The sequence below is a fragment of the Macaca nemestrina genome, chromosome 14, assembly GCF_043159975.1.
Source record: "Macaca nemestrina isolate mMacNem1 chromosome 14, mMacNem.hap1, whole genome shotgun sequence".
Taxonomy (NCBI): Eukaryota; Metazoa; Chordata; class Mammalia; order Primates; family Cercopithecidae; genus Macaca; species Macaca nemestrina.
In genome coordinates, this window is record NC_092138.1 from 56707066 (window position 1) to 56995423 (window position 288358).

The window sequence follows — 288358 nt, forward strand, 5'->3', positions numbered from 1 at the left end:
ACTTCAGGCAGGAACCACCACACCTGGCTAATTTTTAGTTTACTTTTTGTTTTTTTTTTGTTTTGTTTTTTTGTTTTTTTTTTTTTTTTGAGACTGAGTCTGGCTCTGTCACCCAGGCTGGAGTGCAGTGGCCGGATCTCAGCTCACTGCAAGCTCCGCCTCCCGGGTTTACGCCATTCTCCTGCCTCAGCCTCCCGAGTAGCTGGGACCACAGGTGCCCGCCACTTCGCCCGGCTAGTTTTTTTTTTGTATTTTTTAGTAGAGATGGGGTTTCACCGTGTTAGCCAGGATGGTCTCGATCTCCTGACCTCGTGATCCGCCCGTCTCGGCCTCCCAAAGTGCTGGGATTATAGGCTTGAGCCACCGTGCCTGGCCTATTTTACTTTTTGTAAAGACAGGGTATCATTATGGCTGGTCTACAGCTCCTGGCCTCAAGCAATGTGCCTACCTTGGCTTCCCAATGTGCTAGGATTACAGGCGTGAGGCATTGTGCTCAGTCTCTAATGGCAATTTAAAGACACATACACAAGAGACTAAAAACAAAGAGGGAGAGACATGAGTTCATCTCTTTAAGGATGTAAAAACTTCCATTTGTTTTCTTATTTGTTTATTTAAAACATTTTAATTCACAAAACAAAATGTTCTTATGGTTTAAAAATAGTTGAACAAGATTAACGTAAAAATGTTTGTTTTGTGTCCTTCTTTCCAGATGGAACTACTGGAAAGACGTTTATCAAGTGCTTACTGTATACTTTTTTGAGCTGTAAACTTATATCAGCATCATCTTCATATAATCCCCACAAGAGTCCTAAATCCCATCTTGGTTTTACAGTTGTGAAAAACCTCAAGTGGGGTTCATACTTGCTATGCTATCTGCAGCTTTTTTTTCACCCTAACATTATATATTCAGTGTCTATTTATATCAGTTCTTAGAGAACCTCCTCATTATTTTAAATTGCTACGTTGTATTATGTTGTATAATTATAACACAGCCTTGTAAATGAACGGGTTGTTTATAGTTTTCTGGGATTATAAACAATACTTGGCGAAAGCATACATTTTATGCAAAGTTGTATTAGTATATCATAAGATTGGGTCAAAAGGTATATACTTTAAAAATGTTGTAAGATTGCCAAACTGCCTTCAAAAAGGTTGTTCCAACTTTTACTTCTAGGTGTAATGTATGTGAATGCTTATTTCCCCTGCATTCACTGACAGCAAATATTATCTGACTTTTCCAATTTTAGCTAGTTTGATAGGTAAAAATTACTACCTTATTTGAATTTTCATTTATTTATGCATAAAGCTGAGTATCTGTTTATATCATTTTTGGCCAATGAATTTCTTTTTCTTTGAACTCCTTTTTCATATTTTTGGCATTTCGGTATACTGACTGTACTTTAAATCTTGCCTCCCTTTCCTGATTCCCTGTGGATTCAGGTGGATGACATGATGATAGTATTAGGAACTGCTGTAGATTGATGGCTTGCAGACACCCTAGCTTGTAAAAGAAATGAATATTTTGTAATTAATTCTTTTGAGAATTTGCTATTGCAAAAGTTATTTAATTAAAAATAGTGAGGTAGTTGGCTAGGCGTGGTGGCTCACGCCTGTAATCCCAGCACTTTGGGAGGCCAAGGTAGGCAGATCATGAGGTCTGGAGATCGAGACCATCCTGGCTAACATGGTGAAACCCTGTCTCTACTAAAATACAAAAAATTAGCCCGGTATGGTGACAGGTGCCTGTAGTGCCAGCTACTTGGGAGGCTGAGGCAGAAGAATGGCATAAACCCAGAAGGGAGAGCTTACAGAGAGCCAAGATGACACCACTGCACTCCAGCCTGGGCGACAGAGTGAGACTCCGTCTCAAAAAAAAGAAAAAAAAATAGGAAGGTAGTTTTCTGTGTCTGATTGTCCATCTATAAATACACTTAATTTTTATTTCCTTGGATCTCTGGTGATGGAAATACACTTAAAGAAAGAAGGACCACATTTAGTATTAATACAACCAGCTTGTAGAATTCATCACTAATCTTTCTTGGAGTGGGTTTGTGAGAGTCAAGTCTTACTTCAGTTGGTGAGTTTAATTTCCATAGGAAGAAGATAAGCTATAACCTTAGATTTACATTTTGTACTGATGCCATTCTTCTCTGATGTCAGTACATTTATGCCTACATTAACAAGAGTTTTAAAGATACACAATGTTTGCAAATTAGGATAACATAAGTCACTAATTCTATTTAACTTTTGCCAGATTTCTTTCTTTTTAAAAAAAATTTTTTTGAGACAGAGTCTTGCTCCGTTGCCCAGGCTGGAGTGCAGTGACACGATCTTGGCTCACTGCAACTTCTGCCTCCTGAGTTCAAACAATTCTCCTGTCTCAGCCTCCTGAGTAGCTGGGATTACAGCGTGCATCACCATGCCCGGCTAATTTTTGTATTTTTATTAGAGATGGGGTTTCACCATGTTGGCCAGGCTGGTCTTGAACTCCTGACCTCGTGATCCACCCACTTCAGCCTCCCAAAGTGCTGAGATTACAGGCGTGAGCCACCATGCCCAGCCCAGATTTCTTTTATTTATTTATTTAGGACTTGTTCTTCAAGAAAATATGTGTCAGATAGTGGTCTATCAACTAGTATTTATTGAATATGTTCACTACTGTACAACGTATTAGGTCATACTTATTCAGTTCACAAGAATGGAAAAAAATCAGGTGAAGAATTAACATGAGCTTAAGTCTTCCAGAACAGTTTTATCAAGATGCAATTCAAACAAGTCTATAGGATCGTTAGGCAAAAAGGAGAAGAGACTATGAAAAAGGATAGCATAAAATATCTGCATTTCCTCTATATGTATTTTTTAGCATGCCTTTATCTTATCTGATGCCTAATCTATTACTTGAACTGTATATATAATCCATTGCTTATGGACTTTGAAAAATTCTCGTCTACTCTTTCCTTTTTTGGAGGTTCCTTCTTTCATACTTTTAAAAGGGAAGAGGTCGGCCGGGCGTGGTGGCTCACACCTGTAATCCCAGCACTTTGGGAGGCTGAGGTGGGCGGATCACGAGGTCAGGAGTTTTGAGACTACCCTGGCCAACGTGATGAAACCCTATCTCTTCTAAAAATACACAAAAAGTTAGCTGGGCGTGGTGGTAGGCGCCTGTAGTCCCAGCTACTTGGGAGGCTGAGGCAGGAGAATGGCGTGAACCCGGGAGATGGAGCTTGCATTGAGCTGAGATCGCACCACTGCACTCCAGCCTGGGTGACTGAGCAAGACTCCGTCTCAAATATAAATAAATAAATAAATAAATATTAGCTGGGTGTGGTGGCGGGCACCTGTAATCCCAGCTACTTGGGAGGCTGAGGCAGGAGAATCGCTTGAAACTGGGAGGCGAAGGTTGCAGTGAGCCAAGATCGCACCACTGCACCCCAGCCTGGGTGAAAGAGTGAAACTCCGTCTCAAAAAAGAAAAAAAAAAAAAGAGAGAGAGAGAAGAGGTCTTGCCTCTTAAGAATTTTGTTTTGTTCATGCTGTAGGTCTGTTTTCAAATGTCACTGTTAACTCTTATGTCTTTGTTAACTTTGAAAAGTTATTTACGTTTCAGGTCCTTAGTTTTCTCATCTGTAAAATGGAGATGATAGTACTATCTTGTAGAGTATCACTTTGGATAATAGAGATAACATATAAATAACATGCAGCATAGTGCCTGGCACGGAACAGATGCTCAGTAAACAAGAGTTTCAAATGTCGTTTTAATCATCACCACCACCATTCCTAGCTTTTTTTTTTTTTTAATCTAATAACATTTTTGTCACGTCCTTATTTTTTTCTTTGTGAAAGGTAGGATAGTGGTGAGTACACAATAACTGTCATTTCATGTGTTAATTTCCTAGTGCTGCTGTAATAGAATATCACAAACTGGGTGGCTTAAAACAAACAAATTTTCTCACAGTTCCAGAGCCTGAAAGTCTGAAATCAAGGTGTCAGCAGAGCCATGCTTCCTCTGAGACTCTAGAAAGAATCTTGCTCTGCCTCCTCCTAGCTTCTGGTAGTATCCATTAGCCCTTGATGTTGCTTGACTTGCAGCTGCATCACCTCAGTCTTTGCCTGAGTCATACCATGGTATTCTCCCTGTGTGTCTCTGTTGCGTTTGTACTCTTCTTATAAAGTGCACTATCATATTGCATTAGGGCCCACCCCGAATGACCTTAACTTGACTAAATATGCAAAGAGCCTATTTTCAAATAAAGGTCAAATTGACAGGTGTATGTCGTTAAGACTCCAGCTTACCTTTTGAGCAGACACAATTCAACTCACAAAATTGTGGAAAAATATATGTTATGACCTATTTAGGGAAAAATATCTTCTCTCCAAAGATCACTTCTGTGGACTTTGAATCAGACATTGTGTTTAAAGTTGCACATATGTTTTGACATTGTCTTTATCCTCCCGTTGGTAGAGTTGTCCTATATTTATTCAGGTCTTATATGTAGAAAATAAAATAAACTAAGGCTATCAACTTCTTGTGAATCTTAGATTGAAAATAGCTTATTAAAATATACAGGATTTATTTTTATTCTTCCAGTTTAGGAATGTGCTTTGTAGCATTATTGAGTACTAATGATATTTGTTGTCTGTATTTAAAGATGCTGGTAGTTTACCCCCTATTCTTATTACCCGAAACCTATTTGATAATAATTATTGATAAAATACAAATTAAAAATTTCCCTTCTTATTTTCCTTTAGGAAATAGCTCACTCCCAGGTGAAACAGGAGGCTGTATTGCTGCATGAAAAGCTTTATGAGTTGGAGTCCCATCGAGATCAAATGATTGCAGAAGACAAAAGCATAGGATCTCCAATGGAAGAGAGAGAGAAATTACTTAAGCAGGTGGGCAAAAGAAACATACTTATTTTAAGATGTCTGGTTTTGTATTGATTTGTTTTATTTAAGGGATATTAATGCAACCAAAAGCTAGTAAGTGTATTGTCTAAAAATAGTTTATGTGAAGAAATGACTTTTTAATCTAGATTTTCTTCTTTTTTTTTTTTTTTTTGATATAGGGTCTCGCTCTGTAACCCAGGCCGGAGCACAGTGGTGCAATCATAGCTCACTGTAGCCCTGATCTGCTGGGCTCAAGCGATCCTCCACCTCAGCCTCCTGAGTAGCTGGGACTACAGGCATGTGCCAACACACTAATTTTTTTATTTTTATTTTTTTGTAGTGATGGGGTTTTACTATGTTGCCTAGGCTGGTCTCAAGCTCCTGGCCTCAAGCAATCCTCCAATTTCAGTCTCTCCAAGTGTTGGGATTATAGGCACCCAGTCTAGATTTTCTTAAGTATTTCATACTGTCGTAGGTGAAGCTAACTTTTCCTTATTAGGAATACTTGAAACTCTTCTTTATTGGTCATTAAATATTTAGATAATCTTTTGGAAGATATGTTTCCTTTTTGTTTTGGGCCTTGTATTTAGAAAATGGAGTATCCCAAGGCTAATGACTTTTTGTGGTTGTTATTATCAGTGCCTCCATGAAGAGAATGGAATTAAAATGTCCTGTGAAATTATCGTATGTCCTAAAGTCATGACACATGTAACATATATTTAGTAGCTTTCTTACTACCCCAAGGGTAGATATAGTTTAGCTCCAAATTATAATTAGCATGTTGTTTATCGTGACACACCCTAACTATAAGGGCCTTAGGAGAACTTCATCTATATTTGGGCACAGCTCCAGTCAGGGACTCCCTTGCCCCTAGACTTAGATCAAGCCCATTGCATTTAGAAGAAATTTAGGTATCAATTCAGGGACTATTTAATTATTAGAATCATTCCAGAAGGGTATTAATTCTAGAACCTGTGTAGTTCCTTGGAAATAAATCACTGAAGGATGGGGAGGAGTGATCTTGAGGTACACGTACCACATAAAATATAGAATAGCTACTTAAATTTCAATTTCAGATAAGCAATGAATAATCTTTCAGACACATATATCTATATAGAAAAAATATTCATTGCTTATGAATGATACGAATAATCCAAATATTGCATGGTATATATATCCCCTCAAAGATAATCACTACTTATCTGAAATTCAAATTTAACTGGACTTGCTCAATCTAGCAAAACCCTACCTGTGGGAAAGTGAGGGAGACTCTCAGAAATCCTAGTTGTTTATATCAACTTATCCAGGCCTGAAGATGTGCTAACCTGATGGTGCCTGGGGGGTAGCTATGAGTATATCAGTTACTACACTTACTTTGAGGAAAAAGGATGGAATCTGTGAATGGTTCCTTGGTGCTGTTCCCTTTAACTTCAAAGGTTGAAGTCTAAAAAATAGATTTCAAGAAGGAGACTAGATTTGACACTTTAGTACAATGCACTCTAGAAGGAAATTGTCTTTAAGATAGCCTTACAATGAGTTATTTTTTTAAATACTACTTTCTTTTTATGCCTTTGTAGGTTAAAGATGATAATCAGGAAATAGCCAGCATGGAAAGACAGTAAGTACCTTTATACTAGGACATTTTACATCCATTTCTCACTTTAAAAATTACATTCTAAAGGTACAGGAGTGGCTTTCATTCTTTCAATTTTTCTTATAGCTTTAAATATTTCTTTGAGTGTTTAAGAGCCATTGCATAGTATAATTGTTTTTTATAAATATCTTTATTAAGATATACTTTATACCATATAATAGACGTATTTAAAGTAAACAATTTAAAGCTTTTTAGTATATTCACAGAAGTGTGCAGCCATCACCTAAATCACCTTTATTTTTCAATTTTTATTTATTTTTATCTTTTTGAGACCAGGTCTCACTCTGCTGCCCGGACTGGAGTGCAAGTGGCATGATAATAGCTCATTGCAACCTCAAACTCCTGGGCTCAAACTTCCCAAGGAGCTAGGGCTACAGGCACATGCCACCATATCTGGCTAATTTATTTTTATTTTTAGATGAGTCAAGATGTTACTATGTTGCCCAGGCTAGTCTCCAGCTCCTGGCTTCAAGCGATCCTCCCATCTCAGCTTCCCAAAGAGCTGAAATTACAGCTGTGAGCCAGTGTGCCAGGCCCCCAGTCAACTTTAGAACTATTCAGTCAGCCCAATAAAACCCTACACCCTTTAACCATCACCTCCCTTATGCCTCTCCCAGCTCTAGCCATGCCTATTCTGGACATTTCATACAAATGGAATCATTCAATATGTGCTTCTGTGTGGCAGGATGCTTTCACTTAACACAGTGAGCCTTGCTTTCTTGAAGATCAGCTGACTATCAGTATTTGGCTTTATTTCAGGGTTCTCTATTCTGTTCCAAGGCTCATAGATGAGCCTTGAAAACTAAGACTAATGGAATATTATTTGGAAATAGAAATTAATACAATACTAATACATGCTCAGTATTTTATTAATTTTTATTAATACTGATACATGCTTAGTGTTTTATTAATTTTTATTTCCAAATAGTATTCCATTGCATGGATATACCATATTCTGTTTATTCATTTATAAATTGATGGATATATGTGCTGTTACCATTTTTTTATTGTTATGAATCATGCTCTTATGAGCATCCATGTACAAGTTTTTGTGTGGACATATGTTTTCACTTCTCTTGTATATATACCTAGGAGTGGAATTGCTGACTCATGACTATGTTTAGCTTTTTGAAGAACTGCCAGACTGTTTTTCAAAACAACTTTACCATTTTACATTTCATTTATTTCTATTTGAATATATTTATTTAAAGTTTGTAAAACAATCATTTTACCACCAGTCACCAGAAAGCATACCAATTGTTTTAACTTTCTTTCTTTTCTTTTTTCTTCTGAGACAGAGTCCCGGTTTGTTGCCCAGGCTGGAATGCAGTGGTGCAATCTTGGCTCACTGCAGCCTCCACATCCTGGGTTCAAGGGATTCTCATGCCTCAGCCTCCCGAGTAGCTGGGACTACAGGCACGTGGCACCGTACTCGGCTAAGATTGTTTTAATTTTAATCAACTAAGTTGTAAACTAATAAGTAGTCAACAATGACGAAATTGCCTTTTAATGTTTCTCATATTCTATTGTAATGTTTTTGTCACTGATTACAACTTATGAAATTAAATTTTGGAATCACAGTCTCTAATATGAGCTGAATTGAAGCCCATGTTAAGTCTTGCAGTACTGGCTAAGGTACTAAGAAAGTAATGTTTTATTTTCTGTTAATTTGTAACTTTAAGCAAATTTCTATATTATTATGGCTAAGAGAAGATTTTTTTTAGGAACCTTTAAAGCAGCTTTATTTTATCTTTTTTATTTCAATAGTTTTTGGGGAACAGGTGGTATTTGGTTACATGGATAAGTTCTTTAGCAGTGATTTCTGAGAGTTTGATGCATCCATTATCCAAGCAGTGTCCACTCTACCCACTGTGTAGTCTTTTATCCCTCACCCACCTCTCACTCTTCCCACCAAGTCCCCAAAGTTCATTGTATCATTCTTATGCCTTTGTGTCCTCATAGCTTAGCTGCCACTTATTTATTTATTTATTTATTTATTTATTTATTTATTGAGACAGAGTCTCACTCTGTCGCCCAGGCTGGAGTGCAGTGGTGCCGTCTCGGCTCACCGCAAGCTCCACCTCCCGAGTTCACGCCATTCTCCTGCCTCAGCCTCCCAAGTAGCTGGGACTACAGGTGCCCGCCACCATGCCTGGCTATTTTTTTGTATTTTTAGTAGAAACAGGGTTTCACCACATTAGCCAGGATGGTCTCAATCTCCTGACCTCATGATCCACTCGCCTCTGCCTCCCAAAGTGCTGGGATTACAGGCATGAGCCACCGTGCCTGGCCGCTTAGCTCCCACTTATAAATGAGAACATACGATGTTTGGTTTTCCATTCCTGAGTTTCTTCACTTAGAATAACTGTCTCCAACTCCATCTTGGTTGCTGTGAATGCCATTATTTTGATCCTTTTTATGGCTGAGTAGTATATATATGTATAAATATATATCTACACACACATATACATACCACATTTTCTTTATCCACTTGTTGATTATTGGCCTTTTGGCGGTTTCCCTTTTTTCCAGTTGCAAATTGTGCTGCTATCAACATGCATGTGCAAGTGTCTTTTCATATAATGACTTCTATTTCCTCTGCATAGATACCTAGTAGTGGGATTGCTGGATCAAATGGTAGATCTACTTTTAGTTCTTTAAGGAATCGCCATAGTGTTTTCCATAGTGGTTGTACTACTTTATATTTCCACAAGCAGTGTAAACGTGTTCCTTTTTCACCACATCCACTCCAACATCTATTTTTGTTAAATTTTTAAATTGTGGCCGTTCTTGCAGGAGTAAGCTGGTATTGCGTTGTGGTTTTGATTTGCATTTCCCTGATAATTAATGATGTTGAGCATTTTTTCATATGATTGTTGACCATTTGTATATCTTCTTTGGAGAGTCGTCTATTCATGTCTTTAGCTCACTTTTCACTTTTTTATGTTTTTTTTTCTTGCTGATTTGTTTGAGTTTGTTGTAGATTCTGGATATTATTCCTTTGTCAGATGCATAGTTCATGAATGTTTTCTCCCACTCTGTGGGTTGTCTATTAACTCTGCTGATTATTTCTTTTGTTGGTGCAGAAGTTTTTTAGTTTAATTAAGTCCCATCTATTTATCTTTGTTTTTGTTGCATTTGCTTTTAGGTTCTTTCAGTGTTTGCCTATGCCGATGTCTAGAAGAGTTTTTCTGATGTTATCTTCTAGAATTTTTACCGTTTCAGGTCTTAGATTTAAGTTTCTGATCCACCTTGAGTTGATTTTTATATAAGGTGAGAGATGAGGATCCAGTTTCATTCTCCTACTTGTGGCTTGCCAGTTATCCCAGCACCATTTGTTGAAGAGGGTATCCTTTCCTCACTTTATGTTTTTGTTTGCTTTTTCGAAGATCAACTGACTGTCAGTATTTGGCTTTGTTTCTGGGTTCTCTGTTCTGTGCCATTGGTCCATGTACCTATTTTTATGCCAATACAATACTGTTTTGGTGACCTTATAGTCCTTAGAGTGTAGTTTGAAGTTGGGTAATGTGATGTCTCCAGGTTTGTTCTTTTTGCTTAGTCTTGCTTTGGCTGTGCAGGCTCACTTTTGGTTCCATGTGAATTTTAGGATTGTTTCTTTTCTAGTTCTGTGCCAAGAATGATGATGGTAAAATGGGAATTGCATTGAACTTGTAGATTGCTTTTGGCAGTGTGGTCATTTTCACAATATGGCCATCAAGACAAGACAAGACAGGACAGGACAGGACAGGACAAAGACAAAGACAAGACTTAGGAATATGCCTAACCCAAAAGGTGAAAGACCCAAAAGGTGAAAGACCCCTCTCTTCAAGGAAATCCATGAGTATGGAATATGTTTCTATTTGTTTGTGTCATCTGTGATTTCTTTCAGCATTGTTCTGTAGTTTTCCTTGTAGAGGTCTTTCACCTTTTGGGTTAGGCATATTCCTAAGTATTGTGTTGTGTTGTATTTTATTTTATTTTATTTTATTTTATTTTATTTTATTTTATTTTCACAGCTGTTGTGAAAGGAGTTGAGTTCTTGATTTCTTTTTTTTTCTTTTTTTTCTTTTTTTCTTTTTTGATACAGAGTCTTGCTCTGTTGCCCAGGCTGGAGTGTAATGGTGCAGTCTTGGCTCACTGCAACCTCTGCCTCCCAGGTTCAAGCGATTCTCCTGCCTCAGCCTGCCGAGTAGCTGTGACTACAGGTGCTTCCCACCACTCCCAGCTACTTTTTTGTATTTTTAGTAAAGACGGGGTTTCACCTTGTTAGCCAGGATGGTCTCGGCCTTCTGACCTTGTGATCCACCCACCTTGGCCTCCCAAAGTGCTGAGATTACAGGCGTGAGCCACCGCGCCCAATCGAGTTCTTTATTTCTTTGTCAGCTTTGTTGCTGTTGGTATATAGCAGTGATACTGATTTGTGTACATTGATTTTGTGTCCTGAAACTTTATTGAATTTATTTATAAGATCTAGGAGTTTTCTGGATGAGTCTTTTGGGTTTCCTAGTTATATGATCATATCATTAGCAAACAGCGACAGTTTGACTTCCTCTTTACTGATGTAGGTGCCCTTTATTCATTTCTTTTTTCTGATTGCTCTAGCTAGGACTTCTAGTTCTGTGTTGAATAGAAGTGGTGAGAGTGGGCATCCTTGTCTTGTTGCAGTTCTCAGGGGGAATGCTTTCAACTTTTCCCTGTTCAGTATAATGTTGGCTGTGGGTTTGTCATAGATAGTTTTTATTACCTTAAGATATGTAATCATAAAAGGATGCTGGATTTTGTCAAATGCTTTTTCTGCATCTATTGAGATGATTGTATGAGTTTTGTTTTTAATTCTGTTTAATTGGTATATCACATTTATTGACTTGTATATGTTTAAGCATCCCTGCATCTCTGCTATAAAACCCATTTGATCATAGTGAATCTTTTTCATATGCTGCTGGATTTGGTTAGCTAATTTTTTTGAGGATTTTTGCCTCTAAATTCATCAGGGATATTGGTCCATAGTGTTTTTTTTTGTTTGTTTGTTATGTTCATTCCTGGTTTTGGTATTAGGGTGATACTGGCTTCATAGAATGATTTAGGGAAGATTCCCTCTTTCTCTATCTTTTGGAATAGTTTCAGTAAGATCAGCAGCAGAAGCTGCCATATCCCCCTTGGAACATAACTTCCTTGGTCTGAAACTACCCTCTCCATCACCCACATTGGCCACAGCCAGCCCCATCCAAGGAGAGTCTGAGCTGAGACATGCCTAACTCTGCCCTCACCTGGTGTTCTTTCTCTACACTGCTTGTAGCCAAAGACAAAAGACATAAACTTGTGGTATAGGTCTATGGCCCCACCAATCACCTGAGAAACCCAAATATTTGTTCAGGTCACCTTAGGGCAAGCTTGTGTCCCCCCATACTACTGCATCTGATGCCCTCTTGAAAGTGCCACCTCCTAGATAGAGGCCAACCAACACAAACCATTACAGCAATTCTTAACAGAACAATCCTCCAAGGGAAGGAGAAAACAACAGCTAATTCCACTGTCTATAACATCCACACTAACCAGAGGCCCTGAGTCTGTTCACATGACAGTTTTACTGCCAGCATAACCAGCATTCAGGAAAACCAGTGCACTAAACAAAACTACAACCAAGAACTCTCACAGAATCCACTTCACTCTTCAGCTACCTCCACCAGAGCAGGTGCTGGTATCCACGGTTGAGACCCTAAAGACAGATCACTTCACAGGACTCTTTGCAGACCCTTCCCAGTACAAGCCCAGAGCCCGGTAGCTCTGGTGGGTGGCTAGACCCAGAACAGCAATAATAATCACCGCATCTGGCTCTCAGGAAGCCCCATCTCTAGGGGAAGGGAGAGAGCACCACATCAAGGAATCACTTCATGGGACAAACGAATCTGAACAGCAACCTTTGAGTCCCAGATCTTTCTTCTGTCATAGTCTACCCAAATGAGAAGGAACCAGTAAAACAATTCTGGTAATATGACAAAACAAGGTTCTGTAACATCTCCAGAAGATCACACTAGCACCAGCAATGGATCCAAACCAAGAAGAAATCTGTGAATTGACAGATAAAGAATTCAGAAGATCAGTTATTAAGTTACTCAAGGAGCCAGCAGAGAAAGGTGAAAACCAACTTAAAGAAATTCAAAATATAGGATATGCATGAAAAAAATATCCAGAGAAATATGTAGCATAAATTAAAAAAAAATCACAACTGCTGGACATGAGAGACACACTTAGAGAAATGCAAAATACAATGGAAAGTTTCAACAATAGAATCAAACAAGTAGAAGAAAGAACTTCAGAGCTCTAAGACAAGGCTTTCAAAATAACGCAATCCATCAAAGACAAAAAAAGTATTAAAAAAAAAAAAGCACAAAGCCTCCAAAAAGTTTGAGATTCTGTTAAATGGTCAAACCTAAGAATAATTGGTGTTCCTGAGGAAGAAGACAAATCTGTAAGTCTGGAAAATGTATTTGAGGGAATAATCAAGGAAAACTTCCCTGGCTTTGCTAGAGATGTAGATATCCAAATACAAGAATGTCGCAGCTGAGCGTGGTGGCTCACACCTGTAATCCCAGCGCTTTGGGAGGCCGAGGCGAGCAGAACATGAGGTCAGGAGTTCAAGACCAGGCTGGCCAATAAGGTAAAACCCTGTCTCTACTAAAAATACAAAAATTTGCTGGGCATGGTGGCGTGCACCTGTAGTCCCAGCTACTTGGGAGGCTAAGGCAGAAAAATCACTTGAACCTGGGAGGCAGAGGTTGCAATGAGCTAAGATTGCGCCACTGCATTCCATCCTGGGCAACAGAGCGAGACTCCATCTACAAAAAAAAAAAAAAAAAAAAAAAGGAAAGAAAGAATTTCAAAGAATACACCTGGGAAATGCATCACAAAAAGGTAATCACCTAGGCATAGTCATAAGGTTATCTGAAGTCAAGACAAAGGAAAGAATCTTAAGAGCTAGGAGGCAAAAGCATCAGGTAACCTATAAAGGAAAACCTATCAGATCAATAGCATATTTCTTAGCAGAAACCCTACAAGCTAGAAGGAATTGGGGTCTACCTTTAGACTCCTTAAACGAAATAATTATCAGCCAAGAATTTTGTATCCACTGAAACTAAGCTTCATAAATGAAGCAAAGATAAAGTCATTTTCAGACAAATGCTGAGAGAATTCACCACTACCAAGGCAGCACTACAAGAACAGTTAAAGGGAATTCTAAATCTTGAAACAAAACCTCAAAATACACCAAAGTAGAAACTCCTTAAATCATAAATCTCACAAGGCCTATAAAACAACACAATGGAAATGAAAAACCAAGGTATTCAGGCAATAACTATCACAGTGAACAGAACAGTACCACATATCTCAATACTAACGTTGAATGTAAATAGCCCAAATGCTCCACTTAAAAGATACAGAATAGTAGAATGGATAAGAATTCACCAACCAAGTATCTCCCATCTTCAGGAGGCTCACCTAATACATAAAGTCTCATGTAAACTTAAGGTAAAAGGGTGGAAAAAGATATTCCATGCAAAAGCAAGTAGGAGTAGCTATTCTTATATTAGACAAAACAGACTTCAACAACAATTGAAAAAGACAAAGAGGGACAGTATGTAATGATAAAAGGACTAATCGAACAGGAAAATTCACAATACTAAATCTATATGCACCTAACACTAGAGCTCCTAAATGTAAAAAATAATTACCACTAGACCTAACAAATGAGATAGATGGCAATACAATAATAGTGGGGGACTTCAATACTCCATTGACAGCACTAGACAGGTCATCAAGACAGAAAGTTAGCAAAGAAACAATGGATTTAAACTATACCCTAAAACAAATAAATGGACTTAGCAGATATTTATAGACCCTTCTACCCAACAACTGCAGAATATACATTCTGTTCATCAGCACATGGGACATTCTCCAAGACAGACCATATGATAGGCCACACAAAATAAGTCTCAAAATTTAAGAAAATCAAAATTATATCAAAGTATTCTCAGACCACAATGGAATAAAATTGGAAATCAACTCCAGAAGGAACCGTAAAAACCATGCAGATACATGGAAATTAAATAATTTGCTCCTGAATGATTTTTTAGGTCAACAATGAAATCAAGACGGAAGTTTAAAAATTCTTTGAACTGAACAATAGTAGTGACACAACCTAGCAAAACCTCTGGGATACAGCAAAAGCAGTGCTAGGAGGAACATTCAGAGCATTAAGTGCCTACATCAAAAAGTCTGAAAGAACACAAATAGACAATCTAACGTCATACCTCAAGGAACTAGAGAAACAAGCACAAACCAAACCCAAACCCACCAAAAGAAAAGAAATAACAAACATCAGAGCAGAACTAAATTGAATTGAAACAAAAAATATGAAAGATAAATGAAGTAAAAAGCTGTTTCTTTGAAAAGATAAGCAAAATTAATAGACCAATAGCAAGATTAATCAAGAAAAGAAGAGAAAAGATCCAAATAAGCTCAATTAGAAACAAAACGGGAGATACTACAACCAATACCACAGAAATACAAAAGACCGTTCAAACTTATAATGAGCATCTTTACATGCACAAACTAGAAAACTTAGAGGTGATGGGTAGATTCCTGGAGAAATATACAATCCTCCTGGATTAAAGTAGGAAGAAATAGAAACTCTGAACAGACCATTAACAAGCAGTGAGATTGAAATGGTGTAAAAAAAAAAAAAAAAAAAAAAAAAAAATACCAACATAAAGTCCAGGACCAGATGGAGCCACAGCTGAATTCTATCAGACTTTCAAAGAATTGGTACTATTTTACATTTCTTTGTAATGTAATATGAGCAGCATATGAGCAGTATGTGAGGGTTCCAGTTTTTTTCACATGCTCACTTGTTATTACCTCTTTTTCTATTATAGCCATCCCTAATGGATGTGAAGCGGTGTCTTACTGTGGTTTTGATTTGTATTTGTTTGCTGGCTAATGATGTTGAGGTTCCTTTCATATGCTTATTGGCCATATTCTTTGGGGAAATGTTTAGTTCCTTTGCTCATTTTTTAAACTAGATTGTTTCATTACTGAGTTGTAACATTTCTTTATATATGCTAGATAGAGGTCTCATCAGATACATGATTTGTAAAAATTTTCCCTTGTTCTATGAATTATCTTTTCATTTTCTTGGTGTCCTTGGAAGCATAAAAGTTTCCAATTTTGATTATGTCCAGTTTTTCTATTTTTCTTTTGTTGCTCTTGCTTTTAGTGTCATATCTAAGAAACCAATGCCAAATCCAAGGCCATGAAGACTATGTCTATGTTTTCTTCTAAGAGTTTGGTAATTTAGTTCTAACGTTTAGATCTTTGATCAATTTCAAGTTAATTCTGTGTATGATGTGAGGTAGGAGTCCAATTTTATTCCTTAGCTTCTACATATGTACTTTTCCCAGCACCATTTATTGAAAATACTCTTCTTTCATCATTTAATTACCTTAGCACCCTTGCCAAAAATCAGTTGACTATAGATATGTGTTCTTATTTCTGGACTCACAATTTTAGTTCATTGATATATATGTCTATCCCTATGCCTATACCACATTGTTTTTGTTATGGTAGCTTTATAGTAAGTATAACTGCTTTATGTTAAAACAACCCATATAATCTTCTGCCAGTGATAGGTTTTCCCTTATTTTCTCATTTTTGAGACTAATTTTCCAACTTAATTTGGCTTGTAGAAACCTACAAAAAGAGTATTGTTAAATATTTTTCATTTTCTTAATACTGCAAATCAAACTCAAAGGAGAGTTGGGAAGGGGTGTACTGTTTAAGTCAGGCAACCTGGTGTTCTCAGAATATACTTAGGCTCCAAATATGAATCATTAAAAAAGATCTAGGCTGGGTGTGGTGTCTCACACCTGTAATCCCAGCACTTTGGGAGGCTGAGGCAGGTGGATCACAAGGTCAAGAGATCGAGACCATCATGGCCAGCATGGTGAAACCCTGTCTCTACCCCATCTCTACTAAAAATACAAAAATTAGCTGGGCATGGAGGCGCGTGCCTGTAGGCCCAGCAATTCGGGAGGCTGAGGCAGGAGAATCGCTTGATCCCAGGAGGCAGAGGTTGCAGTGAGCCGAGATCACACCACTGCACTCTAGCCTGGTGGCAGAGCGAGACCCCGTCTCAAAGAAAAAAAAAAAAAAGATCTAGACAAGATTCTTCCTCTCTAAATTTATAGTATTGTCCTCATAATAGGATATGCTATTTTTCTATATTTATGCAACTTGGAAAAGATATCCTAATGTCATAATCAATTATAGTATTGTCCTTAGAATAAGACATATTATTTTTAGATATTGTTTATGCAACTTGGAAAAGACATCTAACCTTCCCATCAAGTGTTTTTATTGAATGTCTACATTTCCTTCATAAATTCATTAAAAATATTTTCAACAGGTTAACAGATATAAAAGAAAAGATAAATCAGTTTAATGAAGAAATTAGACAACTTGATATGGATTTAGAGGAACACCAAGGTAATGCTTCTGGTATTTTTATAATGTAGATTAACAGATGTTTAGCAGTATTGATATAGTATTATCAATGTCTCAGAGACTGTTTAACTACCTGGGATGTATTATTTAATTCTCTATGATATTGCTAACTTTAACTACTAAAATGCATACTATATGAGTAATATTAAAGCAGTGATTTAAACTGACCACTTACGAGTTAAAATGATTGCATAAAATTTATTTATCTTTGCCAAGCAGTTTTGTTTTTACAAAAACAGAAGTGAAATGTTTAAAGTTGTTATACTTCCTCCTAACTTATACTTCCTTCCTAGTAATAGTCAACAGTTTACTGTAAACAAAATAGTCGGCTGGGTGCAGTGGCTCACACCTGTAATCCCAGCTCTTTGGGAGGCTGAGGCGGGCGGATCATCTGAGCCTGGGAGTTCGAGACCAGCCTGACCAACATGGAGAAACCTCGTCTCTACTAAAAATACAAAATTTAGCTGGGTGTGGTGGTGCAGGCCTGTAATCCCAGCTACTCAGGAAGGCTGAGGCAGGAGAATTGCTTGAACCTGGGAGGCGGAGGTTGCGGTGAGTCGAGATCGCACCACTGCACTCCAGCCTGACAACAAGAGTGAAACTCAGTCTCAATAAATAAATAAATAATTAATAATAATACAGTCAACTATTAATGGCAGTAACTGGTAGCATTAGAGGGGATGAAAATCAAATCACAAATACCACACAAATAATCCAGACAGAATTAATTAATTAATAATAATATAGTCAACTATTAATGGCCGTAACTGGTAGCATTAGAGGGGATGAAAATCAAATCACAAATACCATACAAATAATCCAGACAGAATTAATTCCCCACCCAGGCCTAGTAATGAAGTAGCAAGTAGTAAAGAAGTAGCAACTTCATCCTCCCCAACTTTCCCCAGGAGTGGAATTTGAAGAACCAATGCAGACACTAGAACACCTGAGGGAGCTTGGGGTTTGACTATGTAGAAATACTGTGGTGGGAGTTTGGGTGTGGGGGCTACATTTTTATATATGGTTAAAGGAGGAGGTTGAGCATCAATTTCCTAACAAGCTTCTCCCTAATAAGAAAGATAAAAGTAGATTCCCCATAGCATTTTAATCATAGTTTAAATGAAAACCAGTTAATATGCTCTTGGATTATCAAGAATTGACTGTATATTCTTATGAGTTAGGTATGTTATAAACAGTGTGCACATGTACATGTATTCTTGTTATGGCTAAGGAAACATTCATAGCAGTGCCGTGGCTCAATCACAGCTCACTGCAACCTCAGACTTTTGGGTTCAAGTGATCCTCCTGTCTCAGCCTCCTGAGTAGCTGGGAATACATAACGTCTGCCACTACATCCAGCTAAGTTTTAAATTTTTAGTAGAGATGAGGTCTCGCTATATTGCCCAGGCTGGTCTCAAACTCCTGAGCTCAAGCGATCCTCACACCTCAGCCTCCCAAGGTGCTGGGATTACAGGCGTGAGCCAGCACATCTGGCTGTCTATTCCTAAATTAATTTTTAACTTCAATTTTTATGTTTTTTATACTTTTTCTTGATTTATGAATAGCATTAGCCACTACTGATTAATTACTTACCTGGCTAAGCACTTTTTAGTCTTGCAAGGATTTTTTAAAGCCTCGTTAACCTATTTTTTACATAATGAGGCTCAGAGAAGTTATATAATTTAGTCAAATTCCTCCAGCTAGTAAAGAGTTAATTCTATTTTTAAACCAAGGTCTCTCTGACCCCAAGCCTTTAGTTCTATTGCCTAAGCTTCAACTTGACTTTCTGATATGAAGTGCCATATTGCAAATTTAAAATATTCTTATAAAATACTTACACAGTTGAATTTACACATGGCTACTACTAGCTTTAAATAAGGTATCTAAAGGCAGACAGACTTGAAAATAAGTCCCAGTATTAGGTAAATAAACTTGCCCAAGCTTCAGTTTTCTCATCTGCAAAATTAATATAATGATCCTATGTTACTGAGATTTATGATTGCTAAATGGCATACCAGGTGAGGTAGGCTAATAATACATTGTTAAGACTAGAGTCATGTCATTTTCTTTTTTAAAACATTTATTTATTTTCATTGACAAATAAAAATCATATATATTTATTGTGTATAGTATGTCTTGAAATATGTATGCATTGTGGAATGCCTAAATTGGGCTAATTACCATATGCATTACTTCACATACTTATTTTTGGTAGTGAGAACGTTCAAAATTCACTTTCTTAACAATCTTGAAGAATATACTGTTACTGTTAACCATAATCACCATGTTGTACCATAGATCTCTTACCTAAGAGATATATTCCTCCTACCCAAACACAATTTTGCATTTTTTAATCATGTTATTTTCTTTACTAAATCATTTCATTGCTTTTGATTTATGTAGATCTAGTTTCTAGGTTTTCTATATTAATATATTCAAAACCATTCTGAGAAATCTGATAATGTTCTTGATTTTAGATGCTTATAGGACACATTCTAAAGAATTTTCCTTTTCCTAAGTCTAAATTTCTAACATTTAATTTCTTTCCACTAAAATAATGCATTTTGGGGGTAACAATTTATTATTAATTGTTAGTTTTAAGACAAATAGAAGGCTTTTAATTTTTACTTCTATTTTCCTTTTTATTTTCTAACCTTTGTTCTTTTTTATTAATGTGGAAAAATAATCTATAATGCAGTGTAACAGTGGCATTTATAATGTATATGAATCTATGTAATATGTAATTATATGCATTTATGTTATGTACATATATGTTTATGCATTTGTTTTTTGTTCTGCTACACTGTGGTCATCCTAGATTATTGATACATTAGTACAGGAGGTTTTTGTTATAAGATTACTTGTTATAAGATTACTTGTCAGTTCAAGATCTCGTTATTTCTTGCCTGAACAAGTTAGCAATAGCCTCCCTAACTGGTCTCCTCACTTCCAGTCTTGCCTCCTCTCAGATTCTTCCCCGACAAATGCTGTCAGAGTGATGTATATAAAATGTTATTTTGTGTCATTGTGCTGCTTAACACTGGTTCCCCATGATATACAACATAAAATGTAAGAATTCTTGCATGTCATTCTAGTCCGTCTGTGATATGGCCTGTGCGCATCGTCAACCTCCTCTCCCACCCCTCATCTCTATCCTTAAATTCTAATAATAATCTGCTTGTAGTACCCTATGTCTCACACCTTTGCCATATATCAAACTGTTTCATGCCCCAATGTTTTGCTCTTACTATTTGTTCCTTTTTTTTTTTTTTTTTTTTTTTGAGATGGGGTCTCACTCTGTCGCCCAGGCTAGAGTGCAGTAGTGCGATCTTGGCTCACTGCAACTTCCTCCTGGGTTCAAGCAATTCTCCTACCCCAGCCTCCTCAGTATCTAGGATTATAGGCACATGCCACCATACCTGGCTAATTTTTGTATTTTTAGTAGAGACGGGGTTTCACCATGTTGGCCAGGCTGGCTGGTCTTGAATTCCTGACCTTGTGATCCGCCCACCTCGGCCTCGGCCTCCCAAAGTGTCTCTCTTTCTTTTTTTTTTCCTAACAGAGCCTCTTGCCCAGACTGGAGTGCAGTGATGCAGTCATGGCTCTTTGCAGCCTTGACCTCCCGGAATCAAATTATTCTCCCACCTCAGCCTCCTGAATGTGGGACTACAGGCAAGCTCCACCCTGCCTGACTTTTATTATTATTATTACTGTTTTTAGAGACAGGGTCTCATGTTGCCAAGGCAGGTCTCAAACTCTTAGGCTCACGTGAACCTCCTGCCTTAGCCTCCCAAGTGCTGAGATTATAGTTGTGAGCCACCATGTCCAGCCCCTTGTCTTGAGGGTTCTTTCCCCTGTTTTTTACCTGACCAAATTCTCACCCTTTAAGATATAGCTTAGGTATCCATTTATCCAGCATAACTTTGTTTTCCTTCCCTGATTTGTTTCTAGGCTATGCTAAGTGAGCGAACTTTCTCCATGTTTTCAGAGCACACTATGTATAAACATATCACTGGATTGACCACATAATATTACAGTTATCTATTTATGTGTTTGTCTTCCCTCTTTGGCTAAGTCCTCAAGGACAGGGACTGTGTCTTACGTACTTTGGTAACCTCTTTCATCAACACAATGTGTGGGAAAATACATACTCATCAGATGTTTGTGAAATGAACTAAATCACATTTTAGCAGAAAAAGAATTTCAGAATGAACTAAAGGTAAAAATTGAGCTCTACCTCCTTCTTTGGCTCTCTAGTTTTATGATGTAGGTATGCATTGTTCCCCAGAGACAGCTTGACTGCAAAGGCTTTATGACTTTCCAGAGGATTCCTACCTTGGATTATGTTTTCCAGTAAAGTGGTGGATACTTATTTATATGGACATTCTTACCCTGACTCACAATTATAGATGCTGTGTTCGTTAGGATAGCAATAGTAATCAAATTACGTTGTCTGTCTAGTTCATCCTTAGTTCTGCCCCCTGGCTTTATTCCCTCTTTGGCTCATTTTATTCATTTCTTAGATGCCATCTGGCGGCTTCTGTGAACAGCATCTGTGTATAATCCAACCAGACCACCTTTTGCCTTGTAGGGTTTCTGCTTAGGAAAGCACATAAACCATAAATGATGTTATCTGGCTTAAGTAACGCAATCTTTCAGTTTTCAAGTAAACTTTAAAATATTTATATAATTCATTCTAAATTCAAAGATCCTTAGAAACTGAATTAGGTACAGTTGTGTTCTCTGCTAGGTATTAATGCTGACCTTGTCATCTTACAACTTTCTCAAGTATATCATATTTATTTATTTTGGTAAGTCCTTAATGTTATAATTTTCCAAAAGCTACATTGAATAATTGTGTCTCAAAATTAACTAAATAAAATCAGTTAACAGTTATTGGGCTACTTTATGAAAATCTTTATGGTCCATATGATGCTGAGTTTTAAAAAATTTTCCCTAAATTAGTAATTTTAAAGGTTCTGATTAATTTGTTTTAAATGATGATTTTTATGTATGAATCTGGTTTGTTTTTAATGTGAAAAATTCAAGCAGTATAAAATGTATGAACATAAAGTAAAAAGTCATCTCCTTTCTCCTCACACTCATACAAGTCTTCAGAGGTCATTATGGTTTACAGTGTGATGTTTAGCCTTTTAGACTTTTTTTCTGTGGCAGTGTGGAATAAAGCAAAGAAAATACTTAGATGTTTGACCAATAACACACTTGAGCCCACTCTTAGACTTTTGACCAATTCTAGAAGGACTTCTTTGCTGTCAAATTGTTCCTTGGTCTTATAAGTGATTTTTAAAAATAAAATAATCTCATAATAGAAATTTTTTTATAATTAGATATTATTATATTTTTAAAACTACTAGGAGACTTGATTCTGTGATATTAAATATTTGCTAGGCAGCACCCATATAGTGTTTCTTTATTGATAGATCAGGTAATTTTGTTATAATGGTTCCAAATTTATTTGGGTTTAAATGTGTACACTGTTTGGCTGGGCGCAGTGGCTCATGCCTCTAATCCCAGCACTTTGGGAGACCGAGACGGGTGGATCACCTGAGGTCAGGAGTTTAAGACCAGCCTGACCAACATGGCAAAACCCTATCTCTACTGAAAATACAAAAATATTAGCTGGGCCTGGTGGCACATGCCTGTAATCTTAGCTACTTGGGAGGCTGAGGCAGGAGAATTGCTTGAATGCGAGAGGTGGAGATTGCATTGAGCCAAGGTCATGCCACTGTACTCCAGCCTGGGTGACAGAGCAAGACTCCGTCTCGAAGATAAAAAAAGGGGGTACACTGTTCTATATTTTAGCAGGGAAGGAATTTGTGTGTGTGTGCGCTAACTAGAAGCAATGAGAAAAAGCTCTAATGAAAGTCATATGGTCAGAATTTGGCTACAAGCTCTACATCATTAGTAAGGTGGAGTGTTATTGGCAGGTGTCATGCTACTTTCCAAAAAACCTGAACCCATCCTGATTTCTCCTTTCTCAGTTGAAGTGCCAACAATTTCATGTTTGCTTAATTTTTGCTTTCTAAAATATGGGTTCTGTACAAGCAAGGGAAAGTAATAGAAAAAGTATTGTTCTTCTGAGTAAAGCAGAACATACCAAGTGGACAAGAGCAGCTTATATTTTCACTCAACATTGGATACTATTCTAAATAAGGATTTTTTATCCTCAAGGCTTACTTCTAACATATAGCCAAGTAATTTTTTTTTTTTTAATAGAGATGAATCTTGCTGTGTTGGCCAGGCTAGAGTGCAGTGACTATTTACAGGCATGATCATAGCTCACTGTGGCCTCGAACTCCTGGGCCCAAGCAGTCCTCCTGCCTCAGCCTTCCAAGTAGCCAGGACTACAGGCTCATGTTACTGTGCCCAGCTTGTTTTTGTTAAGGAATCTGTTAAGAAATTCTTTTATTCTTACTACAAATTAATACTTGAGAGTTTATATCTTACATTGAAGTCCTTCAGAGTAAATGGTGTCTTCATCTACTTAGCTGAAATCAGGCCCTTACTTTACTCTTTTTTCTTTTTTTTAATGAGATGGGGTCTTTCTGTCACCCCAGCTGGAGTACAGTGGTGTGACATCATAGCTCACTGCAGCCTCAAACTCCTGGGCTCAAGTGATCCTCTCACCTTAGCTAAATAAAATATATAAATTAAAATAAAATAAAGTAAAATAAACTCCTGAGTAGCTAGGAGTACAGGTGCATGCCACCATGCCCAGCTAATTGTTAAAAACTTTTTTTTTGTAGAGACAGGGCTTTGCTCTGTTGCCCAGGCTGATCTCAACGTGCTTGGCTCTAGCAGTCCTTCTGCCTTGGCCTCCCAAAGTGTTGGGATTACAGGTGTGAGCCACTGTGCCTGGTGTTTTACTCTTTACTAGTGTATTCCCTTACATTAAATAAATTCTATAAAGAACAGCATTACTATTATAAGACATGTCAAAGTCTGTCACAAATCACAAAAAGGTGATCAGTTTTCTGTGCAAAAATACTGAGCCTTTTGAAATCAGGATAGCTCTCAGCTTTACCCAATACTGGCTTAGATTTAGACTTTCTCAACTCTGCTAGGTCAGTTACCAGTTGTCCATCTGCTTTCAGCTTCCAAAATGTTATTGCTATTTTCTCCTATTTCTATATGCTGGGGGTTTATACCTTTAAAAATTCTTTTTACTATAGTTTCAGTGGGGTTTGGGGAAGGATCAAAATTAGATGTGCATGTTCAACCTGCCATTCATACCAATAAATGACAATTGTAAACCTTACTTACCTAGAATTTCTGAGAGTTTAAGCACCTTGAAGGTACATCATTTTCCTGATTTTTAAAAAAAATTTTTGTGTGTGTTTGCCTTAAATGACCATCCTCATGCTTTCATTAACTGGGCAATTAGCCTCAGCTTATATGAGGTCATCCTTTCCAGCTTTAAAAAAAATGTCCTGGCCAGGCACGGTGGCTCACACCTGTAATCCCAGCACTTTGGGAGGCCGAGGTGGGTGGATCACGAGGTCAGGAGTTCAAGACCAGCCTGACCAACATGGTGAAACCCCATCTCTACTAAAAATACAAAAATTAGCTGAGCGTGGTGGCGTGCACCTGTAATCCGAGCTACTCAGGAGGCTGAGGCAGGAGAATGGCATGAACCTGGGAGGCAGAGGTTGCAGTGAGCCATGATCACACCACTGCACTCTAGCCTGGGCGACAGAGCAAGACTCCATCTCAAAAAAAAAAAAAAAAAAAAAAAGGAAAAAAAGTCCTTAAACTACTAAAATTATTTTGAAGATTCAGATTAGCTAATTTTTTAAAATTGTAATTTTAAATATGAATCTGACATGTATTTAACATGAAAAATGCAAGCAGTGGAAAAGTATATAAAGTAAAACGTCATCTCCTTTCTCCTCATCCAAGTCTTCAGAGAAATCATGGTTTACGGTTTGATGTTTAGGCTTTTAGACTTTTTAAATACATTTACAAACATATTTTTAAATGGACTAATACTAATATACAATTCTTCTGAGCCTGAGTCTTTTCATTTAACTGTATAATATACATTCTTCCCTGTGAGGATATATACTTCATTCTGGGAAATGGTATAGCATAGTGGTCAATGTTAGGGCTCTAAAGTCAGACTTAAGAATGGTTCTTGGTCCAGGTGTGGTGGCTCATGCCTTTAATCCTAGCACTTTGGGAGGGGGTGGATTGCTTGAGCTCAGAAGTTCGAGATCAGCCTAGGCAACAGGGTGAAAACCTGTCTCTACAAAAAAATACGAAAATTAGCTAGGCGTGATGATGTTTGCTTGGCTTGTAGTCCCAGCTACTTGTAGTCCCAGCTTTTAGCTAAGGCAGGAGGATTACTTGAACCTGGGAGGTCGAGGCCGCAGTGAGCCAAAATCACTCCAGCCGAAATCACACCACTGCACTCCAGCCTGGATAACAAAGTGAGACCGTGTCTCAAAAAAAAAAAAAAAAAAAAAAAGAGAGAGAAGAAAAAAAGGTGCCTGGTACACATATTAAGCACTTCTGACAACCATTAGCTACCCCCATGATTGTTGTTACATAGGATTCATTGTATCCACATTGATATTTAGGCTGTTTATAACTTTTTACTCCCAAGAACAGTGCTACTGTAGTACATTCATGTTTATTAACTCGTCTATTTATTTCTACAGAATAAATTTCTAGAAGTGAAATTTTGAATAGAATATTATTTATATTTACAACTGGTTTGCAAATTTCTTCCCAAAAAAGCTTATATTATGTTATACAACTAAAAGCAGTGTGTGAAAGTGGTTCCTCACCAATGTTAGCTATACAATTTTTAGTTTTTGTCAGTCAAGATAATGTACACATCACTGACAGTTCCAAAGTTTTGACTGTTAGGCCTGAATTTGTAGTACTACTGTGATCCACAAGATGGGGCTAATTTTCTGAGCATCTATTAATATATACACAGTAGGATTAATAAATAGAGTTAACAAAGTACAGTCACTGTCACATGTCTCTCCAGGAGGGATTATTGGGCATTATTACTCACCAAAAATGATTAATTTCCAGATTCAAGTATTTTCCCAAATGTGGAGTTGATTGTAAAACCAAATATGTGATTATTAATATACCATAGTACATACAAATAACTAGTTGCTACAATGTGGTAAATACATCATAATTGAAATATACACAAAGTGCTATAAGAATATTGAATTACTGTCCTAAATTCTGAATGAATTCATGGTAACTTTCTGCATAATTTATATGTGTCATTCAAAAGTAGTAAAATAACAAAATATAATACTTTGGTTTGTCTGTAGTATACTTTTTCATACCCAGAGTTTTAAAGCTTAGGTTAGGACCATTTTTTCTTTAGTTATGGAAGGTAAAATAAAAAATGTTAAAGACAATAATTCTATTTATTTATGTATTTATTGTTTATTTATTTTTTGAGACGGAGTTTCTGTCTTGTTGCCCAGGCTGGAGTGCAATGGCGCGATCTTGACTCACCACAATCTCCACCTCCCAGGTTCAAACAATTCTCCTACCTCAGCCTCCCAAGTAGCCAGGATTACAGGCATGCACCACCATGCCCGGCTAATTTTTTGTGTTTTTAGTAGAGACGGGTTTCTCCATGTTGGTCAGGCTGGTCTTGAACTCCTGACCTCAGGTGATCTGCCCGCCTTGACCTCCCAAAGTGTTGAGATTACAGGTGTGAGCCACCATGCCCCGTCAGAATCATTTTATTTAAAAGCACGTGTCCTGTTGCTGGAATGCCTGGATTCAAATTCAGGCTGTGCTGTTTGATCTTGGACATGCTATTTATGCTATTTAATCTTATTTTATCTTAGTTTTTTTCTTTAAAATGGAGGTAATTACAGTACCTACCTCTTAGGGTTATTGTGAAAATTAGATTAGATAATTAAAAAAACTTAATTATTAATAGTCTCCTGTTGGCTGGAAGCCTTACCAATAACATAAATAGTAAATATATAAACACAAAACACATTCATAATAGCAATCAATTTAAAATATACTCATAAATATTAATTAGTGACTTATCAATGGTGTTAATTTATAAAAGGAAAATTGAATAACTTTACCGCAGTTATTTTCCCAAAGCATACACTAGAAAGTATTCTCCCATCAGTATTTCCTTCAGGATGTACAAAATTTATTGAATTTCGAAGTGGTTTATCTTCTGGTATCTGGTATTTCAAATGGCATCTATCCATTGCTATTCTGTGGTTTTCCAACATATATCTGCTGAAGAAGAATGAATTATTTTTGTTCAATCTAGAAATTGTTTAAACTATACTTTGAATCTTTCATTAAAATGGTGGTATTATGACTACACCAGGATCATCGTCACCATCTGAAACTTGTTAGAAATGCAAATTCAGTACCCCAGACTTATTGAATTTGAAACCCTAAGGAGAGGGCCCAGCAATTTGTGTTTCAGTAAGTCCTCCTTGTGATTCTGATTCATGTTAAAGTTTGATAACCACTACTTTTGAAAATGATTAAGGATGTTTTTATGTTTAGTATATGCCAACTACTGCCAATTATACTATATGCTTTTATATACAGTACTCTGTTGGAACAAACTTCTACATAGTCCTTTTGTTTTACATAATTAGATAATTAATAAAAATTATACAATTTATACAATATATAAAAATCACAATTACAGTTTTTAAAGTGCCTCCTGTCTTTAGAAATAATTATCTGACCTTGTTTTCATAGCTGTAAGGAAACTTTTCTGCCCAAATTTAAAATACAGATGACCCTGGCCGGGCACAGTGGCTCATGCCTATAATCCCAGCACTTTGGGAGGCCGAGGCTGGCAGATCAGAGGTCAGGAGATCAAGACCATCCTGGCTAACATGGTGAAACCCCGTCTCTACTAAAAGTACAAAAAATTAGCTGGGTGTGTTGGTGGGCGCCTAGAGTCCCAACTGCTCGGGAGCCTGAGGCAGGAGAATGGTGTGAACCTGGGAGGCGGAGCTTGCAGTGAGCCAAGATCATGCCACTGCACTCCAGCCTGGGCGACAGAGCCAGACTCTGTCTCAAAAAAACCCCCAAAAATTGCATAATATGTATATTAAATATATATTAAGTATATATTTATATATTAAATACATATTTATATGTAAATATGTTTATATTAATATATATTATATAACATTTTAATATATTTATATTAATTTTATATTTATATTTATAATATATTTATATTTTATATATTTTATGTTTATATAAAATATATATAAAATATGTTTATATATGTATTATATATGTACATATATAGTACATATATATGTATTATATATGTACATATATATTTATATATGTATATGATAAAATATATATTATATAAATATATTTATAATATATTTATATTTTATATAATATATTTTATGTTTATATAAAATATATATAAAATATGTTATATAAATATATTATAAATATATTTATATAATATATATTTTATCATATACATATATAAATATATAATATTTAATATATATTAATATATAAATAATAATATATAAATACCATATATTATTATATATTTATTTATTAATATGTAATGAATGTATAATTATATACTAATAAATAAATATATAATATATAGATTTATAAATATATATTATATATTTATATTATACAGAAATATATTTTATACATTATTAATATATAAATATAATTATACATAAAATATATATTATATATTATGTTTATATATTAATATATTTATTATATATTATATGTAAGTATATTTTATATAATATATATTAATATTTATTAAATATATATTAAAATAAGATATATAATATATTTTTATTATATATTATATATATATATAGAGAGAGAGTTGACCCTTCAAGACAGCGTTGGGATTAGAGGTGCTGAGTGTACGATGCAGTCAAAAATCCATGTATAGCTTTTGATCCATAAAAAATTATTAATAGTCTACTGTTGGCTGAAAGCCTTACCAATAACGTGAACAGTTAACACATATTTTGTGTGTATTATATACTGTATTCTTACAATAAAGTAAGCTAGAGAAAAGAAAATGTTATTAAGAGAATTATAAAGATTTTTATTATTTCCCAGTTATGAAATGGAAGTAGATCATTATAAAGGTCTTCATTCTCATTGTCTTCACATTGAGTAGACTGAGGAAGAGGAGGAAGAGTGGTCTTGCTATCTCAGGGATAGCAGAGGCAGAAGAAAATCTGCATATAAGTAGACCCACCCAGTTCAAACTTGTGTTGTTCAAGGGTCAACTGTATTTCCCAGAGAATGTGTATTTAGAAAATTGGGTGAAACCTAATGCCAAAGTTAGTTTAAAACATTAAGCTTATATATACTCATTTTACCATAGCAATTTAGTAATACAGTCAATTCTCTGTATCCACGAGTTCTTCATCTGCAGATTCAACCAACTATGGATGGAAAATAATTGAAAAAAAATACAGAAAGTTTCAAAAAGCAAGTTTGAACCTGCCATGTGCTAAGAAGCACTATGCGGAATCCATCTGAATGAACTGAAGAATACCCTGCTATAGCCTCCCATTGTTTCACAGATCCCCAGTCTCTCTCTAGCACCCATTGTTTGAGTACTGTTCATCTGGCAATTTATTCATTGGCTACTTGTGTTCACTCTTTGCTTCTTTGAAAAAAAAGACTCCTAAAAATCAGTTATATGGTGAAAGAAATCCCTTACAGACTAAGAGAGAGTGTAAAGTGCCGTCTCTCAACAAGAAAATAAAAATCTTAGATCTTTTGAAAAGTGGCATGTGATTTACCAAAGTGGCACAATAAAACAGAAGGAAGCTGACATTTGTGGAAGTGTTAGTGCTGCCCCAACAACGGCAAAAAAGTTGTCGCTGTGATTCATGATACAATGCTTGCAGAGACTGGCCAGGCACAGTGGCTCACGCCTGTAATCCCAGCACTTTGGGAGGCCGAGGTGGGTGGATTACCTGATGTCAGGATTCAGGACCAGCCTGGCCAAAATGGTGAAACCCTGTCATTACTAAAAAGTACAAAAATTAGTCGGGCGTGGTGGTGGGCGCCTGTAATCCCAGCTAGTAGAGAGGCTGAGACAGGACAATTGATTGAACCTGGGAGGCGGAGGTTGTAGTGAGCCAAGATTGTGCCATTGCACTCCAGCCTGGGCGACAAAAGCGAAAGCCATCTCAAAAAAAAAAAAAAAAAAAATTGCTTACAGAGATGAAGAAAACATCAAATATATGAGAAGACAAAGTATCACAAAAGCATGTTCCTGTTGATGGTAAAATTATGTGTGAAAAATTATGTATGAAAAAGCATTTAGCCTTTGTGAGCATTCCTGTGAGGAAGTTGAAGAGAGTGAGAGGAAGGAATTGAAGGATAGTAAGGGATGACTAGTTAGCTGTGGAAAGTACTACAGCCTCAAGAACTTAAAGATCACAGGAGAATCAGCATTAGCTGATGGCCAGGCAGTATCAGCATTCCCACAAGAGCTCAAGAAACTCAGAAGACAAAGAATACCTTTCATGGAAAGTCTTCAGTTGTGTTGAAACAGACTTGTTCTGGAAGAAGAGGCCTAATACCTAAATCCTTAAGAGTGTCAAGCAGGCTCTGGGGTTCAAAGCCTGGAAAGATCATCTTACTCTGGTGCTATGTGGCAACACAACAGGTCACATGGTCAAGCCAGGTCTTGTGTACCAAACAGTCTCTGGGCCCTTAAAAACAAAATCAAAAATTGCCTGCCTGTGTTCCGGCAACACGATAGGAAGGCTTGGGTGATGGCCATCTTGTTCCTGGAATTCGTTTTTATTCCTAAAATGAAGAAATACCTGGAAGAGAACAGGGTGCCATTCAAGGTCATCCTCATAATTGACATTACTGGTGGCCATCCCTGATCTCTCTACTTCACTAATAACAATGTTGCAGTGATGTTCTTGCCTCCTAAAGCAAATGCAACTTCACTGTTTTAGCCATTTGATCAGGGCATCAGCAAGTGCATTAAGTGACGTACATCCACCTCACCTTCGGGAGGATTTGTGCTGTCCTTGATGCTAACCTTGACTACAGTGTCATGGATTTATGGAAGAGCTTCACAATTGCAAATGTAGTTGTGCTTTTTACAGAGGCTGTAGATGCCCCAAAGCCCAAGACAGTCAATGCATGTTGGAAGTCATTATGGAATGACGTAGTCAGTGATTTCAGGAGCTTCCCCATTATTGATGCAGAAGTCAGTAATATGGTTCTTTTTGCTTTTGTTTTTTTGAGTTGGAGTCTCACTCTGTCACCCAGGCTGCAGTGCAGTGGCACGGTCTTGGCTCACTTCAACTTCCATCTCCCGGGTTCAAGCAATTCTTCTGCCTCAGCCTCCTGAGTAGCTGGGATTACAGGCACATGCCACCATGCCCAGCTAATTTTTGTATTTTTAGTAGAGACGGGGTTTCACCATATTGCCCAGGCTGGTCTCGAACTCCTGACCTCGTGATCTGCCTGTCTTGGCCTCCCAAAGTGCTGGGATTACAGGTATGAACCACCGTGCCTGGCCCAGGAATATCTTGAATGTTCCAAAGGAAGTTGATGGGGAATGCTTCTCTGACATGATCAAGGGTGACTTCAAGGAACACATAGAAGAGCATAGAGAAACCCTTACCAGCAAGGAACTCAAGGTTCTGCTGAAATTCTCTACAGGAGATGATGACAGTGATACAGATTTAGAGGAAACACAGTCATCCATTTGGATACTTGAAAAATTTGCATCAGTTTTTCAACAGGTGCAAGTGTTAAAGGATATGATCCTTCAATGGAACAAAGCCTCCATGTCACCTGAGGGATAGCAAACATGCCTACAACCACTGCAAGAGTTGTTTGATGATTCAAGGAAAAAGGAGAAACAGCTTCCTAGAACAGCGTTCCTAACTAAAGCCATCTGTATTATGAAGCCTTGACCTTAAACGCTTGAAGATTCTTCCAGCATAAGTGATCTTTCCGACGTCCTATTAGAAGGTTCAAGTTAGCCTCATGTCTCACCACTTACCTACAGTGCTGTGCATCTCATCACCTCACCATATGGGCACCGTGAGCACCAAATAGAAATTATAATAGTCATAATCATCAAATGAGGGTTATCAAGAGAGAAAAGCTAGGGTTTGTGTTTTTTTTTTTTTTTTAATTTAAAAATTTTTTGTAAAGACAGGCCTCACTATTTTGCCCAGGCTCATCTAAAAGTCCCAGCCTCAAGCAGTCCTCTTGGCCTCCCAAAGTATTGGGATCATAGTTGTGAGCCACAGTGCTCAGCCAGAAAAGCCAGAGTTTTGATGCATGTTAATGTACTCTTTCAGGCCATTAAATGAAAGTCATCTGCAAGTGTTGATAGAAAATGTGATTGGGCATGGTGGCTCATGCCTGTAATTCCAACACTGTGGGAGGCTGAGGCAGGAGGATTGCTTGAGATCGGGAGTTCGAAATCAGCCTGGGCAACATAGTAAGACCCCATTTCTATTTTTAAAATGAAAATAAAACAAAAAATGTTACATTGTTGCTGATGTGTACCCTGTAGTTTGCAACAATGGTTGCATCTTTACTGAACATGTACAGACTTTTTTTCCTTGTTATAATTTCCTAAACAACATAGTGTAACAACCATTTACAATATATTAGTTATCATAAGTAATCTGGGGATGACTTAAAGTATATAGCAGGAGGGTATATATAGGTTATATGCAAATACTATGCCATTTTATGTAAAAGACTTGAACATCCTCAGGTTTTGGTATCTACAGAGGGGATTGGGGTACTGAAACCAGTCCCTGTCAGATACCACGGAATGACTGTGTTTTGTATACTCATTTGCTGCTTACTGTAATAATGGTATGTGAAAAGTAGATGGGAGAGAGAGACTGAATGCAAAAAGATGGAATTTTATAGGCCCCCACAACTAATTCAAATTGAAACAGGAGTCAGGGAGGAGAAAGTGTTCTGGCTCACTAAAATACGTGAAAATGTTAGAAGGGGTTTAGATAACTCAATATGAATTAATGTGATACAGCCTTGAAAACAGCTGAAATCCTAGATTGCATAACAAAAAGTGGTTATATAGACTATGGAAAGTGACGGTCTTCTTGGAATTTTAAGTTTATTGGCATAGTATGTTAAATGGGTTAGAGAAAAACTAGAGCTCATTCATAGTAGAGTGACTAGAATGGTAATAGGGATAGAAACTATGCCACATAGAAGATATTGAGGCCAGGTGCGGTCGCTCACGCCTGTAATCCCAACACTCTGGAAGGCTGAGGTGGGTTTATCACTTGAGGTCAGAAGTTCGAGACCATCCTGGCCAACATGGTGAAACCGTGTCTCTACTAAAAACAAAAATTAGCTGGGTGTGGTGGCACGTGCCTGAAGCCCCAGCTGCCTGGGAGGCTGAGGTGGGAGAATCACTTGAACCTGGGAGGCGGAGGTTGCAGTGAGCCGAGATTGCACCATTGCACTACAGTCTGGGTGACAGAATGAGACCCTGTCTCAAAAGAAAAAAAAAAAGAAGGAAGGGTACTGGGAGACTTTGCCTGCTTCAGAAGTATTTCAAGTGCCAAGAAACAATCTGGATGTGCAGAAGTCCTGTGGAGTTTTTTTTCTTGCCCCATCTCCCTGATTTTGTTTCCTGTTGACCTTTCAACTCTAAAATCAGTAGGCTTTGCTGAGTTGGGGGCCTTGAGGCCTGGAGAGTTCCTAGTACATGCCTTGTTGTGTATTGATCAGGAGAGACGATTGGGATAGCCACCTATTTGGAAAATGGTAACCAGACCTTAGGGGCAGATCTACTTCTCAGAGTATAAAAGCCTATAAAGCCTGAGTCAGGAGAATGTCATTTGATGCCAGAGAAGTGAAAGTGTGGGGTGAACTTCCTTGCAGTGAGGACAGAGGTAGTTTTGGTGGTGCTCAGACTATTGGCAGTGCAAGAAGAGCATAACTCCCTTTCTCCACTGCTGGCTATAGCAGAGACTATCAAAAAGCGATGGTGTCCGTTCTACAGTAGCCCTAGTCTTTTTTTAACAGCCCATACTCATTTCTTCTTTCCTACTTGGGTGATGAAAAAGCCTGAATTTATAGTATACATTTTTGTATACTTGTCTTATTAGAGTATAAATTCTTCAAAGGAAAATATTTTACTTTTTCTTTAATCCCCATGTTACCTGATAAAGTACCTTGCCAGTATAATTCCTGTGAAAAATCCTCCTGAACTCTTTTCACGCTTCTGGTTACCACAGCACTTCATACGTACCTGTTAGAGCACTTATGTTGCATTATACATTTTTGTTTTTATACACCTAATGAGTGTAAGCCCTTTGAGAATAGGGTGGAAACTGTCTTACTCAGTTTGATATCCCAACACCTATTACAGTATGTGGCACACAGTAGATAATCAGTAAATTTATCTGAAATAAATAAACGAGTATAGAACTATGCTGACATCAAATGCTTAGAATTAAAGGATATCTCCAAAATTACCTTCCTTTTACCATTGTGTCCCTTTCCCTCTCCCTTGGTCTCCTCATTGTTGATTCTACTACATTAGAGCCTTCTGCTTAACTGCTTGTACCTTCATTGTGATACACTGACTTGCTTCCATCTATCTACAGTCTTGTCCTGTCCTGTGATACTGAATCTAAGGATAGATTTGCTAATGACCATTATGTTTTACCCTACCTTAGGACTGCCTACATTTACATTGCCTTTATGGGCAACTCAGATACTAATCCTCCACTGAGAAATCACAAAATAGAGAAGTTCACTAATGCTCTGACCACTGTCTTTCTTAGCAATAGTGATATTGGAGAAAGTTTTGTGAAGCTTGGGAATCTGCTGAGATGTGTGGGAGCTCTGTCCCATCTAATCCAGCTGGCCAGCTGTGCAGCTGTAAACGTTAACCAGTTATGTCTTCCAGCTCAATCTGTTGGCAACTAGGAGGATGACTTTGAGGAGAGAAGGAGGGAGGAGTCTCCTCTCAGGTTTCTGACTTGAATGATAAATGGATGGTGAGGACAGCCAAATGTAATAGGGAATAAAGAGGGGGAAGACTATGAGTTTAATTATGAATATACTGAGTTAGGATTTCCTGAAAGGGCTTCCAAATAAATATATATAGTAAGCATTTAGATTAAAGAATCTAAAAATCAGACAATATATTAAATTTGAGAGTTCTTAAACCACAAGAATGAATGAAATTGCCATGGATATAGCGTTAGAAGTTCATTAAGAACAGAACTCTAGAATGTAAATGAAGAAGGAAGCAGACCCATGAAGAGAAGACAGAAAAATAATGATCTGAGAGTAAGAAACGCCAGAGAAGCCCCCCATCCCCCCAAAAAACAAAAACAAAACATAAAGGAAAACAAAGAAAGTCGAAAGGTTGTATCAATAGTGTCAAATATTGCAGAGTAAGATAACTGACTGCCCTTTGTATTTGATCATTAAGCAGTCGTATAATCTCACTGAGAACAATTTCATTGGAATAGGAGTAGGAAAAGCCTCATTGCAGTGTGTTGGGGTCTAAAAGCAAGATGAGAAACTGGAACCATCATGTGTAGGAATTCTCTCAAGATTAAAAGAAGATAAGATAAGATGATGGTTAAATCCTTGTAAAGTCTAGGATCCAGGCCTCCCTCCTAATCCCTTAATGCCTGACCAGTCTCCCAAGAGTGGAACTTAAATAGCCAGAACAAGAAACTAGGACTTTCTTAGAAACATGGGCCATGGCACATTCAGGAGATAGTAGCTTTTCTGCCACTTCACATGTGCAATGATATTTATATGCACATCTTCCTCCTATAAGGGTATCCCAGATCATGTGTGCTACAAACTCCAACTCTTTCGGTTTCCCACTCAAAACCCTGTCTGTAGTATATTTTACGAATGTGTATACATATATATATATATACACACACACACACACACACACACACACACACACACACACACACACAAAGTTTGTTTAATTAATAACAGATTACCTCTGGCCTCCTCTTCACAGTTAATCAGGGTGCATTAGTGTATTTTGAGACCATGGTTGATCATTTGACCTGAGTAGTAGTTCAGTAAAGTTGCTAATCCATCTAGAGCCTTATCTGAGTGGATCCAGGGTTTCCCGTTGGTGCTAGGTGTAGCCTGGCTAGGAATTTGTGACATTAGGTATTTACTGTCCTTAAACATTAGCTTTCACTTGCAGCTTTTTACTACCAGTAATATAGTGGAGGCCTTAACATAAGATTTTCTCAGTATCAGGATTGTCGTCAATGAATTTCAGAAAACTTTTCAGACCAGAAGGCAGAAAAGCTGTTTGCTAATCCACGTCTCTGACTTTGCCATCACCCTTGTGTTCTCATAATTCACTTAACACCAAGCAAGTATATGCACAGATGGAGGTTCGTGTCGCTGTCTGCTTTCTCTACAGATGGCAGCTGCCATGTTCCTTCAAAGCTCAGTTTTTGTTACAGTGAAATCCTATTGTCATAAAATAATCATGATCCACTCCTACTAATGGGTCTCTCTGTGAGGCTAAAATGGCAGAATTCATTCATTTTTCTAGGCCTTGGATTTTTGTACCTTTAGACCTGCTTTTCATGTTTGTTAAACTCAACATGTGCAAAACTGCTGTAAGCAACTCTTTCTCAACTTTTTCCCCATTTAGGTTAATCATACTACCATCTTCTCAGATGCCCAAGCCAGAAGCCTGGGAAGCATCCTTGATTCCTCCCTGTTTAACCCTTACCAAAATCCATTCACTGTGGCTCTTAAATGTCACAAAAAATAATTCACTACCTTCCATCCTAATTACCACCACTCTACTCCAGGCAGCTTTCATCTTTCACCCAGATTATTATGACAACTTTCTAACTGGTTTTATTGCCTCCAATCTTACTTCTCTTTTATTCTCCAGACTGGAAATATTTTTCAAAATTGCAAACGGATTATTTCTTCTCTCTGGTTAAAATTCTTTAGTAATTGTCCTTAGGAGAAAGTCCAAACTCTTTAATGTGGATCTTATAAGGTGCTTTGTAATCTGCCTCATCTTTGTGCCACTTTTTCACTTCATTCTCTGCCTCCGCCATACCACTCCCTCAGTTCTTTATGCTACCATATTCATCCTCACTTTGAAACTTTTTACTGGTAATGCTTTGACATTTGCAGTTTCTGTATTTTGACCAGGTAACTCCTACTATTCTTTATAATGCAACTTAAATATTACTTGTTTAGGGAAACTGTCTCTGTAACCCTGACCTAGGTAAGTTGCCCTTGCTGTGTGCTCCTATAGCATCTTTTATTTTTCCTGTGATAGCACTTAGTACCTTTTAATTTTAATTAATTGTTAAATCTTTAGAGTATAAACTCTGTGAATGAAGTTACTCTGCTATCTTGCTGGTGATCTTTCAAAGATGGAATGGACTTTCTTGGGAACTTACGTTTCTCGGCACCCATAGTGTTCATGTATAGGGTGAATAGCCCCAGGTTGGGAATGGAAAGCCTTTAAGTTCTTTCCAATCATATTGTTTGTTCCACATATTCAAGGTACATGCATATATCTACTTTAAAAGTCTCTATACATAAGTCATTGTAAAAGAATTTCACCTAATGGAACACATTGAATAGTCAATGAGTAATGGCATAGAGAGAACTAAAGAGATGTTTTTAATTTAGAGCACTGTATGTGGAATTTTTGAAATTAATGTTGTATTTTATATCTCTCATAGGTGAAATGAACCAGAAATACAAGGAGCTAAAAAAAAGGGAGGAAAATATGGACAGTAAGTGATATTCTTGTAGATATAAAAATACAATATTTTCAGATTGCTGTTCATTTATACCAAATCAGAGACCTCATTTTGGGCAGATATAATGGCTAATAAATGCAGAAGTGTGGACATTCAAAGCATTTTGCCTTGAAGAATAGTTTCTAGCATAATTTAGAGATGGGTAGAAAATTCTAAAAAGATATGTGATGAATGTCTATACATTGGGGCTAGATTCTAAAGCTAGCACTTACATTCGTAGTCTGTATAGAGGAAGCTTATAGACCAGGGGTCCCCAACCCCCAGGCTGCAGACCTGTAGGAACCAGGCCACACACCAGGAAGTGAGCCACTGGCAAGCGAGCATTACCGTCTGAGCTCTGCCTCCTGTTAGATCAGCAGCAGCATTAGATTCTCATATGAGTGTGAACCCTATCACATGTGAGGGATCTAGGTTGCACTCATGAGAATCTAACTAACTCCTGATGATCTGAAGTAAAACAGTTTCATCCCGAAACCATCACCCGCATCTGCCCCCCAGCCCTGGTCCATAGAAAAATTGTCTTCCACGGTCCCTGGTGCCAAAATGGTTGGGGACTGCTGCTATAGACCATTTATTGATTGAATGTTCTCTTTTACATCCTTCACTATATTCACCTTTAGTATCATTCACTTTTATATTTAGCTTTCCATAATACTTGTTTATTAGCCCTCACATCAGATATTGTCACTCTGTTCTATCACCAGCTGTAATTTTAGTCACTTTTTGTTACAGTTTTGATTCACTTAAAAAAAACCTCAGCCTGATTTTATAAATTGGTTTTCACTTAAACTTATGTTACACACTTATAATTTTTTTAAAAATTGGCATGTATTATCTATTACTGGTTTCCTTTTAAGTTATCATTTTGCTAGAATCTGAATTCTAACAAAATGCTAGAGTTTCATCTAGGTCTGATGTCAATAGTTACCTTCATGGAAGGCATGCTATAAAAGAGTAATTGTCAGCTCTTACTTTACAAGGTACCAAGTTTTCTTTAAAATGTCAGTAAATACCAAAAATTATCTCAAAAAAATTTTTTTGAGTCTTTTGGTAAGGGAGAAAGGTGTAAAATCAAGGAACAATGTGTCACGACACCACAATATTAGAAATTACTAGATACTACCTAGTATGGTATCTGGCACTTAGGTGTCAATAAATGTTCATTTAATGAATGTTTACTGAATGAATGGAAAGAATTCCTATACTACAGAATCTTAAAATGGAAGGTCACCTAGCTCAGATTTCTTTCCACATATTAATTATGATTTGTTTTCCTTAAAAAATAACCCCTGAAAGACAAGTTCATTTATGCTTTTGTGTATATATAAAAATCTCATATGGCCACTTAACAGATTACAAAAATCAACAGATTATAAAAGCAGGATATTCACACGTAAGACCTGTATGAATGCTGAAGCAGGACATTAAAGAAAATTCAGTTTTATAAAAAATATTGATTGTGGTCCTCTACCACCATATTCCAATAAAAAATGTTTTGTTGAAGACTGTTTCACTTTAAAAATATACTAAATATAAGAAAAAAGTAGAATGGAAATCCATTACAGAAGGCAAGCTGTTGATGTTTATTTCATGCTAACAATAAAATTATTTTTGACTGAAAGTTTCTATTTTTTAGATGCCCCATAGAAATACTCGAAAATGTAAATAAGAACTGGTTCTATATTAAACAAATAAAAAGATAATTTCCTAGAATATTTATTTACAATCTGAATAAATTATTAAATTCATTTAGTTGAAATGAATCCAGCATTATAAATAAAATACTCATTTTCAGATAAAATAGGTATTCAGCAATGGAAATTATAGAAATAAAGTTAGTAGCCAGGGTGTTAATAATTATTGATATATCAAAGGAGATCTTTATAAAAGCAAATTTCTTCTGATTGTCATTTTATCAGCTATTTCTTTTGAGCCTATATTTATAACTTTCCGATTTATATCAAGGTCACAGGATTTAGGCAGTTTGTAAGTATGTGAAGTTCTTATTGAATAATTACCTTTGGGTTAATAACAAATTAAACAGTGGTAGCTTAAAATTTCTAAAAATTGGGCCAGGCAGGTGGATCACGTGGTCAAGAGATCCAGATCATCCTGGCCAACATGGTGAAACCCCGTCTCTAGTAAAAATACAAAAATTAGCTGGGTATGGTGGTACAGGCCTGTAGTCCCAGCTACTCGGGAGACTGAGGCAGGAGAATCCCTTGAACCGGGAGGCGGAGGTTGCAGTGAGCTGAGATCGCACCACTGCGCTCCAGCCTCATGACAGAATGAGACTCCATATCAAAAAAAAAAAAAAAAAAAACTTTCTAAAAAGCACTCTTAAGACCTACAAATCAGAGTTTATATAGTGTTACCTCTATCAACAGTAACCTCTCTTATGGTTTCCAATTGTCAGCTTTTATTGAGACTTTTGAGGAAACAAAGAATCAGGAACTGGAACGAAAGGCACAGATAGAAGCCAACATTGTTTCACTCTTGGAGCACTGTAGTCGAGTGAGTACCCTGTGCCTGTCTTGGTGTCGCCTTTATTTTTGCTGTGATTAACTCTCTAAATACAACTCAAAAAATAAAATGACTCACTATTATGTCTTCTCATTTAACTGCTTCCTTTAAATTCCCTTACTTGTTACTATTTATTTCAGCTATTAACTTTTTTATCACTCTAGCAAAATGTCAGGTAATTAGGGCGATAGAGAAAAAGGATGATATGTATAATATCAATATTCAGCAGTAAATGAAGCCCTAATTGAGAATAATTATTATGATCTTCTTCCATTGTTAATCTGAACTTTTGAAAGTAACATTTGCACAGATAATTTCAAAACCTAGACATGTTAGAAAATGTTTATGTTTTTATACTGTAAATTTTATTGTAAATAAAAAGGATTCTTTTCTTGCATGTATACATAATGAGTATCTCAAATTATCAGAAAATGTTTATTGGGCATCTATTATGAAATGCATGGTCTCCTTTCAATATTCTTAGTGTTTTAAGACTACAACCAGTTTCTAAAATAGTGTAGTTGAATTTTTTTCTACAGTGAAATAAAGGAAATGAAAAAAAAAAACCACAATTTTGAATTTATAGTCTGTCTTTATTGAGAAAATCCAATTTTGAATCTCATTTTCTATACCACATATAACTTGAATGGTGTATTTCAAAAACAAATACCTGATCCAAACATCTCATCCTTTGACAGTGTTTTCCAAGGGTTTTATTGAGAGTTAAGTCAGTGGATTTTTTTGTATTTTTATTTCTCTGCAAATGCAGAATATAAATCGTATGAAACAGATATCTTCTATCACCAATCAAGAGCTAAAGATGATGCAGGATGACCTCAATTTTAAATCTACTGAAGTGCAGAAATCACAAAGTACAGCTCGGAATTTGACTTCAGGTGAGAAAACAACCTAGATTTTAATAATCTTTTTTTTTTTTTTTAATATATCAGTGTTATTCTCCTTGATTTTTTTAAAGCCTCATTGACTGAGGCTATAATTTATGATTGCCTGTTGCCCCAGAATTATGTATGGCTTTTTTCATCAGCTGGCTAGTATTATATTGTATATTGTCACTGATTTAACAACATTTATTGAATACTTATTTGAAGCCTGTGCTATATAATTCTGGGTATCGTTAAAGATAAACAAAGCTGGATGCAAGTGAAAGTGCTAAGGACAGATTTTAGTCAGTAATACAATGTGGCAGTAAGCAAGGAGGGTCCAGCATGAATTGAAATCAACTTTGATTAGTACAGAGGTGATTGAGTGTTTTAAAGGGAGAATGAGGGAGTGGTAAGGGAAAAGAAAAATTACAGAGTTCATCAGTGTACATGCTGATTAGGCCAGCTGTGTCTGTTAGCTAGCAAGTATCAAGTTAGGATTCTATGCTTATACACAGACTAGCAGACAGAGGCCCTAACTTTCCTGATAATTACATTTTAATGGAATGGCTTTTAGGTCCTTGAGAAAAATACTTCTGAGTTGTGGGAGGTACATATAGATATGGTTTGGATTTTTTGTCCCCTCCAAATTTTATGTTGAAATATGACCTCCAGTGTTCGAGGTGGGCCTACTGGGAGATATTTGGGTCATGGGGGTGGATCTCTCATGAATGGCTCAGTGTCATCCTTGTGGTAATGGGTATGTTTTTTGTGAGTTCAGGCGAGATCTGGTTGTTTAAAAGAGCCTGGCACCTCCTCCCTCTCTCTCTTGCCTTGTAATACGCAGGCTCCCCTTCTGTGATATCTCCCGTGGACACCCAGCTTTAAAATTTCCCTCTTTTGTACTCTTTCCCTTTATTTCTCAGACCGGCCAACACTTAAGGAAATAGAAAGGAACCTACGTTGAGTATCGGGGGTAGGTTTCCCCTGATATCTGGTGCCCTTCTGTCATGATTATAAGCTTCCTGAGGCCCTCACCAGAAGCAGTTGCTGGCACCATGTTTCATGTACAGCCTGTGGAACCATGAGCCAAATAAACTTATTTTTTTTAAATAAATTACCCAGTCTCAGGTATTCCTTTATAGCAGTGCAAATAGACTAACACACATCTACATCTTAAAGGTACAGAGGAAAGATTCACAACTGGATGCTCTAAGAAAGGGTAGTCGGGCCTGTTGACCAATATGGGCTAGAATAAATAGTGCATTCTTTTGGCAGCCTTAAGCTTTGTCTGGCAGGCACTTTAAGTGGGGATAGGGTCATCCTAGGGATGCAGACTTGAGCTGTTAGAAACTGTTTGTTTAAATCTTCTAATGTGGGTGGAAGGTGGTGCATGAAATCATTTGTGCTGAGAGTGGAATTTTTATAGGCAGAGGTTGAGGCCTAGTTGAGAAGAAAGCTCAGAGGAGCCTAGTTAGTTTGGTCAAAGATTGAATCTTTGTCAGTATAAGAGGCTTAAAAAAATCTAATCTGTTTCCTCAAGAAATTTTCAACCTCGTGGAGTGACAGTTATGATACAATGAAATAATGCTATGATAGAAGTAAGCATAAGGAGCAATGGAAGTACATAGGGGACATATCCAGCCCAGTCTTGGATAGTTAAGAAGAGATGATGTTTAATTTTAATTAGTTTAAGTCATGCTTACTAGCATGGGACTAGAGCAGCACTGTCCAAGATAAATGTAATGCCAATATATATTATATTTATATAATTAAAGTTTTCTAGTAGCCATGTTGAAAAAGTAAAAAGAGACAGATTAATTTTAATAATATATTTTATTTAAACTGGTATAGCCAAGATATTATTTCAACATGTAAACTATATAAAAATGATCAGAAAGATATTTTATTTTCATGACATTTCAATTAGGACTAGCCTTATTTATTTATGTATTTATTTATTTATAAGACAGGGTCTCCCTCTCATTGCCCAGGCTGGAGTGAAATGGTGTGATCATAGCTCACTGCAGCCTTTACTTCCTGGGCTCAGGTGCTTCTCTCACCTCAGCCTCCCAACTACCTGGGACAACAGGCACACACCAGCATGCCTAGCTAATATTTTGTATTTTTAATAGAGATGGGGTTTCACCATGTTTTCCAGGCTAGTCTCAACTCCTGGGCTCAAGCCATCTGCCCACCTCGGCTTCCCAAAGTGTTGGGATCACAGGCATAAGCCACTGCACCTGGCTTGGACTAGACATACTTAAAAGTGCTCACAAATCACATGGGGCTACTGGCTGCCATTGGGATGGTGCAGGTGGAGATTAGATACAAATAAAGTTGAGGTTAAAGATACTAGGATAAAGCCATGTAAAAATTTGATGGGATCTTTGGTTTATGAACTAATGGCTTCTATGGGTGTTCTTTATGCCGGTGTGTGGCAGCTTTGAAATAGCTATGTTTTTGTCTACCTGGAATTACTACAGTTAGAGATAACGAGAAATGAAAACCTAATTAATATTTGCTAACTTAAGAATGTTGAGGGATTTTTGAAATGAAATAATGATCCATAATACCTTTATCTGGATTCCCAATCCATAATACCTTTATCTGGATTCCCAAAATCTAAAAAGATATTGGCAGCAAAACCTGACCTGACCTGAACTGACATGAGGCTATTTATAGTTTTTAATTGTCCTACCTAGTGTGACTATTTATGCTTTTTGCTGTAGAAATATTTGTGTGCTTGATGACAAGGTATTATCTCAGACCTTGCTGTTATGTAATTATTAGTATATGTGCTATATTACTTTTCTAAAATCCAAAGAATTCTGCATTCTGAAATACAAGAGTTTTAGATAAGGGATTATGGACCTATAAATGCATACTGAATGCTATTAATTGCATTAATAGTGGTGATATAGGTATATAATTGCTATATTTAAGCCTATTTTACATCCAGATTTGTTGAGTTTACCATAGTTTTATTTGTATGTCTATATGCCAAGTAACTGGAGGAATTACATTCTTGATATATAACTACTATTGGTTTGACTGTGAGTTTATTTTTATTGTAAAAAAACAACGAAATTTATCATCTTAACCATTTTGAAGTGTACAATACAGTAATGTTAACTATATGCACATTGTTCTGCAACAAATCTCTAGAACTTTTTCATCTTGCAGAACTAAAACACTATACCTCCTGAACAACAACTCCATATTTCCCTATCCCCTGACCCCTGGAGACCACCATTCTACTTCTGTTTCTATGAGTCTGACTACTTTAAATTACCTCATATAAATGAAGTCATACAGTATTTGTCCTTTGGGGACTGGCTTAGTTCACTTGGCATAATGTCCTCAAGGTTCATCCATGTTGTAGCAAAGAAGGATTTTCTTTTTTAAGGTTCAATAACAATTCTATTGCATGTATATATCCTATTTTAAAGTCTATCTATAGACATTTAGATTGCTTCCACCTTTTGGCTATTGTGAATAATGCTGCAGTGAACATGGGTGTGTAAATATTTCTTCATGATCCTATTTTCATTTCTTTTGGACATATATGAATATTTTTAAATATTTTATCTTTTCTATAAACTAAATAATTTTATAGTTTTATTATTTCATCTAGAAAACCTGTTTTGTATTTTAGATCTTCATGCCCAAGTTTTTCATTTATCTAAGGTCAATGTAAATTCAACAAGTTTTTCCCCCTTTAAGCTATCTTCTGTAACAGCTGTCAAGAAATGTACATTTTTTAAAAGGCAAAAATCAATACCAGGAAACAAATTCAATAATCAAGACTTTGTATTCATTCCACATTTTATACTTTGTGTTTATAGTTCCTTTTAACAGCTAGTCATTATGGGCCAGGCGAGGTGGCTCACGCCTGTAATCCCAGCACTTTGGGAGGCCGAAGTGGGCGAATCATCAGAGGTCACGAGTTCAAGACCTGGTTGACCAACATGGTGAAACCCCATCACTACTAAAAATACAAAATTAGCTGGGTGTGGTGGCGCATGCCTGTAATCCCAGCTACTCAGGAGGCTGAGGCAGAAGAATCACTTGGAGCCAGGAGGTGGAGGTTGCAGTGAGCCGAGATCGTGCCATTGCACTCCAGCCTGGGCAGCAGAGCGAAACTCTATCTCAAAAAAGAAAAAAAAAAGGAGTCATTATGTGTTCTCCAGAGAGGTACAGTGGAAAAAAAAAAAGAAAACTGACTTCAATGGAGATAAAAATCCAGTTTAATACTATGATAAAGATTTTGCTGGAAATTTTTCTTAGTAAAGGTTAAAGTCATTGATAATGACTTTAATTTTATTTACTACATTGTTTTCATTTTAACTTCAACCAACCATATAATTTTTTCTTTCTTTCTTTCCCTAAAACCATCCACCAACTCAATAAATTTTTTGTATCTTGAAAGCACCACGAGAGGTTTATAATATTCTTGTTTGCCTTTCAGATATAATGGATTTAGTGTACTCTGTGTTTTATTTTTATTATTATTATTTTTTTTAATGGAGCAATCGCTTCTTGCGGGAAGGGTGAAGAAAACCTAGATATTATAATGGCCCTTCACAGGTCACTGTACCTAAAGGGCTACACACTACATCGGTGATGTAAAAATTTCAGGGGAAGCCAGGCGCGGTGGCTCACGCCTGTAATCCCAGCACTTTGGGAGGCTGAGACGGGCGGATCACGAGGTCAGGAGATCGAGACCATCCTGGCTAACACAGTGAAACCCCGTCTCTACTAAAATACAAAAAAAATTAGCGGGGCGTGGTGGCGGGCGCCTGTAGTCCCAGCTACTCGGGAGGCTGAGGCAGGAGAATGGCGTGAACCCAGGAGACGGAGCTTGCAGTGAGCCGAGATCGTGCCACTGCACTCCAGCCTGGGCGACAGAGCGAGACTCCGTCTCAAAAAAAAAAAAAAAAAAATTTCAGGGGAGTGAGGTGATTGGAGGAAATAAGTCTGTAAACGGCTTCTTAGGGAGTCAATAATGTAAGAAAAAGGTTGAGAAACACTGATGTACTGCATGGGCAAAGAGGCAAGGATTTATCAGCAATAGTTTTTATTTATATTTTTTGAAAGGAAACTCCAGAGAGTAAACAAATGTGCTGATGACAGACTATCTTAGAAACACTTCCCCAGGTCAGAGTGGTTCCTTCTGAGATTTTGCTACTGTGTACACACTGCTTGGTAAACTTTGCAACTTCACAGCATATCAGAAGGAACTAGACTGCATCCTCTTCCTGTCTCTTCCCTTGGAGTAGCATTTAGCTTTTCACTGGGGACCTGTTGTTAAAGGAAGATAAACTTTACCCTATACCAACCATTTTCTCCTTTTATCAAGAAAAATCAATTTGTATGATTCTTAAATGTATTTCCCTGGTATATATTCAAATTAAACTTGCAATTAGATTTATATCAGTGTTTACTCCAAATAGTCAAAGTATCTACAGGCTAAAAACAGTTCCTATTTAGAGCATTAAAATAGCATAAGCCTTAGTCACTTGTTCAGCTCTTTGGTTCTCATAACTATTTCTAACCCTGGTAGCGATAAGAATCCAACAAAACAAAACTCTTTGCAACAACATTTAAGTCTTGCTATATAGATATTTATATTTATGTGTACATATACATATATATTTTTAAATAGTGTATGTCGCTATGGTTGACTTTTAAAACTCTTAAAGGGGTAAAAGGAAATATTCAAGAAATCCTGGCTTAATTACACAAACTTTAAAAATTTTGGTTGGATAACAGTCTCTTTTCTTAAATCAGTGACTTTTGAAGCATTGTTTTTTACTCTTCAAATTCATTCATATTCATTTACTATTCAGTATGCTGAACTTCTGTTACTGGCCCAAAGGTACTAGACTTTCTTGCCTCTAGACTTTGCACATGCTGATTGTTTTTGCTGGAACACTTTTACCTTCCTCTTTGTGTGATATTTATAAACCTTAAGCCTTTAATTGAAAGACATATCTTTAGAGAGCTCTCTTGATCCCTGCTGCATGCTTTTATGGCACCCTGTACTACTCTTTTCTTATTTATCCAGTTTATTGTAAATACTTATTTGCCTGCTTCTACTTCTAAGATACAGCTCCCTGAGTGAAAACCATGTCTCTGTTGATTTCTATTATATCCTCAGCACCTGGCATATAGTAGATGCTTGGTGTTTTTCAATGGAAGAATGAGACACACACAGGTATCCTCATTATTCATAGATTTCATTAGGGAATCAAGTTAGCCTGATGTATATTAGCCACAACTGTCTCCATGCTAACAAACATGTGAATTTGCCTTCTCACTTTATACTTTGTATCTCCCAAATAAATACTTGGAGCATTTTTGTGATCATTTGTGGATATGGGCAGACTCGTGAAAAATTTCAACAGTCTGACATGCACATTGCCAACAGAAGTTGAAAAAGGCAACACTCTGCCTTCTTATATCAGTTCTCATATTATAAACAGGTTTCCTTTTTGCAGTATATTTAGTGTCATGTTTTTTGCATTTTTGTGCTTTCTGTTGGTGATCATGCCATTTAAAATGGCCCCAAACAAAGTGCTGATGTGCTAAGTGTTCCTAAGCACAAAGGCTGTGATGTGGCTTGTGGAGAAAACGTGTGATAGGTAAACTTAATTCAGGCATAAGTTACAGTGCTGTTGGCTGTGAGGTCAGTGTTAGTGAATCTACAACCTATAGTAAATAAGATGTCTTTAAACAGAAACACACATAAGACAAGATCATATATTGGCTAATTGACTAAAATGTGACTAAAGGCTCACAGGAACTTAACCCTGTATTTCCCTTAGGAGCAATAGTTCAATATTTGCTAACTCATTGTTCACAATAACTTCATAGACATATCTACCACAGATAGTAAGAGTTGATTATATGTGCAATTATAAAATTGTGCTCAAATATATATATAATGTTATTTAACTTGGTTTTTTCCCTACGTAACTGTCTGTGTCATGCTCCTATTAAAAATAATGTGTCTTTATCTCATAATATAGATTGTATTACTAAGCAAGAAAAAAACTTACATGTTTGTTAGCATGGAGACACTTGTGGCTAATATGCATCAGGTTAACTTGATTCCCTAATATATTGGTTACCTGAAATTGGTTACTGAGGGGATGAGTATTTTTTTTCTTAATTTATATTATCTCACTTGTTACAGTGAACATATATTTCTTTTACAGATATTCTTGTAAAACATGATTTTTAATAGTTGCATTACATTTCCTTCTGTTGAAAGGAATAACATTTTGATTAATTATCACCTTAAATTCTTATGTTTCAGACAGTCAGCGTCTGCAGTTGGATCTGCAGAAAATGGAGCTTCTAGAAAGTAAGATGACTGAAGAACAGCATTCTCTAAAAAGCAAAATTAAGCAAATGACAACTGATCTGGAGACATATAATGATTTGCCAGCTTTAAAATCATCAGGTGAAGAAAAGAAAAAGGTAAACATTAACCAAGTCTTACAGAATTACAATTCAGATTGTTTTTTTCTTGATCAAATGTAATATATTTGTGGTATATTAGGATTTGTGGTATAATAGGATTTGTTATTTTAAGTTGATTATTTTATATGTATAAGCTGAGAAAAAATAAAAATGTTTACATATGTAGTTGGAATTTAGAGTGACTTAAAGTTTTAAAGAAAAGCAAAAATTGAAAAGCAAGGTATAAGCTGCTACTTAATGCAGAGCATTTCAGCGAATATGAGCTTTGTTAAATGCAGATTAGATTATGACTCTATCCTACCTGAAACTTGTCAGTGGCTTTCCATTGCTATTTACATTAATTTAGACTTAATTTGGTAGGGTCGGGAGAGATAACGACAGCATTAATAGAGTTATTAATACAGTTAATGTTAACATAGCTTATAGTTCAAAGGATATTTTTACAAAGAGGTTTTAGAGTAGTTATAGCCTTGATATAATTTTACCAGAATATAGTTATTGAAATTAAGTTAAATATGCTTTATGCTGGCTTACTACATATTTTCTATAACCTGTCACTTCTATTTGGATCTTTCTAGAAATTACATCAGGAGAGAATGATCTTATCAACCCGCAGAAATGCCTTTAAGAAAATAATGGAGAAGCTAAACATAGAACATGAGGCACTAAAAACACAATTGCAAGAAAATGAGACACATTCTCAGGTAAAAAATGTTTTAAATGACTTTGAAATTCTCTTAGTCTATATTTTCACCCCAAAACAATCTTTTTTTATTTTAAAATTTGCTTTATATACCTTCTATATTTTCTGACTTTTAAGACAGCCAGATTCTGCACAGTCTTCATTCAGAATGAATGGATTCCTGCTTTCTTACCTTCTATAAACCTATATTGAAAGCCAACTCTGTTAGATACTGTCTTTGGCACAGCTATTAAGATATATGGGATAGTATCTTTTAAAAATCTTGAAAGTGAAACATTACTAATGCAGAAGCTAAAAATCCATAAAAATCACAAATAAAATAAATTCTAATGACTAGTACCCCATCACCCAGAAGAGAGAATGCTTATTGTTGCTGTAGTGTGGGTTCTTTTAGTCGATGGATAGATAGGTAGATAGAGAGATAGATAGATAGACAGATAGATAGATATGTGTATACACATATTTATGCATATACTTAGGTACACATTTATTTCAAAGCATTTATAGAAATTGCACCATATTGTACATATCATTTAGGAGCTTGTTTTTCACGATTAACTGTACATCATAAGTACTTTCCCTTGTCAATATATATATTGACTTTTAAAAAATATTAATAGCTTAATGATATTCCAGTACATGGATGTAGCATAATATATTGAACCAATTCCCTTTCATTGGATATTTAGGTAATTTCTAGTTTTAAAACCATTGAAATAATGCTATAAAGAGCAATCCAGGTATCCTTGAACTTCTTAATTCATGTCTCCAATTATTTACATAGGATACATAGATATATAAACCTGCAGCCCCCTTTTCATATCACTCATCTTGCTGATAACTACTTGAACAGTGTGTGAGGTCTAGATTGAGAGCTGAGACTGGACAGAGACAATGTCTATCTCGTTTATTCCTTGCACTGTGCTGTTGGTTGGCACATAGTAGGTGCTCAGCAATTATTTGTTGAATGATTGAATGAAGCATTATGTGTCATATACAAAGTCAACAACTATGGTCTGAAAAAGATTGATCATTCTCATATCTAATTAGTCTATGCTAGAAATTTGCACACGTGGTTTAAAATGCTAAATGCATTAAAAATTCACTCTTTGGCCAGGTGCAGTGGCTCACGCCTGTAATCTTAGCACTTTAGGAGGCTGAGACGGGCGGATCACGAGGTCAGGAGATAGAGACCATCCTGGCTAACACGATGAAACCCGATCTCTACTAAAAATACAAAAAATTAGCCGAGAGTGGTGGTGGGCGCCTATAGTACCAGCCACTCTGGAGGCTGAGGCAGAGGAGTGACTTGAACCCGAGAGGCAGAAATTGCAGTGAGCTGAGATCGCGCCACCACACTCCAGCCTGGGCAACAACAAGACTCTGTCTCAAAAAAAAAAAAAAAATCCCCCTTTTTCTTCATATAGTTATGTGATCATGATAGAGAAAAATAAAAACAATGTCATTTGATTTTCCACTACCTAGGTACAACCATTTTGTTAACATTTTAGTGCTCTATCCTTGTAGTCTTTTTGTCCTTACATACATCCATATTGTTTTTACAAAAAGTGAAATCATGCTATTCATACAGTCTTTCAACATTTTCTTAACTTTTTTCAGCCTTTTTTTTTTTTTTTTTTTTTTTAAACAGAGTCTCACGCTGTTGCCCAGGGTGGAATGTGGTGACATAATTGTAACTCACTGCAACCTTGAGCTGCTGGACTCAACAGATCCTCCTGCCTCAGCCACCCAAGTAGCTAGGACTACAGGCACAGACCACCATGCCCAGCTAATTTTTGTTATTTTTTATAGAGACAGGGTCTTGCTGTATTGTCCTGGCTATCTTGAACTTGTGGCCTCAAGCAGTCCTCCTGCCTCAGCCTCCCAAAGTGCTGGGATTGCAGGCCTGAGCCACTGTGCTCAGCTTTTTTTTTCCTTTTGAGATGGAGTTTTGCTCTTGTCACCCAGGCTGGAGTGCAATGGTTCAATCTTGGCTCACTGCAACCTCCGCCTCCTGGGTTCAAGCGATTTTCCTGCCTCAGCCTCCCAAGTAGCTGGGATTACAGGTGCCTGCCACCATGCCTGGCAATTTTTTTTGTATTTTTAGTAGAGACAGGGTTTCACTGTGTTGGCCAGGCTGGTCTCGAACTCCTGACCTCAGGTGATCTGCCTGCCTCGGCCTCCCAAAGTGCTGGGATTACAGGTGTGAGCCACCACACCCAGCCTTTGGTGACATTTCTATAGCATTAGCTATTTCATTGTATGGATGTACTATTTGAAAACAAAATATACCTTACATTCTTTTTGAAAAGGGTAGAATCTCATGAAAGCTTACTACAACTACTAAAAGGTTAGAAATCACTAGTTTACATAATTCAAATTTACCAGTTATTCTGTTCTACTTCATATACAAACCTAGATATAGACTTATCAGTGACAAAATTTTCTCAGGTTGTTTAGAGTGAGGATGAGTGCTGGGGAAGAAACAAGACAAAGTTTGTGAGGCCATTGTCTTCAGTGGTTCTTAGAAAAAAATACTGATACTTCTTATGGAATATTAGCCCTCCTCATTCACTGAATAGATGATTTAAGATGGAAAGCATTTGACAAACACCATTTCTTAGAGCCAGTGAGTGGTTACCTTGTTTATCCCTACATTAAGTGCTAATTGTATTCTTAACTCCATGTAGTGTTAACTGGAAATCACAACATAAGCCACAATTTTGAATCCTTCTCTGTGTTATTTGTCATCTTTTGTGAATCCCAACTGATCAAATCAAATCCTGATCTTCCTGTCTTTCACAACTATTTTCTTGAAAACTGGCTTTTGGCATCTATGAAGAATTTTATGTAACAGATTATTTAAATAAGTTAGGGAAAAACAGATTTTCAAAATGAATTTTTCTTTCATGATATCCTTGGAGGTTTAAAGGAAAGTCAATAATATGGAGGTATAATGTAAAAGGAATTTGACCATCTGACATAGCATTGCTTTTATACCATTCCTGTAGCACTTAACAGGTCTGATGCATTATAAGAAGGCCACCTGTTTGTATTAAACAATGACAAAAAAGTCTGGTACTTGACTTTGCTGAAGGTTATTAGAGATTTACTGCCAGAAACTGCTGACTGCTTCCTTAAGTCCATCTTAACTTCAAGGTCCTGTCTGGGGGAGATTGATGTGATTTAGTAATACCAGCTCACAGCACATACAGTTCACATAATTAATGAGCTATGATTCATTCTAATATCTAGATTTATCTCTTTGGAGGAAACAATGAGATGGATGCTACATCAAGGCTGAATTTGCGCCCTGAAAATTATTTTAACATGAGGGTAGAAGGAAACATTTCCACTGCTGCTTCAATTATTGTATTTTTAAACTAATCATTACTTCTTTGAAATGTCCAGACGGAACATTATTTTAGCATTTCAATTTTCAAATGGTCCTTTGCTTTGGAAAAAACTATGTGCATCTTAAAAAAGAAAGACCATAACCCAGAGTTACGAGGTTAATTAAATCAGAAAAACAATTTAATTCTATAACAGTAAAATTGTCTTCTGAGGAAGCAACCATCAATATAATATCCACATTAGCTTCCTGTTGATGCAGAAATTATTGTAACAGTGCCAGCTTTTTACCAGCTCTCTTATAATCTTCACACTGCAGCTCTGCTCTTATCACAGCTTGTGGAATTAGACAGGAAATTTAGCCCTGGAAATAAGGAAGTTTCTCCTATATGGCTGAACCTTTGACAGTGTTTGAATATATATTATATTTGTGGCATTAGACTTCCAGATTTCAAGAAGAGATTCCCATCGTGTCCCATTTTTCTTTTAAAAGTTTTTTTAGGGAAAGGAAAATCATGAATTGTCTTTTAGTTGGCATGCTCATTGGTATAATAAACATTTAAAATATTTTATAATTAAAATAAATATATAGGGTAAAACATGTTATAGAATTCATCACTGTATTAATGTATTTACTATTATTTAATCTTTTTTTCTACCATGGCTTTATCTCAATAAAATGCAAGTTGATAAGATTTAAAGTTGGAGTGATTTTTTTTTTGTCTTATCCTCTTAGAAAGACATATAATTGTTTTAAATATGGATACTAGTTAATATTTTTCTTTTATGTTTTTAGCTTACAAATTTGGAAAGAAAGTGGCAACACCATGAGCAAAATAATTTTGTGATGAAAGAATGTATCCTTTAAAAAGCTGAAAATGGGGCCGGGCACGGTGGCTCATGCTTATAATTCCAGCACTTTGGGAGGCCGAGGGGGGGTGGACCACAAGGTCAGGAGATCGAGACCACCCTAGCTAACACGGTGAAACCCCATCTCTACTAAAAATACAAAAAAATTAGCCGGGCGTGGTGGCAGGTGCCTGTAATCCCTGCTACTAGGGAGCCTGAGGCAGGAGAATGGCATGAACCTGGGAGGCGGAGCTTGCAGTAAGCCAAGATCATGCCACTGCACTCCAGCCTGAACAACAGAGCAAGACTCCATTTCAAAAAAAAAAAAAAAAAAAAAGCTAAAAATGAAGTTGACTGAGTTAGTTATTTTTTTCTAGGAATTTTTTTAAAGATTCAAATTTAGTTCAACACATACTTATTAAATACCAAATATGTACAAAACACTGAGCTAAATTAAATGAATATGACTGTTTCAATTCTACAGCAGTTAAGAGGGGTGTGTGTGTGTGTGTGTGTGTGTGTGTGTGTGTGTGTGTGTTTGTGCCCTAAAGTAATAGCAGATTTTGGGAATTGCCAAAAAAGGAGTACAAAGACTTAATGTAGCATAGTGATCAAGTGCCCAGATTTTGGAGTCGGGAGATCCAATTTTAAATGTTAACTCTACTGCTTATAAGTTACAAACTTTGTACAATTTAATCTGTTCAAGCCAGCACTGTATCATCTCTTAAGATTCAGTTTTCCAGGATCACAGGGCTTGGGTAAAGTTAAACATTATCAGTAAATCTTCTGATAAACATGGCAAGAATTTCTTTTTTGTTTAGAGACGGGAGTCTCACCAACTTAGCCAGGCTGGTCTCAAGCTCCTAGGCTCAATCCCTCCTCGGCCTGCTCAAGTGCTGGGATTCGAGACATGAGCCACTGCTCTTGGCCCCAGAATTGTATCATCTCTGAAATCTCTAAAATATAGTTAATATTTCCTTCTCAGTGTTGTTGGGAGAATTATATATAACCGTATAGTAAAACGTATATTATATATGTATACAATATATAGTTGCTTGTTTATAATGTTCTACCTTGAATATCTGGGCAGCAAAGGGAGGTAGACTAAGTAAGATCCTGAGAAGTTTGACCTCCAAGCTCATCCGTGTTTCAGTTAATTCAACTCCATTTTATGTCTACAAAGATGATACTTATGTCTCATCTTAGTGTTTACTTTTAGTTTGATTATAGGAGGCAGTAAGCAGCTGTTGAGAACATGTATTGTGGAGTTGTAACAAATATTTCCTTAAAAGTTGTTTCCTATTCCCTTCTTTGACCCATTCAAGGGTGTCTGCCTGGAGAAGTAGATCCTGACTCAGTGGCAGCATAGGTTCTCCCCTAGGGTGGTGCTGAACTTCAGCTCAGAAGCAGCCTGGACCCCAACTTACCTCCAGATAAAGTGTTTTCGGTGCTCTGTTGCCAGTGTTAGTGCAACTTAGTTTAAAAATAGAAGACTTGGCCGGGCGCCGTGGCTCAAGCCTGTAATCCCAGCACTTTGGGAGGCCGAGACGGGCGGATCACGAGGTCAGGAGATCGAGACCATCCTGGCTAACACGGTGAAACCCCGTCTCTACTAAAAAAATACAAAAAACTAGCCGGCCGAGGTGGTGGGCGCCTGTAGTCCCAGCTACTCGGGAGGCTGAGGCAGGAGAATGGCGTGAACCCGGGAGGCGGAGCTTGCAGTGAGCTGAGATCCATCCAGCCACTGCACTCCAGCCTGGGCGACAGAGCGAGACTCCGTCTCAAAAAAAAAAAAAAAAAATAGAAGACTTGTTCACAGTATGCTCTAAGTCTAGCAGTGGAGTTTTGTGCAACATAAAGTAGGTGATTTTGGAGCAGAGTGAAGTCTAGAAATTTGCCTTATATTATTTGTGGTACCCTAGAGAACATGGTGTGTGTATGTGTGTATGTATGTTTGAATATGGGAACTAGTTCGTTGAATGTTAGGTTGTTCTAAGACCAGAATTAGATTAAAAATGCGTAACATATTAAGTATTAAAAAGTGTTTATATTGTATATGAATTTTTTGCAATAAGTTTAACTTGGCATTTTAGGTTTTAATCGATACTTAATCTGTTAAAATAATGTACTGTATTTTAAAGTATTCTTGTGCTTTTTTGTACCATCTTAAATATGAAAAATATCAGTATTTAGTTCCTTTCTCAGCCACAATTCGATTTTTATTGACATTGTTTTCCCCCTTAATTCATGTAATTAGTCATAGCAACCAAGAGTCAAGAGAGTGATTACCGGCCAATTATGAAAAATGTGACCAAGCAGATTGCAGAATACAATAAAACCATCGTGGATGCTTTACATAGCACTAGCGGAAACTGAGTTTAAGTCAACTGAAAGTCTCTAAGGAAGTATCCTCTTGCTGCTAAACTTGGTACAAGTTGACTCCAAAAAAAAAAAAAAAAAGCTTACCTTTGGAGTTTACCTAAAATTCCTGAATGTTATAATTTTTGTGGCCTCTTTTAAAAATGATATTTTAAAATAGTCAATAGTTCAGTAAATGGTTTGCATGTTAAAAAATATCATCTTCTTTTCTTTTTATGATACTTGTATTTGAACCAAGAGATAAAGAAACTAAAAGTGACCATTGAAATTTATTTAGCTGGTATACTCCATCTATGGCAACAAATGAGATAAGCTTTTCTTGTATCAACTCTAGGACGGATGCATGGAGTATGATTCTGATTTAGCACCTATATCAACATTGTCAATTTTTACTTCTGGAAAAAAATCGTAAGATCAGAAGGGAGATTTTTAGCTTTGAACCTTACTTCTCAAATAGGTTATACTTGATGTGTATTAGACCATATAATGTCACAGATAAATACATAACACATATTCTTTATATTCCAGTTATACCTAAAGATTTGGAATTAGAAACTTTTAATCTTTGCAATTCTTAAAATATTTTTTCATATATATATTCTTGGAAGAACATTAGGTAAAAAACTACATTTACAGTGGGCTGTTTGGGACTATGGCTACTGCTGTTCATTGCCACCCTGCAGTATGAGTTTACTCTCTTATACTATTAGGAGGACTTAAGTAGATTAATTTATAAGCATTAGCCAGAATATTTGGGAAAAAAAGCTAGAAGAGGTAGGATTGGGAGAGAGGCATAGAGTCTGGAAGACATTATAGTAACTGTAGATGTATCTTCTCTTATTGTGCAGGAATGAGTCACGTTGGCCAGCATAAAATATTACTTAAAACTATCTTATTTTTGCTCTGATATCATGTTCACTAAGTAACTCTACTTTTCAGTATTTCTGAAACAACACATTGATTTCTTTAAAAAAAAAAAAAAGCTTTATTGAGATATTATTTACATACCTTAAAATTTACTCATATATGTTGATTTTTTAAAATAAATATTTATAATGGTAAATTATTCAAATTCAGTTTATACACATTTAAATAAAGGAGTGAGCATTGTTGAGCTCGCTTAACTCTGGATTACTAATATGGCTGAAGATCCTGGACAATCTATTCATTAAGGTGGCATTCATAAAATGTGTTCCACAAATCCTGAGCATCTCGTTATTAATAGTGTTATGCCTCCAAAGGATTCATGGGCAAAGAAGTTTGGGAAACATTGTCTGAAACAAAGGTGAATTATTTTATTTTTTCTTGACTGCTTATAACCCTTAATATGCTAATGTATAATAAGCTCAAGAAGAATATATACTGTAAAGCATTTCCCAGAGATAGTTGTCCACAAAACCCTTACTTTCACAGAGCCTAGGTCACATGAGATGTGTCATTCCAAGAAATAGACTTTGTACACCAAATAGACTTCATACACTAAAATAATTTCATCTACTTAAGTCCTTTGGGTGGCTCTTTGGCCTTTTTCGGATAACCCCTGAGTATGTCTCTTTTTAGCCACCCTCAGATGTTTTATGCTGTGATTCTGTGGAGTTTTCTATTGGAAATTGGTAGCAGAAAGTGCTTATTAAATTTCACAAGGGAAAAAAACTCTCTTAGCAGTTAAAGAGAGTGAAATCTTAAATTCAGTAGATGAAACAAGTAATAGAGTTTGATGACAGTTTGCCCAGGCCTTTGTTCACTCATAAAATATTACTGTAATTTGGTGATTAGGAGCCTTTATGAATATACGTGACTGCTGAAAAATGTTCGTCTTTTATACAGTAACAACCAGAGGTATGATCGAGCATAGAGTTTAGGCAAGAGAACTGACTACTACGGTCTCTTAATCACATCGATTGTACTTAGTGGATACTTCCAAGTAGGAAGGGAATCTGGAATACGTGTTTGTGGATGAGTAATCTTTGTTTTCCTCATTTGAAAGCAAATTTAAATGCCTTTACTTTTTCCTTAGTTTTTTTTTTTTTTAATTTCTACTTAAGTGTTCTTGACATTTTACTGTACCCTTTTAAACTAATAACCAACTTAGTAATTTTTACTATTAGTAATAAGGGTTTTTATCTGAGTGGTGGGATTATGGGTGATTGTAATCTTCCTTGGTCTTTTTGGTATTTTCAAAATTGTCTATAATACTTAGAAATGCAATAAAATTCAAATAAAGTACTATATACCGTTACTACTTTAACTCGTGAAAAGGATGTTGTAAAAACTCTTCAGTCCTTGACGGTAAGGAGAACTGAACCAATCTTTATGCAGAAAGAAAGTAGGAGGAAAATTGGCCTGTCCATTAAATATATGTGTTTGCATTATAACAATGGGAAATTTGGGAGGAAGAAAATTTCTTGACAAAAAACAAGGCTTTCAATTTCCATCCTAAATTATTCATATATAATATTGGTGGGGGGGAATAATTGAGCAGGATTTCTTTAAATTAAAACATGTTTTATCTGAGGGAAATTCTCACTAATGTCTCTTCCTTCCTCTCTGAGCCTTTCCACAAATCCAATAAGAATATTCTCTTTACTGGGATAGAACTGGAGGCTAATAGCTGCATGAACTGGCTCTTCCTGAGTCACTCACATTACTCAGGGGGTTCCATTCATGCTAAAATAACACCTTGTAAGTCACGTGGAAAGAAGCTGCAGACTGAACAAACAAGCTGAGCAGTTCTACTAGTGAAGATCAACATGGGAAAGTTAGCAAGTCTTTGTTTTTCCCATCCTTATCCTTTATCAGTAAATAAACATGAGTTCTTGATATTCTTTTTCCTGTGGAGTCCCTCATTTGGACAATACTGTAGTCTCATTTTAAGGTACAAAATTCAGTGCATGCTTGGAGGATTACAGCATGGAGTCATGATATTCACACCAGAGATGAAAGGCCAGTTAGTAGTAGCTCCAGGGGTTTTTGCTGTCCCCTTGCTCAGTTTCTCTAGATTTCTTTCCTTTTGCTATACAATTGCAGTGTAAACAACCTTAGGGAAATTGTAATGTTTAGACTTAAAGTAAGAAGAAATAAAGATGGACCACTAGAGAACTGTAGTAATCTATTTTTAAATTGATATTGTGTCTCATTTTTATATATGTTTTAAAATAAAAGTAGATTATGTCTTAAAATTGCAGGTTTACTGTTTGGTAATTGAAAAACATTTTTTAAAAGACAATTTTTAATACAAAGGTAGATAATTTAGGAAGACAGATAAATAAAATGAAGAAAATAAGTTATCTGTGATCTCACCAGTCTTTTTAGATATGCGTCTGTATTTATGTCACACATATCTGTTTTATTTGTGTATTTATGCACCTTTAAAATTATATTGTTTTTAATTTTACATTTGCTATTTATAATTTAGCACACATTTTTCCATGTCATTATATACTCTTGTACAACATGTTAAATTGTTGCATATTATTTCATTGTGCAAAACTTTCAAAAACAAATCCTACATTATCGAATGAGATTTATGATATAGAGGTTACATGTAAGTTTTAGATCAGATAGCTGGAAATGTGAATCCCAGCTTCACCACTAATTTGTTATAAGACCTTGGAAAGTTAGTCTCAGAATTCCAGTTTTTTCATCCACAAATGGAATAATAATGCTTAACTCATAAGATTGGTTCAAAGAGTATGCAGAACCCAAGACGTCTGACACAAATCGTCCTGGGAAAGGTGTCATTATTAGCAGTGTGCACAAGTGATTGTTTCCCTGCATTGTCACCAACACTGGTGTTATCCAGGCTGACAGTGCACTACCTCATTTGTTTTACTTAAAAAAAACTGCCGCATTACTGCAATTAGAAGCTATATTTTAATTTGCAGGATATGTTTTTGTATCAAAAATTACAAAAAAGTCTGATTCTTAAAAATCCCTTTAAAAATATTCATTATAGCTTTGTAATATATATAGAAAGCAAATTTTTAGAATATATTAGATCATACTTTGCTGCCTCAATATTTTTCCTCATAATGTATCGTAATGAATTGCTGCTCTGAAAACCTGACTGCATAACTTTAAGAGAAATAGGAATAACCTGTGTAGGAATAATCTACTCAGAAACGAAGGCTGTATTGTTTGTTCATTGTATCCTCCTGCAAGTCAAGTGGTTGCACATAAAGAACAAGTATGTCGGCCGGGCGCAGTGGCTCACGCTTCTAATCCCAGCACTTTGGGAGGCCGAGGCAGGCGGATCACAAGGTCAGGAGATCGAGACCATCCTGGCTAACACAGTGAAACCCCATGTCTACTAAAAATACAAAAAATTAGCCAGGCCTGTAGTCCCAGCTACTCAGGAGTCTGAGGCAGGAGAATGGTGTGAACCCAGGAGGCGGAGCTTGCAATGAGCCGAGATCGCACCACTGCCCTCCAGCCTGGGTGACAGAGCGAGACTCCATCTCAGAAAAAAAAAAGGTATGTCACAGGATAGAAAAGACATACTCATTTATGTATTGGGGAGTCCAATATACAAGAGGGTTTGGAGAAAGCATGAGTCAGAAGTTGAGTTGTCTAGTACCTAAAAAAGGGCTCAGGCACACTACAGAAAGCTTTCTACAAGAGAAAAAAACTAAAATGAGGTTTTCAAAATTGTTTTATTTCAAAATATTTTGTAAAACAGTATTCTTAACCTGATAGCAGTATGGTAATACCATGTAAGAAAGGCAGACTTAATCAATTAAAATTACTTTTGGCAGAGGGTGAAGAGAGAACTATTGTTAAATTGGCCATTTAAGATTAGAAGACAATAGCTGAGCTAACTAACCAAACTGAAATATTATCTCATTCTCTTTGTTATCATTTTCAGTAGATAAGCTCACTCTAATAGAGGAAGTCCAGACTGACATGAAGGTGAAAATATTTGTTCAAGTCCATAAGCTCAATCTGATTTTTTTTTACTAAAGGAAAATATAGTTCATTGTTAAAAGCATTTCTAGGTCTTTAATTAGCTTCTTGTTAAAATGAAATCACTTTAGTTTACTGGAGGGGAGGAGAGGGCTGCCTCAGAGTTTGGCCAGCCCCAACCCTGTCCCTCCCTGCCAAGGACAAAGCCGGGACCTTGTGTCTGAGGATCAGGGGAAATGGTTAAGAAGGAGAGGAAAAGAAAATTGCTTTTCCAGCTTTTTCAACTTCCTATGTAGCCTATAGAGAAAAGCAAGAATCCTTTTGGGAGGAAATAACAAAAGTGCTAACAGTAGATAGATGTATGAAGCCTGCATCCCTGCAGTGTACTGGAGCTCTTACCGTTATAATGGCCTTTATCGGAAGGCCAAATGCACATTTACTATAAACTGGTCCTATCTTCCTGGGAGCCTCTCCCCTTCAAGTCATTCCTTGGTTCACTTCCTTCTCCTGCCAGAAATATCAAAGTCAGAGAAGGGGATAAAAGCTGTAAAAGTCCAGCTGCCTTGTTTCCTTTTCCTAAGGCACAGCTGAGGTAGCCAATTAGCTAAGAGGTATTCATAAAGACCTCAAGAAACAGTTAATTGAAGAGTGTCAGGTAATAAGGTAAGCAAGCCTCTTACAAAATCACTTGCCACTGTTATTATGTCTAAAGTGCCCCACTTCAGCAGAAACCAAACCAAAAGAGGCTCTAAAAAATTTACCTTAAAATTCTGTCCAGAACCTTTTCATTGAACATAGGTTGAATGTCTAATGTGGGTTTGCCTAACCACACACTTTGATTTGTCAAATATTTAATTCCAACAATACTTCATGACCTCACTGTTCACTGCCATCCACATCTCCAGTAATCACAAGCATAGCAGATATTGATGCCATAGCTCTTAATTGTCTTAGGAATTAAGAGATGCGGCATCAATACCTGCTAAGCTTGTTGATGAAAATAATTGTTAAAAAGAGTTTATCAGGGCTGGGCGTGGTGGCTCACGCCTGTAATCCCAGCACTTTGGGAGGCCAAGATGGGCAGATTACGAGATCAGGAGATACAGACCAGCCTGGCCAGCATGGTGAAACCCTGTCTCTACTAAAAATACAAAAAAATTAACAAGGTGTGGTGGCAGGCCACTGTAATCCCAGCTACTTGGGAGGCTGAAGCAGGAGAATCACTTGAAACTGGGAGGCGGAGGTTGCAGCGAGCCAAGATCACACCACTACACTTCAGCCTGGGTGACAGAGCAAGATGCCATCTTAAAAATAAAAATAAAAAATAAAAATAAATGTAAAAATAAATGTACAATTAAGTTTTTATTGACTATAGTCACTCTGTTGTTCTAACAAATAGTAGATCTTACTCATTTTTTGACCATATTTTGTATCCATCAACCTTCCCCATTTCCCACCCTGCTCCTCTCACTACCCTTCCCAACCTGTGGTAACCATCATCCTACTTTTATTTCCATGAGTTCAGTTGTTTTAATTTTTAGCTACCACAAATGAGTGAGAACATGCAAAGTTTATCTTTCTGTGCCTTGCTTATTTCACTTAATATAATGACCTCTGGTTCCATCCATGTTGTTGCAAATGACAGGATTTCATTCTATTTTATGGCTGAATAGTATTCCATTGTGTATAAGTACCACATTTTTTTTTATCCATTCATCTGTTAATGGACACTTAGGTTGCTTCCAAATCTTGGCTATTGTTAATAGTGCTGCAGTAAACATGGGCATGCAGATCCCTCTTTGATACACTGATTTCATTTTTGGGGGGTATTACCTAGCAATGGGATTGCTGTATCATTTGGTACTTCTATTTTTAGTTTTTTTGTGGGACCTCCATACTGTTCTCCATAGTGGCTGTACTAATTTACGTTCCCACCAACAGTGCATGAGGGTTCACATTTCTTCACATCCTCTCCAGCATTTGTTATTGCCTGTATTTTGGATAAATTTTAACTGGGGTGAGATGATATCTCATTGTAACTTTGTTTTGCATTTCTCTGATGTTGAGCATTTTTTCATATACTCGTTGGCTCTTTTTATGCCTTCTTTTGAGAAATGTCTATTTAGATCTTTTGCCCATTTAAAAATCAGATTATTAGAGATTTTCGCCTCTTTCATCTTAACTAAGCACTTATTACACATTGTGGCCATAACTTTTGCAGTATGAGGTGTGACAGCAAAACTATCATGAATTTCTTTTCTTTTTCACAATTTCATGCATAGAAGATTCATAACAGTAGATATAAGCATACAATTTTTTTTTCTTTAAATCAAGAACTTTCACCGTTTCACTTAAAGGAAACACTTTATGGCTTTTCTTTGGCATATCCGAATTGCCAGCATCAATACTCTTGTGTTTGGGGGCCATTATTAAGTAGAACAAAGGCAGTTTGAACACAAGCACTGTCATTAAAACAGTGAATTGGATAATTGAGGAGGCTACTTAAGTGTCTAATAAGAGAGTCAGGTCTACAGCATGGGTACACTAGATAAAGGGATGATTCATGTCCCGGGTGGGAAGGAGTGGAATGGCGTAAGATTTCATTATGCTACTCAGAACGGTACACAAAGTAAAACCTGTGAATTGTTTATTTCTGAAATTTTCCATGTAATGTTTTTGCACTGCAGTTGACCTTGGGTAACTGAAACCATGGAAAGCAAAACCAAACCTAAGCGGGGACTACTGTATCAAGGGAATGTAGCATATGAAAGGGCACAGGAGTCTGAATCTGAAGCACCTCTGTTACCTGCTAGCTGGAGGATTTTGAGCAAGTCATTCCGTTTCCCTGGGTCTATTTCCAGGGTTATTATGGGACCCCATGGCTATTGGAATCATCTCAAAGATCCCTATTTCTCAGGCTAATTGCAAACTGTGATAGTGACTTTGTGATTGGGATAACTATGTAATGAAAATTTGATCGTGACTATTTTCCATAGGCTTCTATTTTGTCACTAGCTGTAGATAATTAGGGTTTTCTATATATAAGTCATGTCATCAGTAAACAGAGACACTTCTTGAATTTCTGCCTTTCCTATATGGATGCCTTTTATTTTTATTTTGCCTAATTACTCTGGCTAGGACTTCCAGTACTATGTTGAACAGAAGTGATGAGAGTGAGCATCCTTATTTTGTTCCTGATCTCTTAGAGGAAAAGCTTTTCACCTTTGAGTATAATTTAGCTGTGGGAAAAGGGAACGTTTTGAAGCTTATTAAAAAACAGTCCAGGTTTCAGTTCTCTGGTGATGGATGGATGATTGGATATATATAAAATATAGACACATATATATGAATATATGGATGGCTATATCTATATATGTGGAGAGAGAAAAAGAGGGAGATGATGACATTTATTGGTGAAAACCAACCAACTTGCCCTTCTGTAACATAATTCAGAAAGAGTTCTTTGTGGAGTACCGGATTTGGTGAGAATTTCGATAGCTTTTTTGTTATAACGCTTTTGCCAACTGCAGCAATTGATTCAGGTTTTTCTCGTCTTTTACTGTGGTTGAGGGAAAATCTGTTGAGATTCATCATTTAAGCTCCCATTTGTTAGCCTTTTTTCTAGGATCTATGATTTGCTTTTTTCTAGACAAACCTTTTGTTTTCTTTTTTAGATAAAATGACCATTGCTTCTCTAAAGGAAGTATACAAAGAAAAGTTAAATTAGGCTGGGCGCGGTGGCTCACGCCTGTGATCCCAACACTTTGGGAGGCTGAGGCGGGTGGATCACGAGGTCAAGAGATCAAAACCATCCTGCCCAACATGGTGAAATGCCGTCTCTACTAAAAATTTAAAAAATTAGTTGGGCGTGGTGGCGCACACCTGTAGTCCCAGCTACTCAGGAGGCTGAGGCAGGACAATCACTTGAACCCAGTAGGCGGAGGTTGCATCGAGCTGAGATCATGCCACTGCACTCCAGCCTAGTGACAGAGTGAGACTGCGTTTCAAAAAAAAAAAAAAGAAAAAAAAAAGAAAAAATGTAAAATTGAAGGCATTGTAATTTAATCTAGCTATATAGACTTAGAGCACCTGTACAACTTCTACAATTGTCAGTCATTTAAATCTCTGTGTGCTGCCTTTGGAACTTAGGGGATATAACTACTCTTACAGAAGGATATGCTGATTAAATAGATAATGCTTTTTAAATATTTTGAATTAAAGATATTTTAATGCATAAGTATACTGCAACTCATTTAAACAAATCTACTTGGTAGTGAAGCTATCTGATTGTACAGGAAAAAATATTGCCCTTATGATTTAGAATAGTGCTGTCCCATATGAGCTACAAATGTGAGCCAAATATATATATATATATATATATATATATATATTTTTTTTTTTTGAGATGGAGTCTCGCTCTATCACCCAGGCTGGAATGCAATGGCACGATCTTGGCTCACTGCAACCTCCGCCTCCCAGGTTCAAGTGATTCTCCTGCCTCAGCCTCCCATGTAGCTGAGATTACAGGTGAGTGCCACTCGCCCAGCTAATTTTTTTGTATTTTTAGTAGAGATGGAGTTTTGTCATGTTGGCTAGATGGTCTTGAGCTCCTGACCTCAAGTGATCTGCCCACCTTGCCCTCCCAAAGTGCTGGGATTACAGGAGTGAACCACTATGTCCAGCCCAAATATGTAAATTTTAAACTTTAAACTTTGGCCTGTGGACTTTTGAGTTAAGGCTGAAGTGAGTTAAGACTTTGGGGGACTGTTGGGAAGGTATGATTAGTTTTGAAATATAAGGACATGAGATTTGGGAGGAGCCGGGGTGGAATGATATGGTTTGGCTCTGTGTCCCCACCCAAATCTCATCTTGAATTATACTCCCATAATTCTCATGAGTTATGGGAGGGACCCAGTGGGAGATAATTGAATCATGGGGGTAGTTTCCTGCATACTGTTCTCGTGGTAGTAAATAAGTCTCACCAGATCTGATGGTTTTATAAGGGGTTTTTGCTTTCACTTTTTCCTCTCTCTTCTCTTGTCTGCCACCATGTGAGATGCCTTCCACCTTCCACCATGATTCTGAGGCCTCCCCAGCCATGTGGAACTGTGAGTCCATTAAACCTCTTTTTCTGGAAATTGCCCAGTCTCGGGTATGTCTTTACTAGCAGCATGAAAATGGACTAATACAGCTGGATATGAAATTCTTGGTTGTAATTTTTTTTCTTTAAGAATGTTGAAAATAGTCCCAAGTCTCTTCTGGCTTGTAGGGTTTCAGCTGAGAGGTCTGCTGTTAGCCTGATGGGAATCAGTTTGTAGGTGACCTGCCCTTTCTCTCCAGTTGCCTTTAATATTTTTTCTTTCATTTTGACCTTGGAAAATCTGATGATTATGTCAGATTTTCCTGGGAGATGATCTTCTTGTGTAGAATCTTGCAGGAGTTCTCTGTATTTCCTGAATTTGAATATTGGCCTCTCTAGCAATGTTGAGGAAGTTTTCGTGGATGATATCCTGAAATATATTCTCCAGGTTATTTGCTTTCTCCCCCTCCCTTTCAGGGATACCCGTGATTCATAGATTTTGCCTATTTACATAATCCCATACCTCTCAGAGGTTTTGTTCTTTCTTTTTTAATCCTATTTTCCTTATTTTTGTCTGACTGTCTTATTTCAGAGAACCGGTCTTCAAGTTCTGAGATTCTTTCCTTAGCTTGGTTTATTCTGTTTGTACTTGTGATTGCATTGCGAAATTATTGTGTTGTATTATTAAGCTCTGTCAGACCCATTATGTTCTTTTTTATACCAACTCTTTTGTCCTTCAGCTCCTGTATCACTTTATTGTGATTCTTATTTTCCTTGGATTGGGTTTTGCCATCCTCCTGAATCTCAATGATCTTTGTTCCTATCCATATTCTGAATTCTATTTCTGTCATTTCAGCCAGTTCGGCCTGGTTAAGAACTCTTGGAGAACTGGTTCGGTCATTTGGAGAATATGTGACAACCTGGCCATCTGAGTCACCAGAGTTCTTGTATTGGTTTTTTGTCATCTCTGTGTGTGGGTGTTCCTTTAACTGCAGTGTAGAGTACAGCCAATAGACTTCTTTTCTGGATGTTTTCAGAGGGCTGAGGCTTTGTGTAGCTGTGCTTTTTATTTGAAGCTCACTTATCTTTGGTTTCAGCGGAAAATATGTTAATAAGGTATTTTTGGTATTGAAACTTTGGGGTGTGATCCAGTAGGTGACACTTAGGCTTATTGGTCAGTTGGTTGACTCTTGCTCAGTTGTGTGGTTTCCCTATGTTTCCTCACAGTTGCAGCTGTGTTCCCTCTCAGTGCTCTGAAAGTGTGGGTTCCACTCCCCCTTGAATGCTGGTTGTAGTTCATGACTTGGCACTCCTGGGCTGCCCACTGCCAGTCTGGGGGTGATCTCAGTGTTTATGTTCCTTCCCCAGCTTAGAAGCAGAAGAGGAAGAGATCTTAGTAGTGGTTGTGGCCAAGGGTCATTTGCTTGACTCCTGAGGGCTCCACCCCAGAGTGATATAGGTCAGCAATCATTCAATGCCGTCAGCCCAACATGGAGGGTTTGTACAGGGCCCAAGCCAGGTGTTCCCTGTCTGGTGATGAGCTGTGGGATGTGTGTGGGACCAGTGGGAGACAGACTAGTCTCCTCTCCTTGGGTCAACTGCAGCTTTTTGGAGGTATGGATAAGGCACTTAGGGTCTTTGCTCCTTCATTGGTCCAACGGTGGCAAGGGCAGTTCCACTGCAGAGGCAGTGGCAGAGAGGCTTTCAGTTGCCCTGGAGGCTCTGCCAGGGAGTTGCTGAGTTGGTACTGGTTCGATAGCTGTGGCAGGGGATAGCTGGAGGCCCAGACCTGGAGGACCTGCCTGATGAGGACATATGGGAATGGGCACCTACATAACAGTCTGGCCACTTTCTGTAAGACTGCTGCAGTATGCTTGGGGCCTACTACAGTCCCTAATCACCTCAGATTTTCCAGAACTTGGGGGTCTCACCAGCAAAGGCTGTAAAACAGCAGAGATGGCAGCCTGTCCTCTCTGGGAGCTTTGTCCCAGATAGGTACAGACCTTTCATCAGCCGAAAGGCACCTGTAGGAAGTGGCTGGAGACCCTGATTGGGAGGTCTTGCCCAGTGAGGAGGAACGGGATCAGCACCTGCTTTAAAAAGCAATCTCTCCACATTTTGGTAGAGCGGTTATGCCATCCTGGGGGTTCATTTCAGCCCCCAGTCACCTCAGACACTCCAAAGCCCAAAGGCTGGAATGGCTAAGTTGCCCAAACAGCAAAGATGGTGGCTTGCTGATATGGTTTGGTTGTGTCCCCACCCACATCTCATCTTGAATTTCCACGAGTTGTGGGAAGGACCTGGTGGGAGGTAATTGAATCATGGGGCAGGTCTTTCCTGTGCTTTTCTTGTGACAGTGAATAAGTCTCACGAGATCTGATGGTTTTGAAAAGAGGCTTTCCCCTGCACAAGCTCTCTGATTTTTTGCCTGCTGCCATCCATGTAAGATGTGACTTGCTCTTCCTTGCCTTCCACCATGACTGTGAGGCTTCCCCAGCCACATGGAACTGTGTCCAATTTAACATCTTTCTTTTGTAAATTGCTCAGTCTTGGGTATGTCTTTATCAGCAGTGTGAAAATGGATTAATACACCCACCCCACCCTGTGGGAGTGCTGTGCTGGGGGGATTCAGATCTCTGTCCACTAGAGAGCTTGGGTGGGGGTATCTGGAGGCCCCTATTGGGAGGTCCTGCCCAGTAGGGAGGAATGGGATTGGCCACCCAGTTAAAGCAGCAGTCTGTCCACGTTTTGGTAGAGCAGCTGTGCTGTGCTGGGGGATCTCCTTCTGCCCCGGGTTGGCTCAGACTCTCCAAAGCCTGAAGGCTAAAACAGCTAAGGTACCTGAACAGCAAAGATGGTGGCCCACCCATTCCCCTGGAAACTCCTTCTTAGGGAGGTGCAATGCTGCTAGTGGTAGCTAGCTGGAATTCCAAGCCAGTAGGTCTTATCTTGTGAGGTGCCATGAAAATGGGGCCTGCAGCCTACTGCTGCTCAGCCCCCAGTATTCAGCCTCTTTCTTAGGGGTACGTACAAGAGTCTAACCTCCCTCTTTGCCAGAGCTGCAGCTACTTTTGCCAGAAAGCTCAAGTATCTAAGCCTCCAGCGTCTCGACACGTGCCTGAGTGGCTGCTTTGCCAAGATTCCATGTAACTCTGTCTGTCAGACTGAAGACAGAAGACCCTGGTGGAGTGGGTTCACAAGGAGATCTGATGCAAGGGTTGCAAAGATCTGTGGGAGAAGCATGGTTTCCCAGGGTTACTCATTCACTTACCACTTCCCTGGGGAGAGGAGGATACCCTGTCTTCATGTTGCCCCCAGGTGACCATTATCCTGTCTTGCTTTTCTTCATTCTCTGTGGGTTGAGTTGTTTCCTTGATTAATGCCAGTACGAGTACCTGGAGGTTTCAGTTCAAGGTGTTGTATTTACTTGCCCTTTCTGTTCCTCTCTATGAGAGCCATGCATACTAGCTGCTTCTAGTCAGCCATCTTGCCGACTGCCCTTACATTCTTCTTTCATTTTAAGTCTTTGAGATCTAATGTGTATTTCACACCTGCAGCACATTTCAGTTCACACTAGGCACACTTAAGTGCTTAATATTCACATACAGAGATTGGCCGCATGTGGGACAGTGTGGATTTAGAATTTAGAGCTTTTTATTCTTATTATAGCAAGCGGATGAGCCATCAAAGGAAGTCAGAGAGCAAGTTTTTTTGTTTGTTTGTTTGTTTTTGACATGGTTTGGCTTTGTGTCCCTGCCCAAATCTCATGTTGAATTGTAATACCCAATGTTGGAGGTGGAGCGTGGTGAGAGAGAGTTGGGTCATAGTGGTAGATTCCTTGCAAATGTCTTGGGCCATCCCCTTGGTGATAAGTGAGCTCTCCCTCTGAAATCTCACACGACCTGGTCATTTAAAAGTATCTGGCACCTCCCTCCCCTACCCGCTTGCTTGCTCCAGCTTTTGCCTTGTGAAGTACCTGTTCCACCTTTGCCTTCCACTGTGATTGTAAGTTTCCTAAGGTTTTCCCAGATGCTGAGCAGCATCATGCTTCCAGTAAAACCAGCAGAACTGTGAGCCAATTATACCTTTTTTCTTTGTAAATTACCCCATCTCAGATACTCAAATTTTTTTTTTTTTTTTTTTTTTTTTTTTTTTTTTTTTTTGAGACGCAGTCTTGCTCTGTCACCCAGGCTAGAGTGCAGTGGCATGATCTCGGCTCACTGCAACCGCCTCCCGGGTTCAAGCAATTCTCCTGCCTCAGCCTCCCAAGTAGCTGGGATTACAGGCATGTGCCAGCATGCCCTTCTAATTTTTGTATTCTTAATATATTGAGACGAGGTTTCACCATGTTGGCCAGACTGGTCTCAAACTCTTGACCTTGTCCCAAAGTGCTGGGATTACAGGCGTAAGCGTCCGCACCCTGCGCTCAGATATTTCTTTTTTTTTTTTTTTTTTTTTGAGACAGAGTCTTGCTGTGTGGCCCAGGCTGGAGTGCAATGGCGTGATCTCAACTCACTGCGAGCTCCGCCTCCTGGGTTCACACCATTCTGCTGCCTCAGCCTCCCGAGTAGCTGGGACTACAGGTGCCTGCCACCACACCTGGCTAACTTTTTGTATTTTTTTAGTAGAGATGGGGTTTCACCATGTTAGCCAGGATGGTCTACATCTCCTGACCTCATGATCTGCCTGCCTCGGCCTCCCAAAATGCTGGGATTACAGGCGTGAGCCACCGTGCCCGGCCAGGTGTTTCTTTATAGCAATGAAGAATGGCCTGATACAGTTTCTTTATTTTTCTATAAGCTCTTGTTATATGGTTCACTTATTTCAAATTTTCTGATGACTTTCAGACCAAAATAGGTTATTCTGAAAGACACAGTGAGAGCAGCAACTAACTAGGATGTAGGCAGTTTTGTTAAATAGAGGAAATCTGTCCTGTAAGGAAAAAGAAAAAAACAATTTTCTTATGTGAAATTACAGCCTAAAATAGGATTTATCATTGCACTTCGTTTGGTTACTCTTCAGTTATGGACATATTTTATTAAATAGTAATCTTAATTGGTTTATGAGGAAAATATTCTATGTCATATATATAAAACAAATATATTTTATTGACTAGTAATCTTAATTGGTTTGTGAGGAAAATATTATATGTCTGTATATGTATATATATAGAGAGAGAGATATCAAATATTTCAGAAACTTTCTTCTGAATGGGGCCTCTGAAAGAGTCTGGCCAAATATTCTGTAAATTCAAAAACTGAAAATATCAGAAGGTTTGTGAATTGTGTTTACATTGAATAACTCCAGTATTCAAAAATATTTGTAGCCTATATTATATGGTATAAATATTTCATATGATGCCATTATCAAAATGTTTTAAATTTATCCATGTACCTACCTAACTAGTATACTTTCATTACTGAAGTTGAAAAGCTTTAAATCATAGAGCTGTTCTAAGAAAATCTCTAAACTGAGACATACTTTGAGAAGAATCAGTACAGAAAATTTCCAACATTTTTCCAGTCTCTCCTTTACTGATCCCACCTCCCATGTTAAAAAGCAATACATCAAAAAGTCTGTTTGAGTATACCTTTTTATTTAAGATAATATTTACACTGGGAATTTATAAAAGTTTAGGTTAAATTACATACAGTTCTCAGTACATATTTATTTTAATGACATGACTTTGATGCTCAAGCAACTTATTACTAGTATGTAAAACGAACTGGATCACACAAATGTACATTAGAGTTTGCTACCTTGTAAACCCTTTGTGAGGCTCTTCCTGCTCTCTTCCCAGCCACACTCTGGGCTCCCCAGGCCTTCCTCTCAACCTCACAGATCTCTGGCACTAATATCAGCAGAGGAAGGAGTGGAGATGAGGCTAAGTGGACTAAAACAATGGGGAAGGGAAGAAGACAGAGCAAGCAAAGTACCTTGTGACCTTAAAATAATGAGCCATGTTTTCCTGTGTGTCTAGTGAACTGTCTCTAAAGACAATTCAAAAAAAGAAGCTATAAAAATGTTGAGAATAAAAGCAACATCCTTGTGATTAAAAGCCTGCCCTACCGAGTTTGCTGCTTTGAAGCACAACACACATTTGAATGTAACTGAAAAGAAAATTTCAGCATATTTAGAAGGTAAGAAACGCCAGGTGAGGTGCAAAACTGCCTTACAACTTGACAATTATTGTTTATAACTTATATTTCAATCTTTTAAAATAGTTGATAAAAGACATAATGTTCTCCCTTCCTCACATTTATTATCAAGATAATGAGGAACTTCTCAGCCGAGATAGGAATGAATTTTTTTGATTCAGGGCGAAACCCTGCTGTGTGCCTCTAAATTTTCAGAATTTTTCAGTATTTTTGCCATTGAAGCAACAGTAGTGGATGAGCAAAGAGTGAAAATTTCAATGCAAGTGAGATTTCTAAATGGCGATGGTAGACCAGGATAGCCATGGAAGATAACATATTTGCAGGTTCTAGGGATTTGGATGTGAACATTTCTTCCTTCAAAAAATGTTCATATCCAAATCCCTAGAACCTGTAAATATGTTACCTTCCACGGCAAGACAGACTACAAATGTGATTAACGTAAGGATCTTGAGACGGAGAGATTATTCTGGATTATCCAGATTGGCAAAATATAATTACAGATATCCTTATAAGAGGGAGACAAGGGGGCCAGAGTCAGAGAGAGGAGCTATGCCAACAGAAGCAGAGGATGGAATGATGCTCTTTGAAGACGGAGAAAGGGGGTGTGAGCCAAGAATTGCAGCAGTCTCTAAAAGCTGAAAAAGGCCAGGAAACAGATTTTTCCCTAGAGCCTCTAGATGAATTTTACCCTAAGACACATTTCAGACTTCTGACTTCCAGAACTGTAAAATAATAAATTTGTGCTGCTTTAAGTCACGGAATGTGTGGCATTTTATCACAGCAGTGATACAAAACTAATACAGCAAGCATTGCAGAGCATGAACGCAACATATGCCTCAACCCTCTGCAGTTATTTTTTTTCACCAGCTATAGTTTTCATCCTCATACTTATCATAATCCCATTGCCAATAACAGGAAGCACTAACGATGTAAAGTTCATCATATGGGTAAAACAAAATATATTTGTACTATAAAGACAGCCTATCAGCAAGTAAAACTTTCCATTTATCAAATTCATTTAACTAAAACTTATTGAATAAAGAAGTGACCACAGCCAGGTGCTGTGGCTCACGCCTGTAATCCCAGCACTTTGGAAGGCCGAGGTGGTGCGTCACCTGAGGTCAGGAGTTCAAGACCAGCCTGGCCAACATGGTGAAACCCCGTGTCTACTAAAAATACAAAAATTAGCTGGGCATGATGGCAGGTGCCTGTAATTCCAGCTACCTGGAAGGCTGAGGCAGGAGAATCACTTGAATCCGGGAGGTGGAGGTGGCAGTGAGCCGAGATCGTGCCATTGCATTCCAGCTTGGGCAACTGAGTAAAACTCCGTCTCAAAAAAGAAAAAAAAAAAAAGAAGTGACCAAGACCAATAAAAATTCCCACCCAGTTGGAATTTACATTCTAATGGGAGACATGGGAAATAAATACATTACACAATTTTATATAAATATATGTTTTCTGTGGGAAATGCAAATACTAGCTGATTCTGGAAAACTAAATCAAGTGTCCCTTCATAAATCCAACTTCCAGTTTCATGAACCCTTTACTACTGTAAAATGTTTTTTCCTCGGGTATTCAGGTAAAACCTCCAGGGGTTCTTCAAGGCCTGCCATTTCATTTCACATCAATTTTCTCAAATTTTATGGGATAATCACTGTGAAAAAAACATTTAAAATGGTCCATTTTCAAGGCATGATAAATCTAAGTACTGGCAGCCAGCCTAAGGATGTAAAAAACCACACAGCTCATGCACCTGGAAAGTCACGATAAGCGAAGAGACTGTAAAGGAGGGGTCAGCCCATAAAAGGGAAGAAAGTTCCGTTATTGGGAAATCAAAACTTAAGCGGGGAAGGGGGTGGGGGGGTATAACCTTATAAGGGGAATAATAAAACTTAGGCTTTGTCCGGAAAGATTGTAACCTGATAGTACTCAACCAGTGAGGAACTGGGGGAGGGACTTGCATGCTAGGAGATAAATTACCTGCTGTAACTGCCCTGGGTATGCCTGCCTACCAGACACCCAATCTTGCAAGACCTCTATGCAAAGCCTTGCTTCCATTGTTCTTTGTGTCTCCAAGTCCATTCTTTGAGTTTGGACGGGTGAATGTGTTTCTCACAATCACTTTCTAAAGAAGGCATAAATGAATATTACTGCCATTCTCCAGCCTCTGTCCCTGTGATCCACCTCTAGGCTACATGCCATGTTCTGGCCAAACAGAAAAGAAGGTTGAACTCCAGGGAATAGAAAAGCATGGTTAACTAGAAATATGGCCAGTAACACCCAAGCCCTGTTAGTATGTTCCCTTTGCATTACTTGTGGATAAAGCACTTTTCAACAAGATGTGGAAGTATAATTTTCTTGTATTTATGCCTGAAGTTATTAACCAGTAATTGTTCCAAGTGACTTTTTTTGAATGACATTTAATGGAACTATACAGGTAGTTTCATAGTATCCCCCATGTTTTTACTCAACTGAGGAACTATTTACAAGATCAGACTCCAAGCAGAAAATAAATCTGTATACGAAAAATGATTTAGAATTCAGAGATATCCTGCATTCCTTTCTCTCCTTTACCCCTTACATTCCGTTCATCAGCATCTTCTAAAATTTTACCTACAGAAAATCACTTGATCAGTCCATTTTTTTCCATTTCCATTATTATAATGCTAGTTCAAGCCACCATCATGTTATACTTGGACCTGAATGGACCTCTCACCTCTCTGCAATCCATTCTTCAAGAGCAATCACAGTAATACCTTTGATTTTATTAAATAATATTGAAAGTTCAGTAAATACAAATAATTTTACAGCAAACATCAGTGTTTTCACTACCTAGAGTTTACAAATTGTTAATAATTTGTGTTTACATATGAAGTGGTATTACAAATATGATACCAGAAATGGACATTACAAATACAGTGATGTCCTTTTTATTCTCCTCCTCATTCCCATAGTCTAGAATTAATCACCACCTTAAATTTGGTGTTTATCCTTCCAGGCTGTTTTTATACTTTTATTCTATATATGTGTTTATAAGTGGAATATGGAATCGTTTTATATCCTTAAAAATTACATAAACGGTATCATTCTCTACCTTCTTTATTCCATTGAACATTACTTAATTGAAGGCTATCCCTGTTGATTCTTATAGATCCTGTTTTTTTCATTTTAATTACTGTGTATTGTGTTCCACTGTGTGAATACCTCATTATTATTTCAATTTTCATACAGATTGATATTTAGTTGCTTTATGTTTTTCTCTACTACAGTGCCCCATTGAGCTCACTGGTGACTTTTTGTGCACATGTATACGACTTTCATTACCTAGATATAGAATTGCAAGATCATAAGGAATGCACGTTTTCAATTAGATCTTCCCAAAGAGGTTGTGCTGACTTACACTCTCACCAGCTATGAATCCTGGATTCAGTATTTTCAAACTTTAAATTTTTCCTAAGTATTGCTTTAATGGGATTTCTCTGATGACTAATGAGATCATATGACAACTGGACTTTCTTTTATGAATTACCTTCTTCATATCTATTGCCCATTTTCTATTGTATTATTTGTCTTTTGGAAGTTTTATTTTGCAGATATCTTCTCTTAGTCTAAGCCTCATCTTTTCATTTTGTAGAAATTTAAAGGGATTCTTGCAATAACTTTTAATGGCAAAAACAACAGTTACTTTTGTACCAACCTAATATAAGGTATTATTTGTTATTTGAAATTTTTAATCAAGGTGATATTTAAACACAAATTAGATAGTAGTACTAAGGTTTTATTAAAATTAAACAATAACCTTACTATAAATCCTGTATAGTTTGTAGTATATTTTGGAATATAATGGAGGATGAACCTATCATTCCCAACAGTCCCTAGAATAATGCTTTGCACATGGCGGGTATTCAACAAATATTTGTTGAGTAAATAAATGATTATTTTTGTTACTGTGATAAAATTCTAACTTAAGAAACTTATACCCAGTGTTAGATAGTCAAGATTCTGATTCTGAGAGTGATCAAAACAGTTAAGTAGCACATGTCATAGAGGTTTTTTAATGGGGTTTCCTTCTTTGTAGATATACAGCACATCATATAAGTCCCACAGTCAGGCTTACCTCAGCTACAAGGATTGAGATGTCACACAACGACCTTTGCAAGAGAAGAAAAGGTTACAAAACAGAGGAAATCTGGGTTTCAGAACAATGGGAGAGTGCATGTAGAATAGTGGCTAATTGCATGGATTCTGCAGTCAGACCAATCAGGCTTTAACCCTGGGTCTTCTACTTGTTAGCTGGATAACCTTGGATCACCTACCTTCTCTAATTCTCAATTTCAACAACTGCAAAGTAAGAAAAATAATGTCTCTCTCATAGCATGCCATAGAGATTAAATGACCTAATGTATTAAAGCATCTCCATAGTACCCAACACCAAAGTGTTCAAAAATGGTAAAGGTTAGTGTTATTAAATGGAAGTTATTATATATTCTCAGAAATTATATAATGGCAATGCATCAATTTTAAATTTTAATGGCATTTAAACATTGCATTATGGGTATAATGTATTAAGGAATGCCTTTTCACTATAAGAACAAATAGCCTCAGATGATGTACTTCCTATTTTGATTTCTAGCTTCCATTGATAATTATTATAGACTTCGACAAATTTCAGGTATTGTTGCCTAAGCCTTTTGTTTTTAAAAATGTTCATATCTTTATTAAGACTTTGTATATAATTTTATAATACATAAATGTGATTATATACCTGCTTTCATAGTGAATTTTTAAAAATCTCATCTCCTCTCTCCCTTCTTCAACCTCCTTACATCCCATTCCCATGATAATTCCTGTTACAGCCTAGTATGTATCCTTACATTTTTTCTCTTGATTTATGTAATTCGATGCAGAACTATTCATACATATATTTACATATATTGCAAATACAGGGTTTTAAAAATAATTAATTTTAAAGATGGGGTCATATTATAAAGCAGGTTGCTTTTCTCACCCAACATTACCTAGGGGAAATACATCCAAATCATTTCGGTAGAACTTGAATTCCTGTTTTTGATGGCAGCACAATATTCCATGATTAGAGGTAGCATTATCTATTCAGCAATCCCTCAACTGTTGATTTTGTTTCCATTTTTTGGCAATGTAGACACTGCTACAATAAATATCCTTACATGCCTTTGTCTACTGATGTGTTTACTTCTTTGGAATAGATTCACAGGAGTAGGATTACTAGGTTGGAGGAGGACATGTGCATTTTACATTTTAATAGATGTTGAATCTTTTCCATTAACAGCAGGAAATATAAAAACACTTTAGGTCACTTTTATAGAAAATGTCACTTGTGTACAACGGTTATGTAGCAATAAATGTAACATCTTTTAAAAAAGAGAAAACAATAAATTTCTGGTAAGGAAGTTCTAAAGAAAGAAGCAATCCATTGGGATATGCCCTCCTTTAAAATTACTGTTATTAGAAAGTGGAATTTGGTAGGTGATTGGAGCAGGGGCAGGAGGCTTGAAGAAGAAAGAATACGGAAATAGAAATCTTTCCAAGTTCACTTTCATCAATAGTGACTTTCCTTTCCATAATAGTGCTGTCCTAACACAGGATGTCTGATCATCTTAGTAATACACAATTGTTTGGCCGTTACACACTTTTCCTTCCAAGCTCATTGGCTGCTTTTTCTTTTTGGCTAAATGCTTTGTGTGCAGCATGCTGATAAATACCACTTAAACATTTTTCACTACTTTTCTGTGGTAGGGAGTGGAGGAAGGGGAGAGAGTTCCAAGAACAAGGGCTTTTTGTGATATACCGATGATGCTATCAAGTCCTTAAACAAGTACGTAAGAAGTCTTAGCAGAGTTAATTGCTCAATTCACTACTTTTATAGTACATCTTTATAGGGAGCAGAATAAAATACCATGATTTACAAGTTGGAATGAAAAAAGCACTTCATAAAACATATTTATCAGGCCATTCCTGTTGATAGGAACACTAATAGAGGCTAATTTTTAAAAATTTCTTCATTAGTAATTTCCATTAAGAAATATTAGTCCTGTACATGGTAGATATAAAATAAGTAAAAATATTAACATACTTAATCTGCATATTTACTTTAAAAATGTGGTAGAAAAGTAAAAATTGGGCCGGGTGCAGTGGCTCATGCCTGTAATCCCAACACTTTGGGAGGCCAAGGCAGGCAGATCATGAGGTCAGGAGTTTGAGACCAGCCTGACCAACAGGGTGAAACCCCGTCTCTACTAAAAATGCAAAAATTAGCCAGGCCTGGTGGCGGCACCTGTAATCCCAGCTACTCAGGAGGCTGAGGCAGGAGAATCGCTCGAACCCGGGAGGCAGAGGTTGCAGAGAACCGAGATCGCACCACTGCACTCCAGCTTGGGTGACAGCGCGAGACTACGTCTCAAAAAACAAACAAAAAAACAAATTGGCTAGAAGGAAACTATTCAAAATGCAAAAGGCTTAAAACTGTGAAACCTCCAGCCTGCAGATCAGCAGGAAAAAAGTCTGATTAATCCATGACCAAATGAACTAATTTAAAAGACACCATGAAAATGAAATTTGAAACAAAATACCTATGAAATTTTAAATTATTTTAAGAACAAAACTCTCCCGTATGTTTCATTAAACATGAAAATACATTTTTTAAACATAAATCTGTCTAAGTATTATTAGCTTTCTTTCTCAACACATCGAGAAACGTAGGCAGTGAGATATTGTCTGAGTTTCTTATCAGTTGTATTTTCTTATTTCTTGAATCACAGTTATGCTTAAGACAAGAGCATTCTGGCAAATATTTATTGTTCTAAGAAATTTGTCATCTTTTTAAAGGACTGCAGAAACTCTATTTTATTTTATTTTTTAAAAAAACCTAATTCAAATTAAGCAGGCAATGTGTTCATGAAAAGGAAGAGAGATTCTCCCTCAATTCCTAGGGAAAGTCAGGGGCGGGACACAGAATATTCTTTTACAGTAACATTGGGATTGTCTTTTCTCATCAGCTCTAGGTTTAGACAAGCAGTGGGCCTGGTCTTTATCAGGTTTCCACTGAAATGAAGAGAAGCGGGTGAAGGTAGAGACCAGGCATATCTTCCAGCATGGGAGTGACTAAGAAGTGCCATATCTCTTCTTTTCAGCCTAAACCTTCAAAGAGGCAAATTATTACAGGGTAATTTAAACTATCAAGCTAAGAAAATGCACACACACAAAATACCTAACTGTCAAAGGGCCGATTCACAACTTGGTCACTTAACTGGAGGAGAAAAGGAATCTTTGGAATTAGAATAAACAGACACATCTACAAATAGTTTATTATTTCTGCCAGAACTCCAAGTGGTTTCCCAATAATTTGAAGAATCTTCTGAGAAGGGTGCTCTGGAAATCCAAAGCTTATCTAGCAGAAACTCAAATTCTACACAAACCAAATAGATTCATCTTCCTCCCTAACCTACTCCTCTGCTTTTGACTTCTGTTTCTGTGTGACAGAGCCTGGTATCTGTGTTCTATTTGTATTATATATTCAGTTATTCTGTGTTCCCAGAAAAACTGGAATGCAAAATCCTTACTGAATTTGCTCTTTAATAAAAACTATGGGCCAGGCACGGTGACTCATTCCTGTAATCCCAGCACTTTGGGAGGCAGAGGTGGGTGGATCGCTTGAGCCCAGGGGTAAGAGACCAGTAAGGGTAATGTGATGAAACCCTATCTCCACAAAAATTACAAAAATTAGCCAGAGCGTGGTGGCAGACACCTATAGTCCCAGCTCCTCAGGAGGCTGAGGTAGGAGGATTGCTTGAGCCCAGGAGGTGGAGTTTGCAGTGAGCCGAGATTGAGCCACTGCACTCCAGCCTGGGCAACAGAGCTAGACCCTGTCTCAAAACCAAAACAACAACAACAGCAACAAACCTATGTAATATAAGTTCTCCACACTTCATTCCTCATTTGTAAATGAGGAATCAAACCTTGTAGAAAGAATAAAGAACATGGAAACCAGAAATATCTGTTCACACCCAAGTCTGCCATTTACCATGTGTGTTGCCCTGGGAAATGTTAAGGGTCTCCTAGTTCTTATATTCTTTGACTTACTGATTTATCTGATGATGTTTCCATATTTGTTACTATATCAAAGAAAGTTAAATATTAACAAGAGCCATAACATTAGCAGACACTGATTGCAGAGCATCTACATAATGTGGGGAAACAAAGAGAGTTGAAAGACTCCTAGGAAAGTGTTTTAATACACTTCACTCTACACAGCCATGTTCTTGCCCACCCATGACTTTGCCTGTAGCTGCCTCCACCTCAGCTTTCTCCCTACCATCCATTTATTTATATTCTATCCATACTTCAAAGGCCAACTCAAATATTTTCCCCTCACTGAAACCTCTTATGAAAATTTCAGTGAACATTGAACAATAACTGAACTTTCTAAATAAGTAATATTTAAATTCATTATGTATTTCCATGCTCAGCGATGTACAAGATACTTGTTTTGTTTTGTTTTTTTGAGACTGAGTATTGCTCTGTTGCCCAGGCTGGAGTGCAGTGGTGCGATCTCGGCTCACTGCAAGCTCTGCCTCCCAGGTTCACGCCATTCTCCTGCTTCAGCCTCCCAAGTAGCTGGGACTACAGGCGCCCACCACCGCGCCCAGCTAGTTTTTTGTATTTTTTAGTAGAGACGGGGTTTCACCGTGTTAGGCAGGATGGTCTCGATCTCCTGACCTCGTGATCCACCCGTCTCGGCCTCCCAAAGTGCTGGGACTACAGCCGCCCGCCACCACGCCTGGCTAATTTTTTGTATTTTTAGTAGGGATGGGGTTTCACCACATTAGCCAGGATCTCGATCTCCTGACCTCATGATCTGCCCGCTTTGGCCTCCCAAAGTGCTGGGATTACAGGCGTGAGCCACCGCGCCCGGCCTTATAACATACTCTTTGTTTCACATGCATGACGTGTATTTCAATTATTTATTGTTTTATTCATTTGCAGTAAACACTCACTGAAAATCTACCACATATTCTGTGATCTTGGACATTATTTATGTAAATTTTTTTTGTAAAATGGGAATAGAAATTGCTGTCTTTCAAAGTTGAGGAAGATTGAATGAGATAACATATGTGCAAGTGCCTGACCTGTGTTGTGGCATAAATGTCTGTTTTTCTTTCTTGTTTATAAACAGGTAGTTTCTGACAATTATTTTAAAAAATGAACTGCTTAACTTGTTCTCAAGATTAGGGATACTCTATCTAGAAAGCAAGTTTTTCATGTGCTATTTTGTAACTAGCACTGTCATTTTTTGAGTATTTCAGTATCTAGTTGGAGATGTCACATGAAAGAGTTTGCTAACTTCACTAATATTAATAGAATTTCATGGTTAAATGTTTGGAATGCTGGGATTTAAAACCAGTAAGGCATTTCCTTTTTTTCTCCCCACCCGCTTCAGTGAGGTTGTTCCATGCATTTGTAATACAGTTAGATTGTTTTGTCACATTCTGTATTCCGTCCTGAGATCCTCTAGCCTTTTAAATAATTTTTAAATTTTGCATTAAGATTTACTTTTTTTAAGTCGATAAATGCATAATGTCTTAATGTCGTGTATCTGTCATTACAGTATCATATAGAATAGTATCACTGTCCTGAAAATCTGCTGTGGTCTACTTATTTAGCACTCTCCTCAGATCCCTGGCAACCACTGGTCTTTTTTACTATTGCTATGGTTTTGCCTTTTCCAGAATGTCATATAATTGGAGGATTCAGGATGTGACCTTTTCAGTCTGACTTTTTGCATTTAGCAATATGCAGTTAAAATTAATGCATATCTATGCATAGCTTGATATCTCATCCTTTTTATCACGTAATAGTATCCTATTGTATGAATGTATTTGAATATTTTAAGAATAGCATCCTGTTCTTATTTCATGCATGCAACAGGTCATATATTTCTGATGTTAATATTAGTCCTTTAAAAATTTTTGTTATTTCCTTCTTCTTAGTAGTCTCTGCTTCCTCCAGGTTGCTTTTCTGGCTATTTTTGTGAACCTCTGCTTTAGAGGCTTCACTTTAAAAATCTGGTTGTCTTGGCTGTCCCTTTAAACGTGGGGCACCAAAAAGCTGACTGAGCGTGAGTTCAGTTTGTTGACTGTGAGCACCACAGTAGCAAAACTAGAGGAATGACTTTGTTGAACACATGTTAACATCTTCAGATTTATTCACTTGGGCTGGTCAGGTTCCCCAGAGATTCACTGATCTCTCTAGAGGATACACTTTTGACAGCTTTCTGGGAGCCAACAGAGCGACAAAGACCCAAGGTTTAAATCAGCCCAATCTTATTGCCCATGCTCTGTGGACCAGTGAACCTCTCTTTTACCCCCTCCAAAGAAAAGACTCCCACTCTTCTTGAATAGCTTGATTGAAATATCATTCACATAGCACACAATTTACCCATTTAAAGTATAAAATTCAGCTGGGCATGGTGGTGCACACCTGAAATCCCAGCTACTTGGGAGTCTGAGGCAAGAGGATCACTTGAGCCCAGGAGTTCAAAAACAGCCTGGTCAGCAATACAAGACCCCATCTAAAAAAGTGTATATAATTTAATGGTTTTTGTATATTTAGTCAGAGTTGTGCAACCATCACATCAATTTTGGAACATTTTCATCATCCCAAGAAGAAACCACATGCCCTTTAGAAGTCATCCTTCGCAACCAGTGCCCCCATCCTTCACTGACTCCCCACCTCCACCCCACTCCAGTGGTAGGCAACCACTACACTCCTCTCTGGTTCTATGGATTTTCCTAGTCTGGACAGTTCATAGAAATGGAATCATACACTAGGCAGCCTTTTCTGATTGGATTCTTTCTCTTAGCCTCTGTTTCTATGTGTGTTATAGAATGAATCAGTCCTTCATTTTTTTATTGCCGAAAAATACTCCATTGTATGGATATACCATATTTTATATATTCATTCATTATTTGATGGCTTGAGGGTATAGCTTCTTTTTGTCTATTATGAATAATGCTGCTTTGAAAAATCATGTACTGAATAAATTTTTGTGTAGACATGTTTTCATTTCTCTTGGGTATATACCTAGGAGTAGAATTGCTCAATCATATGCTAACACTGTGCTTAATCATTTGAGGAACTATTGGTCTCCAAAGTGGCTGCACCATTTCCATTCCCACCAGCAGCATATGAGGTCTCCATTGCTCCACATCCTATATAAGATTTGTTACTATCTTTTTCATTATAGCCACTCTAGTATAAATGAACTGGTATCACATTTTGCCTGTTTTTTTAAAAACATACTTTATTTTTGTTTATTTATTTATTTATTTTGAGATGGAGTCTCCTTCTGTTCCCAGGCTGGAGTGCAGTGATGCGATCTCCGCCCACTGCAACCTCCACCTCCCAGGTTCAAACGATTCTCCTGCCTCAGCCTCCCGAATAGCTGGGACTACAGGCGCATGCCACCACGTCCAGCTAATTTTTCTATTTTTAGTAGAGACGGAGTTTCACCATGTTGGCCAGGATGGTCTCGATCTCTCAACCTCATGATCTGCCTGCCTTGGCCTCCCAAAGTGCTGGGATTACAGGCGTGAGCCACCACACCTGGCCTTAAACATACTTTCAACTACTCCTCTTAATTTTAATTTCACCTTATCCGCAATTCCAAATGTACAAGTAGACACTAATTCATTGCTCTTTTAGAGGTTCTGCAGTGTAGATTGCTTTTCCCCCACCAATCACTTAGTACCATTTCTGTGTCTGCTATATTAGTTAACTCTGGTCTAACAATTTCTAGCTTCCAAAATATTGTGGTTTCTGTCTTCTATTTCATTTTCTTTGTCTTGTTGGTCTTATGTCCTTAAAAATTTCATGGACTTCATTTTAATGAATTTTGAGAAAGAGAAGTAGCTAGTGCATATGATTAATTCATTCTCTCTAAACTAGAAGTTTATTTTCATTTCTGTCTGCACTGTGAAGTTGAGTTTTTTTATTTGAATTTTTTTAAAGGAGAATAAGGTTTAACACATATTTTTCTGAAAGGGGTAATCAAGGCGTAAGTCACACTTGAGTGAAATGTTACTTTTGGAGAGAAATGAACACAGAAGCATACTTGTATTATTTATAATGGTTTGTCTCTCTTGTGATCACTTAAAGTTATATGAACATATCTTGCATTGTTTTCATCTTTTAAATTAATCACTGGGACATTATTATAAGCTTCATACAAGTGATGGCTATTAACTTCATTTTTAAAGCTTTAACAATAATAATACATAGTAATATTTATTTTTTACATACTGTATCCCGGGCACTGTGCTGAACATTGTACACATACTATCTCAAATGTGAGGTAAGTACTTTCAAAATACCATTAGAGGTGAGGAAGCTGAGGCTTAAATCTCTGGTGTAACATGCTAGGAATGAAATGGTGAACTTAGGCGTTAGTATTTGCTTTTCTGATTCCAAGGCCTCATCTCCTAACAATATTCTGTACTATGCTTGGAGAGACCCCATTTTGATTGACTTATAGACAGGCCAGGTTGGCTAATTCTGCCATAGCATGAATTGTTTGTCTATGTGTTTGTATATTGTGCATGGGTGTGTAGGTGGTCTTAATATGTATCTGTATTTTAAACTAAACACATACATGTAATTAAATAAGTTTTTCCTGCTTGCAGATTGTCCTTATTTAAGCTAGATTAATCCAGGTTGAAGGACAGAAGATTATCCATAATTAACACCATTAACTTAATGAGAACTGGGATGCCAGTTTTAGAGGTCAACTCCAATATGGACTTTCCAGTGTAAAAAAAAAAAGTACAGCATAGATTCCATGCCTCTAACTTAGAGTATTTTGCCAAATGCAAGAGAAAAAAATAGCTCCTTACTTTAAAAGAAAGTTTCTCTTTTAAGTTGTCTTTGTGAAATTCCTCATTACAATTGTTTTTGTTTGTTTGTTTGTTTCTACATCTGAGAAGGGCTGATTGCTCTCTCAGAGGGAGGCTGTGGGTGAAAAGATGGTACACACAATCTAACATTCTTTCCAGGTTAATTTTGTTCTCCGTCTCTTACCCAGTTCACTGAAGTGATTAACCGAAAGAGCTTTCAAGTCAAAGGAGAACCTATTACAAAGTCCCTTGGAGGTTTAGGGGGAAGAGTTCATGGGCTATGGGCTTGGAATGTTCCAGGAACAGTGAGGAGGCTATGGTGCATAGAGTGCAGAGGGCACAGGGAGGGCAACTTCAGACAAAGCTGGAGAGTCTGGCAGGATGGCTTCTGTATGGGACTGCAGCCATGCCAGGAGTCACAATACAGAGCTGATGAGGAGGCCTTGAGTCACAAAGGGTGGGGGACTTCCATGTGGTCTGGAATTCAGCAGCTATTACTTTATCCCCAGGGAATCAAAAGGGAATGATTTGGACCTGAGTTTCTAGCAGTTTTGTGAGTGGTGTTTAGAAGTCAGAGGAGTGTTTTGTTATTATACAGTAACATGCCTGTATTCCTGACTGGTCTGGCAGGATATCTTGAATGTCATTTATGAACACATGCACAGGGATATTGTAAATCTTATGTGCAAAACACAGCCTCTATTCGGAGAGCTTTTCAGTTCTAAGCCATCAGTGCTAACAGCACTGAATTGAACAAGTCCTGCTTAAGTAGGAACTAACTGAGCTGCCTTTATTTGGTTTTCCAAGATATCAAAATCAAGTTCTTCAAACAGGAATGGCTACTAAATAGCATTTAAAGGCTCCATATTTTATGTTTCAAATCAACAAACATTTATAAAAGTAGCTGCTGGAGATGCAGAGATAAATATGACAGGATTCCTGCCCTTGGCGAGTCCACGGTTTAACAGTGAGAGAGAGAGATGGGCAAACAGTTATTCTACAATAAAGCATGGTAGCTTCTCCAGTAGGAGTATGATTCCACTTTTTCTATGGGGGCCACAGGTTGTTGATGCTTTTTAACCTGTGAAATGTGTGCGTTGTAGTCGATGATGATAATATTATTAACAGCTATCATTATCAGGAATTATGCTAGATGTTTTCTCAAATTATACAAAACAGCAACCTTGAACTTGTCCTAGTCTCCTCCCTCTGTGCCACCTCTAACAGTCATTAAAGTTAATATTTTCATCACTTTAACATTTGTAACCCTCTCCATCTCTGATGCTGCTGTAGCCTTATTTCAGACTTTCATGATCTTTAAATGCCACATTGCAATAATCATCTATCATATGTTTTCCTGGCTTTAATCTCTACCAATTTAACATATTATTGCTCTCAGACTAATCTTCCTAAAGTAGAAATTTGATCATGACATTCCTTGATTTAAAACCTTTTATTTCAGCTGGGCACGGTGGCTCACACCTGTAATCCCAGCACTTTGGGAGGCCGAGGCAGGCGGATCACAAAGTCAGGAGATCAAGACCATCCTGGCTAACACAGTGAAACCCCGTTTCTACTAAAAATACTAAAAAATAGCCGGGCATGGTGGCGGGTACCTGTAGTCCCAGCTACTCGGGAGGCTGAGGCAGGAGAATGGTGTGAACCGGGGAGTCAGAGCTTGCAGTGAACCGAGATCGCGCCACTGCACTCCAGCCTGGGTGACAGAGCGAGACTCCGTCTCAAAAAACAAAAAAACAAAAAAACCTTTTATTTCTCATTGTTATAGACCTTGGTAGGGAATACCAAGTCTGGACCTAGTTTGTATAAAGCACCTTGTCTCTGGCCCACACCCTTTCTCACTCTTATTTCATCCTTGCTCAATTGCTTACGTTTCCTCTTAACATGGTGATATAGTTTGAATGTTTGTCACCTGCAAAGCCTGTGTAGAAATGTATCCTCAATGTTGGAGGGTGGGCCTAGTGGGAAGTGTTTGGGTCATGGGGACAGCTCCCTCATGAATGGCTTGGTGCCCTCCCTGTGGTTATGAGTACGAGATCTTATTGTTTAAAAGAGACTAGCATCTCCACCTCTCTCTCTTCCTCCCTCTCTCACCATGTGACACAACTGACTCCCGCTTTGCCTTCTGCCATGATTGTAAGTTTCCTGAGGCCCTCACCAGAAGTGGATGCTGGCACCACACTGCCTGCACAGCTCAAAGAACCATGAGCCAAAATTTAAACCTCTTTTCTTTACATATTACGAAGTCTCAGATATTGCCTTATAGCAATGCAAATGGACTAACACAGGAAATTGATACTAAGGAATGAGGTGTTGTTATAAAGGTAACTGAAAATGTGGAAGCAGCTTTGGAAATGGGTAATATGCAGATGTTAGAAGCCAGAGAACTCAGAAGAAGACAGGAAAATGAAGGAAGTTTGGACCTTCTTAGAGACTTAAGTTGTGACTAAAATGCCAATAGAAATATGAAGACCAGGTTAATGAAGTCTCAGATAGAAATGAAGAAGTTATTGGGAATTAGAGTGAAGATCACCCATGTTATGCCCTAGAAAAGAACTTGGCTGCACTGTGTCCATGCCCTAGGGGTGAGTGGAAGGTTGAACGTAAGAGTGATGACCTAGGATATCTGACAGAAAGTATTTCTAAGCAACTAAGTGTTCAAGACGTGGTATGGCTACTTCTAACAGCTTGTGATCAGATACGGGAGCAAAGAAATGACTTAAAGTTGGAATTTATATTTAAACAGGAAGCAGAGCATAAAAGTTTGGAAAATTTGCAACCTGGCCATGTAGTAGAAAAGGAAAGAGGATTTTCAGGTGAGGAATTCAGGAGGGCTTTAGAGCAACCTCTTGCCAGAGATATTTGCATGACTCAAAGAGAGTCAAGTGCTAATAGTTAAGACATTGGGAAAAAGACCTCAAAGACATTTCAGAAAGCTTCAGGGAAGTCCCTGCCATCACAGACCCAGAGGCCTAGAATGGAAGAATGGTTTCAAAGGTCAATCCCAGGAAGCTACTGCCCCGTACGGCCTTGGGACTCTGTTCCCTGTATCCTGGATGCTCTGACTCCAGCCAGAACTCAAAGGGTTTCAGGTACAGCTCAAACTGTGGCTTCAGAAGGTGCAAGCTGTAAGCCTTGGTGACTTCCATGTGGTGTTAAACCTGCAGATGTGTGAAACGCAAGAGTGAAGGAAGCTTGGCAGCTCCCACCTAGATTTCAAAGAATGTATAGGAATGCCTGGATGTCCAGGAAGAAGCCTGCTGCAGGGGCAGCGCCCCCACAGAGAGCCTTTACTAGGGAAGCACCAAGGGGAAATGTAGGGTTAAATCCCCCACACAGACTCCCCACTGGGACACTGCCCAGTGGAGCTGTGGCACAGGACCACCACCCTCCAGACCCCAGAATAGTAGAGCCATCAGTAGCTTGCACCCTGAGCCTGGAAATGCTGCAGGCCTTCAACTCCAACCTGTGAGAGCAGCCACAGCCTACAAAGCCACAGGGGTAGAGATGCCCAAGGCCTTGGGAGCCCATTCCTTGCACCAGTGTGCCCTGGATGCAGGACTTGGAATCACAGGAAATTATGTTGGAGCTTTAAGGTTTAGTGTTTGCCCTGCCGGGTTTCAGACATGTGTGGGGCCTGTTGCTCTTTCTGTTGGCCCATGTTTACCTTTTGGAATGGAAACATTTGCACTATGCCTATACCACCATCTTGGAAGTAAATAACTTGGTTTTGATTTTACAGACTCATAGGTGGAAGGAAAGTGCCTTGAGTCTCAGATGAGATTTGGACTTTTGAGTTAATGCTGAAATGAGTTAAGACTTTTGAGGACTATTGGGAAAGGATGATTGTATTTTGCAATGTGAGAAGGACATGAGATTTGAGAGACCAGCAGTGGAATGATAGAGTTTAGATATTTGTCCTCTCCAAATCTCATGTTGAAATGTAATCCCCTGCTGCAAGATGTTTTGGTCGTGGGACAGATCCTTCATGAATGGCTTGGTGCCCTCCGTGCAATAATGAGTTCATGCAAGATCTGGTTGTTTAAAGGAGACTGGCACATCCACCTCTCTCTCTTTGCTCTCTAGCTCACTGTGTGACACGTTGGCTCGCCCTTGCCTTCTGCCATGATTGCAAGCTTCCTGAGACCCTCACCAGAAGCAAATGCCAGCATGCTTCCTGTACAGCCTACAGAACCATGAGCCCAAATTTAAACCTCTTTTCTTCATAGATTGCCCAGTCTCAGATATTCCTTTTAGCAACGCAAACACACATGGTATATTATTTCATACTTTTTTTTTTTTTTTTGAGACGGAGTCTCTCTCTGTCCCCAGGCTGGAGTGCAGTGGCGCGATCTCGGCTCACTGCAACCCCTGACTCCGTGGTTCAAGCTACTCTCCTGCCTCAGCCTCCCAAGTAGCTAGGATTACAGGCATGTGCCACCATGCCCGGCTAATTTTTGTATTTTTTTTTTTTTTTTTTGAGACGGAGTCTCGCTCTGTCGCCGGGGCTGGAGCGCAGTGGCCGGATCTCAGCTCACTGCAAGCTCCGCCTCCCGGGTTTACGCCATTCTCCTGCCTCAGCCTCCGGAGTAGCTGGGACTACAGGCGCCCGCCACCTCGCCCAGCTAGTTTTTTGTATTTTTTTAGTAGAGACGGGGTTTCACCGTGTTCGCCAGGATGGTCTCGATCTCCTGACCTTGTGATCCGCCCGTCTCGGCCTCCCAAAGTGCTGGGATTACAGGCTTGAGCCACCAGGCCCGGCCTAATTTTTGTATTTTTAATAGAGATTGGGTTTCACCATGTTGGCCAGGATGGTGTTGGTCTCCTGACCTTGTGATACCCCCACCTCAGCCTCCCAAAGTGCTGGGATTACAGGTGTGAACCACCATGCCCAGCCGGTTACTATAACTTATTATTTCATACTTTAATGTTTGGTTCAGATTACTGGTGCATTTTTCAGAAAATGCCCATCCCACCTCTTTCTTGCCCACTGCCATGATTCACCTGGGAAGCACCTCAGCTTTCAATATCTAGCTCAAGAGCCCCTTCTTGTATGTGGCCTTTTCTAAGTTGAATAAAAATGTAACTGTGAAGAAATAATGTCTGCTATGAAAAATTTCAAAAATTACCACAATTAATATCAAAGTAGACTTCAGAATAAGGAATATTACCAGAGATAAATATGGATATTAAATAAAGATAAATAGTTTAATTGACCAAGGTACATAACAAATGTGAAATCCTAGATATGAATAAACCTAACAAATGACCTTCAAAATACATGAAGATTGATAGAATTGAAAGAATAACTATAAATTCATAATTATAGGCAGAACCTTTAATACTCTGCTTTCAGAACTGATTAAAAAAAAAAGAGTAGAAAGGCAGTCAGTAGAGATATGTAGAAGACTTGACATGTATACCTATGTAACAAACCTGCAGTTCTGCACATTTATCCTAGAACTTAAAGTAAAATAAAAATAGAGAAACAAATAAATAAAAAACAAAACCACTCTGAACCAACTGTACCTAACTGAAACTTTTTACTTTTTTAGAGATAGGATCTCAACCTGTTCCCAGGCTGGGATGCAGTGGTGTGAACATAGCTCACTATAACTTCAAACTCGGGCTCAAGGAATCCTCCTGCCTCAGCCTCCCAAGTAGCTGGGACTACAGGTGTGTGCCACCATGACAGGCTAATTTTTAAAAACTGTAGAGATAAGGTCTTGCTTTGTTGCCAAGATTGGTCTTGAACTCTTGGCTTTAAGCAGTCCTCCTGCCTTGACCTCTCAAACTGCTGGGGTTACAGGTACAAGCTGCCTCATCAGCCCTGATTGAAAATTTTAAAACGGTCCATCAACAACAGGAGAGTACACATTATTTTCAAGTGCATATGGAACACATACTAAGATAGACCACATTCTGGGCCATAAAAGAAACTTTAACAAATTTAAAAGAACTGAAGTCATACAAAGTATGTTTTCTGATCACAAAAAAGATTAGACTAGAAATTATTGGCCAGGCACAGTGGCTCACGCCTGTAATCCCAGCACTTTGGGAGGCCGAGGCGGGTGGATCACGAGGTCAGGAGTTCAAGACTAGCCTGGCCAAGATGGTGAAACACTGTCTCTACTAAAAATACAAAAAATTTGCCAGGCATGGTGTTGCACACCTGTAATCCCAGCTACTTGGGAGGCTGAGTCAGAGCATTGCTTGAACCTGGGAGGTGGAGGTTGCAGTGAGCCAAGGTTGTACCACTGCACTCCAGCCTTGGTGACAGAGCCAGACTCCGTCTCAAAAAAAAAAAAAAAAAGAAAGAAATTATTTACCGAAAGGTATCTGAAAAATCCACCCAGATTTTGGAAACTAAGTAACACACATTTCTAAATAATTCATGGGTTAAAGGGAAACTAGATTAAATTTTGAATTAAACAAAAACGAAAGCTCAACATATCAAAATTTGTAGGGTGAAACTAAAGCAGTGCCTAGAGGAAAATGTGTATCATTACATAAATATATTTTACAGAAAATAAAGGTCTCAAATTAGTGATGTAAGTTTCTATCTTAAAAAATTAGAAAATAAAGAGCAAAGTAAGTCCAAAGCAAGCAAAAGAATGCAAGAGAACGATAACAACCAAAAACAGTTTGAAATTGAACAAAGTTAAAGGACTTCTTATTACCTGATTTCAATACCTACTATAAAAGTTATAGTAACTGGCTGGTCACGGTGGCTCACGCCTGTAATCCCAGCACTTTGGGAGGCCGACGTGGGTGGATCATTTGAGGTCAGGAGTTTGAAACCAGCCTGGCCAACATGGTGAAACCCTTTGTCTCCTAAAAATAGAAAAATTAGCCAGGCATGGTGGCACACACCTGTAATCCCAGCTACTTGGGAGGCTGAGGCAGGAGAATCACTTAAGCTTGGGAGCTGGAGGTTGCAGTGAGCCAAGAGCACACCACTGTACTCTAGCCTAGGTGACAAAGCAAGACTCCATCTCAAAAAAAAAAAAAACAAAAACACAAAAACGTTATAATACCCAAGACAGTATAGTATTCACAAAAGAATAGACACATAGGCCTGGTGCAGCGCCTCATGCCTTTAATCCAAGCACTTTGGGAGGCCGAGGCAGCAGAATCACCTTGAGGCCAGGAGTTTGAGACCAGTGTGGACAATATAAAGAGATCCTGTCTTTAAAAAATTAGCTGGGCATAGTGGTGCATGCCTGCAGCCCAGTTACTTGGGAGGCTGAGGTGGGAGGATCACTCTGCAGTGAGCCTCGATAACACCACTGTACTCCAGCCTGGGTGACAGTAAGACCTTGTCTCTTAGAAAAAAAAAAAAAAGACACATAGATAAATGGAACACAACAGAGAGTCTAGAAATGTACTCACTTTTGTGGCCAAGTAATTTTTGACAAAGGTGAAAAGAAAATTCAATAGAGAAAGGATAGTCTTTTCAAAAAATGGTGCTGAAATGATTGGGCATCCACATGCATGAAAATAAACCTCAACTTATACCTGACACCTTACACAAAAAATTAACTCAAAAAGGATGTTATCTAAGTATTAACATTATGAAACCTTTAGAACAAAGCATAAGAAATAATCTTTATGACCTTGTGTTAGGCAAAGATTCCTTACATATAACATAGAAGCACTATTTATTAAAAAAACAAATGGATAAATTATACTTCTTTCGAATTAAAAATGTTTGCTCTGCAAAAGACAGAGTTAAAAAAATGGACAAGCCACAGATTGAGAGAAAATGGTTGCAAATCACATATTTTGACAAAAGTACATAAAAGACTCTTAAGACTCAACAATAAGAAACAACTGAATTGAACAATAGGCAAAGAAGATAAATGGATGACAAAAAGAACATGAGAAAATACTCAATGTTGTTAGTCATTAGGGGAATGTAAATTTAAAAATCACACTGATTTATTTCTCTGCACACCTATTAGGATGACTAAAAAACAAACACACAAAAAGTGACCACAACAAGAGCTAGCAAGGATGAAGGATAACTAAAACTGTTTTTCTTTTGTCAGGTTTTTTTCCTGCAAACACTATGATGACTTACAGAACTTTTATATGTTCATGATGGGAATTAAAAAATGGCACAACCACAACAGAAAAGTTTAGGAGTTCCTTAATTTCAGCCCCAGGTATTTACCCAAGAGAAATGAAAAACATGCTCACACAAAAATATGTATGCGCATTTCTGAACATTAAATTATAAAGATGAATAAAGTTAAAGGGACTTTATTCATAATCACTCAAAACTGAAAATATTCCAAATAGTGAATAGATAAATAAACTGGTGAATAGATCAGCAAACTGTGGTATGTCCATAAAATGGCATACTTTTCAGGAACAAAAAAGGAACAAGCTACTCATACATGCAAATACATGAATTTATCAAATGAATTATGCCAAATGAAAGAAACCAGATTTAAAAAGCTATATTCTGTATGATTCCTTTATATGACATTCTGAAAAAAATCAGAACTATAGGGATAGAAAGCAGATTAGTGATTTCCTGTGGCTGTTCGTTGGGCGAGGAGATTTACTACAATGGGATTTAAGAAAACTTTTGGGGTGACAGATATTGGGGTGATTGGAGCACTTATTATACCAAGGTATGCATTTGTCAAAAGTTATGGAATTGTGTACTTATAGGGAGTGAATTTCCACCTCCTACCTATTAGGATTCCCACTATCCAAAAACAACATCATCATCATCATCATCAACAGCAACAACAACAAACCCCGAAAACAGCCAGTGTTGAAGAGGATATGGAGAAATTGGATCCCTGGTGCACTATTGGTGGGGACACAGAATGGAGCAGCTGCTATGGAAAGCAGTATGGTGATTCCTTTAAAAATTAAAAATATAATTGCCATATAATCTCATAATCCCAGTTCTGGGTAGATATCCAAAAGAATTAAAAGCAGGATCTTGAAGACATATGTGCATACTCATGTTCTTTGCAGCATTACTCATAACAACCAAGAGGTAGAAGCAACCTGACTGTCCATGGACTGATGAATGGATGCAGGAAATGTGGTATATACATATGATGGACCATTATTCAGCCTTAAAAAACAAAGAAATCTTGTCACATGCTACAACTAAGATGAACCTTGAGGACATCATGCAAAGTGAAACAAGCTAGTCACAAAAAGACAAATACTGCAGGATTCCATTTGTATGAGCTAAGTAGAATGGTGGTTGAAGGGGTTGAGGGAGGGGAAATGGGGAGTTGTTCAATGGATGTAGCATTTCAGTTTTTCGAGACAAAAACGTTCTAGAGGTCTGTTGTACAAGAATGTAAGTATAGTTAACACTACTGACCTGTACAATTAAAACCAGTTAAGATAGTAAATTTTATGGTATGTATGTTTTCACCACAATTTTCTGAAAAGGTGGTGAATTTTACTATATATAAATTATATCCCAACAAACCTTTTTGAAGAAAATGACCAAAATTCTTGATTTTATTTTATTTTCACAGTTTGCATTATGACTTTATAATTCTTCAAATCAAAAGGTGGAGTTTATGTTTCTGCCCCTGGATGCAGTCTTAGTGATATGAATTGATTTGGCCAACAGAATGTACAGTAGTAATGATATGCTAATCCTAAGTCTAGGCCTCAAGAGAACTTGTCTATTTCCACTCTATTGGATTTCTGAGCCTGCCATGTTAAGAAGTCAGGCTAGCTTGCTGGAAGGTGAGAGAGTTAAAGCTCTGCCAGCCTGGTTGCTACACAGGCAGTCAGCCCATACCTGAAGCTGCACTACCTTAATGGCTGACAATTGACTGTGAACACATGAGGGAGGTCCTCTGAGATCAGAGGAACTGTCCAGGGCAGCCCAAACTTCTCACCCACAGAATCATGAGCTACATAAATGATTGTCATATTAAGCTGCTACATTATGAGGTGGTTTGTTAGGTATCTATCGGTAGCTACCTAGAGGAAGGTTTCATAAATTAGGTGATATTTGAATTTTTTTTTTTTTTTTTTTTTGAGACAGAGTCTCACTCTGTCCTCAAGCTGGAGTGCAGGGGGGCGATCACGGCTCACTGCAACCTCCACCTCCCGGGTTCAAGCGATTCTCCAGTCTCAGCCTCCTGAACAGCTGGGATTATAGGCGTGCACCACCACACCCAGCTAATTTTTGTATTTTTGTAGAGAAGGGGGTTTCACCATGTTGGCCAGGCTGGTTTCAAACTCCTGACCTCAAGTGATCTGCCCACCTCGGCCTCCCAAAGTCCTGGGATTACAGGCATGAACCACAGCGCCCGGCCTGAATTGTATTTGAAGGAGGAATAGGAGTTTACTTTTTCTTTTCATATTATTTTATCATTTTTGAAGCTTTTTTTTTTTTTCAAGGCAGGGGAATACCTATTCTATCTGTGTTCTATCTATTCTATCTATACCTAGTCTGTGTTATCTGTGGCCACATGATCTCACAATGGTTGCAAAGACACCCAGGTTACTCCTTCTTTTAGACCATTGAGAGAAGGCATAGGATCATTCGAAATGAAGTACAAAGCTCCTGCCCTAAGGGCTTACAGTCTATCTGGAAAGATGCCACCTGTGTCTAGGAAATACCAGGAAAAGAAAAAAAAAGAAGTGTGAGAATTGGTGCTCTCTAGCCTAAAGGATACGAAAGCAAACAACTACTAGAACTTTATTGCTTGTACCACCCTTTGGTATTCAACAGCACAATGCCTGATTTTGTGATTTAACTTTTCCTGTTTTGATGCAGTGCCACCACACTGGGATTTTGTAATTATGAGCTTCAAAAGCTGAGACAACATCTTCTATTTCTGTGTCTCTTCCTACAGTGAATAATACATTCCTTGGCATTTCAATGTTAAAAAAAGAAAAAGTAAAAGAAAAATGCTGCAATAGCTGAGAGGGTTTAGAGTAAATGGGGTTTGGAGAGGGTCAGGTATTTTCCACAGCCAGGCCAGAGTGGGTGTTGTCACTTTAACTGTGGTGTCCTGGCTGAAGGCCAAAACTTAATTGTTGGTGACCCTTCCTTTTTTTTTTTTGAGACAGAGTCTCACTCTGTCCCCCAGGCTGGAGTACAATGGTGTGATCTCAGCTCGCTGAAACCTCCGCCTGCCAGGTTCAAGCAATTCTCCTTCCTGAGCCTCCTGAGTGGGACTACAGGCACATACCACCACGCCTGACTAAGTTTTGTATTTTTAGTAGAGATGGGGTTTTGCCTTGTTGGTCAGGCTGGTCTCGAACTCCTGACCTCGTGAGCCACCCATCTCGACCTCCCAAAGTGTTGGGATTACAGGCGTGAGCCACTGCACCTGGCCTGACCCTTCCTTTTCTGCTAGCCACTGTTATGTACAGCGGGTTCACAAAAAAGTTCATTAATGTCCTTAAGAAGTCAGATGGGATGGCTCTGGTGGCTCAGTGCCCACAGACCAGCAAAAGACAGAATGTCCAGGCTGTACTGTAGGTGGCTGGCACCCCATCTTCTCGGTCACTTCCTGGAGGCCACACTTTGTGTATCTGGATTCTGTTTCTTTTTAAAATTATCCTATATTACTAATTTATGAATTTAAAATGTTTCTAGGTATATAGTAGATATATATATATTTATGGGGTACATGAGATGTTTTGATACAGACATGCAATGTGAAAGCACATCATGGAGAATGGGGTATCCATCCCTTCGAGCATTTATCCTTTGTGTTATGAACAATCCAATTACATTATTTTAAAATGTACAATGAAGTCATTATTGCCTATAGTCACCCCGTTGTGTTATCAAATAGTAGGGGTTATTCATTATTTCTAACTAGCTTTTTTTTGTCCCCATTAACCATCCTCACCACCTCCCCTACCCTCCCACAACACTTCTCAGTCTCTGGTAACCATCCTTCTACTCTCTATCTCCCTGAGTTCAGTTGTTTTGATTTTTAGATCCTGCAAATAAGTGAGAACATGTGATGTTTGTCTTTCTGTGTCTGGCTTATTTCACTTAACATAATGACCTCCAGTTCTATCCATGTTGTTGCAAACGACAGGATGTCATTCTTTTTTATGGCTGAATAGTACTCTGCTGTGTAGATGTTCCACATTTTCTTTATCCATTCATCTATTGATGGACACTTAGGTTGCTTCCATATCTTAGCTATTATAAACAGTGGAGCAGCAAATATGGGAGTGTAAATATATTTTTGATGTACTTATTTCCTTTCTTTGGTGTATATACCCAGCAGTGGGATTGCTGGGTCATATGGTAGCCTGGATTCTGTTTCTTATTTGCCAGTGGATGTTTTAAAGTATACATCCTGTTGCCCTGCATCAACTGTCTCAAGGACATCCCCTCAGTCTTCTTCATTTTTACATATATGTTCATTATTTCTAAAAATGTTAAAATTATAGAAAAGTATAAAAAAAAATAAAAATTATGTTTTCCAACAACTCAGAAATAGTCACTTTTAACACTTTGATATATATTTGTCGTATATCTGTGGTGTGTATTTGAGTGCATATAAATTTCATTCTGTTTAAATTATTTTTTTTCCCAGTCAACAGTATACCATAAATATTTTTACATCTTTTTGTGTCAATCTGATTTCACCACAGTATTTAAACACTTGTCTGGAACTTCATTATATACCATGATTTTTAATAAATACTCCACTTTTGTTGACTATTTTGATTGTTTCTAGGCTTTGATTATTATCGACTATGCTTCTATAATGTCCTTATACACATATTTGGGGGTACATATATGATTTTGGCTTGGTGTATATCATAAAAATGGATTTTCTGGTGGGGCGCGGTGGTTTACGGCTATAATCCCAGCACTTTGGGAGGCCAAGGTGGGGGCAGATCATGAGGTCAGGAGTTCAAGACCAGCCTAACCAATATGGTGAAACCCCATCTCTACTAAAAAATACAAAAATTAGCCGGGTGTGGTGGCGCATGCCTGTAATTCCAGCTACTCAGGAGGCTGAGGCAGGAGAATCGCTTGAACTGGGGAGGTGGAGGTTACAGTGAGCCGAGAACGTGCCACTGCACTCCAGCCTGGGCGACAGAGCGAGACTCCGTCTCAAAAAAAAAAAAAAAAAAAAAAAAAATCGGTTTTCTGGGCCAAAGGATATGCATACAAGGCTTTTGCTTCGTGTTTGTGATGTTGACCTCTGGACATGTGATACCAGTATATAGTAGTATTATATAAGTTATTTTCCACCTCTTTCAGAAAAACCATTTTGTTATCTATTGGTATCGTTGTTAATTAGTCTCAAAGACTTTTAATGTTGTCTATAGTGTTTTTCATGTATTGAGTGCAAAAAGCAGGAAATAGAAAATGAAGAATCAGCCAAGAGCCTTGTTTGTTTGCTTGTTTGGTTTTCTTTATGGTTTTACTGTAAGTATGTCTGGAAAAATCAAATTAAATGGAATGAGCTTGACTCAGAAGGAGGCCCCTTTCATTTTCCTGAAGTGAATTAATGGAGCACCCATTAGTTATTATTTCAGAAGCACACCAAGAACTGACCACACTTCTCAGTGTCCCCAAACTATTCTTATCTGTGAAAGTTTCATTTCACATACTTCTGTAAGGTCTAGGTATACCCTGATGGTGTTTGTGATGTCCTACATTACTCTTGATCTACTTTTGAACTATGAAACAAAGGAAAAATTGGAGGTCCAGAGCTCAGGATTCAGATATTACCTCTACTACTCACAGCAGAGCAAGTAACTTAGCCTGGTGGAACTTCATTTTTCTTTCTTTCTTTTTTTTTTTTTTTTTCTTTTGAGACGGAGTCTCGCTCTGTCGTCCGGGCTGGAGTGCAGTGGCCGGATCTCAGCTCACTGCAAGCTCCGCCTCCCGGGTTTACACCATTCTCCTGCCTCAGCCTCCCGAATAGCTGGGACTACAGGCGCCCGCCACCTCGTCCGGCTAGTTTTTTGTATTTTTTTTAGTAGAGACGGGGTTTCACCGTGTTAGCCAGGATGGTCTCGATCTCCTGACCTCGTGATCCACCCGCCTCGGCCTCCCAGAGTGCTGGGATTACAGGCTTGAGCCACCGCGCCCGGCCTCTTTTTTTTTTTTTTTTTTTAAGACAGAGTCTTACTCTGTCACCCAGGCTGGAGTGCAGCGGCACAATCTCAACTCACTGCAACCTCCACCTCCTAGGTTCAAACAATTCTCCTGCCTCAGCCTTCAGAGTAGCTGGGGCTATATAGGTGTGCGCCAACACGCAGAGCTAATTTTTTGTATTTTTAGTAGAGATGGGGTTTTGCCATGTTGGCCAGGCTGGTCTCAAACTCCTGACCTCAGGTGATCCACCTGCCTTAGCCTCCCAAAGTGCTGGGATTACAGGAGTGAGCCACCGTGCCCGGCCCACTGTTTTTCGTTTTTTTTTTTTTCATGATGACAAACTTAAAGTCATCTCGTAGGAATAGAAAATAGCTTTTTAGTAGAAGCTCTTGGAATGTAAATTGAGAGTGAATGGAAAGATGAAAGAAAGTAAATTTATTAACATTTAATGAGAACCTTCCATGAACTAGGCGTAGTACCAAATGGTTTTATATTTTTAAGCTTCATTTATTCGTCTCAAAACACCTGGTAAGGAAGTATTTTTGCCATTTTACAGCTGTTGAAACTGAGCCTCAAAAAGACTAAGTAACTTGTCTCAGCCACACATGTGGCTAAGCCAGTATTTGAACCCAGGTCTGTTTGCAGACAGAACCTGGGCTTTTTCACACCTGCAAACCGGAAACATTAATTGGTTCTTAAGATCAGCATAGATGTGATAAAACCTGGGACAGAAATTAGTCAAGACTAGCTGCATCTGCCTTTTCCTGTGGTTGGTAGGAAAAGAAGGATAATGATTTCCTCAGGCATGAAGGTTGATGATGAGCAAAGTGTATACTCTCTAATGTCATAATTCATATTGTGGAGAAATTATCATCTGGATAAGTGTAGGGTCTCTGATCTCATTTTAGGTATTGTACATTCAATGGCTCTTTTCATTTTGGCCCATGTACTCTCTTTGCTCTTATGAGCACTATTTTTATCCCAATTTAATCCTGTATGTTTGTGTTTTTACACAGATTAGTTTCTAAATGTTATATATAATTTGCTTCTGAAACACCATTGCTCAATGACTATGAAATCCTTCTCATTACCAAAATCCTTCTATGCCAACTTCTTCAAGAAATTTGATCACCTTTAGATGAATTGTTAATGAAAATTAAAGCTATAGCCAGCAACATGGGTATCTTTGGGCTAATGGCCAACCAACAGGCCATCTGTGTGAAAGAAAACAGGCTAACAATTTTGGACTCTGGTCTCTTGGGGCTACGTTGAGCATTGACCTCACCGGTGCTCACTGAAATTAATTGCCTTTCAGGTTGTATTTTCTCATCACGGAAACCTTCTTTTCCCAATTCAAACCATGTGGGTTAAAATGAGAAAACAAAAGCCAAAACGGCTCCCCACACCCAAAAGCTTCTTCTGTCAGAGATCCCAGTAGCCCCGGGAGAGCTGTTAGAAGTCTGAGAAGGATTGGTCATCATCGCATACCATACATAGGTGGAGGGCTTGTTATTCTCAGTTTCCCGCCTATGAGAGGATACCCCTATTGTTTCTGAAAATGCTGACCGGGACCCACACTTCCAACAAAAATTCCTCTACCCCTACAGCAGCAGCAACAGCAGCAGCAGAAGCAACAGCAACAGATAAGTGTTTTGATGAATTGCGAGATGGATAGGGCTTGAGTGCCCCCAGCCTTGCTGATACCAAATGCCTTTAAGATACAGCCTTTCCCATCCTAATCTACAAAGGAAACAGGAAAAAGGAACTTAAAACTCCCTGTGCTCAGACAGAAATGAGACTGTTACAGCCTGCTTCTGTGCTGTTCCTTCTTGTCTCTAACTTGTAAACAAGACGTAGTAGGACGATGCGAATGGAAAGTCACAAACTGCTGGGTTTTTGAAAGGATCCTTGGGACCTCATGCACATCTGTGGAAACTGGATGGAGAGATTTGGGGAAGCATGGACTCTTTAGCCAGCTTAGTTCTCTGTGGAGTCAGCTTGCTCCTTTCTGGTAAGGTTTGGCTTTATTTTTTTTAAATTAGTATTTTTAAAAACAGAGTTAGTGACTTCTGGGTGCTCTCCCCAAATCTCATCAGTGCTGATTAACACTGTAGCAAAGGCACCATTTCTCTGTGAGTCTCCAGTCAATATGTGTGGAAGGATTGAAATGCAAAGTCTCTGTGGCATGAACTGATTTTCTTAGAGTTTGTCTTCTGGGTGATTGGCCCCTGTGTTATAAACTCGTTGAGGACCGATTAAATCATCTTATTTGAAGAGATCTCCTTACTATCATGCATTATTTTCCTGCTCCTCATTCTGCTGGAGTGTTTTTCTTACTGAATTTTTAAAGAACAAACCAGTTTTACCTACTTTAAAGAGAATCTTCAGTAAAAAATGAAAGTCATGTTGAGAAATACAGGGGCCCTATTAAGGCAGTGTATAGATTGTCACTGTTTTAAAGAGAACAAAAATGCTTTTCTGTGAAAAGATTTTATATTTATATCCTATTTTAAGCAAATTAATGAAATTGTAGGCTTTTTTTTTTTTTTCCTTGTAGTTAGGGTCAGGGAGATTGGGGCCATTAGAATTTTTGTTTTAGTTTTAAAAATGTTTGCCATCTAGTAATTCATAAAGGGTTTACTGGCTCAATGAAGCAAAAATTTAGGCAGTTACCAAGATCGTTAACACAGGAGAGTATAGAAGCCTGTTGTAGAGTGGAGGAAATGGTTGGCCAGTATGTTTGGATTTAGTGTGTTTATTGCTCAGATACTCCAGATAGTGGTGTGTCTCTGTGGCTCACTCAGCCTCTGTGACATAGGCAGAAGGCAGTATCCAAACCCCAACTACAGATCCCAAATACATTATCATTGCCATCAGTCTCTTTCCTTCAGTTTGAAAACATTCTAATTATAGTGAAAATTGAATTGATATTGGAGATAAATTTGGGAAAATTCACTAAACTTCATGGATATAGGCTATATTAATAGAATTTGATTCAAGTATACATAAGTATCTGCTATATTTTCTAGATGTTTGAAATATTTTAAATATTCAAAAAAAATCCAATTAAATAACAGAGTTGAATACAATTTGTTTTATAGCTCTCAACCAACATATTGAGAATTTAATAATATTTTTAAAAGTAAGAATGTGTAACACAAGTTGCTAAAAATTAAAGATTTTAGGTGGCTTCAGTATTTATATGGAAATTGTTTAAATAATGTTGACTTCTCCAATAATATGTACCTTTAAATAATTACCATGATTCCATTTTTGATTTTCTTTTTTTCTGAGGGCCATTATTTACCAGTGACATAAAATCTGAAACTGATTCTATACCAGGGATTATAGTGATGTGAAGCCCAGGTGTCTAGAGTTTCTCTGAGGTACTTTGTAGGTTAAGTAATACACACACAACGGTTTTCATTCACTTTTTTGCCCCTAAAGCAACTATGTTATAGCACTGTGCAATACAGGCTTAGAAGAATTGTCATCAAACAAAAAGGTCATGTGGCCAAAATAGTTGCTCCATGTCTAGACCTTAGATCCTTGAAAAAAACAGCACTGCCTTTAAAAGGGAGAGGACCAAGGAGAGGAAGTAGGTCATATTCTTGTTGGGAAGGGTGACACTAGCAACGTTAGTTTCTGAGGTAGGTCTGTTGTCTTGATTGTAACTTGCATTCCTAGTCTAAGCCTCCATGAGCCTGACTGCTCGAGGCTTGGTAATTGCAACGAGAAGAATCCAGCTAGATCATGTCCACAGCCATAGGAGCCCATTTCTCTAGTCAAACTCCTGGTAGACTACAGCAGTGGGGCAAGGCGCTTATGGCTTATAGGTTTATCTCTCTAGTCCAGTAGGTTGTTTCTCATTTCTTTTTTCTGAACCAACAGACTGAAGAAAGAAATGCCACTTTTTTTCAGTGAAGGTGGCTCTGGATGGCAGAGTTGCTGGCCCATAAAATGGCTGCAGGAGGTGTGTAGGTCTCAGAAGCTCCTCACAAATATTCCTAGATTCTGTTGCTTTCCTTTCTGACTTGAAAATCATTGCTAACTTCAGGTTTCAAACAGTTTCTATTATATTAGCTTTTCCCTACTCTCCTATCCTCATCAAACCAGGCTGCTCTCTTTAAAGAGTTGTATACATAGAAAACTAACAAAAAAATCACTGATTTATCATAGTATCTTCTACATGATCAACACTGATCTAATAGGAAGTCTTTAGTCTCATGCCTTCATACCCCTTTTACTGTGTCACTTGACTTTTTTTTTTTTTTTTTTTTGAGATGGAGTCTCGCTCTGTCGCTCAGGCTAGAGTATAGTGGAGTGATCTCGGCTCACTGCAACCTCTGCCTCCCAGGTTCAAGTGATTCTGTGCCTCAGCCTCTCAAGTAGCTGGGATTACAGGCACCTGCCACCGCCATGCCCAGCTAATTTGTTGTATTTTTAATAGAGACGGGGTTTCACCATGTTGGCCAGGCTGGTCTTGAACTCCTGACCCTAAGTGATCCACCCGCCTCGGCCTCCCAAAGTGCTGGGATTACTGGCGTGAGCCACCACGCCCGGCCTTGTCACTTGACATTTTAAATAACAACTGGATTCAGAGATAGCAGACATCTTGTCTGGAGTGGCAGAGGAAACAGTTGTAAGGTCAGGGAAGTGCTCCCAGATGAAACCTCCTTGTTAGGGCTGGTCTCGGAAGGCTAGTGTCAGGTCTGAGTAATCAAGGGTGGAGGTCTGGAAGCTGGGATCAGAGACACCCTTTGGAATTATTCTCAGAAGGAGGAGCTTGCTTTTTTCACAGATGCTCCCTTCCAAGCATTGTCTTCATTGTTAGGTCTCAGCATTTCCCTTTCAGCCCTGCCCTGGGAGAGCTTCCTGGAAGAGTCTGGTTCTTCCAAGGCGTCTCTCCAGGAGGGAAGGAGTCTTCCAAGTTCATCTCAAAGGACTATGTGATATTCTCTGGGGATTTAGGTGGGTGGGCTCTAAATTCTTCTGAAATTATCAGTTTGCCTCCTGAGCCTCTATCTCCCCAAAAGATATCTGTGTGATTGTATCACCTGCTTATTCTCTGTAGATGGCTTACTGGTGAGCGCACAGAATCAGGATTTAGAGTGTTCTAGGCTGGAAGGGTGGAAAACCAAAACAAAAAGATACTGTTTCAAAATAGACAAATGTCAAGTTCTGTGTTTGGGTTTAAGAAATAAATTATGTATATTTAATGTGGGAGAGACCCGGTTTGTTGAAAGTTCTTGTGAATGACACCTAGGTTTTGGGGATACACAAAACTCATGGAAGCCAACATATGCTCTGCTTGCTAAAAAGGTAATGTATAAACTGTAATGTGTTGCATTAGCAGAAATATAAAGTCCAAATCAGAAATGGTAATCACTTCACTTAAATCTACTGCTTAGAGCACATCCACGAAACACTGAAGACCTGAGAAATTTAACAGCAAACATAGCAGGCAAACTGAAGGAGTAAACATGGATTATGAAGTCAAAGCCCAAATTGGATAGCCATAAGCAAGTTATTTAATTTCTCTAAGCCACATTTTTCTCATCTTTTACGGATGAAATACCCATTTCCAGGGTTGTGATGAGAATCAAATGTGATAATGCCTGTGAAATGCTTACCCAGTAAGAATGCTCTTAATAAATGAAGCTTGGAACCAGACGCGGTGGCTCATGCCTGTAATTCAGCACTTTGGGAGGCCGAGGCAGGTGGATCATGAGGTCAAGAGATCAAGACCATCCTGGCCAACATGGTGAAACCCCATCTCTACTAAAATACAAAAATTAGCTAGGTGTGGTGGCGTGTGCCTGTAGTCCCAGCTACTCGGGAGGCTGAGGCAGGATAATAGCTTGAACCCAGAAGGTGGAGGTTGCAGTGAGCTGAGATCATACCACTGCACTCCAGGCTGGTGACAGAGCGAGACTCCATCTCAATAAAATAAAATAATAAATGAAGCTAGTGTAATCAAAAGAGAAGTGTTACCATGAGAACTACTGTGCTAGTCAAGACTGGACTGATCTGCCCCAGGATGTAGGAGAATCATTAACATTCATAGGTGCTGTCGCCTACAAAACCGCAGCATAATCCAATCTCAAATTTTGTGCTGGCCAATTCCAACTTAATAAACCCAAACACTTTGCCAACTACCCATCTACCATCCCCTCACTTATCCATTTATCCCTGTTTGTATCTTGTCTGCTTCAACCAGGCCCATCTCCACAATCTACACATTCTTTCCTCTTGGCTCTTGTTCATGCTGTTCCATCCGTTTAGAAATGACATCTTTCATATCTACTCTGCAAACACAATTCAACTCAATTTGCCTGGGCCAACTCTTCCTCCTGATATTCTTCTCCTAAGTTTAGGCTCCTTTACCATGCAGATTGTGTCTTTGAGCTTTGGGCGGCCAGATTTAGCCCAATTAGCCTCTAAATCTCTCACAACAGATATTATTTCTTTTCTCATTAGTACATGTATTTAATATTTAGTAATTTTTGTTGAATGGAGTTTTATGGTCACAGTAAGAAAATGTTGGTACTTCACAGCAGACCTGAAAGGAAAAGAGAGCATTGTAGAAAGGATCTCAGTAATATCGAAATAATAATATTACATTGGGCCAGGCACGTTGGCTCACACCTGTAATCCTAGCACTTTGGGAGGCCGAGATGGGCTGATCACGAGGTCAGGAGTTTGAGACCACCCTGACCAATATGGTGAAACCCCTTCTCTGCTAAATATACAAGAGTTAGCTGGGCGTGCTGGCGCGTGCCTGTAATCCCAGCTACTCAGAAGGCTGAGACAGGAAAATAGCTTGAACCCAGGAGGCGGAGGTTGCAGTGAGCCAAGATTGTGCCGCTGCACTCCAGCCTGAGTGACAGAGCAAGATTCCATCTCAAAAAAATAAAATAAAATAAAATAAATAAATAAATAAATAAATAAATATTAGGTTGGTGAAAAGTAGTGACAAAAACTGCAATTACTTTTGCACCAACTTAATCAATTTTATATATCTTGTAAATGATACTCTCAAAAGTTTAGCTTATATTAAACGTTTGATGTAAATAAAGTAGAAAGAAAGTTTCTTCTGTTAGGCATGAAACATAAAAGATACACTCATAAAAGTGGGTCTAACCAGGGCCTTACTTAAGATGAGGTATTGTACGATTGTTGAATATTACCTATAACATATGCGTATTTTCTATTCAACAGATCTTTATTGAGTTATTGCGTACCAGTCATTCATTCATTCATTCACTCATCTATCCTTTCAACAAACAAAGACTTATTGAGGGTTTCCTTTGAGCCATGTACCATCCTGAAAACTAGGAATATAAATAAGGATGAATCATTTTTTCCCCTTGCTAAGCTCACATTTTAGTGGTAAAAATGAATACAGGCAGATGAATTGTAAAATGTTGTGATAAATGATTTAATAGAGATATTACAACAAATAAAGGTATTTACAAAATCTGAGCTTTTCAAGGGCTATAAAAGTTTTTATTGGGTCCAATCATACAAAATGAAATTGCAGCATCTGAATTAAGCATAAAGGTCTGGTGCAGTTACTCACACCTATAATCCTAGCATTTTGGGAGACAGGCAGACGAATCGCTTGAGCCTAGGAGTTTCAGATCCGCCTGGGAAACATGGCAAAACCCCATGTCTCTACAAAAAATACAAAAATTAGCCTGGCGTGGTGGCACGTGCATGTAGTCACAGCTACTCAGGAGGCTGAGGTGTTAGGATTGCTGGAGCCTGGGAGGTCAAGGCTGCAGTGAGCCATGATCATACCACTGCCCTCCAGCCTAGGCAACAGAGCGAGACCCTGTCTCAAAAAAACAACAAACAAAACCAAATTGAATATAAATATTTAATTAAATGTATAAAAACGTGGAATGTCAACTAAAGAAAATGAGTGGCATTTTGAAAACAACTTGTAGGTTGATTTTTCTCTCTTTGCAAGAACTCCTAAATAGTTGTGAATATTGCCAAAAGTTATGTCCAGTTATAGTTATCAGTTGCTCATAGCCAAATGATTTTAAAACCAAGATGAAAAGGGAAGAAAAGACTTCCCATTAGAGGGAACAACCTATACGAAGGGGGTGCATATAAAATAGTAGGGCAGGCTTGAGGAAGCTGAGTGAAGCTGTAATGTAGGATGAAGGTAGAAAATTAAAGTTGGGGTCAGATCAAGAAGGGCCTCACAGGCCATTTTAAGTAGCTTGTAACTCATTCTGTATATGTTGAAATTTAGCAGCGTGTTTGTTCCATCATGTCATATATCAGATTTAAGTCTTGAAAAATTCACTCTAATAATAGTTTTCAAGATGGATTAACATGGTAGAGACCATAGGCTGAGACCAACTTGGCCTCCTAACATTCCAGGCAAGAGGACTGTGAGGATAACAGGGGGCGTGAGAGAGGGTTAGGAGGTGAAACTGCAGGAATTAGTGATTTGTTGCATATGGAAGGTTGAGAGGGAGGGAGGAGAATAAGTCCTTGCTCCAGTATTCTGATTTGGATAATGGTGGTACCATTCCATGTGCTGGGAAACATGGCAGAAGGAATTGGCTGGAGATGGGCTGGGATAGGCAAATTATTATTTTGTTCATGTTGATTTTGAGGCTACATGTAAAGGAAGGTTTTTTTTTTTTTTTTTTTTTTTGTTTGTTTGTTTGTTTGTTTTGAGATGGAGTCTTGTTCTGTTGCCCAGGCTGGAGTGCAGTGGCACAATCTTAGCTCACTGCAAGTTCCACCTCCCAGGTTCAAGTGATTCTTCTGCCTCAGCCTCCTGAGTAGCTGGGATTACAGGCACCTGCCACTGCACCCGGCTAATTTTTGTATTTTTAGTAGAGACGGGATTTCACCATCTTGGTCAGGCTTGTCTCGAACTCCTGACCTCATGATCCACCTGCCTTGGCCTCCCAAAGTGCTGGGATTACAGGCGTGAGCCACCACGCCCGGCAGTAAAGGAATATATTTGTCAAAATTTGGCTGTCCAGATCTGAAGCTCAGAGGAAGGGGATCGGGCAAGAGATTGAGATGTAGAAATCTTTGGTATATGGTAAGTGAAGCCACAGGCATGGATATATTTCAAGATCAAAATGAAGGGACGAGAAATAGCATATACCCAAAAATTTGATGAAGAAGAAACAGGTAAGGATCTGACAGGAGAAGCAAAACCAATGACCTTCCTATCCTGGGACTTTAGAGAATTGCTGCTGTAGCAGCCACGGAAAGAAAAATTTTTTTTTTTTTTTTTAAGATGGAATTTCGCTCTGTTGCCCAGGCTGGAGTGCAGTGGTGCGATCTCGGCTCACTGCAAGCTCTGCCTCCCGGGTTCACACCATTCTCCTGCCTCAGCCTAAGCCTACCACGTAGCTGGGACTACAGGCGCACACCACCACACCTGGCTATTTTTTTTGTATTTTTGTAGAGACAGGGTTTCACTGTGTTAGCCAGGATGGTCTCGATCTCCTGACCTCGTGATCTGCCCGCCTCGGCCTCCCAAAGTGCTGGGATTACAGGTGTGAGCCACTGCGCCCAGCTGGAAAGAGAATTTTAAGAAGAAGACAGTAAGATAGGGGCAGCCGAGTGATAGCCTCCGGGCCTGGCAGGGGAGCACCAGCCTGCAGGTGTGTTATTTTACAGAGAGCCAGCTGCACCAGCAGCATCACCAAACCAGAGCTGGAAGGGAGCACCTAGCTTCACTCCTGGCTTTCAGGAAAGGGAATGTCTAAAGTTGCCTCCCTTATTTTTGGAATTTTGAACTGATAACCCTATTCTTACCCATCTGGCCAGACAATTCCTTAACTCGCATTACACGTGCAGAATGAGTTTTAGATCTAGCTATGACCGCTTCCCCCAGCCCCACCCCCATTGCCCCCTGTTGTTCCTTCAGGAATCTGATCATCCTTCCCAAAGGCTGCAGGAGCAGGTGTGAAGACGTGGATGTGCCAGATGGGCAGAGTCCTGACACTTTTCAACACATCTGCTGATGAGAGGGAGTGCATACCCGTTGCTTGGTAGTTTCATGTCTCACGTGGTATGGGTGTGACAAAGAGAGGGAGAACATTTGGACTAGCCAAAGGAGCCAGTCAGGCATGGGGTTGAGGGGCATCGTGGGTGGCTGCCATTTGCTCTCTGCTTGTCACAGCCCCTTGCCCAGGGCTTGACCAGTGAGGTGTATGTGCTGGTCACACCCATCTCAGCAGATCTGTCAGCTTTCCCGCTTTTGTTAAAGGGTGATATCATGCTTCCTGGGGGGAGCACTGGAAGACAATGCTCAGCCACTTTCCTCCAGATACAATAGGCGGAGTCAGGAAGGCAGTATTGACATTGCTGGGGCTGGGGAGGCACTCACTGCTCTGTGGCCATCAGATGGTGAACCAGCTTAACCTTGGCACACAGGGCCTGGGCTGTGCAAGGCGTCTGGCTGCAGAGCCAAAAGGGACTCCACCCTGGGGACAGGAGTGCTTTAGACATCTGGGAATCTGGGATGGGCTTCAAATTCTGATCCCTGTGTCAGAAACAACCACAAAACAATAAGTACCAGTAATAACAGAAACGACTACCCTGGGTTGAATGCCTCTATGTGCCAAGTGTTAAATATGATTTTTAATATTTCACAACAACTTTGCACAATAGGTATTATTATTTGTTTTTTTAATAGACAGGGAAACCAAGGTTCACAAAGGTTTAAGGTTAAAATGTGTAGTGACTGGCCAGGTGTGGTGGCTCATGCTTGTAATCCCAGCTCTTTCGGAGGCCGAGGCAAGCAGATGGCTTGAGCCCAGGAGTTCAAGACCAGCCTGGGCAATATAGGGAGACCCATCTCTACAAATAATAAAAATATTGGCTGGGTATGGTGGCACACACCTGTGGTCCCAGCAACCCGGGAGTCTGAGATAGATGGATCGCTTTAGCCGGGGGGTTTGAGGCTGCATGAATGTCGTGATCATGCCACAGCATTCCAGCCTGGGCGACATAGTGAGACCCCATCTTAAAAAATAACAGCAAAACAACGGAAAACAACAACGGCGGCCATCCGTTATTTTGGATGTCTAACATTCCAAACTTTCAAGAACTGCCATGCTTTCCCTCTAGGTGATTCTGATGGGTCTGCCAATCACTGGTCACAGAATGTGCCAGCCAACTAACAACAGCAGTTGGTTCAAACAGAAGATGCACAACCCAGCAGGGCCAGTTAGACTCTTTCCCTGGGAATTTACGAACACTTTGAAAGCAAAAGGCTCTCTTTCTTCACTGTATCCCTGGGGCTACCAACTTCGCTGACCACTTGGAATAAGCTCGTCTTTAGTACGAGAGACTGAGGCCAATAACAAAACATGGAACCAAGACAGGCACTCTGATAGCATTTGAGCTCTGGGTCCGAGGATTTTCAACACCTCAGCCCTGCCTCTTCCAGTGCTGTGAGCCAGTTTCTTTTATTTGTTCGAGCTATTTTGAGTTAGCTTCTGTCCCTTGGAAGTGAATCATCCTGACTGACCACATGTCTCAGTAGGAAATGATGGAGACAAGAGTTACAGTGAAAAATGACCTGAAGCGAATCCTGGGCTCTTTAAAACACTTCACTGTGCTGCCTTCCAACTAGTGTTTCATCGTCACCTCAGGCTAGTTCCTAGAAAATGAAGCTAACAGCATTTCTTCATGTGGTTTTGGGGAAGACTTTTTAAAAAAATAACTTAAAAATACTTAGAACAGCGCCGGCGCATAGTTAGCACTCGATAAAAATCAGGTGTTATTAAGGTTTGTTTATAAATGAAACTGATATCTTGTATGTTACCTTATGCTAGTCCTTTCAAAGCACATTTTCATCCACGAGGGCAGGCAACTCATATTCCATGCAGATGAGGTTCCTGGCTTCCCTTGGTGCCCTAAGCCTGGCCTTATAGTGGGGACAAGGCGAGAGAGGCTTAGACCTGTGGGTTCTTGGGCTTCTGTAAAAATGTAGAGAGTCGGGTGGGGAGATTCCGTTCTGTTTCTCAACCAGATTGGGCTCCCAACTTTTTTCTTGCCAGCCCCCAGTTTCCTCTCATTTCTGGGTCTCGACTGATCACAGGCTCTAGGATGATTTGCCATTTGAAGGTTCCCACCTCATTTATCCCAAACCTATTGATTCCTCTTTCTTGACTTTTTTTTTTACTTCAAGTGGAATCTGCCTCACTTGTGACTAAGCTTGTTGGATTTTTGGACCCATCCTGGTGTCTGTGTGCACGTGCATGTGTGTGTGCCTGTGGGTGTGCATGCACATGTGTGAGAGAGAGAAATAGCTCTGCCCCCATTTCAGCACATCTTAACTCTAATTGCACCTGCCTTTAGTCTCAATTCTACTTTGTGTCCAATACCCCTTGCATCTGGAAAGTATGTTATAATCTTCTGGGGTTGATTTAAACATCCACCTATTCATCATTGCTCCCACTTCAGAATCAAAGAAGAGGGTGGTGGTGGTGGTCGTCGTTGCTTGTGGTCAGTAGCTTTTCAGGAGACAGTCTTTGCCTACCTCACCAGCCTCTCGTGGTTCTCAGTCCCATATACTATGATGGAAGTGTACTCAAGTCATACCAGGCTCTTTGCAGTTTCCAAACATTCGTGTTCAAGCATTTGTGCCTTTGTGTATGCTGTTTCCTCTTTCCAGCATGCCCTTGTCACCTCTTCTTCACCTGCTTTACTTATTCATGATTAGAGGTTTAGCTCAGGTGTTACATCTTCTAAGAAGTCTTATTTAACCTCCTTGCATGGATTAGGGCCCTGCCTTAGCCTGAGGTAAAAACATGGCCTGAAGGCCATGGCATATCTGCAGGTGGATTATGTGGGATAATGATCCCAGCAAGCAAGAGTGAGGGACTAGGGGAATGAAACTCTACAAGGATGCATTATCAAGCTGTCTGCAGCTACAGACGCCTGGTGCTCCAGACTTTCTGAGGAACCTTATGAAATGACACTTAGAGCTTCATCTGCGAATGGGGCTGGGCGCGGTGGCTCACTCCTTTAATCCCAGCACTTTGGGAGGCCAAGGCGGGCAGATCATGAGGTCAGGAGATCGAGACCATCCTGGCTAACACAGTGAAATCCCGTCTCTACTAAAAATACAAAAAAATTAGCCGGGCATGGTGGCGGGCGCCTGTAGTCCCAGCTACTCAGGAGGCTGAGGCAGGAGAATGGCATGAACCTGGGAGGCAGAGCTTGCAGTGAGCCGAGATTGTGCCACTGCACTCCAGCCTGGGCGACAGAGCAAGACTCCGTCAAAAAAAAAAAAAAAAAAAAAAAAAAAAAAAGAACTTCATCTGAGAATGAAAAGGGGAGGCATTCATCTATCACTATTCCCTTTCTTTGTTCAAGGATTATGTAGATCTAAGAACCTAGCAGGTTACCACAGGTGAGGAAGTAAGATATACTTGACTGGGCTCTACGTGAGCTACTTTGAGATTGCACCTGCTCAAAGATCAGAAGTGGTCCTTGCAGCCAGAGCAAAAGCTGGGATGAGGAGGGTTTGCATTGGTGCCTAAGAGGTTTCAGATACAGGCACCTTGGTACTTGCCTTTGTCCACTTAGAAAATTTAATTACAATTTACAGTTTACTGGTTGGTTTTGCCCACTGGGCTATGAACTGTTTGGCATTTCAATATTTCCAGTACCTGACATGATACACTAGCTGACAAAGAAATGCTTTAATAAATAGCTTTGCTGGCCGGGTGCTATGGCTCAAGCCTGTAATCCCAGCACTTCGGGAGGCTGAGGCAAGTAGATCACCTGAGGTCAGGAGTTCAAGACCAGCCTGACCAACATGACGAAACCCCATCTCTACTAAAAATACAAAAAAATTAGCTGGGCATGGTGGTGCACACTGTAGTCCCAGCTACTTGGGAGGCTGAAGCAGGAGAATCACTTGAACCCAGGAGGCAGAGGTTGCAGTGAGCCAAGATTGTGGCATTGCACTCCAGCCTGGGCAAGAGTGAAACTCCGTCTCAATATAAATAAATAAATAAAATAGCTTTGCTTTGTATTAAATGTTCTGGGTCGGGTTACCCTAAGTGTATTGGTATATACTACTGCTGGCCTGCAAGATAGTTTGTATATATATTTCATAAATAAAAATTTATTTTATTTTATAAATGTATTTTATTTTATAAATATATTTTATTTATAAATGTACATATATTTTATTTTATAAATATATACATATATTTTATTCATAAATATAAACTTGTAATTTAAAATATACTTTGGGAGGCTGAGGCGAGCAGATCAACAGAGATCAGGAGTTCAAGACCAGCCTGACCAACATCGCGAAAACCCATCTCTACCAAAAATACAAAAAAGTTAGCCAGGCATGGTGGTACATGCTTGTAGTCCCAGCTACTTGGGACTACAAAGTATTAAAAAAAATTTTATTTATAAATGTATTTATAAATATATATGTATCTATTTTTATATCTGTAAATAAACATATTTTGCATATTATATATAATATGCAAATTATTTACATATACAAACATTTGTACATGTTTATAGATATATGTATATATGTGTGCATATGTATCATATCAGTCATGTGATTTCATGATTAGTCCTCGTTATGAGGATAAGAAAAAAATGAGTTAAAGATGATGATTGATAGAAAAATTGCACAGGTGGTTTGTGGACTCAGTAAGATTCACAAAAGTGATCCATGAGTGAATGCAGTTTGGGAGACACTGCTATAACCAGATGAGTTAGCCACTCGAATCCTGTCCTTTTTAGAACTGCGTATGTGCATGTGTGTCCAAATAAATAACATAAAAGCAATTTGAGCATGGAATTAATACTATCCTAGTGACATAAACAAAGTGAAACAGAGTTTCACGGTGATCCACTTGTCTCAAAGGACCGTCTTGGATTCTAATTTTGTTTCTCCCAGGAAACCTGGAAAGTAGATATTTGTTAGTAAAATTATAGACAAGACCTTGGGCACAGTGGGCTTCCCTCACAAAAGGCCCAGCAGTCAGTCAGCTAAGCAGTAGGTAATGCCCATCGGTGGAGAAATGGTTGAGCAGTTCTACTCATTCATTGAAGCTAGCATCTACTGGACCCTTTCTATATACTAGGAATCTGCTAGGCTTTGGAGTTCCAAAGATAGTTAAGAGAGGGACTTGAACTCAAGCAGTTGCAGTCTGGTGGGTGAGAAACTGTGCCTTGATAAAGGCAGATGGAAGCATGGAAACTGGAGTGAGCAATTCTGAGAGAGAACAGGGATCTCACCAGGAGGGTGACATTTGAGAAGGGAGAACAGGATTATGAAAGATCAGTAGTGGAAGTGAGGAGGGGGCGCACTTTAGGCAGAGGGGAAAGCTGAAAATTTGGGATAAAAAGTTTAAGAGACTTTTATGCAGTGCTTCTTTGCGGCTACACTATGGGTACATTGAAGAAGGTGGCAAGGATTAAAGGTGGGAAGATGGGTTGGAGAAAAGGTAATTTGGTTTGAGATTAGCCAAATGGTCAGGGACGGAGACACTTATAGGAGCCTTTAGGGTATAGGATGAAGCTGTGTGAGGTAGTGAGACGTGTCTGGAGGTAAGAGGAGGACAACAGGGTAGGTCTGGGAACCTACATCTAGGGGTGATACCGGTAGAGGAAGAGGAGACTGACGATCCTGAAAGGATGAGCCAAGGAAGGAGGAGCTGCAACTATATCAAAAATTGGAGGAAAGAGGCCGGGAGCAGTGGCTCATGCCTGTAATCCCAGCACTTTGGGAGACCAAGGCAGGTGGATCATGAGGTCAGGAGATCGAGACCATCCTGGCTAATACAGTGAAACCCTGTCTCTACTAAAAATACAAAAAATTAGCCAGGCGTGGTGGCACATCCCTGTAGTCCCAGCTACCTGGGAGGCTGAGGCGGGAGAATTGCTTGAACCTGGGAGGCGGAGGTTGCAGTGAGCTGGAATGGTGGCACTGCACTCCAGCCTGGGTGACAGAGACTCCGTCTCAAAAAATAATAATAATATTAATAAATTGGAGGAAAGAGCAGGCTAGGAAGAGAGACTAGAGAATTGGCAGCTAGGTGCTATTGCAAAGCATTTTTTAGTGAATGGACAGGACTTGGGCTTAGGAGAAAGTGGCAAGTGAGGAGGGAGATGGGGTGGGTAAGCATAGATTCCTTTCTGAGAGATATCTCACATCCTGGTAGGTTCCTATTTCCATGTGCTTTTCTGTAAGCTTAATTATAGGGTGAGCTGCTAAAATGGGTTAGGTCCTTCTCTCTGCCATCATAGGCTCAAGGTACTAAAAGGATATGCAGGGATGTAAAGGGAATATGGAAAGAGCTCTTCCATCACAGGTACTCTCCTTCCCCTGCATGTGGTCCCTAAATCACCTGAATTAGGGAATATTTTAGTTTCATAAATACAGTGTAATGAGGGTAGGTGTTTTCATGGAGAGTCCACACACTGTTACCTAGAGTAAGAGAATACTGGAACTGTCAGAGACATAAAAGATTATCTAGCCCAGTGTTTCTGAAATCTCTTAATACCAATTCCAGGAGACTTGCATAATCTTTGTTGTTTTTGAGTATCACGTGGAGCTAATGTTCTATATTTTGAAAAATTCTGGATCAGTTCAACCTGCTCATTTTACAGATGACAACACGGAGGCCCAGAAAGGTCAACATTTTGTTCAGATTCAGTCAACTCACTAGAGGTTAAATTTCTTCACTTTATTTATTCTTTTTTTTTTTTAGACAGTCTCTCTCTGTTGCCCAGGCAAAAGTGCAATGGCATGATTTTGGCTCACTGCAACCTCTGCCTCTCAGGTTCAAGTGATTCTCCTGCCTCACCCTCCTGAGTAATTGGGATTACAGGTGCCCACCACCATGCCCGGCTAATTTTTATATTTTTAGTAGAGACGGGGTTTCGCCATGTTGGTCAGGCTGGTCTCGAACTCCTGACCTCAGTTGATCCACCCTCCTTGGCCTCCCAAAGTGCTGGGTGGGTGGCGTGAGCCACCGCACCTGGTGAATTTCCTCACTTTAAAAAAGCATGGAAGGCAATGTAAATTACAGCTTAATGCACGTAGTGTAGTCAGACAATCTGAGTTTGCATCCCAGCCTTACTACTGTATTGGTTAGTTGTTGCCATGTAACAAACTACTCCCAAAACTCAGTGGCTAAACCAACATTTATGATTAGTCCCGTGTTTTTGGCTCATTCAAGGTTCAGCTGATCTATGCTTGACACAGCTGAGTAACTCTGCTTCAGGTTGCAGCAGCTGGGGTAGCTCTGCTTCTTGCTGCAGGTATGTAGGTTGCCTGGATGACTCTGCACACATATCATCTTTCTTGGATCAGCAGATCACTCAGGGCATGTTTTACTGGTGATGTGGGAAACACGAGAGGGCTAAGTAGAAACAAGTAAACAAGTGGGGCTTCTTAAGGCCTTGGCTCAGAACTAGCATGTTGTCACTCCCAAAGTGACGTGCCCGAAGTCAAGGGACAGGAAATACACTCCGCCCACAACGAGGCCAAAGCAGGAATGTGGAAGTGAGGAAGGTTGAAGAGTTGGGGCCAATAATTCAACCTATTATAACAACTACTAGCTTCGTATGGTGATGCAGCTCACTCGGCTTCATCTGTAAAATATGCAGCCTGATAGTACCTACCTCATGGGTTTTTTTTGGAGGGGGGAAACAAGTAATTCAGGTAGTTCTTATAAACCATTTAGAACAATGCTTAAATTTAGAAAACACAAAGTAAATATTAGTACTGTCACTAATTTTATCCATCTGACCATCAACATCTGTGCATATGGGGTCTCTACCACCAGAGTGGCTATAGGAGGGTTAAGGTTGACTTCAGAAATTGGCCTAGTGTCCGCTGATTCTCTTCCAGCAGAAGGGCTTGAAGGAGTGACCTTCGGAACAGTCCCCAGTCACTCATTTATAAATCCCTTTTTTCCTCTCTCATAAGCACATCATAGCCACAAACTCAAGACCCAACCAGAATGGGCTTGCATTGTGTTGCCTGGTCTCCCCAACCCCCTCAGACCTGTGCATCTCACACTCAGAGTCAGCAGTGCTTTTCACACAAACCATCTGCCAAGAGATGTGGAGCTAGAGCCAGAAACACACAACAGCTGCAGAAGCTCAGCCACATTCAGAAGCCTGTAGTAATCACCTAACAGGCTTGGATACAGCTCTGACTACTGAGTAACTCTAGATTATGGAAGCCCATCAGTAAGTATAATTGCAGCATGAGTAATACATGAGTTCTGCCAGCTGCTTCTGGAATCAAACAAAAGACAGTGCTGTTGCCAGCCAGGAAAAAATCACCTTTAACTGCATCACTGTCTTCTTTTTCAGGCTAGGAGAGCCAGTGACTCAGACTAGCTTCTATTAGAGGCCCCCTTTTTCTCTTCTAGAGATCTTTCTGACGAAATTCATGGCTTATAACCCCTACCAAGCCCGTCTTTTTACCTTATGCCCAGGCAGTTGAGAACACAGACTCTGGTGCCAGATAAATCTGGGTTGGAGCTCCATCCAATGATGTGACAGCTGTGTGACTTTGGGCAGGTTGTTTCACCTTCATGTAGCATGAGGATAACAATATTACCCTTCAATGAGGGTTACATGACATGAAGCACATCAAATGCTTAGCAAAATATAGGTTTATAACAAATATTCAATATAATATTAACTATCTTGTTTTTTTGTATCTCCCTGTGCTACTAGGGTAATTGCTCCTAAGAGTACCCTGCCTCCAAGAATCTGTATAAATATTATTCCATTCCATTCCACCTCTCTCAACACATCTCATTTCTTCCCAACTCTTTCTATTCTATACATATTTTTTGAGCTTCTACTCTGTGCGCAACACTGGGTCAGATACTCACCAGAAATAAACAGAAAAAAAACACAGAAACTTGCAGCTAAGGAGGCTTTTGTTAGGGTCACAGCTAGACATGCAGTAGATTCTTGTTATTCATGGTACTTATGTTCTATAAACCACGAACACAAGGTTAGGGTCACTGCAAGCTTCTGGTCACGACATTTTCGTCAACACATTAATACATAACCCTGCTTTATGTGTGTCTTGGTGTAAAGACAAACCATTTGATCTCCATGGCTGATAATCATTAACATCGAATTCATAGCCAAAGGCACTCCTGCCTGAACAAAGCTTATCTAACACATATGTTTTCTCCTAAGGCACATCACAGCTTTGCAATGTTTAAGAAGTAGACAAGTAGACGGCACTTCAGCACTAGACTTGGGGGCCATTGTAAATGGTGAAAGTCGCAATAAAGAGCACAAAAATGTAAAAACTAATGCACTAAATATATCACAAAAAGGACACTTGTTTACAGTATGAGGGCTGAGCAGAAGTTCTGCTTCAGCTGGGAATGTGTTTATCCAGGGACTCTGCGCATGTGTTCAAATGACTGGGAAAGTGCTTTTGAGGTTACAAATTCTAGCCAGTAGACAAATTCACAGATATAGAATCTGTAAATGATGAGGATAGACTGTATATAAAAATGACTGTGCAACTCAGACTGCAATTAAGTTTCCATAGAAATACAGGGCAATACAGCATAGACCAGAGAGAAATTGCTCTAGTCTAGGGTAATCAATCAGGCTCCACTAACTGAAATTAGACTTTTTTTTTTTGAGATGGAGTCTCGGTCTGTCGCCCAGGCTGGAGTGCAGTGGCCGGATCTTGGGTCACTGAAAGTTCCACCTCCCGGGTTTACGCCATTCTCCTGCCTCAACCTCCCGAGTAGCTGGGACTACAGGCACCCGCCACCTCGCCCGGCTAGTTTCTTTGTATTTTTTAGTAAAGACGGGGTTTCACCGTGTTAACCAGGATGGTCTCGATCTCCTCACCTCGTGATCCGCCCATCTCAGCCTCCCAAAGTGCTGGGATTACAGGCTTGAGCCACCGCGTCCGGCCTGAAATTAGACTTTTAAGGACATTTCTGACACAGACTTTTAAGGACATTTCTGACACAGAGGAGACAGTAGTGATAGAAGCACGGAGGAATTAAAATATGTGGCTAAACACAGCCGGATTACCCAGATTGGGGCCAGAGGATTTTGGCTTCTATCACTGTGTAGTGTAACCCAGATTTGACTGGATTCCCCGAAGCAGGCCTCTCCTCAACCACACCCATTACAAGCAAGAGCCAACACTTAGAGATGCCAAAAAAACATAAAACAGATGCAACTCTGTGATGTTAGCTAGTAACATAACTTTTTTTATTATTATACTTTAAGATCTGGGGTACATGAACAGAACGTGCAGTTTTGATACATAGTATACATGTGCCATGGTGATTTGCTGCACCCATCAACCCATCATCTACATTAGGTATTTTTCTAATGCTATCCCTCCCTCAAGCCCCAACCCCCCGCCGACAGGCCCCAGTGTGTGATGCCTCCCACACCCGTGTCCATGTGTTCTCATTGTTCAACTCCCATTTATGAGTGAGAACATGCAGTGTTTGGTTTTCTGTTCTTGTGTTAGTTTGCCGAGAATGATGGTTTCCAGCTTCATCCACATCCCTGCAAAGGACATAAACTCATCCTTCTTTTTGTGGCTGCATAGTATTCCATGGTATATATGTGCCACATATTCTTTATCCAGTCTATCATTGATAGACATTTGGGTTGGTTCCAAGTCTTTGCTATTGTTAATAGTGCCGCAATAAACATGTGTGTGCATGTGTCTTTATAATAGAATGATTTATAATCCTTAGGGTGTATACCCAGTAATGGGATTGCTGGGTCAAATGGTATTTCTAGTTCTAGATCCTTGAGGAATCGCCACACTGGTTGAACTTCCACAATTGTTGAACTAATTTACACTCCCACCAACAGTGTAAAAATGTTCCTATTTCTCCACATCCTCTCCAGCATCTGTTGTTTCCTGACTTTTTAATGATCACCATTCTAACTGGTGAGAGAAGGTATCTCATTGTGGTTTTGATTTGCATTTCTCTAATGACCAGTGGTGATGAGCTTTTTTTCATATGTTTGTTGGCTGCATAAATGTCTTCTTTTGAGAAATGTCTGTTTATATCCTTTGCCCAGTTTCTGATGGGGTTGTTTGATTTTTTTTCTTGTAAATTTGTTTAAGTTCTTTGTAGTTTCTGGATATTAACCCTTTGTTAGATGGATAGATTGCAATTTTTTCTTCCATTCTGTAGGCTGCCTGTTAACTCTGATAGTTTCTTTTGCTGTGCAGAAGCTCTTTAGTTTAATTAGATCCCATTTGTTGATTTTGACTTTTGTTGCCACTGCTTTTGGTGTTTTAGTCATGAAGTCTTTGCCCATGCCTATGTCCTGAATGGTATTGCCTAGGTTTTCTTCTAGGGTTTTTATAGTTTTAGGTCTTACCTTTAAATCTTTAATCCATCTTGAGTTAATTTTTGTATAAGGTGTAAGGAAGGGGTCCAGTTTCATCTTTCTGCATATGGCTAGCAAGTTTTCCCAACACCATTTATTAAATAGTCTCCATTTCTTGTTTTTGTCAGGTTTGTCAAAGATCAGATGGTTGTAAATATGTGGTGTTATTTCTGAGGCCTATGTTCTGTTCCATTGGTCTATGTATCTGTTTTGGTAGCAATACCATGCTGTTTTGGTTACTGTGGCCTTGTAGTATAGTTTTAAGTCAGGTAGTGTGATGCCTCCAGTTTTGTTCTTTTTGCTTAGGATTGTCTTGGCTATGCAGGCTCTTTTTTGGTTCCATATGAAATTTAAAGTAGTTTTTTCCAATTCTATGAAGAAAGTCAGTGGTAGTTTGATGGGGATAGCTTTGAATCTATAAATTACTTTGGGCAGTATAGCCATTTTCACAATATTGATTCTTCCTATCCATGAGCATGGAATTTTTTTTGTTCATGTCCTCTTTTGTTTCATTGAGCAGTGGTTTGTAGTTCTCCTTGAAGAGGTCCTTCACATCCCTTGTAAGTTGAATTCCTAGGTATTTTATTCTCTTTGTAGCAATTGTGAATGGGAGTTTGCTCATGATTTGGCTGTTTGTCTGTTATTGGTGTATAGAATGCTTGTGATTTTTGCACATTGATTTTGTATCCTGAGACTTTGCTGAAGTTGCTTATCAGCTTAAGGAGATTTTGGGCTGAGACGATGGGGTTTTCTAAATATACAGTCATTTCATCTGCAGACAGAGACAATTTGACTTCCTCAGCCCATGGGGTTTTCTAAATATACAGTCATTTCATCTGCAGACAGAGACAATTTGACTTCCTCCTTTCCTAATTGAATACCCTTTATTTCTTTCTTTTGCCTGATTGCCCTGGCCAGAACTTCCAACACTATGCTGAATAGGAGGGGTGAGAGAGGGCATCCTTGTCTTTTGCTGGTTTTCAAAGGGAATAGTTGCAGTTTTTGCCCCTTCATTATGACATTGGCTGTGGGTTTCTCATAAATAGCTCTTAATATTTTGAGATACGTCCCATCAATACCTAATTTATTGAGAGTTTTTAGCCTGAAAGGGTGTTGAATTTTGTCGAAGGCCTTTTCTGCATGTATTGAGATAATCATGTGGTTTTTGTCATTTATTCTGTTTATGTGATGGATTACGTTTGTAACATAAAATTTTTAGCAGGTCAAAGGAAAAGATGATTTATGCTGTACAGTGTGTAAAATAAAACTTAATACATGCACAAGTAGATCTCTCTCTGTTCTTATGACTAATTTCCTTTGCAGTTCCCAGCCTACTCTTTCTCTTCTCTTCCACAGCCCCTACCATTCCTGGAAATTCCAGTTTTGCACACACATTCCCACGCCACTTCCCCCTTCCATGTACTACTTGGCAAAACAAAAACCAGGTAGTTATCTAAGCCCATCTCCTCTGGAAATCTTAGCAGGAGCTCTGTATTGTTACTCAAGCATGGCGTTCAGTTTTTACTCCATCCTTCATTGAGCCCCTTCCAAGTGGCTTATGCAAATATTCACCCAATAAAATATTTCCTTCATATTTTGGCACAAGCAATAAAGAAGTACAAGGTCCCAGATGAGTTGCCCCTCCCTATCAGTGCCTCTGCCTGTTATTCCTGACAGAATAAGCATTTTCTCATCTTAAACGCATGATCCATGGTTTCTGCAGTTTCTAAAGACCCTAACCCAGGCTCTGGCCACACTGGATATTCAATAAATGAATAGATTTCCACTAAATGTATGACCTGGGGAAAGAGACATAGTATAATATTTTCTTCCATAAAACTCATAGGTAATTTTAATTATTGTTTTCTTATATATGTCACAGCAAAGTTTCATAATTTGTTTCACATAAGTTCTTAGCATTGCCTTCTAATGACTCTTATCCAATCCCCTAAAGATACTGGTTTTGAAATTTAACAAAATAATTATACACTTTATCTTGCGGAATAAGCAGGAAGAATAGCTGAAAAAATTAAGAAAAAGAAGAGTAATGTCTTGAGAATAGCTTTACTGGATCTTAGGGTAGAATATGCTACTGTAATAACAGTGTTACAGTTCCAAGAATTTGGATGCACAGATCAACAGATGAACAGCCAGAACCAGACCTGAGTTTATATAATATTAAAATATCTTATAAAGCATACAAATCAGTGGAGAAAGAAATAACAGGAAAATTAAGTTTCTGTTTGGAAGAAAGAGTTGTTTAAAAAACCCATCTCTTACCATACACCAAAATAAATTCAAAATGGATTAAAACATAAATGTAAAAAACTCAAGCCATCAAAGGGAGAAGATGGAAGTGAATATGTATTGAATTTTCATATGGAGGAGGACTTTTTAAGTTTAAAAAACAATAGAAGAAACCACAAAACTAAAAATCCATACACTTGGCTATGTAAACATTTAAAGTGTCAGTTCAAGAATAAGCAAAATTAAAAGGCAAAGAACAAAATGAGAAAAATACTTGCAAGAAATATGGTAAATAAAAGATTAAAGTACTTTTTTTTTTTTCTCACTGCAACCTCCGCCTCCTGAGTTCAAGCGATTCTCCTGCCTCAGCCTCCTGAGTAGCTGGGATTACAGGTGTGCACCACCACACCTGGCTAATTTTTGTATTTTTAGTAGAGATGGAATTTCACCATGTTGGTCAGGCTGGTCTTGAACTCCTGACCTCATGATTCGCCTGCCTTGGCCTCCCAAAGTGTAGGGATTACAGGTGTGAGTCACTGCGCCCGGCCAAAGTACTTTAAAACAACAACAACAACAACAACAAAAAACCTCATTGAAATTGATAGAAAAAATAAAAACATCAAAAGAAAAAGAAAAAGAGAGGAACAAATAATTCACAAAAGGAGGAAATACAAATTGCTTATAAGCATGTGAAAAGTTTACCCTCTAAAACAAATTTAAATCAAATCAAAACAAGATACCAATTTTCCATGTCGAACTAGCAAAGATTAAAAACAAGTGAAAAGACTCAGTAATACATGGCTGAGGTTGGTGAAATGTTCACTCTCTTACACACTGTACCTTTTTAGAAATAAAGTTGGCAACATAGACCAAGAGCTTTTAAAAAGCTACGATAGGCCAGGCATGGTGGCTCACACCTGTAATGCCAACACTTTGGGAGGCTGAGGCTGGCGGATCACTTGAGGTCGGGAGTTTGAGATCAGCCTGGCCTGGCCAACATGGTAAAACCCCGTTTCTACTAAAAATACAAAAATTAGGTGGGCGTGGTGATGCATACCTATAGTTCCAGCTACTTGGGAGGCTGAGGAGGTTGGATCACCTGAGCCCAGGAGGTGGAGGTTGCAGTGAGCTAAGATCATGCCACTGGACTCCAGCCTGTGCAACAGGACAAGACCCTGTCTCAAAAAAAAAAAAAAAAAAAAAAAAAGTTATGATAAAATTAAGTAAAAATTCCGAATACGAAATAGTATTTGGCCAGGCGTGGTGGCTCATGCCTGTAATCCCTGCAACGTTGGGAGGATCGTTTGAGCCTAGGAGTTTGAGACTAGCCTGGGTAACATAAGGAAACCCTGTCTCTAAAAAAAAAAAAAAAAAAAAAAAAAAGCCAGGCGTGGTGGTGTATACCTGTAGTCCCAGCTGCTCAGGAGGCTAAGGCAGGAGATCTCTTGAGCCCTGGAGGTCCAGACTGGGTGACAGAGCGAGATTTTGTCTTTAGAAAAAAAAAAAAAGAAATTTGATAAAGCTATATATGTTTGATTCTGTAGTTTCTCCCTCTAAATAGTCTAGGAAAGAAATGAAAGTTATACATCAAAATGTTAGCAAGGGTTAAAATGTTCCTTTCTAACCATTTTGTACTGTATTTAGATAGAATGGATCTAGTGTTTAAAGCATTTCACAATAAGGATATATATTTCTAAATAATTTATATTTGGAATGTTCTAAGACCTCTGTATTATTTTTGTGCTTTTGGAGACACCCTTTGATGATTTTTATTCTTTTTCTTTGTTTTTTGAGATGGAGTCCCGCTGTGTCACCCAGGCTGGAGTGCAGTGACGTGATCTCAGCTTACTGCAACCTCCACCTCCTGGGTTCAGGTGATTCTCCTGCCTCAGCCTCCCAAGTAGCTGGGATCACAGGCATGCGCCACCACTCCCGGCTAATGTTTGTATTTTTAGTAGAGACGGGGTTTCACCATGTTGGTCAGGCTGGTCTCGAACTCCTGACCTGGTGATTCGCCTGCCTTGGCCTCCCAAAGTGTGATTTTTATTCTTAAATCAGTACCACTTAACAGGATAAAAATAATTATAGAAGAACCCATATTTATCAGGACTGCTATTTTGAGTACGTAAAATATCTAAGACTATCATATATTAATTAATGCAGTGTTATTATGGAAAAAGATTCCAGAGACAATGTCTTCCCTGGATATTTTTATTGGGATACTGAGGCATTCAGATGGCCTATTGAAATGAGACAAGGAGAGACCGTGAGAAATGTTCCTTTCATAGTATTCAGTTGATTTTTAAAGTTTTGGAATAAAAACTCTAAAATGAGAACTCTGAATTATTTTAAACGGTGGCATTTGTGTGCTTTAGCTTCCTTAAAATATATACGTTTTTCTGATTACAAAAATAGTTTTAAGTTCAGGTGGGAAAACGTAGACATACAGAAAAATGTTTTTAAAAGTAAGGTTACTAGAGTTAACAACAGTGCTTCTTTAATGATACAAGAAATCTATATCTGTAGCTATCAAGAGGGAGGGAGACAGAGACAGAGAAATAGAGAGATGACAGAGAGATAGACAGGTTTGGCTGTTTGGTTTAAACATCTGGTAATTATTATCTTTAAACATAAACACAATTGTACATGTTCTGTTGTATGATGGTAGGGGTAGCTAAAAAAGAGGAAAACAGTTTCAACCATGGAATCATTCTCTATAAACCAGAGAGACCCCGTGGATAGTAGAGTCACAGAGCTAATCCAGGTCTTCTGAAGCTGCCATATTGTTACTGAGTAATGCCTGAAACAAATACTTCCTTCTTATCTCCGGACCTCCTCTCATCACTTAGACTTAACCCTGAAGGATGGAGTAAGGAATGGGCAGAAGTGTGAGGGTAAATATCAGAAATGGGATTAGAATGTCATATATACAATATTTGTTAGTGAAAAGAGTCTGGACAAGTCATGGCTTATTTTTTAGGATCATGAAATAGTTGGAAAGGTCTAAGGATTTCTGGCATCAAAAGGGCATTTTTCAAAATATCATGTGCTTCTGAGTCTGTCTTTTGCTTTTCGCTTTACTATTTTCCTTATAAGCTTTAAAAGCCACAGTCGGCTGAATTTGAGTTAGGTGAAGACTACAGCCTTTTGATGCCCTCCACAATCTTCCAACATAGCCTCGTTTGTCATGTCAGTGACCATATGATACATCCAACCTGAAAGCCAGTGTCCTCCACTTATTGCTACTTTTTAGTATCTGTATCCAGATCAATTGCTAGCGCATGCCTCATCTTTCTGTAAATCTCCTATTAGATTGCAGGCTAGTGGCTTTCATACTTGCTTTATGGAGCTCGAGGAGTTCCAAAGGAGATATCTGTGGGGCTGCCATGGATGGTGAGGGTGAGGCCCATGCCTGGACGTCTCTGGGATCTTCACCCCTATTTTACCCCAACTTCAACCAGAGTAATTATACTTTTCTTTAGGTAACATATTGTCTTCTACATAATAATTAATTTGGTAAAATGATGCCTCTGCTTAAATAAAAACACATTGGGGAACCCCTAACATAAGTTGCAGGATTTACTCTGACAAAGACAGCCCAGAGCTGGAAGTGATGGATAGGCATCCTGTGTGAGGAGTTACTGGCCAAGCCAATAGTAGTTAGAAGTACAGGTTTGAAACTGAACTATGAGACATGGAAAGTTGATTTCTATTTTCCATTGGCTGTAGACTGGAAACCAGATAATCATGCTCGTATGTAGAGGCTGGTAATGCTTAGATTGAAGGTTTGAGTGACAGGCTCTTCTAGTAGAGGGGATGCATTTTAAGTCATAAACTTTATGACGTTGATTTTTGTCAGTGGTATAGTTAAGCATGTTTGCTAGGAAGCAAAGTTTTAGGTAGATGAACTGTTATTGTGTTCATATTAACACTATATGTGCTTGGATTACAGAGTTAACATCAGCTCATTTACTCTGTGAGATGTACTGCCCACAAACTCAAGGATTTATAGGAGTTTAGGGACTCTATTGAGTGTGCACAGTTATTTCCTTCTAAGTTGACATTAAAAATTTGAAATTCACCACTCAAATCTCAGCAACCAAGTTTTAGTTTCAGTCACACAACACAGCAAACTTTTGGTTTTCTTTGAACACATTCTACATTACACAATCTAAGAACTAAAATTAATTTAACCTAGTTTCTATCTCTTTTATGAGCCAACATTAGGAGTATTAAAAGTCATATTTTAAAATTCTGAATCTAGAGATCTTAGACTTCAGTTCCTAGAGTACATGGCAAACTTCATTTTCTAGTGTAACCCTAGATGATATATGTATATCATCCTTAGAAAGAGTCAGATATCATCATTAAGTAATCCATAAACTAAAACTTGTTTTCATGATCCCCTCCTAGAAGTCAAGTCCATTTAAAGATCTAATAAAGAGAAGAGAAACCTTAGCAATGCGCTCAGAATACCAGGACATAGGAGGAATATAGGTCTGAGTTTTCAGAAATATGTATGCCGCTCTGGCTCATTTCTTGCCCATGTTTGTATTGCTTCTCTGGGCTGTTACTAGATTTAAAAGAAAGAAAAAGGGTGTGTAATAAACTTTTATAATACCAGCACTTTGGGAGGCTGAGGTAGGTGGATCATCTGAGGTCAAGTGTTCAAGACCAGCCTGCCCAACATGGAGAAACCCTGTCTCTACTAAAAATACAAAAATTATCCCGGGCGTGGTGGTGCATGCCTGTAATCCCAGCTACTTGGGAGGCTGAGGCAGGAGAATTGTTTGAACCCAGGAGGTGGAGGTTGTAGTGAGCCGAGATTGTGCCACTGTACTCCAGCCCAAGTGACAGAGTGAGACTTTGTCTCAAAAGAAAAAAAAAAAGATTCTTGTCTTAGTGTATTACTTTTGAGCGGGTTGATATTCATTAGCCCACCCTTAGACCTCATTTTCTCTATATATAAGATAAAAAAGGCCACCCAAACATTCGCTTTTCCTTGTGATGGGCTCTGTAGAGTAGGTTGCCACCTTAGGAGGGTCTAGTTGTGACTATTTTGCAGGGGAAAAATTCCTATTTCTCTTCATTAGTCTCACAATTTTAGGGAATCACAAATCACCATCACCTTTATCATGTCTTTGTAATCATTTATTGAGTATTCCAACATTGCCACATACTCTTAATACAGCTTCCATAAAATTTACAGTTTTTTTTCATATGTATGTATACATTGATACATCCTCAGGGAAATGCTTAGAAGTAAGTACCACCAGCTTCATTTTACAGATGACCAATCTGAGGCACAGAGGCTAAGTAACTTAAATTGTAAGTGGCAGATCTAGAATTCAAACTCAGGATGGCTTAAATCCCTGGACTCTGACCGTGAAGCTTCCCGGCCTTCCACCTTAATCTGATCTGAGATAGGCGTAGCACTGCACAGGCACTTAGAAGCAGAGAGGACGCCTTTAAAACATCACCATGGTGAAGGTGCTAATATAAATTCCAAGATAAAATGTGCAGAGCACAAGTCACTTGCATTCCTGCCAAAAGATTCAATTTTAAAAGTGTTTATCTTTTTGTTCTGTGTGTACAATACCATCATTCTGAGATAGCCACTGTTAATATTTTCTAGATAAGATTGAATTTTATATCCTTCCCTGCGGAAATCAAATGCCCTCTACAAGGTTTTCCTCTGTGAATTCACAGGGCAGTTACGTTCTTTTTCTGTTTGTTTGTTTTGAGATGGAGTCTTGCTCTGTCACCCAGGTTGGAGTGCAGTGGCACAATCTTGACTTACTGCAACCTCCCCACCCCGGGTTCAAGCAATTCTTCTGCCTCAGCTTCCCGAGTAGCTGGGACTATAGGCGCATGCCACCATACCCAGCTAATTTTGTATTTTTAATAGAGACAGAGGTTCACCATGTTGGCCAGCCTGGTCTTGAACTCCTGACCTCGTGATCCGCCCGCCTCGGCCTCCCAAAGTGCTAGGATTACAGGTGTAAGCCACTGTGCCGGTCTCTACTTACGTTCTTGTAGTTACCTCTGACATTGAGCTGTGGCTTCAATTTAGTTTACTTTAATTCATTCACTCTTGTGCATCTCCGTTCAAATGTGTGTCAACCCAGATGTGCAGCTCAGCCTTCTACCTCAATTAAAACTAAGAATAGGAACAATTTCTTCAACCCCAGACAGACACACAGGTATAGATGGACATACAGACACAATAATTAATACAGAGACACAGGGACTGACATACATTTGTGAGTATTGTGAGTACAACACACTGAACTGACAATTTGAGACAAAGAAGCAGTTTCTACAGAAGCAATGCAAACAACTTCAGTCACTCCTGTCTGTTCAAGTCCTTCAGCTGCACATGGTATTGCTTGCCCATTCTCCTTTCTTCTCTTTCCTTTTGTGCCATCCATTAGAATTTTGATTGGGATTATGTTAAATTTATGAATGAATTTAGGAAGAATTATCTTTCCAATGTTCTATCTTTCTACTAAAGTGCATAAAACATCTCTCCATGTTTTAAAATCTTTATCTTTTTTTTTTTGAGATGGAGTCTTGCTCTATCACCCAGGCTGGAGTGCAGTGGTGTGATCTTGCCTCACTGCAACCTCTGCCTCTTGGGTTCAAGCGATTCTTCTGCCTCAGCCTCCTGAGTAACTGGGGCTACAGGTGCCCGCTGCCATGCCCAGCTAATTTTTTGTATTTTTAGTAGAGATGGGGTTTCACCATGTTCGCCAGGATGGTCTCGATCTCTTGACCTTGTGATTTGTCCGCCTCAGCCTCCCAAAGTGCTGGGGTTACAGGTGTGAGCCACTGCACCCAGCCTAAATCTTTATCCTTTGATAAAACTTCATGGATATTTTCATATGGACCCTATGCATTTCACATTGTGCTATTACAACTGTGATTTACTAAAGTATTCTTGCCTTCTGGGGATAAACCCTAGTATCTATAGAAGATAAATCATTTAATAGATTGATGAAATAATTTGCTAATATTTCATTTGGGATTTTTGATTTTTCACATGTAATATAAGGAGTAGTTTTCTTTTTTCAGCTATTTTAGGTTAAGTAACAGAATTATACTAGCTTAAAAGAACAGATATCTACATTTTAAAAAGTTCTTAAATTACATAAACTCACTAGCAAAACCAGCTAGCCTTATGGTTTTTTGGTGAGATAAGTTAGGTTTTTTACTTTTTGAGTTCAACTTTAGGAATTTATATTTCCTAATAAAAATCATTTTATATATATTTTTAAACTTAGCTGAGAATCTTCCTATGATTAAAGCATCTTCTTAACAAGAGCTATTTTACTTCTTGTTTTACTCTCAATTTTAGTTTCAAAGAGATCTCAGAGGCTCACTATCGTGAATTCTACCCACACCAAGGACCATCTTTTAGAATTCTCATTTTTCTCTTTAGTTAGCTTTATTTTTTTCTCTCTGCCTTTCCTGGTTGTATTAGTTCTTTTGTGTATGGAATTTATTCCTTCCGGTGGGTTCTTGGTCTCGCTGACTTCAAGAATGAAGCTGCAGACCGTCACAGTGAGCGTTGCAGTTCTTAAAGATGGTGCGTCCAGAGTTTGTTCCTTCAGATGTTCAGATGTGTTTGGAGTTTCTTCCTTGCGGTGGGTTCATGGTCTCACTGACTTCAGGAGTGAAGCCGCAGGCCTTCTCAGTGAGTGTACAGCTCTTAAAGGTGGCGCGTCCAGAGTTGTTTGTTCCTCCCGGTGGGTTCATGATCTCACTGACTTCAGGAATGAAGCCGCAGACCCTCGTGGTGAGTGTTACAGCTCATAAAGGTAGTGTGGACCCAAAGAGTGAGCAGCAGTGAGATTTATTGTGAAGAGCCAAAGAATAAACCTCCCACAGCATGGAAGGGGGGACCCCTGCGGCTTGCCACAGCTGGCTCAGGTGGCCAGCTTTTATTCCCTTATTTGGCCCCGCCTACATGCTGCTGATTGGCCCATTTTACAGAGAGCTGATTGGTCCATTTTACAGAGTACTGATTGGTGCATTTAGAATCCTTTAGCTAGACACAAAGCACTGATTGGTGTGTTTTTACAGAGTGCTGATTGATGCATTTACAATCCTCTAGCTAGACAGCAAAGTTTTCCAAGTCCCCACTCCACCCAGGAAGTCCAGCTGGCTTCACGTCTCACTTTTAAAACTGTTTCTTGAGCAGAGTTCTTAATGTATTTATATTCAGTAATAAGTAAAGTATTTAAAACTACAGCTGACACTTGACAAGTTTGAGTTTCATGGGCCCACTTACACCCAGCCTTTTTTCAACCACAGAGGGAAAATACAGTATTCACAGGATCTGAAACCCATATATACAGATGGGTCCAACTTTTTGTATATGTGGGTTACTAGAGTGGACTACAGGAATTGAGTATGTGTGAATATGGTTGTACACAAATGGCCCCGGAACCAATCCCCTGTGTGTACCAAGGGACGGCTATATAATGTTTTAGATTAATTGTAGCAGTTTTGAAAGTAGGATTCTTGGACTGGCACAGTGACTGAAGCCTGTAATCCCAACACTTTGGGAGGCCAAGGCGGTCAGATCACGAGGTCAGCAGATCAAGACCATCTTGGCTAACACAGTGAAACCCCATGTCTACTAAAAATACAAAAAAATTACTGGGGCATGGTGGCAGGCGCCTGTACTCCCAGCTGCTCTGGAGGCTGAGGCAAGAGAATGGCATGAACCCGGGAAGTGGAGGTTGCAGTAAGCCAGTATCACGCCACTGCACTCCAGCCTGGGCAACAGAGTGAGACTCCATCTCAAAAAAGAAAAAAAGGATTCTTATTTTTTATTTCCTAGAAATCATGTCATTTTACATTTGATTTTTTTTCTGATAATTAATAATTATTTGGAAGACAGCTTTACAATTTTTTTTTTTTTTTTTGAGACTGAGTCTCACTGTGTCACCCAGGCTGGAGTGTAGTGGTGCAATCTCAGCTCACTGCAACCTCCACCTCCTGGGTTCAAGCGATCCTGCCTCAGCCTCCTTAGTAGCTGGGATTACAGGCGTGCATCACCATGCCGGGCTAATTTTTGTATTTTTAGTTGAGACGGGGTTTCACTATGTTGGCCAGGCTGGTCTTGAACTTCTGATCTTAGGTGATCTGCCCACCTCGGCCTCCCAAAGTGCTGAGATTACAGGCGTGAGCCACCACACCTGGCTGACAGCTTTATGATTTTTAAAGAGTTGGTTTTCTTTTTCTTTTTTTTTTTGTTCAACAATATATTGTAAAACTTGATTTACTATGTTGTGGTGTGGGATTGTTTTGTTGTGGTTTGAGAATATTGTAGGGAAAATTTCTTTTGTTGGGCTTCAGTGAGTTGCGAGGGAGAGGGAGAGAGAATGTGTGTACGTATAGCATAGCAGGAGTAACAACAGGGTTGATATTCCACTGTTGTTTACTAGTTTGTCTGTATTAGTTGTTAAAAGAGTGAAATAATTGTGTATGATTTGGTAAATAACTGCTGCTTGGGCCTCCTGTGTTCCCCCTGTCCTGCCACCTTGGCTTCCTCAGTCCCCCTACCTTAGACTCTCTAGACTTCCCAATAATTCAGCAGTGAAAGGGTTAACGCTAGTCCATCAGCGTTTTTCAGATCCATTTCCTGGTGCTCAGATCAGTGTCCATTGTAATTGGTTGGTCCAGGTTGAATTTTACCTTTGAGCAACACCAAACTTAAGTTAGGCAAATTCTACTATATAATTCTTGATCTAAAACATGTAAAAAATAAACATAATATAAACAATGCAGGTGATTTCACTTGCCCCTTCACTTCATATGCCCCACGCTGAGCTCAGTCCCAATTCTTGTGGTCTCTCATACGCTCACCATGTTTGAAGGCATGTATACTTTTTATGCTGTCCGGTTCCTGAACACCACTTTATCTGGTTCTCACCCTAAGAAACAGGGATCTGTCTGTGAAACTTACATTAGCAGAAAAGAAAAAAAAAAAAAAAAGAAACATTGATCTCTTCTAGTGCTGGAGGAAGACCTAGCTATTTCATTGGTGGATAAATGATCTATATCCACATTTTCCTTTATGGGTTATTTAAAGGATTGCCAAGAGTCCTTTTGTCTATATACAATTGCACTGATCTTTGTAACCTTGACTCCTATAGAATGTGTTGCTCCACTGGCTATATACGTAATTATAAAGACATATAGGTCTTATATATGTGTTATATAAAGATATATATGTCTTTATAATTATTTAAATGTTATGTTTGATTTTTAGTCTACTTTATCTGTCAAAATTGGAGTGGTGTGATGCTATTTTCCAAAACTATTATGCTTTCCTTACATTGTTTTGCTTTTAACAGTTTTTCCTTTATATATTTGATCCTATATGATTTGGAGCACAAAGATACATAGCTATTATGCCTCCATTGTGGATTTTACTTTCTATTAGACTATGTTCCACTTTATGCCTTCAATCTTGAGTTCTACCTTGTCTGAAACTAGTATTATTTTTGCTTTCTTTTCTTTCTTCATTCTTTTATTGGTCCTTTTTTCTTTTAATTTATTCATTAAATTATTTGCCTATCTCTTTGTTTTTAAGATTTTATGATTTTTGTTCTAAGTGAATGTTCCACAAGCATCATCTCGGAAAATTTAATTTTCTTCTGCAGTCTGAGAGTATTTGTCTTTCTATAGGTCATTTTAAACATTTACCTTTAAATGATAAATGATAGTCAATCTTACCTTTTGACATATTGTTTTATACTTTTTTTTTTTACACTTTCCTGTTTTTCCTTTTTGGTTTTTGTTTTCTTTCTTTTGCTTATTTGGCTTATATTTTGTTTACATTTATCTTCCCTAGTCATTTTGATGTATACATCCTGTTTTTTATTTTATTAATGGCCACCTTCAAGTTTTTCAAAAGTACTATTTAACCTATACTTCTGTATTTCTAATAATATTAAATAGTGAAAGCATATTTTGAACACTCATGCGTCAATGAGGAACTCTGCATACTGTAACTTTCATCCTTTTCCATTCCAAGTCTTTGCTAATTTACTATGAAATTTGAGATCTATGTTACTTTTTGCTGTAGATATTTTCAAGAGGAACTTTGACTTAAAATATACTTTACTGATGAAATACAGTTTTCAGTCTAATTCCATTGGCCTTTATGGTTACTAGATGTGACAATAAGTCTATTGACTACTTGGTTAGCACTGTAGTTACAATTTTTAAAAAATATTTTCTCGTTTTTATTGGGAAGTTGGAAGAGACTGACAAGGGTACTAGTCAAATGACATTTTAAATCTGAGGTCCAGACTTCAGAATTAAATGGATATACTTCCATTAAATGATGCTGTTAATTAAGTATGACCTAACATTGGTGTGTTTTAAAATCCTTTGTTTTCTTTAATTAAAAAAGAAACAGGTGTAACTGGTTTGGATTTTTAGTTATAACAGTCTGCACATTTAAACTTTATTTTTTGAATTGTGCGAAGTAACAGAACATAAATCCCTATTACCATTGAGATTTCAGCTGCATCTTGGAAGAGATTGGACTTCAGCAGATAAATATATGTAGAGAAGGGCATCCTTGGCAGGAAAAATAATGTCAGCAATGTCCAGGAAAGGAAAGCTTGCAGGGAGTTGGGGGCTAAAAAGACCAAAGGTAAAAATTTGCAGTAGTTTAAGTGAGATGAGATGATGAGGCTATGAAAAGGAATGTGAGGGACAATACAGAGCTAGAATGGACAGACAATGGACTGGATATTAGCAGTGACAGAGTTGTTGACAGTAACTTGGAGTTTTTAAGCATCTGTACTTGTGAAGGTGAATCTTTAAGATCCAATGAGAGAAAGAGTGAAGGTTGAGAGGAGAGAAGATGCTAAGTTGTTACTGGACATGCTGCATTTGAGATACCTATCTAGGTGTCCAGCAGGCACTTTCATAATATGCATTTATTGTTGGGAAGACGGAATTAGAGACCTAGATTTGGAACAGGTGCTAAGCAAAGTCCTGAAAGTTGGTGAGATCACTGTGAAAACGGAAATGGGGACTTCCGTAGCACTGGTCAGGCCATAATTTCTGGGCTAAGGCCATGGCCACTTGCTGAGTTTTGGCAAGGAGGGTGAATGGGAAATGAGATCCAAGAGAAATCTGCTATTTTAGATTCATAGTCTTACATGTGGTCCAGAGAGTACTCGTGTTTCTACTGAGATGATCAAAGTACTAAGGCAAAGGGGTTCCCAGTCAAACAATGCATATGGAAAAGCTACTGTACCCAACTTTGTTAGGAAAAAGGAAGAGTGATGAATTCTAACACTGTTCCGGATGTTTTACATTTGAGATCTCCTTTAGTCATTGCTGTTGCTTATTTTGTCTAAGCCAGTTTCCTCATCCGTGGTATGGAGGTATAATGTCTATTTCATATGGTGGTTATGAGAACTCATTAAAAACAATGCATGTGCCGGGCGCGGTGGCTCAAGCCTGTAATCCCAGCACTTTGGGAGGCCGAGACGGGTGGATCACGAGGTCAGGAGATCGAGACCATCCTGGCTAACACGGTGAAACCCCGTCTCTACTAAAAAATACAAAAAACTAGCCGGGCGAGGTGGCGGGCGCCTGTAGTCCCAGCTATTCCGGAGGCTGAGGCAGGAGAATGGCGTGAACCCGGGAGGCGGAGCTTGCAGTGAGCTGAGATCTGGCCACTGTACTCCAGCCTGGGCGACAGAGCGAGACTCCGTCTCAAAAAAAAAAAAAAAAAAAAAAAAAGCATGTAAAGTAACTAAACTGTGGTAGCTACTTCGTAAGTTACAGCTATTGTTAATGATTTTTGTAACTGTTCATGTGTCATTGAAACACTGCTATTGTAAACATAACTAGCAAACACTTGATAGTAGTGATTTGCACACTGCTCTTTAAAGAAATAGCCACTCTACGGGCGCCTGTAGTCCCAGCTACTCCGGAGGCTGAGGCAGGAGAATGGCGTGAACCCGGGAGGCGGAGCTTGCAGTGAGCTGAGATCGCGCCACTGCACTCCAGTCTGGGCGACAGAGCGAGACTCCGTCTCAAAAAAAAAAAAAAAAAAGTGATCTCATTGTTCAGTTCCCACCTATGAGTGAGAACATGCGGTGTTTGGTTTTCTGTTCTTGTGATAGTTTGCTAAGAATGATGGTTTCCAGCTGCATCCATGTCCCTACAAAGGACGCAAACTCATCCTTTTTGATGGCTGCATAGTATTCCATGGTGTATATGTGCCACATTTTCTTAATCCAATCTGTCACTGATGGACCTTTGGGTTGATTCCAAGTCTTTGCTATTGTGAATAGTGCTGCAATAAACATACGTGTGCATGTGTCTTTATAGCAGCATAATTTATAATCCTTTGGGTATATACCCAGTAATGGGATGGCTGGGTCATATGGTACATCTAGTTCTAGATCCTTGAGGAATCGCCATACTGTTTTCCATAATGGTTGAACTAGTTTACAATCCCACCAACAGTGTAAAAGTGTTCCTATTTCTCCACATCCTCTCCAGCACCTGTTGTTTCCTGACTTTTTAATGATCGCCATTCTAACTGGTGTGAGATGGTATCTCATTGTGGTTTTGATTTGCATTTCTCTGATGGCCAGTGATGATGAGCATTTTTTCATGTGTCTGTTGGCTGTATGAATGTCTTCTTTTGAGAAATGTCTCTTCATATCCTTTGCCCACTTTTTGATGGGGTTGTTTGTTTTTTTCTTGTAAATTTGTTTGAGTTCTGCACAGGGGCCTACCATGGGGAGGGGGGAGGGGGGAGGGATTGCATTGGGAGTTATACCTGATGTAAATGATGACTTGATGGGTGCAGCACACCAACATGGCACAAGTATACATATGTAACAAACCTGCACGTTATGCACATGTACCCTACAACTTAAAGTATAATAGAAATAAATAAATAAATAAATAAATAAATAAATAAATAAATCCTAAAAAAAAAAAAAAAAAAAAAAAGAAATAGCCACTCTAGGGAGGTACCCAAAGAGAGTGCTTCAAGATTGAGGGAGCTTGTACAAAGCTGGGCTTCTATTTCTTTATCAACCCACAGGAAGCATGGTATTATCTGTTTGTGAGTGTTGCTTGAAATGAGCATAGGGAGACCTAAAAGCACCAGGGGAGGGAGCAGTGATTGAACCTAGAGAGAGCTTTGGCAGGAGAGGGTTGTCGGTCAGAACTGTGGCTTCTGTAGATGGCTCAACAGAGATGGAGCTGGGAAAATAAATAGCCTGACCACACCGTCCTTCCACCCTTGTGCGTCCTGCTGGCACTTTCCATTGCCTGAACCCAGTGGGACATAGGTAGCCATCATGGATCCAGGGTTGAGTGGAGAAGGGAGGAGAGCAGTCAGAGAGGGGCACACCTTGTCAGAATGAAGAGAAGAACCGAGAAACAGCCTGGTTTTAGCAAGTGAGACTCATACACTGTGATGTTTAAATTTGTGTACTGAATGTGACTTAAGAATAGACCCAGCCCATGACCAGAATATCTGATTTGAACATTTAATGAAGTTGCCTCTTTGGCTTTCATGTTTTGGACGGCTTTTCCTCAAGTGACTGCACAGATAGGCTCTGTCTCCTTGCTTCCAGAACAACATATATATATCTACATTGTTTACATAGGAAGATAAAGGAGGATTTGTTTTCCTAAGCCATTAGTGTGACGAAATGCATGGCAGCCGCTGTATATAGGATCGTGGCCTATCATATTGCCATACCTACTGGCTACCAAGTTTATATAGTCGGTAAAACATAACCCCTTCCATGTGGCATCTGGCAGGTTTCCCAGGGTAGAGAAAAGCATGAGCCAAGTCTTGAAGGCTGAGCAGGAGTTAGCCAGTTGAATGTGGAGAGAAGAGAAGTGTTGTAGGAAGGCAATGCAGACAGGGAGTATAGTTCATGAAAAAATGGAAAAGAGGTTGGGCGCTGTGCCTCATGCCTACAATCCCAGCACTTTGGGAGGCTGAGGTGGGCAGATCACGAGGTCGAGAGATCAAGACCATCCTGGCCAACATGGTGAAAACCTGTCTCTACTAAAAATACAAAAATTAGCTGGGCATGGTGGTGCGTGCCTGTAGTCCCAGCTACTTGGGAGGCTGAGGCAGGAGAATTGCTTGAGCCCAGGAGGCAGAGCTTGCAGTGAGCCGAGATCATGCCACTGCACTCCAGCCTGGAGAGAGAGCAAGACCCTGTCTCAAAAAAAAAAAAAAAAAAAAAAAGGAAATATGTAAAGAGTGTAGCTCATGTGAAGATGCTATGGATGATTCATAAAGAAGAGCTCCGAATGTGTTTGGAATGATGTTACTGCCATTGGAATGAATATGGGGACTGGTAGGGGCCCATGGGGATTACACTTAATACATTTACACCTAAAGTTTCTCAAGAACTCTCTCTTAAGGAATGCACATAAGCCTCTGACTCTTGAGACATTTAGGCCTGCAGTTTGATAAGGAAAAACAGACATAATTCCACCTGGCAAATGTATCTGTTGTTTGGAAGCCCACAGGATTTTTTTTAAATTGAAGTGAGGGAATGTGATCAGACAAGCTACTTCCCAAATAGGTGGCACACAATCACAGAAATAATTCACATATGGCCTGGAAGACAATCGATTCCAAAATTATACTAAAGCAATTCCTAAACTAAATGGTACAACGCTGGAGGGCCTCTGAGCCCTCTTCCAGCACTGAGCTAAGAATATGTCCCCTCTAGTGAGCCGGAGAATTAAGCTTCAGAACATAGAGCTCCTGTCCTGTTCAAGAGGGAAGAGAAGCAACATATAGGGAAGGGAAAAGAGAATTCTTTGAGCAAAATATTGGGAGAGTATATTTCATTGTCAGGTTGAACAAAGAGAATTCCACAAGACAGTGTTGCCAGGAAGAGAGTATCAACTGTGCACATACTTTTAAAGATGAAGAAAATGTGAGGGGGGGTTTTTGGGCTTAGAGACACCTATGGGGCTCTTTGGGTTAGGTTAAGTGAGTGGTCTCCCTGAGACTCAGTTGGCAAAGGCCCAAGGAGCAACTTCGTATGCTTATCTCCAAACAGCCCCCTGATCTCCCCATGGCTGCCACCACACTGCCAGGCTGGTTGTGAAACTGCTTTTCCAGAATTGCTTGCACGTGCAGAGAACTGGTCTCCTGGTAAGGTCAGCCCTGTAAAAAAGGGGGCAAGAATCAAAGCACTCTTGAAGGAAACACAGGAACTCTTAGCTCTCGATCAGCCTGTTTCCTGCCTATGTGGGTTTGAAGTGTGAGGGAGGGTAGGGACACAGCAGGACACAAAGCCATGAGCTGTCCTTCCTTCTAAGGGTGTCTTAGCTCCAAGACGACTTTAAAAACAGTCTTCCTCTGAGGCTGACACAGACCATAATTTCACACAGATTTACTTGATCAAACTGGCTGTGTGCCATGATAATACAAATAGTCTTTTACACAGAAATCAGTGATTTAGAAGCTACTGCCCTGTTTTACACATGAGGAAACTAAGAACTTCAAGACCAAAGTTCTTCATGACTCCACTGTCCTGTTAACCATGCCAGGCAATTAGTAATTCACGAAATAGTTGCCTGGGTTTAAGATGCGTTACTTTCAGTTACTACTAGGATTGTTCCAATTCAACTCACACATATTTAAAATACGTAGTCTGTTGAACACAGCACTTGGTGCTGGGGCATTGAAGACAGAAAGCTCACTGTTTAAGGAAGGAGACAAACATGTCAATATTTAATTAGAACAGTGTCATTAGATTAGTTGTGTGTGCCTTCCTATAAATAAAAATCTTTATTTTAAAATTACAGAAGAAATGAAACACAAAACTAAGCATGCAAAACAATAAGTGAGTATCTTCTATGCTGCTTCTTCCCTCAACCCTCATGTGCCTGGCAATTTGGTCAGTAACAGGTATCACTGTTACCAGGTTGGTGTATGACTTCTAGGCTTAGATGTCATCATACTGTTCTACATCTTGTTTTCTTTGCTTTATATTTCAAGGCTCATGCAAACTTATAATACTCTATAATATATATGTACCATTATTTATTTAGACATGCTTCTGTTGATGAACTTTATATTGTTTACAATTTGTGGCTATATGCTGCAATGAATATCCTTGCCATATCTTTGCATATTTTTCCTGGTAAATATGAAAGATACATTTTTATTATAATTGTTAAAATCTACAGTATAATTGACTTTTGTGTGTATACAACTCTATGAGTTTTAACACATACACTCAGGTATCTGCCACTAAGAACAGCGATCAGAATACAGAATAGTACCATCACCCCAAAAATCTTTTTTGTGCTGCCCCTTCGTAGTCAGATTTCTCCCAGCCCTAATCCTTGGCAGCCACTCATCTGGTCTGATCCCTACAGGCCTGCCTTTCTTAGAATGTCATATAAATGCAGTCGGACAGTAGGTAGAAGATGATTTTAGCTTCTTCACTCAGCATAATGCCAGTAGCAATAGTTTTTTTCTTTTCATTGTTGAGTAGCATGGATATACTATAGCTTGTTTATGCATTTATCCACTGAAGGATATTTGGGTGCTTCCAGTTTGGGGTGATTATGAATAAATAGAGCTGCTATAAACATTCTTTTTTTTGGGAGGGTGGGGGACGGAGTCTCGCTTTGTCACCCAGGCTGGAGTGCAGTGGCGCGATCTTGGCTCACTGCAAGCTCCAGCTCACTGCAAGCTCCACCTCCTGGGTTCATGCCATTTTCCTGCCTCAGCCTCCCGAGTAGCTGGGACTACAGGTGCCCGCCACCACACCCGGCTAATGTTTTGTATTTTTAATAGAGACAGGGTTTCACCGTGTTAGCCAGAAGGTCTGGATCTCCTGATCTCGTGATCCACCCACCTCGGCCTCCCAAAGTGCTGGGATTATAGGCGTAAGACACTGCACCTGGCCAACATTCTTTGTATGAACATACATTTTCATTTCTGAAGGGTAAATGCCTACAAGTGGGATTTTTGTGTGATATGTAAGTGTATGTTTAACTTTATAAGAAATTGTTCAACCAGTTTCCAATTTCCATAGTGGCTATACCACCCATTTTACATTACTTCCATCAATAGACGAGAATTACCGTTGCTACACATTCTGTCTAGCACTGGGTATCATCAGGTTTTCTTTTTTCTTTTCTTTTTTCTGTTTTTTGATCTGTTCTAATAGGTTTGTGGCAGCACCTCACTGTGGTTTCACTTAGTATTTCCATAATGGTTAATGATATTAAACATCTTGTGTGCTTATTTGATACATTTTCTCTGGTGAAGTGTCTCAAATCTTTTTCTCATTTAAGAAAATTGAGTTGTTTTCTTACTGTTGAGTTTTGAGAGCTTTTTATGCATTCTTGATGCAAGTTATTTGCCAGATATGTGATTTGCAAATATTTTCTCCCAGTTTGTAGTTTGTCTTTTTTTTTTCTTAACAATGTCTTCCATAGACTACAGTTTTAAATTTTAATAAAATTCAGTGTATCAATTTCTTTTTTATTCATGGTGTCTGTGACAGCTAATTTTTGGTGTCATGGCTAACAATCACTTTCTAACTCCAGTGTCAGGAAGATTTTCTTCTATGTACCAAAAGTTTTATATTTTAATGTTTGACACGATTTACTTTTAGTGAATTTTTGTATACATGGGTGGTTTTAGGTTAGGGCATTTTTTTGGCATATTGATATCCAACTGTTCCAATATTATTTGTTGAAAAAAACAGCTTTATTGGATTGTTAGACATTTTTGATGTGAGATGTTATAATATAGTTTAATTGTTGAAAGAATGGAGTGGAACCAGTCCACCTAAATTTCAGTCTCAGCTCTGCTACAAATTAGCTGTGTAACAATCACCAAGTATTTAATCTCTTTTTGTCTTAGTCTCCTTTTCTGTTAAATGGAAACAGTCATAGTACCTACTCCCTAGATTGCTATGAGGATTGAGTTATTATGTGAGACACACTTAGAGTAGTGCCTGATATATGAGTGATGAATTAGGGTTAGCTTTTATGTAACTTTTCAATTATTGTAGATATTGCAAGCACATCCTGTAAGCATGTTTTACTAATTACACTGCCCATCAACAATATAGATGTTTCTATTTAACAGCCAGCACCAGATATTATGACCCTCTCCATTCTTTGACAATTTGATAGGCAAATAATGAGATGTCTTTTTAGTTTGTATTTTGAGATCTGTGGTCAGGTTAAACATCTTTTCAACTTTTCACATGTTACGAGTGTATTGGCTTTTGATGAGTAACAAGGCATCCAAAACATGGTAAAACAGCAAACATTTATTATGACTTATGCTTTTGTAGGTCATCTGGGAAACTCTTTGGCTTAAGCTGGATTGGTCTCTCATCCTCAAGCAAGTTAGTCTGGGCTTCTCCTCATAATGGCCTCAAGGTTCCATAGAGCAGCAAGAGAGTGCAAGCCCAGTGGGAGAGCCTAGTGGGCAAGCACTTTTCAAGCCTCTGCTTATGCCACATTGGCTAATACTCCATTGATCAAAAGAAGTCCCATGGCCAAACCTAGATTCAAGAGATGGAAAAAGAGACATCACTTCTTGATGGAGTGAGATGCAAAATATTGTGACCACTTTTTTCTTGAATCTACTGCGATTGGCTATTTGTGTTTCCTTCTCTGTGAATTGCTATTGGTTCATTGACTTATGAAATTTCTTTATATGTTATACATATTAACTCCTTAAGTTTTACATGTAACAGGATTTTTCTACTTGGTCATTTAACTTCATTTATGTAATCTTTTGCTGTATAGAAGGTTTTGACTTTTCTGTGATCAAATCTGTCAGTGTTTTTTCTTCATGACATTGGATGGCCAGAATGTAAGCTTTTTGAAGGCAGAAACCGTATTTTATTTTTTATTATTTTCTTGACCCACAGAAAGCAACACAGAGCCCAGCCCATAGTAATAATTAAGTAAATTTTTATTGAATGAATTCATTCACTGAAGGCCAATATAACTCACTCATTTATTTATTCATGCATCAATATTTATGGAATACCTACTATGAACCAGGCATTGTACTCATTGTTAGAGAAACAGCGATGGGCAAAATTGACTTTTAGATGGTGTGTAGACTAAAGCATGGTAGGTAGTAATGGAACTTGTTATCAGTGAGACATAGGTTCAAATCCTATCTTTCTACTTATGTGACCTTGGGCATATCCTTAAACATTCCTGAATTTCAGGGTTTTTAACCTACAAAATTGAGTGTAAATGCTTTCCGTCAATAGTGTGAGAATTCCATAGTGTGAGAATTCAAGTGGACAATGTTTGTAAAGCACTTAGCATTGTTTTTATTATGTATTATATAATAAAAATTGTCCGCTTCCTTTTCTATATGGTATAATCTCAGGCCTACTAGGAAGGCTAGGTGACTTCTTTTGTCAATCTCCTCTTAGCAAATATAATCCTGAATTTCTTCCATTATACACTCATTTCTTTGGTTTGCTCCTCCAGTAGTTCTCAGTGAATTGTCACTTTGAGCGATTCTTGCTTATTCTCCTCTTTGTGCAGGCAAGTCAGTCAAATTGCCTTCTCTGTTGGGAGCAGAAGAACAGGGCACTGAGGAGACAAAGAGTTTTGTGCAGTGCTGTCTTGGAAGATAGATATGCTTGGTAGTGGGTGTGGGTATGCACGTCTTTGAGCAGCATAAGGGTAGATGGGAACTTGGCAGGTAATTGAATCAGGAGAAGAGCCCAGAAAAATGTGGCCTGGTTCCAAAGATGCATTTCTCCCATACCAGGTATCCTGGTGCTGATAAACACGGTGCATTTAGAGAGCATCCCACTCTTGAGACAAAGTGAATAGGGAAGATTATGAAGCAGCACTGCCAGGCTTAGCGGAATCTGTAAGGTGGCCAAAACTCCTCTCTAGATATTCTCAATTTCTCTGTCCTGTACCTAGCTTTTCAGCCACCTCTCCTCAAAGTCTTTTTCTCTCTTCTTCCAATTTCTACCAAACTCCAGGATTCTCCAGGTGCCCTTTTGCCAGATGTGTATACATTCCAAATTCCCTTACACTAAGGACTTGGCTGTTAACACTGCTACTCTGGCGTGACAGAAAGGGCGCTGGAGAGACATCAGCACTTGAGGGCTGGCTCTACCACTACCCTTTGTGCAATCACCAACAGGTCTCTTTTCTATAGGCCTCAGATTGCCCGTTATAAAGTGTAAGGCTTGGCCAGGCATGTTGGCTTATGCCTGTAATCACAGAATTTTGGGACGCCAAGGCAGGAGCTTCACTTGAGCTCAGAGGTTTGAGACCAGTCTAGGCAACACAGTGAGACCGCATCTCTACAAAAAGTTTAAACATTAGCTGGGGGCAGGGGTGTTGCATGCCTGTAGTCCTGGCTATTCAGGAGGCTGAGGTGAGAGGATAACTTGAGCCCACGAGTTCGAGGCTGTAGTGAGCAGTGACTGCACCCCTGCACTGCAGCCTGGGTGACAGAGCAAGACACTGTCTCAAAAAAATAAAGTGTGAGGCTTGCACCAAGCAATCTGTAAAACCTCTTCTGGTGTAAACAATTCTTGATTTGATGGAACCATGCTTCCTGCACCCCCACTGCCTCACAGAATGGAGTATGCATATAAATGAATGTTCAATAAAGTCTCATTGTGTGGATGCGCCGTCTATTCCCTGGAAGTAAAAAGTTTCCTGCAAGCTGACTGATCCTCCTTCTAACTAACACGTGTTATTCGGCCTAGATGGAAACTTTCCGGCATTTGAAGGTGGGGAGAGGATGCAGTTCCCTCCAGCAGACAGACAAGGGGTCCCATTTGGCTGGAAAGCAGGGTTGGGAAACGGGCATGCCCTTTGGGGAAACTGGCTTGGTACAACTCCTGGGTGAGAACAGGAGTTTGTTGTTAGAGAGTCACAGCCCAGTCACATCCAGGATGCCCCTGGATAACTCTGAACTCCCAGCTATACAATAAAAAGTTAGCAACTTCCTTTAGTTATTTCCAGTCTTATGCATTTTGGTATTTTCTTGTTAGCTGCCCCATATCTTCTTGGAAGGAATCTTGAGGAAGAAATTATTGCTCAGAGACTTACTACATACACAAAAGGATGACGGAGAATAAAAAAGGATTAAAGTGTTGGAAACATGCCTGGGAACTGGATTTCTTCAGGGGAGACAAGAAGCCTGAAAAGATACTGAAAATACTTTAACGTAGGGTTGACACAGAGGAATAGTGCTGGTAGTTCTTAGGGCCCAACACAAATTAATAGCAACTTTAAGATACTGAAAGAACATTCTAGAAGTGAATCCTACTAAAAACTCATCTTTGAAAAATGAGTAAGTACTGCTCAGTAATTACCATTTTGGGGAAGATTTTTCTGATCTTGCTTTGCCTGGCTCTCTCTTGCTTTGCCTGGCTAACCCCAACTTTCCTTTAGGCCAAAAGTTCACAAACCCTCCTCCAAAACAGTCAAATCTGATGAAGTTTACCATTATGGTGTCTCATAAGCATCTTGTAATTCTCTCAGTACCTATTTGTATTTATGTGTTTATGTGATTCATTTTCCATGTTTGTCTCCCACATTTGCCTATAAGCTACGAGAGGGTTGTTTATTCATTGCTGTGTCTCCAGCGCCAAGTGCAATACTTGGCACAGGGGGAGCATGCATTCAGCCTGCTTGGTAAACGAATGAATGGACATGTAAACAATTTAATGAGTGTTTTTTGAACTGAAGAGAATTTTTCTTTTTCAGGACAGCAAAAACAAAAAACAAATAAACCTAAACTAAAATCCAAACAATTTCGCCAAATATCCTGGATAGTTTGGGAGTTGTCTTTGCTTCTTCGGCTCATTGCCACGGCCTTAATTCCAGAAATGCTTTTGACTCAGACCTTTTCAGTTCATTGCCAGTTCTCTGATTCCTGAAATGCCTTTGGCCAAGGAAGTGCTAATTGGTATTTCAACTATTTAGAACTTTAAGATATCTACTTCTGTTACAAAGATGAAATGACCATGAACACCTTTGAGAATTTTTAAACATAGCTGATACCAAATTTCCAAGAAACCATACAGTTAGTTTTCTGAAGATGTGATGCATTATTCCAAACACACATTAGCAGAATTCCACCCAATACTACAATTCTGAGGTAATAAGAAGCACAAGGGAATAAGCCTGCGGTGCAATAATTTAACCTGCCTAAAATTTTCTCCTAGCTTGTGAACACTTCGAAGATCAGGGAGCTGGGTAAATCAGAACTTCATTATCTGCAGCTGTATCTGAAGAATGTGGAAAAAAAATCGAACTGTTGTGCTGCAGTGGAGTGTATTTTCATTGATATGTTTAACCTTTCGTCCTCTTCCTCTGTGAAAAAATGAAAATTCATGACGTTTGAGGTTTTACGTTTTTAATTCAGAATTTTTTTTTCCTTCAAATAAAATCTTATATGAAGCCCCCCCCAAAATACAATAAAAAGTTGAACAGCTCACTGGGAGTGGGCGAGGGTGTGGCTCTGGAGTCTATTCTGTTGATTTCACCTCTCCCACTCTCAGAAACTTCTGGAGCACCTTTTTAGAAAATGAGAAATTATAGTTCCTTTAAACACAGTTTAACATGGCTCTGTCTCTAATTTCTAATGTAATTAAATTCTGTTACATGGGTGTTGATTCAGGCCCACAATCATGTCTGTAACTGTTTTTAAATAAAAATATTCCCATGTCTTAGTTAATGGCCCATTATTCGTAGCAATATTGAATACAAGAAAATGTAAATATAAAAACTAGAGTTAAACAACATTGAGTTCACCATAATAAGATTTAGTGAGAAGACGCTACTAAGAAAGATTAGATACTGTTCAATATAGCACACAGAAAATACAGTGAGCAAAACATTTTAGAACATTGTTATGCTTCAATTGTGATGCCTGGTTATTAACTTGGCAGACGTCATGCCACAATGCTAAGTATTTCCTTATAAACAAAGACATACTTTTATGCAAACATTGAAAAAGTGTTTGAGGCTGGGTGTGGTGGCTCACACCTGTAATCCCAGCACTTTGGGAGGCCGAGGCAGGCGGATTACGAGGTCAGGAGATCGGGATCAGCCTGGCCAACATGGTGAAACCCCACCTCTACTAAAAATACAAAAAAAATTAGCTGGGCATGGTGGCGGGCACTTGTAATCCCAGCTACTCGAGAGGCTGAGGCAGGAGATTTGTTTGAACCCAAGAGGCAGAGGTTGCAGTGAGCCGAGATCGCACCATTGTATGCCAACCTGGGCGACAGGGTGAGACTCCGTCTCAAAAAAAGAAAAAGTGTTTGAGAGATCTTTGTTAAGGAAAAATAGCATTAATCTCTAAAACATATTAGATGTGTGATATTAATATGCATCTTGTTTTAGCAAGTTATTAGCATTCATGATAGAAGTATGAATTAAACTATGAATGAGTTTGATCAGAGCCCTTTAGATATGGTTGTGATGAAACAACTCACTATCCGTCCCCAGCATGATTTGGAGAGGACAGTGCTATAATGTAAGAAAAAGGGTATTAAGCAGAGAGATTGATATTGGCATGAGCCCAGATAGGATCTGTCTTCTGACAATGATTCTCAAGAAATGTCCCTAATAGAAAATTTCTTGAGTGGCACCAGATATGCAGTTGCAGCCATGCCTTTCATGGCGTCTGCAGCAGAACTCTTTCAAGAAGCCACTGACCACAGTTGTACTCATTGTCGTCGAGCCTCTGCTCTATTCTTTCTAAAAGGCTAAGTTTGGCTACTTTTTTTTTTTTTTCAGCATTAAGTTTTAACTCCTTTATTTTTCAGCATTGTGAGATAACATCACATTTCCTATTATTAGTTTAAAGAAGAGAGAAAGAGAAAAATGCATTATTTGGATGTAATTTGAGATTTGGAGTGGGTATAGGGATGAAGGATGAGATATAAAGGGACATAAATGTCCATGGCTCTTGATTCTTTTCCAGCTGCACATTTTTCTCTCTCTCTTTTATTTATTTATTTATTTATTTTTATTATACTGTAAGTTCTGGGATACATGTGTAGAACGTGCAGGTTTGTTACATAGGTATACACGTGCCATGGTGGTTTGCTGCACCCATCAACCCATCATCTACATTAGGTATTTCACCTAATGCTATCCCTCCCTGACCTCAGGTGATCCTCCTGCCTCGGCCTTCCAAAGTGCTGGGATTACAGGCATGAGCCACCATGCCCAGCCTCCAGCTGCCCCTTTTTAAGGAATGAGCCATAACATTTTGTTTACATTTAATTTTTATGTGCGAATAATAGCCACATTGTTCAAAAGCCAGTACACACAAACGTATAGTGAAAAGTCTTCCTTTTACCATTGTGCCCCAACTACCCAGTTCCCCCCAGTAGGTCATCATTGTTCTTATTTTTATGTGTCACCTTCTAGAAATTCTTTAGGCAGATACTAGCAAATACAGCTATAGATTCTCATTTTAAGAAAACTAAGTAGGCGATTTTCAAGATCCATCCTAGGAAGCTGGTAGGTATGTCTTTCTATACCCAAAGCTCACATAGAAGAGCCTTCTGATACTGTAAATGGTGTTACAAAGGACAGAGCACTGGCTGGTGGAAGAGGGCTTTGTTAACCGGCATGCTGAACAAGGGAAGCGAAGTATAGTCAAGTCCAGACTCCCAGAGGCCACATTTCCTTTTCTGTCACTGAAAGTAAAGGGAGATCTCCGAAAGGAGCAAGAGGAAAAATAAACTAGAACCATACCTAGAAACAGTTTACACATAGTGTGGTTGTCTTTTCCAATCAACTACATTTTCTATTATTTCCTAAAGCTATTAAATAAACCCCGGCCACTGCCAGTGCTGTGAGTTCCGAGCAGATCCTGTGGTTTTGGCAAGACTCTCGACTGGCCCCAGAAATGGGGCTGGATTGAACTGGAGTTGAAAGAATTACAGTGTTTCCTTCCTCTTGATGACCCTTTCTGGAACATGCCTGGAATGTGTGAGTGTAAGAGATGAGGTGGTGTTCACTCAGAGTCAGGCCTGGGTATGTACGTGGAAGGGGAGGTGCGTGCTGGTGTTATTTTTGGAGGCTGTAATTCCACTGCTAGGTTTGTAGCTCATCCTTTCTTTCAATATTTTTATTATCCTAACCTGTATTCTCTGTCCTGAGATCTTAAAAGTTACCAGTGAGGCTAGAAATAAAATGGATGCTTCAAGGCCAGGCTTGGGAACTCATTCTAATGGAGATTTTCTCCCTCAATCCCATGTAATGAGTTAATATTACAATAAAATGCAGCTGTAACTCCTGCTTACATGAAGACTTGACTTTGAAATTTTTCTTCCTAATCATTCAGATAAAGGTTTAATTTGTACCAAGATTATCCTCAAAACATCACTGAATACAGTAAACACTGGCAATTGCCATTAAAAACAAATTGTATGAGGACTTTGTATCAGGTACAATGCTTGACATAAGTAGGTGCTCAAAAATTCTGGTAAATGAATAATAGCCTTAAACGCTCAGCAGTCATTGAACACTTTTCTTTGGCATTTTGCAAAAACTGTAATGTTTTTTCCCCTATGAACTCAGTAGCTGTCAAAACAGTTAAATATGGGCAAGGAGGTCAGTTCAGACTCGGGGGAGTACTTTGTTTTTTTTTGTTTTTTTGAGACAGAATTTTGCTCTCTGTTGCCCCGGCTGGAGTGCAGCACTGGAACCTCCGCCTCTGGGTTCAAGCGATTCTCCCATCTCAGCCTCCTGAGTAGCTGGGATTACAGGCACACACCACCACACCCAGCTAATTTTTGTATTTTTAGTGGAGACAAGATTTCACCATGTTGACCAGGCTGGTCTCAAAATCCTAACCTCAGGTGATCCTCCTGTCTCGGCCTCCGAAAGTGCTGGGATTACAGACGTGAGCCACCCAGCCCGCACTTTCATTTTTAACCTTATTCTAGAATTGGAAGCCAAGTAAATGGATGGACTTGAATCAAGCAGATCTGAAATAAAATTTGTCCATCCATCCATCCATCCATCCATCCATCCATCCATCTATCCATCCACTCATCCAACAAACACTTAAGTCCTCTATATGTTGAGATTAGGGAGAATATTCCATGTAAACCAATTCCTAAATTCCTGTTCATATACAGAACATTTGGAGTTTACCATTTAGAGAGAGAGTAAATAAAATATTCACAAATTATGGTAATCATTATGAATAAACCAGGAGGCCAAATTAGAGGACAATGGGATGAGAGTGTATAGGTATTATAGATAAGGCAGGTAGAGAAGTCTTCTATGACAAAGCGGCACTTAAGCTGAGACCCAAAGGACAAGCAGAAGGTGGCTATGCCAAGAGTGGAGAAAAGCATTCCAGGCAGAAGGAACAGCAAAGGCTTTGAGGTAGGAAACAGCATCTTGTATTTAAGGACTGAAAGACCAGTGAGCATTTGAATCCCAGCTCTGCCTTCAATAGCTGTGAAAAATCAAACTAGCTGCTCAATCTTTTGAGCCTTCATCTCTTCATATTTAAAATTGAGATAATGGTGCATACCTCACAGAGTTGCTGAATTTAATGGGTATTCAATAAGATAACATGTCGCTTATTTGAATCACTTCTACACAAAGGTCTCTGAGACTCTAGTTGGGCCCTCATCACTCAGTTGCTCTTTCTAGTCTCCTGATTGTTTTATGCAGACTTGAGAGCCAACCATCACTGGAGCTAGAGAACATTTTCCATCCCTGATACTTCCACATTTGAAGAGGAGACAATAGGCACAGACTCTATCTGCTCATGTTAGAACCTTTAGAAATCAAAACAGTGGTGGGAGTAGCGGGGAGGGGAGAGAGAGAGAAAGAGAAATAGTGAGAAAATAACGTGAGAGGATTTCTTTTTAAAAGTGTACTTCCTCATTTACAGAACAAATTCATAAAATAAAATTTAAAGTTTGGGCAAGGTTTTATTTTTATATTTGGGGAGAGGGTAAGGTTTGGGACGAAGTGTTCAGGAAACAGAATAAAGAGAAATGAAATAATAATCACCGAGTATGCAATATATAACAGACAGAGTGGTTGGCAAGGGTTATGTATTTTATCTTATTTAATCTTTACAAGAGTCCTGATGGAGTAAATGAGGTCCTGAGGGAAATGCAGACTTCACTTAGTCACCGTTTGTCATTTATCTTGAGGTATTTAATGTGGAATTGAGCAATTCTTTCAAAATGAGAATCTATAAGGCATAAGTTTATGTAGTTGATATATTTCTTTAGAATACTTTATTATTGTGACAGTATCACATTAGCATCAATTAATAACTAATAAATATAATGAATAATGATTATAATATCATTATTATTAATTCATCTTAATACAACATACATTTCCTGAATACCCAACTATGTCTAGTGCATGGCTTGTTGGGGGAATAATGGGTAGTCCATTGCAACTAGGGTATGCAGTGGGCCAGGGGACGTTAGCAGGATCTAACTGATGAAGGGTCTTGATGCCTTGGCAAAGAGTTTTGGATTTTGTCCAGTGGAAGATAGGCACATGGTCAGAGTAGCATTGTAGAAAGAATACTCACACAACTTTTTTAAGACAAGGCTTTGTGAGCACCAGTTTACCCAATGGGGTCATGTTAATAACCTTAGTCATACATTATTCTCTCTCTTTCCTTTTAGGAACTGTGGAAGGTGCCATGGACTTGATCTTGATCAATTCCCTGCCTCTTGTATCTGATGCCGAAACATCTCTCACCTGCATTGCCTCTGGGTGGCACCCCCATGAGCCCATCACCATAGGAAGGGACTTTGAAGCCTTAATGAACCAGCACCAGGATCCACTGGAAGTTACTCAAGATGTGACCAGAGAATGGGCTAAAAAAGTTGTTTGGAAGAGAGAAAAGGCTAGTAAGATCAATGGTGCTTACTTCTGTGAAGGGCGAGTTCGAGGAGAGGCGATAAGGATACGAACCATGAAGATGCGTCAACAAGGTAACATGCCCCTAAGTTTTGGGCAGGTGAGGCCCACTGAGGCACACACACACCTTTTGTTTGGTAGCTGATCCCTCAGGGGCAGGGCATGTGCTACCTGAGTGTAGAGCTTGACGATCTTGCCTGCCTCTTTCCATGCATTGCTGTGTCTGGTACATGGAATGTTAGAGATAAAGGAAACTATGCAATCCAACCCCTTAACTAGATATTGTGCCTACATCGTGAGATCAAATGAAATATTTCATATGTTCTACTAAGGGCATCATGGTACTTATGGATATATGACTCTGTTACATGTATGTAATATGAAAATCATAGCAATGAAAACAAGTGTTCATTGCCAAACTACTGACTATTTTGAGCTTTCTTATTTGATTTTTCATGTGATACATTGCTTTGCTTGTCCCTAAATACCCTTAATGGAAGTTAATATTTTCAGGAGAAGATTAAATATAAATAAGAATTTTAGAAGGGGAATATCCATCAGTAACTTAATTTAATTGGTTACTTGGTATATCAATTTTCTTTTTTCCTTTTTTTTTTTTTTTTTTTGAGACAGAGTCTCACTCTGTCACTGGGCTAGAGTGTAGTGGCATGATTTCAGCTCACTGCAACCTCCGCCTCCCGGGTTCAAGTGATTCTCCTGCCTCAGCCTCCCAGGTAGCTGGGACTACAGGTGTGCACCACCACGCCCAGCTAATTTTTTGTATTTTTAGTAGAGACGGGGTTTCACCATGTTGGTCAGGATGATCTCGATCTGTTGACCTCATGATCTGCCTGCCGTGGCCTCCCAAAGTGCTGGGATTACAGGCATGAGCCACTGTGCCCGGCCAGTGTACCAATTTTCTATTGCCACAATAATGCTGTGTAACATAACCACAAACCACAGTGGCATACAATAATGAGCATTTATAGCTTGTGAGTCTAAGTCAGCTGTGTTGATTAGATGGATGTATTGACCTTGGCTGGGATTCCTTACATATATAGTGTTGCCTGGCTATAGGCTTAGTAGGCTGGCCTTGGCTGGGGCAACTTTGCTTAGTTCCTTAAACTATAACAGGCTAAGGTAGTATAAGGTCATAGTGTACAATTCTCAGCCTAGGTTGCAAGGAGCCTCATCTCATGTACATGAGATGTAGACATGAGGCTCCTTGCAACCTAGGCTCAGAATTGTACACTGTCACTTCTGCTTCATTGTATTGACCTAAGCCAGTTAAGTAGCTGAGCCTAGTGTCAGAGTGAGAGGGCACTACAAGTTGAAATGACAAAGAGTCAGGGATGCGGGGAGGAATGAAGAATTAGGGTCCTCTTTGCAGGCTGCCATTCTTGGAAAAGGACCATGATTTAATTTTAGCAGTCGAGTACCCAGGTCTAGCTCAGAAAACACCAGAAATTTGCAGGAGGATTTTGAAAGCCTCCTCTAAGGGAGGATTATTAAGGCTTTCTACTACCCCAGAGGCAATGATGTGATGATGTCTTTCTCTCAAAATAAAACTGGGCCTTAAGCTAAATCTTTAGACCAGTCCACCTATGTGATGGCAGTTGAAGGAGAGGGTGTTGCAAACATTATTTAATACAATTAATTGTATTCTAAGGTCCCAGGCCTGGACGGGCAGGTAGACTTCTGGTGCTCTTGATGCTGTCTGCTGGGAGGAAGGTACAGAATGCCAGCTGAGGTGACCTCCCTTTGTTCTGCCTGGAATGATCTAGCCTCTCCCCTATCAGCCACTTTGTCTGGGCTGCTGATTCCTAAAATGAAGGAGTCTTTTCCAAATTAATATCATCACAACCACAGGACCTGTGGACCGAGGACTTGTCATTACATAAAATAATCACATTATGAGCTGTTTAGGGTTTTTTTTTGTTTGTTTGTTTGTTTTAAGACAGGGTCTTGCTGTTGTCCGGGTTGGAGTGCAGTGGCACAGTCATACTTTACTGCAGCCTTGACCTCGTGGGCTCATGCTATCCTCCCACCTCAGCTTCCTAAGTAGCCGGGACTACAGTCATGCACCACCATGCCTGGCTAATTAAAAAAAAATTTTGTAGCTATAGGGTCCTCTTTGCTGCCCAGGCTGGTCTTGAACTACCAGCTTCAAGCTATCCTCCCACCTTGGCCTCTCAAAGTGCTGGGATTACAGGTGTGAGCCACTGCACCAGGCCTTACTTTTAGAAAGCTGATCCAGTTAAGTAACACACCTCTGCACATTGCTGATTGACTGTTTCTTTTATAATGTAACCACCTGTAGTCTGTATTTTTTTTGGATCAATGCTTTTTAAAGTTGAACATGCTTACAGATCACCTGTGGGTCTTGTAAACATGCAGACTCTGATTTAATAGGTTGTTTGGGAGAGTCCTGGGATTCTGCATTTCTACATGTCCCAGGTGATGAGAATCTGCTCCACCGTGGACCACACTTTGAGTAGCAGGGCTTTAGAGTTAGCCTTTCATTAGGGTCCACCTGAAAATATTTCTTTGAATTTGCTAATGGTAGTAATGAAAAGATTTGAAGGCAGGAAACTCATTTTAAGGTCAAAAGTAATAAAATTGCTATTCATTACAAATGAAGGAAAGGGTTTTCTTAGCAAAACTAGAATGTTCACCTTTAAATGACAGCAGGGCAAGTGGGAAAAGTGCGCAACAGAAATTCCCAGGAATGCAGCTCTCCGCTGAGGGAAGAGAGGTTGAACAAAGGGATGTGAGGTGTGCCAAAGCTATCATGGCTGAAAGTCAGCTCTATTATTCTTCACATGTGTCATTTTGGATTTGACTTGAATAAAGACTAATGTTCTTCTGCTGATGTTTCCACATTCTAAAGGAAGATGATCTGAGATTATGCCCCAGTCATTTCGTGGGAACAAAATGTGAAGTGCCACTGTGTCCTCACTGCACTGTCCAGAGGTCATCCTTGACAATGTATAAATAAGAACATGTAAAGCAAACTGGACCAGAACGTTGCGAGTTAAAAAACCACTGTAATGATCCCCCCAAACTGAGAGTCTAGGTAACCACAGGTAAAGAATGGCTTAATTTCAGTTAAATGAGGCAAAGGCAGACCTGGATAGTGAGAAACACTAATGAGAAGATGGCTTTTAGAGTTATACTCACCTGAGTTTTAATTCTTTCTCCATCACTCACCAGCCGTGTGGCCTTTGGCATGTTATTTAACTTCTATTGGTCTCAATTATTCATCATCTGTGAAATGGGTATAATAATACCTACAAAATTGTTTTGTTTTAAATAAGTTGGAATAGACAAGAAGCATTGATTTGCACAGTGAATGTGTCCTTAAAAGCTTAGGTAAAGCAATACATTGCTGCAGAACAAGGTACATAGTAATAAGAATAATAGCAGCTTATAAATGGTGGGAATAGCATTTGATGCCAAGTGATCTGACTTCAGAGCCAGTATTTATTACCACTACACCACCTTTCGATAACATTCTCCCTTAATGTTAACAACTCTCCCTGATTCTGAGCTCTTGTTTTATAAAGTACAACGATTCCACCTGAAGCCCTAAAAAGCAACGCAGGGCACAGAGTAGAGGTATGAGAGTGGAAGTCAGACTGATATGGGTTCAAGTCTACCTCTGCAGCTGAGTGGTGTGGCTCAGGACAAGTTACTTAATTGAAGTCATAATTTTTCCTCATGTGAAAAAAAATACGGATAGAGATTTTATCACACATATTTGAAAATTAAATAAGGCACTTAACTTTTACCAATTATATTATCTGCTTCACAGTAAATGTTTAACAACTGTGATTATTGTCATTTCTTTGAGTAATAAATTGGTGAGACAATTTTCCTACTCAATTGTAGAAATTTTTACTATGCATTAACATATTATGGAGTTTTACACAAAATGGAAAAATAGGTATGTTCTCTCCTGCATTTTCACAATAACAGCATCTCAGGCTAGTGAACGGGTTCTGTTTTTCTTGCTGACCATCCAGTGAGGGAAATCTGGTTTGAGGAAAGTGAAATCCTTTATGGTGAATCAGGAAAACCCTCCAAAACTATGTTTTCATGTCACTGTTAATTCGTTATTAAAACATCATGGAAACTCAGAAATGCCTGCCTAGGGACACAGCAGGATAAAATAAACATCAATATATTCCTGCTTGCTGCTGACTCGTACATCTGTGGAGGAAGTGGAAAATCCATTTGAGATGTGCCAAAACACAGCTTAAATTGGCTCACACACCCCAAACAGCCAAACTGGTTTTTATCAATGGCATCATCCAAAATAGTCAACAGCAGTTTGACTCAAACCTCATTGGTGATTTCATTTGGGGGTAGGAAATTACATATAAAGTTTGAAACATTTTCAGATCCAAAGACCTGTTTCAAACTGATCCATTAGAAGAAACAGGGTTATTTTATTCCTACTTTCATTTGAGAAATAGCTTTATATTAAGAATATCAAACTTCCCAAACATGATTTATGAAGTTGATCGAGGAGAGCCATTTGCAGCTAAATAACACAAAGGAATATGTTAAAAGCATCAAGAAAATGGGAAAATCTGAAACAGTTTAGTTCATTTATACTTTCATTCCATAATTCTTCTTCTTCTTTTTTTTTTTTTTTAGACAGAGTCTTGCTCTGTCACCCAAGCTGGAGTGCAGTGGCACGATATCAGCTCACTGCAACCTCTGCCTCCTGGGTTCAAGCGATTCTTCTGCCTCAGCCTCCCGAGTAGCTGGGACTACAGGCGTGCACCACCATGCCCAGCTTGTTTTTGTATTTTTAATAGAGACGGGATTTCACCATGTTGTCCAGGGTGGTCTCCATCTCCTGACATCGTGATCCACCTGCCTCGGCCTCCTAAAGTGCTGGGATTACAGACGTAAGCCACCGTGCCTGGCCACTACAATTATTCTTGAGCCTCTATTTGTGCCACACATTTTCCTTTGTATGCCTGACATTCCCCTAGCAACTTTATATGTATTACTAACTTAGTCTTTATCAAATATGTATCAGATGAGGACTTTTAAGACCCCACTAATAGATGAGGCTTAGCTATTGTAACTTACGTGCATTCACTAGTTACGGAGTGTTGGATCTGGGAAGGTGAAGTCAGGCCCGATTCTAGAAGCCTGGCTCTAACCATCACCCTGTGCTACCTTTCAAACCAGATGTGATCTTGCCCTCCTGGAACACTCAATCTAGTAGGGGTTATATACCATGAGTGGGGCTATAATGAAAAAATGCAGGGGTATTTAGGGAGTAGCTATGAGAGCATCTAACCTGTGTTCCAGGTGTTGTGTGAGGTCTCTGGAGATACCTAAATGGAAACTGATGAATGAGTAGGAACTGACGAGGCTTAGGAGAAAAGGATGAGAAAAGAAGAAAGAAAACTCATGACTTGGATGTGAGTGATGAGGTCTGGCTAAGGAACTGAATACAGTTCAAAGTGGCTAGAATTGAGAGCTAAGGATGTGGACCTGGAGAAGATAAGTCTGGAGAACTAGGGGTGGAGGTCTTGAGTTTGTGTCTCAACTTCCACGTTTATTCACTGTTGACAGGCCTTGGGTAAGGGACTTAGTCTTTCTCAACTGCATCTCCCATATGGATAAACTGTAGCTATACTGTCTTCACAGGATTGTGGTGAAATTGTACAAAATAATCACAGATATAAAACTACATTATTTCCTGTGGTACTTATACAACAAGTAAACTGAAAGGAGATGACCAAAATTGAGCTCACTTGTCTTTCATCTGTGTTTTCACTTGTGTATAACTTTTACTACCACCTACTTTCTTCTCCAGCCCTTATGGAATAAGGAATTATATTTTTAGTTAAGCTCTGCCCATGAATTAGCCCATCCAAATGATCTTAAGCAAGTTATCTTCTAACCTAGGCCTTGGCAATATCATTTATAGAATGAGGTGGTTGCACCTAAAAGCCTTTTGAGTGCTAACATTACATAATCTATGAAAGCATGCGGAGCCAGATTCCTTGGTTCAAATCCTGGCTCTCCCATGTATATGCTATGTGATCTTGGACAGGTTACCTAGATTCTCTGTACCTTAATTTCCTCATCTGTAAAATTAGGATAATTGTAGCATCTATCTCATAGGGATATTATAAAAAGTAATTTTTTTTTTAGTTGGAGTCTCCCTCTGTTGCCCAGGCTGGGGTGCAGTAGCTCATTACAGTCTTGATTTCTCTTTTTTTTTTTTTTTTTGACAGAGTCTCACTCTGTCACCCAGGCTGGAGTGCAGTGACACGATCTCGGCTCACTGCAAGCTCTGCCTCCTGGGTTCACGACATTCTTCTGCCTAAGCCTCCTGAGTAGCTGGGACTTACGGGCACCCGCCACCACGCCTGACTAATTTTTTGTATTTTTAGTAGAGATGGTGTTTCACTGTGTTAGTCAGGATGGTCTTGATCTCCTGACCTCGTGACCTGCCCACCTCGGCCTCACAAAGTGCTGGAATTATAGGCTTGAGCCACCATGCCTGGCCTACAGTCTTGATTTCTTAAGCGCAAGTGATCCTCCTGAACAGCTGGGACTACAGGCAGGTGCCACCATAACTGGCTAATTTTTAAACATTTTTTTTGTAGAGAAGAGGTCTCACTGTGTTGCCTAGGCTGGTCTCAAACTCCTGGCCTTAAGATATCCTCCCACCTTGGCCTCCCAAAATTTTGGGATTAGAAGCGTGAGCCTCCGCCCCCAGGCTGACAATTAAATTTGTATAAAGTGCTTATAACAGCGCTTGGTCCATAGTAGGCGCTATTAAAATGTGCTTATTGTTTTTATGGTCTAGTCAAGTCACATGACATCAATATATGTGTACTGAATACAAGCCAGGCTCCTGTGTCATCAGAAAGCCCAAAGTAGAACATGAATGTTGGGTTTCCTTCGTTAGTACTCAGCAGAGAACAGCCAGCCTGGAGACATTCATGCAGAGGGAAACTGTGGACAGCAGTGAAACTCTGGTGTGAAAATGCCCCTAAGAAAACAGGAGCTTAAAAAGCACAGTCCTAAATAATAAAGAGTCGCAGAGTAGTGGGGGGAAAGCTACTTGGAGTTGAGCCTACTGGGGAACCTTGGTTCCTTTCAGAACACAATACTGAGTGAGAAGTCCCACGGTCAGCTAAATAATTCTCACACAAAGGAGCAGAAAATATAAACAAACCACATAGACAGGAACAACAGCATGAAATGGCCAGAAAAAACTTCTCATAGGAGTCCAGGAGCATGCCACAGAGAGCAAGAGCTGCATGCATTTGGAGGGCTAAATGAAGCACTTGGCAATGTGAGCAGAAGCCCCGCAAAGCCAGCCCCGCTCACCGTCCAGTTCCCTGTCTGCTCCTCCTTTATGGCTGGTTCATTTTAGTGCTCTGGAGAAAAGTGTCCCTCAGGTTCATATCAGAAATGTCAGCACAGCAGTGTTGCTGTTTATATTAGAAGGATACTGACCTCCTCTAAGCACCTCAGGGCTTAGCCTACATCACTTAATATTACTAACAACCGGCCGGGCGCGGTGGCTCAAGCCTGTAATCCCAGCACTTTGGGAGGCCGAGACGGGCGGATCACTAGGTCAGGAGATCGAGACCATCCTGGCTAACAGGGTGAAACCCCGTCTCTACTAAAAAATACAAAAAGCTAGCTGGGCGACGTGGCAGGCGCCTGTAGTCCCAGCTACTCGGAAGGCTGAGGCCGGAGAATGGCGTAAACCCGGGAGGCGGAGCTTGCAGTGAGCTGAGATCCGGCCACTGCACTCCAGCCCGGGGACAGAGCGAGACTCCGTCTCAAAAAAAAAAAAAAAAAAAAAAAAAAAAATATTACTAACAACCTTTGAAGGTAGGTATTATTACTTTTCAATTACACATGAGAAAACTGAGATTTGCAGAGGTGAAGCAACTCTTTCAAAAAGGGTGGCAGAGGGTGGATCCAAGCCCAGGAATGTGTCTGATTCCAGCTCTCACACTGCTGGAATGATCTACCCCGTGCTCTCTCTGGGTTTGCCCCAGGTCATCATCTGTACCAGAGGCATTTACATACCTGACCACCAGGGGAGTCTGTGCAAGGCACCCATACTAGGGTCAGCAGGCACAGCCCACAGCCAGTGAAAGCAAGCAGACAAACCTAAAGCCCAGGTCCTTCTGAGCATGGTTTGGAGGCATCTTTTGCTCTCACAGGGTAGCTGTCTCAGCCAGTGGTGCACAAAACACTTGATTAGTCTTTCTCAAACCACCATCTGAAAGCCATGGATGAGATGAGAATGAGGGCACAGCGACCAGCTGGTTCATCACAAGGTCCTCAGCAGGATCCGTACAATCCCAAGGCTTGGTCGTGGTCTGAATCTTTATAGGAATTCTTACTTTGGGGGGCAGGATGTTTTGCTATTAATTTCTAATTTAGGTGCATTCTGGTCAGAGAATTTGTTATCAACAGAGATGTGCTTTGTAGATAAATAGGTAATGTTCTGGTAAATAATGTGTATTTCAATAACTGAGCAAGGGGTTAATGAATATTCAACAGATCTCTAATAGCATTATTAAAATCTTCTAAATATTTTCTTAGTAATTTTCAGTCTTTTTAATTTCTGAAAGTTTCCACTGTGCTTATAGATTTGTCAGTTTCTTTAATTCTGACACTTTTTGTGTCATGAACTTTGAAATTCTGTTGTTAGATGCATATATAATTTCAGGATTACAATATCTTCCTGAACATGACATGTGAATAAAATCTAACAGGGTTTTATCAGTAGATGGTTCTGTTTTATCATTACATAAATGACCATCTTTATCCCTAACAGTTTTTTAGCTTTATAATAATTTTTTTCTGTATAAATGTTGCAATGCTAGTTTTATTTAGTGTTAGTGTGCTATATATTTTTACATCCCTTTATTTGCAATCTTATGTGCCATTATGTTGAATGTATACTTCATGAAAAGAGCACACAGTTTTGTGTGTGTGTGTGTGTTTTAGAATTAAGATTCTAGAATCTAAGATTTTCTGATCTGAATTTGATATGAGCTCCTGTTTTTTAATACATATTTGGCATAACTTCTGCCACCTTATTCCGTCTTTTCCACACCATGATTTTCTCTGGTCCTTTGGTTCTCATTTTATGTCTTTTGTTTCCTTCTCTTCTCTCTTGCCCTCCTATTAAGGAAAGTTAGATAGACTGTTTCTCTTCTTTTAGTGGTGAGCCTTATATTGTTAACATTGGCTTAACTTAAAGCCTAAAGCTAATACCTCCTTATCTCACAGAGTTTGGCTTTCTGCAGATTATGATACAAGTTAAAGGCATTCAGAAACTCTTGTTGTTGGAAGAAAGTTAGAAGATTTTATTCACACATCTTGTCCAATAAGCCAAGGGATTCAATGTTGCATGGCAAGCTTGACACAGTGACAGGAATTTGCAATCAATTGGCTTGTGATTTATTTATTTATTTATTTTTTTGAGACTGAGTCTTGCTCTGTTGCCCATGCTGGAATACAGTGGCACGATCTTGTCTCACTGCAACCTCCACCTCCCGGATTCAAGCAATTCTCCTGCCTCAACCTCCCAAGTAGCTGGAATTACAGGCGCGTCCACCACGCCTGGCTCATTTTTGTATTTTTAGTAGAGACGGGATTTCGCCATGTTGGCCAGGCTGGTCTCGAACTCCTGACCTCAGGTGATCTATGTTGGCATCCCAAAGGGTTGGGATTATAGGCATGAGCAACCATGCCCAGCTTTGGCTTATGATTTTATAAGTCAAATATAAAATAATTTTCCCAGTTACATCTCAGTACTGTCCAGTTCCATAACTATGTCAGTTCATACATATATAATTAAAAGGTAGAAGGCAAGATATTAGATTCTATCCTTGTCTTTATTCTTCAATCTTCCAATATTTACACCATGAGTAGTAAGTCCAGCATTTTGCTCATTTTATTTGAGAAATGCATGGAAATTAGAATTAGAATTAGAATTATTTGGAACAACAACAACACAAAAGGATCGGGGAAAAGCCATTTGGCAAATGTTTTTTTCTCTTTCACTTTGGGGAAACTCAGATTTCATTCATTTTTTTTTCCACTTTGAGAAAACTTGGTTGGGATTGGAAAAGGATGGCAGATTCACAGTTAATGTAGTTTGTTGTTAGTATCAGGACTTAGTTTGATAATAGGTACAGGTTGAGTATTCCAAATCCAAAAATCTGAAATCTGAAATGCCCCAAGATCCAAAAATATTTGAGTGCCAATTTGATGCTTAAAGGAAATGTTCATTGGAGCATTCTGGATTTCAGATTTTCTGATTTGGGATCCTTAGCTGGCATAATGCAAATATTTCAAAATGGAAAAATAAAATCTGAAACACTTCTGGCCCTAAGTATTTCAGATAAGGGATATTCACTCTGAACTAATCAACACAAAATCCTCACCTCCCCAACCGCTGAATAGAAAAATTGTGCATAGGCATATTGTTTGTATATATTTACACTCTTACAGAGTGTAAATTAGCCACCACTGTTTTTCACTTTACAAAAACCATCTGACACCTAGCAAGTGCCAGCCCTCGTTTTCTGAGTCTTAAAGTTCAATTGCTCCTGGAGAAAATGTGTGACCCCATTTTTGGTATTTGTTTTCTCTCTTTTAAAAGCTTCCTTCCTACCAGCTACTTTAACTATGACTGTGGACAAGGGAGATAATGTGAACATATCTTTCAAAAAGGTATTGATTAAAGAAGAAGATGCAGTGATTTACAAAAATGGTGAGTATGTGTTTCATTGCTTTCCCCATTATGATGTGAGATATCAGATAACATACAACATATTGGATCATTTTCCTATTGTGGTCTCGTGGGCAGATGTTTGAAGTAAAGCAGCTATGATGCAAGCTTTCAAATTCTGTGTATGATAGAAGCCCTCTTAGGTGACATATTTGGTTACTTAAGAATATTAAAGTGGAATTCATATATGTGAATGTACATGGTATATGTACATACAATAAAACACCATCATAATGTGAGATCCCAGCTTCAGCCATATAAAATGTGAGTTTCTTTGATTCTGACATTGTTGATTGCAAGGTTTAGGAAATTACCACAGTAAACATGGGAAGCCAATTGTTAGTTCTGGCAGTCCAACTGCGTAATCCAAATGTGTCTAGAACCTAGCTATGGTTTGGTACCACCCGGTGTCAGTTGCCTGATCCAGCTGGAATATTGATGGGGATCATTCTGAAGTGAATGAGTGGATAGGACTTCCAGACTGGAGTAGCAATTATATATATCTCCTGGTTAATTGGTTAGTTGACAGGGTTACCTCTCATTTTTCACCTAACTTTGCCTGCCAACTATGTTCACCTCTTCCTGTAGAATGTAAGAACTTAGACTACTCCCACCTTTATGTGTTTGGTGGTAGATCCCACAGACTAACCTATCTGTTTTATCACTATGACTTTCTGGACTATTGGGAGAGTACTGAATAGTTCAGCCTTTTCATTCTTCTCCCACATCCAATATGTGAGAGCACATTTTCTTTACCACGTCAGGGAAAGCTGATTAAGTGAAGAAACCAGACAAGGAAACAGGAATGTTTCAGTGTGACCTATTGTTCTTCACTCTTCCCTCTTACTAGGTTCCTTCATCCATTCAGTGCCTCGGCATGAAGTACCTGATATTCTAGAAGTACACCTGCCTCATGCTCAGCCCCAGGATGCTGGAGTGTACTCGGCCAGGTATATAGGAGGAAACCTCTTCACCTCGGCCTTCACCAGGCTGATAGTCCGGAGTAAGTGATGGAGAGGCCACCATTTGTGATGGTGTAGTTGTCAGGTTGTTAAGATTTTTAGTTGCAGGTAATAGAAACGAACTATGGCTTCTTAAGCAAAAACCAGGGATTGGTTGGAGGTGGTATTAGTCTGTTCTTATGCTGCAAAGCAAATGAATAAGAGATAGCAATCATCAGAGGAATGACAGAGGAACCCAGGTATTTAGACCTGAAGACTTAAAATATTTAATATTACAAATATTTGACATAGCTGGGGAAAATTCAGGGCAAATCATTTCTAATTTCACATGCTCTTTATTAAGACATACCTGAGACTGGGTAATTTATTAAGGGAAGAGGTTTAATTGACTCACAGTTCAATATGGCTGGGGAGGCATCAGGAAACTTACAATCATGGCAAAAGAGGAAGCAAACACATCCTTCTTCACATGGTGGCAGGAGAGAGAAGAATGAGAGTGAAGGAGAGGGGGAAGCACCATATAAAACCATCATATCTCATGAGAACTCACTCACTATCATGGGAACAGCATGAGGGCAACTGCCCCCATGATTAAATTACCTCCTACTGGGTTCCTCCCACAACACATGGGGATTATGGGAACTACAATTCAAGATGAGATTTGAGTAGGGACACAGCCAAACCATACAAGAGGAGGACACTAAGGACTCTTAATATATTGATGGGAAAGCTGAAAAGTGGCCGGGTATCGTGGCTCATGCCTGTAATCTCAGCACTTTGAGAGGCCCTTTGAGCTCAAGAGTTTGAGACCAGCCTGGGCAACATGGCAAAACCCCATCTCTACAAAAAATACAAAAATTAGCCAGGCATGGTGATGCATGCCTGTAGTTCCAGCTATTTGGCAGGTTGAGGTAGGAGGATAGTTCAAACTCGGGAGGTCGAGGCTGCAGTGGGCCAGGCTGGATGAAAGAGCAAGACCTTGTCCCAAAAAAAAAAAAACAACAACAACAACCAAAACACTATAAAGCAAGTTCCAGTAAAGATAAGCTTCAAGGAAGAGCTGAGGCTCGGTTGTGGTTGGTGTGGGTGGTAGGGGAGAGGGCTTTCTCTCAGAGATGCTGCTTTTACCATGACTCAGCTTCAGCAATGTTTCTTTCACTTCCAAACTTTGAATTTCCAGGAAGAATAATGAGATTGGCCTAACATATATTAGATGTCTATCAGCCTAGACCAGTGAGCTACAGACAAGGGTGGATCCACGTACTACAAGTTACAGGCACTAGAAGCTCACATTTGTACAGCATAATCATCCATATAAAAAGGGGGATCACAATGAGGAAAGCAGTCTCACTGAAAGGTGTCTGCTCTAGGGGGATGAGTTGGACCTCTTGGATTAGACTAAAGTCTACTTAAACATTGCCTCCTGTAAACCCCACACTTCCTAGGTCATGTAACTCTTAAGTGTGATTTTTATTTTCAGTTTTGAAAAATGTAAGAGTTAGAACTAGTAAACACTTTTTTTCTCCATTATAACTATTGAAGTGGGGCATAAATATCACCATTACATTTTCCTGTAATTTTTACAGGAACTTGATGAATAGAAAGAAAATGATTTGCCCTGAATTCTCCCCAGCTGTATCAGGTTTTCATAATATTAAATATTGAAGTCTTCAGGTCTAAATGCCTGGGCTTCTCTGTCATTCCTCTAATGATTGGCATCTCCAATTCATTTGCTTTGCATTATGTTCCCCCATTCGTTTACCAAAATATGTTGATCTTAAATCTGTGCCAAGAATTGTGTTGGTGTTGAGAATACAGGATCATAAGATAAATCCCTGTCCTTTGTGTCATTCCCAATCAGAGCAGGCACATGTATAATAATTACCTAAATAAATATTGAAAACTGACAGTAGAAGTATGAGAAGTGTGATTCATCTAGTTTATGCTCCATGCTTAGCCACCTCTGTGGACATAAAATATAGCAAGGTGTTTTATAGGCAGGACTATTTGGGCTTGAGTCGAGAGGCATCTTTCCATGTACCCAGGACCTGTTTCCTCCTAGATGACTACTGTGCTTGACTTCTATTAAATGTCAGAGCAGCCTTTTTGTAAGATGAATCTTTAAAACATATAATTTATGATGATAGCAAAACTGCAATATTCAGCTTCTAATAGCTTGCCTCACAGCTACCTTTACATGAAGTTTCTGTGGCCTTGGGAGAAGCAAGTGACATCCCCTTTTATTCCACTACTCAGGAGAGACTGAATGGCAAGGAAGCAATTTGCGTTTATTTCATTTAGATAGTTTCTCTGGAGTCTGATATAACACCATGTACTAGGTGTACTCAGAGGGTAAATGGGGTACATCTTCTAGGAAGGTCAAACTGTCTATACATGTTGATATATAGTTGTTTGAGAGAGGAAAATCAAAGCGTTTTTCCTAATCTCTGCTCTCACTGAACACAACACTTCTGACACCAATGCGTAGGGAGTTTTCCTTACACCCTATCCAATTCTCTAGCAGACATCAGCTGGGTATCCTGCAGTTTGACTTAATTCCGACTCTACCTGGAAATAGCATCAGACCCTACTAGTTAAGTGGTCAGTCCTATAAAACTGCCCCTACTTTAGATGCCAGTTGCAGGCCCCAGGTTGTGACCTATGTCTCTGACTGACCGTATATCATAAACTGGAGGCGAGACTCCCCCTTGGGTTGGGTTAATTTGCTAGGAGGGCTCACAGAACTCAGGGAAACACATTTACCATCTTATTATAGAGAATATTACAAAGGATAAGACGAACAGCCAGGTGGAAGAGATGCACAGGGCAAGGTATGGGGAGGGGTGCAGAGCGTCCGTGTGCTCTCTAGGTACCTCACCCTCCAGGAACCTCCGTGTGTTCAGTGATCTGGAAGCTCTCTGAACCCTGCCCTTTTGGGTTTTTATGGCGGATTCATTAGGTAGGCATAATTGACTAAATCATTGGCCATTGATCAATTCAATATGCAGCCTTTAGCCCCTCCCTAGAGATTCGGGGGTGAGGCTGAATATCACAACTTTAATCATGCCTTGGTATTTCTGGTGACTAGCCCTCATCCGAAGCTATCTAGGGACCACCAGCCACCAGTCCTCTCATTAGCATACAAAAGGCACTCTTACCACTCGAGAGATTCCAGGGGTTTTAGGAACTCTGTGCCAGGAACCAGGGAAGAGACTACATATATATTATGCGTGTGTGTGTGTGTGTGTGTGTGTGTGTGTGTGTGTGTATATGTATATATACACACATACATACATATATATGTGTGTATGTGTGTGTATGTATATATAAAATATAAGAGACTATATATGTAACATATATATTATTATATCACAATAACACAGTGGTAAAAGGCTTAAAGCTTTAAAAAAACTTTAATACTAAAACAAACCTATAAACTAGAGTATGAAATTCACCTGAGCTTTAAAGATAAAGCAAAAGATTTCTAACACATTTTGATATCCAAGCTGTCTCTTCAGTTTGCTAGGAGTCTGTGTTCATTCTCCTTTGTGGTTAGGAGTATTTTAATGAAACCATTCAACAAGCACAGCTAATATCTCAAATCATTCTAAGAAAGTTTAAGTTGGATCACAATCATCTCATTTAAGAATATTTCTCCCCTGTATGAGTTCTTTGATGTTTATGAAGAAATGAGATAAAGTTGAAGGCATGTGTCCACTTCTCTTAACTGTAGGGTATCTGTATTAGTCAGTTTTCACACCACTATAAAGAACTACCTCAGACTGGGTAATTTATGAAGAAAAGAGGTTTAATTGACTCAGTTCTGCATGGCTGGGGAGGCCTCAGAAAATTTACAGTCATGGCAGAAGACAAAGGGGAAGCAAGCACCTTCTTCATAAGGCGGCAGGAGAGAGAGCGAGCATGTGCATGCAAAGTGGGGAAATGCCACACTTTAAAACCAGTAGCTTGGCAAGGCATGGTAGTTCATGCCTGTAATCCTAGCACTTTCGGAGGCTGAGGTGGGTGGATCACTTAGGTCAGGAGTTCAAAACCAGCCTGGCCAACATGGTGAAACCTGGTCTCTACTAAAAATACAAAAAAAATTAACTGGGCGTGGTGGTGGACATCTGTAATCCCAGCTACTTGGGAGGCTGAGACAGGAGAATAGCTTGAACCTGGGAGGTAGAGGTTGCAGTGAGCCCCGAGATCTTGCCACTGCACTCCAGCCTGGGCAACAGAGCCAGACTCTCTTTCAAATAAAATAAAATAAAATAAAATAAAATAAAATAAAATAAAATAAAATAAAATAAAATAAAACCATTAGCTCTCATGAGAACTCTCTCACAGGAGAACAGCATGGGGGAAATCACCCCCATGATCCAATCACCTCCAAATAGGTCCCTCCCTCAACATGTGGGGATTACAATTGGAGATGAGATTTGGGTGGGGACACAGAGGCAAACCATATCAACATCTCTACAGGATGAATTGAAACTTAGAAACAGTCAGTGCTTAAAGATTTATTAAAAAATCACAATAGGATTTCCTTTTCTGTAGATTTGCTCTCTGGCAAGATTTTCGAAAGTAGCGTTTCTTAAAATACAAAATCACAAGGCCTTTGAAGAAAATAGATGCCTAATTGTATACTTGTTGCTTATCAACAAACTCTTTTCTTGACCTCTCCATCCCCAAGAAATCACCTCTATTATTCCCTAAAGCTTTATTCTTCCTTCCTTCCTGGGATGAGAAGTGACGCTGGGATAGGTCTGTAGGTAGGTACAGGGCTGGGTACAGTTTAATGTCACAGGAAGCTCATTGCCATCTACATTGCCTGCCACCATTGGTTTTCAACATGTGTAAATAACCTGCAGTCTGGCTCTCAAGAAATCACTAATTGCACAAAACCTCTTTCCCTTTATGTATTGAGGAATATAAATATTAGTTTTTAGACATTTTGTACCTTTATCTATTAAGTGGAAGACTGTAAGAAATTATGTGTGTTGGTAGTCTTCTTGATTACTGTAGAGAAAATACTGATAACCAGGAGTTCTTGCTAAAGAAATGATAAGGTTCCATCAGCTGTAGGCACAGGCCCAAGCTTACCACCATGAGACTAACAACAGGACAAAGACACTAGTTCCCTTCAGATGAGAAATGAAACTAAATTCCTGACCACAAAGGGTCATTCCAACCCCCCTGGGTTTTCCTTATATTAGAAGCTATCCTAGGACCTAATTAACAATCAAAAATCATCAAGTGTTAGAAGTGGCCAGGAAATCTGAATCTACAAGGATTTTACTATCCTTGGACTTTAGGTTTTGCCTATCTTGTTTCACTTCTTATATGGTTTTCCAGCTGAAAAATAGGTGGAGGCTACTAGTTCCTGCTACTCGTTCTCTTTGTAGCCTTATCCCTCCTCCACATAATCTACGCCAGAGGTTCTCAAACTCTAGCATACATCAGAATCACCTGCAGGGACTGTTGAACACAGATTACTAGGCCACTTCTAGAATTTCTCATTCAGTAGGTCGTGGTTGGGTGGGGTCTGGGGTTTGCATTTCTAACAGATTCCCAGATGATGGGGATGCTACTGGTCAGAAACCACACTTTGAAAACCACAGCGCCAGCCTATAACCATGCAGCTCCTTGGACATGGCCACGTTCTCTTCCCGTGCCTTGCCTTTGCCTGGAACACACTCTCCAGCCTTATCTTCTTTGCTACTTAGTTGGTCCTGCAGATTCAGCTTGCACACCATATCCTCTGGGAAGCCTTCCTTTATGCCCTCTTCCATCCACCAGACAGAGTTAGGTACTCCTTGTCTTTGTTTCTATCACAATTTCTTGTTTACATGTCTGTCTCCCATATTAGACAATTAGCTTTTAGAGAGCAGAGCCTGTATTTTATCTTCATTCACCATTGTCCACTGAAATGACTGACACACAGTAAGTGCTCAGTAAGGATTTGTTGAGTGGATGTGCTGTACTCACCACAGCCTTGTTTTCCTTAACAAAAGGGTGTGAAGCTCAGAAGTGGGGACCTGAATGTAACCGTCTCTGTACTGTTTGTGTCAACAATGGTGTCTGCCATGAAGATACTGGGGAATGCATTTGCCCTCCTGGGTTTATGGGAAGGACATGTGAGAAGGGTAAGTCAAGAGACTTGATAAGTAAGCTGTGGATTTAAAAAGCCGTTGTTGCTGGATCTAGAATTTTAGATCTGGACACAGATGGGAATGGAAGCTAAATGGCCTCTGTTAGGTCAGATGGTACCTGTGTGTGAATTAGAAAAAGGTGCCTTTTCCTAAAGGCTCTTTATTGCCAACCACTAGAAAGTTATAATAAATATACAGATCTATGATGTTTACAATGCGAATGCTGCCCCCTAGGTTTGTGCAGTGCACAAACCTGCATGATTGTGAGTGATGTCCCTGATGTCCTCTCTGCGGGACAGTTTCACTCTCAGTAAAATGGGCCATAAGGGTGTGTTCATCCTACTATGCCACAGCTGAGATTTGACTGTTTCCCATATTCACTAGACTAGGAGAAATGAATCCAAAGAATTATGTATTTCAAAGGGTTGCATATTTGACTCTGAACCATCTTTTCTTTTCCTTCCAAAGCTTGTGAACGGCACACATTTGGCAGAACTTGTAAAGAAAGGTGCAGTGGACAAGATGGATGCAAGTCTTACGTGTTCTGTCTCCCTGACCCCTATGGGTGTTCCTGTGCCACAGGCTGGAAGGGTCTGCAGTGCAATGAAGGTATGGACCAATCACACTCTTGGACAGAAAATGTTCTAGCAGGTATACAAAGGAGATCTAGTTTGCTGGAAATCACAATATAGGATATACCTGGACTGCTTAGTTACCCACTATTGGATGACAGGATTTTGAATCATGGATGTTTACATCCAATGTTAATTATATTTTCACAATAAAAATCTGGACCACATAGAAAGAAAGTACTTCTCATAACTATCATCTGGGGATCTTACTAAAGCATGGATTCTGATTTGGTAGGCAGGGACTGCAGCCCAAGGTTCTGCACTTCGAACAGGCTCCCAAGTAGTTCCGATGCTATTGGTTTTCAGACCACACTTTGAGTAGGAAGACTATAGAAGACTTTTTTTTTTTTTTTCCAGGGAATCATAACATCACAGCTGTAGCCAGGCATGGCAGCACATGCCTATTGTCCCAGTTATTCAGGAGGCTGAGGCAGGAGGATCCCTTGAGCCCAGGAGTTTGAAGCTGCAGTGAGCTATGATTGCACACTGCACTCCAGCCTGGGCAACAGAGTGAGACCTCGTCTTTAAAAAAAAAAAAAAAAAAAATCAAAATCAGAGCGTTTAGGTCAGATCCAGACAGGATTTGGGGCTCAAAAATTGAAGAAGTTAAAATCTTACCTGCTGTGGACCTTATGCAAGCAGTACTAACTTCACCTACTCAGAGTCCCTCTGCCCTTTCTAAAATAAGCTTTCCTGTTTGACCAGGCTTGGTGGAGTGCATCTGACATCTACTTTTCAGTATGTGTTTCACATCTACTGTCACACGGTAGCTCAACATGAACCTGCAGACAAATGTGACAGAACGTCCTTAATGTATATTAATATTGTGAATTAGCCAGAGCTCAAAGGCTTTTCAGTGTTTATCTCACAAAGTCAGCTTTTCCCATATCCAGCACTCATGGTAGCTACACTGGGGTCCCAGCAACTTGATAACAATGCTCCAGGGCAGAGCAATTCAGTAGAAATATAAGCCATCCACATATAGAATTTAAAATTTTCTAGTGTCCACATTAAAAAAGTGAGAAGAAATAGGTGAAATAATTTTGATCTATTATTTAACCCAATATGTTAGAAATATTATCAGTTCAACATGTAATCAATAGAAAAAAGTATTAATAAGATATTTAACACTCCCTTTTTCATAGTAAGTCTTTGAAATTTCAATTTGGACTAGCCATATTTTAAGGGTTCCATAGCCACATGTGGCTAACTGTACTGGACAGCACAGCTCCAGGGGCTTGGAGGAGGAGGACAAAGAGGAGAGTTACACAAAAGTTAGCTTCAGCCACCTGCAATACCTCATTCGGTTCCCTCTCAATGCTATGTCTGCCTCCCTGGAACATGGAATGAGCCACAGCAGTGCAGGAATCCCATCTGGCCTCTGAAGTGTGCATCTTAAGGTAAAAGGTGACTCCAGGCAGGGAGATCCGTCTTTTTTTAAAAAAAAAATAGAATCTTATGCAAACTACGAACACTTTGCTAGGACCCAGGAAAGGGTGCATGCAGGCAGTCTCTAGAACATAAACTTCATCTGCTTCATAGTGAATGTGTCTCTGGGCCCAGGTTTATAAGAGTACATTTCATGAGCTCATTCTAGCCCATTCCTGGATCAAGAAATCAAGAAGATTTTTTTTTTTTTTTTTTTTTTTTTTTTTTTTTTTTTTTTTGAGACGGAGTCTGGGTCTTTCGCCCAGGCTGGAGTGCAGTGGCTGGATCTCAGCTCACTGCAAGCTCCGCCTCCCGGGTTCACGCCATTCTCCTGCCTCAGCCTCCCGAGTAGCTGGGACTACAGGCGCCCGCCGCCTCGCCCGGCTAGTTTTTTTGTATTTTTTAGTAGAGACGGGGTTTCACTGGGTTAGCCGGGATGGTCTCGATCTCCTGACCTCGTGATCCGCCGGTCTCGGCCTCCCAAAGTGCTGGGATTACAGGCTTGAGCCACCGCGCCCGGCCAAGAAGATTTTATGAGTAGAACTGTTCTAATATTCTTCCAGACTCCTTTCAACAGTTACTATCCTGTTCAATCCATCCAAAAAGCAGTAGGAAAGCAAGGAGACATTTCTAACAGTAACTACTTAAGGACATGGTCTCCTTTAATAGTCCAGGATTTAGAATAGTCAACAATAGATTGTACATTGGCACGTTTTATGTATCGGGGCTGGTTTCTATCTGAGAAAATAAGCAATAATAAAAATTTTTGAAGCAAATAGTGGGGACAATAAAGAGAACGGGAATTCCACTGTGCAAATACATGATCATTCAAAGTCATTCAGAACCCTTTGCCAGGAAGAAAGTTACAATGTATTCTAGAAACTAAAAAAATCAAGGCTTCATGATATTTTAAGATCTTCTACCATCCCAAAAGAAACTTGATTTCAGTAGTCAGATTTCCTTTATGCTTATTAATAGTTCTCAACCTTTCTACCATCTGCTTTGAGTAAGAAGTTGTGATTAAGTTTTTTTCCAGCTTTATCAAGGCCTAATTGCTAAATAAAAATTGTATGTAGTTAGGGTGCAAAATGTGATATTTTGATATATGTATACATTGTGAAATGATTATCACTATTAAGCTAATTAACATATCCATCACCTCACACAGTTATCATCTGTCATTTAAGATTGCTCAGCAAATTTCAAGTATACAATACAGTAATATTAAGTTTAGCCACCACACTGTATATTAGAACTCCAGAACTTACTTACCCTGTGTAATTAAAAGTTTTTGCCCTTTGACCAGCATCTCCCCATTTTTCCACCCTTCAGTCCCTGGGAACCACTATGCTACTCTGCTTCTATAAGTTTGACTTTTTTAGATTCCATGTATAGAAGAGATCTTACAGTATTGACCTTTCTATGCCTGGCTTATTTCACTTAGCACAGTGCCCTCCAGGTTCATCCATGTTGTTGCAAATGACAGGATTTCCTTCTTTTCAAAGGCTGAATAATATGCCTTTATATATGTGTACATACCACGTTTTCTTTATCCATTCATCCATGGATGGACACTTGGTCAAGTCCATATTTTGGTTACTGTAAGTAATGCTGCAATGAACATGAGAATACAGATGTCTCTTTGAGATAGTGATTTCATTTCTCTTGGATATATACCAGATATAGGACTGCTGGATCACTCGGTAGTTCTATTTTGAGTGTTTTGAGGAACTTCCATATTGTTTTCCATAATGACTATGCCAATTTACATTCCCACCAACAGCATACAAGGGTTCCCTATTATCTACATCCTTGCCATGCTCGCAGGCGTGATGTGATATCTCATTGTGGTTTTGATTTTCATTTCTCTGATGATCAGTGAGGTTGGGTATTTTTCATATACCTGTTGGCCATTTGTATGTCTTCTTTTAAGAGATGTCGACTGGGCACGGTGGCTCACACCTGTAATCCCGGCACTTTGGGAGGCCAAGGCAGGTGGATCACCTGAGGTTGGGAGTTCGAGACCAGCCTGACCAACAATGAGAAACCCCGTCTCTACTAAAAATACAAAATTAGCCAGGCATGGTGGTGCATGCCTTTAATCCCAGCTACTTGGGAGGCTGAGGCAGGAGAATTGCTTGAACCTAGGGGTGGAGGTTGCAGTGAGCCGAGGTCATGCCATTGCACTCCAGCCTGGGCAACAAGAGTGAAACTCCATCTCAAAAAACAAAACAAACAAAAAAAGGTGATGTCTATTCAGGTCCTTTGTCCATTTTTTAATCAGGTTGTTTTCTTGCCATTAAGTTGTTTGAGTTCCTTGTATATTCTGGATATTAACCTCTTATCAGGTGTATACTTTGGAAATACAGTCTCTTGTTCCATACATTGTTTCTTCACTCCGTTGATTGTTCCCTTTGCTGTGCAGAAGCTTGTTAGTTTGATGCAATCACATTTGTCTATTTGTGCTTTTGTTGTCTGTGCTTTTGAGGTCATATCCAAAAACATCATTGCCCAGATTAATATCAAGAAGCTTTTCCCCTCTGTTTTCTTCTAGTGGTTTTACAATTTCAGGTCTTATGTTGTGTCTTTAGTCCATTTTGTATTGAGTTTTGAATATAATGAGATGAGGTTCTAATTTTATTCTTCTGCTTGTGGTTATCTAGTTTTCCCAGGACCATTTATTGAAGAGATTATCCTTTCCCTGTTGTGTGTTCTTCATACTTTTGTTGAATCTGTTTTTTTTTTTTTTTTCGAGACGGAGTCTCGCTCTGTCACCCAGGCTGGAGTGCAGTGGCCAGATCTCAGCTCACTGCAAGCTCCGCCTCCCGGGTTCACGCCATTCTCCTGCCTCAGCCTCCCGAGTAGCTGGGACTACAGGCGCCTGCCACCTCGCCCGGCTAAGTTTTTGTATTTTTAGTAGAGACAGGGTTTCACTGTGTTACCCAGGATGGTCTCGATCTCCTGACCTCGTGATCCGCCTGTCTCGGCCTCCCAAAGTGCTGGGATTACAGGCTTGAGCCACTGCGCCCGGCCTGAATCTGTTAACTGTAAATGTGTACATTTATTTCTGGGCTGTCAGTTCTGTTCCGTTGGTCTATATGTCTGTTTTTATGCCAGTCCCATACTGTTTTTATTGCTATAGCTTTGTAATATATTTTGAAATCAGGTAATGTGATGTCTCTAGCATTTTTCTTCTTGCTCAATATTGCTTTGGCTATTCTAGGCCTTCTGTGGTTCAATATAAATTTTAGAATTGTTTTTTCTATCTCTGTGAAAAATTCCATTGCAATTTTGATAGTGATTATATTGAATTTGTAGAAAACTTTGTTGTGATTGATACTAAAAATAAAAGACTGCATTTTAGCTGGGTGAATAAAATACAAAACCAAAACAAATCATCAGTGCCCCAAAAGACAAGCTTTTGCATTAATTTTTGGTTAGAAGCCTTCTAGTAATGTTACAGTTGACCAAAATAAGGACACTCAGTTAACAGAATCCATTTGCCATGTACCAAATTCTAAGAATTGTCCTGGAAGGTTTAGTGAGCTCCAAGGGAAAATAATCCTTCTACCCTGTCCTCCCAGGAGCTTATTACAAGTACCAAAACATAATTTGAATGACTTAAATATTCTACTATAAAGAAACAGTCTTAAAAACTAACATTTTAAATTATCTTGATTTTTAGTTTTTAGCAGTTTAACTATGATATACCTATGCATACTTTACTTTATATTTATTCTGCTAAGGGCTTAACAAATTTTTGAATGTGTAAATTTCAACAAATTGGGATAATTTAAACCATTATTTCTTCAAATATTTTTTCTAACCCCTTCTCTCTGATCTTTCTTGGACCTCCAATTACATGTGTGTTAGATGTTTTGTGTTATGGGTCCCTAAGGATTAATAATCATTTTTTCCCAAGCTTTTCCCTACTTTTCTTCTTCAGATTGGCTATCTATTGATGTTGCTTCAAGTTTATTGACTCTTTCTTTTGTCATCTCCATTCTGTTGCTAAGTCCATACAGTGATTATTTGATTTCAAATATTGTGTTTTTCAGTTTTAGAATTCTTTTTGCTTTTTAAAAATACTTTCTATTTCCCTGCTGAAGTTTCTCATTGCTTCATTTGTTATGAACGTATCTTCTTTTACCTCACTGAGCATAGTTATTATAATTGTTTTAAAATTCTTGTCTGTTCCAACATCTGAGTCATCACAGTTGGTCTCTGTTGATTTTCTTTTCCCTTAAAAAATGGGCCTTACTTCTCCATTTCTTCTTGGGATTGTATCTTGAACATTGAAAATGTTACATTGTGGAGACTCTGGAATATGATATATTCCTTTCAGGAATGTTGATATTGTTTTGTTTTAGCAGGCAATTAACTTGGTAGGATTCAAACCTCAAACTCACTGTTAGGAATCAGGTCAAACTCAGTTTAGCTCTTTTATCTTTAGCTGGGCTGCTTTGAGTCTGTATTGAACATGCATGGATCAAGGATCAGCCAAAGACCTGGGACTTTTCTCTGACTCTCTGGGTTTTCCCTCTCTTTCCAGTGGCTGTGGTTTTCCTGACTCTGTCCTCTGATTCATCAGACCAGTAGACTGCAGGTTTTCTTTGGAATTTTAGCTTCCATATGTGGTGTCAACTGTACCTAACAATTAAGCTAAAAGCTGAAAATTGGGAAACACATCATTCCCATCTTCCAAATTTCAATTCCCCTCCAGAATCTTCTAGGTCTTTTTTCTTCCTATCCCACTCTTAAGTGCTTTCAGGAAGTTATTTTCTAAATGTAGTTGTATCTACAGGACAGTTGGCCTGATAGGAGCTCATTCAACTTTTTTGGAGGCAGAACTCCCCAGCTTTTTAAATTCCTGGTAATTCAGATAAATTATACCCTACCTTACACAAATCAACAAAGTTGATGACTTAGAGAGAAAAGTAAAACTGAGTACCTCCAGCCTTAGTTTCCTCTCTTCCCCTGGATTAATACTGGTTTTTTGATGTCTTTGTTTACAGCATGCCACCATGGTTTTTATGGGCCAGATTGTAAGCTTAGGTGCAGCTGCAGCAATGGGGAGACGTGTGATCGCTTCCAAGGATGTCTCTGCTCTCCAGGACGGCAGGGACTCCAGTGTGAGAGAGAAGGTAAAGCAAGGTAACACTGTAGTCAGGGCCATGTTCAGCATGTCTGAACTGAGCTTTGCTGGTATAATTCTTGTGCCGGCACCCTAAGATCCTCAAGCCTCTTTTGTTTGCATCTAGAAGCTGGGAATAATTTATCCTAAATTCTAAAGCACAGCATTTTAATTCTTCTTTACTGACCCTAATAGTAGGCTTTATTTCTCTTTGCACTAGGCATAAACCATGTGCTCTTTGTAGCAGCTTAAGTGATGACTGGCCAGCTGAGAGCTCTACCTCTTCTGCTCCCTTCTTTAGGACCAGCCTTTTCCCTGGATATGCGTAACAGAGAAAGAGCAATTTGGGATGGATTTAGACAGGGGATATTTTTAAAGCAATAGAAAGAATAAAACAAATAGAAAAGATTATGCTCAAAATGAAATTTTATGTAATTCTAGTTCGGAAATTACTCTCCAGCAGGAGCCAGCAAACTTTAACCCACAGATTAAATCCAGCCCACTGTCTTTTTCCAAACAACTTTATAGAGATACAATTTTTATATTATAATATTCACATTTTAAAAATGTACAATTCAATGGTTTTTAGCATATTTACAGAGCTGTGCAATCATTGCAATAATCTAATTTTACAACACATTCATCATACCAAAAGAAACCTTGTACCCATTAGCAGAAACTTCCATTCTCCAGTCCTTCTAGTTTCTGACAACCATTAATTTGCAGTTGACCTTAAACAACATGGGGGCTAGGGGTACTGACCCTCCTCACAGTAGCAAATCCACATAGAACTTTTGACTCCCCAAAGACTTAACTACTAATAGCCTACTGTTGACGAGAAGCCTTACCGATAACATAGTCAATTAGCACACAGACTAGTATCTCTATATATTTTATGCCTTTATGACATACCTTTTTCTTAATTTTTTGATATTTCTAGGCTACACAGTTTGTTTTTTCAAATTATCCTAAATCTCCAAAAAATTTTCCAATATATTTATTGAAAAAAATCCATATGTCAGTGGATCCGTGCAGTTCAAACCTGTATTATTCAAGGGTCAGCTGTATCTTCCATCTCTGTAGATGGCCTGTTCTTGACATTTTATATGCCATAAACAAGATCGTATAGTATGTCGTCATTTGTGACTAGCTTCATTTGCCACACCTTTTTTGAGGTTTATCTATGTTGTAGCATATATCAGTACTTCATTCCTTTTTATTTCTCACCATCTGTTATTATAAAGAAAAAAATTTTGGATCACAGCCACATCTGTTCATTTATAGTATGTTGTCTGTGGCCGCTTTTGTACTACAAGAGCAGAAAACATGGCTTGCAAAGCTGACTATATTTGCTCTCTTTACAGAAAATGTTTGCTATCCACTGCCCTAGAATATACTTTTTAAAATTAAAAGAAGCAGACATATGTATCTTCAAACTTAAATAATAAATATATATTGCTTTTTCAATCATGTAAATATAAATGCTTTTGAAATAAACATATATCCAGTGAAATCTACACTCATAATAATACAGCTACGGTCTTTTTTTCTGTTACTTTTGGAAATCAGAACAAATATTGGGAGTTGGGGGTGGGATGCCAGCAAGTGTTTTCTCAAAGTCCTTAAACTTTATATTTTTTCTTTTTTTGCCAAGCCTGGACTTTACTACAGGGCAGGAATCAGGGAGTGGTTAGAAAGGGAAGGAAATGCCATGGGGCTACTAGGGGATTGTACTGAACGTGGGCAACTAGCAAGTTTAAGGATTTGAATTTTGTACTTTGTTCCTTCCTGTCTGTTCCCTTCTGCTGATGCTGCAAAAGGAGTGCATTCTGATGAGAGAATCTAAGACAAGTTAACCAGGGTGTCACTAGGGCTTTCAGAGAGTAGCTCCCTTCCCAGATTCCACGTTAGCCCAGCACATCCACCTTCACCTCCACCCAACTTTGGAAAAGACAAGGGGACGATGAAGGAAAGAAATGCTTTAAAAGTGTCAAAACATGTTTTTCAATTCCTATTCAAATAGCTACTTAGGCTGAAAAATTTGGCACATTTTCCATAATCTTTCCAAGTTTACAGATATATCAAGGAATAACCTTGTATGTATTGACCTCTTTCCCTTCTCCTCCACACCTTTACCCGTTTCATTATAGGCCTGAGAAGCAGGATATCAGTATAAAATATCATTACTGACCCCACCTCTTCCCACCACAGATAAGGAACAGTCTGTAGTTACTGCTGCTCTGAGGGCACCTCTATCGCCTACATTGCTTACTGAGTATTGGACAATTTTCAAACATGTCTCACATTCAATTACAAATAGTCCACAGTTCCCTAAGACCCTATGGTTCAGAATAAAATTGGTGTATTTCAGGGTTATTCATTCTTTACTATGTAGATATTAGGCAAGAAATCCTGACACCATTACCTTTATTGACACCACAGACATTTTTCCTTCTTTCAATATTGGCAGCAACATTTTCGATTTGGCTGTTGAGGAGATACTGATTTGGGGAAGTTAGATTCCACTTCTTTGATGTACTTCTTTGGTGAGCAACTTTATTTACCTTTTCCTCTTATTTATCTGCTATTTGCAGACTTCCCAATGAATGAGACCCTCTCACATACCTAAACTGAGGACAATGCTGTTGATCAGCAATACCATGGGGTTAACTGATGAGTGGAAGAAGAACTAGTTTTTTTGTTGTATTTTTGTAATCATTCAGTAAAATGAAAGAGGGGGACTGAACAGCAAAGTCTAGGGGAGATATGGCCATGATAATCATTTTAATATTGAGACTGTTCCTCCCTGCTTCATGAAAGGAGCATAGCCTTGTGGTGAAGAGTGTGGACTCTGGATTTATAAAGAGAGTCTGAATCTGGGCTGTGAGCCTCTGTCTCCTCATCCATAAAATGGGAGATCACAATAGCATCCACATCACAGGTGTCTTATGTGATGATAAAACAATAAAATATTTGCAAAATTCTTGCCCAGTGCATGACTTACTAAAGTAGCTATTTTTATTATTACTACTGCTGCTGGCTCTGTTAAATATTAGATTTCACAGTGCTGTTTTCTTCCTTCAGGCATACCAAGGATGACCCCAAAGATAGTGGATTTGCCAGATCATATAGAAGTAAACAGTGGTAAATTTAATCCCATTTGCAAAGCTTCTGGCTGGCCGCTACCTACTAATGAAGAAATGACCCTGGTGAAGCCGGATGGGACAGTGCTCCATGTAAGAGCCATTCTTAATCTGCCCTCCTTAAACCATGAGATGCTTTCAGTGTAGTAATCACCCCGCTAAACGACAGATGCCATTCAGTGCTTTTATCCTCCTAGGCTAGTATGTTGTTGGCTTTGATAAAATGCCCTATTCCTGGAGAGGCAGAACTGACTCACTGCAGCCTCATCTGTAGCCTCACTGATTTCCTCTGTTGGCCAGTACTGCAGTGCAAGTTTGGGAATATGCCCCCCGTGGAACTGACAGAGCTGAGTGCCAAGGATGGCACACATTCTGCAGAATTGTCCAGCTGGTATGGGGAGAAGTACGTGTCAGTCTGTGGAAAGCTTTGCTCTCACAGTGTCCCCATATCTCTAACTACTCATATCCGGAAGAGTAAGGTGGTGTTGCAGCCCATGAATCAGCAGATTTACTTGCTACCAGGTGCAACCAGGACATGGAGTTTTGATGACTGATGTACTCCTATTATGCTCTTTGGAGCAGCAATTAGGGGAGCATAGAAGAGGAGAGTTCCCCAGTTCTGAAACTACAATCCACAGGATCCCTTAGGTCTGAATGCATTCCTTGGGTTTCTCCCCACCTCTTCCCTTTGCCCTCATTGCTGATGCTCACCAATGGTTAGGTAATATCACAGCAGTTCTTTTTTGTTTAAAAGGATCGAGTTACTTTTCGAACATGCTTTCCGTCTCTCTCCCAACTATACCAAATGCAGCAGAGACGGGACCCCCCCCAAATTTCTCTTATGTTGAAAGTGATCTTTAGGATATTGATGTATTTTTTTTTTATTTAAAAATTTAGAAATACCTATTATCCTATTTTTCTATCAAAGATGACCCAAATCAGCTTGACCAGAGGCAGTATGAGTGACCTTCTGAGGGAAGAATATGTAGAATGTACCATTACCAGGGTCCACATTTCAAATGTCCCTGATTCCACTCAAACAACCCATCAGGTAGAAGAAGCCAATTGATGGCTTCCAAAATCTTGTTGGCTTTTTCATGAGTTAATGAAAGTAATGGCTACTATGTAGTAAAGTTGACCATAACTATATGTAACTTCTTACTTAACATTGCCGAGTCTCTCTCTTTTTTTTTTTCTCAGAAGTGGGAACTGGCTGGGTGAAGTTAAGTAACTAAGGAGTTGGTCAAAAATGGCAAAGAAGCCAGATATGGTGACTCATGCCTGTAATCCCAGTGTTTTGGGAGCCTGAGGTGGGAGGAGCACTTTAGGCCAGGAATTTGAGACCAGCCTGGGCAACATAGCAAGACCCCATCTCTTAAAAAATAAAAAATAATTAGCTGGACATAGCATTTACCTGTAGTCCCAGCTACTTGGGTGAGGTGGGGGGATCACTTAAGGCCAGGAGTTTGAGGCTGCAGTGAGCTATGATCACTCAACTGCACTCCAGCCTGAGCCACAGAACAAGACTGTGTCATCTCGTAAAAAAAAAAAAAATGGCAGAGGTCCATCTGTCTTCAGAACCCTGGATTTTTCCAGTACTCCACACTTAATAGCCTCTCAAACACTTAGGAAGTCACTTTATCCTCCCACACAGCCATTTCTGTATTAGATAGGAAAGGAACAAATCTTACAAGGAGTAGTTTAAAAGAAATCATGCTTCAGGCGTCTTGCTTGTAAGTGTTTACCCCACACTCCCAAACACACAAATACAACAGCAGGATCTGACAGGGCATCAATCCAAAATAAACTTTCAGGGCTACTACAATAGCTTTGGAAATAAGCCAATGATTATATTAGCATTACATTTAGCTTCTTGATCTCTCCTAGGAAACTTCTTATTAAACAATGAGGTGGGGTCAGTGTTATGGACCTTTGTGTTTATGCCTCCCTAGAAGTTTTTATTTTTTTGTATTTGACCTTTCCAGCCAAAAGACTTTAACCATACGGATCATTTCTCAGTAGCCATATTCACCATCCACCGGATCCTCCCCCCTGACTCAGGAGTTTGGGTCTGCAGTGCGAACACAGTGGCTGGGATGGTGGAAAAGCCCTTCAACATTTCTGTTAAAGGTAAGTTCGTTTTCCAGAAAAAGGGATTGTATCCTTGAGGCACTATGTTTTTGTATTGCTGGGAAAAGATGCTGCTTCTAGACGGAAAGGTATGCGACCACTAAAATACCTTGGAGGTAATTTCCAGGATACTAAGCCTTTAAAACATTATATGCATGAAACCAGAGTGAAGAGATTAAGAGTATGCACTGTGGAGTCCCACAGCCCCGGGTTTGATGTTGTCTCAAACAGCTCATAATCTTGTGGGTGGCCTTGACCAAATAAATTTACCTTTTTGAGTCTCTCTCTATTTGTAAATGAAGCATAATGTAGGTACCTCTTAGGGTTATTGTGAAGCCTTGTTAAACACATAAAATACTTGGAATTGTGTCTGGCACAACATTATCTGGTAGTGATTATATTTCACAAGAAGGTTAGCATTGTCGTTGTGACTTCCTTTTCATTATTGTAGAGAATTGTTTGGAGAATCCCTATTTTGAGGATTACTCACTTAATAAGAAGCCCAGCCTATGCTATATAATTAACATGAATATCTTTTCACATTCAGGGCTGTGGGCATTTTTCCTGCTATAAATTAGTATTTCAAAATTCAAATTAATGTGAGTGTTTGTATGTAGATTTGTGGCTTGAGTGGAAGAACTAAAATGGAGGTAAGTCCACGTTAACTTGGCTGGTGTACGTAGCTACAGCAAGGAATTTTAAATCCGCAAGTTACTTATGCACCTGTTTAGACAAGAATACCTCACAGCTCTCTGGCATATATTCTAGGAAAGGCACTAGGCTAAGATTACTTGTAATTTCTTATACATTGTAAATGCTCTGTAAATAGTTGCTATCCTGTATTGTTTAGAGAATAATGACAAGAAAAAGTCTACATGTTCAGACACAAATTTTTTTCTGAATATTTTTGATCCACGGTTGGCTGATCCACAGATGTAAACCCACGGATACAAAGGGTCAATTTATACAGTAGCAGAGATTATAAGCACACATCTTAGTATTAAACCTGGATCTCCTGACTCCAAACCCAGCACTGTCTCTTCTGGCCCATTTTGCTTTCTGAGTCTCTTGTGTAACAGAGGGGGAGACTGTGAGGTGACCAAAGTTGATTTGTATTTGGCCCCCTTTCATTACTTCACTAGTAATCACTTGGGAGATCCCAGAGGTAACTTCCATAAATGAAATGCTGTAAATACTCAGAACATAATCTATGTTTTAAAGGCCAGTAACAACAGTAGCATAAATGCAACCCTCATAGATTTGGATTCTGTGCCCTGAGAATCCATATGAACCATCTCAGAATCCTTCTTCTTATTCGTACTTTTGGTTATAGGAAAAAGCCCAAATCTGTTTTATTTGGTAGAACATTCACGTGATCAAAATCATTTCTTGCATCTTGCATGTTCTTGGAAGAAAGGAAATGATATGCAGACAAGAAAAATTACCCTACTTTTAAACTTCTGGGAATGTTTGCCACCCATGGACATACATCCAAAACAAACCATGTGGTGAATACACAGAAGAGTCACTGGGTCTAGTTTTTAGTTTGTAGTGAAAGACACAGCACACAACATCAATGTGTAGAAGCGTCTCCAGTCTTAAGTCACTGCTGTCTCTTTGCTGTCACATTGACTGGCAGCCATAAAATGTAAATAGCCATTAGGGAATGTAATCAATTTAATCAGCATCTTTTATTATAGTATTTAAAAAAACAGATACTAGGCTTTAACACCAGTGTACAGATTGGTACAATTACTTTGGAAAACTGGCAACATGTACTAAACCTAAACATTTACTTACCCTATGAACCAGCAATTCCACTCCTAGGTATATGCTCAAAAGAATGGCTGTATTATGTTCAAAAAAGACATCTTCAAGAATGTTCAGAGCAGTTGTATTCATAGTAGCCCCAAACGGAAATTAACTCAAATGTCCATCAACATTAGAAAGGATACACTAATCACAAATTGTAGTATATTCGTATGTATTGGTTTGCTAGGGCTGCTGTAACAAAGTACTACAGGCTGGGTGGCTTAAGCAACAGGAATTTTCTCATCATTCTGGAGGCTAAAGGTCCAAGATCAAGGCATCAACAGAGTTTATTTCTTCTGCGGCTTCTCTCCTTGGCTTGTAGATGGCCATTGTCTCCCTATATCTTCACAAGGAGATTAAATTAGGACACAGGGACAGGGTCTTCCCTTTCTACCTGTGTCCTAATTTAATCTTCTTATAAGGACACCAGTCATATTGGTTTATGGCACACCCTAATAAACTTATTTTAAACTAATTACTTCCTTAAAGGCCTTATCTCCAGATACGGTTACATCCTGAGGTACCAGGGGTTAAAACTTTAACGTGTGATTTGGGGGGAAAACAATTTAGCCCATAAAATCATGCAGAAGAATATTAAAGAGTAATAAAAAATAATTAATTTCTGCAACAGTCAGAATAGTAGCTACCTCTGGGTAGAGGATATTGACTGGAAAAGGGAACACAGGTGCCTTCTGGAAGGCTGGGAATATTCTCTATCTTAATCTGCGTGGTGGTTACATGGGTGTACACATAGGTAAAGTCCCTTGAGATAAATACACTTAAGATATTTGCACTTTACAATATGTATGTTCCATGTCAGTAAAAATGATTAAAAGGCAAAAAAATAAAATGATATATTACTAAGAGGAAGCCTTTGTAGCGATTTTTAAGCCCTTGTAAAAGTACTACAGACTGGCATTAATGGCTGTAATAAAATGTGCATCTGCTGGTTTAAAGAAAGGGGTGGCCTTGTGTTATCATACAAGGAAAGCATTACTTGAACCAATGTACTCACAGCACTGCCCTCCTTTCCAGCCTAAGTGAAATGCGTACTCAGACTTATCTAACTTAACGCTGGCACGTTCTGCCTCCAGTTAGGGGATACTGCTTCTTACTGGCTTTATTATCCTGACCTTGGACAACTTCCTAAGTCGTCACTTAGTCAACAGAATTTACTTTAGGCCTATTATGTTTCAGCCCCTGTTCTAGGCACTGGGAATAGAGCAGTGAATAATACAAGGGGAAAAAAAACTCATCGTGGAGCTTACATTCCCACAGGGAGATAAACAGTGAGCAAATAAATAAGTAAAATGTACAGTTCACTAAAATGCTGAGTGTCTTGGAGACAAAGCAGAAATGGGGGTAGAGAATGCTGGGGCAGGGCTGGAGTGGTGACTGTACTTTTAAATAGGGTAGTCAAGGCTTCCTCAGAAGATATTTGAGCAAAGACTTGAAGGTCATTTCTAAGGAAGGTGAGTCAAAGCATTGAGACAGAAAGAAAAAGAAAAATTACTGAACGTTGCAATGTCCTCTGAAATCCGAAAGGTTCTGCATTGTATAATTACACTCTTGGGGAGGCAAAACAAAACCAGTTATGCATTTCTAAGAAGGCTGGGCCAAGGGAACTACAGAGCTCACTGGAAATTCAGTTGACAAACAATAATTCAGCACCTAGTTGGTGCTGGTGAACAAACTACACGGTCTTTGCCCTAATGGAATTTAGAGTGTGGTGTGATATTTCATAACCTTTTTATTATCATCCCATTAAGCCCTTTTAGAAATTTTATTCCAGAACTCTCCCTCATCACCATAAAATTTTATTATCACATATGTACTTTATATCTCTTTATGTACTATGTATGGCTCTTTGGCAGGCTTCAACCCATCGTAATATCTAAAATTTTTGCATCCTCCAAGAACCAATTTTCATTGTTTTGGGGGCGCTGTTATCCCCATTGAGAAACGTGGTCTTTGGCCGGGCACGGTGGCTCAAGCCTGTAATCCCAGCACTTTGGGAGGCCGAGACGGGCGGATCATGAGGTCAGGAGATTGAGACCATCCTGGCTAACACGGTGAAACCCCGTCTCTACTAAAAAATACAAAAAACTAGCCAGGCGAGGTGGCGGGCGCCTGTAGTCCCAGCTACTCAGGAGGCTGAGGCAGGAGAATGGCATAAACCCAGGGGGCAGAGCTTGCAGTGAGCTGAGATCCAGCCACTGCACTCCAGCCTGGGTGGCAGAGCGAGACTCCGTCTCAAAAAAAAAAAAAAAAAAAAAAAAGAGAATACGTGGTCTTTGAGACGGGGAGATTGTTGTAGATTATCTGAGTGGACCCACTCCAATCCCTTGAGTCATTAAAAGTAGAGAAATTTCCTGACAATAGTCAGAGACGTGGTGGTCAAAGAAGGATCAGAGAGGCCTGATGTTGTTGACTTTGAAGGCGTAGGAAGGAGCCTTGAGCCAGGGAATGCAGGCAGTCTCTAGAAGCTAGAAAGAACAAGGAAACAGATTAAGCCTCCAGAAAGGAACACAACCTTCCTAACGCCTTAATTTTAGCACAGCGAGACCCATGTCTGACTTCTGACTTCTAGAACTATAATAAATTTGTGTTGTTTGGCTGAAAGAGATATATAGAGAGAGAGAGAGAGAGAGAATATGAATGATGATCTAGAAGACCAATATCAAATAATCAAATAATCATACTACAAAGAGTAATAAACTCTAAAAATCGCCATGAAGGAAAAGTAGAGGTTCTGTGGAAGCATACAATACCTTAATTCAGGTTCTATGATAGCCGCCTGTGAAATATGCACATCAGAGCTAAGAATTAACTGGGAGAATAATGGGAGGTAAAGCATTCCTTGCAGGAGGGTAGCATCCACAAAGAATCTAAGGAAAGGAGGTTCATGCTTTGTTAGTTGGATGAAGGGAAAGGTCAGTGGGATTGGAGGTTACTAGGTGAGGGGAAGAGGAGGCTGGAGAGTGGGCAGGGGCTCAATCGCTCAAGGCCTGGCTAGTCATGGTATGAATTTTTGGTTTTATCCTACATGTGATAAGAATCCATTGAAGGGTCTTGAGTAAAGGGGCACATTTATTTTAAGGAAGCACTTTGAGGATAATGGGTTGGGGAAGCAAAAGCAAAGCAGAGAGCTTAGAGAGCAGGTGATCTCCCTGAGTCTGGGCAGAAAACTTTAAGAGGACTTTGTCGGACATGTAAAACACATCTTTTACCTCCACCTAAGAACAATCAAACCTCAAAGCCGAAGGACTAATTTGTCTTCTGAAATTGTATTTAGTTCTTCCAAAGCCCCTGAATGCCCCAAACGTGATTGACACTGGACATAACTTTGCTGTCATCAACATCAGCTCTGAGCCTTACTTTGGGGATGGACCAATCAAATCCAAGAAGCTTCTATACAAACCAGTTAATCACTATGAGGCTTGGCGACATATTCAAGGTAAGCTTTGGACAGGATAGATGCCAGCTGGGGATGTGGCACCAGGAGAAATATTTTTCTCCAAATCTAGAAATTCCCTTCTCCCTGCCTCAATCCTCTACCCCAAGGTGGTGGCTGTTGTAGAGGATTCCATTTCACAGTATTCAAGAGAGAGTGCAGGGGGCCTCTGAGCTCTGGCCTCTAACTTTCTGGAAGTCACTGTGTGCTCTGGAACACAGAACCAGCTCACACCATGAGTTATATCTATATCAATATTTCTTTCTGGATCTCCAGTCCTGTTTTTAGTTATTCTGTCTTGCCTGGTCATCGTGAAAGACACTTGTTTACACCATGAATATGGTAGCAGGAAAGTCCAGAGTCTGCTATGAAGGGCAGAGAGGCTTAATCTTGCCTAAATCCTGGGGGTGATTGTTGCTGCTGTATTGAGTTGCTTATTCCTTTTCTCATTTCATGTCTTGCCCTGTCCTGCAGACTCTTAACACAGAGAAATTTTTAAAGGAATTTGAACCTGCAAAGTCTGGGCTGTGGCAGACTGGAACGGGCTGCGGGAAGGACAAGGACAGGCAAAGAGAGCTACAGGCCCCTCCCCTAACTTCCTGAAAGAAAAAAATAATTGAACAAAATGTGACAAAATGCCAAAAGTTCATGAAAACAGTTGAATTTATTTTGAAACACAAATTACATTTGTTGCATGATAATGTAAAATCACAATTTTAAAAAGCAAAGGCAGCATTATCAGTGACCATGCTGCTTCCATTGGACCATCCTATGAAAAGACCTGCCACTATCATGCTTGTAGGCAGCATGTCCTCCTCCGCCCATACCTTTGTCTTACTATGCCTATGATTTCCTTAAAATGACCCTCTATTCACTATATGGAGGTAATTAAGGAAACTCCAGGAAAAAAAAGAGAAGAGGAGGAGGGTTTTGGGCTGAATAACACTAGCTGACCCGGGTAGACCGGATAAAATGGTATTATTACTGAGTCCTTCATGTACTATTGTAGATTCTATCAAAATTCAGAATTCCAGGGATGTCAGGCTGATTTGCTGAATTGCTGTTTCCAACATCAGTGGCTAGGTCTTTTGCTGTCATATGGTGGTAATAATGCATCACCTTTTTCTACAAGTGGACATTGACAAAGTGGTCTTCTAAGAACTGTTAAACACATCCCAGTTTTTTTCTTACCAAGTAGGAATTTATCATATGGTAAGGCAGAAATTTATCTTTGCAATATCCATTGAGAAACAGAGGCTGACTAAAGCAAATAGGTAAGGAGAAAAGAGGCAGATACCATTTGTTTATGGGTACTATTGTCAAGGACTTCAGAATGCTCCATTGTGATAGTATGACCATTACAAATCAGTTATCTGGTCATTTTGAGCAAACCTCCTGAGCATCTTTTTCTCGATAGCTTGATTGCAATCAGTGAACATACTTGAAAACAGTAGCAATTAAATTATTTTATTCTAATTGAGTATTCCCCAAATCTGGTATTCCATATAGTAGAAGATTTGTGAGGTTTTATTCTACAAATGAAAAGACAAAAGCACCAGGGCAGAAATGTGTAAGTGGCACAGAAATACACACTTGAATGTGTACATTGTAACCTGGAAACATTTCAAAAGCCTAATTTTCCTCATATTAGGAAGGATGAGGCCTTGAAGATGGAATTGCCTCTCTGCTTCACTAAGACATAGTTTTGAAAACCTAAAATTAGCTCCCATTACAATAACAACAACCCTGGCTTAAGGAATGTAAGAGAATGCCAACTTAAGTTTACTGGACTTTTTCTCTTCTCAGTGACAAATGAGATTGTTACACTCAACCATTTGGAACCTCGAACAGAATATGAACTCTGCGTGCAACTGGTCCGTCGTGGAGAGGGTGGGGAAGGGCATCCTGGACCTGTGAGACGCTTCACAACAGCTTCTATCGGTCAGTGGAAGCCAGCACACATTTATTCATGAGCTGGGTGGGAGGGAGAGGAAGGGGAAAGAGGAAGGAAGACCAGGAAGGGTGGTGGTGGGTGAGTGGGTGGGTGGGGATGGAGGTGGCAGGAGTTTGCTTTTGAATGGGTGGGAAAGTGACAGGAAGGCTAGCAACTTCAAGCCAAACTGTTCCTTTATTTGGGTTGGACTCCTGGTCTGTCTCCCTGGGGGAGGAGGTCTGCCGCACTCTGTAGGGACAGAGAAGGAAGCAGATGAGCCTTCAGGAAGGCAGGGCCTCCCCTAGGAGTTGGGATTTACACAGCAGCAACTGTGCTGAGCTTCAGCTCCTGCATTTTATCACTGGCTTCCTGTTTCCATCTTAAGGGCCCAGGCCAGGCTCCTGCCACAGGCATATTTCAGAAGTCCCAGTTTATTTATTTTCAAAAATAATTTCTAATTTTTCAAAGTAATTCATGTGCAGAGTCACGACATCAAATAGAATAAGAAGCTTTTATCTGAAGAACATTCCCCTGCTCCACCCTCCACCTCCCAGTCCTGCTTCCTATAGGTAGCCACTTTCATCTCCTTAAGCTGTTTCTTATCATATTTACCTCCCTTTTCTAAATCAGTGGTTCTCAAACATAAGTGTCCATCAGAATCATTCAGAGAGTTTGTTAAAAGATATTGCTGGGCTGGGCACGGTGGCTCACACCTGTAATCCCAGCACTTTGGGAGGCCGAGGTGGACGGATCACAAGGTCAGGAGATCGAGACCACGGTAAAACCCCGTCTCTACTAAAAATACAAAAAATTAGCCAGGCGCGGTGGCGGGCGCCTGTAGTCCCAGCTAGCTACTTGGGAGGCTGAGGCAGGAGAATGGCAGGAACCTGGGAGGCGGAGCTTGCAGTGAGCCGAGATCGCACCACTGCACTCCAGCCAGGGGGACAGAGCAAGACTCCGTCTCAAAAAAAAAAAAAAAAAAAAAAAAAAGGTTTTTCTGGGCCTCATCCCCAGAGTTTCTGATTCAATGGTTTCGAGGTGAGGATGAACCCCGGCCTCAATAATTTTGCATTTCTAGTAGGTTCAATAATTTTGCATTTCTAGTAGGTTCCCAAGTGATGCTTGATGCTGCTGGTCCTGGGTCCACATGTTCTCGATAACATGTGTAAAATTATTTCTTGATTTATCAGTGGTGTTTTGTATTGATTGGCCTTCTATCGCGTTAACTTTGTGAAGCCTCCTTGATGCTAACCTGACTTCCGGCTTTCTGTTACCCAGGTACCCTCCATTGAAATACTGGAGTGATCTTTTGTAAGGTTCCATTCTGGTTCTTTGAATTGTTCACTGTGTATAACCATTCTGTTACTATCTCTTGGTCAGTGCTTTATACTTTCAACTTCATATATATTTAATTTGTATCACCTAGGAAAGTAAGAATTATCATCTTCCCTATTTTATAGATTGAAAAGTAGAGACTCAGAGTACTTAATAACAGTAAGATGCATCACCATACTAAATCTTCAGGCTTTATATCTTTGTGTTTTAGAGCCAGGATCTTGCTCTGTCACTCAGGCTGGAGTACAGTGGTTTGATCATCACTCATTACAGTCTCTATCTCCTGGGCTCAAGTCATGCTCCCACATCAGCCTCCCGAGTAGCTGGGACTACAGGCACACCACCACATCTGGCTACTTTAAAATTTTTTTTGTAGAGACGGGGTCTTGCTGTGTTGCCCAGGCTGGTCTTAAACTCCTGCCTCAAGCAGTCCCCCAGCCTCGGCCTCTCAACGTGTTAGGATTACAGGGATGAACCACCACTCCCAGTCCAGGCTCCATATCCTTTTGTTTCTCCAGTTATTATTTCTACCTAGAATCCCAAAGGCACCAGCTTCTTATCCCAGTTCACAGATTTGCCTGTGTTTTACTCCATTTACTAAAGGCAGAAGGATATGTTATGATCGAGTGAAAAAACTAGGAAGAACATCCACTTTTCTTCTGCGGAGATTGTGTGTGCACCCTTAACAGAAACATCTTTTCTTCACACCACCCACCTAGTTTTTATTTTACTAGCAGCATCCTTAAAGAACCTAATGAGACTCAAAAGCTACTCTGAGGCTTATAGAAGCATTACACACAAGTAAGAAATGGCTTCTTGGGGGCCCACCAGGTTGTGAATATAGAAAATAAACCCAGAAACTATATAGAGCGGAAAAAAGGGACCTCTACAACCATGACCCAAGGGATCCCTGACACGTCATCATGATACTGCTAAAAGGCAAATGGTAGTTAATTCTCTCTCAAGTCACTGTTGGTGAGTCAAAAGGGGAAGGTCATAGACTGACTCAGATGGAAAGTATTTATGGAACAGAACATAAAACACAGCCCCACACTGTACTGTCTTCTGCCCTCAGAATATGTTCCAGCCAGGAGGGGTCTCAGAATATTTCAAAGCAGTTCTCAGGGATAGGCGGGAAGGGAATTATTGAAGGTTCTTCTTTTCCCATCATTTGAATTTTGCTGATGTTTGCTTTTCATTTCATCTGGCAGTTGCACTGTTGATGTGTGTTGATTGAGGTGGTGAAGGCCAGGGAGTCCGGGAGGGGAAGGAAGAGAACACTTTCTGAACATATTGCAGAAAGGGGCAGACAGGGAGGGGTATGGGGTAATCATGTTCCCAAAGGGAAGGAAAAGGGGAAATGACTATTTGTTGGGTTACTCTTCTGTACCAGGCACAGGATTGGGAGGTATACATGTATTCTCCAAAATATCAACTCCCCATTCTCCCTTGTCATTGCAAACCTGCCTAAACCACTCTGGATGGCTATTTTGGAGGTTAAACTTCAGAGGTTAACAAGAGGAGATGACATCACCTCTCTCCATTTGCAAAGGTTACAGAGAAAGGGCCATCAGACCTTTTGCATAATGCCAAGCAAATGCATGCCTGGCTGCTGGTTCTCACTAGTCTGAGGGTAGTCAGAACCGGGCTGGTGGGACTTAATTCCCAGTAGATGGAGACAGACCCTTCTTCTCACCTCGAACCGAGAGTAAGAGCAGTGTTTCTCAACCTTTTAAAAAAAAAAAGTATTGCTCATCCCCAGTGAGCTGTTTCACATACGTTTGTCCGAGTAGATCCTGCCTCCCATGAAATTTTAATACCACAGATATACTCTGTTTCTGTTTCTGTATTATGGTCCTTTGTAAACAACTGTAGTAATCTGAAATTTTCTCATGTACCAAGAATGACTTTTTTGCCCCATAGGGGTGATTGTGTCCCTACTGAGAATGCATGAATTAGAGGATCTCTATCCTACGTTTTGGAAGGACTTTATATCCGGAATTTAAAAATCAGTTTACTATTATTAACTGAAAACACACTATTTCCTCCTTTGTCCAGTGACGTAGGACATCTTGAAAGAAGGGAGGGAGGGAGGAAACCAATGTTAATAGAGCCTCTAACACCTTCCAAGCATTTTCACATCCATTGTCTCACTTATTACTCCTGAGTCTGGAAGATGGATACTTTAATTTTATTTTACAGGTGAACTTGGAGAGATTATGGATTTGTCCAAGGTTGCAAAAGTAAAGTGGCGTGTTCCTGTCTCTCTGATTTTAAAACCCATATTATTTCTATTCAGTGACGTCTTGGTAGCCCAGGCTCCTGTGGGTGATTATGGCCAGGCATCACGTAGTCATGGCGGATACCTTGATGTGATCAGAGCAGGAATAGGCCTGGCCCTGCCACCACAGCTGTATGATTTCTGAAATTCTTGCTAAGGGGAAGGAACCCCCAAATTGCTTTACAATGTATTGCTCAAAATGGTAACAGAAATGGTAAATACTCGCCCATAATCCCATAACCTTGGCAAATCTACTGTTTTGATTTTTATCAGTTTCCTTCCTATCCTTCACCATTGTAGACATAACTTTTACCATGTCTACATGCAGTTGAAGTCTTTTTATTGGGCTTTCATACTTTTCCTAATTATCTATTTTTCCACTGGATGGCTGTATCATAATTTATTAAAGCAGTTTCCTATTTTGAGTGTTTAGGTTTCTTCCAATTGTTTGCTAATATAAATAATGTAATGAATCATTTTGGTAGGAAAAAAAGTATCATATGGCCACTTGCTTGTGTTTCTTTGATAGCTTATGAAGTTGTATATTATTCTAGAAGCCAAGGTTACTCTTAAAAGGTGCCCTTTAGCACTGTCATTGCCTCCACCCTTGTATTAGTCTGTACTTGCATTGCTATAAAGAAATAATTGAGACTGGGTAATTTAGAAGAAAAGAGGTTTGGCTTTTTACCAAACCAAACAGTAAAAACAGTAACCGTTGGCTCATGGTTCTGCGTGCTATATAGGAAGTATCTGCTTTTGGGGAGGCCTGAGTGAGCTTTTACTCGTGGCAGAAGGCAAGGTGGGAGCAGGCACTTTGCATGGTGAAAGCAGGAGCAAAAGAGTGAGGGGGGCCATGCTATACACTTTTAAATGACCAGCTTTCATCAGAACTCACTTGGTATCAGGAGGACAGCACCAAGGGGGATGGTGCTAAACCATTCATGGGAAGTCACCCTCATCAGCCAATCACCTCCCACCAGGCCCCACCTCCAACATTGGGGATTACATTTCAACATGAGATTTGGGTGGGGACATTCATCCAAACTATATCAACTGTATTATAAAAATAATGATTTTTCTGGATTCTCCTAGGACTCCCTCCTCCAAGAGGTCTAAATCTCCTGCCTAAAAGTCAGACCACTCTAAATTTGACCTGGCAACCAATATTTCCAAGCTCGGAAGATGACTTTTATGTTGAAGTGGAGAGAAGGTCTGTGCAAAAAAGTGATCAGCAGAATATTAAAGTTCCAGGCAACTTGACTTCAGTGCTACTTAACAACTTACATCCCAGGGAGCAGTACGTGGTCCGAGCTAGAGTTAACACCAAGGCCCAGGGGGAATGGAGTGAAGATCTCACTGCTTGGACCCTTAGTGACAGTAAGTAATTCATGCTGCTCCAGCCTCATCTGAGCAATAAGGGGCTACCGCCATTCAGACTTAGCTAACATCACTTCAAGTCTATTGGAAATTGTGAAAGAAAGTTGGTTGTGAGAGAAGGCTAATTAGCGCCCCCCACCTAATCATTTTAATAACTTGCAATATATAACATATGTTTGGATTTGCAATAATTCAGGCAGGGCTGTGCTAAAATTTACCTTCCCTTGGTGTGTAGTTGTTTATTTAGTAAATTAGTAACAAGAAGAAGGTTTTCTAGGGCTTGTTGAACCATTTATGGGGTAGTTTTGAAGAATCATCATATATCTACATGTACCTAGATGTCAGTTAATTCCAGATGGATCTTTCCTAATCTTAAAAACCAAATAACTTTGCTTGAAACCCCTTGAAAACAGGTAATTTTAAAAGTTAAATCTAAGAGTAATAAAATGACTTTTTTTCAAAGTATTTTGCATTTCAGGCTTTTCTCTATTTCAGATTGGTCATTTAAAATTAATGGGAATTCCTTGGGTTTCTTTGTAGTATTTGAAAGTCTATTCATCACCAAGCAGAGAGTTTGATTTTGATGCACTGAAATTAGAACTGTGTGCATTTGGAACCCTTGGAAAGATGAACTATTTCTTGGCCACACATACTACCACTTAAGTCAGGATCATGCAGTCTGTGGCCTTACCACCCTGAACACGCTGAATCTCGTTGATCCTGGAAGCTAAGCAGGGTCAAGCCTGCATGGGAGATTATGTGGTCCCTTGCCAGCTCCCAGAGTCTGAGACTCTCTTTGCAGCTGGTTCTCCACTTCCTCAGGAACAGGTGTGGAAGCTGGCTTCGTGTTTCTCCAGCCACTCTTTTATTGCATCAGTGACATATGAAAGTCTGAATTGTTTTGCCAGTGTTTAGGGATTCTTCATATGAATTTTTTAATTCTGTGAAATTTCCAAGGTGCAGAATCATGCTAACAGTAACACAACAAACAATCACATTCCTACCATCCAGAATTAACAACTGTTAACAGTTTGTCATATTTGCTTTCAGCATTTTGTTGTTGACTTAACAGGGGTAATAACCCACTGCAGGTGTATCAATATCTCCCGCAACTGTTACCCCATTCCATTTCTATTCCCCTCTCCCAAGAGACAACCAAAATTATGGGTTTGTTAAGTATATTTCCATTTAATGTTGTGTGTATATATATATTTTGAGACAAGGTTATTGCTCTGTTGCCCAGGCTGGGGAGCAGTGGTGCCATTATGGCTTCTGCAGCCTTGGCTTCCTGGGCCCAAGCAATCCTCCCACCTCAGCCTCCTGAGTAGCTGGGACCACAGGTACACGCCACCACACCTGACTCATTTTCAAAAACTTTTTGGAGAGATGGGATCTCCCTATGTTGCTTAGGCTGGTCTGGAACTCCTGGGCTCAAGCAATCTTCCCGCCTTCGCCTCCCAAAGTGCTGGAATTACAGGCATGAGCCACTGTGCCAAGTGCCCTGTTCTATAATTTTAATACCTCTGAAAGTATACACATGCATACATATCATTCTCCATTTTTTGAATGAACATTATTAATTTTATCTATCCATGTTAATTTATTTAGCTTTGATGCATGCCATTGTAACTTCTGTATACTAGTCTGTCTTATGAATGTATCTTGTGATTCATCCACTCCCTTTTAGATGGAGATGTAGGTTTTTTCATTTTTTACTATCATGAACAAAATGCAATGCCCATTCTTATGCATGTCTCCATGCGCATAGACAGGTGTGAGAGTTTTTCTAGGGAACAGGTCCAGTGGTGGAACTCATGGGTTATTTCCCTCTAAAGTGGTTAGTCAGTGTGTACTATGTTCAGGAGCGTATGGCAGTGCTGTTTTCCTTATACCCATCTCTGTGTCTATATCCTTTCCCTCCATCACTCGATAGTGTCACACCTTTTTATTTTCACATATCTCAAAAGCAAAATATGGTACCTCGTTGTTAATTTCAATTTTGATTTCCTTGATAGCTAGCAAAGGTGAGCATCTTTTTATGTTAATTGTTCATCTGGATGTCCTCTTTTTTGATATACTTATTGATATCCTTTGCTCATTTGGAATAGGTCGTCTTACTGACTTTTAAAAATTATTTGTGTAATCTAAATACTTTGTTATGTATATTGCAAATATATTCTTCTACTCCCTTTATTGTAACCTTGTTTATGGTGGCTTTTAACCCGCAGACACTTGACATTTTGATGCAATTGGACCTGTCAGTATTTGCCTGTATGATTTATACTTTTTGCATTTTGAAATTATTCCCTATCCCAAGGTCATAAACATATTCTGTGTGTTTTTCCTAGTAGTTCTAGTGTTGTTTTGTGTATTTAGGTCTTTAAGATATAGGATTGTTATTTTGGGGTACAGTATATTTTAATACTTTTATTTTAACCTTATTTATTCACATATGGCATGTCAGTAGTCCCAATGCCACGTATTGAGTAGTCCCCATGGTGAACTGTGATGCTTTCTGTATCATATGCCAGGTTCTCATATTCATTTTGCATCTATTTCTGGGTGTTCTGTTCTCTTCCATTGATCTGTTTGTTCCGGCACAATTTCTAGCATATTCAAATTAACTAGAGACTTGTGAAATGTCAGTAACTGTGGGATGAATCACTGTTTCCTATTTCAAAATTGTCTTAGGTGCTCACTCACTATTCTATGTAAGTTTCATCCTCATTAGAATGATACACTCTCAAAATCACACTACCAGTATCATATTTATAGGATTAAACAAAAACTAGTTAATAGTTACTGGGAGTCAACTTGCCTTGGATGGTTGTATGAAGTTTGATGGAGGGTCAATGCTGGTGGTGGTAGTAGGGATGTGAGATTGGCAGGGTAGGATTTGATCCCTGTGGGGTCAGGAAATCTGAGGAAGGAGGATGTGAATGAGAACATCTCATTTTTACCTGAAAATATTTGTTAATATGCTGTGTTGTCATTGGCTGATCATGTATATTCACAAGTAAAATTAATACTTCCAGTTACAAAGTTTGTGTTGGTTTCCAGCCTAGCAATTCCATCTTGTCCAGGGGTAAGAAGTGGAGTGTTAGATTTGGCATATCACCCCAATTATATGTTAAAAATAATATATGTGTGTTATATTTTCCTGTTGGAAAACATTTACATGGGGAGTATTTGACCCTTACAATGACTTTTTGAGGAAGGTAGAGTAAGAGTGATTATCACATTTAACAGATGAGGAACCTGAGGCACAGAAGAGGGTAAGTGACTTGCCCAAAATTATGGAACTAGTACGGCATGGGGATGGATTAGGATTCTAATCCACATTTTATTTCTATTTTTTTTTGTTTTTTCTCCAACCACGCTACAAATGTCTTCCACTTGTCTCTTTGGATGGGCAACCCACTGCTTCAAAGCAACTATGGTTCTAGAGGTTCTTTAGTAGTGATATCCTATTTCTAAATTGTTTAAGGTCTGGTTAGTGTTTCCTAAAGCACTTTAGAAGCTATTTTAGAGTCACCCAGAGAACCTGCTAAAATGTAGATTGCTGGGTCCAGACCCACTGAATTTAAATCAAAGGTTTATTGAGCTATCCCTAAGAGTGACTCCTTTCAAGCATAAAATGGATAAGTTGGTAGATGCAAATTTATGATTTTTAGTTGGCACAAAAATTATATTCATTATTTTTCTAACAATCATCTCAAAGACACTGCTACTTTTTGTGACAGGCTTAGAAGACCACTGGTTTATGAAGTTAAATTTTTTTGAGCCACAACTATACAAATATAAATATGTGATGATAGTAATCTGAAAATGTTGGTATTTCTATCACCCCTTCAATCTCCTGTGGGAAGAAAGACTATTGTACATTTTTATAAAACTATACAAAATACTTGGTACTGGATGTAAAGAAAGTTAAGACATACTGATGATTAATTGTGATTTTTGGATACTGTACCACCTGCTAGACATAGAACATAACAATTAGATTTGGAAGGTTCTCAATCCAATACCTAATTCTCATAAATTGCCATAGTGCCCTAAAGAGTAACAAGGGGGAATCAACATAATGAAAAGAAGAAATTTAAAATAGAAAGGATGTACCTTGAGATACTTCTCAAAGGTTCTAATTTGTTTATAAGTAGTAACTTTCATGTGGAAAAACAATGGTGTATGGAATGAAATAGCCTACGTCTACTATTCACCTTTTGGGACGAGTACAAAACCCTTAAATTTTTGAAGTTTCAGTTTTCTCATCTCTAAAATGTGGATCATAAAAATCTCAGTACTGTGTGGTTATACAAGTCAAGAGAGTGTCTGCATGTGGAAGCACATTGTAAATAGCCTCATAAATGTAAGTTCAGTTACTATTAAGGACAAGAGCTCAAATCCATTCTTTTCCCAGATCAAATAGGCTTAACCTTTATCGGGTCATGAACTTCCCTTCTAGCCTGTGCCCTTTAGAGTTTGAGTGAGAATGTAGTGATGATGCGGTGCCTGCCATCTCCACATGTAGAAAACCTCAAGGCATCTCTTTCTCATCCTGCCTATGTCCCTGAATGGAATGTGATTCTACTTTTCCCCAAATCCCTATAATACTTTGTCTACTAAAAGTTATTAGCACATTTTCTCATGTATACACTGACCTGCCAGTTGCTCCATAAATTTAGGGCAAGGACAGACCACATGACACTAAGACTATGGACTACAGAGCCAGACTGCCAGGAGGTGAATCTTGTTTCTTCTACTTAACAGTAGTGTCACCATGGCTAAGTCACTTAATCTGTCCAGACCTCAGCACTTACAGAAAGACTGCTATGAAGAGGAAGTGAGTTAATATATACAAGAGCCTAGATCAATGCCTGCCATATTGTAAGCACTATATAAATGCCAGCCCTCATAAGCTTTCCATTCTTCCCAGCATCAAGAATAGTAAGCACAGGTTTGTGGAATAACAATTTCTAAGGCCTTCATTTAGTGTCAAGATGACTAATAGATGATATGTGTGTTGCCATTTCCCTGACTGTGCCACTCTTTCAAGTCTGCATGGAGTCCAGTAGCCACTACCAATTGATTGGAATACGATCTGAGGAAACATCTGTTTGCCTTTCATGGTTTATGAGGGGACGTGAACCCTATCTCAAAAGTATAATGATCTAAGACATGGTAGTATATCTTAATTGAATCTTTTTTCTTTTTAATTTCTAGTTCTTCCTCCTCAACCAGAAAACATCAAGATTTCCAACATCACACACTCCTCGGCTGTGATTTCTTGGACAATATTGGATGGCTATTCTATTTCTTCTATTACTATCCGTTACAAGGTTCAAGGCAAGAATGAAGATCAGCACATTGATGTGAAGATAAAGAATGCCACCATCACTCAGTATCAGCTCAAGGGCCTAGAGCCTGAAACAGCTTACCAGGTGGACATTTTTGCAGAGAACAACATAGGGTCAAGCAACCCAGCCTTTTCTCATGAACTAGTGACCCTCCCAGAATCTGAAGGTTGGTTGAATGGACAGGTATTTACGTAGGATTACCGTGCAGCCCTCTAGGCAGCTGGTTTATCAGGACAGGCCTGTGAGATGAAAGCCTATGAAAGGTCGGTGGTTGAATGGACAGGCATTTACAGAGAGGTCCTTAATATCAAAATGCCTCTTAAAAGGATCCCTGTTGGTCCATTTTCTATTGTTAAACCTTAGAATAGATCAGTCTTTCAGCATACCCCATCCAGCAATCTAAGAAGAAAGCTCTAAGGAATATGAATTTTAATTCCAAGGAGAAGAATGTGGGAACTGCTTATAGAAGGCAGGCTGCGCAAGAGCTCCAGTAGGAGGCTCCAAGAACCATGTTTCATTCTTCCTCAAACACTCCTCTTTTAGCTTGGATGACACTGTGCAATTCTGAGTCTTCTTCTACTTTACTGATGCAGGTTATTAGGTCTCCATGTCCACCACTAAGCCCAACCCCAGAAAGAGTATGTTCTTTGAACTAGATAGAGATCCTCTCAGGATGCCATACTGTGCCCATGGTTTGTGATTGATAAAGTCTGTTGAGTGTAATTAAGTGAACAAGGGCCCCATGTGGGTGGAGCTGCAGCAGGAGGATTGACTTCAAGTCTATGCAGAGGCACCTCCTGGCTCTCTGTGTTGTGTACAATGTGTGCCAGAGAATGTGGATGGAGGCAAGTTAGAGGCAAATTTTGAAAGTTTATGATTTGGATTAGAGTCTATTTTTACAGAAAATACTGTAACTAAATCTGAAAACTTCTCGGTTCTCTTGGAGGATTACCTAGACCTTAACAAACAAAATCAAACAAGTCACTTTAACAGTGCTGATTCTTTGGAACATTTTTGAAATGTTCAAGGAATGAAGAGTCTGCCAAATAGAGAAAATCATGGTTTTCAGGTCACACTCTTAGTGAATGCCCCATTTTTTTTAATTACCTGTGTTTTGGCAAAATGTAACTTTCTAAATTCAAGCTATCCATAAAATACCAAGAGAAAAATTTTAAAACAAGACAAAACTAAAAGTTTCTCACCATTCTAGACACCTCTGTATCTGTACATATATAGAGACAGAAGAAAAGATAAATGAGAAGAGAGGGATACTTTTAAGAAGATGGGATCATGTTCTGTGTGCTATTACTAATCAAAATATATCGAGCTTAATTTTATTTAAATTTAAATAAGGGAAAGAAGTAGATTAGACCATAGTCTTTAATAGTTTATTTTGGCCTGAGCCCTAAATTTAATGTTTTTTCCTCTGTCTTTTCCTGTCTTCCTCCCTCCCTCCCTCCCTCCCTCTCTTCTTCTGTTGGGTATCATTAGGTTTTCTTCATTAACTCTTTAAAACAAGAAATACAGAACAAAATATCTGATAGACTCTAAGCTCTTAGCATCATTGAACTTTAAAGCATTTCTAGGTGGGGAAATTGAGGTTTAGGCAGGTTTAGTCACTCTCTCAAAGTTATACCTCTAGTAATTCCCCCTATTATTCAACATTGTTCATCTGTTTGGGATTCTACTTGGAAATAAAAGTTGAACAAATGACAACAAATGATTAGCATATTGCTAATTGTAACAGCACTTTTGCACATTTTTTTTTTTAATCTTGTAACAATCCTGTGAGTCAGACACATCTCCACTGAGTTTTGGAATGTAAATGAGTAGCCCAAGGTCATGTAGTGATTAGGTGGCAGGGTGAGGGCTGCTATTAAGTTCCCATTACACTGTGTCTTCTCCCACCTATGGTGTGGGTCTGTTTCTCTACGTAAACTAAACCACCTGCTTCACCTCTGTCTTCCTGCACAGCACCAGCGGACCTCGGAGGGGGGAAGATGCTGCTTATAGCCATCCTTGGCTCTGCTGGAATGACCTGCCTGACTGTGCTGTTGGCCTTTCTGATCATATTGCAATTGAAGAGGGCAAATGTACAAAGGAGAATGGCCCAAGCCTTCCAAAACGTGGTAGTGTCTCATCTTCCTACTACTTAATAAGGGCAAGTCCAAGTACAGGCAGAACCTTCACTTTAAAGATATGGACCAGGAAATTTACTTATAAAGTAAATATTTCCCTTAGGCAAGTCTCATCCTCTCTTTGGCTTCCATTATGAAATGGGAGATAAAAAGTATGACTATATAATTTCTTATCCAAACCAGAACAATTTTAAGAGTGAAAAGGGTGCTCTTAGTAAATTATGCAGGAAACTAGGTCTGCCCCTGCCTGCTGAAATGAGACGTATGGTCATCCTAGTAATAAGTCCCCAGAGATGATATGTTGCAATAGAATGAATTGAACATTTTTGGTAAGGAAGGACAGAGGGTAACCAGACCTCAGTGAGATAGGTAATGATATATTAGACAAGTTTTCCCCACATTTGCCTATTTCTAGTTCCCATTTCTTTCTAATAAGTCCCTCAATCTTATGACCCCTCATATGTATAAGAATTATATATACCTGTGTGTGCCTTCCATTCCTGTGTACCCTCAGTCTGAAGTCAGAGTTCCTGGCACTTGGTACTGCCTCATTTTTTTTTTTTCATCTAGGAATTCTAACCAGTAGCAAAGGCCTGTAAAATGACACTTTACCAAGAGTCATCTTATTTGAGTTCTTTCAGTATACTAAAGCCTGAAAATTTTTCTAGTTTGTGGGTTCAGGCCCTGTAAAATTAATTTGAACCAGACTTTATCAATTCTGTATATAATGCATTGAGTGCAATGATTCAAATGAGGTGTACCCCATGTGCATGAGTCCCCAAGGTTCCCTTCCATGGAGGACAAGAGGAACTTCACTATCTGACTCCATGCCAGAGCTGGCTCAACTCAGGATGTCACTGGAGAGGAAGGGCCAGCAAGGGGGTTGGGAGTGCTGGAGTCTGTCAAAATACCTTTTTCATGGTAGCACCAGCAGCTATTTGAATTCAGGAGAAAGAGATACTGTGTTGGGTTTGGCTCTAAGCTTCAGTCATCTTGTGGCCAGAATGGACTTTGAGATTCTAAGCCTTACTACAAGAGAGAAAGAGTGTGCACTAAAAATAGAGTAGGATCAAGATAATGCTAAGAAGTCTCTCACTGAGGCACATCCTGTGGTTGCCCCATATAGGCTCTCCAAGTTAGCTTCCAAACCAGAACTGAACACTTGCTCATTTCATAGCACTGTAGGGAACTCACATACAACTAATGCAAGAATGGCAAACACATGGCATATGTACTGTTACTCCTTCCTCTGTCACCCTTTACAGACATTGCTAATCAACAAGCTTTTCTGGGGAGGCCCAGAATTGTGCCCGTGCAGCCCTGTGGGCAGCTGGTTTGTCAGGGCAGGCCTGTGTGATGAAAACCTATTTCCCTTTCCAGTCTAGAATTAAATATACTATTTCTTTTTTCATCTGGTATGGATGCCAACCAGAAGACATTATGCCCCTTAGAATTATGAAAAATCCTGACACAAAATGATGAAATAATTATTTTTCCAGAGGGAAGAACCAGCTGTGCAGTTCAACTCAGGAACTCTGGCCCTAAACAGGAAGGTCAAAAACAACCCAGATCCTACAATTTACCCAGTGCTTGACTGGAATGACATCAAATTTCAAGATGTGATCGGGGAGGGCAATTTTGGCCAAGTTCTTAAGGCGCGCATCAAGAAGGATGGGTTACGGATGGATGCTGCCATCAAGAGAATGAAAGGTCAGTGGTTGACCAGATAGAGTCAGCATTGCATGAGGGTGTGGAGAAAACTTGATTTCCTGCTGATTCTTTTCTCTATGGTCTTACAAAAAATTCGCATGGTGTCAGACATAGTTGTTATTTGCAACTGAAGACTATGCTTCCTTTGAAGTTGAGCCCGTGATAGTCAGGATATGAATACAAAGGCAGGAGCCATTTAAACATCACTGCTTGATTCACTGGGATGTGATACTATAGATTCTTGGTCATATACAGCTAACTTTTGGGGAGCATTGTTGTTTCTCTTAATGCAGTGCTTCTCAAAATGGAGTGTGCATCAGAATCACCTGGAAGGCTTGTTTAAAAACAAACTCTTGGGTCCTACCCCACAATTTCTGACTCAGTAAGTCTAGGGCAGGGCCACAGAATCTGCATTTTTCATTAGTTTTCCAGTGATGCTATCTTGTGCGTTTGGGGACCACATTTTGCACACCACAGTCTTCATAGGTTAACTGTATATAAGTTCCTGGGGACACTGTTAGAAATGCATTCACTTGGGTTTCTTCTACTCCATGTTTGACCACACCTGAATTTCTTGGGTAGCATATGAAAATCTGTGTTCTTAAGTGGCTTTCTCTGTGGTTCCTCTGTACACTCAAGTTTGCAGAGAAAACCACTGATTTAAGGTCATAAGAACTAAATCTTTTCCAGCTTTGTTCATCTCAAGACTGTTTGGTACCTACCCATCTAATAATATTTGATAGTAAATATCTTCAGAGAAAGCAGAATGACTAGTTAGCTGGCAAATTAGCTAGCTGTCTTCTCTTCTGTGTGAAAGGGCAGTTTGTGTAAGACTTGACTGTGAGGCTGCACTATTGATTTTACAAAATACAGGCTTGGAATGTGGTGCATTAAAGCAGAGAATGTGATGAACTATTATCATTGTGCAGCTCCATCTTAAGAGCTCTTTAAGGATGCTGACAGAGTTTTCTTTTGGACCACAATATTGAGTCTGTGAATTAACTCTAAATATTATTAAATCATCTCTGCTTTCTGCATTGTTAAGAAGACTAACAAAACAAAATGTTATCTATGATTAGAAACAGCAATATGTTTCTTTAAAAACAATACAAACTACTTGCAAAACAGCCAGAAATCCCTTTTCTGTTTTGCTACTTTAGTCACGGAGTTTGGGGGAGCAGTGAGGATAGTGAGAGGAGAGGGGTGTAGAATCTTATGAAGGCAGTTTTTATTGGGATCTATTGTGAGCCTGATTTTCTGTCTTGTGCCCATGTGAAGAAGGAAAATAGCTTAATAAGGCCTCAGGGCCGATAAATCCTGCAGGCAAAGCAGTGCATCCAAAGAAGGGCAGTTACTGAAATAAGTGGCCAACCTCACTATAAGGAACCTCTTTAAAAAAATTCCCAAGATATTGACCCTCAGAGAGGCTTCTGTAGTATGAACAGAGCACTTGACTTATGAATACCATTGGCCCCTCATGAGATGATTGTCACAGTTTCTAAGCATGAGCAGCCATGTTTATGGCCACCAGCACCCCACTCCTACCCTTGCCACCCAATGTGGTTTTTTAAAAAACAATAATAGTTCATTGTCCCCGACTCAAGACTGATCAGTTTATGCACCAACCAACAGCCTTCTCTTCATTCTGGTGCTTGGTGGGTTCTCCCTCTGGTTAAAGTGCTGGTGGAGAGACAAGGCAAAAAGAATAAAGGCAGATGCAACTCAGTTTCCTGATTCCCATGCAACTTCCATAAGATAGCATTTGGATTTGATTTATTTAGCTCAATCAACCAGATTGAGACTGGTTTGTAAAAAATAAGTTACAATTAATGAATAAAGATGCATGCATTATTGGTGATGTTTCATGGAAACTTTGGTTGTATTCCTCAGTTGTCTCTGGATGGTAGATTTAGTTGGAAGAACTAAAATCTAAAAGATGGTACAGCTCCACCTCTACCAAGTCATTTACCTGAGGATCTGGGAGCTTAAACAAGAAAACTTTAGAGTGGTGGTTCTCATCCATAGGCATTTGGCAATATCCGGAAACATTTTTGATTGGCTATTGACATCTAGTTGGTAGAGGCCAGGATGGCTGCAAAACATCCTACCATGCACAGGACAGGGCCCTGCAAAGGAATTATCAGCCCAGTGTCAATAGTGCCAAGGCTGAGAATCTCTACTTTAGACTAATCTCTTTGGTTGTATGTAGTTGATGGTGACTGAGGGCACCTGAAGGTTCTTGGGGGGCAGAACAGGACAGCTGATTCTGAAAAGGTGTAACAAATAAGAATCACAACCCTTGACTTTCTTCCCAGAATATGCCTCCAAAGATGATCACAGGGACTTTGCAGGAGAACTGGAAGTTCTTTGTAAACTTGGACACCATCCAAACATCATCAATCTCTTAGGAGCATGTGAACATCGAGGTAAGATGCTCTTTTCCTGTCTTTCCTGCCAGAGTTTTTAGAAAACAGACAAATTCCATATTGATATAAGGAAAGATAATGATCTTAAGAATGTTGCCTACTTTTTTTAACGTTGCATCTTCTATCTGAATGTCTGTCTAGTCCCATTTATAGATTGTGCTGTGGTTTGCCTTATTTTTGGAGGGAAGTGCCGAGGGTGGACTATTTAGCTTCTGGTGTGGTTCAGCCATTACTGCCCAAAGGTATTCATGGCTCCTACCTGCCCCATCCTTGGCCATCCAGAGGTTTTCACTACTACTCCTCCTCCTCTAGTAGGGGAGCCCCCACCATCAGCTTCTTCTTAATTGCCTACCTTTACATTTTTCCTGGAAACCGAGGGAATTGGTATTCTGAATGTTAAAAAACCATGAATGCCAGCAATCTACTATAATATGAAAACTAAGGAGAGTTGGATTTTAAAAATAATTATAAGACGCTTTCATGAGATAGTGCTTTGTTTTTATCCAGAATGCTTTCATGTACAATTACAATGGAGCTTTGCAACTATCCTGTGTTGCACATGCATTTAAAGTTAAATTTATGTTATTCAAATGTTTATTGAGTACTTTCTATTGTAATGCGTGTAAGTAGTGGTGAGTGAGTAGGTAACAACAAAAATCATCTGTGGGTTTACCTCTGCGTGCTGCATGGCCTTGTAGTTCTGAATCTCTGCTTAAACTTAATTTCTCATGGAAAAGTTTGCTCCCATAAAAAGCTCCATGCAGTAATTATTTACAAACTTGACAGCCTCTTGTTGACTTTGCAGCACAAACACCAACAATAGAAAAGAGACTACTTCCATTTCCTCAATGTATTAAACTAAAAATACTGGTGCTTCAAATAATTTATCATTCTATGATCCAATAAGGGTGTAATTCTGAAAGCCAGATCATGTCCCTTAGGTTAAATAATGAAGTAATGACATTTATTTTTTGAGCTACTTCCTGAAAACAGTAATCAGCATGGCACAGGAGTATAAATGAAAGTCACACACACACACACACACCCCACCCCCACACCCTGCTGTCCTTGCTGACACCACTCCCACAAACATGGTGAGTGTTCTTAAAACCCGCCTGACTTTCTGTACAAACCCCACAAATGACACAGTACAAAAGGGCAAGGATTCTCTGGATGCCCAGGGAAAGTGGGGTTATGACAGGAAGCCAAGTGGCTGTGGTGGACAGACTAAACCAGTTTTCCGGAAAAAGGCTAAAACTACAAAGAAGACTGTGCTGAGGTTTTAGTGTGTTGACCCCACTGCAGATCTAGGAGAATGCTGGCTATTAAGGGATCCAGGCACTAGGAGGAGATAAGAAGAGAAATGGCCAAGTGATCCAGTTCTAAGTTTCATCTTTTGTTTTATTCTGAGGATAGTAAAATCTTGAGGTTATGTTTACTTCATCTGGTTGCAATTGGTCTTTTGGGAGAGAACCAACCACAGTATTAATGCAGTTTCCTTAATGGGGAAAAAAACGCAACAACAAAACTATATCCCTTAAAATTTTGCTTTGTCATCACATTAGCACATAGTTAGCTGGCTCTTAAAATTTTAATATAGGCCAGGCGCGGTGGCTCACGCCTGTAATCCCAGCACTTTGGAAGGCCGAGGTGGGCAGATCACGACATCAAGATATCGAGACCATCCTGGCCAACCAACACGGTGAAACTCCATCTCTACTAAAAATACAAAAATTAGCTGGGCGTAGTGGCTCATGCTTGTAGTCCCAGCTATGCAGGAGGCTGAGGCAGGAGAATCGCTTGAACCTGGGAGGTAGAGGTTGCAGAGAGCTGAGGTAGCGCCACTGCACTTCAGCCTGGGCAACACAGTGAGAGTCAGTCTCAAAAAAAAAAAAAAAAAAAAAAAAAAATATATATATATATATATATATATGCTAAATTATTTACCTTAATTTATCTTTCTTTATTAATAGATATTAAAATTATTTTAGAATAATTCAGTAAAAATGTGAGAAAGCACATGTATACCATAATTTAGGTCTAACTTTCATTATAGTGCAACAGGATTCAATACTAGAAGATTTCTTTTTTTGTTAGAATTTCAATTTCTTAGAATATCTTTCAAGCTTTCTTTTTTTGAGACAGGGTCTCACTCTGTTGCCCAGTCTGCAGTGTAGTAGCACAATGTCAGCCCACTGCAACTTCCTCTTCCCTGGGCTCAAGCAATCCTCCCACTTCAGCCTAAGTACTCCCAAGTAGCTGGGACTACAGGGACGCACCACCATGCTCGTCTAATTTTTATTTTATTTTTATTTTTTGTAGAGATTAGGTCTCAGTATACTGCCCAGGCTGGTCTCAAATAGTCCGTCTACCTTGGCCTGCCAGAGTGCCGGGATTATAAGCGTGAGCCACTGCACTGGGCTTCAAGTTCTAATTCATACAACATTTTAAATACATGGTTTACCCAAAAAATTCTTTAAAAAAACAGTAAAAAAACCTTTACATTTTACTAGGTATAAATGTCAATGTTTTTAGCAAAGTAAATTCCCTTTAAAAATATTTTTGTAAGGGGATAATTTATTTTTTAAAAATTCCAAGAAAACAAAAGTAACAAAACTGGGCAAATAACTTTTTATTAAAAAAAAAAAAAAGAAAAATGATTTGGAACAAAAAAGTGACAATGAACCATAGGTTTTTCTAGGCATTATTGTTTTATTGTTTCCTAAAAGCTTGAGTTTTCTGGTTTCTTGAAGCAAAATGCAATCTTTGAAACTAACTTCTGGTGACCAGAGACCCAATCAGCAATATGGTGACTTAGTATGGGTTTTAAGGAGGAGTAGAAGGCAGGAGAGAAAGTTCCATGTTGTGGCTCCTTCCACACGGATATTTAATTGTTTAAAAATAATAACAGCCTCAGGAATAGCTAGAGGCAGACTGGAATAACATGCCTGGCTCATATTAGCTCCTTGATCAAAATGGAATGCAGATGAAAAGGTGATGTGAAGAACGTGTCTCAGATCTGGAAGAGAGTGCTTTGACTCATCTACTGTTATTACTGCCTGGGTAAAAGCATTTCAGGAAGCCCTCTGTGTGAGTGCACGTTTGGAAGGAATGGAGAGGGAGTGGGAAGGAGCAAAACCAAGCGTTCCAGCCTGGCCCCCTTTGAGTATTGCAGGAGGATGTCACCTATCTTCCTCCTGTCCCCCAGTGCTCCCTCGGTGGTGTTACTAGATGTGTTTCGTTTAGACAAAATGGAGTTTATAGGCAATTCCCACAGCACATCTCTTAAATGTTACAGCTGTTCAGGGCCACTGATGAGTCAATGTTCTCTTCCTTCCCCACAGGCTACTTGTACCTAGCCATTGAGTATGCGCCCCATGGAAACCTTCTGGACTTCCTGCGCAAGAGCCGTGTGCTGGAGACGGACCCAGCATTCGCTATTGCCAATAGCACTGCGTCCACACTGTCCTCCCAGCAGCTCCTCCACTTCGCTGCCGACGTGGCCCGGGGCATGGACTACCTGAGCCAAAAACAGGTTTGTTTGGAGGAACTTGCTTTGGATATCTTTCCTCTGGAATGCCCTCTAAAGTCAGTTTCAATGTTTGTAGGGTCTGTCAACCTCTCTTCTTTAACTCCTTAAAATCTCCCTCAATCTCTTTGTGAATAGTCCATTTAAATAAAAATTAATACTGACAATATGTTTATCTAGCAATTTTCATAATTATGAAAATTTCATAATTTTCATAAGATGTAGCGAGGTACCTTAAGCTCTCTTAGCCTGGTTTGCCTCTAAATCATGTGCAGCAACAGACACACACTACATTACAGCTGGAGGACTTAACAACCTGTGTTTTTTATTTGTTCATTTTCTGAAATTCTTCTGCCAAGATGTGGTGTGTCATTTGGCAGAATCCATTCCATTACCAGGGAATTCTGGAGGGGAACTTTAAGGGGAACTGGATTGTGCCTTTTTAAAATCCTTTTTTATGCTATTGTTTTCTTTCCTATTCCCCAAAGTTTTCAGCCCTGGGGCTTTCATTAGGCTGAAAATACATAATGTTTTCAAAACTCTCAGTTTATCCACAGGGATCTGGCTGCCAGAAACATTTTAGTTGGTGAAAACTATGTGGCAAAAATAGCAGATTTTGGATTGTCCCGAGGTCAAGAGGTGTATGTGAAAAAGACAATGGTAAGTACAGGACATGGACACTGATCGCATCCTTTCCGAGGTACTCCCCGCTCTCCTGATGTCGCTTCTGGACTGTCAGTGCTCTGTGGTGACTAAAGCATCTGACTGTGTGTCCCAGTAGATACTGTGTGCCCTGGGAAACATTCTTTCTAAATGTTCATTCCTAACATGGTTGCAGCGTCTGTATTACTAATGAAGAAGGCACTGTCATGTGTGACCAAGTAATTGAATATTCAAGCCTAGTGGTTTGGGGTCTTGGTTCTATCCAGTTCAGACCCCAAGGCATCTCATTCGGAAACCTCTGAGGAGCTTGCACAATCCCCTTTCATGCACAACCGATGTAGCGAGGAAAAAGATGAACATATTTTCCAAAAATCAAGGAAACAAACTAAATGGTTTCTAAATCACCAGGAGGCTCTATAGAGAAATTCATAACTTCTACAGGCTCATCTAAGATTTCTCTCTTCACTGAAACTTCAGTGGTCAAGTCACTGTTCAAGCCCAAAATCCACTCTCCCAAACAGTAATATTTTATCTTTAAGTACAAGATTGCGGGAGAACCTAACCATACAGTCTTAGAGGAAGAGAGATACTCATTCTGCTTTTGGTGCCCAGTCTAGAATCACATAGTCCTAGAAGTACCACATCCCTGCATGTTAGAGCTGTGTGGAGGAAATTCACCATCCTCTGTTTTCCTGGGGTGGGCAGAACGCAGGGCCTCAGGGATGACAAGCCCTGCAGCCTTTCCATGTGTCTGGCAGGTCTACTGTGGTGGATGGCTCTCCCTTTTTTAGGTCTGATGAACATTACTTTGGCCCAGCTTTCTTGGGATGGCTCCAGTTGTCATGAGGTATAGGCAGTCTTTTCATTTTTGTGGGCACACCAAATTGTCTCTTAGCAAGGCTCAGGTTCCTGCATTTATTCTCAATTCCAGGCTTCCTTTTTTTTCATCACACTTATCTAGTTACTGAGAAGATAAAACAATACTCAAGAACATTTTGAAAGGAAATCGCCCATAATTCACCACCTTGGCATATATATTTTTTTCGTTTTTGGCTTATCGCCTTCCACAGCATACACCCTTTCACATAGCTACAACCACAGTGAACATAATCATTTTGGATCTTTCCACACTCTTTTCTGATGAGGGTGTGAAGTGGGGTCCCTTTGGCTCTTCGAGGGCCCTGCATGCTTATCAACATAGCGCTTTCAGAAGCCACGTGTACCTCCCTGAGGGCTGGCTTCCAGGTGATGCTTTTCTGCCTAACCTTTTCAGACCCACTCAAGGCAGATGCTTCTCTGGAGCAGGGGTGGACTTGTTTTCTTAAAGAAGCAGAATCCACCAGTCACCTACCTACTCCAGCTCTCCCAACTCCTCCCTGACCACCTGGTGTCTTCAAATCTCCTTCCTGAAATCCTTTTCCCTGCTTTACTCCAGCGCTTACGGGATGTGGGTGCCCTGGGTGAGAAGGTGGAGGGATAACACAGGTTAATCCCACAACCTACCCATTCTATTTGGACGCTCTCCTCAGCTCCCCAAGGCTAGCATGGGTTTGCTTGGCATTTCTGCAATATTGGGGTTATTTACAGGGGGAGAGCACCTATCAGGGCTTGACTCGATCTTACAATAGACTAAACAGGGTTAAAGGTGTTCTTTAGCACCTTGGGGCTGGGGAGGAAAGGCCCAGGTTGAGGGAAGGGGGAAGAAAGGATTGGAGAGGAGCAAGTTCCCTGCAAGAAGGATGCAGTGTAGCAAGTTTGGACAAATCTCTGGGAGGGAGGGATCAACCTCTTGATGACCAACCTTATGATTCTTGAATGAGTAGATAGGAAGGGAGCCCCAAATCATAGAGACTTTGAGGAAACCAGGAATAAAACTTTAAAGTCAAGCTTTACAACGTCCAGTCACATCTCATTTTGCCTAGCCTGGGATCAGTAAGCCAAGATATGGGGACAGCCTGGAGGCAGTCAGGACCAGCATCCAAAGTATCGGTATGTGTCTCCAAACCCAACATAAACTACACTACGTAAGCTACAAATCATCTCAATCTCTACTGTTATATATGCACACTGTTCCCCTTGTCTAGAGATGCTCTTTCCTCTCCCATCCACCTAATGACACCTAAACGACTTACAGAACCATGCTGGGATGTCCCGTCCTCTGGAGAATCTCCCTCCATCATCTCCAGGCACAGTTGTTCTCTTCACCATACCTCAGTGCCTCCATTTCCCTTTTCCACATTATTAATACAGTTAAATTCTCACTCAGTGTCTATGCCTGTCTCTCCTTTCTAAACCTCAGAGTGCCTCTGAGGGCTATAAGGTGAATAAGGAATGACCGACTACCATGCGTGCACACTCACACTTCAATTCATATAAAACTGCTGAACCCTGAAGATAAATAGGACCTGCGCTATTTGCATGTTTTGAAATTTGAAAACACACATGTAGCTGGGACATACACAAAGCAATGATGTCTGAGTCTGCCCTGCCTATGAGGTTCCCGATGGGCTTTGTGGAGCCACAGCTCAGGCAGGCTGAGAGCCTCATAAAGACCCTGTCCCACTTAAGTGACATCTCACTTTGTTCTCTCCAGGGAAGGCTCCCAGTGCGCTGGATGGCCATCGAGTCACTGAATTACAGTGTGTACACAACGAACAGTGATGTGTAAGTAAGCTGCTTATTGCCAAGGGATTTTTTTTCCCCTCCCAGAAACATATATGGTTGACAGAGGTTTTAAAAAGAAGCAGGAATGTCCTGTACCTCTCGGGAACAAAGGTAACCAAAAAACCCAGGAAATAAAGTAACAGAATAAAGCCGCAGAGTAGACGGTTTCCAGAGTGCAGAATCACTGGTGGCAGGTTTTGGATTTCACTCTGCATACTGAAGTTGTGTATTCTGCATTGTGCTTCGAGTTGTGAATTCTCGGACTCAACAGGAAGGGACATACTGGCCTTCCTGTGGCTCCTCTCCCAGACCTAGATCAGAGGAAGCAATCCAGAATAGCTGCTGGGGACAAAATAAGGCCAGTCAGTCAGGGGCGTCTCTGCTTGCAGCCTGCAGTGATGCATCAGAGGCTGGCGGTAGAAGGAAGGGTAGGCTTGAGATTTAGGTCATCTTGCCTTGCACCCCATTTCCAGGATGAAAAACCAAGGCCGCGAGGGTGGTGGTGACTTGTCCAAGGGGTTTTGCTGATGCCTGGGGATGAAGAGGGGGTGGGCAATTGCTGTGTCCTCACTGTCTGCAAGGTGCTTTTTATGTTTCTCTGCATAACTTTGAGGCAAGGATTATTGTCCCCACTTTTGTAAGAATATACTAAGAGGTCCCAAGAGGTTCAGCAACTTTTTCCAGGTCACATAATTGGATGGCAGAGATTGGATTTCACTCAGATCTGTCAAGCTCCAAAACATTTCATCTGTTTTGGACAGTACCACCTTGGAGTCTCTGGTTAAAGTGATTTGGGGGCTCTGGCAAAGTGAACACTATTTCTTTGTTGTAACCTTTCCGTTGAGCTAAGAGAAGAGAAACCCACACTGTGTGCAAGGGCCTATCCTAGGATGTAGACATGTAACGTTTCCTTTTCTCAGACAGGGTGGGTCTCCCTGGCTTTGGGGGCAGGAAAATGAGTGGTGACTCTGTTTGCTGATTGTTGGTTTCACACTTGTCCCTCCTGCAGATGGTCCTACGGTGTGTTACTATGGGAGATTGTCAGCTTAGGTGAGTATCTATGTTAAAATATACATGCCAGAAAATATATAACAATTTCATGTATACTGATCCTAGTATTATCAATATTGCATATTTAAAAAAACTAGAAGGCCCTACACAGAAAGGTAATAATTTTCTTCTTCATGTTTTTAATGTGGCACATATACGCCATGGAATACTACACAGACATAAAAAAGAATTAGTTCATGTCCTTTGCAGGGACATGGATGCAGCTGGAAACCATCCTCCTCAGCAAACTAACACAGGAACAGAAAACCAAACACCACATGTTCTCACTCATAAGTGGGAGTTGAACAATGAGAACACATGGACACAGGGAGGGGAACATCACACACCAAGGCCTGTCGGGGGGAAGGACAGAATAACGACAAATACCTAATGCATGTGGGGCTTAAAACCTAGATGATGGGTCAATAGGTGCAGCAGACCACCATGGCACATGTATCATCTCAAAACTTAAAAAATTCTACAATAAATATGTATTGCTTTTATAATTAAAATATGAATTATAAAACTACAGGCTTCCAATCAGACAAAAAGGTTAATATTATTGGTATAATAGATGTGCTGTGTGTGGGGAGACTTAGGGAAAAGAACTGGCACTGAATTGAGGAAGCCAGGGGTGGTTCCTTCCCCTGAAGCAATGATGATGCTTTGGCATACTCTGTAGTGTAAGTCCAGTTTTGATGAGTGGTGGGTTTGCCAAGGGAGGCATGCAGCATGTTCACTCTCCTGTGACATACCATGTCTTCCTCCTGGCCCCTTAGCTTTAGAACCCCTGGACAGGAAGCATTGCTTTTCGTGCCAGAGAGGACTTAGAGTGGCACTGTTTGTCTTCCAGGAGGCACACCCTACTGCGGGATGACTTGTGCAGAACTCTATGAGAAGCTGCCCCAGGGCTACAGACTGGAGAAACCCCTGAACTGTGATGATGAGGTGTAAGTCAGGCCTCATCCTGGGGCTATTTTGTCTTACCTTCCTTCCTCTTGTGTGTTTCTGGGGCCAGCTGACTTTAACAAAGTCAACTGGTATACACAAACACCTACACACAGAGATCCCAAATAGGTGAATAGAAGTAGGGGGGTTCCCAATACTAATACTGTTATGTAATACACAAGGAGTATTAGCTTTACAGGCATAGAAATTTAGGAGGCATTTAATGACTCTCGGGAAGGTTGAAATGAGGAAGGGCAACAAATGCAGAAAAACCTGAAATAAATTCGTGAAGTTTTTCATTAAGATACATTTTTGGGCTGGCAAGATGGCTGAAAAGGAACAGCTCTGGTCTGCAACTCCCAGCAAGATCAACTAAGAAGGCAAGTGATTTCTGCATTTCCAACTGAGGTACCCAGCTCATCTTCTTGGGACTGGTTAGAAAGTGGGTGCAGCCCACAGAGGGTGAGCTGAAGCAGGGTGGGGTGTCACCTCATCCAGGAAGTACAAGGGGTCGAGGAACTCCCTTCCCTAGCCAAGGGAAGATGTGAGGGACTGTGCCGGGAGGAATGGTGCATTCCAGCCCAAACTTTTCCCACAGTCTTTGCAACCCGCAGAAGAGGAGATTCCCTCTGGTGCCTATGCCAACAGGGCCATGGGTTACAAGCACAAAACTGGGCGGCCGTTTAGGGCTAGCTGCAGGAGTTTTTTTTTTCCTTGCCCCAGTGGCACCTGGAACACCAGTGAGACAGAACCATTCAGTCCCCTGGAAAGGGAGCTGAAGCCAGGGAGCCAAGTGGTCTAGCTCAGTGGATCCCACCCAGCTAAGCTCCACCGGCTTGAAATCCTTTGCTGCCAGCACAGCAGTATGAAGTCAACCTGGGATGCTCCAGCTTGGTTGGAGGAGGGGTATCCCCGATTACTGAAGCTTGAGTAGGCTGGTTTTCTCCTCACAGTGTAAACAAAGCCCCAGGGAAGTTCAAACTGGGCAGAGCCCACCAAGCTCTGCAAAGCCACTGTAGCCAGACTGCGTCTCTAGATTCCAGCTCTCTGGACAGGGCATCTCTGAAAAAAAGGCAGCAGCACCCGTCAAGGGCTTATAGATAAAACTTCCATCTCCCTGGGACAAAGTACCTAGTGGTAGGGGCCACTATTGGCATAGCTTCAGCAGACTTAAATATTCCTGCCTGCCACCTCTGAAGAGAGCACCAGATCTCCCAGCACAGCACTCGAGCTCTGCTAAGGAACAAACTGCCTCCTCAAGTGGGTCCCTGACCCCTGTGCCTCCTGACTGGGAGACACCTCCCAGCCCAGCAGGGGTTGACAAGACACCTCATACAGGAGAGTACTAGCTGGCATCTGGCAAGTGCCCCTCTGGGACAAACCTTCCATAGGAAGGAACAGGCAGCAATCTTCGTTGTTCTGCAGCCTCCACTTGTGACACCCAGGCAGACAGGGTCTGGAGTGGACCTCTAGCCAACTCCAGCAGACCTTCAGCAGAGGGGCCTGACTGTCAGAAGGAAAACAAACAGAAAGGAAAAGGACCTCCACCCCAAAACCCCATCTGAAGATCATAGATAGATAAATCCACAAAAATGAGGGGAAACCAGTGCAAAAAGGCTGAAAATTCCACCCAGAATGCCTCTTCTCCTCCAAAGGATCACAACACCTCACCAGCAAGGGAACAAAACTGAAAAGGTTAGACAAATTGCAACTAGAATAACCAGTTTAGAGAAGAACATAAATGACCTGATGGAGCTAAAAAACACAGCATGAATACTTCGTGAAGCATACACAGTATCAGTAGCTGAATGGATCCAGTGGAAGAAAGGATATCAGATATTGAAGATAAACTTAAATAAAGCATGAAGACAAGATTAGAGAAAAAAATGAAAAGGAATGACCAAAGCCTCCAAGAAATATGGGACTATGTGAAAAGATCAAACCTATGTTTGATTGGTGTACCTGAAAGTGATGGGGAGAATGAAACCAAGTTGGAAAACACTCATCAGGATATTATCCAGGAGAACTTCTCCAACCTAGTAAGACTGATCAGCATTCAAATTGAGGAAATACAGAGAACACCACAAAGATACTCCTTGAGAAGAACAACCCCAAGACACATAATCGTCAGATTAATCAAGGTTGAAATGAAAGAAAACATGTTAAGTGCAGCCAGAGAAAGGTCAGGTTACCCACAAAGGGAAGCCCATCAGACTAACAGCAAATCTCTCTGTAGAAACCCTACAAGCCAGAAGAGAGTGGGGGCCAGTATTCAACATTATTAGAAGAATTTTCAACCCAGAATTTCATATCCAGCCAAACTATGCTTCATAAGTGAAGGATTTTGTCACCACCAGGCCTGCCTTACAAAAGCTCCTGAAGGAAGCACTAACATGGAAAGGAAAACCTGGTACCAGCCACTGCAAAAATATATCAAAATCTAAAGACCATTGACACTACAAAGAAACTGCATCAACTAACAGGCAAAATAACCAGCTAGCATCATAATGACAGGATCAGACTCACACATAATAATATTAACCTTAAATGTAAATGGGCTGAATGCCCTAACTAAAAGACACAGACTGGGAAATAGGATAAAGAGTCAAGACCCATCAGTGTGCTGTATTCAGGAGACCCATCTCACATGCACACACACACACACAGGCTCAGAATAAAGGGATGGAGGAATATTTACCAAGCAAATGGAAAGCAAAAAAAGCAGGGGTTGCCCTCTGATAAAACAGATTTTAAACCAACAAAGATCAGAAGAGACAAAGAAGGCCATTACATAATGGTAAAGGGATCAATACAACAAAGAAGAGCTAACTATCCTAAATATATATGTACCCAATACAGGAGCACCCAGATTAATAAAGCAAGTTCTTTGAGACTTACCAAGAGACTTAGACTGCCACATAATAGTGGGAGACTTTAACTCCCCACTGTCAATATTAGACAGATTAACAAGGATATTCAGGACTTGAACTCAGCTCTGGAACAAGTGGACCTAATAGACATCTACAGAACTCTCTACCCCAAATCAACAGAATGTGTTCTTCTCAGCACCTCATTGCAGTTACTCTAAAATTGACCACATAATTGGAAGTTAGACATTCCTCAGCAAATCCAAAAGAACAGAAATCATAAGAGTCTCTCTGACCACAGAGCAATCAAATTAGAACTTAGGATTAAGAAACTCACTCAAAACTGCACAATTACAACCTGCTCCTGAATGACTACTGGGTAAATAATGAAATGAAGGCAGAAATAAAGATGTTCTCTGAAACCAGTGAGAACAAAGACAAAACGTACCAGAATCTCTGGGACACATTTAAAGCAGTGTGTAGAGGGACATTTATAGCACTAAATGCCCACAAGAGAAAGCAGGAAGGACCTAAAATCGACACCCTAACATCACAATTAAAAGAACTAGAGAAGCAACAGCAAACATTCAAAAGCTAGCAGAAGACAAGAAATAACTAAGATCAGAGCAGAACTGAAGGAGATAGAGACACACACACAAAAAAACCCTCCAAAAAATCAATGAATCCAGGAGCTGGTTTTTTGAAAAGATCAACAAAATAGACTGCTAGCCAGACTAATAAAGAAGAAAAGGGAGAAGAATCAAATAGATGCAATAAAAAATGGTAAAGGAGATATCACCACTGATCCCACAGAAATACAAACTACCTTCAGAGAATACTATAAACACCTCTATGCAAATAAACTAGAAGAAATGGATAAATTCCTGGACACATACACTCTCCTATGTCTAAACCAGGAAGAAGTCAAATCCCTGAATAGACCAATAAAAATTCTGAAATTGAGGCAGTAATTAATAGCTTACCAACCAAAAAGTGTCCAGGACCAGATGGATTCACAGCCGAATTCTACCAGAGGTACAAAGAGGAGCTGGTACCATCCCTTCTGAAACTATTCCAAACAATAGAAAAAGAGGGATCTTTCCTAACTCTTTTTATGAGGTCAGCATCATCCTGATACCAAAACCTGGCAGAGACACAACAAAAAAGAAATTTCAGACCAATATCCCTGATGAACATTGATGCGAAAATCCTCAATAAAATATTGGCAAACCAAATCCAGCAGCACATCAAAAAGCTTATCCATCATGATGAAGTCGGCTTCATCCTTGGGATGGAAGGCTGGTTCAACAGACGTGAATCAATAAACATAATCCATCATCTAAACAGAACCAATGACAAAAACCACATGATTATCTCAATAGATGCAAAAAAAGCCTTCAAGGAAATTCAACACCCCCTCAGGCTAAAAACTCTCAGTAAAGTAGGTATTGATGGAACGTATCTCAAAATAATGAGCTATTTATGACAAACCCACAGCCAATATCATACTGAATGGGAAAAAGCTACAAGCATTCCCTTTGAAAACTGGCCTAAGACAAGGATGCCTTCCCTTACCACTCCTATTCAATCAACATAGTATTGGAAGTTCTGGACAGGGCAATCAGGCAAGAGAAAGATATAAGGTTATTCAAATAGGAAGAGAGGAAGTCAAATTGTCTCTGTTTGCAGATGACGTGACTGTGATTTAGAAAACCCCATCGTCTCAGCCCAAAATCTCTTTAAGCTGATAAGCAACTTCAGCAAAGTCTCAGGATACAAAATCAATGTGCAAAAATCACAAGCATTCCTATACACCAATAACAGACAAACAGACAAATCATGGGTGAACTCCCATTCACAACTGCTACAAAGAGAATAAAATACCTAGGAATACAACTTACAAGGGATGTGAAGGACCTCTTCAAGGAGAACTACAAACCACTGCTCTAGGAAATAAGAGGACACAAACAAATGGAAAAACATTCCAAGCTCATGGATAAGAAAGAATCAATATTGTGAAAATGGCCATACTGCCCAAAGTCATTTATAGATTCAGTGCTATCCTCATCAAGCTATCATTGACTTTCTTCACAGAATTAGATAAAACTACTTTAAATTTCATGTGGAACCAAAAAAGAGCCTGCATAGCCAAGATGAGCCTAAGCAAAAAGAACAAAACTGAAGGCATCACGCTACCTGACTTCAAACTATACTAGAAGGCTACAATAACCAAAACAGCATGGTACCAGTACCAAAACAGAGATACCAAAGGAATAGGACAGAGGCCTCAGGAATAACACCACACATCTACAACCATCTGATCTTTGACAAACCTGACACAAACAATGGGGAAAGGATTCCCTATTTAATAAATGGTGTTGGGAAAACTGGCTAGCCATATGCAGAAAACTGAAACTCGACCTCTTCCTTACATCTTATACAAAAATTAACTCAAGATGATTAAAGACTTAAATGTAAGATCTGAAACCATAAAAACCCTAGAAGAAAACCTAGGCAATACCATTCAGGACATAGGCACAGGCAAAAGACTTCATGACTAAAACACCAAAAGCCAAAATTAACAAATGGGATCTAATTAAACTAAAAAGCTTCTGCACAGCAAAAGAAACGATCATCAGAGTGAACAGGCAACCTACAGAATGGGAGAAAATGTTTGCAATCTATCCTTCTGACAAAGGGCTAATATCCAGAACCCACAAAGAACTTCAACAAATTTACAAGAAACAAACAACCCCATCAAAAAGTGGGCAAAGGATATGGACAGACACTTCTCAAAAGAAGACATTTATGCAGCCAACATAAGAAAAAAAGATCATCATCACTGGTCATTAGAGAAATGCAAATCAAAACCACAATGAGATACCATCTCACACCAGTTAGAGTGGCGATCATTAAAAAGTCAGGAAACAACAGATGCTGGAGAGGATGTGTATAAATAGAAACGCTTTTACACTGTTGGTGGGAGTGTAAATTAGTTCAATCATTGTGGAAGACAGTGTGGCGATTCCTTAGGGATCTAGAACCAGAAATACCATTTGCCCCAGCAATCCCATTACTGGGTATATACCCAAAGGATTATAAATCATTCTACTATAAAGACACATGCACACATAGGTTTATTGTGGCACTGTTCAATGATAGACTGGATAAAGAAAATGTGGTACATATATACCATGGAATACTATGCAGCCATAAGAAAGGATGAGTTCATGTCCTTTTCAGGGACATGGATGAAGCTAGAAACTAATGTAAGAAAAGAAAACCAAACTCCACATGTTTTCACTCATAAGTGGGAATTGAACAGCGAGAACACATGGACACAGGGAAGGAAACATCACACACCGGGGCCTGTCGGCAGGTTGGGGGATAGGATAGCATTAGGAGAAATACCTAATGTAGATGACAGGTTGATGGGTGCAGCAAATTGCCATGGCACTTGTATACGGATGTAACAAACCTGCACATTCTCCACATGTATCTCAGAACTTATAATAAAAAAAAAATTTTTTTTAAAGATACATTTTCTTGCCTAGAACCTTGCTTCTGCTAAGATTACTTTCAAAAGTAAGATTTATTCCAAGGGGAAATATAATGACCTGTAGTGATACCACCATTCCCAGAACTATCCATGGTAGAAGCTAACTGGCATGTTTGAAGACTGAAAGGCTCTAGGTTGAACAAATAATTTATTGTCTAAATGGGGCTACTTCTAAGAGTGAAGGAGGGTGTTAATATCACTGGAATAAGAAGCATACATACCATCCTGGAAAAACCTGGACATAGTTGGACCATCACTAGACAGTCCCTTAAATTCTACCTTTTGAGATTCACTTCATAAGGGGTGAGAAGATTTTTTAGTCTTTAAGAAACTTATGTTAAAGTATAAGCTGTTCTGGGATCTGTGACACCCTAAACCAATGGTTGATAGCCTTCTATGCACATAGGGTTCCCCGGAGTCATTTGTTCAACATGTGGGCAGGTTCCAGAAATCTGTATTTTAATCACACAAGGAGTTCTGAGCACAACTGAGAAAACACTGTCTTAAGTCAGTGTTTCCCAAACTATGTTCACATGTTGTGCAAGATATAAATACATGATACAAGGGGAAAGGAGTTCTGTGGTCAATTAAGTTGGAAACTTCGTGTTAAACCTGTTGTCTTAGTCATTTCCGACTGCTGTAACAAAATAGTATTTCTCACAGTTCTGAAAGCTGGGAAATCCAAGATCAAAGCATTGGCAGATTTGGTGGCCGTGAACCATTTCCTGGTTCATAGATGGCCATCTTTCTGCTGTGTCCTCATGTGGTACAAGGAGCAAAAGAGCTCTTTCAGGCCTTTTCTGTAAGGGCACGAATCCATTCATGAGGGTTCTAACCTCATGGCCTAATCACCTTCCAAACTACCTACCTTCAAACACCATCACATGGTTTCAACACATGATTTTTGGGTAGCTATGAACATTGAGTCCATAACACCTGGTTAAACAGGCTTTGTTTTTAATGACAGTGCTTCTAAAAGTCCTCCCTCTTAAAGGGGGATACAATGGGTGGCATTTTACAAGTTTGAGCATGGGCCTTTTAAGAGACACTAACATTTTGAAAGATGCAGCATTCCAAGGGAAATGCTGCTATAGACACATACCCAGTTCTTTCTAGATGATTGTAATAGCTGAGACCAAGATCCTGCAGAAACAGTACCCAGGGTAGGAACTAAATCTATAGGGAGATGAAATGGGACTTGCTTAGGGAGGTGGGAGGCCTAGTAGAAACTTCCCAGGTGCTGTACTTTTGTCTTCTGCTGGTTAAGCTTTATAACCATGCATTGGTTGGCTTCATTCTCTTTTCCTGCCATGCCCAGGACTGAAGCACAGTTATAGAATTAACCCTTTAATTCTTTTGCTTTCGAAGGTTTGATCTAATGAGACAATGCTGGCGGGAGAAGCCTTACGAGAGGCCGTCATTTGCCCAGATATTGGTGTCCTTAAACAGAATGTTAGAGGAAAGAAAGGTGAGTATTAAATTCAGGCAGGAGATCTTTAATTGGAATTCCTGATGTGCCCAGGGTGGTTCACAAAAAACACTGAAACAATTGAAGAAGTTCTTCTTGACATGGCCCTAAGTATTATAGAAACAAAGGATATCCCCCTACCCCCGCAACTTGGAAAAAGTTACAATTTTGGGGGGAAATAAGATTTCTATACAGGATATAGTCATGTACACAATGGAATAACATACAGAATTAGCCTATTAGAGCTAGAAGGAATTTTAGTCATATAGCCTGACCTTTTAATTTTATAGATGAAGAAATAGGCTCAGAAGTGGGTGATTGACTGAGGACACAGCAAGTATACAACAGAGCTTGACCTGCAGGTTACTATGAGGAGGGTCAGGAATTCCATAAAAATTTCTAGAAGTCAGTTGGCTATACTGATCTGGGAATCAAAAGAAAAGTAAATGTAGTTTAAAGAAATAGTCAAAACCCAAGTGGTAATTCAACTAGAGATGCAGGTGAGATCACACAGAGAGATGTGAAGATGAGATTCAGACAGGGGAAGGAACCCGAGAGAAGCTGAACACATTAGGAGGTACCAGTAAGACACTGTGAGAAAGGCAAGCTCAGAAACTGAGGATACAGTATGAAATCTTACTTGCAGAAGGCAAGGGGATGCATTTTAGGAAGAAAGTCATCAAATACAACAGAGGGACTGAGGACAGAAAGTATCCCCCAAGTGCTTAGTATTTTGAGTTGAAACAAACTAAGAAAACCAAGGTACTGCTGTAACTGCCGCTGGCAGAGGTGGAATCAAAGCAGCCTATGTCTCTGAACCATTCTCATTCTTCCAGACCTACGTGAATACCACGCTTTATGAGAAGTTTACTTATGCAGGAATTGACTGTTCTGCTGAAGAAGCGGCCTAGGACAGAACATCTGTATGCCCTCTGTTTCCCTTTCACTGGCATGGGAGACCCTTGACACCTGCTGAGAAAGCATGCCTCTGCCACGAGATGTGATATAGAAGTGTACATATGTGCTGTACACCTGGGACCTTCACCACTATAGATCCCATGCATGGATCTGTATAGTATGCTCTGACTCTAATAGGACTGTATATACTGTTTTGAGTAAGAATGTGCTGAAATCAGAATGCCTGTTTGTGGTTTCATATGCAATAATATATTTTTTTAAAAATGTGGACTTCACAGGAAGGCGTGAGTACAATTAGTATAATGCATAACTCATTATTGTCCTAGATATTTTGATATTTACCTTTATCTTGAATGCTATTAAATGTTTTGCTATGTCAAAGTAAAATATTGTTAATAAACCTAACAATGACCCTGATAGCACAGGTTAAGTGAGAGAAATATATGAATTCTAACAAGACATAGGTTAATATTTAAGAGACTGAAAAATCTCAGATTCCTCTCTCTCAATTTTATCCCTTGCCTGTAGCAGCCAGTCCCATTTCGTTTAGTCATGTGACAACTGTCTTGTGTTTCCACAGCCTGCAAGTCAGTCCAGAATGCTAACATCTAAAAATAGACTTAAATCTCATTCCTTACAAGCCTAAGAATCTTTAGAGAAGTATACATAAGTTTAAGATAATGGGATTTTTTTTCTTTTCTTTTCTCTGGTAATATTGACTTGTATATTTTAAGAAATAACAGAAAGCCTGGGTGACATTTGGGAGACATGTGACATTTATATATTGAATTAATATCCCTATATGTATTGCACATTGTAAAAAGTTTTAGTTTTGATGAGTTGTGAGTTTACCTTGTATACTGTAGGCACACTTTGCACTGATATATCATGAGTGAATAAATGTCTTGCCTACTCACGTCTCATCCAGGAGTGTGTCTCATAGCTATTGCCACATGTCCTTATTATATTTTAAAGAAAAATGCTTTAAATTATCCATCCCTAACACATGGAGTAGTTGGCGAGTATACTCCACTAGATACGGAATCTGAAACTCACCAGATTGAAAATTCTCCTAGAAGTATTCTACTGCCTAGTTCTTTTTCTTGCAACAGGAAGTACACCTTTGGGAGTGTTCCCAGTGTGAACCAAGGGCTTAGAATTGGAATTCTTTTTAATTGTGTTACAATGTTAAATAGAGTCCTCACTTAATGCCATTGATAGGTTCATGGAAACTGCAGTGCTAGATAATGAAACCAATTTTACTATAGGGTAACTGATAGAAACAAGATGCTATCCCCATCAAGCCACCATTGACTTTCTTCACAGAATTGGAAAAAACTACTTTAAATTTTATATGGAACCAAAAAAGAGTCTGCATAGCCAAGACAATCCTAAGCAAAAAGAACAAAATTGGAGGTATCACCCTACCTGACTTCAAACTATACTACAAGGCTACAGTAACCAAAACAGCATGGTACTGGTACCAAAACAGATACATAGACCAATGGAACAGAACAGAGGCCTCAGGAATAACACCACACATCTACAACCATCTGATCTTTGACAAACCTGACAAAAACAAGCAATGGGGAAAGGATTCCCTATTTAATGAATGGTGTTAGCAAAACTGGCTAGCCATATGCAGAAAAATGAAACTGGATCCCTTCCTTACACCTTATGCAAAAATTAACTCAAGATGGATTAAAGACTTAAATGTAAAAATCTAAAACATATTGTAGTTCTACATGCTGCACAAACTTTACATATTCTTATGTATTCAGAAATTACAACTAGGCAACTGAATTCATCCGGAACACTCTTTATTCCCAACAGCATATTCAAGCAAAGACACATAGCAAAATAAAAGCTGCTCTTTATAACAGTACCTAAATGGAACTTAACTAAATGGAAACACGAAGGAAAAGCCACTGAAATATTGGTCCAGCATGTCATCGCCAAGAGGGCAGACTAAGAGAAGCCAGCCTTTATCTTCCTACACACACAAAATAAATAAATAAAGACAGACAACTATTCACATACCATAACAACCCAGAGGGACTGCAAAGACTCATTATAGGATCTGCAGCAATACAGTGGAGCACAATAATGAAGAGCAACCACACAGAAAGGATTGTGATCAGCATACCTAATACACCAGGAGATGTCTAGGAACAAAAAAGGTGGAGGCCTTGGTTTGAGCCACACAGCAGAACTACTGTCGTCACCAGTGACCTGCTTTGCAGAGGATACCAGCATCTCCTGCCACTGAGGTATCAGATAGCCATTCCCACTGGAGAACCCTAGAAAATGAAATGTACATCCCTAACAACCTCTACCCCCAGAAGTGGCTGCTGTTGAGCCACTTTAAGAAAGGAGCCACCATTTCTTCTAATCCTGTACATACCTCAATCTTTGAGCTGCAGCCACTTCATAAGAGCCCTCAAGCTCCAGTCTCAGGCTCTGTGGCTACAATGGGCCCACACATGTCTCAGACACTGGAGCGACTGCCATAGTGAGCTAGTTTGTACTCTGGGCCCTAGAGTCCATACTCTGCATACCAGTTCAGTCGCATGGATAACTAGGCTCCATCCTAACCCTAGAGCCATGCTAACTCTGTGTACACCTGTGTTTCCATTCTTGGTTCCCTGGCTACTTCACAAGCATCTGTAGCTCAAAACTACTACCAACATGACAGACAGGGCGCCTGTGCCTCAAGCCACCAGCTCAGCCACCATAGAGAACCAGGCCTTGCTCTGACTCTGGAACTTCTCTAACACTGTGTGTGTCTGTGCTCCCATTCTTGGCTCTACCAGCTGATCCAGAAGCATCTGTGGCTTGCATACTGTTACTGTAGGAGGGTTGCTTGTGCCCCAGGCACCAATGCCATTAACCCCCAGATCTCATAGCGACAGGCCCTCCAAATGTTCTCATGCTTCAGGCCTCAGCTCCATGGCTGTTCCACAGGTACCACTCAAATACTGGTATTGTCACTATGGCAAGACAGCCCACTGACCAGACCCAGTGCCAAGACATACCCTCTCAGCTATAACTTCCCTAGTCGGAGAAAAGAGATCAGGAGGATCTCCTCAGCCATTGTCTCTAAGACCCCAACAACCCTTGCTGGCACTGTGGACATCCACAGTGTTGACCACTGAGGAGTCTTGCCACCTTTGTGAACACCAACCTCTGCAGACATAGCTGGTACCAGAACTACTGCAGCTCAGTCAGCAAATGGTCTTATATTCCATGGAGAGGAAGGTCTTTCCACAGCAAAACTAGCCCATGAGTTTTGCAAAAGGTGACTCCACCAAATGCACAGGTATCAACATAAGCAACAAGAAACATAAAAAAGAAAAAGACACCACCACCAAGACAGCACAATAATCTAGTAGCTAACCCCAAAGAAATATACAAACTGTCTGATAAAGAATTCAAAAGAATTGTTTTAAGAAAGCTCAGCAAACTTCAAGAGTATTCAGAGAAATGATTCAATAAAATCATGGAAAAAGTAAACAATCAAAATGAGAAGTTTAACATTGAAATTATATTTAAAAACCCCAACATTCTGGAGCTGAAAAATAAGTGAAATGAAAAATGCAATAGACAACGTCAACAACAGAATTGATCCAGCAGAAGAATCTGTGAATTCAAATATGTGATTTGAAAATATGTAGTCATGGGGTTGGGGGGAAGGATGAAAAATAATGAAGAATACCTATGGAATTTGTGAGACAGCATCAGAAGAGCACATGTTTGAGTTATAAGAGTTCAAGAAGAAGAGACAGAAAGGGGTAAGAAAGCTTATTTAAAGAAATAAATAGCATAACACTTTCCAAATCTGAGGAAAGATAAATATTTAGGTACAGGAAGGTCAAAAGTCTCCAAACAGATTTAATCCAAATAATATTATTACAGCAAGGTATATTATAATCAAACTGTCAAAAAGCAAACAGGATCATGAAAGCAGCAAAGAAAAAGAAGATTAACATATATAACAGAGTTCCAATAAGGCTAGCAGCCAGTTTCTTAGCAGAAATGTTACATGCCAGGAGAGAGTGGAATGATATAGTCAAAGTTCTGAAGAGAAAATAACGTCAACCAAGAATCCTGTATCTGGTAAGGCTGTCCTTCAGAAATGAAGAAATAAAGACTTTCCCAGACAAAAGTTGAGAGATTTCATTACCACTACATCTGACTTATAGGAAATGCTAAAGGGAGTTCAAGCTGAGTGAAAAGGATGCTAATTTAATAGCATGAAAATATGAAAGTCATTGGTGAAAGCTATCACACAAATTCAGAATAATACTGTAATTGTGGTGTATAAATCACTATCTTTAGTATGAATATTAAAATGGAAAGCTATCACAAATAATAGCTACAATCATTTGTTAAGGGATATGCAATATAAAAAATATAAATTGTGACATCAAAAAATGTTGGGGGGGTGGAAGAAAAGTGTAGTTACTTTAGTCAATCAAAATTAAGTTGTTATCAGCTTAGTCTACTATAACTGTAAGGTATTTTATATAAGCCTCCTGGTAACCACTAGCAAAAATCTACACAAGATACACAAAAGATAAAAAAGTAAGAAATCAAAGCACATACCACTAGAGAAAATCATCTTAAGGAAAAAGATCTACAGAACAAACAGAAAACAATTAACAAAATGGCAATAGTAAGTCCTTACATGTCAATAATTATCTTGAATGTAAATGTTAAATTCTCCAATCAAAAGACAAAGATTGGCTGAAAAAAAAAAGACCCAATTATTTGCTGCCTACAGAGACTCACTTCACTTTTAAAGATACACACAGAATAAGAGTGTAAGGATAGAAAAAGGTATTCCATGCAATTAGAAACAAAAAGAGAACAGGAGGGTCTATATTTATATTATATAAAATAGATTTTATGCCAAAAACTGTAACAAGACAAACAAAGTCATTATATAATAATAAAAAGAGCAATTTATCAAGTAGATAAAGTAACTGTAAATATGTATGCACCCAATGTCAGAGCATCTTAAATACATAAAGCAAATGTTAATAGATCTGGATAGAAATATTACAGAAATAAGAAAAATCGTAAGTGACTAATATGAACAACTATATGCCAACAAATAATTTAGAAGAAACTGACAGATTTCTAGATACATACCACCTACCAAGACTGAATAATTAATAAACAGAAAACCTGAGCAAACAAATAACCAGTAAGGAGATTATGAGTCAGTAATAAGCCTCCCATGAAAGAAAAGCCTAGCACCTGACGGCTTCAGTGGTGAATTCTATCAAACATTTAGGGAAGAAATAATACCAATTTTTATCAAACTCTTTCAAAAAATACTGAAAAGGAAGGAAAACTTCCAAGTTCATTTTATGATGCCAAAGCCAGATAAGGACACTACAAGAAAAGAAAATTATAGGCTAATATCCCTGGGTGAACACAGATGTGAAAATCTTCAACAAAAAACTAGCAAACCAAATTCAACAGCACATTAAAAGGATGATTCACCATAATTGTGATTTATCCCTAGGTTGCAAGGATGGGTCAGTATATGCAAATCAATAAATGTGACACATGGCATTAACAGAAAGAAGTGCATAAACCGTATGATCATCTCAATACAGGTAGAAAAGCCATGTAACAAAATCTCTTCATGATACAAATTCTCAACAAAATCTGTATAAAAAGGAATGTATCTTAACCCAGTGAACACCATATAGGACAATCCCCTAGCTAACATTATACTCAATGGTGAAAAGTTGAAAATTTTTCCTCTAAGATCAGGAACAAGAAAAGGATGCCCACTCTTGCTACTTCTATTGAACCTAATACTGGGAGTCCTAGCCAAAGCAATTAAGCCAAGAGAGCGAAAGAAAAAGCATCCAGTTCTGAAAGGAAGAAGTTAAATTGTCTCTGTTTGCAGACAATATGATCTTATATAATGAAAAAAACTCTACCAAAAAACCCTGTTAGTATAAATAAACTCAGTAAAGCTGCAGGATACAAAAATCAACCTACAAAAACCAGTAGTGTATCTATTTATTAACAACAAGCTATCTGAAAAAGAAATAAGGAAGACTCCATTTATAATAGTTACTAAAAACTAAGTAAGAATAAGTTTAACCCAAAAGGTAAAAGATCTGCACAATAAAAACTATAAAACATCGATGAAAAAAATCAAAGAAGACACAAATAAATGAAAGAATTTTTGGGGGGTACACCCAAGATGGCCGAATAGGAACAGCTTCAGCCTCCAGCTCCCAGCATGAGTGACACAGAAGACGGGTGATTTCTGCATTTTCAACTGAGGTACCGAGTTCATCTCACTGGGGCATGTCAGACAGTTGGCACTGGTCCATGGGTCCTTGGGTGCAGCCCAACCAGCAAGAGCTGAAGCAGGGTGAGGTATCGCCTCACCTGGGAAATGCAAGGGGGAAGGGAATTCCTTTTCCTAGCCAAAGGAAATTGAGACACACAACACCTGGAAAATCGGGTAACTCCCACCCTAATACTGCACTTTACCAAGGGTCTTAGCAAACGGCACACCAGGAGATTATATTCCACACCTAGACCAGAGGGTCCCATGCCCACGGAGCCTCCCTCATTGCTAGCATAGCAGTCTGGGATCTAACTGCAAGACGGCAGCAAGGCTAGGGGAGGGGCGCCCACCATTGCTGAGGCTTAAGTAGGTAAACAAAGCCTCTGGGAAGCTCGAATTGGGTGGAGCCCACCACAGCTCAAGGAGGCCTGCCTGCCTCTGTAGACTCCTCCTCTGGGAACAGGGCATAGCTAAACAAAAAGCAGCAGAAACCTCGGCAGATGTAAATGCTCCCGTCTGACAGCTTTGAAGAGAGCAGTGGATCTCTCAGCACGGAGGTTGAGATCTGAGGACGGACAGACTGCTTACTCAAGTGGGTCCCTGACCCCTGAGTAGCCTAACTGGGAGACATCCCCCACTAGGTGCAGACCGATGCCTCACACCTCACGCAGTGGGGTACACCCCTAAGATGAAGCTTCCAGATCAAAAATCAGACAGCAACACTTGCTGTTCAGCAATATTCTATCTTCTGCAGCCTCCACTGCTTATACCCAGGCAAACAGGGTCTGCAGTGGACCTCAAGCAAACTCCAACAGACCTACAGCTGATGGTCCTGACTGTTAGAAGGAAAAGTAACAAACAGAAAGGACACCCACACCAAAACCCCATCAGTACGTCACCATCGCCAAAGACCAAAGGCAGATAAAACCACAAAGATGGGGGAAAAGCAGCGCAGAAAAGCTGGAAATTCAAACAATCAGAGCGCATCTCCCCCTCCAAAGGAATACAGCTCATCGCCAGCAACGGAACAAAGCTGGACAGAGAATGACTTTGACAAGACAAGAGAAGAAGGCTTCAGCTGATCAAACTTCTCAGAGCTAAAGGAGGAACTACGTAACCAGCGCAAAGAAACTAAAAACCTTGAAAAAAGATTTGATGAATGGCTAACTAGAATAACCACTGTAGAGATGTCCTTAAAAGAACTGATAGAGATGAAAACCATAACACAAGAACTACGTGACAAATGTATAAGCTTCAGTAACCGACTTGATCAACTGGAAGAAAGAGTATCAGCGATTGAAGATCAAATGAATGAAATGAAGCAAGAAGAGAAGTGTAGAGAAAAAAGATTAAAAAGAAATGAACAAAGCCTCCAAGAAATATGGGAATATGTGAAAAGACCAAATCTACGTCTGATTGGTGTGCCTGAAAGTGATGAGGAAAATGGAACCAAGTTGGAAAACACTCTGCAGGATGTCAACCAGGAGATTTTCCCCAACCTAGTAAGGCAGGCCAACATTCAAATTCAGGAAATACAGAGAACACCACAAAGATACTCCTCGAGAAGAGCAACTCCAAGACACATAATTGTCAGATTCACCAAAGTTGAAATGAAGGAAAAAATGTTAAGGGCAGCCAGAGAGAAAGGTCTGGTTACCCACAAAGGGAAGCCCATCAGACTAACAGCAGATCTCTCAGCAGAAACTCTACAAGCCAGAAGAGAGTGGGGGCCAATAGTCAACGTTCTTAAAGAAAAGAATTTTCAGCCTAGAATTTCATATCCAGCCAAACTAAGTTTCATAAGTGAAGGAGAAATAAAATCCTTTACAGACAAGCAAATGCTTAGAGATTTTGTCACCACCAGGCCTGCCCTACAAGAGATCCTGAAGGAAGCACTAAACATAGAAAGGAACAACAGGTACCAGTCATTGCAAAAACATGTCAAAATGTAAAGTCCATCGATGCTAGGAAGAAACTGCATCAACTAGCGAGCAAAATAACCAGTTAATATCATAATGACAGGATCAAGTTCACACATAACAATATTAACCTTAAAGGTAAATGGACTAAATGGTCCAATTAAAAGACACAGACTGGCAAATTGGATCAAGAGTCAAGACCCATCAGTTTGCTGTATTCAGAAGACCCATCTCACATGCAGAGACACACATAGGCTCAAAATAAAGGGATGGAGGAAGATCTACCAAGCAAATGGAAAACAAAAAAAAGCAGGGGTTGCAATCCTAGTCTCTGATAAAACAGACTTTAAACCATCAAAGATCAAAAGAGACAAAGAAGGCCATTACATAATGGTAAAGTGATCAATTCAACAGGAAGAGCTAACTATCCTAAATATATATGCACCCAATACAGGAGCACCCAGATTCATAAAGCAAGTCTTTAGAGACTTACAAAGAGACTTAGACTCCCATACAATAATAATGGGAGACTTTAACACCCTACTGTCAACATTAGATCAACGAGACAGAAAGTTAACAAGGATATCCAGGAGTTGAACTCAACTCTGCACCAAGTGGACCTAATAGACATCTACAGAACTCTCCATCCCAAATCAACAGAATACACATTCTTCTCAGCACCACATCGCACTTATTCCAAAATCGACCACATAGTTGGAAGTAAAGCACTTCTCAGCAAATGTAAAAGAACAGAAATTATAACAAACTGTCTCTCAGACCACAGTGCAATCAAACTAGAATTCAGGACTAAGAAACTCAATCAAAACCGCTTAACTACATGGAAACTGAACAACCTGCTCCTGAATGACTACTGGGTACATAAGGAAATGAAGGCAGAAATAAAGATGTTCTTTGAAACCAATGAGAACAAAGATACAACATACCAGAATCTCTGGGGCACATTTAAAGCAGTGTGTAGAGGGAAATTTATAGCACTAAATGCCCACAAGAGAAAGCAGGAAAGATCTAAAATTGACACCCTAACATCACAATTAAAAGAACTAGAGAAGCAAGAGCAAACACATTCAAAAGCTAGCAGAAGGCAAGAAATAACTAAGATCAGAGCAGAACTGAAGGAGACAGAGACAAAAAAACCCTCCAAAAAATCAGTGAATCTAGGAGCTGGTTTTTTGAAAAGATCAACAAAATTGATAGACCGCGAGCAAGACTAATAAAGAAGAAAAGAGAGAAGAATCAAATAGACGCAATAAAAAATGATAAAGGGGATATCACCACCGACCCCACAGAAATACAAACTACCATCAGAGACTACTATAAATACCTCTACGCAAATAAACTAGAAAACCTAGAAGAAATGGATGATTTCCTGCACACTTACACTCTCCCAAGACTAAACCAAGAAGAAGCTGAATCCCTGAATAGACCAATAGCAGGCTCTGAAATTGAGGCAATAGTTAATAGCCTACCAACCAAAAAAGTCTAGGACCAGACGGATTCACATCTGAATTCTACCGGAGGTACAAGGAGGAGCTGGTACCATTCCTTCTGAAACTATTCCAATCAACAGAAAAAGAGCAAATCCTCCCTAACTCATTTTATGAGGCCAACATCTCCTGATACCAAAGCCTGGCAGAGACACAACAAAAAAAGAGAATTTTAGACCAATATCCCTGATGAACATCAGTGCAAAAATCCTCAATAAAATACTAGCAAACTGAATCCAACAGCACATCAAAAAACTTATCCACCATGATCAAGTGGGCTTCATCCCTGGGATGCAAGTCTGTTCAACATACGCAAATCAATGAACGTAATCCAGCATATAAACAGAACCAAAGACAAAAACCACATGATTATCTCAATAGATGCAGGAAAGGCCTTTGATAAAATTCAACAGCCCTTCATGCTAAAAACTCTCAATAAATTTGGTATTGATGGAACATATCTCAAAATAATAAGAGCTATTTATGACAAACCCACAGCCAATATCATACTGAATGGGCAAAAACTGGAAGCATTCCCTTTGAAAACTGGCACAAGACAGGGATGCCCTCTCTCACCACTCCTATTCAACATAGTGTTGGAAGTTCTGGCTAGGGCAATCAGGCAAGAGAAAGAAATCAAGGGTATTCAGTTAGGAAAAGAAGAAGTCAAATTGTCCCTGTTTGCAGATGACATGATTGTCTATTTAGAAAACCCCATTGTCTCAGCCCAAAATCTCCTTAAGCTAACATGCAACTTCAGCAAAGTCTCAGGATACAAATCAATGTGCAAAAATCACAAGCATTCTTATACACTAGTAACAAACAGAGAGCCAAATCATGAATGAACTGCCATTCACAATAGCTTCAAAGAGAATAAAACACCTAGGAATCCAACTTACAAGGGATGTAAAGGACCTCTTCAAGGAGAACTACAGACCACTGCTCAGTGAAATAAAAGAGGACACAAACAAATGGAAGAACATACCATGCTCATGGATAGGAAGAATCAATATCGTGAAAATGGCCATACTGCCCAAGATAATTTATAGATTCAATGCCATCCCCATTAAGCTACCAATGGCTTTCTTCACAGAATTGAAAAAACTGCTTTAAAGTTCATATAGAACCAAAAAAGACCCCACATTGCCAAGACAATCCTAAGCCAAAAGAACAAAGCTGGAGGCATCACGCTACCTGACTTCAAACTATACTACAAGGCTACAGTAACCAAAACAGCATGGTACTAGTACCAAAACAGAGATATAGACCAATGGAACAGAACGGAGTCCTCAGAAATAATACCACACATCTACAACCATCTGATCTTTGACAAACCTGACAAAAACAAGAAATGGGGAAAGGATTCCCTATTTAATAAATGGTGCTGGGAAAATTGGCTAGCCATAAATGGAAAGCTGAAACTGGATCCTTTCCTTACTCCTTATACGAAAATTAATTCAAGATAGATTAGAGACTTCAATGTTAGACCTAAAACCATAAAAGCCCTAGAAGAAAACCTAGGTAATACCATTCAGGACATAGGCATGGGCAAGGACTTCATGTCTAAAACACCAAAAGCAATGGCAATAAAAGCCAAAATTGACAAATGGGATCTAATTAAACTAAAGAGCTTTTGCACAGCAAAAGAAACTGCCATCAGAGTGAACAGGCCACCTACAGAATGGGAGAAAACTTTTGCCATCTACTCATCTGACAAAGGGCTAATATCCAGAACCTATAAAGAACTCAATCAAGTTTACAAGAAAAAAAACAACCCCATCAAAAAGTGGGCAAAGGATATAAACAGACACTTCTCAAAAGAAGACATTCATACAGCCAACAGACACATGAAAAAATGCTCATCATCACTCACCATCAGAGAAATGCAAATCAAAACCACAATGAGATACCATCTCACACCAGATAGAATGGCGATCATTAAAAAATCAGGAAACGACAGGTTCTAGAGAGGATGTGGAGAAATGGGAATACTTTTACACTGTTGGTGGGACTGTAAACTAGTTCAACCATTGTGGAAAACAGTGTGGCAATTCCTCAAGGATCTAGAACTAGAAATACCATTTAACCCAGCCATCCCATTACTGGGGATATACCCAAAGGATTATAAGTCATGCTGCTATAAAGACACATGCACGCATATGTTTATTGCAGCACTATTCACAATAGCAAAGACTTGGAATCAACCCAAATGTCCATCAGTGACAGACTGGATTAAGAAAATGTGGCACATATACACCATGGAATACTATACAGCCATAAAAAAGGATGAGTTCGTGTCCTTTGTAGGGACATGGTTGCAGCTGGAAACCATCATTCTCAGCAGACTTGATTCCAAGAGAACAAATCTGGAGGCATCTACTTGATTTCAATATCTACTACAAAGCTATAGTTATCAAAACAGTATAGTACTGACATAAAAAGAGACATATGGACCAATAGAGCAACACAGAGAGTCCAGAAATAAATCTACACATTTGTGGTCAATTTTTAACAAAATGCCAAGAACACACAATGGGGAAACAATAGTTTCTTCAATAAATTGTGCTAGGAAAACTGGATATTCATATGCAGAAGAATGAAATTAACCCCCCATCTCACATCACATACAAAAATCAACTCAAAATGGATGGAAGACTTAAACATAAGACTGGAAACTGTAAAACTACTAGAAGTAACAAGTGTTAATGAGGATGTGTAGAAAAGGGAATCTTTGCACACTGTTGGTGGGAATGTAAATTAGTACAGCCATTATGGAAAACAGAATGGCAGTTTCTCAGTAAGTTAAAAATAGAACTACTATATGATCCAGCAATTACATTACTTGATATATATTCAAAGGATATTACATCAGTATATCAAAGAAATGTCTATACGCTCATCTTCGCTGCATTATTCGCAAAAGCCAAGATATAGAATCAACCTAGGTGTCCATCAGTGAATGAATGGATAAAGAAAATGGAATATACACAATAAATAAAAAGTATACACAATGGAATACTATTCAGCCTTAAAAATAAACCGGAAATCCTGTCATTTGTGACATGAATGAAGTTGGAGGACATTAGATTAAGTAAGGTAAGTCAGGAGAAAAAAGATGCATACTACATGATCTCATGCACATGAGAAGTGTAACACAGTCAAACCATAGAAACAAAGTGGTGGTTACCAGAGACTGGAGGTGAGGGCCATTGGAGATGTTGGTCAAAGAACACAAAATTTCAGTTAGACTGAAGGAATAACATTAGGACAGCTATTATATATCATGGTGACTACAGTTAATAACAATATATTGTATACTTGAAAATTGCTAGGAAAGTATATTTTAAGTGTTCTCACCACAAAAAAATATGTTAGGTAATACATATGTTAAATAAATTTAGTTATTCTACAATGTACATGTGTATATCAAAATATCACATTGTTCACCATAAAAATACAATTTTTTACTTTTCAGTTTAAAAATATAGGTCCAAGCTGGGCCCAGTAGCTCATTCTTATAATCCCAGCACTTTGGGAGGCCAAGGCAGGAGAATCACCTGAGTCCTGGTTGAGAACAGCCTGGGCAACATAGCAAGACTTTCTCTACAAAAAATAAAACTAGCTGGGCATGGTGAAGTATACCTGTGGTCCCAGCTACTTGGGAAGCTGAGGTGGGAGAATTACTTGAGTCCAGGAGTTTGAGGCTGCAGTGAGCTATGATCATGCCACTGCACTCCAGCCTGAGTGACAGAGTCAGATCCTGTTGCCATATTTATATATTTCTCTCTATATATACATATGTATCTCTATATATATACTTACATATATATACATATACATATATATGTGTGTGTGTGTGTGTGTATATATCTCTCTCTATCAAGAAAGAAGTACCCCCTAAAGAGATTAGACAATTCAGGTATTGGGGATATAGACTAGAACTTACTATGTTTAGAAGATCCATATTAGACTGCCTTAAATAATCAGTGAGTTGTTATGAATAAAAATTAAGTAACTGCACAAGTTACAATAAAAACACGTTACACAATAGTCAAATGACCAAAACCTTTATGTCAATAGAATGCACTGGAAAGTTTACATTTACTTCCGTATATTTTGTGAGGGGGAGAAAAATCTCAACTTCTATTTATGGATAGGAGAGCTAAAGAAATCTGTTACAATGTTGTTGGTAAAGGTAAAGATGTTTTTAAGTTCAAGAAGTATGATTGTTTCAGGTATCTCAGAGGACAAAGAAATGCAGGTAACCTGAGAAATGATCCTCATGAAAGTCAGACTCATTGCTTCAAATCTAAACCATCTTCCACTACTTTGAAGATGAGCTGATAATTCAAACCAACTTTATTTCTCTTCATCCCCTTCCCCTGGCTCCAGTCCCAATTTTAGAAATTACTGTGGAAATGTAACCTTTAAAAATGTAATAAGTCAACCTCAACAGACTTTTCCTCCTCCTCTTCTCTTTGAAAGTGTCCAGAAACCCCATACCATCATCAACCAAACTCTACCACCAGTAGTAGGGGCCAGAGGAGTCACCGAAACAGCAACGCAGAGAGTAAAGATGTTATTGGGCAAGGTGACTGCTTTTTTCCTTTCACATCTTCTTTTACCTTCCAAATGGCCACTTCGATGCAGGGTTTTGCATTTTCACTAGAATTGTGACCTCCAAATAGTACAGAATATTTTTTAAAGTGTTAGACATAAGATAACCACGATCTCTGATGTTGCTTACATATTTCTCAAAATTAAGCCTTCAATTTATGTTTGTAACAAAGTTAACACCGGTCACCTGCTGAAATATCATTAATATGACCTCCAATGATGGTTGCTTTATAAATGTTTTACATGAATGTACTGATTAACGAACATTGTTCTTTTTCTAGGTAGCATTTCCTCTGTCACATTATCACTACCTTGCAGTGATTGGCTAGCACATGGGTACCCTCCGCTGTGTATCTCCTTCCCAGGGAGATATGAGAAGAAAGTGGAGGGATCACTAAAGGAAGACATCTGGCTAGAAGCCAGAAATGTTGAATGCTTAAAAAAAAAAAAAAAAAAAAAAAAAAAAAAAAAAAGGAATCTCTCTAAATAAAAGAACAACTTTAGGCACAAGTTTATATGGTTTTAAAAAGTAAATAAAATTTACCCAAAACATAAAGCTGTACAGTTCTGGTGAGAATAATAAATGATATCTGAGATTGGGTGAGAAAAGTCATATGGTCAATGCTTCTAAAATGGTGGAATAGTTTTCATTTCCTTATTTGTGTCTTACCCTAAGAAAGCTATGATATTTTGTTAACTTTTAGAAGATTTTATTTTAAATAGATTTGTTAACTGAAAGATTATGTCCACGGTTCAAGATTATTTTCAACAGAAGGCCCTACAAATTCTATAATAGAATGTTGTGGAAATTCTGAAATGAGTATTCTTAACAAAGCAAAGGATGTAAAAGATTCTCTGGTGAGGAGTGTAAGTTCATCGTAGAATGAAATAATTTTGTATAATGAATGACATGATCAGAGGAACATCCATATCTCAAGCATCTTTAGAAACATAACAGTACAATATAATTTTAACATACTTAAAGTTAACTTGCTCTACTGTTTGTGCACAGGAAGGGCCTATATGGGCATGCCTGGATATACAGGTATCCTCCATTCCAAGCCAGACTCTGGTGAAACTGTGCATATAGCAATGCCACAAACAGGTAAGTGGTGGTTAGATTTGTTGTACTTGATTAACTTGTTTAACATTGGGTACATTTTGTCAGAAAAAGCAGAAATAGAAAAATTGACAGCAAGATATACAAACCTGGTATAAATCAAGTTCACACATAATGACTGGATTTGAGCTATACAACACACACACACACACACACACAAATTTTCTTTTGGTGAGATAACCTGGACCCAATCAATTGTAAAAAGAACCTCATTTGTTTTAATGAGAAGCACATATGAAAAGAGGTATACAGCAACATTTAGAATGGAATTAGATCTCCACACCAACAAAAGTTCTGTGCATGAATTCAAAGGCCAGGCACAATGATCTGACCACTGTTCTCAGTGAGGTTGCTGTTCTGATTCATGAGGAACATCCAGGACTATACCAGACAATAGCATATAATGGTTTTTACACAAGCACAGGCAGATGCTTTAGGATTCTCCACCAGAGGAGGGAACCCCCAGAAAAGAACCTGGTCTCCTACCCTAAGCATCTTAGGCAGTAAACCTTTACAATGAATCTCACTGTTGTTCAGTCAAGGCAGACTGAGGGTCTTGATATTAGTCACAAGCAAATGGGCTCTTACCATCGTCCTGAATGATTCTCTGCAGGTAATCAACCATTAGACTCCTAAGGGATCTTTCATGAGGCAAGCCTAGCTGATGAGGAGGCATAACCGATATATCCACAATGGAAGTATCAATTAACTATCAAATAAAAATTTAAAAAACCTTTAACTGTCTAATAAAAGTAAAAACCCCAAAATAAGGATGCTGATAGCAGCAATAACTATGTAGGAACAAGGACTATGATACAAGACCAGGCAACATTCGTGATGTGTCAGTGACTGGACTAAGTATACTGTATAGATCATCCTGCTGTACTTTGCAGAGTAACCTAATGAGATAGGTATTTTTATTGTCCCTCTTCATAGACAAGGAAATTGAAATTTTGAGAGGTTAAAAAGCTTGCCTAAACTTACTTACTAGAGCTGAAGGAAATCAAATCTAAGCAGTCTGACTTTCCCACCATGAGGAACCACCAGAGGGCAACATCAGGGCAGAGAGGTTCTCACAAGCACTTGGGGTGGCAGAGAGCCAGGCTCTGCCCACATTGTGACTTGGCTGAAAGGGGCACACCCCAATTCAGTGCATGCCATATCGCATTTCTGTGGTTTGCTTGTCTGCCTCTGGGGAGAAGGCACACACACAAGAGCTCAGGCCCATCTAGTTCCAAATCGCCCAGGATTACACATGGAAGAAGCTGAATATGTTTTTACTTAAGTTTGGTGACGTGGAAAATATGATAGAATAGATATGAAGGGAGAGGGGTCAGATAATCTAAGAGCCCAGAAAGTCAGGTACCAGTTTGGATTCCTTATTAGAAGAACGTTACTTTGAAAGAAGCATTTAAAGATTAGCCTGAGAACAAGAGTAATTTCAGGACTAAGAAATGAGGAGTCAGAAATTTACAATTTAGTACCTACTACGCCTTGCCTGACATAACACTTTAAATGATTATTCAATATGCCAGCCATCATGCTCAGCACTGGTTCCTACCTGCAGAGTAGTGTGTAGGGAGCACAGAGCACAAGAAGAAGAGAAATGAGGAGGAAGCTGCATGGGAGAAGGAGGGAGTGGGGAACTCTCGAAGCAGATGCCACTTTGGGGCATCCTAGCAGTGTCCCACCTCTCAGGGATTTTCTAAATAGTGGGGGAAGGTGAAATAGGGGTTGGAACAGACAAAACTCAGCTTGGGGGACAAGGGAAGTTTCCCTAAGAAGATTACTCTACAAGAAGTTGATGGTGGAAATAGAGAAAAATATGAAAACCCATGAGTCATCTGGGTGGAAGAAACAGAACGATTCCGAGGAATGAGGAAATGTGATGTTTTGAAATGTTCTGGTCTGGAGGACATGCAGGATAGAACAGTTCCTGAGAAATCAGGGACAGGAAAGTCACAGTGAGAGGTGCAGTTTGGGAGATGATGTTTTGGAGGGGACAAGAGGATACCCCTTTTTTCTCATGGAAAACTCATGTCCCCAACTCTCTTTTCTCAGTTTGGTAAGGTCCAGATGCAAGCACATTCCAGTCTCATTTGTCACATGCAGAGACAACACTACTCTTTGAAATAAATATCCTATACTTTGGATACCAGCTTCATCAAGAAAAAGGCTGATATTCATCTACGAAAATTAAATGGCCTTTACTCATAGTTTTGCACTGAAGAAGAGCTATCCCTTCCCTGCGTGAAGGCTAGTCCTAGGGGCAGCTGAGACAAATATTCAGCTAAAGGCTCCCAAAGTTCTAGAGCTGTATTGTGCAATGTAGTAGCCACAAGCTTTATGGGACTGTTGAAATTCAAATTCAAATTCAAATTCAAATTCAACAAAATTAGAAATGCATTTCCTCAGTCACATAAGACATCTTTCAGGTGCTCAACAGCCACATGTGCCTAGTGTCTACCACATTGGGTAGTGCAAATGTAGAATAGAAAGTTATTTCGGATAGCACTGTTCCACAATGGGGTGGGCAAGCTTTTTCTAAAAGTGCCAGATTTAATATTTTCCGCTTGCAAGTCATTTGATCTTTCACAACTACTCAACAATATCATTAAAGTGTGAAAGCAGCCATACAAAATATGTAAGTAAGTGGGTATTATGGCTCCATTCCAAGAAAAATATTTAGAAAAACAGGTGGCCAGCTCATGGGCCATAGTTTGTCTCAGGTCTAGAACACAGAGCAAAACACACACATTTTAACCTGGAGTATATTAAGGAAAGGTTTTCAAGTCTATTATGCCAAGAAAATGAATCTAACATTTAATTTTGAGCCTGCCTGATTTAAGGTGGAAAAGGACCCCTAAGTATGTGAATAAAATAATCAGCTAATGAACTTAGTCTTGTTTATTTGATTATTAAGGAAAGTTTGTCAAAACAATGGTTTGGGTTTTACCATAATTGACGAGGGACTATTCTTTCTGATCTTGATGAGCCAGATGCTGTGGCCTGTGTGACACTGCTTCTGGTTTGTGGTAGTTAGGCTGTATGACCAGCACAGACAGTGATTATTGTCTTCTTGGTTAACAGTGCAAATCAAGTATCACTTATAACATAATGATAATGACTCTCTTAACACATGTGGTTTTATAAATTTATTTTTGTAAAAAAATATGTTGGCTTGTAATTCTTTACCTAAGGGTACAGACTATGTTCAAAGCGATGGCTGATTAGTACAGTGTCAGCACTAAACAGGTTCAACAAGATAGCTTGGACATCCCAGGTTGATATTTTAATGTTCTTCAAGTCATCTTCTACCACACCAGAGAACCTACCCCAGATGACATATAGTAGCATATAAAAATTTAACTCCATGAATTTTATCAGTTATAGTTAGAACACATTATTGACCCAATGTGACAAACAACTGAATGAAACAAAGATCTTACTTGCACGACTGTGAACTACCTCTCTACTAGGTTACATTGGTAAACTACGAAAATTTATAATTTGGTTCCATAATGCAGGGCTGAGCGGAGAATATATTATTACAAGTTCAGAGCTCCTGTTGAATTCTGATCTTTACATAATCTGAATTTTATTCAATACCATTTGTTAAGTATCCTGTCTCCTAGTAAGAAAAGCCTAAAGACTAAAATATGGGTAGCATGGTCGAACAGATGGAGCCCTCAGCAGATTCTAGAAAACCTGGGTTTGAACTATGCTATGATATGCCATTTACTTACTATATGTTATTTTCAGGTAGTTATTTACTCTTCTGGTCTCAGTCTATTCTTCTGTAAAGTTGGGACCCAGTGAAAATGCATGCAGGAAAGTGACTACTCCAGTGGCTTTCATAAAGCATATACTAAATAAATATTTAGAACCCAGCTACTGCTAAGGGAGAAAAATACTGCACAACTATTTTAAACTGAAACTATATGGTGATATTGTCTTTTGCAAGGAACAAAAGATACCTGGCTCCATTATTTGGCTTAGTTAGGGAATATGACACATGGTTAATAAGACATTTAGATCAAGAAGAAGTTAGCATAGATGGAGTGTATGGGTTTTTAAAAAATATTTCCTAAAGAACGTAATGCATCAAATGCATTTGAAGGTTTTTAAGATTCAAAAGTTTTTTTTGTTTGTTTTTTTGTTTTTTAACGAATGTCAGCCCTTCAGTTCTCATTTTGCCATTATGAATATCAATAGTTACCTATTTCCTGATTTGTTCCAAAAAAGGAATCAGGAAAGATTCCATTAAACTCATGGAAGAATATGAACCAATAAGAGTATAATAGATGGGAGGGCTGGCAAGATGGCTGAACAGGAACCGCTCCAGTCTGCAGCTCCCAGCGAGATCGACGCAGAAGGCGGGTGATTTCTGCATTTCCAACTGAGGTATCCGGTTCATCTCAATGCGACTGGTTGGAGAGTGGGTGTAGCCCACGGAGGGTGAGCTGAAGCAGGGTGGGGCATCGCCTTACCTGGGAAGTGCAAAGGGTTGGGGGATTTCCTTCCCCTAGCCAAGGAAAGCCATGAGAGAGTACCTGGAGGAATGGTGCACTCCAGCTGAGATACTGTGCTTTTCTCATAGTCTTTGCAACTGGCAGACCCAGAGATTCCCTCCAGTGCCTACACCACCAGGGCCCTGGGTTTCAAGCAAAAAACTGGGTGGCCATTTGGGCAGACACCGAGCTAGCTGGAGTGGTTTTTTTTTTTTTTTTTTTTTTTATTTATTTATTTTTTTTAATCCCAGTGGCACCTGGAATGCCAGCAAGACAGAACCTTTCACTAACCTGGAAAGGGGGCTGGAGCCAGGGAGCCAAGTGGTCTGGCTCGGTGGGTCCCATCCCCATGGAGTCCAGCAAGCTAAGATCCACTGGCTTGAAATTCTCACTGCCAGCACAGCAGTCTAAGGTCGACCTGGGATACTCAAGCTTGGTGGAAAGAGGCGCATCCACCATTACTGAGGCTTGAGTAGGCAGTTTCCCCCTACTCAGGAGGTTTCCCTGTTTTGTCTGGTGATACCCAGGCAAACAGGGTCTGGAGTGGACCTCCAGCAAACTCCAGCAGAGGCGCCAGATTTTTAGATAGAAAACTAACAAACAGAAAGAAATAGTATGAACATCAACAAAAAAGATGTCCACTCAGAGACACCATCTGAAAGGTCACCAACATCAAAGGCCAAAGGTAGATAAATCCACAAAGATGGGGAGAAACCAGTGCCAAAAGGCTAAAATTCCAAAAACCAGAATGCCTCTTCTCTTCCAAAGAATCACAACTCCTCACCAACAAGGGAACAAAACTGTGGGTAATAACAAACTCCTCTGAGCTAAAGGAGCATGTTCTAACCCAATGCAAAGAAGCTAAGAACCTTGAAAAAAGGTTAGACAAATTGCTAACTAGAATAACCAGTTTAGAGAAGAACATAAATGACCTGATGGAGCTGAAAAAACACAGTATGAGAACTTTGTGAAGCATACACAAGTATCAATAGCCAAATCGACCACACGGAAGAAAGGATATCAAAGATCGAAGATCAACTCAATTAAAGAAAGAAAGAAGACAAGATTAGAGAAAAAAGAGTGAATAGAAATGAACAAAGCCTCCAAGAAATATAGGACTATGTGAAAAGACCAAATGTATGTTTGATTGGTATACCTGAAAGTGATGAGAGGAATGGAAACAAGTTGGAAAACACTCATGGGGATATTATCCAGGAGAACTTTCTCAACCTAGCAAGACAAGTCAACATTCAAATTGAGGAAATACAGAGACCATTCCACAAAGATACTCCTCGGGAAGAACAACTCTAATACACATAATTGTTAGATTCAGCAAGGTTGAAATGAAAGAAAGAATGTTAAGGGCAGTCAGGGAGAAAGGTTGGGTTACCCACAAAGGGAGGCCAATCAGACTAACAGTGGATCTCTCTGTAGAAACCCTACAAGCCAGAAGAGAGTGCAGGACAATATTCAACATACTTAAAGGGAAGAATTTTCAACCCAGAATTTCATATCCAGCTGAACTAAGCTTCACAAGCGAAAGAGAAATAAAATCCTTTACAGACAAGCAAATGCTGAGAGACTTTGCCACCACCAGGCCTGCCTTACAAGAGCTCCTGAAGGAAGCATTAAACATGGAAAGGCACAACTGGTACCGGCCACTGAAAAAACATACCAAATTCTAAAGACCACCGATGTTATAAAGAAACTGCATCAACTAACGGGAAAAATAACCAGCTAGCATCAAAATGACAGGATCAAATTAATATGTAACAATATTAACCTTAAATGTAAATGGGCCAAATGCCACAACTAAAAGACACAGACTGGCAAATCAGATAAGGAGTGAAGACCCATCAGTGTGCTGTATTCAGGAGACCCATCTCACATGCAAAGACACACATAGGCTCAAAATAAAGGTATGGAGGAATAGTTATCAAGCAAATGGAAAGCAGAAAAAAGCAGGGATTGTAATCCTAGTCTCTGATAAAACAGACTTTAAACCAACAAAGATCAAAAGAAACAAAGAAGGGCATTGCATAATAGTAAAGGGATCAATGCAACAAGAAGAGTTAACTATCCTAAATATACATGCACCCAATACAGGAGCACCCAGATTCATAAAGCAAGTTTTTAGAAATCTATAAAGAGACTTAGACTCCCACATAATAATAGTGGGAGACTTTAACTCCCCATTATCAATACTATATCAACAAGACAGAAAATTAACAAGCATATTGAGAACTTGAACTCAGCTCTGGAACAAGTGGACCTAATAGACATCTACAGAACTCTCCATGCCAAATGAAAAGAATATACATTCTTCTCAGCACCTCATTGCACTTATTCTAAAATCTATCACATAATTGAAAGTAAAACATTCCTCAGCAAATGCAAAAGAACAGAAATCATAACAGTCTCTCAGACCACAGAGCAATCAAATTAGAATTCAGGATTAAGAAACTCACTCAAAACTGCACAACTACATGGAAACTGAACAACCTGCTCCTGAATGACTACTGGGTAAATAAAAAAATGAAAGCAGAAATAAGGATGTTCTTTGAAACCAATGAGAACAAAGATGCAACATAGCAGAATCTCTGGGACACATTTAAAGCAGTGTGTAGGGGGAAATTTATAGCAGTAAATGCCCACAAAAGCAAGCAGGAAAGATCTAAAAACAACAACCTAGCTTCACAATTAAAAGAACTAGAGAAGCAACAGCAAACAAATTCAGAAGCTAGCAGAAGGCAAGAAATAACTAAGATCAGAGCAGAACTGAAGGAGACAGAGACACAAAAAAAATCTTCAAAAAAAATTCAATGAATCCAAGAGTTGGTTTTTTGAAAAGATAAAAAAATAGACCGTTAGCCAGACTAATAAAAAAGAGAGAAGAATCAAATAGACAAAAAAAAAGTTGATAAAAGGGATATCACCACTGATCCCACAGAAATACAAACTACCATCAGAGAATACTATAAACACCTTTACGCAAATAAACTGAAAAAACTAGAAGAAATGGATACATTCCTGGACACATACCCCCTCCCAAGTCTAAACCAGGAAGAAGTTGAATCCCTGAATAGACCAATAACAAGTTTTGAAATTGAGGAAGTAATTTACAGCCCACAAACCAAAAAAGTCCAGGATCGGATGGATTCACAGACAGATTCTACCGGAGGTACAAAGAGGAGCTGGTACCATTCCTTCTGAAACTATTCCAAACAACAGAAAAAGAGGGAATCCTCCCTAACTCATTTTATGAGGCCAGCATCATCTGATACCCAAACCTGGCAGAGACACAACAAAAAAAGAAAATTTCAGGCCAATATCCCTGACGAACGTCGATGCAAAAATCCTCAATAAAATGCTGGCAAACCAAATCCAACAGCACACCAAAAACCTTATCCACCATGATCAAGTTGGCTTCATCCCTGGGATGGAAGACTGGTTCAATATATGCAAATCAATAAATGTAATCCATCATATAAACAGAACCAACAACAATAACCACATGATTATCTCAATAATGCAGAAAAGGCCTTCGACAAAATTCAAGACTCCTTCATGCAAAAAGCTTTTAATAAACTAGGTATCGATGGGACATATTTCAAAATAATAAGAGCTATTTATGACAAACCCACAGCCAACATCATACTGAAAGAACAAAAACTGGAAGCATTCCCTTTAAAAACCAACACAAGACAAGGATGCCCTTTCTCACCACTCCTATTCAACACAGTATTGAAAGTTCTGGACAGGGAAATCAGGCAAGAGAAAGATATAAAGTGTATTCATATGGGAAGAGAGGAAGTCAAATTGTCTCTGTTTGCAGATGACATGCTTGTATATATAGAAAACCCCATCGACTCAGCCCCAAATCTCCTTAAGCTGACATGCAACTTCAGCAAAGTCTCAGGATAGAAAATCAATGTGTAAAAATCACAAGCATTTCTATACATCAAGAACAGACAGAGAGCCAAATCATGAGTGAACTCCCATTCACAACTGCTACAAAGAGAATAAATACCTAGGAATACAACTTACAAGGGATGTGAAGGACCTCTTCAAGGAGAACTACAAACCACTGCCTAAGGAAATAAGAGAGGATACAAACAAATGGAAAAACATTCCATGCTCATGAATAGGAAGACTCAGTATCATGAAAATGGCCATACTGCCCAAAGTAATTCATAGATTCAATGCTATCCCCATCAAGCTACCACTGACTTTCTTCACAGAATTGGAAAAAACTACTTTAAAGTTCATATGGAACCAAAAAAGAGCCTGTATAGCCAAGACAATCCTGGGCAAGAAGAACAAAGCTGGAGGCATCATGCTACCTGACTTCAAACTATACAACAAGGCTACAGTAACAAAAACAGCATGGTACTGGTACCAAAACAGATATATAGACCAATGGAACAGGACAGAGGCCTCAGGAATAACACCACACATCTACAACCATCTGATCTTTGACAAACCTGACACAAACAAACAATGGGGAAAAGATTCCCTATTAAATAAATGGTATTGGGAAAAACTGACTAGCCATATGCAGAAAACTGAAACTGGATCCCTTCCTTACACCTTATACAAAAATCAGCTCCAGATGGATCAAAGACTTAAATGTAAGACCTAGGACCATAAAAATCCTAGAAGAAAACTTGGGCAGTACCATTGAGGACATAGGCATGGGCAAAGACTTCATGACAAAAACACCAAAAGCAATGGCAACAAAAGCCAAAATTGACAAATGGGATCTGATTAAAGAGCTTCTGCACAGCCAAAGAAACTATCATCAGCATGAAAAGGCAACCTATAGAATGGAGAAAATTTTTGCAATCTATCCATCTGACAAAGGGCTAATATCCAGAATCTACAAAGAACTTCAACAAATTTACAAGAAAAAAACCCAACAACCCCATCAAAATGTGGGCAAAGGATCTGGACAGAGACTTCTCAAAAGAGGACATTTATGCAGCCAACAGACATACGTAAAAAACGCTCATCATCACTGGTCATTAGAGAAATGCAAATCAAAACCACAATGACATACCATCTCGCGCCAGTTAGAATGGTGATCATTAAAAGGAGAAGGTGTGGAGAAATAGGGATGCTTTCACACTGTTGGTGGGAGTGTAAACTAGTTCAACCATTATGGAATACAGTGTGGCAATTCCTCAAGGATCTAGAACCAGAAATACCATTTGCCCCAGCAATCCCATTACTGGGTATATACCCAAAGGATTATAAATCATTCTACTATAAAAATACATGCACACTTATGTTTGTTGTGGCACTATTCACAATAGCAAAGACTTGGAACCAACCCAAATATCCATCAATGATAGACTAGATAAAGAAAATGTGGCACATGTATACCATGGAATACTATGCAGCCATAATAAATGATGAGTTCATATCCTTTTCAGGGACATGGATGAAGCTGGAAACCATCATTCTCAGCAAACTATCACAAGAACAGAAAACTAAACACCGCATGTTCTCACTCATAAGTGGGAGTTGAACAATGAGAACACATGGACATAGGGAGGGGAAAAACACACATCGGGGCCTGTTGCTCAGTGGGGGGCTAGGGAAGGGATAACATCAGGAGAAATACTTCATGGAGGTGACAGGTTGACGGGTGCAGCAAACCACCATGGCACGTAGATACCTATGTAACAAAACTGCACGTTCTGCACATGTACCCCAGAATTTAAAGTATAACAATAATAAAAAGATCTTAAGCTGGAAAATGGAATACTGTCTTCTACCTTTAGTATAAGGAAATGCCACAAATCTTCTTTCCAAATATACAATGGGGAATAAAAACTTAATGTTGTTAAAGATGACTATTCATACATTTGACATGTACAAAGCACTTTCCTATATTTTAGCATATCTGATTTTCATAGTCACTATGGAGTTGTTACTGACTCCATAATTTACAGCTTACAGCATCTAAGAGACTTGCTCAGAAGGTCACAGCTGGTAGAACTTTCCAGGTCTTGTAATTCCAAATTCTGTCTTCTCCACTTTTTAGCATTGATTCTTATGTAAAGGAACATAAGTCCCTTCAAAGATTTTACTGTCTCTATAAATGATTTTGCCAAAAGTATTAAAGCTTTTATGCTGTTTTTCACTCGCATAATTTCAGCAATTTGATGAGTAGAATTACCACTATTTATATATTTTAGAAATCTGACTGATAAAAAGACACTCATAGGACAGTTCCGGGCTCCATCACTCTAGGTGCATGAACTTAACCAATTCACTAACTCTTCTCAGCTTTAATGGCTTCATCTGAAAATCTGTGAACAACCAATGCAGCACTGTGTCAAGGAATAAGGCCCGGAAACCTTTATACCAGGTAGACTGCTACACAATCATTCAGTCGTAATAACCACAATAAAGTAAAATATAAAACCAACATACCACCTCACAACTTACTGCAAACACACTGATTACCGTCAGCAGGTGGGACCTTGACAAAAGTCTTCACAAAGCCCTTTAGGTTTTCTTTTTGGTCATGAACATGAAGCAGAAACAAACATTGGCAAATCAATTACTGTTTTTTCTAAGTACAATTAGGCTCATAAAATGTCATCAACTGAAAATTAGTTAATTTTTTCAAATGCTTATCGATCACCAAGGCCTGTGTTGGAGGCTACAACTTGGCTTCTGAAACAGGCAGCACTTAGGGTGACAAGTCCTACCTTGGCGACCCAACACTGGGGAGATCCAAGGAAACCTCCACAACAGCTGTATCGAGATTCAAAGCCACTGAGGTCTGTAAACCAACAAAAAAAAATTAAAATCAAAACAAGCTTTACAAGGCAGAGTGACTAACTCATGAACACGCATTTTCTTTGACCCTCAAAGATCTTTAAGGACTCTACTGTGCAAGTATTAAGTTACCTTTCTTCAGTTACTTTTTAAGATATTACCTAATAGAAAAAAAAAAATCTATTCCGATAAGCAGAGTTCTCAGGGGCCATGCTTGAAAGTGAATTATAATTGCTAATGTTGTGAACACCTTTCTTCCCTTCCTTTTATCATTTGCCCTGGTCCATCAGCTCCCGGCTGGTTTCCTTACTTTATCCTGCATTGACTGGTTTGACAGTCAAACCACTTCAATCATCCTCTCAACATCTACTCTTACTCCCTGACCTTTTCTTTCTGCTAGAACCTTCTGAATGACTAGCTCCAACTACCACCTTCTCCATTCCTATATCCAAGTTTTTTTATCTGACTCAAGAAAAATCACCCAGTTATGCAGACTGAGACCACAATACAGATGTTGGCTCCAACCTTGGTTGGACCTTCCAAGTACTGATGCCTTTGGCTTTTGCATCCTTGGCCAGACACCTTGTTCATTCTTCCCAGCAATAATCTCAAGCCTTTGTATCTCTTTTCTTACCCCATTCCCATCATCCAACTCATCCATACCTTTACCCACCCTTAGCCCTTCCGTCTGGCCCTAGGTAATATTCTCCTAATTGCTCTCTAACAAGTCCCATTGCCTCCAGTGGTTTTTGCACTAGTTTTTCTAGTAAAAACTGCCATACAAAGCCCTTTCTACAAACATGGTAAGAAAAGCTCAGGGTGTAAAAGTAACTTGCCCAGGAAAGTAAGCAGCAAAACAATCTCAACTCTCAGCTCTGCTGGCTCCAAAGTCCCTGTTCTGCTCATTATCCTGTATGGGCCCATCAGCCCAACTGGTTTATTTGCTACAATTATTCTTCCTCAGCATCTTCCCTCCCTGTTCTTCTTGGAATTCACAGTCTTTCACTTTCCCAAACTAAGCCCTCCATGCTTTAAAGGTGGATTTAACTTGTCTGATTTACTTTACGACATTATTTATTCATGTATCTTTCCTCCTATGGTTCCCCTCTATTTCCTTTCCTTTGCTTTTTCACAGAATTTATTACAATATTATCCATAGTTACATCCACATCTACATAAATAATGTGTCTGTTCACCCATCCAAATGTTTATTGATGGCCGGTGTGTCAGAAACTATGCTAAGTGCTAGGGGGAAATGGGGAGAAAAAATGTTGGACGGTCCCTCCAGAAGCTTATCATTTTTTGAAGATGGTGGACAGATTACTAACTCATTACAAAATATAGGTAAGTGCTATGGAAGAAAGAGACAGGGTGCTGCAGAAGAGGGACGCCCTATTTAGAAAGGACAGTCAGGAAAAGTCCTTGAGGATGTGACAATTAAGCAGAGACCTCCAGATTAAGAAGCAACTACTCATGTGAAAAGCTGAGGATGCGGCAGGCAAGAAGGCTCCAGAAAGGTGGGAGAAAGTGTGGTATAAAGACAGCAAGGGAAAGGGTGGAAGAGGGGGCAGGGGCCAGATCAGAGAAACAGCAGTTTTGGGATATGCTTTTGACATAGAACAGTGGGACTCGCACACTGTCCAGATGAAAGTGTGTGTAAAAAGGAGGCAGTGAGGATGACACCAGGTTTTTTGGTTAAGCAGGGGAACAAATACACCTAAGTGGACTATAGGGAATTTGGGATGCTGGAGATGACCCCAGGGTGGGGAGAGGATCACAAGCTCATCTTCATGCAGGTGATGCTGCAGTGCCCGAGGGAAACCCACATAAGCAGGCAGATGGATATTCAGCAAAGCTGGGAGTCCAGGGGAAATGTTTCTTTAGAGATACACATTTAGGGGATAACAGCAGTGAGAGGCTGTTGAGAGCCATGGGAAAGAATGAGTTCATCTAGGGAGAAGGGGTAGATGAGGAGACAAGGCTCCCAGAAGCAAGCTCTAAGAATTTCTGCCACTAGAGGCCGGTGAGGAAGAATATTCAGCAGAGGAAGTTGAAAGGAAGTAGCTAGAAAGGGAGGAAGAAAGGCAGAAGTGGGTGTTGTTACAGAAGCAGAGAGAGGAGAATACTGTAAGGTAGGACAGTACTGAAAAGATAAGTAAAGTGACTCAGATCCAGCAGCCTCGAGGTCACTGATGTGAGCTTCAGTGGTAAGTGGAGGGAGTAAAGCCAGCTGGCATAGACAACTCTTCGTTGTGCAGGAAGTGAATGCACCAGGTAGAGAAATGAGAGTAGCTATGCAGCAAGAGACCTGGGACCATGGAGGTTTAGTTTGCTAAAACAAATGGGAGATACCAGAATGGTATGTTGAGAACATGCTGATCTTATAGAGAAGGGGAGTCTGGTGAGTCCCTGAGTAGGTGCAGGAGGACAGGATGCAGAGCACATGGAGAGGAACTGTGACGGGAACAGGGATGCTTCCTCCATCGTGACTCCAGAGAGGAGCAGATGTTGGTGAATCTACTGGGAGGGAAGATCAGGGCATTATTTCCCAAAGGCTTTGTTTTTTCAGTAAAGTATTAGGCAAGGTCACCTGCAAGGAACTGAAGCAATTAGCAAACAAACAAAAACTACTGCAATGCTGGCATGTGGAAAGGGCAACGTCAGGAGGCAGCTGATTGACCTGAGGTCTTAAAAAAAAAAAAAAAAAGGCAGAAAAATTGTCATAGCCTGAGGCTTCTTGAGCCAATGAGCTGCACGAGTAAGAGAAGTGGGGTCAGAAGTAGGTATCTGTAATAAAGGTTTAAGAGTTGATACAGTTTTTTCTTTATTGAACTGTACTGAACAAACATATTGAACTTAATACTTCATCCCACTTGTTTCTGAACAACTGTGGCAGTGGCTTGTCAAACCAAACAGAACTACCAAATACTTGCCTTTATGATTCAACACTTGGCCAACGTGGTAGTTACATTCTTCTACCCTGCTGTGTCAACCTGAGGGAGTCACACTATATATTTTTCCACATCGACAACAGATCTTCTTAGATGCTGAAGCAAAACATGAAGTGGGATTCTTCCAGACGAGATGGGAGAGACAAGGTAGATGAGCCAATGTGGAGACTTGCCTTTGCGTGCTTGATCCTGTGGGAAGCACATACCCAGTGTGATTACAGAGTAACAGGAGCAGTTACAGGATCACTCAAGGGAGAATTTGCAAGTGGCCTGCCTATTGCCCCAGGGCTGCTGCTGCTTAAACAGGCGCCCCACCCCCCACCCCCACCCCCACCCCCACCTACCTCCAGAGTCAGCCCAATGCCAGACAATTATAGTTTTAGTGTTGCAACTTGACTGTAACCAACTTGATCAGTCACCTACTCTGGTACAAAATAGCTCCCTGAAACAGAAGCCACGTCTTCCTTATGATTTTATCCCTTCAAGAGTCTCCCACAATAATCGGCACATTTGCTAAGTTATTAAGAGTATATCTGCGTTTTTCACTAGACCCATTCATGAATATTTGTTTTATTAATAAACCTGACTGGTTCTGATAGTGATAATAATGGTGATAACAGCAACTCTTATTTGAGTACCCGTGATGAGATTAGATTATGAGGCAGGCTCTGTGTCAAGCACTCTACATGCATTATTTTAACAGATTCTTACAACAACCTGATGGGGTAGTTACCATTATCCTCATTATTCAGAATGAGAAAACAGAGGGTAGGAGGGGTTAAATGACTTATCCAGCATCTAGACCTTGAATAACACTTCACTGAGAAAACAGCCTTTAGGAAGCCTGATCTCCCCCTTCAGAGCCCATATTCTTACCTGCTAAGTGTATTGCCTTCCATTGAAGGGATTTGAAAAAAAATAAAAAAAGTTAATAGTGAAGATAATCCCAAGGGAGAAGTCCTAAAGATGCAGAAGATGACAAATATTTTCTAGTCACTGTAGAATATTTGTATAACTGCATTACATACTCTGATCATCAACCTAAAGTTTGACAGCTGTGATGTTTAGCATTCTCTCTCAGTGGGGATGAACATATTAACTAATTATGCCTAGTATTTGGAGAACATGCAAAATAAGACTAATTATAAATCTTTGTATAATAATTCACAGTGAGAATTTATATAGTTTTCAAAACATGGCATTGTATATGTAAATGAATAGCGACCAAGAGTAGGAGCTCAGGAGCTGGGCAGCTTGCCTTCGAATCCTGGCGCTCCACTCATTTTCTGTGACCTCTGACAAGTTATTTGACTTCTCTGAACATCAGTTTCCTCATTTGTGTAATTAGGGGAATAACAATATTGACCTGAAATGGTTGTTTTGAGGACTTAATAAAGTAGATCACTTAGATAAAATTAAGCACTTAGATAATTGAAATGAAAAGGGAAATGAAATACAATGCAAGAATGTTTTCATCAGTGGTATAACTATGCTGACCAAAAAATCTCATTTCCACTAAAATTTAAAAAAAAAAAAAAATATATATATATATATATATATATCTCTCTCAGAACACTGGGTCCCCTAGATTTCAGTCTTAGCATGCCCAAAGGGTAATTGTGGGCCCCATCTACTTACCATCATTTGCAAGTTTTTTTCATGCCTGGGTTTAAAAGAATACTTCCTGGTTTGTTGGGGTGTGGCCTAGGGTAGTTATTTTTGTGTAGCTGTTCCTCAGTTAGCAAGTAGTCTTTAAGATGTCTACAGAGAATAATTCCTGTGAGCACTAAGGAAAAAAGAAAAGCTATTCCATAAAATTTAGATAGCATTATCTTTATGTTGTGGTAAGGTTAGAGTTTACTAACCGTTTTGGACCTGAAATGCTAGGGTTCTGATTAATATTAAGTAAGGTAGTGGCCTAAAAGAATTCTAGGTCTTCTTATCCATCATCCAACACCACCAACAAAACCAACATTATTCTGTATACTATGTGACATCATATGCTTTGGGTGAGAGAAGGGAAGAATCATATCAGTAAGAGCGTATATTAAGCATAGCACCGCCGTTTAAACTTTACATCAACTTAGAAAGGCAACTGTATTGATTTCATTTTTGTAGATGAGGAAAATGAGGCTCAGAAAAATAGACACATGCCCAAGGTTACACAGCACAACTGACACACAAACTCAGGCCTTCTGGTTCCAAATCATGCTGTTATTCTTAATATTCAGATAAGGATATTGCAAATGCTTATAAGCAAGGACCATAAAGGAAAACATGGTAAGTCTCTCATGGCAAAAGAGTTAAAGTCCAGGTTCCATTTCCAACATCATTAACCCAGACCAAGAGCCCCTCATTTTTATGGATTCTTTTAGAATTTTATCTAATTTCTTATTTAAAACTAACAGAATTTGCTAGATACTCTTTGGTAAATACTTTGGCAAAAGGAAAAATTATTTTGTGAGAAGTATTAGGAGATTCAAAAGGCATCTATTTTGTTTTCATTCTTACTTATATAATAAGGTTTTATTGGAGGAGAAGCACTACCATTTGGTTTTATTCAAAATATAGACAAAGTCAAATAACTCCTTTTCTGTAGCTTCTTGCTCCTTGGAGCTTGTTATAAATTAAGGGTTTGAGGTCCTTCCCAGACCTACTGAACTAGATTCTGCATTTTAACAAGAGTCCCGGGTAATTCAAACACATGTAAAGTTTGACATTTGAGAAGCACTGGTCTTGCTGACTGAACATATGTTAACCAAAAAAAAGAAAAATTAACACATGTTAATCAAAAAACAAAAATAGTTGAGAATTCAATCCAAATAGGGCTTAAATGTCTTTTCCCTTATTTATACTATTTTTTTAAATTTTACTTGAAGTTCTGGGATGTATGTGCATAACGTGCATGTTGGTTACATAGGTATACATGTGCCATGGTGGGTTGCTGCACCTATCAACCCATCATCTAGGTTTCAAGCCCTTCATGCATTAGGTATTTATCCTAATGCTCTCCATCCCCTTGCTCCCCAGCCCAACAGGCCCCCTCATGTGATGTTCCCCTTGTGTCCATGTGTTCTCATTGTTCAACTTCCACTTATGAGTCAGAATACACAGTGTTTGGTTTTCTGTTCCTGTGTTAGTTTGCTGACAATGACGGCTTCCAGCTTCATCCATGTCCCTGTAAAGGACATGAACTCACTCCGTTTTATTGCTGCACAGTATTCGATGGTGTATTTATACTAATTTTTTAAAAGGATACAAAAAATGCATAGTATGCAGTTGACCCTTCGCAAACACAATAATTTAATATTTGTACTATACCAAGCTTACTTTCCCCTTAAGGTAACAATTACAGGGCTTATTACTATTATTACAGTAAGCTTACCATTTTTCTCTTCCTACTTTTTTTTGAGACAGGGTCTCGCTCTGTTGCCAGGCTGGAGTGCAGTGGCATAATCTCAGCTCACTGCAACCTGCATCCCAGGTTCAAGTGATTCTCCTGCCTCAGCCTCACAAGTGGCTGGGACTACAGGTGCGTGCCACCATGCCCAGCTGATTTTTGTATTTTCAGCAGAGACGGGGTTTTACCATGCTGGCCAGGATGGTCTTTATCTCTTGACCTTGTGATCCACCTGATTTCACCTCCCAGAGGGATGGGATTACAGACGTGAGCCACGGTGCCTGGCCTATTTTTCTGTTCCTGCTTTCTAAATTCAGTTGTCTTGTCATTACTGCTTCTAGGCACAATTAAAAGACACAAGAAATTCTCCGAAAATAATTATTCTTGTCTGTTCCATAAAAACATATAGCATATTTAAAAAGATATAAACATGGTAAAATATTTATTTTTATCTTAAAACAAGTATCCAACATGTGAGTCCAAATATCTTCATAATGAATTCCAAGCTGGGAAAAAAGTTAAATCTACTGAATGATTAAAAAGGTCAAGACTTGATATTTGCTCAAATTAATACATTTTGTATAATAGAGTATGTCTAAATTTGAGCCAATATGTTTTATATTGTAATTTACACAACTTTAACAACTTGTAAACCATTTCTATTTTCATGGGAAATATTTCAAATAGGTACTAAGACCTCTACATTCCATTTCTATGTGCTATATTTAATATGAATAGAAGGGGGAAAAGTTAGATTAACCTGAAAAGACTAACCTAACAGACCCTGAATATATTAACATATGTATTTAAATCTATTCAAAGAAGTCACGCATGGTGGCTCATGCCTATAATCCCAGCACTTTGGGAGGCCAAGGCGGGCGGATCACCTGAGGTCAGGAGTTCCGAGACCAGCCTGGCCAACATGGTGAAACCCCGTCTCTACTAAAGATACAAAAAATTAGTTGGGCATAGTGGTGGGCACCTGTAATCCCAGCTACTTGACAGCCTGAGGCAGGAATCCAGGAGGCGTAAGCTGCAGTGAGCTGAGATCACACCACTGCACTCCAGCCTGGGTGACAGAGTGAGGCTCTGTCTCAAAACAAGCAAGCAAGCAAACAAAAAAACCCTATTTAAAGTGCTATACATAAGAAATGCCACAAAAATCATAGACTGTTTTTATATTCTTGAGACTGGAATAGTCAGACAAAACCCAGAAATCAAAGAGACTGATTACACTTCGAAATCATATCTATATAATATTTCATAAATAAGGCTGAAGCACAAGTGATAAACTCAGGAATGGATCTGCAGCACATTAGAAAGGTGATAGGCAAAGATTGTTCCAGATGAACAGACCAATAAAAAAAATGGGGGAGATGGAAGAGGGATGCAGAAGAGAGAAAGAAAAAAAAAAAAGAACCACTTTAACTCCGCCAGTAGTAAATTTTTTAAAAAAGACTAACTTCAGGCCAGTTGTTGATGGTTTATGCCTGTAATCCCAACACTTGGGAGGTCTACGTGGGAGGACTGCTTGAGCTCAGGCACTCAAGACCAGCCTGGGCAATGTGGTATAACCCCATTTCTACAAAAAATACAAAAAGTAGCTGAGTGTGATGGAATATGCTTGTAGTCCCAGCTGCTCAACAGGCCGAAGTGGGAGGATCCCCTGACTCTGGGAGGCGAAGGATTGAACCCCTGCACTCCAGCCTGGGTAACAGAGCCTGACCCTGTCTCTCAAAAAAAAAAAAAAAAAAAAAAAAGGAAAGAGAAAAGAAAAGAAAAAAAGACTAACTTCATTTTCATTTTTGCTCTACACCATTGCACTCTGAGAGAGGATAAATGATAAGCTTTGGCAAGGTGTGAGAAAAACCACATATACTTCTACTTTATCGAAGGGGAATATAAATGGGTGAACTCTTTGGATGCAGTTAGCAACATTTACCAATTTCAAACATGCAGACCCTTGCTTCTGTGCACAGGAATCTGTGCTAAGATACATATCAGGTAGGAGAAAATGTTAAAGGATACACTTAAATTTATCACAGAATAGAGAGAAAAATATTTTTTTTTCTATATGAAATAATCACCTACAAAAGTCAGAGTAAAAAAATCATATATGAAAAAGTCATGTAGGAAAAAATGTAAGCAATCTAAATACCCACATGTGTTTGGGTCACCACTATGCCTGGCTTACTTATGTATCTTTAGTATAAGTTCCATAGAAAAGAATATCTGTAGTATAGATTCTACATAATAGAATATCATAGCCATTAAAAAGTATGATATAGGCCGGGCGCGGTGGCTCAAGCCTGTAATCCCAGCACTTTGGGAGGCCGAGACGGGCGGATCACGAGGTCAGGAGATCGAGACCATCCTGGCTAACACGGTGAAACCCCGTCTCTACTAAAAAATACAAAAAAAAAAACTAGCCAGGCGAGGTGGCGGGCGCCTGTAGTCCCAACTACTCGGGAGGCTGAGGCAGGAGAATGGCGTGAACCCGGGAGGCGGAGCTTGCAGTGAGCTGAGATCCAGCCACTGCACTCTAGCCTGGGCAGCAGAGCGAGACTCCGCCTCAAAAAAAAAAAAAAAAAAAAGCATGATATAGATCTAGATGTTAACAGATTCTAGATTAACTGACAAGGCCTCTATGATACCTTACTCAGTGAAAATAGCTAGACATACTGTATATACAAAATTATCATATTCATTAAAAATTGTTAAACTGTATACATCTCTGTAATAATACATAGAAGGGTCTAAATAAGAGATGTGAAAGAGTTGTCTTGGCTGCTTTTTTCTCTATGTTTTTCTATATCATTTGAATTCATGTCATGCTTTCTTGATGGAACTGATACTGCCCACAAGGGAGCAAAATTGACTCTTGAACGATGAAAAAAATCTTAAATACTATGATGGTGTGTGGTTCTTCAAAACTCAACCTTACCTAATAAAATCTTATCCCATGGCACTTAGTTTTATAAAGTGGGAAGAGGGAGGTGATCGAAAAAATAATGTCTGCAAAGATTTCTTAGGGGGATGATAATGAAAACAAGGCTGAGAAATACTATTCCACATAGAAGTGAGTTACTTTTATAACCAGAAAACAAGTTTAAATATTTCAGTGATAACCTCTGTCAGTAAGGTTATATTTATACATCCAACTTCAAATCTAGCTGATTTTCAACCCAAAGTACCACCTACACATTCCAGTAAAGAGACTATTTTAAACATAAATTCCTTGGTAAAAGCTAAAGATGGCCCTGTGTCTGGAATTGGTGGGTTCTTGGTCTCGCTGACTTCAAGAACGAAGCTACGGACCCTCGTGGTCAGTGTTACAGTTCTGAAAGATGGTGTGTCTAGACTTTGTTCCTTCTGATGTTCGGTGGTGTGTGGAGTTTCTTCCTTCTGGTGGATTCATGGTCTCACTGACTTTGGTAGTGAAGTTGCAGACCTTCACAGTGAGTGTTACAGCTCATAAAGGAGGGCACGTCTGGAGTTGTTCGTTCCTTCCGGTGGGTCCCTGGTGTCACTGACTTCAGGAGTGAAGATGCAGACCTTCACCCTGAGTGTTACAGCTCATAAAGGTGGCAAGTCCAGGGTTGTTCGTTCCTCCCGGTGGGTTTGTGGTCTCGCTGGCTTCAGGAGGAAAGCTGCAGACCTTCGTGGTGAGTGCTACAGCTCATAAATGCACCCAAAGGGTGAGCAGCAGCAAGACCTAAGCGTGGAAAGTGACCCAAGTGATTTGCCGCTGCTAGGGCCTGTGGCCTGTTTTTATTCCCTTATCTGGCCCCACCCACATCCTGCTGATAGGTCCATTTTCCAGAGGGCTGATTGGTCCATTTTGACAGAGTACTGATTGGTCCGTTTACAATCCTTTAGCTAGACACAGAGTGCTGATTGGTGCGTTTAAAATCCTTTAGCTAGACACAAAAGTTATCCAAGTCCCCACCAGATTAGCTAGACACAGAGTGTTGATTGGTGCGTTTACAAACCTTCGGTTAGACACAGAGTGCTGATTGGTGCATTTACAATTCTTTAGCTAGATAGAAAAGTTCTCCAAATCCTCACTGTCCCAGAAGCCCAGCCAGCTTAACCTCTCACTGGTACGTGCAGCTGGACCCTGTGGCACCCGGCTCGGAGGCAGCTCGTCCAGACAACCAACAGGAAAAGAGGGGAAACGAGAAAGAAACAGAGACCCGCCATCGTGGCCAACGACCCGGCGAAGAGGGAACAACCAAGAGGAAAAGAGGGGAAACGAGAAAGAAACAGCGACCCGCCATCGTGGCCAACGACCGGGCGAAGAGGGAATGTCAGTCCACGCACAGGACCCAGCCTCCAATCAAGCCCAGCAGGTGCCGGCCGCACCCAGTGTGGAGACCACCGAGCCCATGCCCACCCGGAACCCACGCCGGCCAGTCAGCGAGCGCCGCGCACAGTCCCGGCTCCCGCCCGCGCCTCTCCCTCCACACCTCCCTGCGAGCAGAGGGAGCCAGCTCCGGCCTTGGCCAACCCCAGAGAGGGGCCCCCACAGCGCAGTGGCCAGAGCGGACACCAAGGCCGAGGAGGCGCCGAGAGGGAGCAAGGGCTGCTAGCACGTTGTCACCTCTCAGCCCTACTAATGAGAAAAAGTACTCAGGGTCAGGTACTAATGATAGGTTTTATCTTATCACTTGATTAATTGAAAAAAATAAATTACTTTGATCTCTTAGCTTCTTAAGAGAATTTACTGCTATGTTCACATACATATTTCTACTGCTACACCTTTCATATATGGCCTTTTTTTCTATTTTAGCCTAGGTCAAAAATTGAATAATTAAAAGAAATATTAAATCAAAAGCCTATGAGCAAGAAATGTCATTTGCAATATAACGAATATGGCAAAATATTTATGCAACTTAATGGGTGGGGGAAAGTGGTGCCACCAATGAAAAGTAACTTATTTTACATTTTGTATTAGTTTTAGAAGAAAAAAAAAATAGGCCGGGCGCGTTGGCTCACGTCTGAAATCCTAGCACTTTGGGAGGCCGAGGTGGGATCACTTGAGGCCAGGAGTTCGAGACTAGCCTGGCCAATATGGTGGAAGCCCCTCTCTACTAAAAATACAAAAATTAGCCCAATGTGGTGGCGGGTGCCTGTAATCCCAGCTACTCGGTAGGCTGAGGCAGGAGAATCGCCTGAACCTGGGAAGTGGAGGTTGCAGTGAGCCGAGATCATGCCACTGCACTCCAGCCTGGATGACAAGAGAGAGATTCCGTCTCAAAAAAAGAAGAGGAAAAAAACAGTTCTGTGAATCCAACCCAAGAACCAGACACTCTTGCTTCACAGACAAAAGGCTACTGTCTATTGGTATAGGGTATATAGTGCAATGCCTATACAAAGCCGAGAATATACATCAATTCATTTGATTCTCACAGCCAGCCCCAAATATACCAGAGGCATATATTATTATTTCCATTTAAAATAAACTAAGGCTCAAAGTCGTTAATTTGCTTAGGATTACACAGCAAATGGAGGACATGATATTCATTTTCTTTTCTATAAAATTTACCTTCCTAAAACCATTACGTAATTATTATTTTTATACCAAGGGTCATTGAGTCAGTAAAAGGAAAAAGGAATGAAATATGAAAGAAATAAGGGAGTATAATAAATATTAAATATTATATTAATTTATATACCTAGTTTATGCAGGTTTGTTTTAAGCATATTACATATTTTCTCATTTAATCTTCATTATGACTGTATGAGAATGGGTATCATCACTGATTTATAAGAGGAAACTAGGCTTGAACAAAGGAAACATCTTGGTTATTGTCACAGAGCTGGTAATTGAACCTACATGTACCCAAATGCCACCAAGACTTCTCATTACGCTAAATCATCACAGAGATAAAGCCATGGGAGGTTAGAGAGAGCAGGGAAGAAAAGACAAGTGATAAAATAAGACAAAGCTGGAAGAAAATGAATAACACATGAGAGGCTCATATGTCCTCCCTTTTTGTTTGTTTTGCCATTATTCTTTAACCCGTACAAAATTCTAGAGGACACAGACTTCTGAATGGTAGAGTGAGAACCTTCATGAACTTACTGTCCCACAAAAGCAATAAAAATATTGGCAAAACTAAAAATCAACCATTTTGGAATTCTAATAACTAAAGCCACAGAACAAACTGAAAATTGTCTAAGAGAAACTACTGAACCTTGGTAAGACAGTGGGGTCTGTGACATTTGAGTGTGAGGTAATTCCTACCTCCCTTCCCTTCCCAGCTTAATGGCACCATGGTTGTGAAAGGCTGGCGGCCTGGCAGCCAACAGAGTAGACATATCTTTTTTAGAACCATACTAAAAGCATTATTGCCAGAGCACTATCAATATTTAAACAAAAAACCAGTTCCCTGAAAAATCTCTATTCCTTGGGTATTGTGGGTATTTGATTTGACTCAGAGTACGGAGGAAAAAAAAGCCCTATCACCAGGGTGCTACTGAAACAATAGCAATATCCTGGCAATATCATAGCTAGCTACAGCCATGGTTTTAGCTTGGCAAACAATAGTTTGGCTAGGAATTTAAAAGTAAGTCTTGGAGAACTAGATGACCCTAGAGATTTTTAAAGGCCCTGACATAATCCTGGGTTTAACAAGTATCCTATTTAAGTCCTGGGAATAGAGAAAGTCCTATTCCTTCACCAGTGGCTGACCTTGAGGCCCGGCACAAGCAGGAAGTGAAAGCGAAGGCTGTCTTATAAACCAAAAAATAAAAGAGGAGGGAATGCTTTCCAATTTATTCTATGAGGTCAATATAACCCTGAGACCAAAAAAGAGACAGAGTTATTACTGCAAAGAAAACTACAATCTCCATCCATTATTGAGTGAACAAAATGGATAACAAAAGTATGGTCATACATACAGTAAAATGTTATTCAGTTGTAAAAATAAATAAAATTCAAATACATGCTACAACATGAATAAATCTTTAAAACATTACGCTAAATGAAAGAAGTCAGACATAGAAGGACAAATAGTATATCATTTCAATTACATGAGGTAAATAGAATAAGAAAATTCATAGAAACATGGTTGGGCATGGTGGTACACACCTGTAATCCCAGCTACTTGGGAGGCTGAGGCAGGAGAACTGCTTGAACCTGGAAGGCAGAGGTTACAGTGAGTGGAGATTGCGCCACTGCACTCCAGCCTGGTGACAAAGTGAGACTGTGTCTAAAAAAGAAAAGAAAATTCAGAGAAACATAAAGTAGAATAGAGATTACCAGTGATTGGAAGGAGAGAGGAATGGGGAGTTATTTAATGGGTACAGAATGTGTTTGAAATGATGAAAAAGCTCTGGAAATGGATAGTGGTGATAGTTGCATAACATTGTGAATATACATCATACCACTGAATTGTACACTTAAACGGTTAGAATGGTAATTTTATGTTATGTATATTTTATAGCAATTTTAAAAAGTCATTGACACTAACAAAAAACGCTACAGAACAATATCTGTGATATAGACACAAAAATCCTCAATGGAATACTAGGAAATGTAACCTAGCAACATACAAAAAAAGGATTATATGCCATGACCAAGACCACCTATCAAATAAATGTAAGGTTAGTTTAACATAAAAAAGTCAATGCAATGTATTATATTAATAGAATAAAGGATAATACTTGTATGACAGCTCAACAGATGAAGAAAAAAGCATTTAACAAAATCTAACACAATGAGGCACTCAGCAAACTAGGAATGGAAAGGAATTGCTCAGCTTGAAAAAGGTTATATATAAAAACACCACAGTTATCATTGTATTTAATGAAGAAAGACTTAAAGCTTTCCCCCTAGGATCAGGAATAAGACAAGCATACCCCTTATTACCACTGCTGTTCCCGCACTTCCTTTGTTAGGTTTGCTGAGCCATGGGGCTCCCCTGTGCAGAGGATGAGGCTAGCAGACAGTCCTCACCCTGCCCAGACCCCCCTAGAAGTAACCAGGGGACTTCTGGGAACTGAAAAAGACCACAAAAGTCACCCAAGAGGAACTGAACCAGTCCTATGGCCTGGTTTTGAAAATGTAATGAAGAGAATATGAATAAAGTTATTTGCTAGTTGTGCTCCATGAGTTTTTTATTCAATGTGTGTGTCTTCAGATAAATTATATAATACTAACCTTGTAAACAGCCTCATCCTCTGTTTTACAAACTTCCAAATACTTCTCAACAAAGAGGTTGACATAGCATTGTCTTACTTCATCAGGTACTTTGGATGAGAATTCTGATGCTACTGAAGGTCTTTTCTGATAAGCCATCTTATATTTTGGCCTCTTGTTAAATATATAAGTGTTATTAGAGAAAAGAAGAAGACATGTTTCTGTTTAATATTCCTACTGAGTATATGGAAGAAGTAAAACTACCTTAGGTCAGTTATATCAAAATTAAATTGAAAAGCAATTTCAAGTATCAAGTTGAAGAGGTAGAATAAACACAAAGTATAAAATTACCTACACTCACAAAAGGGAGAAGTGAGACTGCCATGTCTGTGCTGCTACCTGCATGTACACAATGGTAGCTGATCACTCATCAAATTGTACTGCTGTTCCACAACCACATTCCTAAAACTGGGATTTGCTCCTCTGATTCAAATATAGCAAAGTGTGTAGGTTGCCATCCTTCAAATATATATCCCAATGTCTTAATGATAGCACATCATTAAGAAAAATGCTTGGACTTAAAATTTGTGAAGGACTTGAGTATACTTAATATTAAAGTGATCCCAGCTATAAACTCTTAGCATTTCTTCTGAAGGACTTATAAAAAGACCCGGAGAACTTTAAAATCAGTTAGTCTGCTTCAATCTTTGAGGAAAAATAAAGCCAAGCCAACGTGATACTTCTCAGTAATTGTTTGCATGTAGTACGAAGACCTTTTAGGGATGGAGAAAACCTTAAAACTGCCAGGTGGTTTTCTGCTACAGAATAATTGGAAAACAAGGGAGGAAAATCAGCACCACAAGTAGAATGAGAATTACTTAAAGAAGGCTACAACATCATCTCACTGATGGCATTATTTAGTAAAGAGTTGTCTCTGTCTCATATACATATACAAATACACACCCTCACTGGACACAGCTTGAAACTCTCCTTTTATAAAATGAATAGGTTTCAATTAACCATAGCTACAGATGTTTTAAGTCTAAAACAATGTCTACTACTTCCAAGGATAGGATCAACAAAACATCTAAGAATGACACAGTCACAAATTACATAATGAAAGTAACTGTATTCATTGGTAACCTAAAAAATGTGGACATTTGTCTCTATTGGGTCTGGCATTTATCCGAATTTGAAAGCTTCAGAAAAAAATATAGCCACTCTTCCAGGGACTCTATATGTAAGCAGGATATGACAAAATACAAGTCTCATGTTCATACTTAGTTTATAACGCCTACACAGAAAGAGAAGCAATACTTTTGACAGGAATGAACGATCTGGTTGGATTTGCAGTTGGGTTTTCTCTTGAAAGAACTACATCCAGATGCAGGTCCGTTGTGAGTGAATATTCTAATAAGTTTTCATGAACGAGAAAAAAAAAAGATAAATTTTAATGATATTAACCTCAGATGATTAATCATTAATTCAAAATTTCACAACACTTCCTTTACAGGTTTGAAACATGCAACCTGGAAGAAGACAACATTCAAATGCAAAAAAATCCCAATAACCAACTCCAGTATAATTCAGAAGAATGAATTTAGATAATTGATAAAGCAATGATAAAAAACTTGTAAAATAGTACTACTACTGTGTAGCATTTAGAGATAAACAAAGTATTGACTGGCAGTGGTGGCCCATGTCTGTAATCTCAGCACTTGGGAGGCCGAGGCGGGTGGATCACTTTAAGGTCAGGAGTTGAGACCAGCCTGGCTAACATGGCAAAACCCCATCTTTACTAGTAATACAAAAAAAAAAAAAAAAAATTAGCCAGGTGTGATAGCACGTGCCTGTGCCCAGCTACTCAGGAGGCTGAGGCATGAGAACGGCCTGAACCTGGGAGGCAGAGGTTGCAGTGAGCCGAGATTGCACCACTGCACTCCAGCCTGGGCCACAGAGTGAAACTGTGTCTCAAAAAACAGACGTAGACGAAATATTTAAATATCAATCATACTGTTTCATGTAAAACTGTGTCATTGACTCAACTATAATTGGTAACATGTGGATTTGTAGGAAATATTTTTTTAAATGAAGTAAAATCCCATTTCTTAAATAAGTGATTTTTTTAAAAAAAGCTTTTTTCCAAACCTTTCCTTTGGGTCTGAGAGACTGGACATGTAGATGCATTTTTCTTCTGTTCTGAAGTGGCATCAATAAAAGCCTTCCCACTCGTTATGGCAGCCTTTATCTCTACTGCTTGTGCTGGGCCCGAATGATTCCAGTGGGGCTTGTTAGCAGTGGGACTGGTACCCTGAGTGGTCTAATGATTTCTTTATTGGTTGGAGCCTATAGGGCATCAACATAAAACAAAGGAAAATGATGAAAAATTGGTAAGATTGATAATTTTGCCTTTCTTCTGTCATAGAAGCTCGTTGGGGGCCTTACAGCCAGCCACACAGTAAATGGACTACATTTGTAATGCCACATGTGATCCAATGCATGCATAGTTGGAGTATCCTCAGAAATGAGCAAATAATAAAATTGAATAACTATTGAAACATAATTTAAGAAAGTTTTCTTGAACTAAAAAATTAAACTTCATACAAGTGATACTTTGTATGTAGACAGAAATAATAGAATAGCTAATAAGACATATCTACTAAAGTTATTGGACTTCAGAATTAAAGGAAGAATCCTTTGGATAACCAGACAAAAGTATCAAGCGACTCAGAGGGTGAAATAGCAGGCAAGCATCAGACTTCTCCACAGCAACATTTGTTATAAGAGAATGGAACATGTGAAAGAATGTTTAGCTTCACTAGTAATTAAAGAAATGTAATATAAGATAAGGCAATAAAATTTTAACCAGATTTGCAGGCTTTAAAAAATTATAATGTGCATCGTAGGTAAGGGAAGAGAACTCCAAAACACTGAGGACTATAAATTGTCAAAATCCTTCTGGAACGCAATACAGCAACATGCTTTAAAAATGTTAAAATTCTTTATCTTTAGTCCAATTATTTCAACTTGTGAGAATTCTAAGGAAACAGTTATTTACAAAGCCAAAAACTATTTATATACAAGAATTATATACAACTATTTATATACAACTAATTATATACAAGGGGATAACAGGGAGTAGGAAGTAGGTGGGACTACAGGCATGTGCCATCACACCTGGTTTTTTTTTTTACATAGCACAATAAAATTAAAACTATAAACACCACAACATTTGCAGTTAAAGGAAAATAATGTTAGCCACCAAAAAACTTTATAAGCAATAAGAGGAAGATAACTAGCATTTATTAAGTACTTATATATTTAACTCTGGGGTAGGCACTCAATTTTGCTTTCATGGATAAGGAAACTGAAGCTCAGAAAAATTAAATAACTTGCCCAAGGACATCCAACTATTCTATGAAGAACTGAAATTCAGGTTTTCATTTGTGATTTGGAAGTATAAACTCTTTCTGCCATGCAGAAAGTTTTTTTTTTTTTTTTGAGACAGAGTCTCACTCTGTTGCCAGGCTGGAGTACAGTGGTGTGATCCTGGCTCACTGCAAGCTCCGCCTCCCTGGTTCAAGCGCTTCTCCTACCTCAGCCTCCCGAGTAGCTGGGATTATAGGCACGCACCACCTCGCCTAGCTAATTTTTGTGTTTTTGGTAGAGACGGGGTTTCACCACGTTGGCCAGGAGGATCTCGATCTCCTGACCTCGTGATCCACCCACCTCGGCCTCCCAAAGTGTTGGGATTACAGGCATAAGCCACCACACCCGGCCTAAATATCACTTTTTAAACACAAAAGTGTTAAAGGAATACTACTCACTGAACTGCTTTTTCAATTTATCTTTTATATGTCATAAAAGAACTTCAGCACTTATAAATTACAGAAGTTTCAAATTATTTTGAAAAACCAAATTTGATTCTTGTTATTTCAGGTAGTTATACTCTGTAAGTCACCACAAACTCAGAATTAGTGAACATTGAATCCATTGCTCCTAAAACAAAAAATATGGGGGGTTAGGTTCAGGTAAGTCTCTAGTCATATATATATATATATATATATATATATATATATATATAATTTTTTTTTGGTCAATCAATGTATCATCTTGCTTTATGTGTCATGTTTACAGACATCTCATTTAATACCCTTGTGGCCAACAGCACTAAAACTCATGCCTGAACAAAGCTTATCTAGCACATATTTTCTCTGTAAGGCACATCACATTCTTTTTATGCTTAGGAGCACTAGACAGCACTACAATGAGGGGCAATTTTCAGCACAAAATCACCAAGAAAAAGCATACAGATGCAAAAAACCTGGCACTAAACAGACTGCAAAAGGACATTTGTTTACAGTGTGTGAGCTGAAGCAAGAAGGCTGTGTCACCTTCTTCAGCCTTAACTGGGAATGTGCATGTCAGGCAATTCAAATTTTTTGCCACTTCCATTGTCTGTGAATGATCTCATAAGCACAGCAAGTCTTGATTTTAAGGTTATAAATCAATTTTACTGAGTAGGTGAATTCGCAAATTTGGAATCTGTGAATAATGAGGATCGACTTTTAAAATTTGTGGTTAAGAGGCTATACAATGATAATATACCTGCTTTTAATGAAAATGTCAGATCTGTGGGTGGGGTAGGGAAATGGACAAGAAAATGCTAACAAGCAGGAATCAATGTACTGACTGCCAGTAAACTGTGCCCCCTAGTGGACAAAAGGATAAGTAATCCTAGAATAACAAAACTGGAAATAACAAGGTATACACTTTATATAAAGTTTTGAGCTGGGTGGAGATGAGGAACTAAATAACTCACATCAAATTTGCCAGACTGTGCAATTCTCTTTTTTGGTCCAGAAGTGTTTTTGTAATATAACATATCATCCTTTTCTGAAGCCTAGTGGAAAAAAGAATTATCCAATTTCAGCATAGTAAAGGCAAATTTAGCATGTTTCTCAAAAAGCCATATGAATGTAAGCAACAAAGTAGTGGACAATTTTTTTAATAAAAATTCACAAAAAATTGAATTTGGATAGTTTTACACTTACAGATTCCTATAAAAGAATCCTCTAGTCCAGGAGCGGTGGCTCACGCCCGTAATTCCAACACTTTGGGAGGCCAAGGCAGGTGCATTACTTGAGGTCAGGAGTTCAAGACCAGCCTGGCCAACTGGGTGAAACCCTGTCTCGACTAAAAATACAAAAATTAGCTGGGTGGGGTGGTGCCCACCTATAGTCCCAGCTACTTGGGAGGCTGAGGCAGGAGAATTGCTTGAACCTGGGAGGCGGAGGTTGCAGTGAGCTGAGATTGCACCACTGCAATCCAGCATGAACGAAAGACTGAGACTCCATCTCAAAAACAAACAAACAAAGAATCCTCTAATTTAAGAAGTCAACTATAAGTTACTGTATATAGTATGATGGCCTCTGGAAACAGTCAACTCTGCCAGACACTATGGCTGGCCACTTATCAAGGCTTTTGCCTTGTCATTCCAATATATTATTGATCAAAACTATTAGAATATGTGTGTTATGTACATGTATATTGTATAGAATTTAGAACATATATAAAATATGTATTTAAGCAAAACTCTTAGATTTAAGAAAACAAGAATAAAAGAAAAAAATGCTAACGTGTTTAGCAGTCTTTTCCTTATGAGATTCACTTTCAGTGAACTCATTAGAAACTTAGACATTCTTTCATAGTGTCATCAGAATGACAGGGAGTGTCATCTTCAGTACACCCCTTATCAGACTTGATTGGATCAGAATCGAATTTGGCTAATTTGCTGTCTTCAAAAGTAATGAGGTCTTGATTATTACCCTGCATTCTTGGCACATTGTCTTTTGCAAGGTCATCTGAATAAGAAATGTGGAACTGGTGTGGTGAATACCAACATCTAGTTTCTTCTTTTTGAGTATCATAATTTGTTTTTACATGTTTTTTGCTCTTTGGGTAACTGATTACAACTTTATTTCATTGCCACTGAGAGGTGCAGAAGATGAACCTCCTTCTAAAATGCAGTCATGATTTTTTTTCATCCCCAAATTTTCCCTTCTTAGGTACTCTTAACATGATATCAATTTACATTAGTTTTAATACCTGGTGATGTTTTCATGAGCAATGTAAGTAGTTGTAATTTGTTACTATCATCATCTATTTGTGTGGTTAGTTGGCTTTTATCTTTTTTCTTCCTTTGTGCCACTAATTTTAAGGTTTTTCTCCTTCAGAGGTGTGATATGTATCCATTTATCCTTATAATGATGTTTGAAGCCTCTAAATAGTTTAGATTTCTTAGAAGTGGGTATGTCTGGAGGCACATCTATTATAAGATCATCTTCATATACTGGACGATGTTTTAATTCTTATTGGTGAAACAGAAGGCCTTTGGCTCTCCCAGGACGTGTGGCAATCTTCACTCACAGATGTTTTCAAGTGGCAGAAGTGCTGTTGATCAGCCTCATCCTGCTTTGCTTAGATGCCCCAAGTAGCTCTGCAGAATAATTGAGGAAAGGATCATATTCAAGATCAGTCTCTGGACATTTGAGGTCCATCACATACTTTCCAGGCTGTCTTTGCTCTTTGATGGTGCAATTCCCTTTTCCTCTGGGAGCAGGCTATTTTCAGGAAAATCTTGCCTCACATCTGTGTCATTCAAGGAGGCCACAGGGCTTTGAGTCAGTTCTTCAAGTGCTGAAGTTCATTTGGAGATCACTCTTCTTCAACCTCAGCCTTGACTGACTCATTTTTCTGTTAATTCTTTCCAATGTTTCCATAGTTATTTCTAGGACTGTCAGTAGAAAATAAGTTTTGTTTTATCATTACAATCATGATGAAATTCAGATTCTAGAATACCCTGGAGAAGTAGCTTTCTATCAGAAAGACATTAACCCTTCCAAATCCAGTTTTAAATACAGGAGGTAGTTTACCAAGTGATCAGTTCTAGAAGGAGAATGAGAAACCATTGGTTATCACTGTTTAAGTTTTTCAAATGTCTAGCTCATTCCCACGACTGATTAAAATACATTTACACCTTATTACTAATGTGACTATACATCAGTAGGACAAGACTTGTTTGTGCATAATTGTTTGTGTCAAACGTGACATGCTTTCTATAGAAAATATTCACATTACCAAGCAATGACAATTTGGAAACTTAGAATAACTGAATATCACTTACACAGAACCATATGTCGTCTTATCTACTGATACTTCTCCACTGTCCACAAGAAAAATGTATTTAAAGCATTAGTCTTTCCTTCCTTTAGTAAGCCTCAACATTCTAAGGTCCCTCATATCTATAGAATGCTTCAAACACAAAATAACCCCGAGCCCTTAACAACCATGAAAATCTAAGAATTGATAGACAAAACTCCAGAGTAGCTAGATCCACACTACTGAGGAAACTCAGGAGAGTGACAAGACACAGGCTTGAAGTAACAGCTGTCCACAACACCCTGGCAGCTCCTTCCCTAATTTTTACTAGGAGAAATACGACCTCTTCCCAAGATACACTTTCCTGCATCAATTACAGGATAACTTATACCTTTCTCCCTTCTCCCAAACAAGAGATTTCAGATCTGAGATGTGGTCCCAATTATATTGTTTTTTAAAATTCTGAATTTATTTTAGATTGCTTACATATGTTGTTAACACACACATGCTTCCTCTTCACACAATAAGCTTTTTCCTGGCTCAACAGTCTTTCAACTTACCATTCATTTCCTATTAAGAAATTAACGTGATTGAAATCCAAAACAATGTAGTGGAAATGTGACATTTTGATAGATGGGGAAGGAGAGGCGCACGCACAAGAATGAGAATTATCTTAGGATCCAAAGATAAAGGCCTGGATCTAGTTTCTCTTTAAATTAACTTGGAAAGGGCAGTAAACTCCAGATAAGCAGGCGGAGGAAGTGCCTTTTGGCTTCAGCTGGGTTTTACTTGGTTGCAATGATTTAGAAAGGGCTGTTAAATAGTGCTTTGGGGGCACTACTGAAAAAACATGATTATACTTTCCTTCCCTGCCACGAACAGTGTTACGTTTTTTTTGTTTTTTAACTTCACCAGACGCTAGATTTGGAGGGTTAATTTTGAAGTTTGAAGGCATGCTTACAATCTTTTCTCAGGCTAGAGCTGATTGGGAACAGCTCCTTTGATTGGTAATTATTCCTTGCCTTCACCAGAATTAACAGAGGCCTAACAGCCAGTTTTCTTCTTACCTTTTCTACCTTTCACAAGAGCACGGGAAGCTCCTTACAGTAATTCCACCTTGGGAATGAGTGATGGAGAGAGGATACCTTGCACCTGTTTCTTAACAACCAGCAAATCTGTGCACGGCAGCCTAGGCGCCTTCCTAGGATCCTGCGTTCCCAAGAAATGCCATTTACTGGTCTTCGCAAAGAGCTCATGCGCCCACCCAAGCCCCTCGCCCACCACTTCCTGAGCTGGTGACTTTGGCCCCGCCCCCATCTGAGCAGCGCGTAGGTCCACCTACCCGGGCACCGTGGAGCCCCGCGGGCCCCGCAGTTCTTTTGGTTACTGGGGAGCTGGTGCCCACTCCTCCTGAGGGATGGGAGATGCTCTTGACGCCCGCCCAAGCCAACCACCTTTCCAAATATCTCTGGGACGGCTTCCCTCTACAACCCAGGGTTTCAGGAACTGAGGGCCCACCCAAAAGGCCTGCAGAAAACACCGTCAATCAGGACCTCTGTAGCACCCTCACTGTTCGGCATGTTTAGGACACGCTTGTGGCAGGAGGGAGGAAGAAAGAGGGAATAGGGGCTAGAACTTAAGGCTGCTGATCCTGGGTGTGTGATGCTGGGAAGACTTACTCCTGGGCACTTTAGAAGGACTTGGCTGCTAGTTCTAAGGCGAGTGCTGGTGCTTCTTTCCCACCATAGCCAGTCCATAGGAGCTGATCTTCAGTTCCATTGCAGCAGGGAGGTAGGAGATCAGGACTTGTTTTTCCAGCACCAGCAAGGCTCCTGCTGATCAAAAACAGGATGTAGCAGAGAAAGCTGCCAGAAACCGAAAGAGGGCAAGGAAAGCAACCTGTTTGCTCTCACTGATCATTATTAAAGACACTCCCACCAGAGCCCTGGCAGTTCACAAATGCCATGGCAACACTTGGAAGTTCGCTTGTATGATTCCAGGAACTCCCTGCCCCTTTTCTAGAAAATTTAAAATAACCCACCCCTTAATTAGCATGCAATTAAGAGTGAGTATAAATATAGCAGCAACCCATGCTGTAGCTCCTGCTCTGGGCTCTCCATTTGCATGCTATAAGACACTTCCACCGGTGCCATGACAGTTTACAAATGCCATAGCAATGGCAGAAAGTTACTTTATATGGTTCCACAAACTCCCTGCCCCTTTTCCAGAAAGTTTTTGAACAAACTACCCCTTACTTAGCCTGTAATTATAAGTAGGTATAAATATAGCTAGCCGGCAGTCCACAAGTGCTGCTGTGCCAGGGATATCCTGCTGCCTATGGAACCGCCACTTGTGCTGTATGTTTCTCTTTAAAAACTTGCTTGCTTTCACTGTTGGCTGGCTCTTGAACCTGGCCAAGAACCCTCCCTGACTGAGCCCCCGTTTGGGGGTTCACCTGTGTCACTGTGAGTAGTTAAGGGAGAGGAAAACAAAGCAGCAAAATACACCTATGGGGATGGGGGAACAGAATTGAAAGTCCCCTTTGAGGTTTGGGGAAGAGGATGATTAGGGAGCATCAGCGAAAGGAAATAAGGAGTTTCAGAATGGGGGAGAAACTGATAGACTGAAAAGGGACTGGTTTGATGATGCCTTCCAGGGCAAGCAGGTCAGAGGTCCAGAAAACCTGTCCAGAAAATGAAGGATTAGTTATGGATGGCATAGAGGGTCAGCAGTGAGAAAACAGATAACCTCTCCCCAACCAGCACTGGTTGTGAGACCCTCTTCTCACTTTTAGAGCAGGAGGGGGCGGAAAAGAGACCACACACACCAGTACCTCCTGGCATTCATGTGCCCACTCCCCTTCCAGCCCCCTCAAAATACCTTCACTGCACTTTACAAGGCAAACTATGCCAACTGTCTGGGGATGAGTAGCCCATTTAAAAATAGTTAACATATCCCTTTTGGTCATTTTATATATTGTAGGCAGAGTAATGCTATACTTAACTTTCTGCAATGCTTTACTTTAGTACCACAGACAAGTACCACTACTATTAGCACTACTACTACTACTTTTTACATGATTGAAAAGTGGCTCTTCCAGCTCTTTCCAATCAGGAAAATTCTTGGCACCTCCTAAGGAGGGGTGGAGAGAAAACGTGGGAATAGTTGGTTATCAACCTCTCTCCAAGCCCACCTGATACTATTCTCGCGTCCCTTTCTCACCTGTGGATTCAACACAACTCCTTTCCACCTGGAGCACCTCCAGGCAACCGCAACCACCTCCCTCACTTTTCTACCATTCTGCAGATGCCTGAACTGGCAGTACAAATGCTGGCACCGATCCTTGGAGCTGTCAAAAGGGCACAGAAAATGGCAAAAGTAACAGGCAGAGGGCAGCGTGGGCTGCTGCTCCAGGCCACCGCCACTGGCTCAGAAACTGTGAGCACTGTTGGTATAGATCAGGCAAAGGTGAGCGCCTGTCCTGCTGCCTGTTCCCGCAAGGGTGGCGTCTTATATAGCCCATCACTACTCAAAGGCGGAGCTCCGTAGCTTTCCCAACCAATGGCGAGCGAGACTGCTGGAGTCTGGGGCGAAACTTCGGAGTGAAGGACTCTGACAATGGATAGTAGGGGAAGTGGCAGGTGAGAGTAAAATGTGTGTTTATTCTCGCGGGGAAGAAGGATTATAGATACCCAAGCTAAAGGAAAGGAAAACAGTTTCCCAAGAGCCAAAAGAACACCCGAGTTAAGGAACCTTATGTGTCTTGGGTACTGGACCTGTGTTGCTCCTAAAGACTTTTGTTGCTAGTCTGACTATTCACCCTCATGGATCATGGAGAGAACCTCAGACTGGAAGCACAGCACAGCAGGTGCTCTTAGGCAATTTATCTGACTTACCCGAACTTCTGTTTTTTTATCTGTAAAATAAACTCACTTTTCATAAGATAGTAGGATTTAATGTGATACAGTGTTCTAAAGCGCCTATTATAAAGTAGGCGCTTTAGAACATTGTAAATGAAAATGAAACAAAGTAAATGAAAGCTGTTGGTATGGTAAGAATTGAAGAGGGTGATGAAACATGCCCTAAGTTCTTCTCCCGTATTCATACATATCCCGAAAAGACATGATGCATGTCCCTAAACCCCTCCACTTCAAACTAATGTCTTTTTTTTTTTTCCTTTTTGAGATGTAGTTTGGCTCTCTCACCCAGGCTGCAGTACAGTGGCGCGATCTCAGCTCACTGCAACCTCCGCCTCCTGGGTTCAAGCAATTCTTTTACCTCAGCCTCCTGAGTAGCTAGGATTAGAGGCATGTGCCACTACACTCGGCTAATTTTTCTATTTTTAGTAGAGACAGGGTTTCACCATGTTAGCCAGGCTGGTCTCAACTTCCTGACCTTGTGATCCGCCCACCTGGGCCTCCCAAAGTGCTGGGATTACAGGCACGAGCCACTGCGCCCAGCCGAAACTAATTTATAAAAAGGAAACATTATCCCTATTTTTTGTCTTTGTAAATTGAAATACTTTTGGTATGGATAGCCACAAAAGTCACTAATAAACTTGAATAAGTCTTTGAAAGGCATTGCTTTTCTTTCAGTGGAACACAGTAATCCTGGACGCCTGGGGGAAGAGAGAAAGAAGGGCACTTCAGTGGTAAAGGCTTAGGGTCCATGAGTCCCCATCTAGGAAATTACCTGCTGGAATTCCCCTCTTCATCTCTCTTCTTCTGGAACACCGTGTTGTCTCAAACAATTATGGATACTTTAGAAATAGAAAAATATGGCCAGGCGCGGTGGCTTACTCCTGTAATCCCAGCACTTCAGGAGGCCAAGGCGGGCAGATCATGAGGTCAAGAGATCGAGACCATCCTGGCCAACATGATGAAGCCCTATCTCTACTGAAAATACAAAAAGTAGCCAGGTGTGGTGACATGTGCCTGTAATCCCAGTTGCTCGGGAGGCTGAGGCAGGAGAATTGCTTGAGCCCAGGAGGCAGAGGTTGCAGAGAGCCAAGATCGCGCCACTGCACTCCAACCTGGAGACAGAATGAGACTCTGTCTCAAAAGAAAAGAAAAAAGAAATGGAAAAATATCTTTTCTTTCTTACTCTTTGCCATGTGAGAGCAGCCCCTGATGACTTTTAAACAATTCAAGAAGGCTAGGAGTTCCTACCACTAATTTAGTTTCATCTCTTGATGGCACAACTGTTTTGTCAATAAAACATGAACAGGTGTGTGCTTTTTGCTTCACTGGTGGTGAGGGGGTGCACAGGTAGTGGTAAGTTCCCTGATGTTCTCAAAATGCCCCTGGGGAAGGTAAGTATCTAAATGTCCTTGTTTTAAAATGAACCAGCCTAGAGAAAATATCTTTCAAAGTCACTCTCCAGGAATGCTTTTACTTGATGAGTTTCTCACACCTTAAATTATTTTCTTGTGCATTTTCCATTAAATTTTATAACTGAGAGATAATTTTTATTGAGTCTGTCCTCCTTTTAAGACACCACAATGTCTCAGCAGAGCTTCAAACTCATGACATTAACAGAAGACATAAAGAAAGTTCTCTTGATGACAAAAGAATTAAAGTTATTTATTCATCAGTATGATTTCTTCACCAGGTTCCACCTCTTACTCAGTGCATCTCATCATCTGAGCCTGTGGAAATATCTGTCATCATCTTAGATTCTGATATTCTTGTGCCTGATCTTCTCATATCTGAAGAAGTGGTGCCCAATAATGTGCTGCTCTCTCCACTCTTGGAAAAGGATGTATCTGATACACCTTCTGATGGATGAAAGTAAGACATCGTGGCCAGCTCTGGGTTGACAGAGTATTGACTCTCACAACTTTTATAACTGAGGAAGAAAAGAACATATATCAATAATTGTTTTTAATTGTGTACATTTGTAACTTAGCTTAGACAAGCATTCAGAAATTAAAATATACGAATTTTGCCCAGTGTATTAGTTACTTAGTAACATTATATAAATGATATATAGTTTCTCTTTTTCTTTTTCTTTTCTTTCTTTCTTTTTTTTTTTTTTTTGAGACACAGTCTTGCTGTCAGCAGGCTGGAGTGCAGTGGCGCAATCTTGGCTCACTGCAACCTCCGCCTCCCAGGTTCACATGATTCTCCTGCCTCAGCCTTCCGAGTAGCGGGGACTACAGGCACGTGCCACCATGCCCAGCTACTTTTTGTATTTTTAGTAGAGACGGGGTTTCACCATGTTGGCCAGGATGGTCTTGATCTCTTCACCTCGTGATCTGCCCGCCTCGGCCTCCCAAAGTGCTGGGATTATAGGCGGGAGCCATTGCGGCCAGCCTAGTTTTTCTTTCATTGTAATTTGATTATATTTAACACTTTGAAGCATGTTTCAAATCTCTAGAATTTATAAACCAATTTACTAAAATAGTAAAAGTTGCCTTAATGAAAGTTTAATAAGAAACATGTACAATGAAATTGAATGAAGGGGAATAAATACCTAGGATCACAGTTTTAATGAGCCAGAGAAATACACCATTCATCAAAAACACCACAATGAAAAGAATGGAATTAATGATCATTATGAACATTAAGCAATTGTTAGGATTTTTGAAGGTAATCTGTTACACTGCCTGAAAAATGTTAAATAATTCCCTTAATCAGGCTTGAGTTGAATTTAATATTTTGATAAGAAAGAGCCAATGGACAGGTCTCACAGTGTAAAGGTGATAGAGACTGGCTGTTTTTTGAAAGTCTCAAGGCTTGCTTGAATACAAAACATTAGATGCTAAGCAGATGTGCTATTTAGAACAGAATATATTTGTTCCAGGGCTATATAAAAAAGAGCATATCTAGATTCTCTTTATCCTTTCCAATTGACTAAGGTTATTTCTATCTCTGGATGACTATTGGGAAAAAGTTCAAGTAGGATATTCCCTTAAAGACAGCCCAATGCTCCATCTGAATATAGTAAATGGAATCAATTTGAATGCCATGTGGATAAATTCAGAGGTCACATATTTCTAAGAATCTACTAAAGAGAGGAGGGAGAGAATGCGATGTCATGCATTTGTTGTAAAGACTGCAGAGGTCTGTAGACTTACGTCAGATGCCTCAGTTTGTACAGTGTAGCACTACAGAATGCCAGGAGGACCACAAAGAGGAGGAGGGTCATCAACGAGATTCCCAGCATTAGTTTGATCTTCAGATCCTCTAGATCTGGCTGATTTTCTCCCTGTGTAGCATTCACATCAGACTCTGAAAAGAAAGAAAATACAGTGGAAAATAGGGTGATCAGTGTGTTTTCCTGAAGGAGTAAAGATTGCAAAGCAAATACAGAGAAGCAAGCCCTCCACCATCCAGAGTACTAACTGGCCGGCCTCCCATCCCACAGGCAATGCGAAGGAGAAAGCTACTCTCTAACGCCAAACACTCTTAACTTTCCTCTTTAACCTTCACAGCAATCCTGAAGGAGCTGTCCTTAGCTCCGTTTTACAGTATCACGGAAGTTTCTGTATTTGCCCATAGCACATAGTAAGTGGCAAAATCTGGTTTCAAACCCAGATTACCAGATGTCAAAATGTATAGCAGACTTTATCTGATTTAATCTACCATGTCTGAAGAGATTATTTTCCAAAACGATTGACTTACACCGAAGGGACCAATCTTTCAGGAGGTAAAGGTACATGCTCTAGTGTTGGATCATGCACTGATTTTTCTTTTAAGCTAAAAGGGTGGGGTATAGTGAATGCTTCTTCCCTGAGGCTTAAGAGATAGTTTTGCCATTTTATTACTGAAAAGACTAAATCTACTGTACTTCACATTACAAAAATAAATAGAATCAATTCATTTAACTTTCTAAAATAAGTTAAATATAATATTATGTCTGGATCCAGAGATATCAAGAATCTTTTTTTTTTAACTAAATCTATTAATGAAATGATAGCTTTACTGCCAAATTTTATATTTGCCTGAATATATATCTCACTTAATAAACATTTAATGATGACACTATGTCGTTATTTCTCCCCTTTCCCCTAGCTAACCCCCAGCATCTGCCAACTCAAAAGTTCCAAGGGTTTTCACTATTTTCTAGGTAACGATATTTAGGTCATAAGCAATGACAAGCTTCCATGTCTATATTCTCTGATTTTTAAAAATTACAATTGTCAATGTGTGACCTTAGACCATGAAAATGTATACAGTTGTCAATCACTCTTTTAATGCTTTGAGGTCTATTATTTCAGGAATAATCAGACAAATTATGTTAAAATGGGCTGTGCTCCTGAATTGCTTTTCTGTCTCCTGAAAGGATTTTTAATAAAGATGTGTGCTCATAGTATATCTTCTTTATCTAGGTGATGGTCAGAACTAGAGAAGGGTTTGGAACTCATAATCTCTGGAAGTTACAGAAAAGCTAGTTACAAGCATGGGCAGCTTTTCTCTCTAAGCCTCAGTTTTCTTAACTGTAAAATGAAGATAATACCAACTTCATGGAGTTGCTGTGAGGACTAACATAATAATGTGCCCACAACACCTAACATGTAGTATGTGCTCAATAAACAATAAAATCAATCAAGCTCTATTAAATAGAAGAAATGGCAAAGTATTTATAAAATGAGCCAGCATTTGTCATTCCTGTTTATAACTTTTCTAAACAAAGAAGAATCACTCAATTTTCTTTTCTTTTTTTCTTTCTTTTTTCTTTTTCTGAGATGGAGTCTTGCTCTGTCGCCCAGGCTGGAGTGCAGTGGCGCAATCTTAGCTCACTGCAACCTCTGCCTCCCAGGTTCAAGCTATTTTCTTGCCTCAGCCTCCTGAGTAGCTGGAATTACAGGCAACCGCCACCATGCCTGGCTAATTTTTTTGTATTTTTAATAGAAACGGGGTTTCACCATGTTGGTCAGGCTTGTCTCGAACGCCTGACTTCAGGTGATCCGCCTGCCTCAGCCTCCCAAAGTGCTGGGATTACAGCGTCTAGTCAAGTCACTCAATTTTCTTGAAGTACCACAAGGCAAATGGCCACAACTATCAATCCAGCGCACAAATGAGGTGACAGGTCTTAGATATGTCATCATCCTATTTTTCAACCAATTATTTGTAGGAGAGAGGTTTTCTGGGGGAAATTAATGTGTTTTTTTCATGAAGTTTTCCATTCAAATCAGGAGTTTATTTTACTTCTATTAATATAATTAAGCCATTAATGAAAACCGTATCCAGCAGCAGGGGCTCACATTCATTGCTGGTGAGAATTCCAAAAATACTTTGGAAGATAGTCTGGTAGTTTCTTACAAAAATAACCACTCTCATCTTCCCACCTTGCCCTTCCAAAGTGCTAGGATTATAGGCAAGCCACTGCACCTGAACATAGTCTTACTATATGATCCATAAATCATATTCATAGGTGTTTACCAAAATGAGTCGAAAACATATGTCCACACAAAACCCCGCACACAAGTGTTTACAGCAGCTTTTTTCATAATTGCCGAAAATTGGAAGCAACCAAGATGTCCTTCAGTAGATGAATGAAGTAGGGTACATTCATACAATGGAATATCAGTGATAAAAATAAATGAGCTCTCAAGCCACAAGAAAACACAGAGGAATCTTAAATGCATATTGCAAAGTGAAAGAAGCTAGTCTGTAAAGGTTACATACTGTATGACTCCAACTATATGACATTCTAGAAAAGGCAAAACTATAGAGATAGTAAAAAGATCAGTGGTTGTCAGGAGTTCGTGGGGAGAGAGGAACAAAGGGATGAATTGATGGGGGCAGAGGAGATTTTAGGGCAGTGAAACTTTTGTATGATACTGGGATGGTAGACACGTGATATTTTGCATTTGTCAAAACCCAAAGAACTGTATAATACAAAGAGTGAATCCTAATGTAAACTATGGACTTCAATTAATAATGAATCACTATTGGTTCATAAATTGTAACAAATGTACCACATCATGCAAGACGTAGGGGAAACTGAGGAGGGTTGAATATGGAAATTCTGTACTTTCTGCCAAATTTTTCTTTAAACCCAAAACTGCTCTAAAAATAAAGTCTGTTTTTAAAAAAGACTGCATTCTACATATTATTCACTCACCTCCTCCATTTGGTTTCAGGGATAAATGTTACAAAACAGGAAGGTGGTAATGGTCATCTGCAAAGTATAACTAAAAAAGAATGCTTAGGAACTATAACTCTCCTAAACAGTAAATGTCCTCTCTGAGATGTTAGTCACCATGATACCGCCTTTCATACACCAAAAACAGTATCATCATAAAGACACTAAGATGTGTAAGAGTATTTATGTGTCTATTAATTGAAGTACTTTGGTTTGTTTGTTGAGACAGGGTCTCACTCTGTCACCCAGGCTGGAGTACAATGGCATGCCACCATGTCCGGCTAATTTTTGCATTTTTTGTAGAGAAAAGGTTTTTGTCATGTTGCCCAGGCTGGTCTCCAACTCCTGGACTCAAGTGATCCACCTGCCTCAGCCTCCCAAAGTGCTGGGATTATAGGCATTAGCCACTGCACCCAGTCAATTGAAATATTTTGTTCTTACCTGGAATTGGGTGAAATAATTGATCTTTATCATCCATGACCACTGTTGTTCCATTTATAGCTGTTAAAACAATAAATTGGTGTTATGGTAAACAACATTCACTTACTAAAATTATTGATGGTGTATGTATGTGTGTATAATATGTACAGTGTGCTCTCATTATTCATGGCAGTTATGTTCTATAAAGTCCTATAAACACTGTATTAGCAAATACTGAACTGTTCCTCCCAGGGTAAATACAGGGTTAGATTCCTGCAAGTCTGGTCACAGCATTTTCATCAACTGATCAATAAATAACCTTGTTTTATGTGTGTTTCTGTTTAAAGATACTTCACTTAATATATATTGTTGATTCATTAACACTGAACTCATAGAAAACAGCACTATAACACTTGCCTGAACGAAGCTTCTCTAACACATATTAGCTCCATAAGGAACATCACAGCCTTCTTGCACTTAGGAACACTAACCAGCAATTTAACACTACATTTGGGGGCCATTTTAAATAGCAAAATCATAAACAAAAAAGCACAAAAAATGCAAAAAATGTGGCACTAAGTGGGGTGCAAAAATGACACTTATTTACAGAACGAGAGCTGAATAAAGAAGGCAGAATATTGCCTTGTTCTATTTCAGCTGGGAATGTGTGTGTCAGACAATTAAAAATTTTCAAAGCTCTGCCAATGTCCATAAATGACTGTGAAGGTTTTGCAACTACTGATTTTGGGATGACAAAGAAATATTAATGAGTAGGTGATACAGAATGCAAACACAGAATATGGAAAAATGATCAACTGAATATGGTATATATTTCACATATACAATGCATATATTTCTGTGTGATACATGCATTACCTTTATACATGGGTACATCCATATATGCACATGCATTTATACACACATGCATAGAAATACTATGTACATCATGCTATACATGCATGCTTATATATTTATGATACACACTTTTATGCATGCATATATTTTGATATATACTTTGCATTTATACATGCATCTCTGTGTGCTTTTGCATGCACTGCTCCAAACACAAAGATGAATATTGAGCAAGAATCTTACTGAAAAATTTTAATCATAAATAAATTGAATAACTAACATTTGTAAGAGAATAAAACTTTTGTAAAGAGTGGGCAATCAGAAAATGTGTGACACTTTATCACCTTTCTAGGTTTGTTTTGAATTTTGCTATTATGAGGGACAACAAAATGTTGACTTATCAACTCAGTATTAGAGGTATTTAGACTGATCTTAGCTCTAAGTAAGATTTTAGAAAACCAAAACATTCCCCGAGCTACCTAGCTGTATGACTTTACCTTTAGCTAACATTGTCCAAAATGCAGGCAGGTTTGGGGTTGATCCTGTTAAAGCAAAACAGAACACAACAACAACAACAACAAAAAAACACAACAGGATAACAAAATAATTTAGTTTGAGTAACAGTCATTTGTTTGTTAGTCATTTAGCAGTTAAACTTTGAGCTCCTACAGTGTGTCAGACCCTGGGGTTGGCACTAACTTATACACAAGTAAACAAGTCTCAGACATTACAGTCAAGGAACCCACCTTAATTTTGGATGCAGACAAGAATCATTGCTGTTTATGTAGCAGGATAATCAAGGCTTTAGTAGAAATGCACAGGTGGTATGCACAGGGTTTAATTCAACTTGTTAAGGCCAGAAACCCTTCAAAAGGGAGATGATGTTCCCATATAAGCTTAGAGAACTAGCAATTGTTCACCAGGCAAACAAGGTGAGAGCGAGCTCATTCCAGCCGTGAGCAAACGCGCACTCATAAGCAGGCTCAGTAAGCTCTGGGAGCTTCAGGTAAGTCTGGAGTGAAGGGTGTGGATGGGGAATGTAACCAGAGTTGAGAGTGGAACATTTTCACAGTGGCCAGATTGTTTTGGAATTGAATGCTTGGTTAAGGAGTTAAAACTTGACCCCAAACTTAGTAGTAAGTTCCTAGGGACGTTTAAGAAGGGGAATGCCAGGATGATCAGGTTTTCATTTTTAAACATATCAAAAAAGATTTTTTTCAGTAGTGTTAAAAATGCAAACTCAGAATAATTACATTAGAAACATACTTGGATTGCATGAACTGGAGAAAATAGGGTTTCATGTAACGACACAAAAGTATCCATTCTCTTCAATTAGACCACTCATTCAAGACCTTAGAGGAGAGCCATCCTGGGTTGTTATGGCTCCACAAATATTTTATAAGGAACAGTATTCTTGAGAGGGAAGTAAAATGGTCATTTTGATTTTGCAGCCTCCCACTCCCAACCCCCAACCTCAAATAATCTTAGGAAACACTAACAATTGATCCTAACCAGAGATAAGTTTATTCCTCAAGCAGGCAGAATATTTTTCATTATTAGCAAAATGAATTATATTTCAAATACATTCGATATATACTTATATTTATAAATATATGCTAATTTGTGAATACGTATTTAATATAGACACAAATGTGATACAATTTTATTAAAATAAAATTCTATTTCTACAAACGCTCATTTCCCATCCCTTGTCAGGTATACCTGAAGACTGACTCTTAGACATTCACCATTTAAAAGATTTTAGTGACTTTAAAAGGTAGCAGTGTAAATTCTTTAAGCATCCTATGACTTTATGTAATGCTCAGAGTAGTGAAACTTAAATTTTTAAGTCACATAATGATATGCTCCAGGTATGAATACAGTGTAGTAATTTAAATACTTGGAATATTTTTATGAGAGGGTTCGTTAGTAGTTGTTTCTTCTTCACTGGCGGATTTTTCATATGTAGTTGCATTGACAATTTTATCTAGGAAAAGGGAAAAAGAATGATTGGCATGTAAAAATACTGACTAAACATCTGAGATTAGATATTTTTTAAGCTAAAAATGGAACAAAGAAAAGGAGAGAGAAGAACAAAGAAAAAGGAAGAGAAAGACATTAACATTTTCCTGAAATAAATTAAAGGAGAAAGAAGAAGGTATTGAAGAATAAAGTTTTTGTGATCATGGGGTGCCTGAGGTGGGATTAACACGACTATAATTTGTGAAAGAGAGGAAAAGGAACATGTGGCCACAGGCTTTCTTTAGAGGTAAAGAAGATCTCTTGGAGAAGATAATTGGCTCCAGATGGTTCCCTGCACGGGCCGCGAAATGATCTTCTTTGTCCAGAGCAGCATGGCTGCTGTTCAGTGTAACGACGCAAAAAAGGGAGGCTGAATATTAAGTATGCTTGTAAATTGGAAACAGACATTTGGATATAAAGATTTCAGACTACAAATCAAGGGTTTTCAGGTCTAATTTAGTATATATCTCAGTCTGTAATAGGTCCCTCTGGAGGTATGTCACTAAGGGAGTGTTTGGTAACAACTGTGACTAGAGGACCCTTTCTTCAAGTCGATGGCCATTTCAGTTAACTGTTTAATACAGGAGTCAATAAAGTTCCATACGGAGTGCAGGGCACCCATTATAGGAGGACTTCTACAGAGGGGCAGAAAAAATTCACACTGAGCCAGCCCACAAACCCATCACAGGTGTCTTGCTGACAAGGAAGGTTGGGAGAGGGAATCAGTTACTGGAGTTGATAGTGATTCAAGCAGCACTCGAAAAACTAGTAAGTCATCCTTAAATTCTGCTTTGCAACCCTTATCCTCTGGAGAAAAGCATCTAGATTGCCTCAGTTTACCCCCCTTGCCTTCAGAGTTTTAGGGACTATACTTAAGCAAGCAACCCTTAGTCAAAGGTATCCTCAGATCTCCATCTTCCTGAGAGCTTGCTCCCCTAGAACATCCCCACCATGCCAGCAGGTCTCCTTCTGTCACAGCCCCATTTAAAATGGCAGGAATGTCTTATTCCCATCCCACTTTCCCTGACAATCCTCTGGGAGCCAGAATTGTGGAAATAAAAGTGAGAGTTTTGCAGTCTCTTCCTTGGGTCCTGCGGTCTGTACTCAGTAACTCATATCCTAAGGGAATTTGAGGTACCTGGTCCACTTAAGAGCTGCGTCTCCATGTCTTGTCCCAGACAACTCAAGATATTGTTTGTTGTGCATAAGCAAGATTCCCATGAGTGATTTACTGAGTTAATATACACCCTTGAAATGTCACTGTCTCATTTAAATCCCAAGGTTTGAAATTGCTCAAAATATTTCATTATTATCAAGTAGCTTTGTTAATAATTAGGCATTCCTGAGTTTCACATTTCTCAATATTGACACTGCCGTAGCTAGAAACATTCTCTCTTCCCCATTTAAAGCTGAAGATAAAACCCAGAAAGGCGTAAAAATGTGGGTTTAAGAAAGATGTAAATTTTCCTAGAATCAAAAATTTAGTTATTATTTAATTTTTCTTTCCACATAAACCAAATGTATGAAGTTTAGAAATGCAAGAACCTCCCCGGATTCTGAAATGATCAGTGTAATGGAGGTGGAGCCTCAAGTGTATTTGTGTGGGAGGAAGTGTGAGAAAAGCAGAGAGGATGGCCAAGAGCTAAGCTGGATCCTAGTCATAGAATCAACTTTAGAGGGAAAATGTCAGTCTTATTTAGGAATGAAGACTTTTTTTTCTCCCCAGCAGTCTCTATTGCTGTTTTGAAATCTCTTTAATGGCTTTTACATGTGCAATGGTGCCTTTCACTACTTACAGTTTTTTAGAGAAAAATTCAGGTCAGTTGTGGCTCTCACAGTTATTTCAGACTCAGTGCCATTTGGATTTTGTGTTGTTAACACATCTAAAAACAAAAGCAAAAGTCTTTAGCAACTAGCTAAGTCACTTTTTTCCCTTACCTTTTTCTTCCTCTGAGTTTTTTTTCTTAAAACATATGCACTAATAAAAAAATAAAAAAATTACAGTCATTTTTTTTCATCTATAAAATAAGAAAGAGGGGCAAGGGTCAAATCTAAAACTAATTGAAAAAAGTCAAACTAGTATCTTTATGTCAAATGACCCCTTCCAAGAAGCAATTATTGGCGAAATTCGTCGAAAAAAAAATGTAAGCCCATAACAGGTGCTGAAGTAGATTTGTAGATGTGCAATGTTATCAATGTTAGTATTGACATTATCAAAAAACCAAGTAAGAAGCATTTACCTGCCCTTGAACCTTCTGTTAGATTATGGAATGAACACTTCAGCTTAAAAGCGTATTGTTTGATAACAATTAAGCTCCCTCACATATACTCAAATCTACACATACACATAAAGAATGCTGCTCTTAAGACTCATCAGTGGAGTTGGATGCAATTCAAAACTGATGTACATATTCCCCCAACCAAAGGATCAAAGCGAATTGGATCAAGACAACAGACTGAACATGCACATGTGTCTCCTTTCTCCAAAATTTCATAAGGTGACACAAAATTCTATACACACACGAATGTATGTGCGTGTATTTAATATGTACAGATGTATTCATTTCTCTCTTTGTGAGAACAGAGAAATTCACCCAAGCGTGTATATGAGAAGAATGTACATGGGAAAAACTGCACATAGACTAAATGTTCTCTAACAAGATAACAGATAAATTATGGACAACACACATAAAAATGGTGCCACTAATATTTCATCATTTTTGAGCAATTCCTGAGACAGAGCTATGGAAAAAATAAAAGGA

At 39.4% G+C, this 288358-nt stretch overlaps 3 protein-coding genes and 1 long non-coding RNA gene across 6 annotated transcripts in view; 3 read left to right on the forward strand and 1 right to left on the reverse strand.

Annotated features, from left to right (window-relative positions):
• Positions 1-59296, forward strand: part of LOC105493860 (intraflagellar transport 74) — a 128960-nt gene extending 69664 nt beyond the window's left edge. The window contains 10 exon segments of the mRNA XM_011761813.3: positions 4749-4892; positions 6464-6504; positions 17000-17079; positions 37860-37913; positions 40357-40454; positions 41233-41359; positions 48669-48832; positions 49414-49539; positions 53686-53746; positions 55996-59296. Of these exon segments, the coding sequence (XP_011760115.2) occupies positions 4749-4892; positions 6464-6504; positions 17000-17079; positions 37860-37913; positions 40357-40454; positions 41233-41359; positions 48669-48832; positions 49414-49539; positions 53686-53746; positions 55996-56114 (1014 nt within the window). The 3' untranslated portion in view covers positions 56115-59296.
• Positions 59297-70276: 10980 nt separating this feature from the next.
• On the forward strand, positions 70277-81172 carry LOC112428892 (uncharacterized). Its single transcript, XR_003020954.2, has 2 exons — positions 70277-72239; positions 76336-81172. It is a non-coding gene; the product is annotated as an uncharacterized lncRNA (long non-coding RNA).
• A 19514-nt stretch (positions 81173-100686) lies between these two features.
• On the forward strand, positions 100687-224689 carry LOC105493864 (TEK receptor tyrosine kinase). 2 transcript variants are annotated; one of them, XM_011761815.3, is made up of 23 exons: positions 100687-101298; positions 151652-151963; positions 162568-162678; positions 163547-163699; positions 169673-169804; positions 170279-170419; positions 176886-177014; positions 180089-180240; positions 182133-182277; positions 187385-187546; positions 189350-189484; positions 194185-194469; positions 199693-199992; positions 201801-201955; positions 203464-203674; positions 205990-206100; positions 209445-209635; positions 210176-210289; positions 212886-212956; positions 213966-214006; positions 214860-214956; positions 222749-222848; positions 223685-224689. In XM_011761815.3, the coding sequence occupies exons 1-23, from the start codon at positions 101247-101249 to the stop codon at positions 223757-223759; spliced, it is 3375 nt and encodes a 1124-aa protein (XP_011760117.1). In that variant the 5' UTR covers positions 100687-101246; the 3' UTR covers positions 223760-224689. The 2 variants fall into 2 exon arrangements, with proteins under 2 accessions (XP_011760117.1, XP_011760118.1); XM_011761816.3 differs by having other exon boundaries at positions 201801-201952.
• A 52862-nt stretch (positions 224690-277551) lies between these two features.
• Positions 277552-288358, reverse strand: part of LOC105493865 (equatorin) — a 15307-nt gene continuing 4500 nt past the window's right edge. Inside the window, exons 3-8 of one of the 2 annotated variants that reach the window (XM_011761818.3) lie at positions 287393-287479; positions 285475-285561; positions 284072-284116; positions 282744-282803; positions 279289-279442; positions 277552-278057 (exon numbers count right to left, since the gene is read on the reverse strand). In XM_011761818.3, coding sequence (XP_011760120.1) covers positions 277835-278057; positions 279289-279442; positions 282744-282803; positions 284072-284116; positions 285475-285561; positions 287393-287479 — 656 coding nt within the window. In that variant the 3' untranslated portion in view covers positions 277552-277834. The remainder of the gene's footprint in view (positions 278058-279288; positions 279443-282743; positions 282804-284071; positions 284117-285474; positions 285562-287392; positions 287480-288358) is intronic. The other variant, XM_011761817.3, reaches the window with a different exon arrangement.

Bases quoted from the DNA above. Each gene is read 5' to 3' on its own strand.
- LOC105493864 (XM_011761815.3), top strand. From the start codon at position 101,247: ATGGACTCTTTAGCCAGCTTAGTTCTCTGTGGAGTCAGCTTGCTCCTT. The intron at 210,290-212,885 runs GTAAGTACAGGA...TGTTCTCTCCAG, and splicing joins TGTATGTGAAAAAGACAATG to GGAAGGCTCCCAGTGCGCTG. The intron at 212,957-213,965 runs GTAAGTAAGCTG...TCCCTCCTGCAG, and splicing joins TACACAACGAACAGTGATGT to ATGGTCCTACGGTGTGTTAC.